At 42.7% G+C, this 250,439-nt stretch overlaps 2 protein-coding genes across 4 annotated transcripts; both read left to right on the forward strand.

Moving 5' to 3' along the window:
- Positions 1–18,855: 18,855 nt before the first annotated feature.
- LOC145345469 (adhesion G-protein coupled receptor F2-like) lies at positions 18,856–101,381 on the forward strand. 3 transcript variants are annotated; one of them, XM_080193288.1, is made up of 15 exons: positions 18,856–19,015; positions 45,341–45,483; positions 50,186–50,252; positions 51,671–51,838; positions 55,346–55,609; positions 59,761–59,867; positions 63,385–63,443; positions 72,570–72,685; positions 79,322–79,494; positions 82,119–82,286; positions 90,168–91,553; positions 95,361–95,402; positions 95,492–95,545; positions 97,983–98,058; positions 99,386–101,381. In XM_080193288.1, the coding sequence occupies exons 2-15, from the start codon at positions 45,376–45,378 to the stop codon at positions 99,475–99,477; spliced, it is 2,880 nt and encodes a 959-aa protein (XP_080049414.1). In that variant the 5' UTR covers positions 18,856–19,015; positions 45,341–45,375; the 3' UTR covers positions 99,478–101,381. The 3 variants fall into 3 exon arrangements, with proteins under 3 accessions (XP_080049414.1, XP_080049417.1, XP_080049415.1); XM_080193289.1 differs by lacking the exon at positions 18,856–19,015 and adding an exon at positions 21,852–21,925; XM_080193291.1 differs by lacking the exons at positions 45,341–45,483; positions 50,186–50,252.
- Positions 101,382–111,702: 10,321 nt separating this feature from the next.
- LOC145345591 (uncharacterized) lies at positions 111,703–232,088 on the forward strand. The gene is made up of 21 exons (XM_080193426.1): positions 111,703–111,814; positions 141,363–141,505; positions 145,235–145,301; positions 149,587–149,748; positions 153,608–153,862; positions 160,364–160,525; positions 170,167–170,421; positions 171,750–171,911; positions 177,646–177,948; positions 179,622–179,783; positions 185,271–185,987; positions 191,276–191,382; positions 195,554–195,612; positions 200,690–200,805; positions 207,382–207,554; positions 218,728–218,895; positions 220,113–221,501; positions 225,208–225,249; positions 225,339–225,395; positions 227,278–227,344; positions 231,006–232,088. The coding sequence occupies exons 2-21, from the start codon at positions 141,401–141,403 to the stop codon at positions 231,077–231,079; spliced, it is 4,602 nt and encodes a 1,533-aa protein (XP_080049552.1). The 5' UTR covers positions 111,703–111,814; positions 141,363–141,400; the 3' UTR covers positions 231,080–232,088.
- Positions 232,089–250,439: the final 18,351 nt, after the last annotated feature.

Raw genomic sequence — 250,439 nt, forward strand, 5'->3', positions numbered from 1 at the left:
ATGAGGAATTGGGAGTGGGGAATTGGGCAACAGGCATTGTGGTTTGGGGTTGAACATGGACACTGGCAGTGGGCAAGTTGCACTTCAGACATGGGTGAGAGTATTAGTGACCGATTATGAAATTAGGCTGAGAATGGCCGAGGCTGTGATGACCCCTGTGACTAAATAACCTGTTGAAATTTGTTGTCTAAGTTTACATGCAAAAATAGATGACGATTTGGCCCAAAAACTAGAGGATTGCTGGTGATGTGGAACAATACTCTAAGTGAGCCGGTGCCTTTAGAAGAGGATTAAAGGAGGATGATCCATAATATCACAACACCAATTATTTTTATTTTTCAAACTATGATTAGAATTTCAAGCAAGGCTTTCCAGTTTTTATTATTTTAAAATTTGCCCCTTAGTTTAGCATCTTAACATTCTCCATATTACAGAAATTCTAAATGGTGAAATCATGTAGGCTGCCAATTATATGCAAACCAATTTAAGTTGTGTCCAATTTTATTAACAGGAGCATTTCAATGGGAAGCAGTGGCGTTAAAAGTACTTTTCCAGGAGAGTTAAAATGATGCTTGCTGTGCCTGGAACCTACATGAATATGTAAAATAATATTTGGGCAAGCATTTTAAAACAGATTTTGATACTTTTATAATCTGTAACACTTGAACTTGAGTTGTATATAGACTGTTAGACTATGCTCCTTAATAGCTGTTTTTGCTGGGGTCTGCAGTTGTTAATTTTCAGGAGTTTCTTCACATATTCCTTCATGTGATGTGAGCATTGCTAGAAAGACCATTTGCTGCCCATCCCCAACTGCTCTTGAAGATAGTGATGAATTCAAATGTGGTCAGTTTGGAAAAGAGTGCCAAAGTCATTTGCTTCATTTTGCACAATGTAATCTAGCAAGATCATGTTCTGTTGGTATGAACTTCATCCTGCATTACCTGCTCAAACTGAATTGGATACTGAAATGCTGGGGCCATTTTGGTGAGTTGATACAAATGCAGTGGTCTATACTTCAATGCTCTAGCCTTCAGTTGATGTCAGAGATATTTGTTGTCAAACTCTTGATGCCAAAGTTTTGTAGATGGCTGAAGTAGTGCAGCTGTTGGGCAAAGATCTCCTCATCAATGGTTCTCTTTTGATAACACCACAAACTAGTATCTTGTGCAGTAACTTTTTATGTAGCACCTTATTGAATGCCATTTAAAAATCCAATCACAAACATCTCTGGCAACCTTTATCTGCTCCTTTGTTACATCTGTAAGGAATACTAATAAATTTAAATACAATTTTCCTCTCACGCAACCACATTCACTTTGTCTGATTGTATTATAATTTTCTAAATGTCCTGTTAGCACCTTCTTAATAAGGACTTCTATATTTTCCCAATGACAGATGTTAGCCTAACTTACCCATAATTTCCAGCTTTTTGTCTCTTTCATTCCTTGAAAGGTAATGTTACATTGGCAGTTTTAGATCTGCAAAAGCCTTGCTGAAGTCGAAGTAGACTTTGTCAAATGCATTGCTCTCATTGACACACCTGGTCACCTCTTGAAAAATTCAATGAAGGTGATCAAACATGACCTCCCCTTAACATGCTGACTATTCTTGATTAATCCTTGCTTTTCCAAATGCAGATTAATTTTGCATCTCAGAACTGCTTCCATTAGTCCCATCTTGCTGTACCTTTCTACTAAGTCCCTAGTATTTCTTGATTTATACTGTCCCACAGTGTAGTTACTACAATCAGGGAGCCTATAAACTATTTCTACCAGTTATTCCTTTGCTATTTCTTAGTTCTACTTGACTGATCTACATTTTAATCCTCTGAATCAGGATCATTTCTCAGTACTGTCTTGATCTCATCCTTCATGACCAATTAACTTTCTGTACTTCCAAAATGTCAAGTACCCTTGAACATTGAATGCAATATCCTAGCCATTGTTACTTTGCCATGTCTCTGTAATGGCTATCATAACAAAGTAATTTACTTCTACTTGTGCTATCAGTTCATTTGTCGTGTTTCGAATGCCATGTGCATTCTGATAACAAGCTTTGAATTTTGTCTTTTTACCATTTACCCTATTCTAAACCTATTGGCTGGTGCATTGTCATGTTGGTACACCCTGCCCCCTTCTGCCAACTCTGGTTATCATTACCTGTATTGTTACCATGTACTATTGCCTTTTCCTTTTACATTAGCTTTCCAAGTCTCCCTTTATGTAAACCTCCACCCATACGATTTAATTTAAGCCATTACAAGAAATCCAAGATGGTGCCAGAGCATGGCAACTTCTTGCAAGTTAAGCCTAGCATACCTTCTATCTTTTACTCTTGTTCTATGCTTATGATTGTAACACTACATTCTGCACTCTTCTCTGTGTATGATATGCTTTGTATAGTGTACCCAAAACAATACTTTTCATTGTATACTAATCTGTATACATGTGACAGTAATAAATTGAATTAAATCCAACCCTCTTTATACAATTCATCAGGGCAGTGGTCCCAGTACAGGTCAGCTGAAGCTGTCCCAAAGATCCAGGCTCGTTCTGCAATACTGGCACCAGTGCCACATGATTTGGAACCATTTAGGCTGGCACAGTGGAACAGTGGTTCACACTCCTGCCTCACTGCGCCAAGGTCCCAGGTTCAATTCTGGCTTTGAGTGACTGTGTGGAGTTTGTACATTCTGCCCGTGTCTGCGTGAGTTTCTTCTGGGTGCTCCAGTTTCCTCCCACCTTCCAAGAATGTGTAGATTAGGTTGATTGGCCATGCTAAATTGACTCATGGTGGCAGGGGGATCAGTGGGGTTAATAAATGGGGTTGTGGGGATAGAGCCTGGGTGGGGTTTCTGTTGGTGCAGGCTCGATGGGCCAAATGGCTTCTTTTTGCAATTTAGGAATTCTATGATTATCCAAAGCCAATCAGGGAGGCACACATTCAACTCTCTGATTTTATCTACACTATTTTTTTGTTGGTGTTCAGGTCATGATCCAGAGATTATTACTCTTGTGGTTCTTGTTTTCAATTTAGTGCTTGGCTGCTGATAATCCCTCAGCAGAAATCTCTCTCTTAGTCTAACCTATGTCATTGGTACCCATGCAGACCACAACCTACTTGCACTCTTCTCTCTCAACATCTTATATCACACCATAGATTGTGGCATATAAATTGACCTGATGTGTAAGATGATCCAATATTTTTCATGCTAAATATTTTGTTTAGGACTACATTCAATATAAGAACATAACATAAGAAATAGGAGCAGGAGTAGGCCATCTAGCCCTTCGAGCACTGACCACCTGCTGCACCTGCAAGCTGGGTTTTTGCGACTCATGCACAAGGACCCCGCGGTCCCTCTGAACCGTTGCCTGCTGCAGTTTTTCTCCACGTAAGTAATAGTCCTTCCTACCATTATTCCTACCAAAGTGGACAACCTCGCACTTGCCAACATTAAATTCCATTTGCCAGTTCCTGGCCTATTCGCCCAGCCTATCTAGATCCTTCTGCAGACTCTCCACACCCTCTGCACAATTTGCCATTCCACCAATCTTGGCGTCATCAGCAAATTTCGACACCATACACTTGGTTCCCTCCTCCAGATCATCTATATAAATGGTAAATAGCAGAGGCCCCAGCACCGACCCCTGGGGCACTCCACTAGTCACCAACCGCCAATCCGAATAGCACCCATTGACCCCCACTCTCTGCCTCCTATTTGACAACCAGTCCTTTATCCACGCTAATACCCTACCCCCAACTCCATGCCCCCTGACCTTCTGCAAAAACCTCTTGTGAGTTACCTTGTCAAACGCCTTCTGAAAATCAAGAAAGACCACATCCACCAGCTCTCCTCTATCCACCGCCCTAGACACATCCTCATAGAACTCCAGTAAATTTGTCAGACACAACTTCCCCTTAACGAAACCGTGCTGCGTCTGCTCTATCAAGCAATTCCCCTCAAGATGCCTCGTTATTTCCTCCTTGATGACAGATTCTAACATTTTACCTACAACAGACGTTAAACTAACCAGCCTATAATTCCCTGCCTTTTGCCTGCCACCCTTCTTAAACAAATATGAATTGAGCTCTTTTCTGTTTAGAGGTTTTATAATCGCATTAGGAGACAACCCAAAGTTTTCATCTCAAATGTATGCTTTACTCACAGTATTAGTTAATGCATGCGATCAAGCATGCAATGCAGGCTGTTACCAAGGTGATGTGTGGGAGTTTAAGACACCACACAAAATAGATTGCGTACGATGAATGGTGAACAGAGATGCATTTTTCAGCCAAAAGAATGAAGTATGAAGCTGGTATCGAGCTAAAAATGATAACATTTGCTAACTCGTCAAATAACTGTGCTGCAGTGAGGACATTTGTCATTGGTGAAAATTTGGTGGGAGAATGGAAGAAGGAGGAATCCACCCTGAGGAAGATGCTCGAGGCCAAATGCACCATGAAAGGGTGGCACAGTTAGCACTACTGCCTCTCAGCGCCAGGGATTCGGATTCAATTCCCGGCTTGGGTCACGTTCTCCCCATGCCCGTGTGGGTCAATAATAACTGATGTAAGGCTCACAGGCCTGTAGTTTCACAGATTGTTCCTCTGTTTAAGAAGGACAGAAGAGGCAATGCTAACTACTGTCCAATCCTCTAATACCTCACCCATGGTGAAAAAGGATACAAAGATTTTGGCCAAGGCCTCAGCAATTTCTTTCCTCGCCCCTCTCAGTATTCTGGGATAGACGTATCTGGCCCTGGGGACCTGTTCAACTTAATGTTTTTCAAAACCTTCAATACTACTTCCCTTTTTATCTGAACATGTCCTAGAACGTCAACATCCTCCTTTCTATACTCACCATCAACCACATCCTCCTCCTTTGTGAATACTGATACAAATTACTCATTAAGGACCTCACCCACTTCATCTGGCTCCCCACACACATCCTCTCCACTGCCCTTGAGTGGACTTTTCCCTAGCTACCTTCCTGCTTAAAAAGCCTTGCAATTTTCCTTAATCCTGCCTACCAAGGACATTACGTGGTCCCTTTAGCTCTCCTGAGTCCCTGTTTAAGCTTTTTCCTGCTAAGTTTGTATCAGTATTCACAAAGGGGGAAGATCAAGAGCCTTATCATTTTCAATTTCCTGAAATTTATATATGCCTTCTTCTTCTTATTCATTAAGCTCACAATCTCTCTTGTCAGCCAGGGTGCCCAAATCTTGCCATATTTAGCCTTCATTTTTGCGTGGACATATTTGTCCTGAATTGTTAACCATGATGTGGAGAAGCTGGAGTTGGCCGGGTGGGCCCAGTAATATGTCTCACCACCAGGTTACGGTCTAACAGGTTTATTTGGAATCATGAGCTTTCAGAGCGCTGCTCCTCCATCGGGTGAGTTGAGTATTGGGTTCACAAACACAGCATATATAGGCAGAGACACAATTCCAAGATAATGGTTGGAATGCGAGTCTTCACAGGTAATCAAGCCTTTAGAGGTACAGACAGCATGAATGAAGAGAGAGATAATCACAGATTAAAGAGGTGTGAGTTGTCTCAAACCACAACAGTTAGTAAGAATTTGCAAGCCCAGGTCAAATGGTGGGGGTTATACGTAGTGTGACATGAACCCAAGATCCCAGTTGAGGCCATCCTAGTGTGCGGAATTTGGCTACCAGTTTCTGCTGAGTGACTCTGCGCTGTCTTGAAAGCCACCTTGGAGAATGCTTCCCAAAGATCAGAGGCCGAATGCCCTTGACTACTGAAGTGTTCGCCAACAGGAAGAGAACACTCCTGCCTGGTGATTGTCACGTGGCATCCCAGCTTTGTGAACCCACCTCACCACTCACCTGTTGAAGGAGAAGCTCTTCGAAAGCTCGTGATTCCAAATAAACCTGTTGGACTTTAATTCTTATTGAATTGTTACCAACTGACTTTTAAAAGACTTCCACATATTGGATGTGGATTTACCTTCAAACAGCTGCCCCTGGTCTACATTCCCAAGCTTCTGCCTAATACTGTCATAGTTAGTCACTTTGGGAATTGTGATCACTGTTCCCAAAATGGTCCCTCACTGAGACATCACTCATCTGTTTAGGCTCATTTCCCAGAACTAGGTCTCTTCCTGAGTTGGACTATCTACATTTTGCCTCAAGAAGCACTCTTGGACACACTGAACAAACTCTGCCTCGTCCAAATTCCTGCACTAATGGAATCCCAGTCTATGTTGGGGAACTTAAAATTGCCCATCACAACAACTCGTTTTTTTTATATCTTCCCATAACCTGCTGACATATCAGTTCCTCCTCCACGTTGGTTGTTGGGGATTTGTAGTACAACCCCAAAAGTATGATTGCACCACTTCTGTTCCTGAGTTCTACACATATGGCCTCACTGCATGATCCCACCAAGTGTCCTGCCTCTGTATAGCTGTGACATTCTCCCTAATCTGTAAATTAACACCCTCACCTCTTTTGTCACCCTTTGTATCTCACCTGAAACATCTAAATCCTAAAATGTTAAGATGCCAGTCTTGCCCTTCTTTCATCCAAGTCTCTGTAATTGCCACAACATCATAGTTCCTCGTAATAATCCAAGCTTTAAGTTCATCCACCTTACCTGTCATACTCCTTGCATGAAACACACTCCGCATTTTATTCTCTTAGCCTTACTGGACCCATTCATCGAGTTCTCCACAGTTTCTGTGCTCTGTACTGTGGCTGTTTTTCACTTTTGTCTTTGGTTTCTCTGCCTTCCATTTTTCCCCTGGCTGCCTTTTGTTTTTGTCCCCATTTTACATCCCTCTAACTTTCTGCACTGATTCCCTTCCACCCACCACATTAATTTAAAACCTCCCTAACAGCACTAGCAATCACTCCCTCTAGGACATTGGTTCCAATCCTGCCCAGGAGCAGACCGTCTGATTTGTACTGGTCCCACCTCCCCCAGAACCGGTTTCACTGTCCCAGGAATTTGAACCCCTCCCACTTCCACTATCTCTCAAGCCACGTATTCATCTTAGCTATCCTGTAATTTCTATTCTGACTAGCACTGGCCGCAATCCTGAGATTACTACCTTTGAGATCCTACTTTTTAGTTTAACTCCTAACTCCCTAAATTCAGCGTGTTGGACCTCAATTTTGCCCATTTTTTAATCTATATCATTGGTGCCAATATGCACCATTACAGCTGGCTGTTCACCCCCCCCCTCCAGTATGCCCTGCAGCCGCTCCAAGACATCTTTTCTGATTTTCTTTACCCTTAGCTCTGACAGAGGGTCATCCAGGCTCAAAGCGTTTGCTCTATTCTCTCTCCACAGATGCTGTCAGATCTGCTGAGCTTTTCCAGCATTTTCTGTTTTTGATGCAAAGTCCTGAAAAGAAGGCCAAATTCTAAGTGCTGGATAAACATCCTTTGTTAAAGTCCCTACGGAGAAACACAGTCAGATGACCCAAAGCTATTACCTTTTTGAGTCATAATGTTGTTTAATATCCAACTGTAAGGACACATAGGCCACAATTTGACCAACAATTTGTGCCCGTTTTTGGGCGCAAAATCACTGTAAATTTGGGCGTCGGGCCTTTAACGCGATCTGCACGTGAATCCAAGCAAATTGCGACTTTACCGACACCTGATTTGGGCATGGATCCAGTCAGGCGCCCCAACGATTTAAATGCATTAGCATACATTTAAATTGATTTAATGAACCGCACACCCAACTCTCCCACCAAATCCCACTTAACCTTCTTCTGGTCCGTTCCGGATCCGTGCCGTGAGCGACCTGCAAAATAAAATCCGAAGCCGATTTGGGGGGGGTGGGGGGGGCGCGGTGTGGGTGCAGGGGAGAGAGGTGAGTCAGAGCATCCTCTGGAGGGGGGGGGCGGGGGCGGGGGGGGGGGGGGAGGAGGAGGAGGCAGGTCAGATGTATCTCTGGGGTGGAGGGGGGTGTGCGAGAGGGCTGATCATTGTCTGGTGGTGGAGGGGAGGCCCAATCGCTCACTGGTGGGGGGGTGCGGATGGGTCTCTGGTTGTGGGGTGGGGCAGGGTGTCCGCTGCACTCTGCGGGCAATGAATGGGGAGTGGACGTGCAGCCACTTCGGGAGGAGGGATTTGTTCGTCTGGTGGGGAGGAGGGATCGCCCGCAGAGTGGCAGCGGGCACACCCTGCCCTTCCCCCCCATTTATTTGATAGTAAACTCACAAGCTTTCGGGTTTGTCCCTTCGTCAGATGAATGGAGAGTTCTGGCCTCAGAGAGTTTAAGTCCAATCGGTTGGACTTAAACCTAGTGTTATCAGACTTTTTACTGTATTTACCCCAGTCCAATGCCGGCATATCCACTTCATGACTCCCCCCCCACCCCCAACAGAGATCCATCTGCCTCCCCCCCCTCCCCAAATCAGTGAACGATCCCCCCCACCACCAGACAACGATTAGTCCTTTCCCACCCCCAAAGGATGCTCTGACCACCGCCCCCCCCCCCCCCCCCCCACCCTTCCCCTCCGCCCCTCCACCCCCCCCCCCACCCCCCCACCCTTCCCCTCCGCCCCTCCACCCCCCACCCCCGGAGGCTGATTTGTGTCAGAGAGCCGTTTTCTCTGCTCTTCTTTTTTCCCCACCCGGGCACGCTGCTTCAGATCTTTTTCTAACTGCTCGTACGCAGTTCAGAGCTCCAATCATTCTGGCAGCGTTAATCCCTGCCCACAGTGCGGATTGGACTGGAGCCGGCAAAAAGTGTATGGGCACGCTGCAAAGGGGATTCCGGGCTCGGATCTGTATTAGGCCCAGATACAGCCCTTAGACTCCAAATGGTAAACTTGGGCCCATTGAAGCAAGTTCTGTGCAGGTTGGACCACTGCCCATTTACCTTCTCACTACTGGAAGACATATAATCGCCTACAGAACTGATGCAATCTCTGTGTGCCTAATTCATCTTGCGACATCAAAGCTACCCGAAAATAGTGAATCTTATAACAGTGGTCTCAGCCAGCGGAACATCAAATGCCGACATGAAAGCCTTCCACAGTGAACTCTGACTTTGAGATTCTGACTTCCGCACAATCCAATGAAAAAAAATGGAATTATGTACAGAAAAATTGGATTTTAGAAAGACCTGAGTTTTATATTTTAAAAGTTTTATCGAATTTTATACTTTAAATGGACACATCAATAAGATAGCTGAGAATGTACAGTTAGTGAATGATAGGAGTGGCTGCAGGGCTCTAAGGACTTGGAACAGTAAAGGTGAAAACCATTTCCAAAGCAGAAGGGCAAGCGAGGCATAGTAAAGAAAAGTTTCAGAGGCCCAGGCGAAGCCTATACTTTGAACCCCCCGAAAATGTAACTGACCAATAGAGAAAATCAAACAAGACTAATCCCCGTAGTCACCCACCTTAATGCAGAATTGTGAGGTAACCTAACAGGGGTATCCACTGAATTTAAAGTGACCTGTAAAAAACACACCAGCTGCATCACTGCAATTCAACCTGGCATGGATGTGGGAGAGATCCTTTTCCTCAGGCAAGCTCCTTATCATAGCAGTCCCAAAAGATAGACCCAGGTTCGGGAGAATGTTACTGCCTGTTGACAACACGTGTCATATCCCCAACAACAATAACCGCGACACCCCAGTTGTCCTCACTCCCCACTGGACACTGAACTGGAATCCCTTTGCAGGGCCGGAATTGCCCCAGAATCACCTGGGAACTATTTTTACATGGAAATGTTTACAGGCATAGATTCTTGTAAATGTTGATATTGGTTTTATTGTAAATCACCTGGCAATCAGCTGACCTAGGTTCAAAAGACTGAGCCCACAAGTTACCCAGGTAGTCAGAGAGGAGTTACACAGCACAAATGGCCACTGCATATTTGAATTAGAGAAGGTCATTAGTTTAACTTCTGTTCCTGATCATTTCTGAAAAGGTATTGTTGCTGACTGCTGAGTACAGAATTTGACTTTCTATGATGCCTCCCGTGACTAAAACATTCAGTTTTTAATCTTATATAAAAACAGATAGCTGGGTGAGATACCACTGGTTGCCTGAGGTTTGTGAATTGTAGTTATAAGGCATTCTGGACAGGAAGATAGAGACAAGGAAATGGTGATTATAGAACAGAAAAGAGTTCCCATTTCCAATCTTGTTTCTCTCACCTCAAGCATAAAACTTCTGAAAGTTCACATATGGTTCCAGCACTAATTTTAGTGTCTTTTCGGAGAAAACTTCTTCCAATAAACCACTATTTCCATAAAGCACTGACTGCGACTGGATTACAATTCATCAGGGACAACTCTGCACTTTGTCCAAATTATTATGTTTTGATTATATTCTAGACAGTGTGTGAACTGCTGAGTGCAATACTGTAGAGGCAGATTCTCATCTGATATCCACTTGGCACAAACTTTCCAACAAAGATCCCAAGTTAACATGAAAAGCAAACTTGCTTTCTGTCCTTTCTCCTCCCTCTTACCCAAGAACTCTGAGACCAGTTGTAAGATGCCAATAGCTATCCTGTCAAAATCAACTAACTCGGCGCAGGCTGAGAATCAAGGCTGAGATCATTAGATCCATATCAGTTTTACAAGACAGCATTGATGTCTTTTGTACTGGTCTTCAAATTGTTTACTTTTATTTTAAAAGTATATATTTTTACATATTCAATTAATTCTGTTAAAACCCCGTATGATTGGATCATGCATCATTTAAACAGCAATGTTTTTCACTTACTGAACCGGAGTAAACTGAATTAATATATCTGTCAGGTCTACCCTTGTATTAATCAACACACAGTAAGAAGTCTCACAACACGAGGTTAAAGTCCAACAGGTTTATTTGGAATCACACGGTTTCGGAGCATTGCTTCTTCATCAAGTGAGTGGAGTCCAAAGCTTGTGATTCCAAATAAACCTGTTGAACTTTAACCTGGTGTTGTGACACTTCTCTATTGTGACCACCCCAGTCCAACACCGGCATCTCCGCATCACATTCACCACATAATCTATTCTCATGATCATTTCCCATAGTCAATAATATTCCTATTTTCAATCAAAATGTGGTTCAATTTCAAGAGAATTTATGGACCATGCTTTCTACCAAGTGTTGGCGATTGACAGTTCCATATACTGAACAGCCTCATATCCTATTTGTGATTCTCCCATAAACCCTTGGCCAGACCAGTGAGGCCATCCTGAGGAATCAGCAGCAGCTTAGCAACATCTGCGTTATAGTTCCTCCTGGACTGCTGAGGAATTACTGTGACTGTGACTTTGGCATCATTGTGGTAACTGAAATGGTGAGAAGCCCCAGATTCTTGTGTTACTTCCCAAGGATAAGCAGAACATTAGTTTATCTGAGTTCTTATGATTCTGCAACACATGTAGTAGTGCTGTTAAATTCTCTGCCAGCCAATTTATCAGGGCATGTGGCGACTAGTATAGGATTCTTCAGAGTTTATCCTCTTGTTCATCACAATGGCCAATCCAGTAGATCTGTTAAGTTGAATCACCTTGATGAGATCATCAGCATTAGTTAAATAAAGTCATTCAGAAGAAAAACAAGTGGAAAAATTGAATTAAACAGAAGATGAAAATAATTCCTTGTCGCCAATTGTTTTCTGTAACGAGGTATCGACCCTCAGCTCACTCTGCCCCAACTCAAGAAAATTTTATAAATTAAAACTATCACCAGCTGTTGTCAAGTGCACACATGAAATTTCTAAAATAGTAATGGTTGGAGAAAAATGTGATCAACTGTGACAAAAATAAACTTTAACAACATCTGGGTGTAGAGGGGAACTCCTTTAGCTCTTTCAGAGAGATTTGGAGACAGTCAATGTCTTTTTTGAAAACATGTTGCAGCACGTTTGCGTAAATGATTCCGGAAAGTATCGCTGTTCTAAGATGCTTCTACAGCGATGCTATCTTTAATAGCATTGACACTGTACATAGGGCACCACCAACAGGACATAAAGAAGCACTACCAGAGCTTTTGCTTGCGTGATGCAGGATGGAAAACATTGTTATGAGATGCAAAAAGCAGAAGACATGCACATGCAGATTGGAATCACTAACAAGTGCGTGACCTCAGGCTTTTGTACTTTTTCCCCGAAGGAAGACAGTGGAAGAAAGAGTGTCTGTGGTGGGTGGGGTCCTTAATTATGCTGGCTGCCTGACTGTAAAACTACATTCTGCATTCTTTTGTTTTCCTCTCTATGCTTTGTCTGTTTAGCGCTCAAGAAAAAATACTTTTCACTGTATGTTAATACATGTGACAATAATACATCAAATCAAATCAAAGTATTTAGTTAGAATTAGTTTCCCTGGTCCCATGTGGGTTAATGAACATTACCACTCTACCGCTGACCCCAGGTCCTTTGCTATTTAGGAACACGGAAACAAAGGAGTAGGCCATTCAGTCTCTTGAGCTTGTTCAATCATTCAACTTAATCACAGCTGATTCTCCACCTGAACAGCACTATCTCTGTGTCCCTTGGCACTGGGATATAAAAATCTATCAACCTTTGATTTGAACACACTCAACACTAAGCCTCCAATGCCCTCTGAGGTAGAGAATCCAAAGATTCACCACCCATTAACTGAAGGAATTTCCCCTCACCTCAGTCCTTAATAGCCTTCCTCTAAGTATGAGGCTGTGTCCCTTGGTTTTAGAACCCCCGGCCCCCATAAGTGAAGTATCTTTCTGCAGCTGCCGTATTGTGCCCTGTAAGAATTTTGTATCCTTCAATGAGATCACCCCTCATTCTTCTAAACTCTACAGAATACAGGCCCAGTCTCCTGAATATCTCCTCTTAGGACAATCCTACCATCCCAGGGATTATCTTGGTGAATCTTCATTGCATTCTCTCCGTGACAAGTATATCCTTCCTTGGGTAAGGAACACAAAATTGTACACAATACTCCAGGAGAGGTTATGTTCCTTTCGCTCCACCTCAGGTCATGCCCTGCTCCTGATGGTCCAAATGTACCAAGTCTTCTTTGGCTCATGCTGTCTCCTATTTCCATCTAGTGGTGTCCACATTACTGCAACTTGGATGGGGTGTATGTCCAGGAGGAGAAATACATGCCCTGCCAGTCTCACTTGTCTCTCCATCACAATACATGTGAACATATGAATTAATTAATGTATTTGTAGAATCACTTATTCACTATATGCTAAAGGATTTTTTATCTTTGTGATGTGGATGTCATTGGAAAGACCAGTATTTATTGGCCAATCCTAAATGAGAACTTGGCGGTAGTAGGACTCCTTCATGAACCACTGTAGCCCGTGCGGCTAAGGTATTCCCATTATTGGCAGGATTTTTCAGATTGCAGATGTTTTGATGCATGCTACAGACTTGGTCAGGAACACAAGGGTATTTATTAACAAGGATAAAATGTACAGAGGCTCGCAGCCCTTCAGCCGCTCCAGTCCCTACATGTTTTCAGTTTGTTTCCTGACCAAGAGAGCTCCACCCCTGGACTGATTATCCACTCAGTTCCATTTGGTCCTTTAGGTCAGGTGACTCTCTTCTGCTGTTTTCTCCTTAAAGGGACATTCACCATCCTCACCACATCCCTCCCTTTTTAACTCTTTTCTACAACCTTCAATAACTAAGTTACTAATTGTAACTAAACAAGTTGGATAATTATAAATCAATTCTTTGAGGGGTTTTTCTGTTTCTTGTAGAGCAGCATAATTCTGTAGTCTGAAATGCTTCTCCCAAATCGACATTAACAGGAACTGTAAATAATGGGTCTATCTATCGCAGGCAGTGCATTGCTTCCACAAAGACATCGGTTATGTAAGCCTACTTGTGACACTAATAAATAAACTTGAAAGCAATTCATAGAACAGATTTACACCTTTTAAATTTTTCCAGCTTGCAGTCGATTTCTTTGCAAGGTACATTTTACAGATCAGGCATAATACTTCCAGAAAGAGAGAGAAGGCACATGGCTCCAACAGCCTGTCTTGGTACAGCACTGTCCTTTTAACTTCTTCCTCTCTCCTGCCTGACAGGGTTCTCTTGAAATGCCAGAGAGGCTTGATTAATTCATGTCCATAGAACAGAATCCATAGAATCCCTACAGTACAGAAGGAAGTCATTCAGCCCAGTGAGCCTGCACCAGTAACAATCCCACCCTATCCCCGTAACACCACCCTGCTAATCACCCGGCTGAAGGATTGGTGTAACACGGAGGGTTTTACATTTGTGAGTCATTGGGAAGTGTTTGTGAGAGAAGGGCACCTGTATAGGAGGGATGGGGAACACTTAAATGGGAAGGGCACGAATCTCTTCACTGGGTGGTTAGCTGGAGTGTTTCGGCGGGGTTTAAACTAATGTGGGGGGGTGGTGGGGATGAAAGCGATAGCTTAGTAGGCACTGGGATTGGGAGTGAGTTGGGAGACAGGGTAAGATTAGACGAGAAGACAATCATCCAGGAGAGGGAGGATCCGAGTGGGCCTGGAGGACTGGAGTGCGTCTGTTTTAATGCAAGGAGCGTAACGGGTAAAACGGATGAACTTTAGGTCTTAATGTTTGCAAGGAATTTAGATGTGGTTGCAGTGACAGAGACGTGGCTAAAAGAAGGGCAGGACTGGCAGCTAAATATCCCCGGATATAAGTGTTACAGGCGTGACAGAGGAGGGTCAAAAAGAGAAGGGGGAGTGGCGTTTTTAGTTAGGGATCCCATTACAGCTGTGCAGAGGGAGGATAATTTAGAAGAGTCGGGAAATGAGTCGCTGTGGGTGGAGTTCAGGAATAGGAAGGGAGCAATCACTTTGCTAGGGGTATACTATAGGCCACCAAATAGCCTTCGGGAGGTGGAAGAAAGGATATGTAAAGAAATTCTGGATAGTTGTAGAAAAAATAGGGTTGTTGTAGTGGGAGATTTTAATCTCCCTGGGGTGGATTGGAAGGTGCCTAGAGCTGGGGGTCCAGACGGGGAGGAATTTGTAAAATGTGTACTGGAAGGGTCTTTGGAGCAGTATGTAGCTAGCCCGACTAGAGAGATGGGCTATGCTGGATTTAGTTCTGGGAAATGAGCCTGGTCAGGTGATCGAGGTTGCAGTAGGGGAACATGAGGCAAACAGTGACCACAAATCCTACTTCAGGATACTAATGGAAAAAGATGAGTACTGTCCAAGGGGAGGGTGCTAAACTGGGGGAGGGCTAGATACAGCCAGATTAGGCAAGAACTTATAGATACTGTTTGGGAGAGGTTGTTTGAGGGTAAGTCCACATTCGGCATGTGGGAGTCTTTTAAGGGACAGCTGAAATGGGTGCAAGAAAGACATGTGCCGGTTAAGAGGAGGGATAGGAAAGGTAGGATCAGGGAGCTGTGGATACCTAGGGAGATTAAGGACTTGGTCAGGAGGAAAAGAGAGGCTTAGGTTAGGTCTAAGCAACTGGGAAGAGAGAGAGCATTGGAGGGATACAGAGAGAGTAGGAGAGGGCTTAAATGGGGAGTTAGAAGGGCGAAAAGGGGGCATGAAATGGTTTTGGCAGACAGGATTAAGGAAAATCCAAAAGTATTTTACTCCTATGTCAGGAATAGAAGGGTAGTTAGAGGAAAAATTGGTCCTCTTAGGGACAGAGGAGGGGAACCATGCCTAGAATCCGAGGGAATGGGGGAGATCCTGAATGAATACTTTGCATCAGTATTCACAAAGGAGAGGGACCTGTTGTCAGGAACTGTCTTGGAGGGAGTTGTAGACCTGTTAGAGGAAATATCTATTACGAAGAAGGAAGTGTTAGGGTTTTTAGGTAGCATTAAAACTGATAAATCTCCGGGGCCTGATGGCATTTATCCTAGTCTGCTTAGGGAGGCGAGGGATGAAATTGCTGGGCCTCTGATGCAAATCTTTGTCTCTTCTTTGGACACAGGTGAGGTCCCAGAGGACTGGAGGATAGTGAATGTGGTACCATTGTTTAAAAAGGGTAGTAGGGTTAACCCGGGTAATTATAGGCCGGTGAGTTTGATTTCAGTGGTAGGGAAGTTGTTGGAAAGGATTCTTAGGGATAGGATATATAAGCATTTAGAGTGTGGCAATTTGATTAGTGATAGGCAGCATGGATTTGTACAGGGGAGGTCGTGCCTTACGAATCCGGTAGAACTTTTTGAGGAGGTGACAAAAACAGTCGATGAAGGATGAGCCGTTGATGTCGTCTACATGGATTTCAGTAAGGCGTTTGACAAAGTCCCTCACGGTAGGTTGGTGGAAAAGGTTAAGGCTCATGGGATGCAAGGACAGGTGTCTACATGGATTGAGAACTGGCTTGGAAATAGGAGACAGAGAGTATTAGTGGAAGGGTCCTTTTCTAGCTGGAGATCTGTTACCAGTGGTGTGCCGTAGGGCTCAGTACTGGGACCTCTGTTATTTGTAATATACATAAATGACTTGGAAAAAGGAGTAAGTGGTGTGATCAGCAAGTTTGCGGATGATATGAAGATGGCTGGACTTGCTGATAATGAGGAGCAGTGTCAGGCAATACAGCAAGATATAGATAGGCTGGTATATTGGGCAGAGAAATAGCAGATGGAATTTAATCCAGATAAATGCGAGGTGATGCATTTTGGAAGAAAGGATGTAGGGGGGAGTTACATGATAAATGGTAGGCCTATTAAGAGTATAGAAATACAGAGGGACCTGGGGGTGCAAGTACACAAGCCCTTGAAGGTGGCAGTACAGGTGGAGAAGGTGACAAAGAAGGCCTATGGTACGCTTGCCTTTATAGGGAGGGGTATAGAATATAAAAGCTGGCGTCTAATGTTGCACTTGTATAGAATGTTGGTTTGCCCCCATTTGGAGTACTGCATCCAGTTCTGGTCGCCTTACTACCGGAAGGACGTGGAGACCTGGAGAGAGTGCAAAGGATGTTGCCTGGTATGGAAGGCCTTAGCTACGAGGAAAGATTGGGCAAAATGGGGCTGTATAGATAAAGTGAATGGTGGTAAGCTTTTTCCTAGGTTGGGTACAATAATTACAAGGGGCCACGGGCTTCAGGTGAGGGGGGCAAGGTATAACTCGGATGTTAGAGGGAGGTTTTTCATACAGAGGATGGTGGGGGTATGGAATGCACTGCCAAGTAGGGTGGTGGAGGCAGGCATGCTGGGGTTGTTTAAGGCTTACTTAGACAGGCACATGAGTGGACTACAGATGGAGGGATACAGGAGACTTTTCTAAATAAAGATCAAGAGCTTTGGGACGTCTCTGGGAATCAATTGATTCCTATGGACCTTCCAACGTATTTCATGGCTCACTTGCTTTATTTCTGTGCTTCTGGGATTCCGTAAATGTCTGTCTAAGTTTTGCATGTTTATTGATGTCTTTTCTTTTAATCCACAGGTGATTCGGTCCACCTTGTTGTCCAACAAGGGGCATACACGCGGTGGGTCGTGCGAGGGCTGCTCTTGGATGTTGCTTCGAGAGTTGCCTAGTGCTTCACGTCGTTAGTGTACGCTTAAACTGGACCATCTGACGGGCAACATGACAGCTCAGTGACTATCACTGTTTGCTGTGCAGATACATGGATTTGACTGGTGTCTGCGGGAGTTTGCACATTCTCCCCGTGATTGCGTGGGTTTTCTCCCAGTTCTCCGGTTTCCTCCCACATCTCAAAAACGTGCTCTTAGGCTGATTGGTGCAACAAATTGTTCCTAAATTAGTCTTCCCTCAATCTTCCCCAATAGGTGTAGACAAAGGTCATGGGTAGAGGAGGGCACTCATAATGTTAAAATGGCGGCGCAGGCTCATTGGGCCGAAGGGCCTGTTTCCCGTGCTGTGTCGTTCTTTGTTCTTTGTTCTTTTTAATCCTCCCAAAGCTAGGGTCAATTTAGTATGGTCTGTGGGAGGAAACTGGAGCACCTGGAGGAAATCCCACAAAACGTGCAAACTCTACACAGTGACCTGAACTGGGGATCAAACCCAGTTCCCTGGTGTTGTGAGGCAGCACTGCTAACCACTGTGTCACCGTACTGCCCATCTGCTGCAATTGTTGTTCCAGAACAAGCAGTTGAATTTTGATGTCTCATCTCAGAAGCATTTATAGTGTGGCAGTGTGGTGTGAATAGTCAGGGAATGGGGTATTTTACACTCCGCTAGGAATTGATTGTCTTCATTCTAAATTTGTGGAATGCAACATTATATTTTGGAGCAACTCGGCACGTCTGCCCCATTTCTTCATTTAAAAAAATGCTTGTGTAGTTTTCCAGTTTAAAATCCAACTAGTGAAAAAATCAGAAATTACAATGACATTGTCACCAGGGGTTTGGAAGGAGCCAGTGGTATAAACATTTAGAATGAAGGTGACCTTTACTGTCAGTACATGATCATGTTTTGGGCTCAAATTTTCATTCCAATAGGTATGTGATTGTCTTCCTGTGGAAATGCAGCCACTCAACGCACCGTTCCTTTGCAAGAGTCAGGTATGATGTTCTGTTTCTAAATGTTTATATGCTGTAAGACTTCTGTAACTTTCTTCCTAAACCTCATACAGGATTTTGCTGCCTTTTTTAAGTTGCACTATCTCTTTAGGAGCCTTAAGGATAAAATCAGCAACCTCATCATATTCATCAATTGAAAACAAGTAAATCTTACGTTTAACGCTCAGCACAATGAAATATTCTTCTGCTGTCTTTGTGTTCTTTAATAGCATTGTTATTTAAGATGAATTTCTGTGAAAGAACTGGAATTTGACACCCAATGAGGATGGCTTCCCTTCAATTCACACTCACAAGGCTTCATTAATTCAAAATTAATGGTTAGGTTTTGCATACAGCAATTGGATACATCTGTATATTCTGTGTCTACCTTTGCAGGATCTATTTCGGTGATCCAGCAGCTTGTCTGCACCTGGGTGATGCCTGAAAACTCTCTCAGTGACACGAACAGAAGAGAAATTGTTTTATCATATTTAACCAGAATTCAAATCTCTCCAGTGATCATCACAGTGGGCAAGAACTGATATCAGTGATTTCCCAGAATCAGTCTTTTTTCTCAGAGAAAAGGTAAGAAACCTGGAAAACTGCGTGCGCAGTTCTGGTCTACTTATATGAGGAAGGATGTTTGTGCTTTAGAGAGAGTGCAGCGAAGGTTTACAGGGTTGATTCCTGGGGTGGCGGGACTGGTGTACGAGGCAACATTGAATCAGTTAGAATTATGTTTGCTGGAGGTTAGAAGAATGGTCGGGGGGGTGGGGGGGGAGGCGGGGTGCGGTTGCGATTCTCATAGAAACCCACAAAATTCTAACAGGATTATTCAGGATAGATGCAAAAATGACATTCCTGATGGTGGGGGTTTCCAGAACCAGGATTCATAGCCTATAGGTATGGAATAAACCTTTTAGGACTGAGATGAGGAGAAATATCTTCATCTAGATAGTGGTGAGCCTACAGAAAACTGTTGAGATCAAAGCATTGTATGTTTTCAAGAAGTTAGATATTGCTCTTGGGGCAAAGGGAATCAAAAGGTATGGGAGGAATGCAGGAGCAGACTATTGAGTGTGCTGATCAGCCATGATCATACTGAATGGCGGAGCAGGCTTGAAGAGCCGAATCATCTACTCCTGCTACCATTTTCTATGTTTCTATGAAAAAGTTTCCCTCTTCAAAATGAGAGTGTTGAAAACAAGTTCTTTCCAAAAGAAAGCATAAACTATTGCTCAAATATTTTCACTTTAACATTGTGATATGTGGAAGATTTCCTTTGTGTGTAATGCTAAATGAGATTGTAACTTCTTGGTCTATAGTTTACCATTCCTGTAACACAAAGGTTAAAGCTCTCACCTTCAAAATATTCAGGCTCTTTGTGTCAGCAAATAATAGGTGATTTTGGATGACACATTTAGAGTTCTTCAACTATTCTGATTTACAGTTCTACATTGACTTTCCAATTGCTATAATGACTTAAAAGTAACATCTTAACTTTGGACTCTTATTGATGTGAATCTTAAATTCACTAAAACAATGAATTGGAGTTTGCACCATTTGGAGTACAATTTCCCAAACCACCCCTCCCCCCACCACCACCCCCATCCCGAACATATTCTGGCATTACTAGTAGGTTTAAAACTATTGAAGTGGCCTGTTAATTCATTGGGTACTTTCATAAAGCTTATTATTGAGTCTCTTCAGTATTCTGTGCCCTTGCTCTGTGCCAATACTTAAAATATCACTTTTGGAAGAATGGATTTTTTGCAACTGTAGAAACATAAATGTTTGAATCTCCACTCAAGGTGGAAATAGTCAGAGTCATAGCCCAATACAGCAGATAGTATAACTTCAATCATAGCCCAAAACAGCCAAAAGTATAACTTCAATATTAGTAGTTGCACTTCATGTTGCACAGAGGAGATTTTAACATAAGAACATAAGAAATAGGAGCAGGAGTAGGCCATCTAGCCCCTCGAGCCTGCCCTGCCATTCAATAAGATCATGGCTGATCTGAAGTGGGTCAGTTCCACTTTCCCGCTTTCTCCCCATAACCCTTAATTCCCTTGCCTACCAAAAACCTATCTACCTGTGTCTTAAATACATTTAGCGAGGTAGCCTCCACCACATCAATGGGCAGAGAATTCCAGAGATTCACCACCCTTTGAGTGAAGAAGTTCCTCCTCAACTCTATTCTAAACTGCACCCCCCTTATCTTGAAGCTGTGCCCTCTAGTCCTGCTGTCCTTTCTGAGCAGGAAGAATCTCTCTACCTCTACCCTATCCATCCCCTTCATTATTTTATATGTCTCTATAAGATCCCCCCTCATCCTTCTAAACTCCAACGAGTACAAACCCAGTCTATTCAGCCTCTCTTCATAGTTCAACCCCCTCATCTCCGGTATCAGCCTAGTGAACCTCCTCTGCACTGCCAAAATATCCTTGCGTAGTGTGGCGACCAAAACTGCACATGGTACTCCAGCTGCGGCCTCACCAGTGCCCTGTACAGTTGCAGCAAGACCTCTCTGCTTTTATATTCTATCCCCCTCACTATAAAGGCCAGCATCCCATTTGCCTTCTTGATCACCTGCTGCACCTGCAGGCTGGGTTTTTGCGAGTCATGCACAAGGACCCCCAGGTCCCTCTGCGCTGTAGCATGCTGCAGCTTTTCACCCATTAAATAGTAATCCCTCCTACTATTATTCCTGCCACTTTCCTAAAGCTGTGTCCAGAGAGAGGCAGCAGTAGATGTTCAGGGCAGGCCCACACTGGTACTTATGAATCTGTCACAAATTCTCAGCACAAATATCTTTACCTGGTTTTCATCCCTGTGGACGTTTGAAACCTTGAGATGTCTTATTACATTAAAAGCTGCCATCATCCCAGATTATCATAGGCTGCTCTCCCCTTTAAGAATAATCACACCTCAGGTGAGAGGCAAGGTTGAGAAGGTGGACCTTCATAGGCAAACTCAGTCAGTATGGGAATCGAACCCAAGATGTTGACTTTGCTCCTCATCACAAATTAGCCAGCCAGCCAGCTGAGATAACTTACCATTGTTACATTAAAGGTTCTACAGAAATGTGTGTTCTTGGTAGAAGTTGCTTTATTGAAGAAAATCTAATACAAAACAAATACTGTTTTAAACTTAATTCGATTTGGTTTATTATTGTCACATGTATTAGTATACAGTGAAAAGTATTGTTTCATGCATTCTATACAAAGCATATCGCACATAGAGAAGGAAAGGAGAAAGTGCAGAATGTAGTGTTACAGTCATAACTAGGGTGTAGAGAAAGATGCAAGGTAGTGCATTCAAAAGTCTTTTGGCAGCAGGGAAGAAGCTGTTCTTGAGTTGATTGGCATGTGACCCTCAGACTTTTGTATCTTTTCCCAACGGTAAAAAAGAAGGTGGAAGAGAGAATGTTGGAGGAAGCATCAAAAGATCGAATCCTCAGATAGACCCACTAAATGTTGAATTGCACAGCAGGTCAGTTGGCATCTAAAGAGGAGAAAGAACTGAATATTTTACATGCAACCCATCATCAAAATCATCACATTGTATGTTTATCCAAATCATTAACTGTCTTTACCCATCGATTTGGGGATGCTTGTTACGCTTTTCCAACATTCATGCTTTTTTCTTTTAAATCGGATAAGAAAAGGGACTGTTATTATCAATGGTATGATTTCTGTAATTTATACCAGAAAATGGCTGAGATGGGAATGTTACAAGATTAGGCAATGATGGTCAATAACAAACAGATGTTGGTACTGTGGACGGTGGGGGAGGGATGCTGGAGATCAGGCCGTCTAGGTGGGAGAGGGATCGGGGCTAGGTGCAGGAACGGTCAGACAGAGCCACGATCTGGCCGTGGGGGGGGTTGGAGGGCAGCACTGCGGGTGTCCTAGGTTGTCAGTGATTGAGCTGCCCACAAACGGGGAGGCTGATGGTTTGGGCCCACTGTGTATGCATTGAGGCCTGCTGGTTTCAGGCTCCCAGGCAGGAATAGCCTCCGCTCTGAAATCTAATAATATTCACGCTGGTGGCCTCTGCATTGCACAGAATTTGGAAGGTTCTAGTCTGAACGCCCACTGAAAAAAAAACACTGAATTATTCCAGCTTTCTTGCAAATTTGATACTGTACCTTTTTTTGGGAGAATTGACCCACAGCCCACTAACCCAACAGGTTAACTGTGTCCAGACAGCACCTCACTCTGAAACCAAGTGGCGATGTCACTCAATCAATCTTCTGTGGTTTCATCTCCAATCTCCCCAGTTGACTATTATACCTTAAGCCAACTGATTTCACTGGACTCCAATTTCCATGTGAATATTTCCAAAAAGACATCTTAGAATCTTCTAGTTGTTTTCATTAATGATCCATCTTCAGGTTTTACGGCACTCTTTTCACTATTTCTTTGTCTGAAATAGCCATGTTCTTTCAACTTTTGACATAATCTTTCAAATCCAGCCACCAATAGCTTCACAATTGATTCACCTATTACTTCACAGGCTGTGGAAAGATATCACAGACCTTTGGATTGCTTCAGATATCACTGGCTTTTCACCAGCTATCACCAGGTCTGCATTTTACAGCTATGACTTAAGTTTCAACAAACAGTATCCTTTTCCAATGGCAGTTTCTCTTTGCTCCATTTTACTTCAATCTTCCTGAAAACCTCTTCTTCATTCTCTGGTTTCTTGAACTAATGTTCTTTAGTGTCTGGATTTACTTTCTTATCCATTAATCTATAGTATAAGTTCCCTGCGTTTAGCAGGCTATTGGAACTATCTTTTACATAGAAGCATGGAAGATAGGAGCAGGAGGAGGCCATTTGGCCCTTCAAGCCTGCTCTGCCATTCCTCATGATAATGGCTGATCATCCAACTCAATAACCTAATCCTGTTTTCGCCCCATTACCTTTGACCCCATTTGCCCCAAATGCTATATCTAGCCACCTCTTGAATACATTCAATGTTTTGGCATCAACTACTTCTTGTGCTAAGCACTTCAGTGCTAAGCTCCAACTGCCATGAATTTAGCTAAAACCAAATTCAAAAAAGCCTTTCAACCCTGAAGGTGCCCTTGTTTACTAAGCAACAGTTTTTCTCCAATGTTCTTGTTTACTTTTCACATCATTGTTCATCCTGTCCTCTTGAAGTCATCCTTACAGTTTTCCGAACATACTTTTTCTGTGCCATCAGCAAATTTTGAAAAATGATTCGTATGCTGTGGTTAAAATGAAAACTCTTACAGAAAATGAACAAAAGTGGATACAGCACTAATTTCTGTGGTATCCTAAATCCAAAACCTTTCCAATCTGAGCAGCACTGATTTCCCATAACTCTTTCTTCCTGTCCCTCTGTCAGGAGATGCACAAATAAACATTAAAAAATGAGATGGCAATACAGGACAATTATGCTTAACAATAGAAGTAGCCTGCTATAGGCAGAGCTAGGTAATCCTGCACCAATGTATAAAGTCAAAGCTCTGCAGTCCTGCTCATCAAGTCATGAATGGTGGTGGACAATCAATCAACTAGCTGAAGGAGGGGGCTCCATGGACATGCCTATCCCAACGGAGGGTGGAAGCCAGCCTTTTATTTATATAATTTGTCACTCCTAGAACAAACATTGTTGAAGACATTCTTGGAGGATTTAGCTGCAGAGAGGGGGAAGGAGATTTGCTCGAGTTTTTCCAGTCAGCTTTAACAGTGAATGAAGAAGCAGTCATGAAACAGTGAGGCTCAACTCTGCAGACCTCAGATTTGGATTAATTGGTAGAGTAACACAGGAGACTTGGAGATTAAGCCATCAAAACTCAGGGAGCTCTTGAATTGGTTTACAAGAGAGGGAGTGTCATTGAGAATCCTACAGTGCAGGGGGAGGCAATTTGGCCCAGAGAGTCTGCACCAACCATAATCCCATTCAAGCCCTATCTCCATAACACCATGCATTTACCCGAGCTGGCCCCCCTGACACTAAGGGACAATTAGCACAGCCAATCCACCTAACCCGCACATCTTTGGACTGTGGGAGGAAACCGGAGCGCCTAGAGGAAACCCGTGCAAACATGGGGAGAATGTGCAAACTCCACATAGGCAGTGACCCGAGCTGGGATTCGAACCTGAGTCTCTGGCGCTTGGAGGCAGCAGTGCCACTATGCCGCCCAGATTGGACAAAAGTAGAAATAAAGCTTTGGTGTTACAAGGGTGTGTGAGGGAGGTTGAGGGAAGTATTTTCCAATAGTATGAAAGAATTAGGGTGGATGCAGACCAGAAGCTGTGGATTTTGGGGGTGATAAAGACAGTCATTGATTGAAACCCAAAAAAGAGTGAGTGTTCACATGGTGATCAGATTCATTGGAATTGTTGATTGTGGGAAGCAATATTGATGTACAGGGTGAGGCTGAGTGAAGGAAATGTTTATCCAATATTCAGTCCTGGATGAGCAGAAACTTCCTCCAAATAAATATTGTGAGAATGAAGGCATTGTTTTAAGCCCCTCCTCTGAACTCCATTGCTGGCTGCTGATTCAATCCTCAATCTGACAACTATCTGAGGCTAATTCTGACTGTTCAGAATTTTGGTGTCATGCTAAATGTCCCAGGTGAACCTTTGATCACATATTTGTGCCATCACAAAGACTGCCTATTTCCATTTCCACCTATGAAACATTGTCTGAGTTCGCCCTGCCTCAGTTCATCTTCTGCTGAATCAATCAGACCTATCTTTGTTACTTCTGGACTTGACAATTCCAACACCCTCCTGCCAGGGCTCCCACATTCTACCTTCTGTAAACAGCGGATCACCCAAGACACTGCTGCCTGGGTCCTAACTTACACCAAGTTAACCAAAACCTGTCCCAAAACTTAGAACATGCTGGCTCTATCTGGTTAGAACATACACTGTTTTATGCAAATAAAAGTGTAGCAATTGTGTAATTTATGAATGGACTTTTATTTTGTCCTAGTTTGCATGCCTTTTGTGGCATCTTTTTCCACGAACTTCCCTTTTATTAAATCCTCGTAAAAGATGGATGCATGCCAATTGTCGAGAATTGTTGCTTGTTGACTGTTGTTCTAGTGGCACAACATTTCTGTAGATTGTGGACAGAGATGCCAATTGCTGCTATGTCTGGTATTTCCTAAATGTGACTGACATGAGAGCAGGATTGCATATTATTTTGGAAGTGGCACTGAAAAGAGATAATGTTTCTACAGATGCCCTCTGTGTACTAACCTGAGACTAGATAAATAGCCATTATGAGATTCTGAAAGTCTTATCTCAACATTGTTAAAGACATTCTTGGAGGATTTAGCTGCAGAGAGAGGGAAGGAGATTTGTTCGAGTTTTTCCAGTCAGCTTGAAGAAGCAGCCATGAAACAGTGAGGCTCAAGTCTGCAGACCTCAGATTTGGATTAATTGGTAGAGTAACACAGGAGACTTGGAGATTAAGCCATCAAAACTCAGGGAGCTCTTGAATTGGTTTACAAGAGAGGGAGTGTCATTGAGAATCCTACAGTGCAGGGGGAGGCAATTTGGCCCAGAGAGTCTGCACCAACCATAATCCCATTCAAGCCCTATCTCCATAACACCATGCATTTACCCGAGCTGGCCCCCCTGACACTAAGGGACAATTAGCACAGCCAATCCACCTAACCCGCACATCTTTGGACTGTGGGAGGAAACCGGGGCGCCTAGAGGAAACCCATGCAAACATGGGGAGAATGTGCAAACTCCACATAGGCAGTGACCCGAGCTGGGATTCGAACCTGAGTCTCTGGTGCTTGGAGGCAGCAGGGCCACTATGCCGCCCAGATTGGACAAAAGTAGAAATAAAGCTTTGGTGTTACAAGGGTGTGTGAGGGAGGTTGAGGGAAGTATTTTCCAATAGTATGAAAGAATTAGGGTGGATGCAGACCAGAAGCTGTGGATTTTGGGGGTGATAAAGACAGTCATTGATTGAAACCCAAAAAAGAGTGAGTGTTCACATGGTGATCAGATTCATTGGAATTGTTGATTGTGGGAAGCAATATTGATGTACAGGGTGAGGCTGAGTGAAGGAAATGTTTATCCAATATTCAGTCCTGGATGAGCAGAAACTTCCTCCAAATAAATATTGTGAGAATGAAGGCATTGTTTTAAGCCCCTCCTCTGAACTCCATTGCTGGCTGCTGATTCAATCTCAATCTGACAACTATCTGAGGCTAATTCTGACTGTTCAGAATTTTGGTGTCATACTAAACGTCACAGATGAACCTTTGATCACAGATGAACCTTTGGTGACTGAAGCCATGTTGCAAGTTCCTAATGTTTTAACAGTAATTTGCTGCACAAAAGGTTGCAGTACACACAAGCTTTCTTCCATGGCTGCACCAGATTGTGGTAGTAGACTCCTTTCTGCTCTCAATTTCTTGTGTGTTTAACATGAGGATACATGATTCTCATAATGTTTTCTGCTAGAATTCTGCATTGTGATGTTTGAATTCCCAGGGCAGAATTAGGCCCAAAAAGTCTCTTCCACCATTCAGTGGTGGTTGGTAAGTCTCTCAACCACATTCTCCTGCCTTTTTCCTGTAACCTTTCGTCCTCTTACAAATCAAAAACTGATTTATCTCTGTCTTCAATACACTCAATGACCTGGCCTCCACATCCTTCTATGGCAATGAGATACTGGCGTTGGACTGGGGTAAATGCTTTTTATATGCTCTGTTTGTGATTAGAACTCCCACTGACCTGACAAAGGGGCAAACCCTGAAAGCTAGTGGCATTTACTATCAGATAAACCTGTTGGACGTTAACCTGGTGTTGTGAGACTTCTTGCAATGAATTCCATAGCAGGACAGTATGTTGGGTCACTGTCAAACAGCCTGCATCGAATACCACTTGCTCTTCCTGACTTGTGTATTGAAATTTATTGATCTGATGCCATATGGGAGAAATTCAGAATTGTTCTGTCCATGTTATTGCTGCAAAACAGACAGAATGCCATAAATGCAGCATGCAATAGTCCACTTAAAACATACAGTAGTCTTTTAAATATATTAACCAATGATATAATGCCACTTCAAAGATTCCTTAGGCAAATAGAGAAATTTATCAGTGGTGGGAAGAACAGATGCTGAACATGCTCTGGGCATTTATTTCTATGTTTGCTGCCACTTAAGCTGTGGCCACCTAAGCAGTGGCTACAAACAAATAGGGGTAACTTATTTATAAGAAAACTTAAACATAAAAGTTAACAGGAGCATCATTTTCCTTTAGAATGTTTTGAATTTGGCCAAGTGCCTAAAGTTCCAATTTTCAGGTTTTAAAGGAAAATTTGTTTCATTCAGACGGCAGGATATCAATTTCAATGGTCTTTAAAATCCCTATCAAAGGTGAAAGGAGACATTTTAATTTAAGTACTGGTGTCAAAATGATAATTCTCTTGCAGCATTTAGGAAGCAAAGCTGAAACAGCACAGGAGCACATTTGATTTGATTTGATTTATTATTGTCACATGTACTAACATACAGTGAAAAGTATTGTTTCTTGCACGCTGTACAGACCAAGCATACCGTGTATCGGGAAGGAGAGAGCGTTGTGTTACTGTCATAGTGAGTTAGATCCATTCAAAAGTCTGATAGTAGCAGGGAAGAAACTGTTCTTGACTTGGTTGGTATGTGATGTCAGACTTTTGTATCTTTTTCTGACAGAAGAAGATGGAAGAGAGAATATCTGGAGTGCGCAGTGACCTTAATTATGCTGGCTGCTTTTCCGAAGCAGCAGGAAGTGTAGACAGAGTCAATGGATGGGAGGCTGGTTTGCATGATGGACTGGGCTCCATTCACAACTTTTTGTAGTTTTTTGCAGTCTTGGGCAGAGCAGGAGCCATACCAAGTCGTGATATAACCAGAAAGAATCATTTCTATGGTGCACCAGTAAAAATTGGTGAGAGTTGTAACTGACATGCCAGATTTCCTTAGTCTTCTGAGGAAGTAGAGGCATTGGTGGGCTTTCATAACTATAGTGTCAGCTTGGGAGGACCAGGACAGGTTGTTGGTGATCTGGACACCTAAAAAGTTGAAGCTGTCAACCCTTTCTACTTCATCCACATTGATGTAAACAGGGGCATGTTCTTCACTATGCTTCCTGAATTTGATGACAATCTCCTTTGTTTTGTTGACATTGAGGGAGAGATTATTGTCGTCACAGCTTCTGGGATGGCACAGAAGCACAGTGGTTAGCACTGTTGCCTCACAGCGCCAGGGACCCAGGTTTGATTCCTGGGTTGGGTCACTGTCTGTGTTGAGTCTGCATGTTCTCCTCGTGTCTGTGTGGGTTTCCTTCGGTTGCTCTGATTTACTCCCACACCCCAAAGGTGAGCAATTTATGTGAATTGGCCATTCTACATCATTCCTCAGTGTACATGAACAGATGCTGGAGTGTGGCAACTAGGGGATTTTCACAGTAACTTCAATGCAGTATGAATGTAAGCCTACTTATGACTAATAAGTAAACTTTATCTCATTCTTGTACTCTGTCTTGACATTGTTTGAGATCCAATCCACAATGGTGGTATCATCAGCAAACTTGAAAATCGGTTAAAATCATAGGCTCCAAGAGGTTAACTAACTTGCACTCCCCCCAGCATCACATTCAAGTAAAGTACTTACTTTATTTGTTGCAGGCATTTTTTCTGGGCCAAATTGTCTGAGTGCAGCTTGTGATGGTGCTGACTGCCTCAGGGCAAACCAACTTTCAGAGAGGACTGCTCCTTATTTGTATATGCAAAGTTAGAACTGAAAAGTCTCATTAGCGATAGACAACATGGTCTTGTACGAGGGAGGTTATGCTTCACAAATTTGGTTGAGTTTTTTGAGGACGTGACAAAAATGATTGACGAGGGAAGGGCTGTGTACGTCATCTACGTGGATTTTAGGAAAGCATTTGACAAGGTCCCTCATTGCAGGCTGGTGAAAAACGTTAAATCTCATGGGATCAAAGGTGAACTAGCTAGATGGATACAGAACTGGCTTGGGCATATAAGACAGAGGGTAGCAGTGGAGGGGTCTTTTTCTGATTGGAGATTGGTGACTAGTGGTGTTCCATTGGGCTCTGAGTTGGGACCTCTGCTGTTTGTGATGTATATAAATTACTTGGAAGAAGATGTAGCTGGTCTGATTAGTAAGTTTGTGGATGACACAAAGGTTGCTGGAATTGCAGATAGTGATGAACATTGTCAGAGAATACAGCAGGATATAGATAGACTGGAAAATTGGGTGGAGAAATGGCAGATGGAATTTAATCCAGATAAATGTGAAGTGATGCATTTTGGTGGATCTAATGCAGAGGGGAGCTATACAATAAATGGCAGAACCATCAGGAGTATAGACACACAGAGGGGTCTGGGTGTGCAAGTCCACAGATCCTTAAAGGTGGCAACACAGATGGAAAAGGTGGTGAAGAAGGCATATGGCATGTTTGCCTTTATTGGACGGGGCATAGAGTACAAAAGTTGCCGTATGGTGTTGCAGTATAGAACATTGGTTAGGCCACATTTGGAATACTGTGTCCAGTTCTGGTCACCACACTACCAGAAGGATGTGGAGGCTTTGGAGAGAGTGCAGAAAAGATTTACCAGTATGTTGCCTGGTATGGTGGGTCTTAGCTATGAAATGAGATTGAATAAACTAGGATTGTTCTCCCTGGGAAGTCAGAGGTTGAGGGGCGACCTAATAGAAGTTTATGAAATTATGAAGGGCATAGATAGGGTGAGCAGTTGGAAGCTTTTTCCAGATCAGAAATGACAAACACAAGGGGTCACAAGTTCAAGGTAAGGGGGCGGGGGCGGGGGCAAGGTTCAATACAGATGTGCAGAGGACGTATTTTACGCAGAGGGTGGTGGGGACCTGGAATGCACTACCAGACAAGGTGGTTGAGGCAGACACGCTAGGATCATTTAAGACTTATCTAGATAGCCACATGAACAGACTGAGAATAGAGGGATACAAACGGATGGTCTAGTTAGGAACACAGTTAGGTGCAGGCTTGGAGGGCTGAAGGGCCCATTCCTGTGCTGTATTGTTCTTTGTTCTTTGTATCACTGTCTGCATCAAACATGGATAAATAACACCTTTTGTTTCTCATTATTAAATACAAAAGGTGTGTGCGCTTTTCCTTTTTGGGGATTTAGAAGGCCATGTAGCACCTGAAAAATAGCACTTGGACCTCTGCTACTTCAAAGCATCTGCAGGGATGTTTGGATATATCACACCTGGACTTAGCAACATTTCAGCTGATACATCTCCCTTGCTTATGATTATATCTCACAATCTGTTTAAAATCAATGTTTTGCTTCCATCCAATTTCCATTTTTAATAAACTAATACAAAACAGTTAAGTATTTCAGTCAATTCTCTCTTTATCTTCCTATATTAATCTCTCTCAGGTGTTCCATTTCACACTGTTCAATTCTATCTTTGCTGAGATTACTTCATATTATTATGCTTCTTTAAGGTTCTCTCCTGATATTTCTTCTTTGTTCTTGTCAGTTAGCCTCTTTCCTTATTTTCTCAAATTCCCCATTACTTTTATCATGGCTGTAAGAAAGAAATAAGTGCATTTATATTACACCTCTCAAGACCTTAGATGTCCTAACTTGTATTACACATACCCGCAGCTTGCAAACGTTTTTGGTTCAAATGGTTTCGATCACAGATCTACTATCTTAAATTATAATGCTTTTAACAGTTAGCATATGGATATGTTTTAATAAAGCTTTAAGTTTAAAGTTTATTTATTAATGTCACAAGTGGGCTTACATTAACACTGCAATGAAGTTACTGTGAAAATCCCCTAATTGCCACACTCTGCTGCCTGGTTAGGTACACTGAGAGAGAATGTAATATGACCAATGCATCTAATCAGCACATCTTTTGGACAGTGGGAGGAAACCAGAGCACCCAAAGTAAAGCCATGCAGACACAGGAAGAACGTGCAGGCTCTGCACAGTGACCTAAGCCGGGTTATATTAGACTTGGTATTGTGTAATGTGACAGGATTAATTAATGACCTTAGAATAAAGGTACCCCTAGGAAGCAGCAACCTCAATATGAAGGAATTTTACATGACTGAAAGAGAGAAGAGTGGACCTAAGAATAATATTTTAAACTGAAATAAGGGATGAGCTAGCTGAAGTGAACTGGGCAACTAGGCAAAAGGATAGATTAATAGAGAAACAGTGGCATTTAGAATCATAGAATCTCTACAGGGCAAAAGAGGCTATTCAGCCCATCGAGTCTGCAATGACAATCCCTCCCAGGCCCTATCCTCATAACCCCATGCTTTTATCCGAGCTAAAACCCTCTGACGTTAAGGGGCAATTTAGCATGGCCAATCCACCTAACCCTCACATCTTTGGACTGTGGGAGGAAACTGGAACATCCAGAGGAAACCCACACAGACACAGGGAGAATGTACAAACTCCACACAGACAGTGACCAAAGACGGGAATCGAACCTGGGTCCCTGGCGGTGAGGCAGCCACTGTGCCACCATGCCAAAATCACGTGTATCAAAATACACAGAATAAGTATATTCCTGAAGAAAATGTCTAAGGGAAGGATCCACTATCTGTAGTTAACTAAAAAACAAAGGAAAACATTAACATTTTAGTTAAGAACAGCAGGTTCAGACATGCCTGAGCTGGGATTCTCCCAAGAAAATTCTAAGTGCTGAATTCACATAAAAACTGGAGTAAATCCCGCTGGTTTTTTCAGTGGGATTTTCAAAATGAATCTCCCACACTGTGCACTGCAGAGTGCACTAGTGTGCATCTCAGTTAAAAATCTGTGTGTGGGGCCTATTCCCACTGGATAGACCAACAACATAGCATTGACTGGGCCACTGTGCTTGCAGTAGATCGGCATATGCTGAATAGCTCTGCTGGCCTTCCAATTACCGGCCAGCCCCGCGATTGCATAACGCTGCCCCTCTGATCCCCCAACCCCCAGTGGCTTGGCTCCCGGACATTTCTGGGCCAGACCCGATCACCCCCCATTGCCGCAGCACGTTTTGATCTCCCCATACCCCCTTCCCCGCACTGCAGTCCTGAATTCCTAATCCCACTCCCACCTACTTGCAGCCTTTACACTCCTGCTTGTCACAGTCCTGATCCCAACCCGCAGCAGCCTCACTGCCCACTACAGGCCAACAGGCCAGCCCCGATCAGCCCTTCCCTCCCTCTATTACTGACCCTGACTGAGTGACAGCGGGACCTCCCACACCCACCAATCTCTCCCAGAGGCCCCATCCACATTAAGCCCTGCCCTTGTGGTGCGGCCCCTTGGCAGTGCCCAATGCCCGGTGGGCAGTGCCAAGGTGCCTCCTGGGCATCGCCACTCTGCCTTTTGGGCAGTGCCCGGGGCCAGGCTGGCACTGCCAAGGGGGCAATGCCCAGGGGCACCCCTAACCCCCGATTTCCTGGGGGCCCTTCATGACCCCCTTTCAGTTTGGCAGGGTTGGACCACGAGCTCCCTGTTAGTGGGGAGCTGTTGTAAACCCTGCTGGACTGAATTACTCTTAGCCGGGTGTAGGGGGTGGTGTTGGTGGAGCTGCTAGCTGGCCTGGAGACTTCAGTCCCAGGCCCACTAATCAGATTCAAGTGGCGATTAACATATTTTAATCAGCTCCGCGCCGATTTCCAGTGTGCCGCCGACAACGCCAGAAATGCAGCAGCCAAAGACATACAGAGGCCATGGCGCCCTGTAGGGAGTCCACTAAATGGCTTCCACTTATTTCCAGCAGCACAGCAGGCTGGCAGAGTTGCTCCCATGAAGTTTTATGTTTTGTGATCATATCATATTGTGATCACAAAAAAGGTGTACATCGAATGCTGCTCTCATGACTTTGAAGTGCCAGAACATGAAATCCTGAACAAATCACTGAAATTATATTGCATTGTGATGTCCTGACATCTGGAATTGAAGAAATTCATTAACTCAGCCAGTTAAGAAAATAATGGAATTTACTTGCAGTCTGTTTAGTCTGAAATGGAGTCAAAGCTCAAAATACACCAAGCCAAAAGTGATGAAGGACTGACATGCAAATATCATACTCAAATTTGGAATGTTGCGAAGGAGGCAATTTGCAGGGACTGTTCCAGAGTCTATAGAATCCTGGAAGATGACCACCAATTCATCCATTATTTCCAGAGCCACTTTCTTAAGTACTCTGGGATGTAGATTATCAGGCCCTGGGGATTTATCCACCTTCAATCCCATCAATTTTCCCAGCATCATTTCTCTACTAATATTAATCTCCCTCAGTTCTTCACTCTCACTAAATCTTGCATTCTCCAACAGTTCTGGTATCAGATTTGTGTCCTCCTTTGTGAAGACAGAACCAAAGTGTGTATTCAGTTGCTCAGGCATTTCTTTGTCCCCTATTATACATTCCCCCATTTCTGTCATTTGTTTTAAATACTATTGTTAATTTTAGAGAATTCACATCATTGTTTGGAAAGTTGTTGTGTAGGATAATGCCGCAAGTTCAGCTGATGAAGTAGATAAAAACACAAACAGAGCAAAGGTGATTGGTCATGATGATAGCTGATTGTATGTGGACATGAGTACTAGATACTATATGTACTTGGACAAAATAGCATAAAGTTCACTCTAAACAACATGTATACTTGACCTGAGGGTGGAAGTTCAGCTCATAGAAGTTTGGAAGTTAGCCTACATCACAGATTAAATGATGTAAAGTCTGTTGCATGTTCAGCTTGAACTATAACAGTGGCCATTTGTAGATGGTGCAACACCTCCAATCATGTTAGCTAAAAATATAGCCATTGCTCAGTTCCCACCACTGGCTGGTGAATGGTTGACCTTCTCATCTTCTGGCTGTTACTTGAGCACAGAGATCTGAGGAGGAAGAGAGGGATCTCTGATCCAACTGTCCCCTCCCTCCTGGTCATGTTACATCCTGTCCCCTCGAACATTTTGTCATTTTTGTGTATATTTCTATATTTCATGAGATGTGGGCATCACTGTCAAGGTCATAATTTGTTACTCATCCCTAATTGTCCTTGAATTGAATGGCTTGTACTTCAGAGGGCAGTTAAGAGCCAACCATATTACTATGGATCTGGAATCACATTTAGACTAGATCAGGTAAGGATGGCAGATTTCTTTCTCTAAAGGATATTAGTGAACCAGATGAGTTTTACATGAGCATTTGGAACAGAAGTAGGCAAATTCAGCCCTTTCAGCCTGCTCCACCTTTCAATCAGATCATGGTTGATCGCTCCCTGGTCTCAAATCCATCTCCCCATCTGCTCCCAATATCCCTTCATCCCTTTTTTATAATTAGAAATATATCTATCTCCTTGAAACCATTCAACGATTCAGACTCTACCATGCTATGGGACAGTGAGTTTCACAAGTTCACCACCCTCTTCCGTTTCTCCGCATCTCAGTTTTAAACCTCATACCTCTCAACCTATACCTATGGCCTCTTGTTCTAGATTGCCCCATAAGGGGAAACATTTGGTCTACATTTACTTTACCAATACTTTATCAATCCCTTTTGGTATTTTATATATCTCAATCAGATACCCTCTCATCCTTCTAAACTCCAGCAAGTACAAGCCCAAACTATTTAATCTCTCCTCATGCATCACCCTTTCATCTCCAGAATCAATCTGCTGAATCTCCTCTGAACTGCCTCCAATGCCACCATGTCCTTCTTCAAATGAGGAGACCAAAACTAGACACAATATTCCAGACGTGGTCTCAACAACGCCTTATACGATTGCAACAAAGCTTCTCTACTTTTATACTCCAGTCCTTTTGCAATAAATGCTAACATTCCATTTGCCTTTTTTATTACATGCTGTACCTGCATACCAACTTTCTGTGATTCATGAATATAGACACCCAGATCCCTCTACCCAGACGCATTTTGAATCTGCATTTAAGTTTAGGTAAAAATTTGCCTTTTTTTTTGCAAAAATGGATAACCTCACACTTAGCCAGATTAAATTCCATCTGCCAAATTTTGGCCCATCCTTGGAGCCTATCTATATCCATCTGTAAAATCTTTCTCTTCAGTGTCTGCTTTCCCTACCTATTTAAGTATCATCCACAAATTTTGCTATGTTGCACTCTGTCCCTGCTTGCAGATCATTTATATAGATCGTAAACAATTGAGGTTGGAGGACTGACCATGCGGCACCCCACTAGCTGTATTTTGCCAGCCAGGGAAGGACACATTTATTCCAACCCTCTGCTCATTGTCAGTCAGCTAAACTTCAAACCAATCCAGCACTCTACCCACAATTCTGTGCGATCTCACCTTCTGGATTAGTCTTTCATGTGGTACCTTGTCAAATGCCTTCTGGAAGTCTAGGTATTCCATATCCACAGGTTCCCCACTATCCATCTTGCTGGTTATGTCCACAAAGAGCTCAAGCAAGTTTGTCAAATATGAAATTGCTGAAATTGGTAGATTGAGCTTTGTCTTTCCAAATGCTCATTCATCTCCTCCTTAACAATTGATTCCAGCAACTTCCCCAGCACGGAGGTCAAACTAATTGGCTTATAGTTTCTGACATTTTGTGCCTCTTCTTTTTCGAATAGGGGTGTCACATTAACATGTTTCCAATCCAGAAATCATTGTAATTTCATGATCACCATCACTGAAATTAGGTTGCAATTTGAGATTTTATGAAATGAATGTAAATTTCACCAGCTGTCATGGTGGGATTTGAAACTCTAAAGGAGGTGCAGGAACACAGGGACCTCAGTGTAAATCTACATAAATCATTGGGATTATTCTTGTTTATCCCCTCTATTCTCTCTCCAACGCTTTCACATCTTTCTTCTAGTGCCCAGAACTGGAAGCAATACTCCAGATGAAGCCTAACTAGTGTTTTATATTAGTTCAACGTGACTTCCTTACTTTTGTACTCAGTGCTCTTGTTAATTTAACCAGGATACTATATGCTTTATTAACCACGCTCTCAACAAGCCCTGTCACCTTCAATGACTTATGTACATTTACACTGAGGTCCCTGTGTTCCTGCACCTCCTTTAGAGTTTCTCTTTATATTTTCTCTTATTCACTTCCTTCTTGTTCAAATGTAGTCCCTTGCTTCAAAACTCCAAATAAATTGGACCCAATTTCACATAAAATATGACACCATCTGACACCACCCCTTCAATGATATGTTGATCTTTCCAACTTTCCTATCTTTCCTCATTATGTGGTTGGAGAAGTAATTCCAAGATTCTCACCTTTTAAATCAGTTTCCTAAACTTCCTTTGAAGTCCTCCCCTTCCTCTATGGTCAGCACCCATGAAGACTGGTAGCTCTGTCTACTGTTCCACAATCTTTTCTCATCATTTTGAAACATCCCTTACCCTCACACAATGCCCGAAATTTAGATGCACAATTCTCCAGCCCGCTGTGCTGGTCAAGTAGCGTAGCAAGGTGGGAAATTTCAGCAGGCGAGAAAAATCCGATTTGCATCTGGGAGGTCTTAATCTTCCTTTTTTGCGATGTAATCAGCCTTGTGCCTGGGAAGGACACATGGCTGACTCTAGCATCCGGGCTCAGTTGCCTTTCTGACCTTGCCATTGCAGAATCGCACCAGTGAGGATCACAGCTGGTCCCCAGCAATGGGGGTCAGATGTGATGGCCTCACTAGTGGGACCAGAGTCCATTGAGGCTCTATTACGTTTCAGGGATGGGGTTGGAGGCAGTGCCCTTTGGGAAATGCCAGCCTGGCATCCTGGCACTGCCCATTGGCAAGGAGGTGGAGCCTAAGGGTCTGAGGGATGGGACCTCACAGAGGGGGGAGGAGAAGGAAGAGGAATTCTGTCTTGGTGGGGGGGTGCTAGTGGTGGGGTCAAGTATCGAGGCTGCCACGAGAGACTGGGCAACGATCAGGAGGCCGGAGATCGGGAGGGGGGGTTTCTGTTGGGTGAGGGTGGTGCTTAGGGAGTGTCTGTGTGGGGCAAGGTCTATGGAGGGGATATGTGGCAAATGTCTGTGGGGTGGGTGATGATGAGGGGCGTATGTGTGTATGGAGGGGGTGATTTCTGTGGGTGAGGGGGTGGGGGGAGGCGACGTTGACAGATCTCCCATTAACTGTAAATAAATTTGGCACAGTATATGGGAGATCAGGGCGCATGCCCGGCAGTCTAGCAATTGTGTCCTTAGTCTGTTCTGGAAAATAAAGTTTCCACTTCTCCAACTAATGAATATATCTGATGGACAGATTCCTTGCAAATTTGGACGAGACCTGCCTAGATGAGAAAATCATACACCAAATCGTTTCAAAGGAGAGTGTAATATTATACGATTATTCTAAAACAGAAATTCCAGGATGTACATCCAGCAGGACTGCTGTTACATTACCTGACTGAATGGTATTATATTTTGGAGCACTGAATCAATGAATACTATGTTGTGATATTAAAATAAATGTAAGTCAGAATGTAACAGGAATTCACGGTTCAAGGCCAAATAATCAGTCACTCTATTAAAATATTACATAAAATTTGATTGGTTCATACCCTGGTTGGTTGTGATTTGAAAACAAACTTGTGTACAAAACTGAATAATTCAATGTAACCTCATCTCCAGTCCTCAGTTTTTTTAACACATTCCGACCTAACCTTATGTGTACTCACAGGATTCTGTTTTGGAGTTTATCTCCTACAACTTTTATATTCCTTTAGCCATTGCCTATCTGTCCTCAGTCAAACCTTCTTCCATCTATTTACGATTCAATCTGCCACTAATTGCTGAAATTTCATTTCTGTTAAAGGACACTTCAGAAGGTGTTTTTGGTGACTGCCATTTAAATACAATGCAGAGTGGAACAGTCTGTTGTTAGCATTGATTTGGTGAAGGCTTCATGAGGCTGTGCAGATATTCTTCAGCTGCTGTTCTTCATCTCTGATTTTAAGAAATCAGCCATCAATGTGACAGCTGTCAGTCATCATGATGGTTTCCATGGATTCTTGATTTAAGGCTCAGGATCTTTCACAACTTCCTGAAATTCCTGAATGCAATTTTGGGGCCGAATGTTTTCATTTGGGAGCCTAGCTATCGTTGCTTCTCTCTGCAATATATTGTGTATAATCTCGACCTTCCAGGTCAGGTTATATAATCACTTACCTTGTCTGAACCATGCACTCGCCACACATCCATCTATTTCTGCTGCGCCTTTAATTTTTGCAGTGGAGCCACCTGGCTCATGGAACAGCTTGTACGTATTGGATGATAAGAAAGAGTATTCGTTCTGCTGAAGTTGAAGATTTGTTGCACTGCATGCTGGCACAGCTTTTAGATGCATGTCGAAACTAGGAGAGTAGATGCAACATCAGTTGTGACTTGTGGCAGATGATTGAAGGTTCAGAGAAGGAATATTCAGCATTGTACCTGCTGCTCACTCTCAGCGGACAAATTTTCATCTGGAGTTCAACAAGAAGAATAGATGGGAATTGGTTTGAGCATGGAATCCCTGTTTTTTCTGTGAGCTGATTTACAGCCAAGTTAACAAAAAAAAACAAGCTGAGATAAGCATCACACTGCATTCCAAAACTACTTGGAATTGCTGGGTATTAGCCAGAGTCTTGCTACTGAGGGAGTTCAGTGAAGGTTCACCAGACTGATTCCCAGAATGGCAACACTGACGTATGAAGAGAGACTGGATCAGTTGTGCTTGTACTCACTGGAATTAGAAAAATGAGAGGGGAAATCTCAGAGAAATATATAAAATCCTGATAGGACTGGACAGTCTAGATGTGGGAAGAATGTTCCCGATGTTGAGGAAGTGCAGATCTAGGGGTCACATCTCAGAATAAGGGTAAGCTATTCAGGGCTGAGATGAGGAAGAACTTGTGAACCTGTGGAATTTCCTACCACAGAAAGCTGTTGAGGCAAGTTCGTCAGATATAGGAGTGGGATACTGAAAGTACATGATCAACCATGCTCATATTGAATGATGGTGCAGGCTCGAAGGGCTGAATGGCTTACTCCTGCACCTATTTCTGTTTCTATGTTTCTTGACAAAAATGATTGGTTATGCAAGAAACCACATATTTTTGATGAAGTTCTCTATTGGATGAGATAGCAGTTCTTTGATTTCAACATCAAGTATGAACGACAGGGAATGAAGAAACTTTTGCTTTGTCCTTTAAATTCACTTGGCCAGACAGCAAACTACAACAATTTTGTATTACCTTGACAACATGATCATAATCCAGTGTCAAATATGGATGTGAAAAAGTTATAACCTGCAAAATTTACAGATGGAATGTCGAGGCCACTCTATTTACAGTTATCTTCCTCCGTTTATTTACTATCTTAAAGCTAATGTACTTCTGGTTGGTTTTCCATGTGTTTTGGAGCTTTCGAGACAGTTTTGATGATCAGTAACAGAAAACTGGACATTTGATCTTGAACTTACTTAGCAGCCTGCCTTTGACCCTAGAATAATTATCTGTGCACATTGTCAAGAGGGTGGTAATAACCATGTTATGACCAGCTGAGGAGGTGTAAGGGACCCACCTCACTTTCCCACACCTTCTTGATCATTACATAGTTTTTGCAATTGAAAATAATTAATGTGCCAATTTAATGTATGCACTTACTACTGTAAGTTTACTACTGATTGCAAAGAAATCAATCAGCTGGTTGCTTTGAGTTTAAGGAAGTAGTGGGTTAGATTTCATTGTGTTTAAAAACGTACCCAGATAAAGCTATCAAACATACTAAAAAGGCAAACACACATGTCACCACATGTACACACACATGCAAACACATACAGAAACATGAGTTACAAAATAAAGAAGAATTGGACAAATTAAGATTCAATCAGGAAAGACAAAGGAGGTGATTTTCTGAGTGGGCAAATGCATGGCAGATGCAGTATAATATGAATAAATGGGAGGTCCACCATTTTTGTAGCAAAAAGAAGGAAAGTAGAGTCTGCTGACCTTCAAGCCCTGAGATGACCTTGGCAGGTGTCCCCTCGGGGACTGGGACACTCAAGGTCCCTGCCTGCTATTGGGCTGCACAGGTGTTGCAGTGATTTCCGCCTTGATGTGCAGAGTTGAAAGTGTTCACTCACATGAAGGGGGGTGTCAGCTGATCTGATCACCCCCAGCATCTCCTGGGTGGAAGGCTTCCTGATGTGCTCCTGCCAATTCTTTTTCCTTCAGGTTCCCAGGGGGCCCTTGAGTTCCTTCATGGGACAGAGGGGCAGCTGGAATGAGATTCAAAAGCCCCACTGGCGCTAACATTCATGGATGCCCACCAATGCTTGCTCCGTGCAATTGAAGCCCTACACCATGGAGCTCACGCCCTCCCAGTCATGGCCTGAACCATGGAGCAGATATGCCCCACCATGGAGTGCCCGTCCTCCACCAAGATCTCCTGCAGATGCCACCCTTGCAGTGTTGGCCTCGTTACATTGGAGTGACAAAACCATCTCCACAGACAGCAGGCGCTGGGGCTCTATTAGTTTGCCTTGCTGTCCAAGGAGGGATGCTGTCGTCCTTTCTGACATTTGTAACTCTGCCTTTGTAGCCCCAGCAGCTCTGGAATGGCCGGACCCAGGGGCATGTCAAAAGCCTGAGGCCCAGCAGAGTCTTGGGTTCTGGCATCCCTCACAGTGCTGGATCCCTGGAATGTCCCTGCCTCTGCCTGCTGTGGATCTTCAACTGTCAGGTGCTCACCAGTGAGTGATCCAGGATCCTGCCTACTGGTTATTCCCACTGAGCTGTGAACATCTTTGCTGATGGAGGATGAGGGTGACAGCTGTGATGCCTCCTCAATGCCTATCTCTGAGATGTCTCTCTTGGAGCCTCTCGATCTGTGATCTTCAAAGAGTCCAGGCTGGTTGACTAAGTGACATGCCAGGGAAGCGAGATGGCATTATTCCATCACAGGGACAGACTGATGGGAGAAAGTTAACGCATGAGGCTAGCACCATGGCTGCATGTGTTGAAGGTTCTCATGTTTGTCTCTTGCCCCCATCTTGCCCTCTGCATTGACGCAGACCAGCTCCTCACTGGCCAGCTCAAGGACTCTCTCCTCAATGGGTGTTAGGGTTTTCAGCTGGGATATGACTCTGGCTGGCTGTGCTCGAGTTTGTCCTGCACTGAGACAGATAGGGAAAGTGTAGATGGGAGTCCTGCCAGGTCAGATGGTGGTAAAGTCCGGCTTGCCATGGAAGGTGAATAGGAATGGGGATATAAGGAGCAGAATAGCTACTGCAAGGGACCATGGGGAGGGCGTGCAGAGGAGGGTGGCATGACAAGTGTTGGGACTCTTGAGGTGGCTGGGAGAGAATTCAGCGTGGAATTGTGAAGGAGTGCAACTGCAGTGATGAGGATGCAGACTTGAAATGGTTGTACAAAGGTTACTCATCTTACTTCAAGACTGTCATCCCATCCTCTTATGAAGTGACTTGGCACTCGCTATCATGGTCACTACCTCCTAGGTAGGGTTGGTGACCTTGCTTGTTGGACGTCTGCCTCGCCATGGGTAGAAAATGTCACGTCTCAGCTCCAAACCATCTGGGAGTTTGGTGAGGGCTCCCTCTGTGAAATGTGGCACTGTCTTCCTGGCAGCCAATCCCCCTATTGGACTTGGGACAAGTGCTGTGGAGGCATTTAAATGGCGCGCTCCACTGATTACAGAGATTATGTTTTCCTAAGACGAGCGAATCAGAAGCAAGCCACCATGAACACGGAGTGATTCACGGGGAAACATTTTTTTGTTAAAGAGGCTGAACATCTGGCAAATTTTCTCACCAGTGCTGTCGGTGGGATTCTTTTCAGTTTTCTTACACGGACTGACATTCTGAAAAAATATTGGACAATTCCTTTTCAAAAGTTCAGTTCAGATTTCCACTTAGCTAGTTTATGAAAAAGAATATCTTCAACACAAACCACATCTTCATGACAATGTTGAAACAGATCCACACTTTCGATGATGGTACTTCATATAAAAACACCAATCATCAATGTTGCTATCTGAAATAAAATCAGAAAATGCTGCGAATACCCATCTGGCAGCATCAGCCAGAGAGTGAAACAGAGCTCACCTCAGGCCGTAGATCTCCCATCAAAACTTGGATAAGTTAGAAATTTAACAGTTTATTAAAAATGGGGGAGGAAAGAAAGGCAGTGGGGGATGGAATGCTGCCTAACCTGCAGAGTGCTGCTGAGGAAATGCTGCCTAACCTGCTGAGGGGATGCTGCCTAACCTGCAGAGTGCTGCTGAGGAAATGCTGCCTAACCTGCTGAGGGGATGCTGCCTAACCTGCAGAGTGCTGCTGAGGAAATGCTGCCTAACCTGCTGAGGGGATGCTGCCTAACCTACTGAGTGCTGCTAAGGGGATGCTGCCTAACTTGCTGTGGGAATGCTGCCTAACCTACTGAGGGGATACTGCCTAACCTACTGAGTGCTGCTAAGGGGATGTTGCCTAACCTACTGAGTGCTGCTGAGGGGATGCTGCCTAACCTACTGAGTGCTGCTAAGGGGATGCTGCCTAACTTGCTGTGGGAATGCTGCCTAACCTACTGAGGGGATACTGCCTAACCTACTGAGTGCTGCTAAGGGGATGTTGCCTAACCTACTGAGTGCTGCTGAGGGGATGCTGCCTAACCTACTGAGTGCTGCTAAGGGGATGCTGCCTAACTTGCTGTGGGAATGCTGCCTAACCTACTGAGGGGATGCTGCCTAACCTACTGAGTGCTGCTAAGGGGATGTTGCCTAACCTACTGAGTGCTGCTGAGGGGATGCTGCCTAACCTACTGAGTGCTGCTGAGGGGATGCTGCCTAACCTACTGAGTGCTGCTGAGGGGATGCTGCCTAACCTACTGAGTGCTGCTGAGGGGATGCTGCCTAACCTACTGAGTGCTGCTGATATTTTGCACTCTCTGTTTCAAATTCTGCAGTATTTGTAGATGCGGCTGTTGGAGGCAGCTGAAGCTGAGCAGCAACATACTTGTGGAGACTCACTAGATGGCAGCGCGGAGGCAGAATTTGGAGTAAGATTTTTACATCAAACAATGATGTACTCCGGAACTGAACAATGGAAAAGGATATTTATGCCTTGGTACTTTATTTTGGAAGTGACAGAAATCCTTGGGTACCAGTAACTTAGGCACACTTAGTCGACTCTTAATACAAACAGCGCTGGACACCATGCATCCAATGCAAGGTCTTTAATTACTTGTGCACAAAGAGAACTACCCTCCCTCCATCGAACTAGCTGGTGTGGTTCTGACTTTACAGAGAAACAAGTCAGCGGTTATAGTCAATTACAACAAATCAGGAACAAGTGATTTTCACATTTTTCATTGACATACACATTTGCCAATTAAACCCTGGCTTTTTGCCCTTTCTCATTCAATGGAAAATTAACTTCTGCTAATCCTTCATTGCATACCATATCCCCATAACTCGCTTTTGGTATTTGTTATGGAAAAAATCGGATCTTGTTTACCCTCTGGTGAAGGTCAAAAAGCAGAATATTTTGGAGCCAGGCAAGAGAAGATTAGCCTAAAACAGACTCCCTTGAAAGTTTGCAATTAATAATATTCACGCAAGCTGTTACAGAGAAGGCATGAATTTTTTAAAAAAAATCTGAGAATTTTAACTTCTACAGTAGAGAATACAAGTTCTTTATTAAGACACAGCTCCCAGCATTGAGAAGAAATAGGAGGATCAACCATCTTGTGCTGATTTAAGAATTTATTTTATTAATTTTAAAAAAATGCGGATGAGGAGGGAAATAGAAAAGTAATGGAGGAAGGAGATCAGAAACTGAGCAAAGAAATTGCAAAGTTGGAGAGATCTAAGCCAAAGCTACAATTTGGAGAGGGAGAGAAATATGGGACACATAACTCTGAATTTCATCTGACTTGACCCCACCACATGACTTTAGCACCTCATTCCTCCCATTCCGATCACATGCGAAACCCCTGTTAATTGTACTTTGAATCTCACTACAGACGGACTGCACATGGTTGGAGGCTTTGAACCGTGTCTTCATTGAAAATATATTGACAAAGTAGATTATATATCGTTATAATAAAAACAGCAAGTGTTTGAAATATTTAGCAAGACTGGCAGAATCTGTGGGGGAATAATGGGCGAGATTCTCTCAGCTCCCAGCTGCATGTTTCCCGTTCGCTGGTGGCAGAATTCTCTGGTCTCATCGCTGCCAGTGGGATTTCCCATTGAAGGCACTCCACCCTGTGGGTGGGGGTGTGCTGCCAGCGGGACCAGAGAATCCCACTGGCGTGACGGCCGGAGAATTCTGCCCAATGCTTCAGGTTAAGGATCTTTCTTCAGAACCGTTGAAACTTCTGGTGAGAATTCCTTGACCTGAAAGGTTAACTCTCTTTCTCTTCCATTGATGCTGTCGAACCTGAGTGGTTCCAACATTTTCTGTTTATATTTCTGATTTCCAACATAAAAACCATAGAAACCCTACAGTACAGAAGGAGGCTATTCGGCCCATCGAGTCTGCACCAACAACAACCCCATCCAGGTCCTAACCCTGTAACCGCACATATTTATCCTGCTAATTTCTCTAACCCACACATCCTGGGATACTAAGGGACAATTTAGCATGGCCAACGCACTTAACCAGCATGTCTTTCGAACTTGGGGGGAAATCAGAGCACCTGGAGGAAACCCACGCAGACCCGGGGAGAACGTGCAAATTCCACACAGACAGTGACCCAAACCAGGAATTGAACCCGGGTCCCTGGAGCTGTGAGGCAGCAGTGTTAACTGCTGTGCCACCATGCCACGCATTGTATTTGGCTTCTGTGACTAAACACTGCTGTTTTCTAATCATGTATTTATATTTCTTTTTCCAGTTTTATCACTGTTTCTCTGATTTTAGACATTTGTAATGATGGCTCGATATAAGATTATATTACACTGCCTTTTGCTGTTGTTGGTCTCTCAATGTGCAGAAGTTGAAGTTGGTAGGCCGAATAGTTCAAATTCTCCTCTTCTGGTGAGTAACAACCTTCTATCAACTGTGTGTAACTGAAAGTGAAACAACTGAAATTCCAGATTCACAACATATTTTTTAATTTCGGAGATGTCTGAATTTCTTCCAACAAAAGACAATAAGTACAAAATGTGATACATACTTCTTAAAGGAAATAAACCTTTGGTTATTTGGGGATACTTGCCTGATGCAACAATGACAGCAGAGATTGCTTAACATGCTAAAAGATGTGCCAGATCTTTTCAATCATAAGAACATAAGAACATAAGAAATAGGAGCAGGAGTAGGCCATCTAGCCCTTCGAGCCTGCCCCGCCATTCAATAAGATCATGGCTGATCTGTTGTGGCTCAGTTCCACATTCCCGCCCTCTCCCCATAACCCTTAATCCCCTCTCTTATCAAGAACCCATCAACCCGCTTCTTAAAAATATTTAGCGAGGCAGCCTCCACCACTTCAACGGGCAGAGAATTCCAGAGATTCACCACCCTTTGAGTGAAGAAGTTCCTCCTCAACTCCGTTCTAAACCGCCTCCCCTTTATCTTGAGGCTGTGCCCCCTAGTCCTACTGTCTTTTTTGAGCGGGAAGAGTCTCTCCACCTCTATCCTATCCATCCCATTCATCATCTTATACGTCTCAATGAGATCTCCCCTCATCCTTCTAAACTCTAACGAGTACAAGCCTAGTTTATTCAGCCTCTCCTCATAGCTCAATCCCCTCAACTCCGGTATCAGCCTAGTAAACCTCCTCTGCACTCCCTCCAGGGCCAAAATATCCTTGCGCAGGTGCGGCGCCCAAAACTGCACACAGTACTCCAGCTGCGGCCTCACCAATGCCCTATACAGCTGCAGCAAGACCTCCCTACTTTTATATTCAATCCCCCTCGCTATGAAGGCCAGCATCCCATTCGCCTTCCTGACCACCTGCTGCACCTGCAAGCTGGGTTTTTGCGACTCATGCACAAGGACCCCGAGGTCCCTCTGCACCGTCGCCTGCTGCAGTTTTTCGCCACGTAAGTAATAGTCCTTCCTACCATTCTTCCTACCAAAGTGGACCACCTCACACTTGCCAACATTAAATTCCATTTGCCATTTCCTGGCCCATTCGCCCAGCCTATCTAGATCCTTCTGCAGACTCTCCACACCCTCCGCACAATTTGCCTTTCCCCCAATCTTGGTGTCATCAGCAAATTTCGACACCCTGCACTCGGTTCCCTCCTCCAGATCATCTATATAAATGGTAAATAGCTGAGGCCCCAGCACCGACCCCTGGGGCACCCCACTAGTCACCAACCGCCAATCCGAATAGCACCCGTTGACCCCCACTCTCTGCCTCCTATTTGACAACCAATCCTCTATCCACGCTAACACCCTACCCCCAACTCCATGTCCCCTGACCTTCTGCAATAACCATCTTTCCCTAAACCCTCTATGGGCTTAGAAATCGACAGCCTTTCTGGCTCATTCCCACAACAGCTTCAGTGAGGACCACAAATCAGGTTGTGACTTGTCTATATGCGCTGGCCTTACACAAAGGTTGCCAGGGTGGCCTGGTAGAAGTGGAACGTCCATCTGCCTGGAAGAAGGTCAAAGAGAGAAGATGGGTCAGGGCTATGTATGTTGACTCGATATGGTAAGAATCCCTGTATGTCTGGCCTCAAAAGGACTCAATTGGCAGGGGTATATTTGTGAGGAAAAAAGGCAAAATTGAACCCCATACAAGAGTTGAGGGCAATTACAGCTTAAAAGGTAATGGGCAGGATTTTATAGTCTCACTTGACCTGTGACCAGAAAATCCCATCCGAGGTCAATGGACATTCCTACTTCCGCCCTTCACCCACTCCATTTTCATGGTAGGCAGTGTGGTAGAATTCTGGTGAATACTTATAAATATGGTCTCCTTATAAAGGGATTGTACATTGATGGTGCCAAACTTTGCATGTTCAATAAATGAGGAAGTTGAGTGCCACATCCCCTTCACACTGTCACCATCTGCCCCCCCCCCAACCCCTTCCATGTCCTCAAGCAGACCCAAAGCATTTTACAGCCAATGAAGCAACCTGCTTGATTTGCATCTCTTCCATAAACATTCACTCTCTCCAGCATGAAAGCACAATCGCAGCAGTATGTACTATCTGCAAGATGCACTGCAGAAACTGATCAAGGCTCTTCAGACAGCATCTTCACAACCCATGACTGCTACCATCTAGAAGGAAAAGTGCAGCACATGTATGGGAACACCATCACCTACAAGTTCCCCTCCAAGCTACATACCAACTTGACTTGGAAATATATTGCTGTTCTTCCATTGTTGCTGGGTTAAAATCCTGGAACTTCCTAACAGCGCCTGGACTGCAGTGGTTCAAGAGGCAGCTTAAGACCACTTTCCTAAGGCCAATTAGGGATGTTCAGTAAATGCTGGCTGTGCCAGCAAAGCCCACATTCCCATCAACAAATCATAAATACCTAATGCTCCCTCAGATTTTTTACACATTTTATAGATGATGGGTTGGGTAATTCTGCAAATGTCCATTATCTAATCAGCTGTTCACCTCATTCTGGAGAGATGATACCAAGAGTGTTGGATGTGAAACAATGAAAGGAAAGGAAAATCAAAAGAAGTGAAAATCATTGAGGGCTTCACAAGAATGGTTGGCACCAGCCAAGTGTGCTGGTCTGATTGTTAATATGTTATTTCAAAGTGACGTTACGAAGTAACATTTGCGTTCAGTTTATTAAGAACTAAGAACAAAAACAGCTCAGGAAACATGTCCTTCAGCCCAACGAGCCCGCACTGCCATTTTAACATTACCAGTCCCCCCTCCACCCATGACCCTTATCTATGCTTATGGCATTCCACATTGAGGGAAAACTAATTTAGGGACAATTTATTACCTCCAATCAGCCTAATAGCACATCTTTGGGGTGTGGGAGGAAACCGGAGCACCCGGAGAAAACCCACGCAAGCACGGGGAGAATGTGCAAACTCCCACAGACACTGGCCCAAATCCATGTGTCTGCACAGCAAACAGTGAAAGTCACTGAGCTGTCGTGTTGCCCAGCGTCTGGTCCAGTTTAAGCGTACTCTAACAACATGAAGCACTAGGCTACTCTCGAACATCCAAGAGCAGCCCAAGTACGACCCATAGCGTGTGTGCCCCTCATTGGACAACAAGGCGGACCAATTTAAAACCTGTGAATTAAAAGAGAAAAACATTAGTATCATTCCACATCCTTATACATTACCAGGGACGTCCCAATGCTAATGAACCTTATTTAAAACAATTTCCTATATCCTCCCATCTCCAACCCACTCATGTGCCTGTCTAAGTAACTCTTAAACAACTCCAGCGGGCCTGCCTCCACCACCTTGCTTGGCAGAGCATTCCATACCCCCACTACCCTCTGTGTGAAAAACCTCCCTCTAATATCTGTGTTATACCTCTCCCCCCTCACCCTAAGCCCGTGGCCCCTTGCACTGTAGGTCTCTAACATAAGAAATAGCTTACCTCTGTTTAGCCTATCTATACCCTTCATAATCTTAAATACCTCTATTAGATCCCCCCTCAGTTGCCGTCTCTCAAAGGAAAACAGCCCCAATTTGCTCAATCTTACCTCGTAACCCAGTCCTTCCATACCAGGCAACATCCTGGTAAACCTCTTCTGCACCCTCTCCAGAGTCTCCACGTCCTTCAGGTAGTAAGGCGACCAGAACTGGACGCAGTACTCCAAATGCGGCCTAACCAACGTTCTATACAACTGCAACATTAGACTCCAGCTCTTATACTCTATACCCCTTCCTATAAAGGCTAACATACCGTAAGCTTTCTTCACAACCTTCTCCAATTGTACTGCCACCTTCAAAGACTTATGCACTTGCACCCCCAGGTCCCGCTGTGTTTCTATACTCTTACCCTTACCCTTTATCATATAACTCCCCCCTACATTATTTCGGCCAAAATGCATCACCTCACATTTATCAGGATTAAACTCCATTTGCCATATATCTGCCCAATATACCAGCCTATCTATATCCCGTTGTATTGCCAGACACTGCTCCTCACTGCCTGCCAATCCAGCCATCTTGGTGTCATCAGCAAATTTGCTGATCACACCACTTACTCCCTCTTCCAAGTCATTTATATATACTACAAAAAGAAGAGGTCCCAGTACTGAGCCCTGCAGCACACCACTAGTGACAGATCTCCAGCTAGAAAAGGACCCTTCCACTACTACTCTCTGTCTCCTCTTAGCAAGCCAGTTCTCAACCCATCTAGATACCTGGCCTTGTATCCCATGAGCCTTTATCTTTTCAACCAACCTACCATGAGGGACTTTGTCAAACGCCCTACTGAAATCCATATACAGCTCATCAACGGCTCATCCTTCGTCGACCATTTTTGTCACCTCCTCAAAAAATTCTACCAGATTCGTAAGGCAAGACTTCCCCTTTACAAAGCCATGCTGTGTATCCTTAATCAGATTGCAATGCTCTAAGTGCTCATACATCCTACCCCTATTGATCACATTTATTGTATTATATATAGGACAGACATTCTGAAATTAGATCTGTGAACTAAACTGAGACAACATTCTAACATGAGCATGACTTCACTGTTGCTTCTAAAGAAGTGGTGAATGTTGTGAATTTGCAAGATTTTTCACACTGATTTGTGCTATCCAATAACCTCAATGTATTATAATTTAGGCAGAAGATATTTCCCCAACAGAAGACAGTGATATTCAAATCCATCTCCACAGGCTAAAAAGAAATGGTAAGAGATTAGCACATGTTACTAATTTAGGACTTCCTGTCGGGTCTGTAAATGTGAATGAGACATTCAGAAACAATTTCCTAACTTTGGTCAGATTTTTCCAAGGGAGATTGGGTAGCCCAGTCTAAAGTCCATTGACTTTCAGCAGGACCAGATGATCTGGACAGTGGGTGGGACAGTAGTATCTGTTATGCTGGTAGCAGAGTACAAAACGTTCTGAAGTCACATTTCCTTATGCAAAACTAGTGTGAAACTGACTAGATATTCCAATGTCAGTCTCCCAGTGTTGGCTCAAGTTAATGATGACGATGCAGGTAATAATTGGAGCGAATAAAGTTTCCCAGATAGGAAGGAGTTGGCTTAAGAAGATGCAGATAAACTGGCCTGAGTTATTTACTCTGGGGATCAGTAAGGGTACATCTGAGATTGAGAAAGTGTTAAGAGAATGGTCTTTGAACAAGGAGGACCATGTGATAAAAGTAGGCATTTCAAGGCTGAAGACAAGATAAAAGGCAATGTAGAGCCAACATTTTGTGAGGCTGAGCCAGGGTCCTTTCACAGCAAAATGTGAAGATTTGGTTGGATGGTGTTAAAATCCCCCACAGAGTCATTAATGTGGAATTTTATCAACTGCCTTTTGAAAGTCTAGTGACATCCTACTGTTGAACTTTCCCAGAGTGCATTTGGAATGTTTCTTCAAGAATTTGAGGTGATTGATTAGGCAGGAGCTTGGGATGGGATAGTGGCAGAATGGTTAGCACTGTTGCCTCACAGTTCCAGGGACCCAGATTTGATTCCGGCCTTTGGTGACTGTCTGTGTGGAGTTTGCACGTTATCCCCATGTTTGTGTGGTTTCTTCTGGGTGCTCTGGTTTCCTCCTACAGTCCAAAGATGTGCAGGTTATCTGGATTAGCCATGCTATATTACCCATTAGTGTCCCAAAAAGTGTAGGTTAGCTGGATTAGTCATGGTAAATGTGCGAGTTTACAGGGGTAGGGCAGGCGAGAGGTCCTGTGTAAGATACTCTGTCAGAGAGTCGGTGCACACTTGATGGCTCAAATGGCACCATGCACTATAGAGATTCTATGATTCTTTATCTGAATCTGTGTCAGTTCTTGCTTACTCTGTTATTAGTGTTTAGATATTCACCATGTTTACTGCAAATAATCAATTCCATTAATTAACAGAAAATGGAAGTAAGGTGAGTCAGTCTATTGTTGCCAGAATCTATTTTATCCTCTCTTTAAACACAAGCACTAGATCAAACTGTTTCCAGTCTTCATGGATGTTACCAATTTCACTATCACTGATGTTTTCTTTTAGGTGATTGTAAATATTAACCAGGTTTAACTGTTTTGCGAAGAAATATTGCTGTTAATTATTTTGACATTGAATTATTTATTTGTTTGATGTGACAGTCAATCAACAAGATGAATATGAGCTGGACATTGCACTAAGCATAATAGACAATGACATGTCTAAAATTAGTGAATTAGCACTGAAATTACTTCTGAGATTATCGCACCCCATTCACTTGTCTTTTGAAAGCGGCACATTTAATATAACTGGCATCAAACTTACAACAGGTGAGTGTGACTGGAATAAACTTTATGCAATACAAGGCCCTTGTAAAGAAAGTACATTTCATACTACCTTAAAATTGGTTGTGGCTAACTGTGAGATAGTAAAAATTTACAAACACTTTTAATGCAATTATTTTTCATTGACAGTTTGATTTTACCTGAAATGTCACTTCAGCTGAAACTGAGAGGTATAGTTCATAAAAATTAAAGTAGAGGAGGAGGCACTTGGTAGATCCTCATCAGCAGACTTTATCTGCTTTGGCTTACCAAGTTTGTCTGCTACATTACTTGGTAAAGTCAGCAACAACTGTCTTATTAAAATTATTGTCACCAGATCTACTGATGAGGATATTGCTGTTGTTGTCTGGTGTACAGATCCTGTATATAGCTGAGGTTAAAAGCCAATTCATTACTTGTTCCTACCTTTCCCTGGACTATGATTCCACCACCAACCATTAAGCTATTGTTTCCAGGGCTATCACTGAGCTCATCTTTTCTGGACATCTTCCAGCCATGGTCTTCATAGTACCCCAATCTTTCAACCTTGTTTCCAAAATCCATAATCAGGTCTGTGCTGAGCCAACTGCTGTCCACTAAATATGATTTTCTTCCTATTTCCAACTTACATCTCTGTACTTATCCAGTCTCTTCCTTTGAGACTTTTGAGCTCTCCATCATTTTAAGAAGCTTCTAGCCATTTTGTTTTCACCATGAATCCAATCACTTCCACTCCCCACCAGCCACTGAGATCTCCAATTTTTTCTTGAAAGGTGCTTCAACCAGATCACATCTACAATCACCTTCCTCTGCCTGGTTAAACTTGTACTCACATTGAACAATTTCTCCTTCAACTCTACTCACTCTCTCCAAATTAAACATGCTGAATAGGTCCGAGCTATGCCTACCTCTTTGTGGGATAAATGAATTGATCTTTGTTTCTTGCTCCTTGTTCCAGTCCTACCTCTTTTCCAATTCATTGATGGCTGTATTCATCTCACTTCCTGCTCTTACTCTGAACTAGGAAATTTAATCAAATTTGCTTTCAATTTCCACCATTTGCTTGCCTTCACATGGCCTAGCTCTCCTTCCCTTCATTGCTTAGACAATCAACTAATATTCACTAACTGTCACCTTGGTTACATTACCTAACGGAACATCTCATGAATAGACGCTATCGAATTCTCCAAGTTTCTTCTTCTCTGTTGCATCTATTTGGATGCTGCAACTTTCCATAATAGTGCTATCAATATGTCTTTGTTTTTTCTTAACCATGGATTCCATGCCACCATGGCTGATGGGGTATTCAATAGTATTTGTTCTTTTTTACACGCTTCTGCCTCTGCACTGTCCCAAAACCACAATACAGACTTCACCTGATACTCCACCAGCCTCTATATTCAATGAATCATTCTCCAAAAGGAACCAAAATAGACCCTCCTAACTCTCTTTCCTGCTGCAGCAGAGAGTTCTGGCATCCTTTTCCCATTTCTCATCCAGACCAAGATAAATTCCTAAGAAAATGCCGATGGCCTTGAACTCCCTTGGTCCTGGTGATTCCTATAAGCTACAGTAACACAAAACTCTGAGAACAAAATTGAATGACCCCAGAAGGTGGACAAGAGATTGAGATCTACAACTAACCCTTAATCATTCCTTCCAATGCAACAAACTTTGTGATATCTGCTGATTCCCATGATTGTAATGTGCAGCCTGCAATATACATGCTTTTTGAGTGCTGTACACTTTAGCAAGGGCCCAGATTAACATCAGGCTAGCACCAAGCTGGAATGAACCACTTACAGGGGTGGAGGATGATAGCTGGAAGAGATCCTGAGCAGGAAGAACAATTGTACAATGTGGGAGATAGCAAGCTCCAAAGTTCACTGAAACAACATTGGAGATGATGGTGCAAAAGGTTGCCAGGTGGAGAGAGGTTTTCTATCTATCAGGATACAGGAGGCCCTCCAGACAGACACTGCAAAGGCAGTGGGACATAATAGTTCTTGCACTCAATACCAGCATTGCAGTCTTTCTCCAGCTTTATAGCCCTGATTAGATCTCACTTGAAGAACTGTTTCTGGTCTGGGCACAGGAATGAAGAGAGTTCAGCATGGATTTACTGGATTGATCCTTGGATTCCAAAGATTAATTTACAAGGAAGCATTGCACAAACTAACTTAGTTGTCCATGGAATTTGAGAGATCAAGGGGTGATTCTTTCAAAGTTTTCAAGAGATTAAGAAAAATAGATTGAGTAGATAGAAACAATTTTTAGTGATGTGGAGTTTCAGACTTGGGGGGAAAAATTCAAAAAGTTAGAACCAAACTTTCCAATAATGAAATTAGGAGACATTTCATGTGCAGAATGATAGTAGGCTGTAATTCTCTTTTGCAAATGACAGCTGATCAATTATTAATTTTAAATCTGACATTGATCAATTTATGCTCCCCAAAGGTATTTAAGGATCAATGGCGAGTATATAGAGTTTGGTTAAAGTCATTCATAATGTAATTGAGTGGCTGAACAGGCTTGAAGAGTTAAATTGTCTCTTCCTGATCCTACGTTCCTATCATTGTAACAATGGTAGAAACTAATCCAGTTTCACTGCCATTACGAGCACAAAATCTAGTTAGTTATAATAAATATTATAGCAATCATGTATATAATTTGCTATTGTATAAAACAGCACAGTAAATAAAAGTTAAGAATTAATCAACATCTTCTTGCTAGTTCACTTCATGATCATGAGGGTGTAAACAAAACAAATTTCAAACTTAAAGTGGGAATTAGCTTTGATAAATTACAGCTGTTATCAGACAATTCCCTCCCAAGGCACACACAATTGTTATTTGGAAATATGTCACCATTCCATCATTGTCTCTGGGTCAAAGTCCTGAAATTTCCTCCTCAACAGCACAGTGGATGTACCTACACAATACGGATTGCAGTGGTTTGAGAAGACAGTTCACCCCCACCTGCTCAAAAGCAATTAGGGATGGGAGATAATGCTTGCCTAGCCAGCAATGCCCACACTCCATGAATAAATTTTAAAGGTTATTAACTCTGCTCTTTTTAGTTAAGTGAAAATTACAATTACAATTTTAATGAAGCTTTTTTTTGTTTTCCATTTTCCAGGTACTTTAAGGTTAGATTGAATTTACAATTCTCTAAAATACTTCACAAATTGCCACAAAAAGTTTACTGATCATTGATTTGTTAACTTTGTTAAATATATATTGAATCCATTAGAAGTGGTCGGGCAAATAAACAGGGGGGAGAAACTTGTTTATGTACGGGCACTTCTCTGAGGGCAAATGGCACCACATGATGTAACCAGCTTTGCCCAAACTGGTTTCTTCATTGAAATCAATGAGAAACCTGTGAGAGCTGTTGTCTGCTGCTGAAGGATTAATGTACAATGTGCAGCACACATGAAGCAGCACTATTTACTAATTTCTCCCCCCCGAGAATACTGGCAATGTTTTAATTACTTTTCATTGTTGCTCCTAGTTTGTCAATATGTGAACAATGAAACTCAGTGCAAGTGTGACAATGGATTTACTTGGAACTCAGCATTTTGTAGTAAATACCAGTCCTGCAGCGTGAATAATATAGGAGCCGGAAGCTGTGACTGTATCAGGAGTGAGCCAACAGAAGGGACATACTGCGAGCTTCCATCTGTAACAACAACCCCCAAACAGAGTACTAAGCCCACAACTACATCACCCACAACAGTGTCAACAACAACAACATCGAGCAAGCAAAATAACTTAAGTATATTGAACAATGTTTCTTCTTACTCTGCACTTGTAGATATGATCTACAATCGCAATTAATATTGTTATATATTCATTATTCAAAAGGACGTTTTGTATAATGTCTAAGTTTTTTTGGTTAATGTCTTATCTCACTTTCATTATTTTATAGAAATAACAGTAATACTACAATAATATAACAAGGCTAAATTCATAATGCATTTTCAGAAGAACTATTGAAAACTAACATTTAAGTCTAGATTCCTGTGAAGTTGTGGAGATTCAATGGCTTATCCAGAATGGCTCATGGACCCCAAATCCAGAAATGCCATCCCTGATTTCTGAAAGGTCATATTTTCCCAGTAGGGGAAAGGGGGCAGAATGTGACCGACGTTTGGAAAAACCTAAATGCATCAGGTCCATTGAAACTCATTGTTGAATTCAAGCTATCTTCACTGGAGCAAGGGCCTTAATCAGTAGTGTATGAAATACAATTCTTTTAGAATAGACATAAGTGCTTGCAAAGGGTGAATAAGACGCAAGAAACTGTTAAGCTATCAAATAATTTAAATAGTTGCCCAAGAAATGTTCAAATAAGTGCTGCCTTCCCATCCCTGTGAGCTGAAACATATCTCTGCCTGCAGTTCCAATAAATATTTATCTATTTAACCCTAAATATTGCTGAAAAAAAGGAAATGCTGTTAAAGTTTTTTATTTTGCACTCATCAGGACAGATGCAAGAATGCCAAATTTCAAAGTGAACAACAATTTGTACCACAAGAGAAAAGGAGGCTGATTGTTCAGTAAGTGGATTCAGATTGATGAGGCACTCCGATGGAGAATGCAACATGGAATCATTATCCCCAAGTTGTTCCACTCTGCAATCCCATGGTAACGCTTTGACCAATCAAAGTCAATTTGCCTTTTTTGAATTTAAACAAAAGCTTGAGGGATATCTCTTTGCTGGTGCATTCTCCAAAGCAACTTCTTAGCAAGTTGTGTCCACTTGTTAACAAAACAGCCCTCTTATTATTGTGCAACATAAGTTGTTGTTGCCTTTGAAATTTGGTATTTTTGCATCTGTCCTGATGAGTGCAGGACAGAAGGCTTTGACAGTAAGTCTCTTTTTTTCAGCAATAACTTCAAATACTATCACGGTAGCATTATTATTGTCTGACTACCTCTGCAACCTGTCATTACCGCAGTGGGAGGCTGTAAGTTCACAGTTTGATTGATAGCTCCAAGAGTTTATTAAAGGATTAGCTGTCCTTTCCCTCTCATAAAACCATGTTTACTAATTGGACTGTGATTTTTTTTTTAAATGCTGTGTTCAGAATTCCGTAAAAATAGATTCCAGCACTTGTCCAATGAGTAATGTCAGATAACTGGCCTGCAATTCCGCGATTTCTCTCTCCCTCCTTTCTTGAATATCAGAGTTAATTTTCCTAACTTCAATCTGCTGCATTGTTTAAAGGAGAAGAGCATTGAGGCTGAGGCAGATGCTGGCAGGCATGTAGGAAGTGAATCTAAACCTGTGAAACATTGAATAATGACACATAATGGGAGAAAATAGGATCCCCACGGGTGTGAGAAGCTGCCCTAGAGATCTATGTGGAAGAAATGGATATCTTGCCTCCAAAGCAGGGGCAGAAAGCATGCAGAAACGCAGTTGTTGTTTGTCTGCTACATTAAATGACCATTTACTGTGCTCATGCTATTGTCATCACCAATATGGTGTCTGGTATAACTCACCCCAAAAGGATACATACATCGTGTTGACGCCATTTTACAGATCTATGAGCACTGGTTGCACCCAAAAGCTGGGTGAAAATTATGCCAATTTTGCACCTCACAAGTAATATAAACAAGTCTGATTCTTTTAATTTCATGTGTTGATCATTCTATTTTTGCTAAGCTGTGAAAGCTGCAGTTTTCAAAAATTTGCCATCCATACCTCTTTGTGTAATTTTGGATTGTAAAATAACCATAATTCATTAATAACACAAAAAACAGAATTTTACAACCCCATCACTGTGGGGGCAGAGCTGTTAAATGTGGCAAGCTGTTCAAAAGTCCATTGACTTCAGCAGGAACAAAAAATACTGGAGGTGGAAGGGGCTATGAAATCACACCCAAAGTATCTTAAAACAAACAAATACATAAGAATAAGTACATTAGAACTAGGAGCCGGAGTCTGGCCTCTAAAATCTGCTCTGCCATTCAATAAGATCATGGCTGATTTTTTTCGTGGATTCAGCTTCACTTACTCGCCTGCTCGCCGTAACCCTTAATTCCTTTACTGTCCAAAAATCTATCTATCTTTGCCTTAAAAACATTTAATGAGGTAGCCTCAACTACTTTACTGGGCAGGGAATTCCATAGGTGCACAACCCTTTGGATGAAAAAGTTCCTCCTCAACTCAATCGTAAATCTGCCCCCCCCCCCTTATTTTGAGGCCATGCCCCTAGTTCTAGTTTCACCCACCAGTGAAAACAACTTCTCTGCTTCTATCTTATCTATTCTTTTCGTAATCTTATATGTTTCTATAAGATCTCTCCTCATTCTTCTAAATTCCAATGAGTATAGCCCCAGTCTACTCAGTCTCTCCTCATAAGCCAACCCTCTCAACTCCAGAATCAACCCAGTGAATCTCCTCTGCACCCCCTCCAGTCCCTTTCTCAAATAAAGAGACCAAAACTGTACACAGTACTCCAGGTGTGGTTTCACCAGCACCAGCTGCAACATAACTTCAATGTTTTTTAAATTCCATCCCTCTAGCAATGAAGGATAAAATCCATTTGCCTTCTTAGTTACCTGTTGCACATGCAAACCAACTTTTGCAATTCATGCATAAAGACACCCAGATCCCTCTGCACAGCAGCATGCTGCAATTTTTTTACCATTTAAATAATAGTCCATTTGGCAGTTATTCCTGCCAAAATGGATGACCTCACATTTACTAACGTTGTACTCCATCTGCCAGACCCTCGCCCACCCACTCATATCTATATCTATATCCCTTTGCAGACTTCCAGTGTCCTCTGTGCTCTTTGCTCTAGCATTCATCTTAGTGTCATCTGTGAACTTTGACAAACAAATACATGTGATCTGAAGATGAGTCACGTGGATTTGAAACATTAATCCTGGCTGCGATTCACCCAATAATGCTGAATTGTGGGGAAAACTGCAGAGGTCCCAGTTGTGAATCTTATTAAAAACCCGGGGGCGGGCCACGAGGGGGGCTGCAGCCTGATTGTGGTCCCTACACCCTACAACAATTCCCAAGCCAGTCCTGACCGCTCCCCCCCCCGTCCCCCACCGCCCCCCTCCCGCCACCTCATCCTGGAGCATCCCAATGCACAGCCCACACCAACCTTCCCCAGCAGTGGCAATTCCAACCCCTGCCCAGCTGACCCTCCCCCAGCTGACTCCACCTGGGGTCCGACCCCCCTCCACCCCCAACCCCTTGCAGGGGCCGACCCTCCCCGGCAGACTATCCCCTGCTTCCCCCAGCCCTCTTTCCATCCCAGTTCAATCCTGTGTGCAGAATGGCAGGGGGACCCTCACCCCCGCTGATCACCCCTAAGCCCCATCCACAATAGGCCCTGTTCCCTTGACACTGCCTGATGGGCCACCATCTCCCCGCTGCCCAACCCCCTGGGGGGCCCTGATTGCACCCCCCCCACTTCATTCCAGCAGGGTCTCCTGCTAGTTCTCCTAATGTGGGAAGCTAGTCTAAACCCCGCCAGGATGAAGTACTCCTGGCGGGGTGGGAGATTCGATTGGGACTTGAAAGCCTGACAATCAGATTTAAAATACAATTAAAATACACTTAAAAAAGATTCAAATTATCTGCCTTCCACTGGTTTCCAGCATGGTCTGACCGGCAACTGTTCGCCGGCCCTGGAAGATGCTCACGCATTCCCAGCACATGTGCAAATCCTGGTACAAGGCTGACGATGTGCACCTCCCACCGCGACCTGCCAGAAAAGTTGCGGGTCACGATAGGAAAATCACGGCCCCTGTTTCTCTCTCCACTGATGCTACCAGACCTGCTGTATTTTTCCTGCATTTACTGATTTTATTTAAGTTTTCCAGCATCTGCAATTGTTTGCTTTTATTTACATAGTCTACATATTTGAAATGACAAAACAGTATTTTTTTTTGCAGAAATAAAGAAACATGCAGTCAAAATTTCAGAACTGACCTTTACAGATGAACTTAACGATCATTCCTCAAGCTTGTATAAAAATCTCTCAGAAGAATTTAAGAAGCTGGTATGTAACTGAATGACCAAGATTATTAAATCAAAAACTGTTTTTCTCCTAATGATCTGCTACTGTTGGTGAATCTTGCTTTTCAGCCGAGTTAACAGAAATTCCGGTCTAAGGCCTCACTGATGCATTAAAATAAAACATGAGTAGAAATCTGAAAAGTTCCAAAAGGCAATTAAGTAGGAAAATACAATCCTGTCCACGTGCAACATGTAATCGTTTTGATTTAAGTAAAACTTAATTAAATATCTTGCTGTGGATACAAGTTTCAGTACTGAGTGTCTTGAGGGAATTGCACTGATCACTACCTTACCATGCCATTAACTCGTTTCATATTATTTTCCCATTATAAAAGTTTCCTTATGGCTTCCTATTTTAAATGTGACCGTGAAATATGTTGCACTACTGATGTTTGTGGCACAAAAAATGCAAAATACAGATTTAGGGAGATTTTTAAATAAAACATAAAGAAGTAAGGATGAATCTGATGTGCTTTTATTGAATATTTGTATTTAATATTTTGCAATGTTAGATTTAAGATAAATATGCCAGACGCAATCTTCCCAAACTTGGCCTCAAAATGTGGCACACTCGTGTGGCTGTGCTGACTTATTGACACAACTGACTTGTCTAGGAAGGCTCAGGGAGCTGATTTTTATTTTAAACTTGGTGTTACTTTATTTCTACCCTGTTGCTCTGAAGTATACAAACTTTAAATGCAGCAGAGCTGGCACCCAGCTCACGTGTTGTTTATATATAGGTTTAAATAATATAGAAGCTACTCAAGAGTTACAAAACAAAGATTTGGTCATATTTCTAGATGGCTTAAATTCAGTTAACAAGAAAGCATAAGCAAACCTTGCTAAAAGAAATCAGTCACTTAACTACTTTCACTGAGCTTTAATCAGCTTCATAATTTCAGGGAGCTGATCAGGCAACTGGTTTCCTTGTGTGGCCAGCGAGGCACAGCTGATCTCTGCGAAGACTGCAATTAGAGTGATAACCTCATACTTAGAGGACATCCTCAGGCCCCCAGCTTGCAAGAGTTGCTGATCAGATGACCTATCCATCTGTGACAGCCTTCTGCCCTGACACTAGCTCCTGGCTGTCAAAACTCCACAACTAGTGGACTTGAACTTTCATGTAGCTAATGCCCCTTTGTCCTCCAACTGCTGCCTGAGTGCGAGATTTAGATCAATAAGATGCCTCACAACACCAGGTTAATATCCAACAGGTTTATTTGGTAGCACAAGCCACAAGCTTTCAGAGCACTGCCCCTTCATCAGGTGAGTGGGAATTGTGTTCACAAACAGGACATGTACAGACACAAACTCAATTTACAAGATAATGGTTGGAATGTGAGTTTTTGCAGGTAATCAAGTCTTAAAGGTACAGACAATGTGAGTGGAGAGAGGGTTAAGCACAGGTTAAAGAGATATGTATTGTCTCCAGCCAGGGCAGTTAGTGAGATTTTGCAAGCCCAGGCAAATCGTGGAGGTTACAGATAGTGTGACATGAACCCAAGATCCCGGTTGAGGCCGTCCTTATGTGTGCGGAACTTGGCTATCTGTTTCTGCTCAGTGATTCTGCATTGTCGTGTGTCATGAAAGCTGCCTTGGAGAACGCTTACCTGAAGATCAGAGCCTGAGTGCCCATAACTGCTGAAGTAAAGACTGTAAAGATTCACATTTCAACAATTATCTTGTAAATTGAGTTTGTGTCTATATATGCCCTGTTTGTGAACATAACTCCCACTCAGTGAGAGTAGTGCTCCAAAAGCTTGAACTATCAAATAAACCTGTTGGACTTTAACCTGGTGTGTGAGACTTCTTACTGTGTTTACCCAGCCCAATGCTGGCATCTCCACATCATGGATTTACATCTGACAATAGTCATCCTCCCTCCAGTGAGAGGGTCCACAGGCCTGTTGAGGCAAGAAAGCACCCCTTCCCTGAGTCCCTCACTCTGCCCTTACAGCCTGGTCTCTCACGGGACCCTACCCAAGAACCTTACAGTCACCCTTAGTTTGACCCTCTGTCATCATTTTGTTCAGCGGCAATATTGACACAAACCCAACAAGGAGGACACACAAAGTGTTGCCAGCATACTAGCCACCAAATCCCTTTAAACCAAAAGGATATGAAGGAAATGTAAGGCCTGCGATCTGCTCCTCCCCCAAGACGGTGACACTGAACCCCAGCCCCGACCACAAGTTAAACCTTTCTGTCTCCCCTGTGTCCTCTCTGTTGTCACCTCTACAATTGGCTCCAAGAAGGTGATGGTGACTTGAGTGGTCACATCCAGTAACCCCTTTGGAGGTGAGGTTGCCAAGCTTCACGTTTGTACACAGTTGGATTAGGACTCAAAGTCGCCACTTATGTTTCTGAAACCAGCTCAAACTATATCAATGGTGGATTCTCAACAGTCCATCAATAATGCTGCAGTTACGGGTCAGAGGAGTTTTTAAAGTCTGAGTTGCATTGAATAGAGCTGCTGTAGATTGTGACTCTGTAACAGGCAACTTTGAAATGCTAAATCCTACTGAGATGCTACCTTGAAGCATAACAGAATGGTGATGTGCGAATGTGTGCCATACACAGTGAATTTAATGGATTCATTGGTGAGGCTAGTGAAAATCATTGTTAAACGTGTGTAAATGATACAATAAATTTGCACAGGGACATCTGGGTGATTAAGCTCAAATATCTAAAAGTTGCTGGCCAAGATCTGCTGCTGTGCCAATAACTACAAAAAAAACTCACTGTCTTCTTCATCATTGACATGCTTTGAATAGGGTGAAGTTGCGATCAGGATGAAATCAAATCTCACCACAGATGGGTTCATTTTATTTTCACTTATGTTGCAGATGCCAGGTTTCTCTCACTGAGCTGTCAGCAAATCACATTGTCAGCAACCTGGCATGCAAAAAAAACGTATAAACTTAAATATGGAGGGCAAACCTAATTATCTGCAAAACCTAAGTAGGTGCTATGCCACAACTAACTTTGTGTCACTATACTGTAGAGTTGTAATAACTGAACTCTAGGTGTCCAAATAGCTGGTGAAGTAGCAACTTCATCAGGGCTCACCTGATGAAGGAGCAGCGCTCCAAAAGCTTGTGCTACTAAATAAACCTGTTGGACTTTAACCTGGTGTTGTGAGGCTTCTTACTGTGCCTACCCCAGTCCAACGCCGGCATCTCCACATAATATTTACTGGAGGAAAGGTTATTTACAAGAATTATTTACCGCAAAATTATCATAGCTACCCGCCTATCCAGGTCCCAATTGTAGATTTTAAAGCTGACTCTCGAGCTCCAATTCACACATGCTGCCGTGCTATTGGTTAAGGAGTCAAGTGCTCCTTGAGATTTGCCAAAACCTTGGACAAGATGTCATGTGTCTCCGAGGTCACTGTGACTAGAGTATTTCATTTTTATCAGTAATTTCCTGTAGAATTAAAATTATTTGTCATCCTATTGATGCCACACATTTATTTTTACCTCTATCTATTTCTCTAGTTGGAAAGTGCCTATAAAAAAGTGCAATCTGATGCTGTAGTAAACATTTTAGGATTCACGTAAGTAAGACATTTTAAGAGAGGCTTTTTTACAGTCACATTTTATTCTTAAGATCTAATATTGAATATGAGGTACCTGATATAGAAGTTTATTTATTGATGTCACAAGTATGCTTGCATTAATACTGCAATGAAGTTCTGTGAAAATCCCCTAGCCACCACACTTTGGCACCTGTTTAGGTACATTGAGGGAGAATTTAGCATGGTCAATGCACCTAACCAGCACATTTTTGGTCTGTGGGAGGAAACCGGAGGACCCAGTGGAAACCCACGCTGACATGAAGAGAAAGTGCTGACTCTGCACAGTCACCTAAGCTGGAAATCAAACCTAGGTCCCTGGCACTATAAGGCAGCAGTGTTAACTGCTGTGCCACCATGCCACCACCTTAATAAATAAAATTAAACTTGTAAAAGATCAACAGGGACTACTTTTAGAAGGGGAACACATTCCCTTCATACCATACTACAACATGTTTTGACAGTGTTTTTAGATTTCTCACTCCATGAGCGTACCAAGCATAAAAATAGCTCAAATCCCACATAATTTGAAGGTAGGATAGTACAGGGCAGTGACCAGTGCACCTTATCTCTTATGGTGAAGTATGTTGCCCTATAGATTAACATGTCCACATCCTTCAGTTGATTATGAATTATCAGTATTGAATAGAGGGCTTTATTTTTAATTTATTTCATTGGATAGGAGCATCGCTGGCTAGACTGGCATTCATTGCCCAAATGTAAATGCCCTTGAAAATGTGGTGGTGAACTGCCTACTTGACCTTCTGAATCCATCTGCTGTAGGTGAACCCACAGTACTATTATAGAGTCATACAATACAGAAAAGGCCCTTTGGCCCATCAAGTCTGCACTGACAAAACTGTATTAATCTACACAAATCGCACGATCCAGCATTTGGCCCATAGCCTTTAACGTTATGACACTTCAGATGCTCTTCCATGTACTTTTTAAAAGTTGTGAGGTTTTCTGCCTCCACTACCCTCCTTGGCAGTGCATTTCAGACTCCTACCATTCCTTTGGGTGAATACTCATTCCTCAAATCCTCCTTAAACTTTCTGCCTCTCGTCTTTAAAATGATGCCCTCCCATTATTCACCCTTCAACTAAAGGGAACAGCTGCTGCCTATCTACCCTGTCCGTACCCCTCATAATCTTATACACCTCAACCAGGTTGTGAAGGGAGTTGCTGGATTTTGATTTAACTAAAGTCAAGGATAGAGTTCCTTGATAGGGTTCCTTGATAGAGTTCCAAGTCAGGATGATGTGTGACTTGGTGGTATTTCCATATATCTGAAACCTTGCTTTTCCAGGAGGCGGAGGTCTGGGTTTGAAAGATGCTGCTGAAGAATGTTTAGCAAGTTACTGCAGCACAATATGGGACACATTACTGTCACTGTATCTCAGTGTTGAAGGGAACAAATGTTTTAGGGGTGGATGGGGTGTAGCACAAGTGTGTTGCTTTGTCCTGCATGATGGTAATCATCTTGGAGTGTTTTGGAGCTGCACTCATCTAGACAAGCGGATAGTATTCTGTCGCACTTCTGATTTGTACCATGCAGTTTTTGGACAGGTTTTGGCGAGATTAGGAAGTGGAAGTGCTTTGCTCACTACTGAATTCCCACCATTTGCTCTTGTCTCCATCTTTCTGGTGGCACCTAGCAAATGCCTTCTGGAAATCCAAGTATAGTACGTCTACATGCTCCCCTTTATCCACACTGCATGTTACTTAGAGTCATACAGCAATACAGCACAGAAGCAGGCCCTTTAGCTCAACCAGTCCATGTAGTCATGGTGCCCTCCCAGCTCATCCCAATTGCCTGTGTTTGGTCCATATCTCTCTAATCCTTTCCCATCCATATACTTATACAAATGTTTTTTTAAATGTTGCTATTGAACCTGCCTCAATCACTTTCTCTGGCATCTCATTCCATATTTGTACCACCTTCTGTGAATTTGCCCCTCAAATCCCTTTTAAATCTTTCCTGTTTCATCTTAAACCTGTGCCCTCTGGTTTTCAATTCCCCTACCCTGGGAAAAAAAGACTATGTGCGCTTACATTCTCTTATGTTCCAAGGAATAAAGCTCTAACATGGTCAACCGCTCCCATAACGCGGGCCCACTAGTCCTGGTAACATCCTGGTAAATCTTCTCTGCACTCTTTCCAGTTTATCCATGTCTTTCCTATGACAGGGTGACCAAAACTGTATACAATCCTCTAAGTGCAGCCTCACCAATGACTTATACAATTGTAACATAATGTCTCAACTCCTATACTCAATACCCTGACTTACGAAGGCCAATGTGCTAAATGCCTTCTTCACCACTCTGTCTTACCTGTGACACTACTTTCAGTGAACTATGTACTTGTACTCCTAGGTCACTCTGTTCCTTAACACTTCCCAGGACCCTACCATTCACTGTATAAGTCCTACCCTGATTTGAATTTCCTCAAAAAACTCCAATAAACTGGCTAAACATGATTTCCCTTTCACAAAACCATTCTGACTCTTTCCATATACCTGGAATTTTTCTAAGTGCTCAGCTGTTATCTCATATGATCTATTCTAACACCTTCCCCACTTATCCTAGTGCCTAAATGACAAAAAGCTAATATGAAGGTAGAGTAAGTAATTAGAAAGCTAATAAAATGTTATCACCTTATTGCAAGGGGAATTGAACACAAAAGGAGTTGTGCTTCAGATGTATAGAGTTCTAATGCGACTACAGTGTTGGTCACCTAATTTAAGGAAGGATGCAATTGTGTTGGAAGCAGTTCAGAGAAAGCTTACCAGACTAATACCAGGAATAGATGGGTTGTCTTATGAGGAAAGGTTGGATAGGCTGGTATACAAGATACTGAATAGTCTTGACAAGATGGATGAAGAAAAGATATTTTCTTTTGTGGGTGAGCCCAGAACTGAGCCACTGTTTTAAAATTAGTTTGCCTTTTTAGGACTGAGATGAGAATAAATCTTTTTTCTCTCAGGCATGTGTGAGTTTGGAGCTCTCTTTCTGAGGAGGCAATCAAGGAGGGGTCATTTCAAAACCAGATGTAGATAGATGCTTGTTAGGCAAGAGACTAAAACATTATCAGGGGTAGATGAGAATGTGGAATCTGAACCACAAGCCAATCAGCCATGATCTCTTTGAAACGCAGAGCAGGGCTGAAGGGCCAAATAACCTACCTTTGCTTATATTTATCTTGATATATTTTGACGTACTACCCATGCCAGCAACATTTGTAATTTGCAATCCAGTTGTCCAGCGAGTATTTTATGCCACATTTAATCAGTTACAGCATAATGAGCAGGAATTTACAGCCTTGTTTGTCCTGAAACCATAAAATCCTGTCCAAGGTCAATGATCCTTTCCATGGTGCACCCTTTGCCTGCTCTGATTTCCATGGCGGGCGGGACAGTAAAATTCTGGCCGATATCTCTCACACAACCAATCACTGAACAGACTTGTAACCATCATACCCTGACAATAACATTCGAATTTTCCCACATATCCTCAAATTAATCATTTACCAAGTCTCCTGCATTATCCATCAGGAATTCTCTTGGTGTTCCTAATCCAGTGCCCAGACATTTCTCCAATACCTTGTGTAGAAAGATCTGTTGTCCATCATATTTAATAGCATAAATAGGCTACATTTCGTCATTATGCCTATAAATTGTAGCACCACCTACAAACAATGGCACCCATATGTACCACCTACAAGATGCACTGCAGGAACTCACCAAGGTTCCTTAGGCAGCAACTTCCAAACCCACAGCCATCACCATCTAGAAAGACAAGAACAGCAGATACCTGGGAACACCAACACCTGGAGTTTCCCATCAAGTGGCTCAAGTGAGTCAAGTGACTCACCATTCTGATTTGGAAATATATCACCATTCCTTCACTGTCACTGGGTCTAAATCCTGGAACTACTCCCTGAAAAACACTGTGGGTGTACTTATACCCCAGGGAATGCAGTGGTTCAAGAAAGTAGCTCATCACTACCTTCTGATGGGCAATTAGGAATGGGCAATAAATGCTGGCCAACCAGTGACACCATATCCATTAAAATGAATTAAAAGAAAGTAAATGTTTGGAAGTTCCTGGATGCCTTTCAGATGTCTCTGTTAAACACACCCTAGGACCATTTTTGATGATAGCTCTACCTCCAGCAACTTCTGAGTGAACAAAAGACAAATTTTCTCTAATACTTCTGCCAAATTAGTTTAAACTCATGCTCTCTGGTCATTGCTTCTTGTTGGTCAATTGATTCAGTCTGCTCATAATTTTAGACAACTCAATTAGATCTTCCTATAGTCTCCTCTGTTCCAAAGAATCAAATTCCAACCTACCAATTATTTGCTTCTAATCAAAATTCTCCATTTCTGACAACATCTTTGTGACTTACCAACTCTGATCACTAGGAGTTTCACAGTGCAGAAAGAGACTCTTTGGCCCATCGTATCTGTGCCAGCCATCAAGCACCTATCCATTCTAATCCCATTTTCTGGCCCTTGGCCTGCAGCCTTGTATGCTTGGCATTTTAAGTGCTCATCTAAATGTTTCTCAAATGTTGAGGATTTCTACCTCTACTACTTTTCAGGCAGTGAGTTCCAAGTTCCCACTACCTTCTTGGTGAAAGGGTATTTCTTCAAATCCCCTCTAAATGTCCCGCTTCTTATCTTAAATGAATGGGCCCTGTTTTTTTGACCCTTCCTCAAAGGGGGAAAGCTCCTTCTCTACTTTACCTATTTCCCTCATAATTCTGTATATCTCGGTGAGGTCCTCCCTCAGCCTCCTCTGCTCGAAGGAAAACAAGTCCAGCCTAACTAGTCTCTCTTCATAGCTGAAACACTCCAAACCAGGCAACATCCTGGTGAATTTCCTCTGCAGCCTCTCTCATGCAATTACATCCTTCCTATAGTGTGGCAAACAGAACTGCATGGAGTACTCTAGCTGTGACCTTATACAGCTCCATCATAATCTCCTTGCTCTTTTATTCTATGCTTTGGCTAAAAGGCAAGTATCTTATATGTCTTCTTAACCATTTTATCTATCTGTCCTGCTGCTTTCAGGGATCCCTGGTTATGCACCCAGGGTCCCTCTGATCCTCTGATCCTCTGATCTTCCTAGCATCCTACCATTCATTGCATATTCCCTGGTCTTGTTAGTCCTGTATTCCTCTTTCTACCTCATATGACCATCCATTTTTTGTAAATTGTCTAGAATATAGTTGATATCCTCATAATGATTGGAGATTGTTTGTCAGAACCTGTTGGATTGGAATGTAAAATGTTTTTGTGGGCTGAAAAACTTGGCAAGGAATCCTTTTCCCTCAATTAATGTTTCACTTAATCCTCTAGCTAGCCTGTCAAACTGGTCTAAAGTGTTTTGATAAAATGCATGAGGGCTTTACTTTAGTATGACTGCACAGCTTCAGACCTGTTTATGATGCAGTCACGCTACTTGACTGGTTTACGTCTCTGGAATGTGTTTACATGTCTGTGTTAATAGATTGGTAATGCAGAAGATTAAGTTAATTTGGTCATGTCGTAGTATAACAGTTTGTGAATTTAAAATCGAGCTCAGAATCTGGGCCTAGAAAGTTTTCTATGTCCAGCTGATTGAGATCCCAACATGGCGGATTGGAAGCACGTGCACCATTCCGACCAGAAGTGTACCCATTGCCTTATCATAAGAGCAAACAAGAGACATATTTTAAACAGGTCAGAAACAGCTTTAGACCATTCGCTGAGACAAATAGGGGGCTAGGCTTGCATGATGTTCAACATCGCTTACTCTGCAGTAATCAGCATGATTACAGGCTGCATTTGGGAAAACTAGCCCAAGGGGTTGCGTGTAACAAAAATGTTAAATAGTTTCCCTAAATGTGGAACTGGGAGGAGCAAATTCCATCCTTTACTCCCAAACACCATCCCTCCCAATTGTCACCACTCCCAATATTCTCCCTTTCCCTTTGTACCTGGCCCCTTGGCTGCAAATCTTCCAACCTTCATTTCACTCTTCTAGGACGCTAGAGCCGCTGCCGTGATATTCATCTGTGTTTTTATGTTATCTTACTCCCTCCATTCCTAACTGACCCCTAGATATGCTTAGCTGAGGACTGCTGAGATCATAGCAATGGCCCAACTTTACTCTAATTCTTGACAGCTGTATTAAGTGAAAATTGATGCCCAGTATCAAAGGCATCTCAGAAAACACCAAAAATGTTTGTTCCCAATATTTAGGCCCCACATAACTTTGACTGAGGTCAAGGTCTCCACACAATTCAGTCAGTAATGAGGCAGTTGCTAAAATGTTTCAGCTTCTACAAAGTTAGAAGAGACCAACCTGCACCACAGAGATAACATTGCCGATTGCAGTCAGTGTCCAGCATCCTTAACATTTGCACCTTGACCTCCTACCCTGAGGGTCATTTAGAATTAACTCAAGACTCCCCAACTTGACTGCAGTATTGAATTTCCTAGGGGCCATTGATGGCAGCCATGTGACTGGATCCTTGCGGGTGGAATCACCTTCCCTCTATCATAAGGTCAAACTGGGGATGTTTGCTGATGATTACACCATGTTCAGCCCCATTCACAACTCATCAAATACTGAAGCAGTCCATGTTCATACGTAGCAAGAGTTGAACAATATTCAGTCTTGGATTGATAATCAGAAACAATTGCAGGCAATGACCATCTTCAACACAAAAGAATCTAACCATCTCCCCATGACATTCAATGGCATTACTGTCAGGGGAAACCTGTTACAATAGACAGGGGGTTACCATTGACCCAAAACTAAATTGGACCAGCCATATAAATACAGTGATGACAAAAGCAGGTCCGAGGCTGGCAATTCTGAGCTAAATACATCACCCCTGACTCTCCACATGCTGTCCACCATCTACAAGTCAGAGTGTGATGGAATATTCTCCACTTGGCTGGATAAATGCAATTCCAACAACCCTCAAGGGCATCCTTCAGGACAAAGCAGTCCACTTGACTAGCATCCCATCCACCACTTCAACATTCACTTCATCCATCACGAACACACAGTGGTAGCAGTGTGTACCATCTACACGATGCACTGCAAGAACTTGCCAAGGCCCCTTCGTCAGCACCTTCCAAGCTGTCAATCTCTACCACTGTGAAGGACAAGGGAAGCTAATGCATGGAAACGTCTTGACATGCAAGTCCCTCTCTGGGTCAGACACAATCCTGACTTGGAACTATATTGCCTTTCCTTCACTGTCATTGGGACTCCCTGTCTAACAGAACTGTGGGCCACTTACAACACACGGACTTCAGTAGTTCAAGAAGGCAGCTCACCACTAACTTCTCAAGGAGAATTAAGAATGGCCAATAATTGCTGGGCTCGCCTGCAATTCCTATATCCTATGAGGGTTGCATATCTGAAATGGAGATGCCAGATTTCCCTGCATTCATTTTAAACCAGACACTCTTTGTTTTGGACTGCAATCCACCATTTATATAGATGATCTGGAGTAGGGAACCGAGTGTATGGTGTCGAAATTTGCTGATGACACCAAAATTGGTGGAGTGGCAAATTGCGCGGAGGGTGTGGAGAGTCTGCAGAAGGATCTAGATAGGCTGGGCGAATGGGCCAGGAACTGGCAAATGGAATTTAATGTTGGCAAGTGTGAGGTGGTCCACTTTGGTAGGAATAATGGTAGGAAGGACTATTACTTACGTGGTGAAAAACTGAAGCAGGCGACAGTGCGGAGGGACCCCGGGATCCTTGTGCATGAGTTGCAAAAACCCAGCCTGCAGGTGCAGCAGGTGGTCAGGAAGGCGAATGGGATGCTGGCCTTCATAGCGAGGGGGATTGAATATAAAAGTAGGGAGGTCTTGCTGCAGCTGTATAGGGCATTGGTGAGGCCGCAGCTGGAGTACTGTGTGCAGTTTTGGTCGCCGCACTTACGCAAGGATATTTTGGCCTTGGAGGGAGTGCAGAGGAGGTTTACTAGGCTGATACTGGAGTTGAGGGGGTTGAGCTATGAGGAGAGGCTGAATAAACTAGGCTTGTACTCATTAGAGTTTAGAAGAATGAGGGGAGATCTCATTGAGACATATAAGATGATGAATGGGATGGATAGGATAGAGGTGGAGAGACTCTTCCTGCTCAGAAAGGACAGTGGGACTAGGGGGCACAGCCTCAAGATAAAGGGGGTGCGGTTTAGAACGGAGTTGAGGAGGAATTTCTTCACTCAAAGGGTGGTGAATCTCTGGAATTCTCTGGTGGAGGCTGCCTCGCTAAATATTTTTAAGACGCGGGTTGATAGGTTTTTGATAAGCGAGGGAATTAAGGGTTATGGGGAGAGGGCAGGAATGTGGAACTGAGCCACGACAGATCAGCCATGATCTTATTGAATGGCGGGGCAAGCTCGAAGGGCTAGATGGCCTACTCCTGCTCCTATTTCTTATGTTCTTATGTTCTTATGTCTGCTCCCTTAATCCATTGCCCAACCAACCTTAAATGCCCAGAAGCAATAATAGAAAAATCTTTTCATTTCCTTATCAACAATACTCCGCCACACAAACAGTGATCAAGGCTCTTGACTCTGGTGAATCAGAACAAGAATTCTACCTAATTATCTGCTTCTGACCTTGCCTGCAGGGTGATTTGCATATTTAAAGGTGCAGGGAATGGTGACAGTGGGTGCTTATGTATTTATCACAGTGCAGGTGACCCCCCTACCTTAGGGTGACAGCAGCATATTCAGCATTGATCACACCCAGGGTGACCGACTGCTTCAGGGTGGCAGTGGGTTGTTGGACATCAGTCAAGGTGCAGGTGGCCCATTGTATCCATGGTTCCAAAGTATAAAACTGTCAACATTGTTTACAAGATCAGCCTGCAATTACCTTGCCAAAAGACGCATTTTTAAAAAATTCTGCCATTCCACCTGTTCTGAATGGCAGGAATTCCAAGCCCCAGCACCCAATACTCAGTCCAACAACTCCAAATTAAAAGCTGAATTCCCCATTCATTCATGTTGTCATTCGGTTCTTAATTTGAATGAATTGATTTAAGAAAATGGCTGCAATAATCCTTTTTCTTGTCTTTACTGATTTAGCAAAGGGAGTGTAATTATACTCCATCAAGTAGTATCTAAGAAATCTTTATCTCTGGACGAAATCACCACCCAAATCCAAAATCTTTCTCCAAATTACACAACTGAATTGTTACCCGGTAAGTAACCTTTTCAATAATAATTTTACTAGGCAGCATTTGAAGTTATCAATGTGTAGAAATGGAATGCTTATCTAACTAAATGGCATATTTGCATTTGCATTGTTTGATGTTAAAGCATTTTAGACAATTTATTTACTTAGGATGAAGCATAGTCTGAGTCACAGATGCAAAATTGTAGTAATCTCACTGAGCTACCAGAACTCCTGTTCTCTGGAGAGTTTGGGAACTCAATGGTTGGAAAATTTAGCATAACAAAATTAAAACAGACTTTCATAATTTCTCAGGTTTTGGACAATTTAGCACAAGTCATTGGCACAGATGACTGAGGTACACTGAGGGAGAATTTAGCACGGCCAATGCATATAACCAGCACATCTTTTGGACTGTGAGAGGAAATCGGAGCACCCAGAGGAAAGCCACGCAGACCCGGGGAGAATGTGCAGACTCCGCACGATGAGCCAAACTGGGAATCAAACCCTGGTCCCTGACGCTGTGAGGCAGCAGTGCTGGCCACTGTGCCACCCTGTAGCCAACGAGGCAGGAGGCACTGTTGAACCTTCTTGTTGGTAACAAAATGAGCCAAGTAGCTCAAGTGTCAATAGGACAGGAGCAGTGATCTAGGGACAAAGTCCTACCAAAAAATGGCAAAATGTCAGGGTCTGACAGAAAACCGGTGTATTTCTCTCCAGAGAAACAGGCAGGTTTTTCTCACCAGATCCTATATATAAAAAAAAACAGGGGGAAGAGAGGCCTAAACATGCTGGCAAAGCTGGCTCCACAGAGATTGGGGTGTACTTCAAAAAGGACGCCCCGATTAGAGGGGAAAAAAAAGCTTCCCCACTACCACAGAGCTGTCAGGGGCTCCCCTGCGATCAAACGCAGCATCCCTTCTCCACCCCCCCCCACCCCCGCCAACCACCCCCTACCCACCCTTCCCCCACTGCCGACAATCAAACCCAGCATCTCCCCACCCTCGGTGATCAACGTCAGCAACCCTTCCCCCAACTGTGCTATCTAAGTTGGCATTCCCACCCTCCTCAACCAACCTGGCAGTGCTATCTGTCAGGGGGCAGCATTGGGGGCATTGCCAGCGCACTGCTTGACCATATCCCTTCCCTCCCCTCCCCCATTCCCCTAATCTTGGGAGAGCTATACTCACCTTTACATCCCTATGGGAAATACAAATGAGAGAAGCAAAGAGGGAGTATTTAAAAGGATTGGTAGCCAGCATAAAAGAGTACTCCAAGGTCTTCTGTTGGCATATACATAGTAAAATTATGATCAAAGGAGTAGAGCTGATTGGGGACCAAAAGGGGGATTTATGCATTGAGGCAGAGGGCTCTTCCAGGAAGTGTTATATTGAACTTGAAACATTAGCTTTGTTTTTCTCTCTGCAGATGCTGCCAGTCCTGCTGAGTTTTTTCCAGCTGTTTCTGTTTTTTAAGGTTCTGGACAGAGTGTATGAGGAGAAACCCTTCCCACCTGTGAAATAATTGAGAACACAAGCATACAGACTTAAAGTAATTGGCATATCAAACAAAAACAATATGAAAATAAAGCTTTTTTACTTAGCAGGGGGATAAGATCTGGAATGCACTGCCCTGAGAGTTTGGTGGAGGCAGGAATTGAAGCATTCAAAAAGGAATTAAATGGTTATCTGAAAAGGAAGATTGTGGTGGTTATGGGGAGAGTACAGGAGAATGGCACCAAGAGAGCTGTCCATTCAGAAAGCTGGAGCAGACATGATGGGCTGAATGGTCTCCTTCTGCACTGTAACAATTCTCTGATTCTGTGATTCAGCATTAGTTGCACATGTTCAGGCACAATGTCCTTCAAAATTCTGATGAAAGCAAAATACTATGGATGCCGGAATCTGAAACAAAAACAGAAAATACCGGGAAATCTCAGCACATCTGACAGCATCTGTGGAGAGAGAATAGAGCCAACATTTCAAGTCTGGGTGACCCTTTGTCATCCAGAAGAGTCATCCAGACTTGAAACGCTGGCTCTGTTGTCTCAGTAAAAAGTCTGACAACACCAGGTTTTAGTCCAACCGATGGTGTTGTCAGACTTTTTACTGTGTTTACGCCAGTCCAACGCCGGCATACCCACGTCTGTTGTCTCCGCAGATGCTATCAGACCCACTGAGATTTTCCAGTATCTTCTGTTTTTCCTTCAAAATCTCTGCCTTGCTTGGTAGAGTTCCAATTGCTTTCTGCACACAGGATTTAGCCACTGATACAACTCGCCAGCTGCTCTCAACTGATACCAATTCCAATTCAGAAGCATTTTCAACTATATGGTCTTCTTCATGCCCAGACCAGTCTTATTGTTTCACCAGGAGATACAGATCTAATTTTACCTCCTTCTGTTCAAATAGCTCATTGTTCTGATTGGTAAACTTCTCTTTTACCGTTTCAAAGACTTCATTGAATTTATTTCCATGGTCAACTAAGAAGGCTGTTTATTTAGTTCACAAATCTGATTGATCTGTTCTTGTTTTTCTTTATTATACTGAGATCAAGTTGTTTCCAATTTAAATTTGGCAGCTGCTGCTGCTTTCTGAAGCTCTAATGTTCTAATCTGTGTTCAAGAACTAATATTTTGTTTCCCTGTAGTTTGGTAGTGTTAACACTGGATCCTCCTTTCTCAATTTCTTTCAAAGCATCTTTCTTTCATTTTTGTTACTAGTTTTGAGTCCCATTGCTATCTGCTTTGTCATATCATTTTCATCCTTTATCTGCAGATTTCAAGATGTTTTGAGGCATCTCTATGAGCCATTCTTGTTTCCTCCTTAACCTGACACTCCAATGTCATTTTTGAACCAGTAAACATTGTCTCTAATTCTTCTGACACATCTTTTGTAAGAGCAGTAGATTCATGAAGAGTAACCTGTTCCTTCAAGCCAGCCACATTTTCCAGTGAAACATTAGCTTTAGCAGCTTCAGCGGCCTTTCCCATAACCACTGGAGATGCCAATTCCTTATCCTTAGCCAAGTCATTTCCTGGTAAAATATATTTTAAATTTTTAAAAATTTCTTTCTCGGAATTAGAAAGCCAATGTGCGGAGTGGACAGGGCAAGCCCTTAATCCATTTTCTTGCTTACTCCAAAAACCAGTTCAAATTCAAACTGAATCTAATTCATAGTCCCCACAAGTGAGGCATACAAGATCCAAGCTGACAAGGGTAGGCATTACAACTGATCTCACACTTCATCCTACACTTGTTCTTAGCCAAAAGGATTTTGTTTTTAAATTTCTGCATTCTGTCTTGATTTATACAATATTCTGTTTTTCTATTCTTCCTACCAAAATGGATAACATCACATTTTCCTACAATATACCCAGCTGCCACATTTTTTGCCCTTTCATTTAATATCTCCCTATTTGTTTAGCAACTCTTTCAGCTTGATATACAAAGCAGGGTCAGAAATCGGACATCTGAGAAAATTCTGGTCTTCAATCCATGCACCAGGTGTATTGCTCACACAATGCTATTTTAAATATACAATCCCTAATCCCAGAGGGAGGCGATGGCCTAGTGGTATTATCGCTAGACTATTAATCCAGAAACTCAGCTAATGTTCTCAGGACCCAAGTTCAACACCACACCCCCCCCCACCCCACCCCCCACAGCAGGTAGTGGAATTAGAATTCCATAAAGCGATATCTGGAATTCACAATCTACTGATGGCCATGAAACCATTGTTGATTGTTGGAAAAAAAACATCTGATTCACTAATGTCCTTCAGGGAAGGAAATATGCTGTCCTTACCTGGTCTGGCCTGCATGTAACTCCAGAGCCACACCAATATGGTTGACTCTCAACTACCCTCTGGACAAGGGCAACCAGGGATGGGCAATAAATGCTGGCCAGCCAGCGATGTCCATGTCCCACAAATGACTAAAAAAAAATTGGTCAGGCAATAAGATCGGTGCTAATTAATGGTACTGAGTGCACCCTGAAAATGGGAGCTGTGTGTCTGGTACTAGCACCTTGCTGCTGCTTTGTCAATGAGAGCAGTGCCTGAAAAGCCCACAGGATAAAAGTATGAGACAGAGGGCAACCTTGTCAAGCTGAGATACTCTCACCTTCTAGCACGGCTTATCTGAGGGCATGATTATTTCAATGTTAAATGAAAAATATTTACTTTGCCCTGAAGCAAACCCAACAATTGTGCACTCAGCTGTTTAGTTTCACCAAAATCACCATTAGAAATTAGCAGTGCCATCTTCCCTGGCCCGTTAACAAGTTCCTAAAGGCTATTCATAAGAGGTGGGGAGGTTCACAGTGTCACTCCCCCACCTGCAGTTTGATAATTGTTTACTGTCCTGGAATCCTGAGACAATCTCCAGTACGGGCCTGCATTCAATCACAACCACAATTGGTTTTGAATCCTCACAATTTGTTTTCCCATCTATTTTTGTATCAATAATAAATTTACTATAATATATTCAGTCTCTTCATCAAACTTATTCATCTGGACTGTGAATAATTAAAGCCCCAGCATCAATCCCTGTGGCACCCTACTGCTAAGAGTTTGTCAACCCAAAAATTACTGGTTTGTCCCAATACTGTTTCACATTAGGTAGCTGATCCTCTTTGTTTGGTAAATTAGCTTTGAATATTCAGTTCCCAGCCTTGCTCACTTTGCAAGTATGGAAAGAATTTTTTCATCCTGTCCACCATGGGAATCGTAGCAGGTGGGATGCAAACCATGCGAAGGTCCGTTGATCTCAAGTGGGATTTTCCAGCCTTGGAGCAAGCGCAGCTGGAAAATTATACCCAATGTCTCTGTAAGGGCTGTCACATTTATATTTATATTTATGTCATCAATTAACCTCTCTTGTACTGAAGCCACCCCCTCATCACTCCTCAACCAGTGCAGCTGCCTTAAGTGTGTGAGAAACTCACCAAATATAGTCACATGAGCCCCGGATATAAAAATACTACCTGACTGCTTCAATAAAATGGAAAACTTGCCTTCTCCACATGATTGTTGCTGGGTGAAATTGATCAACTCAATCCATTGCCTCTTTTTCCCCTTTTCATTCATGTTATTCTTTACCAAGCCCAACACATTCCAGTTCCAAAAGAACCCATTGATGTTTCATTAGATCATAAGATACAGGAGCAGAATTGCACATTTGGTCCATCGAGGCCACTCTACCTTTCAATCATGGCTCTTAGCAGTGGGGTGCCACAGGGATTGATGCTGGGGTTTTAATTATTCATAGCCCAGGTGAATAAGTTTGATGAAGAGACTGAATATATTATAGTAAATTTATTATTGATACAAAAATAGGTGGGAAAACAAATTGTGAGGATTCAAAACCGTGTATGGTTGTGATCCAATGCTCTTCAACCCCATTTTCCTGCCTTCTCCTCATAACCCTTCAACCCATTACCAATTAAAAATAGGTCTAATTCCTCCTTAAATTGACTCACTGTCCCAGCATCCAACACACATTGGGATAGTGAATTCTACAGATTCACAACCCTTTGGGAGAAGTAGTTTCTCCTCAACTCTGTTTGAAATTTGCTACCTTTTGTCCTCAGACTATGGCGTCTCGTCCTAGAATGCCCCAGGAGTGCAAGCTTTCACTCCACGTCTACTTTATCCATACCTTTTATCATCTTCTATACCTCAATTTGATCTCCTCTCATTCTTCTAAATTCCAGAGAGTATAGGCCTAAACTGTTCAATTTCTCTTCATTTGACAAACCCCTCATCTCAGGAATCAGATTCCAAGTTAATTTTAATTATTTGTATGACACTCATGGATAGAAATATTTAGCAGTCGTTAGAGCCACACAGTGGCACAGTGGTTTGTATTGCTGCCTCACAGAGCTAGGGACCCAGGTTCAATACTGCTTGGGTCACTGTTTGGAGTTTGCACATTCTCTTGTGTCTGTGTGGGTTTCCTCCAGGTGCTATGGTTTCCTCCCATATTCCAAAGATATGCAGGCTACGTGGATTGGCCATGTTAAATTGCCCGTTAGTATCAGGGGGGTTAGCTGGGGTAAATGCATGGAGTTATGGGGATAGGGCTTAGGTGGGATTGTGTTTGGTGCAGACTTAATGGGCTGAATGGCCTCCTTTTGCAGTGTAGGATTCTATGATTACTGTAATCTAAGGGCAGCATGGTGGCACAGTGGCTGGCACCGCTGCCTCACAATGCCAGGGACCCAGGTTCAATTCCAGCCTCGGGTGACTGTGTAAAGTTTGCAAGTTCTCCTCGCATCTGCATGGGTTTCCTCTGCATGTTCCAGTTTGCTCCCACAGTCCAAAGATGTACAGGTTAGGTTGATTGGCCATGCTAAATTGACCCTAATGTCAGCGGGCATTGGCAGGGTAAATGTATGGGCTTACGGGAATAGGGCCGGGGAGGGATGTAGGTGATATAGACTCAATGGGCCAAATGGCCTCTTTCTATACTGTACAGTTTTTATGATCCTTCTATGAATTGTTCTCCATCACTTTTCCGAGTGCTGTGGCATATATTCTCATATTAATAATCAAGTATTAACAAATCAGATGAATATGGAACAAGTGATAAGCTTAAAGGAACAGTAAAATTGAAATTATGTAGCTTCTGGAAAGCTGTATCAATGTTGTTCTCTTTAAATAGGTGATGAAATACCATGTTATAATGAAACATATGGCACAACGAATTATAATTTAATCGCAGAAATCTCCTGTGGAAAGGAGGCAGGGGTCATGAAGAGAAGATGTGGAAAGAATGGAAAGTATGAAGAAGAATTAGATTTCTGTATATCAAGTAAAATCAACAAAATTCTTCAGGTACGGATTGTTGTGATAGAAAGTACAGTCAGGGCTGTTCCAGTAAAATGTGATCACAACAATTCTTCACCATTGAAATCCTCATGTCCAGGCTTGGCTGGGGAAGGGTAACATTCATGCCACCTAACTGCGAGGCAATAACAATTGTCAAAACATAAAGGCCAGTCATATTCCTACAATTTTCGTGCAGTACGATTGTCATACCATTAAAATTCTCTAGATAACCACTGATCTGAAGTTTAACTGAATCAGCTGTAACAATATTGTGGCTATCTGATCGGGGCAGTGGATGGATACTTTGTGATGGCAGGCTTATCTCCTGAGTCCTCAACATCTCACAAAGCATTTGCAAAGCACAAATCAGGAATTTCATGAAGCTGCTCAAGGCTCACAGGTACAAAACTATTTGCTTGCATATTTCAGCATCCAACTCCCTCCACTAGCACTTACTATCTCAAAGATGTGTAAGATGAACCACAGCACTTCCTTTCCCTGAAAACCCTATTATCAAGGGGAACAAGAACATCATGTTCTGGGAACCATCCTAACTTTGATCAGGGTTCCCATCGCTCCCACTTTCCTAGGTAGTCCTGTTTACTGCTATTGACAACTCAGGAGAAATGGTAATTGTATGTGCGATTCACATATGCTTGTGCACACATGAACATATGTAAGGTAATCGAATTTGCCAAAACAATTTGGTTACAATCCAATTGTAACCAAAACACATTGTCTGAAGCCTGGTGATTTGCTCATGATCACATTTGTATTGTCAGTTCTGAGAATGATTGCATCACGGCAATTGAAAATAGTGTAGGATCGGAGTCCTGAGAGAGCAAATGTGGGGGGAGGGGGGGTGTGGGTGGTGGTGGTGGTTGTGGTTGTGGTGGTGGGGGGGGAGAGATAAACCCATACTAGAGGAGAGAGAGAGGAGGCAGGGAACAAAACCATCTAGCAGGTGAGGGGAAAGGGGAAAAGGGCAAGATCACAAACTCAGGAAGGAGACAGATGAAATCACAAGCCAAGGAATACGGAAGAGAAAATAAGGTTTGATAAGATTCCCCATGGTAGGCTCATGAAAAAGATAAGGAGGTGTGGGATAGAAGGAAATTTGGCCAATTGGATAAGTAACTGGCTGTCTCATAGAAGACAGAGGATGGTGGTGGAAGGAAAATTTTCAGACTGGAGCCCAATTACCAGCTATTTACCACAGGGGTCAATGCTGGGTCCTCTGCTATTTGCAATTTTTATCAATGACTTGGAAGAGGGGGCTGAAGGGTGGATTAATAAGTTTGCTGATGACACTAAGATTGGTGGAGTAGTGGATGAGGTGGAGGGCTCTTCAGGCTGCAAAGAGACATTGATAGGATGCAGAGCTGGGCCGAAAAGTAGCAGATGGAGTTTAATCCTGATAAGTGCGAGGGCATTCATTTTGGGAGGACAAACTTGAATGCGGATTACAGGGTCAACAGCAGGGTTCTGAGGAATGTGGAGGAACAGAGGTTCGTATCCGCAGATCTCTGAAGGTTGCCACTCAAGTGGATAGAGCTGTGAAGAAGGCTTATTGTGTGTTAGCATTTATTAACAGGAGTTTGAGTTTAAGAGCCGTGGAGTTATGCTGCAACAATACCGGACATTGGTGAGACCACATTTGGAATATTGTGTGCAGTTCTGGTCACCTCACTATAAGAAGAATGTGGATGTGGAGAGAGTGCAGAGGAGATTTAACAGGATGCTGCCTGGTTTGGAGGGTAGGAATTATGAAGAAAGATTGAGCGGGCTGTGGCTTTTCTCTTTATAGTGGAGGAGGATGAGAGGCGACTTAATAGAGGTTTATAAGATGATGAGGGGGATAGATAGAATGGACGTGCAGAGACTTTCCTTGGGTAGATGTAGCTGTTACTAGGGGGCATAACTATAAGGTTCATGGTGGGAGATAAAGGAGGGATGTCCAAGGTATATTCTTCACTCAGAGAGTGGTTGGGGTATGGAATACATCGCTTGCTGTGATAGTGGAGTTGGACTCTTTAGGAACTTTCAAACGGTTATTGGATAGGCACATGGAGCCCACCAGAATTATAGGGTGTGGGATAGCGTGATCCTGGGTTTGAACATAGCTCGGCACAACATTGAGGGCTGAAGGACCTGTACTGTGCTGTACTGTTCTATGTTCTATGAATGAGGAAAGGTCAAGACATACACATAAACTCAGGAGTAGGGAGACAGAGAAACAAGCCTTGGAAAAGAGAGAGGGAAGTATGAACAGCAGGGCAAGTTAACATGAACAAACTGGCCATGAGGTGGGTGGGAAAGACAAATACAAATTAGGGAAAAGAAGGGAAAGACAAGCATACATGGGGGAAGGTTACAGAGACAAAGACAAACTGAAATACTTTTATTGCATTGGTGAGCCAGAGAGGAATTTCACAATTTTTCTCCTTACATTGCCAGAAGATTTTTAGAACATTATTCCAGGAGATTATGTAACTGCTGGTGGGAATGGAGGGTGCACTGGGATCATGATAGTCAGTTACACCACAACTCCATGGACTGTGCACAACTTACCTCTTTTCCAGCCCATCAATTTCAAATGTTGCTGTAATTATCTCTAATTTCATTTTCAGGCGATAAACACCACCAGCTTAGATACTGAATTTTCGAATCTCCTTCAACAATTATCCAATGAAACAAATACAGTTAAAATAACCACCCCAGGCAACGTCCAAGCTGTGGTTACCATTCTGACACTTATTTCAAATGTAAACGCCACTGTTAATGAAACAGATATGGAGGTAAGAAGTAACATCTGCTGGATACAATCTCAAGCCTACTATCGTGCATTTCTGTAGTCTGCCTTGTTAATGTGAAATCAGGTTTAGCAGGGAAAAAATCGAATGTGTTGCTTAAAGAATCACACTAGTTTTTAGAAATTGCTGAAAAGGAGACTTGACTTTCATAGGGTCCAGTTAATAGGAAACACATCAATCTCAACGGCATTAGATCAAATAGAAGTTGGAAACATCTGAGAGGTCAATTGCCCCCAGGTTACAGCCCAACAGGTTTATTCAAAATCACAAGCTTTTGGAGCGCTGCTCTTTTGTCAGATAAAGAGGAGTTCACAGGCACAGAATATACAGGCGGAGTTTTCTGCCTGTGTGCCTCTCTCCACTTCACCTGATGAAAGAGCAGCACCCTGAAAGCTTGTGATTTCAAATAAACTTGTTGGACTAGTGTTGAATGACCTCTCATCTTGTCCACCCCAGTCCAACACTGGCATCTCCACATTAAAGAAATGGAGGCATAATACATGGAATAGTAATGCAGAAACTTAGCTCTGGGGACCTGGATTCAAATTCCCCCATGGCAGATCAATAAAATACCAGGAATTAAAAGACAAATATTGATTATCCTAAAAACCTATCTGGTTCACTACTGTCCTTTAGGGAAGGAAATCTACCATCTTTACCTGGTCTGGCCTACATGTAGGCCATTCAGCCCTTCAAGTCTGCTCTGCCATTCATTATGATCATGGCTGATCCTCTGTCTCAATGCCATACTTCCACGCTCTCCCCAAACCTCTTGACACCTTTAGAGTGCAGAAATTTGCATGTGGGTTTCTTCAGGATGTTCCAGTTTACTGCCACAGTGTAAAAATGTGGCGTTAGGTTGAATGGTAAATTGGTCCTTAGTGTTAGGGGGATTAGTAGGGTAAATATACGGGGTTACGAGGTTAGGGCCAGGATGGAATTGTTGTTGGTGCAGGCTCGATGGGCTGAATGGCCTCCTTCTGCATTGTAAATATTCTATGATTGTATGAAATTCAACCATCCCCTTCTTAAATATGTTCAGTGATTTCATCTCCACAGCCTTCTGTGGAAGAGAGTGTCATTGTTTCATCTCCCTCTGGCTGAGGAGGTTTATCTCTGTACTAAATGGCTTCCCCGTATTCTGACTCCTTGATCTAGTCCCATCCACCCACCCCGCACCACCACCATTCACAGCCAGAGGAAACAACATCCCTGCATCCAGCATGTCAGGCCCTGTCAGAACTTCATACATTTCATAGTAAGGGAACCTCCTGCTAACTGCTACATAGCAGCTGATGAATCAGTACTCCTCCATGTTGAACACCACTTAGACTTAGGGTGGCAAGCATGCAGAATCTAATCTAGGTGAGAAACTTCCATCATCAAAAGTAGCTCATAGCACCACTACAGATCAAGCTAGCTGAGTCCTAAAGAACATAGCTGCCAAACTGGCTCTGCTGCAGATGGTGAGGGAATCAACAAGAGGGAAAAAAAGGAAAAAACAGGGAAGCAAAGCAATGTCTTAGAATCATGTTTGTGGCTGCAGTAATGCCTATCTCCTCTTTTAACTATTGAATCACCTATTATCCATTGACTCCGTCTACGCTTCCTGCTGCCTTGGCAAAGCAGCCAGCATAATTAAGGATCCCACTCACCCCGGACATTCTCTCCTCCACTTTTTTCTGTCAGGAAAAAGATACAAATATCTGAGATCACATACCAGCTGACTAAAGAACAGCTTCTACCTTGCTGCCGTCAGACTTTTAAATGGACTTACCTCGCATTTTTTTTACACCCTGTCTGTGACTGCAGTGTTATATTCCATAGCCTCTCCTTTCCTTCTCCCTTATGCATTCTATGAACGATATACTTTTTCTGTATAGCACGCAAGAAACAATACTTTTCATTGTGTCCCAATACATGTGATAATAATAAATCAAATCAGATGAAATCATTATGTCTCATCCAGTCTCCTTTGTATCTCCCATGTCGTTGAGCTATTGATGGTGCCATGGACCTGCTCTGTTCCTACCGCTCAATTTGACCATCACTCTCATCAGTTTTCCAGACTGAATACTGGTTTGAGGGTGGGAGGCACTCAAGTGAAATTATGTGAGAAAATGTTGGCTGTGCATTCTGACAGCATTGTGCTATCACACAATTCTATGATTGGCAGGCACATGTGGTGTTGGAAGCACATCCATCGACAATTAGAAGCGTAATTAATCCAATTAAAAGGGCAATAGTCTCTGATTTTATGTGACCTGTTGGCACACAGGCCACATTGATAGGCTGTCAACCCATTTTTACTGCATCCTCAATTCAGGGTGGGATAAAATTCATCCAGAGCTGGGACAATGTGAGTATGATGTGGAGATGCCGGCGTTGGACTGCGGTAAACATAGTAAGACGTCTCACAACACCAGGTTAAAGTCCAACAGGCTTATTTGATAGCACGAGCTTTCGGAGCATTGCTCTTTCATCAGGTGAGTGGGGATGCTATGACATCTTCTCCAGAATCTTCAACATGTCATTGATGAAGATGAACATCTTGCCAAGGCCATTCCCACAGCCCCACTTCTTGCCTTCAAACAACCGCACAACCTCAAACAGACCATTGTCCACAGCAAACTAGCCAGCCTTCAGGAAAACAGTGACCACAACACCACACAATCCTGCCACGGCAACCTCTGCAAGACATGCCGGATCACCGACATAGATGCCATCTCATGTGAGAACACCATCCACCACATACATGGTACTTACACTTGCAACTCGGCCAATGTTGTCCACCTGATACGCTGCAGGAAAGGATGTCCCGAGGCATGGTACATTTGGGAGACCATGCAGATGCTATGACAATGGCTAATGAACACTGCTTGACAATCACCAGGCAAGAGTGTTCTCTTCCTGTTGGGGAACACTTCAGTGGTCACAGGCATTTGGCCTCTGATCTTCGGGTAAGCGTTCGCCAAGGTGGCCTTCACAACATGACAATGCAGAGTTGCTGAGCAGAGACTGATAGCCAAGTTTCGCACACATGAGGATGGCCTCAACCGGGATCTTGGGTTCATGTCACACTATCTGTAACCCCCATGACTTGCCTGGGCTTGCAAAATCTCACCAACTGTCCCGGTTGGAGACAATACACATCCCTTTAACCTATGCTTAACCCTCTCTCCACTCATAATGTCTGTACACTTAAGATTTGATTACCTGTAAAGACTCACATTCCAACCATTATTTTGTAGATTGAATTTGTGTCTTTATATGCCCTGTTTGTGAACTGAAATCCCACTCATCTGATGAAGGAGCAGCCATCCGAAAGTTAGTGGTTTGTGCTACCAAATAAGCCTGTTGGACTTTAACCTGGTGTTGTGAGACCTCTTCCAATGTGAGTCAGCAGATGTTGAGTTGAGAGTTGGTTGTAGATGTTTTTCTGACAGTTAGTTGCATTTCATGTGTTTTCTGGCAGACTCTTTGGCTTACAAACTTTCCTGGTGACTTTCTATTGAGTGCACACTTCAGTGCTCTATCCTGTGCCATTTGTATCCCAGCAAATGGGGATAGTTGACTCCCTGGAGGGACACCCTCTTAGGAGTAGGAGAGAATTAGAAGGGAGAGGAGGTCTGTTTTCCACAAGCAGAATCCCAGAGAGAGCACAGCAAGAGAGTTTTAAAGTTTAAAGTTTTAAATTTTATTTATTAGTGTCACAAGTAAGCTTACGTTAATACTATAATGAAGTTACTGTGAAATGGTGCAGGGCCAGCAGGAAGTGCAAGGCAGAATGGTCCACAGAAGAAACATTAGCATGAAGCCAGTGCTTTAGGCAGTGCTTTAGCTACCTTGACATGTCCAAGGTCCAGTGCCAATGGAAGTTCTGCCTCTCTAGGGACACAGCAACCTTCAATAGCCAGATGATTAGCCCAGAGATCATCTCAATCTATGAAGGTAGCAGAGGCCCTGCAATCTTTCGTCTCCTGTACTTTCTAAGGCTCAGTGAATGATCTAAGTGATTTTTCCCATTCTGCTGCCCACAGCTGCATCAACTCATTACTGAGCCTCTGCTCAGATAGGTGATAAATGTCATTCATTTCCAGACTGATGAAGCCAGCCAGCTGAGCAAACTAATAGCTTCACAGCAAATGCTACATTCCACTGCATCCAGGTTGCCATGGATTGCGTGCATGTGGCCATAAAGGTGTCAATGGTTTAAGAGGTCACCTTCATGATCTGGAAGGTCTTCCACTCCATGAAAATTCAGATAGTTTGCAACCACAAGACACAGATTTTGCAGGTCTACATCAAGTAGCTGGCAGCACCCGTGTTGCCTATATCCTGCAACATTCCCAGGTGTCAAGGTTATTCATGGTTCCAGCTTGGTTGGTTCCTGGGAATTAAAGGTTATCCACAGAACAGATTGCTCAGTACACCACTCAAGCACAGAAAGAGACAGCGGAGTAAAGTTCCAGTAGAAGCCATGCATTTACAAGGGCAATAATTGAGAGGACCATTGGGTTGCTCAAGATAAGATTCCACTGCCTGGATCAATCAGGGGAACACTGCCATATCCTCCACAGTGTGTATCATTAATAGTGGTGCATGCTGCAAATTCCAGCCCTGTCAAAGGGGAACCCTTTGGAGGATAAAGACAGCAAGGCAACTCCACAAGCTCCAGAGGTTCAAGTGATGGGGTCGATGAGGGTGAGGACATGGATGCAAAAGTGAGAAATGTTTTAGGAGGCAGTGAATCTAGGGAGGCCTTGATTCTCCATTCTTTCAGCTAAGCACTCATGACATGGCCTGAAATGAGGGCAAAAGTTTTGCCTCCTTGCTGAATAATCTTGATGAGGCCCATCCTGTCATCCCTCTCTCAATTTATGATCTTTGAAATAAAGTTTGCAGCCCCTCCCTTCCAACACAAGGCATTCTTCCCACACGTGGCACCAATCTGATCACAAAATGCTTATCAAATGAAATATTATGATGCCTTCTCTTCTGCTTATAGTTGTTTAAACTTACATATGCAAGGGCTGCCTCTCGGTACCAGCGTCTCGTTGGCAGTGGCAACTTGCAGAATCTGCTGTTTTGTTGGCCCTGATGACCTTGGTGCTTGTCCTTTGCCAGTATAGCTGTGGAGCAATGCCAGAGAGGGTCATCCAGCACCATGGCAATGCACTTCACAGTTGGCAGATGCCATGGTTAATGGCTGAAGGATGTAAGAGCTGTTGCCTTCATCCGGAGTGCCCTGAGAGGAGACCACAGATACCACAAAAAGTTTGTCTGCCAGTGTGAAGTAGTTTGTACCTCCTTGTTCACCATTGATGGGAATTGAGCAGAGAGACTAAGTGCCTCACTGATCTTTCACATGCTGAGGTCACTGCCAGTGTAAGAGCTGCAAGGTCCAAGCGCAGCTCCAGACACCCCTAATTCTGCTCCTGGAGCTGCCTCTCCAGGACAGTCACCATTCTCTGTGTGCTCGGAGCTCAGGCTCAGCGCAGTACTCATGACTGCATGGATTCTTCCGACACTGAGATTATGGCACCTTCAGGAATCTCCATTGGATCTTTCCATGCATCCTGCTAGACATTCAGCATCTGCTGCTTTATGGCTGACTCTAGAGGCTCATTACCTACTCCAGACTCAGAATGGACTTGATATCCAGCAATCCTCCAACTGAGACTGCCCTGGGCACTCTCTGCTCCAGCCCAGCTCCTCATGCAAGTATGTAGTGTTTTCACTGCTGTGCAACTCCAATGAAGTTGACACACTAATGCCCATGAATGTGTATGTATCCGTACTGGTGCTTGGTTCTGGAGAGCATGTTATGCAGAGTGTCAATGGAAGATCCTTGTAGTCTCTGTCGCATCTTGAGGAGGGAGACAATACATCAATAGATAGCATCATCGCAATGTGACTGTGCGTACAAGATGGTTTGTTGACACTGTGGACAACTGTCTCACTGTGGCATTGTGACTGGACAAGCAATTGGGACTCTTGGTTTGAATATCTCAGTGGAGATGACATGATGCTACATTTCTTATACACCCTCCCAGTCTCTCACTTGTTTGCTGCACTCATACCCTCTGAGATCACTGCCTCTCTGTGACCTGAGGACCTTGCTCCTCAGTCCCATTCCAATTCCAGAGCATCCAACTGAAGCTTGCTGACCCATCTTGCTACTGCCTTCCTTGTAATGTGTTTCACCATCTCTTTTCTCATCTTCTGATTAATGACTCTGAAGTGACGTTTCCCTGGGGTCAGTATTAGGACCCTTGCTTTTCCTGATATATAAGAATGATCTCGATCTTGTTGTGCAGGGGACAATTTCAAAGTCTGCGAATGATACAAAACTTGCAAGCATTGTAAACTATGAGGTGAAACAGTATAGACTGGTGCATTTGGGCAGATAGGTAGGAGATGAAATTCAATGCAGAGAAGTGTGAGCTGGTTCATTTTGGTCGGAAGAACAGGACAAGACAACATAAAATAAAGGGTCCAAGTCTAAAGTGTGCACAGAAGCAGAAACATTTTCATTTCATTTTCAAATCCCCATTCATCTTCCTAAGAGTAGGTGGAGAACTATTCAAAACCTGACTCACCTAGCATATAATGTATTGCATAAAATGACATCCTGAAGTTTTAGTTATTCTCTGCTGTTTCTTACAGCAGCTGGCTCTCCCACAGCTTTGAAATCCACACAATTTCAGATGCACACTCCTGACACCATGTTCCAGTAGTGGATGGAATGGCATCTGCTCTCAAGCCTTAATACATAAATGATGATGTCAGAGGTCAGATGATTATATCAAACCACAGCGCACAAAATCACTTCTCCAAACATCATGGAAACACATGACTGACCTAGAGAGAGTGCAATAAAAACTCATTAGACTGGCTCCTGGGAAGAGAAGATCATCCTATGAAGCTTGAGAGGGCGGGTGCTAAGAAATGTTTCCCCTTACCGGAGAATCTAGAACAGTGTCAGCATAACGGGTAGACATTTAGCATTGAGATGATGGAAATTTCCTCACTCAGAATTTAATGAATCTTTGGATTCTGCAATGCAGAGGAATGTGGATATTTCAACATTGAGTATGTTGAAGGCAGTGTTTGATAGATTTCCGTGTATTAAGGAAATTATAGTGTGAGGATAATGTGAGAAGTTGGAGTTGAGGTCGAAGATCAGCCATGTCGAAATAAACAGAGGAGGACGCTCAGGTGGCCAAATGGTCTACTCCAGCTTGTATTTCTTATGTCAAAGTATATCAAGCAACTAAAAAGTTAGAATGTGTTCTTATTGTTCAACTTCAATGGTTGACAGACTAGGGAGCAAATGGGGACATGCATTTAAACTATGCAGAAGTAAGAATAGGCTAGATGTTATCTGGTTCTTTCCCAAGAAAGTTCCAAGCATTTGGAATATATTGCTGCCATGTGAGATGTGTGCTGACTTTCAACAAACCTTCAACAGGGAGTTGGAAAGAATTGGTCAGGGCAGAGTTGCTTGTATAAAAGGTCAGTGGATGAACAGTTAATGTACATATGTTCAATGTGACCAGCTAGACTGCTTTTGATAACCTGAGGGGTTTGAAGGGAAATCTTCTAGATCTGATTTTATTTTACTGGGTCTGGTTTTCTCTGACTTTTTACAAGGTCTATTTGCCTATGCAGGGAATGTGGGGTTAGTAATGTTTCTGCAGGGTGCATGAGTAAGGGACAGGCTAATGGACTGCATATCATTTTTGGAAGTTCATATGTATCAAGCCTGTATCTTTTGGCCATTTTATGATGCTAAAAATATTTATTTTTTGTGAATTTGAAATTGTATATCTAATTAACAAAGTTTTCTTTTGTGTTTTTCAGAATGTCTTCCATTCTGTAAGCAGAGTTATCTCTTCTGCATCAGTAGATGCATGGAAAATTCTCACAAACACACTAAATGAAAATAACTCCAACCCTGGTTCTCAATTATTACAGACGATGGAAAATTTTAATGATCGCGTCAATCTGAAGAATGACTGTTTTAAGATTAAAAAAGAGAATGTTCAGCTCAGAGCTACTAGAATTGTTCATGGAAACAGTAACTGTTCCACTAATGAGCTTTTTGCTAACATCTCAACCAGAGAATATTCCAATTTAAGTGCGAGTGTATTAATTTCCCCTGAAGAATTTGAAGATATACCAAATGCCACAGTTATCACCATTGCATATCCAACATTGATTGATATTTTACCCAATATTACAACCTTCAATGGAGACGTTTTGATTAATGGTCTTGTTATGACAATAACATTAAATGTTAAGAAACCTGTTAACATCAGCATGACCTTCTCACCAAGAAATCGCATGCTTGATCTCAACACGGCCGTGTGTGCATTTTGGGACTTTAGTGGCAATGGCGCATGGAATAACACTGGCTGTACGCCTGAAATTAATGGGGAAAATATCACATGTAACTGTGAGCACTTGACATCCTTTTCTATTTTAATGTCCCGTGATTCTATAGACGACCCAGCTTTGCAATATATAACCAGAGTTGGAGTTGCCATATCAATAGGATGTTTAGTAATCACTATTATTTTAGAGGCCATAGTCTGGAAACATCTGACCAAAAATAAGACTTCATATATTCGCCATGTTGGAATTCTGAATATAGCGGTAAATCTGCTGGTAGCTGATATATGGTTCATTGTGGCTTCAGCTGTAACACCAGGAGCAAAGGCTTGCATAGCTGCTACTTTCTTCATTCACTTTTTCTATCTTGCCTTATTTTTTTGGATGTTAACGCTGGGTCTACTACTTGTCTACCTTTTGCTTTTCCCATTCCATAATCTCAGTAAATCATCTATGATGGGAATATCATTTAGTATAGGTTACCTTTCTCCATTAATAATCTCTATCATCACCATTGGAGTTAACTACCCAAGAAACAGTTACACAAGAGAAGGTGCCTGCTGGCTTGGCTGGGAGAAAGAATACCCTCTACTTGCATTTGTTATACCTGCACTGGTTATAATTGCAATAAACCTCATTATTCTGATTGTTGTCATATTTCAACTGTTACGGCCAACAATCGGGGTCAGATCCAGAGAAAATAATCAGGAGAGAGAAACGCTTAAACAAGTTGTGAGAAGCATTGCTGTGTTAACCCCAATCCTCGGACTCACCTGGGCATTTGGAATACCAACTTTTCAAAAGGGTTCTCCTAAGGCTTTCCATTATGTATTTACAATTCTCAATGCTTTTCAGGTATGTATCATCAATGTTTTCTTATTCTTGAATTTTAACTGTTCAGTGTGACCAGGTAAGAAAGGATGAACATGCTTCCCTATATTTAACCTCCTTGGTTGCTCACAGCAAAGGTTTAAGTTTCTTTTCGAACAGGATATCCCTTTCTGAAATAAGAATGCATTGAACTATTTAATCTATGAGCAATAAGGAGCCAATCAAATAAAATTTTCTTGAATCAAAAAAAGAGCAAACTTAATAAACATAAAATGCAACATCACACACACATGCACATGCGAATATATGGTTAAATGTCCTTTGATTGCCCTTAAGGTGTAGACTCTTAAATGCTGCAGCTGATTTGGATTTACTAATTTTGTAGATGTAGCAGACTTTGCAATTATTATGAGACATTGGTTCCCTGGTTGATTTATAGTCACATTGTCTTCCAAGGCACATTCCAGAGATAACTTCCAGGCTGTCTCTTCTGCTGAAGTCTTTCTTAAAAATTTCTTTGCTGTGACTGCAAACTGGTCTGTTATACTTCACTCATTGTCTATTTCCAAGGGGTTTTGGGTGCGTTTATCTATGGTAGACACTTTTTTCAGTATCCAGTATTTGCATTTTAAAAATGTCTCTTCCTTTGACAGGGATGCGTTTTGATGATCCCTCAATTATATGAAATGTCACTTTTCTTGTATTCCCCTGAGGGTGACTCATTTGTCTTTCCCCTTCACCTTGGAATGTGGCCTTGTATTTTTTAAGTAGCTTGTTCCATCTCATTTCTTGTCAATTGAAAATTTTCAAAATCATATTTTCAAAATAAAGAAATGTAGCCTTGTGACATTAGTCAACTCATACTTACGTAATCAAATTCATACTAAGTAATTAGCACCAACTAAACATATTCCACAGAGGCTTTGTGGCACATGGAGTTGTTTCTCTGCCTCTGAACCAGAAGCACTGGGTTTGAGTCCCATCCCAGGGCCAAGGATGGTGTGTTCATAGTATGGTGAAATAGGTTGAGTGCCAACCTGCAAATGCTTCCAAACACGCCAATGGCTGGCAATACAAGCAAGAGAGACTCCTGGTCAGCCACACTTGATGTGCACCCCTCAAGCTATAAGTGACAGACTAGTGACGTATTCAAGGAATAACTAGCTATGGAAACTGTCAAAAGTTTGCCTTAGTGCACCACTAACGAGAATTGGAAACATATTCCATCAGCTCATAGATCACCCCTTAACATGTTCGGATTTATGGTCATTTGGAACTAGGCAGTGTCCAACATATGATCAACTCAGCACTGGAAGTGCAGCAGAAATATATATATTCCATGACAAGTAGATTTGATGGAGTGTCATTATTTCATATCAGATTTAATTATGTAGCAGTTTTCACATTGCCAGAACATCATGAAGTGCTTCAAATCCAATTTTAGAAGAGTCATTATTGTAATATAGGTAAAAGAAATTATTCTACTCTTATGTGGATCACTAGTAAGTCTTTATTTGGAATAATGGGGTAAGATTTCTCTGTGTATTCTGTGTGAAAAAATCTTGAACGTTTGGAGTATATAACTTTGATGTGGATGTGCCGGCGTTGGACTGGGGTAAACACAGTAAAAAGTCTGACAACACCAGGTTTTAGTCCAACCGATTTATTTGATAGTAAACGCACAAGCTTTCGAGGTTTCCCTCTTCATCAGGTGAATGGAGAGTTCTGGCCTCAGACAGGGCATATAAAGCACAGTTTAGAGATTACTGATTAGAATGTGAATCTTTACACTTAACCTGCTGTTCAAGTCCTAAAGTGGCCGACAATGTGAGTGGAAGGAGCACTGATCACAGGTTAAAGAGATGTGTATTGTCTCCAGACAGCACAGTGAGTGAGGTTTTGCAAATCCAGGCAAGTCACGGGGGTTACAGATAGTGTGACATGAACCCAAGATCCCTGTTGAGACTGTCCTCATGTGTGCGGAACTTGGCTATCAGTCAAAACCTCACTTACTGTGCTGTCTGGAGACAATACACATCTCTTTAACCTGTGATCAGTGCTCCCTCCACTCACATTGTCGGCCACTTTAGGATTTGAACAGCAGGTTAGGTGTAAAGATTCGCATTCTAATCAGTAATCTCTAAACTGTCTGTGCTTTGTATGCTCTGTCTGAGGCCAGAACTCTCCATTCACCTGACGAAGAGGGAAACCTCGAAAACTTGTGCATTTACTATCAAATAAATCGGTTGGACTAAAACCTGGTGTAGTCAGATTTTTTACTGTATATAACTTTGTCATAGTTAGATCACAAATGAAGCATTGGCTCACTAGTAAAATTATCAAACCAGAAAGAGGACATTTGTGAATGTCCTGACTTCTATTTTAACTGGGTTGATTGGGAATCAATGTAACTGGCACTCGAGATAGGTCAGTAATCATACTATGATAAATATCAGATTTTATTAATTTTTAGGTTTTTTGGGCTCAGAAATCTAGCTGCTATAAGGATATAAAAAGGATGCAGTAGGCAAATGCTTTCCAGCACTACTTGTGGGCAAGATGAAGCATGAGAGTTTCTCCTGAATCCCTTTGTCCTGCAATCTCCAGACCCTCTTTTCTCACTATCACCAGAGCCCCTCTCCTCATTATCACCAGACTCCCTGTGCCTCACTATCTCCAGACCCACCCCCTCTATTACTGGACCCTATTCTTGGGATCATTTTTGTGACATTATAGCTTCTGACCCCCTAGACCCCAACCTCCCAGTGATCTGTGCACTGCTTGCTTCCTGAGATCTTCAGACCACAATCCAGGTGATATTTCCCACTGGGAACACTGCAATCCCTTCACGCAGTTTACACACACCTGCATGATCACTGGACCCCTCACTTCATTTTGTCATCTGTACCCACTTTGTGGAAGCTCTTCACTGGTGATTTCTAGACACCAACCCACCCCCCCTCCACAATCTCTGGACAATCCCCTCAGAAGTCTCTACTTGCTGTCTTCAGAAACCCTCCATGTGATTTCTCCAACTCACTACAAAAAATTTCAACACCTTCCCATAATTTTTTCATAATCCACCCCTGCCCCCACCCGCCATGGTTTTTTTTTGTCCCATGACCTTCAGACATTCTCTGTCCTCCCCAGCTGCTGATCTATAACAGATTTTCCTGCAGAGCTACCAGCCAGCCAGCCTTGCACCTGGTCATCTGTATGCAAGAAATTGAATATCAAATTCTTCATCTTTCCCATATTTCCCAGCCACTGACTGTCTCTTCTGCCCATCTATCTCAATGTAAATGAGGGTCATGGAGTACGAAAATAAATAAATTGTGTGACGGAAAGTTTAGGAAGAGCTGAGGGAGCTGAAGGCAATGTTGCCAGTGGTGGAATGATTGTAATTAGAAATATAGAAGATGACACAATTGAAGGTTGTCAGTAATCTGAAAGAATTGTAGGCAGAGATAGGATGGGGAAAGGCCAGGAAGAGATCTGAAACCAAGGATAATAATTTTAATCATCCTAACCACCTTCTGCAGAAGAAAACTAAATGGTTCAAGAGAGAGCAGGATTTGATTTGGCAGGGTGGGGACCTAAAAACAACTAATTAATATGCTAAGCATTGTAGCCAGGGAGGAAAGTAGATTCTATAGATTTGCCAGCAATTTGGTCTGATAAGTTTGGAATTAGATATCACTGGTTAAAAGAAACCTCTGCTTTAAACTGTTAACAAATGGTTAATTTTGAATAGTTAATGGAATGTTTAAAAACGTGTTTGCAATTTGTTAAAGATCTATTGGTTAACTATTTAAAAAAATCTTTTTTTAGGGATTCTTTATTCTAGTCTTTGGAACATTCATGGATAAGAAGGTGAGCTAAACTTACCATTTCCACCAGTTTCCCAGCATTACTTATTTTTGCTTCAACTAATAACATACCTTCTTCTGCTATTATCTTAGGTACGAGGAGTCTTGATGAAGTCTTTATCGACAGAAGTTCCTTCTCAAACAAACGTAAGACTTGAAAATAAGAATACTGGGATAATTATCATCTGAAAAAGAAAATAAATATAAATGCTTTAGATAGACACCTTTCCTCGGAATTGATATACAATGGAATTGGTCAGCTATTGTGAGAATGAACAGAACAATGGGAATGGAAGGATAATAACAACTTGAACTATATATTTATATTTTTGACACAATGGACAGGATTCTCTGGTCCTATTACAGTGAACAGAGATTTGGCTGAGCGCAAAAGTTTCCATCCTCACTGACAGCAACGGCGGGACATGAACAGCTAGAGAATTCTGGCTAATGTCTCATGGTGCAATATGGAGAATTAACAAAAGGAATTGGTGTTTAAAGGCTTGGTCTTAAGAATGAGGTTTGATTAGGTTTTTGAAGGAAGGTAGAGGAATAGTAAGATGGAGGAATCTGAGAATGGAATTCATGACAGCCTGCTTCAGATAAGAAGAAGCTGTTCTATTTATAGAAGAGCAAAAGGAAGGGATAGACAAAGGGATATTAGGGTTGAAAAACCAAAGAGAAAGATACATCAAGATTGGAAAAGGTTTCAGGATTGAGGAGAAACTAGGCCATGGAGGGACGTAAAGAAAAGCTGAGATGTACAAGGATTATCCGGGACACATTGAACCTCACCAAGATGGAACTGTTATTGATCATAGTGCCATCATCCACAAATATAGACCTGAATTTTTGTTCCTGGGTTGGGATATTTCTTTCATCTGCACAACCAACCCAAGAAAAGGTGCCCAGGTTGTTATGATCTTCATTCCAGGGGTGGGGGTGAGTACTGCTGGAATGAGCACGGAGGCGGCTGGCTGCAGAACCAGGATGGCTGGAAGTCCTGGTTCGGCGAACCAGCATTTTATCAATAATGTGAAAAAGACAAACAAAAAACAGCCCTTCAGCTCTCATCCTCATACAATCCCCCACACTCCCATGCCCCATCCATGCTAAGTCATTGCCAATTCATGCCCCTCTAACCCACGTGATCCCTCATACCCTATGCCAATCTCTGTCTTTTGCCTACTCCCTATAGCCCCTCATACCCTCAATGGCAACCTATGCTCAGTAGTCACCTCCCTCTCCGCCACCGCCATGGCCCTTTATAGCCCCAAGCCAACTTATTGTCAACTCATGCCATCCCATCCTCCACCTTTGCCTGTAGGTTAGGTAAATATAGGAGTTGGGACATCTTGTTAAAGTTGTACAAGACATTGGTAAGGCCACACTTGGAATACTGTGTGCAATTCTGGTCACCCTATTATAGAAAGGATATTATTAAATTAGAAAGAGTGCAGAAAAGATTTATTAGGATGCTACTGGGACTTCATGGATTGAGTTATAAGAAGAGGCTAAATAGGCTGGGGCTTTTTTCTCTGGAGCGTAGGAGGCTGAAGGGTGACCTTATAGAGGTCTATAAAATAATGACGGGCATAGACGAGGTGGATAGTCAATATCTTTTCCCAAAGGAAGGGGGGTCTAAAACTAGAAGGCATAAGTGTCCAGAGGGGCAATTTTTTCACACAGAGGTGGGGAATGTCTGGAGCAAGCTGCCAGAGATAGTAGTAGAGGCGGGTACAATTTTATCTTTTAAAAAGCATTTAGATAGCTACATGGGTACAAAAGGTATAGAGGGATATGGGCCAAATGGGGGTTTAAAAATAAGGGTGGCATGGACAAATTGGGCCAAAGGGCCTGTTTCCATGCTGTAAACCTCTATGACTCTAAATAACAATTGCTATGTTTATTTACATATAACTACAATAGAGGCTTGAGGCCCATGACAGAATCAAATGGTCACAAAAGTCTGCACTTGCGAGGGTGATTCCCCCTCCCCCATTCCCTGATTGGTTAGCTAGGTCATGTGACTCTCTTGGCAGATTGCCCCTGAAAGGGGACAGTTCCCCTTAAAAATAGTGTATATTTGAACAAAAAATCAAATCAAGATTCTTGTGTTCCCGGCAAGCAGCAGTGTTTGTAGAGAGAGGATCTCATGAAATTCACAGTACTCCAAGTGGGGTCTGACAAGGGTCTTATAAAGTTGCAGCATTACCTCCCGACTCCTAAACTCAATCCCTCAATTAATGAAGGCTATAACACCATACGCCTTCTTGACCACATCCGCCACCTGCGAGGCCGATTTAAGAGTCCTATGGACCCGGACCCCAAGGTCCTTCTGCTCCTCAACACTGCGAAGACTCCTACCCTTGATATTGCACTCCTTCATCCCATTGGACCTGCCAAAATGGACCACTACACATTTATCCGCGTTGAAGTCCATCTGCCACTTCTCCGCCCAGTCTTGCATCCTATCTATGTCTCGCTGCAACTTCTGACATCCCTCCAGACTATCCACAAATTCTGTGACATTCTCCAAGTGAGCTCTCTTCCTTGTTGAATCATTCTTTTTTTTATTTTTCAGAGTGTACGTAGTGTACGTAGCACTTCGACTGCAAAGACTTCCTTTAAACAGAATCATCTGTTTAATTTTAGAAACAGTAAGTCTAATCATGAACCTAAACAACAATAGATCCAGTCCCATAATTAAAGTTACTCATTATTTTAAATGAGTAGCTGTAATTTGGTGGCTATTATTGGAGTGAAAGAATTCATGTTCTGCACAAAAAATGATCAAATTGGGTCTGGATTTTACCTGTGAGCATATTCCTGGCAGAAACTGCATTTGCAAGTTAGTTTCCTGCCCAGTCGAACCAGAATAAAGTCAGAAATATTTTAAACACTCATTTATTTTCTGGGTTAAGTCAGCAGCAATCACCATGAAATCACACAGCCCAAGGGCTGCCTGTCGGTGTCGAGTAGGTGGCATAATTGGCTCTCAGGGAAGGATTGGTGATTATCGTCATGAATCCGCAACATGCCTGCTCATTCTGACCCTTTGCAATGGAAATCTTTTGGACTTATTTATCAGATCCCCCCTCTCTTCAAAGCTGTTTCTGCCCAGCTGGAGAGAAATTTCAGCTTCTCTGCTTCAATTGCCACTCTCATTCCCACTCACCTGATGAAGGGGTAGTGCTCCGAAAGCTTGCGCTACCAAATAAACCTGTTGGACTTTAACCTGGTGTTGTAAGACTTCTCAATTGTCAGTCACAGTCTGGTTCAAACTGTTATCAGATCCTGTTGACATGACAGGACATTGATTTGCATCAATACATCAGGCTCCTTCCTGCTTTAAGCAATGGATAGGACTGAGGCTGCAACAGATTCCTAGAACCTATGTCCTGGGAGTCTAGGACCAGGTACATTTTGGAGGTCTCAGGGTGGAAAGGATTCGTAGAAGGGGACGGGTGTCAGTGGAGAAGCTAGGGACCCACATGGGTCAAACCTTCTGGGAGGGCCACCGATTTTAAGAAGGGCAACTCCATGCAGGAGTGGTGGGGTGGAAAGGGAGGGGCTTTCATGGCCTTGCCTACCCTAAAGTAAAATTGCAGAGAAATTGGGGCAGGGGGGACTCCAGTAGGATAGCCCTCCAAAAATTTACAGTCATCACTGCCTATAAAAATCCACTGGTGGGTTGATGTAAAATACTTGAGTTCAAAACTGCCTTCAATAATTTTGCACAGGTAATATTTGTTTAACATGTGAGTATTACTGTTATAATAAAATTTTGCAATATTTATATCAGGTGTACAATGATATTGTCAGTGATGTGTATTGTTTTGGTAATCACAATTTTGAAGGCCTTAAAATGATACTCTATATTACACAATTACCGAGCAATTTTGTTGATAACATAAATGTACATCAGTATGGAGTTACTATGTGATTCCAACACTTGCTGATCTTTTCCCTGTTCCAATGTTTCAGAAAGTTACAATTTAACTCAACAATTACACTCCAATGACACTGACACATCTCTAACATCCTACTCAAAGCTGACTGCTGAAGCTCAAAGATAAAACTGACCATCTTCAGTTGCAGAAGAAATAATAGAAATGGTCAACTTATACCATAAGAAATCATTTTCAATGTTATTCAAGAAGAAATCGTTGCTTTTGTTAAGAAGTATAAAACTTTGCAGCATTGGCATTTTCATCAATACACTTCATTTGATGGGGTTAGCAACTGGGGCAATAATTTATATCAGTAAGATGACACATACTAGAATATTTTGGTGTAAGCTGACAATTGCCCGCAATTCACTGTAGGATTGTGTGAATAATGATGGAATTGTTCATCATCATACATTTGTCATTTGTATAGGTTTATTGTAGACAAGTCTTGCTGTGGTCAATTTTCATAGAATCATAGAATCATTTGAGTACTGAAGGAGGCCATTTGGCCCATTGAGCCTGCATCGACAACAATTCCAAGTGGCAACTTAGCATGGCCAATCAACCTAACCTGCATATCTTTAGAGTGCGGGAGGAAACTGGAGCACCTGGAGGAAACCCACACAGATGTGGGAAAATGTGCAAACTCCACATAGAAAGGTGGAATTAAACCTGGCACTGTGAGGCAGCAGTGCTAACCATTGTGCCACATAAGGTGTTTTTGGTTGGGATTTTACAATCTCGTAAGGGCGAGGCTCATAAAATCCTGCCCGAGGCCAACTGAGAATCCTGTTCTGCAAACTGATTTTGGGGCGGGCGACACAGTAAAATTTCAGCCTTTGTGTTTAGCTTAGTCTTTGAGAGTGAATGTACCACTTTCCTTCCTTCTTCTCCCAATGCTTCAGGTGAGCTTCCCTGAGTTCTTGCTTTGGGTCTACTTAAGCTCTCACAAATTCTTGGGCTTGAATTGTTCACACAATGAAAGATTGGATTAGCATACTGAAATTTTGCTTGATTTTTTTTGTTGAAAATGTGAAAAATTTTTGAAGGAACTTTCCTCAGGAAATCAATATTCTGGGTTACATCCCATCAATAACTTACACTGACATGGAGGAATGTTATTGTGAGTAGAATTCCAATAGGAGCAACCTTTGTATTTCTGGGTAAGGAAGAGAAAAAATTGGCAGTTTCCTATTTTTGATCACAACTTACTGACTTCTGCTGCAAAGGGCACTTGTCAGGATGCCAGGTAATGCTTCGGTATCCCAATAACCCCCAAATCACTTCCACTCCACACCTTATCCCCATGATTGCACAGTTTTTGTCATGTACTGTCTGTGCTCACACAAAAATAATGGCCATTTGGCATGTCCTTGGGCCCACATGTGAATACCATCCATGGGCAAAGGGAGAAAAACTTTAAACTTTAGAAAAAGGAAGTAGAAAAATTGTCTTGCTCAGCCTCAAGAACTAATATCACATGGTCTGTGGGTCAATATAAGATGCTCAATGAACTCTGAATCATAGAGGAAAGTTTAGCAAAATAATTTATAAAAGGAAACACATTAGAAAGTAATCTTTGTTCGGTTAATGTAACTGAACCTAACAATATGATTATGTTAAATACCGTAACCACAGTTGGTGCAGTGAGAAAAATTATTAATGATAGAAATTGGCTGTATGTTATTATAAAACTCATCATTTGGAGTAATGTTAAAATCTTGTTATATGTGTATTTTAATTTTCTATTAAATAATACTTAAAGCTTAAGGGAAAGATCCTTGAGAAGGGATTTTGGTTTTAAGACTGGAAATATATTATTATGAATGGAATGTTGGTATATAATTTGCATTTAGAAATTATGATAGAAAGAAATTGTAAATGTGTTTTGTTCTTTGAATAGTTTATTTCTAACATAATATTCAATTTATTCTCTGTATATTTTTGTGAATTAATGATTCAAGATACAACCTGTTGCAACATATGTGAACAGAGTCTATTGATTAAAGGAAGAACATCAATGAATAAACAAAAACTGCATTTAGTGCAATAAATAATGACTGGCACTTCAATTTAATGTTCAAAGTCATTTTTTTATTCACTTATGGGACATGGGCATCGCTTGCTGGCCAGATTGCCCATTCCTAATTTGTCCTTGAGACGGTGGTGGTGAGCTGCCTTCTTGAAACACTGCAGTCCACATACGGTGGGCCAACCCATACATGCAATGTGTGGCACGGTGACACAGTGGTTAGTACAGCCTTCTCACAGTGCATGGACTCGGGTTTGAATCATGGCTTGGGTCACTGTCTCTGTAGTGTCTGCACACTCTCCCCACGTGTGTGTGGATTTCCTTCAGGTGTTCTGGTTTCCTCCCACAGTCTGTGCTAAATTCTCCCTCAGTGTACCCAAACAGGTGCGGGAGAATAGCAACTAAGGGATTTTCTTAGTAACTTCATTGCAGTGTTAATGTAAGCCTACCTGTGACACTAATAAATAAATAAACTTAAACATAAATGTAGAGTTATATGATTATGGAGTGTGTAAATTTATGTTTATATATTACTTCTATAATTACTGTATTCTGGTGGTGATATTTCAATGATGATAATAAAGTGATAAATTCCTATTTATCCATGATTAAACTCAAAAGAATCTGTGGTAAACTCTTCCATGTTTTAACATCTCTTTTCTAACTTATGCTTGTGTTTTCCAGTGATAATTCTGAATTTATATCCATATTACAAATCCATCCACCAGAGGAAACAATGTTTCACACTTTACCCTCTAGAAACCTTTTAAAATGTTGTAAACTTTGACCGAATTCTGCCTTAATCTTCTTTATTCTTGTGAGAGGAAAGAAAAGTTTTTTTTTTATAAAAGAGAACAAAACTAACTTAATCCTTGTGTTATTCCAATGAATATTCCTGATACACTTTTCTTGGCTTGGAAAACCTCTCTAAAATTGATGCTCAGGAATGTAATAAAGTTTAACTTTATTTTATTTGCGTCACAAGTCAGCTTACATTAACATTGCAATGAAGTAACTGAGGAAATCTGCCCCCCCACCCCCACCCACTCCAGGCCAGGAGTGTTTCATTCCAGCAGAGTTTACAATAGCTCCCCACTACTGGGGAGCTGACAGCCTGACCCTGCTGGAGTGAAGAGGGGCCACGGAGGCACCCCCAGGAGGTCGGGGGTAGGGATAGTGGGGTGCCATCTGGGCATTGCCAGGTTGGGATTGCCAGCCTGACCCTCGGCTCTGCCCAAGAGGTAAAGTGGCAATCCCCAGGGTAGGGTGAAGATCTGTCTTGTTGCTGTTAATGTGACCTTGCAATGCACATTCTTACGTTACAGCAGAGACTACAATTCAAAGCTTTTAATTAGCATTAATTGCTTTTGAATGCTCTGTAGTTATGAAAGGTGCTTAAAAAAGGTGTACTGTAAAACCCAGCAATTATAGGGCAGTGAATTTAAATGCAGTGTTTGGAAAGCCTTTACAAATTATAATTTGTGACAAAATTGGCAGTGCCTTAGGCAAAAGGGATTATTTAGTTTGTTAAAAATCATTTGCGGGACATGAGCATTGCTGACTTTGCCAGCATTAATTGTCTGTCCCTAACTTCCCACCATTTCAGAAGGCATGTGAGAGATATTTTCTGTTTTAATGAAGATACTGTGATAATGGAGATTCTGTGAAAACCTGGAGGCTGACTTTCCCGTTCCACCCGCGATGGGAATCATAATGGGTGAGGAGCAGACCATGGAAAAGTCCGTTCACCTCAGGTGGGGTTTTCTGGTTTTGGGGCAAGTGTGACCAGAAAAACCTGTTCTGGAGTCACACATAGGTCAGACCAGGTGAGTATGGCAAATTTCTCTCCCTAAAGGGCATCAGTGAACCAGATGGGATTTTACAACAATTAATCCACACCCCCTATGAAGCTTGGCTTTCCAAATCCTGATTATTAATTGAATTTAAATTGAACCAGCTGCCATAGTTGGATTTGAATCCTCGTCCCCAGATCTTATCCTGGGTTTCTGATCTAGTGACTCTACCACTGCTCCCCACAATTTGTTATGTTAAGGGCAATTCATGTTAAATTAACTGGAGTGCACTTTTTGATGAGGTAACAGAAAGGATTGATGAGGGTAATGCAGTACACATAGGGTGGAATTTTCCCATATGTTTTCAAAGTGTTAGGCTTAGACTGAAAACCGCCATGTAGCTCTCCTGCTGCACAGCCCAATTTTTCACTCCAGAACTCGAGCTTCTCTGAGTGAAAAAAGCAGTGGGCTGGGCTTATACCGTCACTCTGATGGACCGAGGCCTGATGCAGCCAGGCCCCCAGTACCCTCCCCGGCAATGTAAGCATTAGGATCCTATTGCAAGAATTAGGGGCTAACCACCCTACAACAGCAGAAGCAATGGGGCTGTCCCCCTCCTCCCACCCCTACAACACCAACATCAGGGCAGTCACCCTCCCTTCATAGGTATCAGACGACCCTTTACAGGCACTGGGGCGATTCTCTTTGGGTTTTATGCCCACGAAAGCAATCCAGTGGATCACTATTGCAGGCTCAAAATCACCCTATAGTGTACATGACATACAAAGGGTGTTTGTGCTACAATACAGGTTTGTCATCAAAGTTAAAGCCTATGAAGTTAAAAGAAGAAATGGCAGTATGGATACAAAGTTGGCTGAATGACAGGAAAAGGAGAGTAGTGATGAACATTTCTTTCTCGGTTGGTAGGAGTTTTATAGTGGGGTACTAGGACCATTGATTTTCTTGACCTGTATTTCTTGTATTACATTTCAAAAGTACTCAGCTGGTTGTGAAATAATTTAAGAACATAAGAACATAAGAAATAGGAGCAGGAGTAGGCCATTTAGCCCTTTGAGCCTGCCCCACCATTCAATAAGATCATGGCTGATCTGAAGTGGATCAGTTCCACTTTCCTGCTTTCTCCCCATAACTCTTAATTCCCCTGTCTATCAGAAACCTATCTACCCATGCCTTAAATATATTTAGCAAGGTAGCCTCCACCACTTCAATTGGCAGAGAATTCCAGAGATTCACCTCCCTTTGAGTGAAGGTTCCTCCTCAACTCTGATCTAAACTGCACCCCCCCCCCTTATCTTGAGGCTGTGTCCTCTAGTCCTGCTATCCTTTCTAAGAGGGAATTTAGGTGCCCTGAGGTCATGGTTATATAAATATAAGTCTTTCTTTATATTGTAGTTGGTTGCATTTATTGTTTCCTGGTGGCTATTTAAGACGATGAATAATGTGCCGAGAAGGAAAGTCCCACATTTGTTTTCTAGTTTTTACTAATGCTGTTAGTCTCAGCTGGGACAGAATGAAAGCATTACAAATGGCCAGTGTTTTAAAATCAGTGAGGATAATTGGCTTGACTTCCTTCTACTGGATTATTGTTGCATGACTGATTTCACAACCATTAAGTGTCACTGCAAAATATGTGCCATTTCACACTTTAATTGACAGGCTATAAATTCTTTGAACTTGGACTACGAATTCCAACACTTGTCTTTATAAGGGATTACGCACTTGAATAAACTGTTATCATAAAGGATTATGTAGTGGAAGGACTATAGGTGGAGTCAATGGGTTTTTATAAATGAAAATGATACTTCCAATGTAGTGAAGTCTGTAAGAGACACGTAAAACTCTATTTTATTTCATATCTGCAATCTCCAGAGGTCTCTTTACCTTGGATACTGGGTGAGTTGGCATGATAGGTAGAACGGCATTGTCTATCAGGGATTATGGATAGGCATAAGTCAACACTAAATTGACATGGGACGTAAAGAGCCATGGCAATTGGCAGAGGGGCATAATAAATCAACACGGAGGGTATGAGGTTTATTGGGCAGAAAGAGGAACATAGTTTAGCATGGAGCTCACAGGGGGGCTCTGGGAAGTGGGCATAGAGACATAGGTTGACATGGAGGTATGAATAATTAGAGGGTGGGAAGGGAAGGGATGTTTGGCGTGGGTGTGAGAAGTGAGGATCAGCGGTCTGTTTTATGTAGATTTTTTAAACTTCAATACAGCACTGGTGCTTGGAGGTAGATCTTCTGCCCAGGACACATCCAAAGCTGAGTCACTTGACCTGATTCCAAGGGAATCCTGCCACCCTGGAATGAAAATCTCAACTTCTGGGCCACTCCGCGCTTTGTTCAAATTGCTGTGCTTGTGCTGAACAACAAGGGTGCAACAACATACAGCCAGGTTCTCATCTGATACCCACTTAGCACAAACTTTCCAACAAGAATCACAGGTTACCAAGAAACCCAAACTTCCTTTCTTTCCTTTCCCCTCTGTCTTATCCAAGAATTCTGAGATCAGCTGTAAGATCCCAGCTGTTATCCTGTTGAAATCAGTTAACTCAGCATAGACTGAGAATCAGCTCTGTGATCATAGAGCAGTGAGTTCCAGGCTCCTATCACCCGCTGGTGAAAACATGTTTCCTCACATTTCCTCTAACTCTCTGCTTCTTATCTTGACTCCAAGCCCCCTGCTTCTTGATCTCTCTACTAAGGGCAAAAGTTTATTTCTTACCTACCCTATCTATATCCCTCATAATTTTGTGTAACTCGATGAGGTCCCCTCTCAGCTTTCTCTTCTCTAAAAAAATCCCCACCTATCCAACCTCTCTTCAACTGGAAAGTCCCAGCCCAGGCAACATCCTGGTGAGCTTTCCCTGCACCCTTTCTAGTGCAATCACATCCTTCCTACAGTTTGGTGAACAAAACTGCACACAGTACTCTAACTGTGGCTTAATGAGTTTTTTTTTTACAGCTCCATCATAACCTCCCTGCTTTTATATTCTACACCTTGGCTAGTAAAGGCAAGTATCCGTTATGCCATTCTTACTGTGAACTTACTGATCATACTCCCCACATTTACATCCAGATCATTAATGCACACTACAAGCAGCAAATGATCCAGCGTCAACCCCTGAGCTTCACCACTGGACACAAATAGTCACAAAAACAACCTTTGACCATCACCCCCTTACTCCTGTCACTAAGCCAATTTTGAATCCAATTTCCCAAATTGCCTTGGATCCCAAGGGCCTTCCTTGAACAGTCTCCTGTCTGGAATCATATCAAAAGCCTTACTTAAAATCAACTAATTAATCTTACCTTAATGAACTCTAGATCAACTGCACTTATCTTGCATTAAGTTGATCTCTCTCTACACCCTAGCAACGACTGTAACACTACATTCTGCACTCTCTCATTTCCTTCTCTATGGACGATGTGTTTTGTCTCTATAGCGTGCAAGAAACAATACTTTTCACTGTAAACTATTACATGTGATAATAATAAATCAAATTAAAGAAATAGAAGCAGGACTAGGCCACCAGGCACTTCAGGCCTGCCTTATCATTCAATACGATCATGGCTGATCTAGGTCGCTCTCAACTGCTTTTCTGTGCCATTTCCCCATAGCCCTCTATTCCTTGATCTATCAAATATTTATCCACTTCCACTTTAAATACTTCCAATGATTCTGGAATTGGAATCTCTGGATTCCGATGAATTCCAGAGATTCACCACCCTCAATGAGAAGAAATTTCTACACTCCTCAGTTTTAAATGACTGGCTCTTTATCTTGTAGCTATTGTTACCTTGTTCGAGACTCTCCCACGAGTGAAAATATGTCATCATCTACCCTGCCAAATCCCCTCAGGATCTTACATGTTTGAATAAGGTTACCTCTCATTCGTCTAAACTCTGAGGAATACAGACCCAGACTATTTCATCTCCCTTGACAGGACAAACATCTCATTCCAGGAATTAGTCTGGTGAATCTTCTTTGGACTGCCTCCAATGTTACTATATCCTTTCGAAAGTAAAGGGAACTAAACAGTACACAGTATTCTAGTTGAGGCCTCATCAACATCCTGTTCAATTGTAACAAAACCTCCCTATTTTAAACTCTAGTTTTGCAATAATGTTGAAATGCCATTTGTCTCCTTAGCTACTTGTTCACCTGCCTGCTAGTTTATTGTGATTCAAGCAATGGAACATCTCTGTCTCTCCCCATTTAGATAATAATCTACCTTTTGATTCCTCCTCACGCTTCCCCACATTAAACTCTATTTGCCAGGTTTTCACCCACTCACCCAATCTATTTCTATCCCATTGCAGAATCACAATGGAAGGGCATCATCACATGCCCTTCCACCAGTCTTTGTATCACTGAAAAATTTGGAAACCTTACATTTTGTTCCTTCCAAAGGTTATAACCTTTGCGGTCCTACTTTTCAATCTGCTACCTAGCTCCATAAATAGTGTTGCAGGACCTCATCCCTCTTTCTGCCTTTGTCATTGCTATCACTGTGAACTATGACCTCTGACTGTTCACCTCCCCCTTCAGAATATCGTGTAGCTGATCAGGGACATTCTTAACCCTGGCACTGGGAGGGCAATACACCATGCTGGAGTCATGTCTGCAGTTGCAGGAATGCCTATCTGCACCCTTCACTATTGAGTCTCTGACAACTATTGATCTTCACTCTTACTCTTCTCCCCTTTGCAGTTGAGTCACTCACAGTGGTGTGAACTTTGCTCTGGCTGCACTAGCTTTCGAGGGGATTCCCTCTTCTTCAGGTTGAGATGGTTTAAAAAAAGTTTAAAAAATCTACATAAAACAGACCGCTAATCCTCACTTCTCACACCCACGCCAAACATCCCTCCCCTTCCCACCTTCTAATTATTCAAACCTCCATGTCAACCTTCTTCACCTGAAGAAGAGGGAATCCCCTCGAAAGCTAGTGAGTTTACTATCAAATAAATTGGTTGGGCTAAAACCTGGTGTTGTCAGACTTTTTACTGTGTTTACCCCAGTCCAACGCTGGCATATCCACATCCTGGCTGCACTCCCCAGAGGAACTGTCACTTCCACTTTTTCTAACACAGGAAAATGGTCCTTGAGTAAAATACACACTGGAGCTTTCCTGATTACCTGCCTGACCTCCTTCTTCTGACTGGTGGTCACCCATTCCCCGTCTGACTGTATTTCCTTTAGCGTCTAAAACTGAGCTATCCATGAGCTCACAGTCTTGTGGATGAACTGCTGTGCCTCCAGCCAATGATCAGGCTATGAAACCTGGCTCTCAAGCTGATTAGATCAATGGCACTTCCTGCACATGTTGTCGTCCAGACTACAAGGAGTATCTTGGAATCCTGCTAAACATGGGACTGAACTCCCCAATCACGCTTTTAGATCAAAGACTCTTATCTTAAATTTATGCCAATTAGAAAATTATTTCAATTATTTACTTTTTTAAAAGCTAGAACTCTTGCCTTTCCATAATGTAGCTTTAAATTGGAGAGAAACAACTTACCCTCCAATTACTATTCAGCTCTCTCCCTTGTCACCTCCAGTCCTGCAGCAAAGAAAGATCACTCTCTCAAAATTAAAAAGCCAGAAAGCAAAAGAAAAGTAAAAAGCACCTATTTTCCCTCTGCACCTGTGCACTGGGGAATCCCTTTCAGAACTTCTCATGCAAGCACATACATGACAATTTCTCCTGGGCAATTGCACTGCACCGTGAATCATCCAAAAAAAGTGATTTAACTTGCTAACTTCAGATGATTCCATTAGTGTAATAGTTACTTAGAAATTGTTAGGAGAAATAAAACCTCTAACTTCTGTGTAGCTATTTTAAACATCCAGATTGAAATTTGGTACAGGTAAGTGGTTACGATGTGGGAATTCAATGCTGATTAGCATTCCAAGGAAGTTGTGTTCACTGAACATGAGTAAATTGAATTAGTTCAGAAAGCGACCATGGCTATCGGATGCAAATCATCTTGCGTCACCATACTTTTCCAAGCCCCTGCTTTATGGGTCATAGACTGCAGACATTTACATTCCATCACAAACAATGTACATTTCCTTCCAGATGTAGAGACTCAGTTAATAAAGTCACATTTTCTTGTCAACGTATCTTACTCCAAGCCCAACACTAAAGTTGTTTAAAATCAACAGTTAAGACCACTTCCTATCTTAATATCAGAGAATAATGATTTTCTCTCTCGTACAGATCAAATAAAGTAATGCTCGGTTTAGTTAAACATAGTTGTCATCTTAAATTCAGGCTGATTTTAGCTATTCCATCGAAATGATTTAAAAGTCATGAAAGGTCATGAACCCCATTACCATACATTTAAATGCCATGAGTGAGTTTCCTTGACCCCCACATTAGGAATTCCAGCAGCAGCAGCAGCAATCCCCCCCGCAACCGATGTGATGCTACGTCAATGAATGGACCAAAGGGAACAGTAATAAACACTTCATTAGTGAATTACCTGGTGACTTACATTGTGTAAGTAATGGCTTTTGCCATTACTTACACAATGCCAACATTTTAGATTCTATTGGCACTGCTCAAGTCTTATCCTTGCTAAATGGTATTTCAGCTCTTATTAAATCTCTGCTACCCATTAAAATCAATGACAATCCCAATTTTCCTGAATTGCTGCTTGGTTGCTCATTGTTGCCACTTAGACAGAAAAATGATGGAACTGGTGACCTGGTTGCTTCCAAAATTAATATGGAAAGCAGAAAACTATTTGGTTAACTTCAGTAAGCTGTACAGTCATCAATAAAGATTTCTATCTGTACATTAGTTCTAGTACCTTTCCAAATGTTAGAATTATCATTTTGAGTTCATAATATTCCTTGAAGATGTCCTCAAAATTGATTGCAAAATAAATTCGAAATCTGATATCCACATAAATTTCCCAGCATTTGATTGAATTGAACACCAATCTGAACCATGCATTTGTAAGGAAATAATATGAATGAAAATAGCCAGGGTTATTGAGCCAGCTGTAGAGTGGTTTCCTTTTGTCCCTCAGGAGGCTACCTGAAGTCTGGGTGGAAATGAATAAATCTTGAGAAGTAGCATGTTAATAATGTTCTGGGGATTAGGGGAATGTAGGGCTGAGGGTGCAATCAGGTAAGCCATGATCTCATGGAATGGTGGAGCAGACTCGAGGGGTCAAATGGCCTACTCTTGCTAATTTTTTATACTCATATGTAATCAAGACTGTTTGAAAACCAGACTCTGGCCTGGCTGACTCTGCCACTGATCACCAAGTGAGCATTGAGTGTATGGACACCTCTCCTGTTGAAAAACAATGCTGGTTTCTGATGGGAAATACACAGGGCTGTGTGGATGCAGTCTATAATGCCTTGTACTTCTCCAAATCCAACCATTTTTGCAAATTCCATTTCTCTCTTCCCCCTTCTGGTCAGCTTCCATGGGAGACATCAACAATCTGTTGGGTGACTGTGACCACCATAGGGTCTGCTGATGTTTCCAGATGTGTTTGGAAGGAACCAGTGGTATAAACATTAGTGTGTTCTTCACTGTCAGTGCATAACCTAGTGTTGGGTTCCAATTCACATTTTAACAGGTGTCACATGTAAGTGACTGTCCTCCTGTGAGAATGCAGCCACTCCATACACCCTTCCATCGTAAGGTTCAGATATAGTGTTTTATTTCTGAACATTTATATGCTGCAAGACCCTAATTAGCTTTCTCCTTCCACCCTAAAGAGGTGAGGACTGCATCAACTAAAGACTGTACCCTAAAGAGGTTTTTGCTGTCTTCCATCTGCTGCACTTTCTCCAGATTTGGGAGCCTCAACGGTAAATCCAGCAACATACTAATGAAAAACAAATAGTTATGCAGAAATTAAGAGATGTTTTTTCTTCTAACAATTTCTAAGTAATTATTAGCGTAACACGAGTGAAATCATCTGAAGTTAACAATTTAAATCACTTTTTCTTTTGATTCACGGTGCTGTGCAATTGTCTGGGAGAAGCTCTGGACATCTGCCATGTAAATACTTGCGCGGGAAGTTCTGAAAAGGATTCCTTAGTGCATTAGTGCGGAGGAGAAATCGGTGTTTTTTACTTTTGCTTTCTAATTTTTTAATTTTGAGAGAGTGCTCTTGCCCTGCTGCAGGAGTGGAGGCTGCAAAGGAGTACACTAAATGGAAAAAAAAAACTCTTTATATTGAACTGCCTCACTATAAAACATTTTTTTGCTGTCTTTGCGATATAAAACAGCATCTTTGTCAAACATAAGTCTGTATGAAAGAATGGGAATTTGACGACCTTTAGTGCCTTCTCTTCGATTCGTACTCCGAAGCCTCGAGCCTGAAGTGGTGGCTAAGTTTTGCACGTAGCTTCTGGATACACCTGTACACCCTGCCCTCCCATCTCGGTATCCAATTCAAGGAACTGGTCTGTTTCTCCAGCAGTGTAGGCGGTGCCTGAAATTACTGTGGGCGATGCAAACCGAGGAGGAAGTGTTTTACCATATTAACCTGAGCTCAAAACTTCCTAATGATCTTCACAGCGAGCAAGAGCTGATGTCTGTCATTTTCCAGAGTCAGTCATTTTCTCGGAGAAAAAGGTAGGAAACGGTTTCCCTTTTCAAAACGAGAACTTTGCTTTCAAAAGAAATATTAATTATTGCTGAGATATTTCCTCTTTAACATTGTGATACGCGTCTCTTAGTGTGTAATGCTTACTGAGGTCGTAGCTTTGTGTTCTACTGTTAACCATTCCTGTAGCACAAAGGTAAACTGTCTCCTTCAAAATACTCAGGCTCATTGTGTCAGGAAAATAATAGAGGGGTTTGAAGGAAGTATATCTCCTTTAGCGTTCTGTCACTATTGTGATTACCATTTTATTGAGACATCCCCGTCGCTATAAAGCAAGTTCAAGTGTCTATGAATCTAAAAGTAGCAGCTTAACTTTGGACTGGTACTGATGGTGCTGATGTGAATCTCGAATGTGCTAAGACAAACTGTTGGGCTGTAATACTGTTTGGTGAATAACCCCAGTCAGGCATTAAGAGTGGTCTTAAAACTGCTAAAATAAGTTGTTAATTTATTGTGTGCTATTAAAAAGCTTATTGCCCTGACTCTTTAGTGTTACAAAGAAGTGGACGTCATCCCTTGCTCTAAGCCAATAGTTAAAAAGTATCACCTTTGAAAGAATAGAACTTCTACATCTGTAGAAACGTGAACATTTGGAGGTGGACATAGTCTGAATTATAGTCTTACACAGCCTAAAGTATAACTACAGTCTTAGTAGCTGCACTTTACACAGAGGAGACATTCCTAAAGCTGTGCCCAGAGAGACGCAGCAGCAGGACCATCCTGATATTCTTAAAAGTCCACCACAGATTCTCATCTCATATGTTTTACTGGTTGCATTCCTGTGAAAGACTTTATATAACAGCATGTTGTTGGCAGAAATTGTGTTTTAAGGACAAAATTGATACATAAAACAAATGCTGCTTTACACTTTTAGATTAGGATACAGGAGGAAAACATTAAAGGTAGAATTTGCAGACTCACTAAATGCTGAACAGCACAACAGGTCAGTAGGCATCTGAAGAGGAGAAATGACTGAATATTTTAGGTGCAATCCATCATCAAAATCATCACAAAATATGTTTATCTAAATCATTAACTGTCTTCACCCTATCGAATGTGGAAAAGCTTGCTACATTTTTCTAACATTCATGTTTTGTCTTTTAAATCTGACAAAGCAAGGGACTGTTATTATCAATGGTACAATTTCTATAATTTATACCATCAGCACCAGCATCGTTGGCATCCCCATTCTCTCCCCAACCCCTACCCACTCCACCCCACCCTGCGATCGTCGCCATTCTCACTCCGTGGTCACTCACCACCCCTATCACAAATAAATTAAACGCCTATGGGGATCCCATTAAGACCCACTCACCCCCTGACACCACTCTGGGCACTTTCAGGTTGGCACTGCCATGTTGGCAGCAGAGCCAACTGGTCATGCCCCCTCCCCTGGGGCTTATACTTACTTCTGTGCCCCTGGATGGATCCCCTCAGCAGAGATACATTTTTAAAATCCTGCCAAGAACTTCACCAAGGTGATATTATGTCGGCGAGGTATAAGTGTACTGTGAAGGGGGATAATGTGATGAGGGGGCTTGATAATTGGATGTAAACTTATGTAAATCTGGTTCACACCCATTATGGTTGCAGGCTGGGGAAAATCAGGAATAGCGATCCTGCTTGCGAGATTTGCCATTTCCATTTTTTCCAGATTTTGTACCCCCACTGGTGACCCTGCATGGAGCATCTGGGCTCAAGATCAGATGTAGAAGTTCAGAAACAAATGCAAGATATGACTATTTCTCACCCGGGAATACACAGTATTGAAAAGCTGGCTGGAAACTAGTAAGTGACAGACATGGAACAAAAAAAGCAGGAAGGATCACTCTCTCCCTTCATACCCGATGGGTGTGTTGAGTTATGGGAAGCAATGTTGATGTAAAGGGTAAGGCTGAGCGAAGAAAATGTTTATTCAGCATTCAGTCCTCCAATTAACTTTTGTAAGAATGAAAGCATTGTTTTCAGCTCCTGTTCCAAACCCCCTTGCCTGGCTGCCAACTCCATCCCTTACCCTCTTACAACTGCAGGATGTGGTCTCACAACACCAGGTTAAAGTCCAACAGATTTATTTGGTAGCACGAGCTTTCAGACTGCTGCTCCTTCATCAGGAGCAGCTGATGAAGGAGCACTGCTCCGGAAGCTCATGTTATCAACTAAACCTGTTGGATTTTAACCTGGTGTTGTGAGACTACTTCCTGTGCCTACCCCAGTCCAACGTTGGTGACTGCACATCATCTTACAACTATGAGGAGATCCCCAGTTTCGTTACACTCCTGGACAGGGAGCAAGAAGCTTGTTCTGCTTTTTTCCCAGCCTCCTCTGTTAGTCACAACAAAAGTTTGTCTTAAGTTCTTTCCCTGTGGATACATTTTTCCAGTCCAAATGTATTTTTATAAGCTGCCAGTTTAATCAGGATTTCTTCGGCCAAAGTGTAAGTTTATCAGTTACTAAAACACAAGGAACAATAACAGAGGTCACACACACTCACATTCAAAGTCAGAAATGAGAAGTTAAAATACCAAAAATAAAATTTGAAAAGAATATAGTAATCAATCCCTTGCTTCTCTGTGGGCTGTTAAGTTAGAAGATTCCAGTGGACTTTCAAGCCACTCGTGTTGGTTTTCCAATCTATTGAAGAGCCTCATTAACTTGTCTCCAAAGGGAGAGATGCTTGGTTCTCTCTGCAGGGTTAACTGTAGAGAGGGTGTTCTTTTTCCTTCTGCTCGACAGATAGCCCCCAGCAAAGGAGAGAGCGATCCTACCTGCTTTTTTTGTTCTGCGTCTGTCACTCACTATTCTCCAGCCAGCTTTTCAGCGCTGTGTATCCCCAGATGGGAAATAGTCATATCTTGCATTTGTTTCGGAACTTTCTACATCTTCAGAGAGAGACGTCAGCAGAGGTTGGGTGATTCTGGATGTCTGACACAGATTCTCCAGTCTCATATGCCCTGACACAGCTGCCAAGGAGAATGAAGACTTTGGTATGCAGCCAAATCTCCTTTCACTGCAGTGGGACCAGGGAACTCCAGCCATCATGCAGGGAGGCAGAGCCACAATAGGCCGGCAAAGCCTGGCTGCAGTCAGATCGGGGCGCCTAAAGAGTGGGTCGGAGAATTCCAGCTGAGATGTGTGAAACTGTCTCCATTGTCCTCATAAACCTAGATTAGGTCAGCTTTTTGCATTTTCCAAATTTCTCTTCCATGTGTCTCTCTGTTTGAAGTGGACCTTGATATCTTATTTGGGTGTGAAATTCCATGCCCTCTCAGAAAGGTCTGACAATATAATTCACAGAGGGTTTACCAGAAACATGTCCTTTCACAGGATCAGCCATCTTTTAGTTAGTGTCTTTTACTTGTGTTTCTGTAAAAAACACACAAAAGTTCAAGATGCCTGCAGGTGGCTGGGGAAGCTGTAATATACTTTCATGAGAACCCTGAAACTATCTGAGACTGATTCATCCTGCTCACAACCTTGGTGTCGCAAGTGACCCCAAGATAAACATCTGACCACATATTCATGCCATTGCAATGTGTACCTCGGTAACATTGTCTGACTTTGCCCCTTCCTCAGCTCACCTACTGCTAAAACAATCATTTGTAATTTGTTGCCTCAATACTTGATTATTCCAGTGCATGATGTGAAAATAAGAACATAAGAACATAAGAAATAGGAGCAGGAGTCGGCCATCTAGCCCTTCGAGCCTGCCCTGCCATTCAATAAGATCATGGCTGATCTGAAGTGGATCAGTTCCACTTTCCCACTTTCTCCCCATAACCCTTAATTCCCCTGTCTATCAGAAACCTACCCGTGACTTAAATATATTCAGCGAGGTAGCCTCCACCACTTCCAGAGATTCACCATCCTTTGAGTGAAGAAGTTCCTCCTCAACTCCGATCTAAACTGCATCCCCCCCCCCCCCCCCCCCCCCCCCCCCCGGCTTATCTTGAGGCTGTGCCCTCGAGTCCTGCTATCCTTTTTAAGTGGGAAGAATCTCTCCACGTCCATCCTATCTATCCCCTTCATTATCTTATTCATTATCTTCATTATCTTATAAGATCCCCCCTCAGCCTTCTAAACTCCAATGAGTACAGACCCAGTCTATTTAGTCTCTCCTCATAGGCTAACCCCCTCATCTCTGGTATCAGCCTAGTGAACCTTCTCTGCACTCCCTCCAAGGCCAATATATCCTTCCACAAGTGCGGCGACCAAAACTGCACACAGTACTCCAGCTGTGGCCTCAATAGTACCCTGCACAGCTGCAGCAAGACCTCCCTACTTTTATATTCTATCCCCCTTGCTATAAAGGCCAGCATTCCATTCGCCTTTTTGATCACCTGCTGCACGTGATGCCAGTGTTGGACTGGGGTGAGCACAGTAAGAAGTCTGACAACACCAGGTTAAAGTCCAAAAGGTTATTTGGTAGCACAAGTTTTCGGAGTGCTGCTCCTTCATCAGGTGAGTGCTCCTTCATCACATGGTGAAGGGGCAACGCTCCGAAAGCTTGTGCTATCAGATAACTTATTGGATTTTAACCTGGTGTTGTAAGACTTCTTACTGTTCCATTGCACATCTGGCTGATCTCCCATGTTCTGTCCTCAGTATTGAGGTCATTCAAAATATTGCAGCCTATGTCCTAACTCGTATCAAAACCCAATCATCAATCACCTCTGGGTTTGCTGGCCCACATTAGCTCATGGTCAAGCAGCACTTTGATTTGAAAATATTTTTCCTTATTTTCAAATAACTCCATGCTGTGACTCTCCCCTATTTCTGACAGACCCACAACTTGTGGAGATTTCTCTGCTCCTCTAATTCTGCCTGCTCAAGCATCTCAGGTTTTAGTCACTCCAGCATTGGTGGCTGTACCTTCAGTAGCCTTGCCCCTAAATCCTGGAATATCCTCCTTACTTATTTTGGCCTCTCCACCTCAATTTCCTCCTTTAAGACACTCCTTAAATCTGCCTCTTCAAACATACTTTTGGTCATTGGACCTAATGGCTGGAATTTTACAGCCCCGCCCAGCACAGGATTCTGAGTGGACGAGAGGCAGGCAATGGGAAGGTCTGTTGATCTCAGGTGCGATATCACAATTTCAGGATGATTTCAGGATAATCCCACCCATTATCTCCTTACGTGGCACTTTGTGTATGTTTAATACTTTAGATTGCTCCTTTGAAATGCTTTGGAACATTTCATTGCATTAAAGCTGCTGTAAAACTTAAATAAACCACAGAAGGTCTGAATTTAATGAGGAAATCGTTGCAGGGTAGCAGTGGAACATTTAAGTTTGAAAACAAGAAATGAAAGTATGCATACACAAAGACAAAAATTTATAATTAGGTAAATGTTCAGAAAACAAACAAAGCCTAAGCTCACTTTAAATGTTATTTCCTCTCTCTAGGTTGAACAAGTTTTAATTATTAATGTACCTGAGCACTGCATTATAAAAGAATTAAGAAACAGCTAAGAAAAACTGGCATAAGAAGGGGCAGGAAAGATAAACATTACAATATGGATTGAAAGTGAGCTGCAATTTAGGGCAATAATTGATGGCTTCCGTGTGGTTTGAATTTTCTTGTTTCAAGATCCTAAGCACCATACACACATTAGAAAGTCATCATTGGGTCAAAATTCTGTAACTCAACCCCTAACAACACAATTGGTATATTTATGCCACATAGACTGCAGCCGTTCAAGAAGGTGGCTCACCATCACCTTCTCAAGGACAACTAGGAATGGGCAATAAATGCTGGTCTAACCAATGATGCTCATGTCCCTTTAATGAATCAAAAAGACATCAGCCGGGGTTTCAAGTGGGTGCTGTGGCTGATGAGTGGTAGTGTAACTTGCCAGGCAAGGGCTGCTTTTTTATGTCCTGACCCATTATATTGTTATGATCACCATAGGCATCTCGCAACAAGGGTAATAATAGATTATACCATGGGCACCATAGTTAGGGGTTTCTAAAATGTGTAGTATGTTGCACGCTTCATAATTTTTGCATAAAAAGGCTCAGTCAATCTCAGAAGAAAAATGAAATGCGACAGCTGTGATTTGAAGAAACTGTGGCCAGAATTTTCCAGCCAGCCTCCCTTACCCCCGAGGTGGGATATCCCATGGCTCGAAGGTAGCTCGCCACTGGCTGCTGGAGGGATTTTGCAGTCCTGCTGAAGTTAATGACAATTTGCAATGCTGTACCTACCCCAACGCTGGGGATTCCATGGCAGGGATCAATTTTGGTGGGGTTGAAAGTTCCCACTGGGGAAAGGGATGGAAAATTCCATCCTATGAAAAATGTTTGTGTATCCCTCCTTTTTAATGTTTTATTCATTCATGGAATTTGGTCATTGCTGGCTAATTGCCCTTGAAATGATGATGATAAGCTACTATTCAACCTGCTTCACTCCATGTAGAATAGGTACACTCAGTGCTGCTAGAAAGGGAGATGAAGTGTATTGACCCAGTGACAGTGAAGGAGTGTTGATATATTTTCAAGTCAGGATGGTGAGTGAATTGGAGGACGGAAGGCAGAGGGTGAGGGGGGGAACCTCCAGCTGATGGTATTCCCAGGTGTCTGCTGCTCTGTTCTTCAGGATGGTAGTGGTCATGAATTGAAAGGTGCTGTTGAAGGAGCTTTGATGAATTGTTGCAGTGTGACTTGTGGACGGTGTACATGGCTGGCACTGGTCAGTACTGAAGGGAGTGAATGTGAAAATCTGCTTTGTCGTGGTTGGTTTTGACCTTCTTCAGTGTTGGACCTGCATTCATCCAGGTGAGTGGGGAGTATTCCATCACACCCTGGGCTTGTACCTTGTAAACGGTCATCAGGTTTTGGGGAGTCAGGAGATGAACTAATTGCCACATGATTCCGAGTCGCTGACCTGTTCTTGTTGCCACAGTATTGATATGACTAGTCCAGTTGGGTTTATGGTCAGTGGTAGCCTGCAGGATATATTGGTCAAAAATAATGGCATTAAATATCAAGAGGCAATGTTTAGATTCTCTCTTGCAGGAGATGGTCATTTCCTGGCACTTGTGTGGCACGAATGTTAATTGCCACTTGGCAGTCCAAGCCTGGATATTGTCCAGGTCTTGCTTCATTTGGATATGTTCTGCTTCAATATGTGAGAAGTTGTGAATGGTGCTGAACATCACGCAGTCATCAGCGAACAACCCCACTTTTGACTTTATGATGGAAGGGAGGTCATTGATGAAGCAGCTGAAGATGTTTGGGCCTAGGACACTATTCTGATGAATACCTGCAGTGATGTTCTGAAACTGAGATGATTGACCTTCAAACACCATAATCACCTTCCTTTTCGCTAGGTATGACTCCAAATTAGTTGAGAGCTTCTTGATAGCATTCTTGGTCAGTAACTTTCAGCTCACCTCTGGTTTTCAGATCTTATGTTCGTCTTTGAATGAAAGTTGTATTCAGGAACTGCATACCCTGGTGGAACTCAAACTGAGCATCAGTGAGTACATTATTGCTAAACAAGTGCCACTTGATAACACTGTTGATGGCCACTCTGTCATGTTGCTGATGATCGAGAGTAGACTGATTAATTAGTCATTGGCCGGATTGGATTTGTCCTGCTTTTTGTGTGTAGGTCATGGCTGGGCAATTTTCCACATTAACAGGTAGATGTCATGCTATAGCTGTACTTGAACAGCTTGGCTAGGGGTGTGGCAAGTTCTGGAACATAAATCTTCAGGACTATTGCCGGAATATTGTCAGGATCTATAGCTTGTTCATAGCCAGTGCCTTCAACCGTTTCTTGATATCACGTAAAGTGAATCAAATTGGCTGAAGACTGATATCTGTGATGCTATGGCCCACTGGAGGAGGCTGAGATGGATCACCGATCCACTTGGCACTTCTGGCTGGAGGATGCTACAAATACTTCAGCCTTATCTTTTGCAGTGATGTGCTGGGCTCCTCCATCATTGAGAACGGAGATATTTGTGGAGCCTGCTCCTTCAGTTTGTTGTTTAATTGTCCACCATTATTCATGGCTAGGTGTGGCTAGACTGCAGAGCTTAGATCTGAACAATTGTTTGTAGAATTGCTTAGCTCTGCCTATGAGTTGCTGTTTGGCACTCAAGTAGTCCTGTGCTGTAACTTTACCAGATTGACACCTCATTTTAGCGTTTGTTCATGCTGCTTCTGGCTTGCCTGCCTGTGCTCTTCATTGAATCAAGGTTGATAACCTGGCCTGGGGGTAATGGTAGAGTGGGGGATATGCTGGACCATAAGGTTACAGGTTGTGGTTGAGTACAATTCTGTTGCTGCTGATGACTCACGGCATCTCACAGATTCTCAATCTTGAATTGCTAGAGCTGTTCAAAATCAATCCCAGTTAGCATGGTTATAGTGACACCCATGTATTTTAAAAAGCTATAGAATTGCCTCAAATGCAACACAGCATTCTCAAATAATCTTGGCATTTGAAACCCACATCTGGTCTTGCTGTTCCTTCTCCAAGAGGTCATGTAAAATCCTAGCCCCTACCACTTTGTGTCACATTTTCTATATTTTACTTAATCTATTTCTACCATTTCCCTATCATTCCCCTTTTTCTAGTTGAATGTCTTTCCACTCTCTATCAATTTTCCAGTTTTTTCAGTTTCTTTTGTGTTGAAGTGTAACCCTTTGCTCTGACACTGATCTGATGCCAATTCTGTCTACACTCTTCCCAACCCCACCCCTTTAACCATATGTTGATCTTTCTAACTTTCCTATCCTTCTTTATTCTGACATGTGGTTGGGGGAGCAATTCAGAGACTCTCACCCTTGAAATCAGTTTCCTAAACTCCCTTTGAAGCTTTTCTTTCCTCTATGGCTAGCTCCTATGTGGACTGGCTGCTCTATCTGCTGTTCCATAATCTTTCCTCGTCATTTTGAAACTTCCCTTATCCTCACACTTGGAAGCCAACAGTGGCCAAAATCTCTTGGGCTGTTTTAGAAAATAACTTCTCTAACTGATGAATATAACTGATGGACAGTTTCCTTGCTTGTGAATTTGGATTGACCTGACTAGGTGAGAAAATCATACACTTCAAATCGTTTCAAAGGAGAGTGTAATATTATGCGATTATTCTAAAACAGGAATTCCAGGATGTACATCCAGCAGGACTGCTGTTACATTGCCTGACTGGATGATATTATCTCGTGGAGCATTGAATCAATGAATACATTTGGAGTAGACTATGTTGGGATATTAAAATAAATGTAAGTCAGAATGTAACAGGAATTCACGGTTCAAGGCCAAATAATCAGTTACTCTATTAAAATATTACACTCAAAATTGATTGATTCATTTCCTGGTAGGTTGTAATCTCCAGTCCTCACATTAGTTTTGTAACACATTCCGACCTAACCTGATATGTACTCACAGGATTCTGTTTCGGGGTTTATCCCCTACAACTTTTATATTCCTTTAACCATTGCCTATCTGTCCTCAGTCCAAACCTTCAGTCTCTTCCATCTATTTATGATTCAATCTGCCACTAATTGCTAGCGTTTCACTTCTGTTAAAGGACACTTCAGAAGGTGTTTCTGGTGACTGCCATTTGATTTGATTTAGTATTGTCACATATATTAACATACAGTGAAAAGGATTGATTCTTGTGCGCTGTACAGACAAAGCATACCATTCATAGAGAAAGAAATGAGAGAGTGCAGAATGTAGTGTTGCCGTCATAGCTAATGTGTGGAGAACGATCAACTTAATGCGAGGTAAATCCATTCAAAAGTCTGACAGCAGCAGGGAAGAAGCTGTGTCTTATGCGACCTCACACTTTTGTATCTTTTTCCTGATGAAGAAGGTGGAAGAGAGAATGTCTGGGTACGTGGGTTCCTTAATTATGCTGGCTGCTTTGCCGAAGCAGCGGGAAGTGTGGACGGAATCAATGGATAGGAGGCTGGTTTGCGTGATGGACTGAGTTACATTTGCAACCATTTGTAGCTTCTTGCAGTCTTGGGGAGAGCAGGAGCCATACCAGCTGTGATATAGCCAGAAAGAATGCTTTCTTAGTGCATCTGTCAAAGTTGGTGCAATTCGTAGCTGACATGCCAAATTTCCTTAGTCTTTTAAGAAGGTAGAGGTGTTGCTGGGCTTTCTTAATTATAGTGTTGGCATGGGGGAACCAGGACAGGTTGTTGGTGATCTGGGTGCGTAAAAACTTGAAGCTCTCGACTCTTTCTATTTTTTCCCTCATGGAGGAGGGTATGTCCTCCATTGCGCTTCCTGAAGTCTATGACAGTCTTCTTCATTTTGTTGACATTGAGAAAGCGATTATTGTTGCTACACCAGATTCTCCATCTTACTCCTTTAAATACAATAAATAGGTTTCGGGCTGTTCTAGAGTAGAACAGTCTGTTGTTAGCATTGATTTGGTGAAGGCTTCATGAGGCTGTGCAGATATTCTTCAGCTGCTGTTCTTCATCTCTGATTTTAAGAAATCAGCCATCAATGTGACAGCTGTCAGTCATCATGATGGTTTCCGTGGATTCTTGATTTAAAGCTCAGGATCTTTCCCAACTTCCTGAAATTCCTGAATGCAATTTTGGGGCCCAACATTTTCATTTGGGAGCCTAGTTATCATTGCCTCTCTCTGCAATATTTTGTGTATAATCGCTACCTTCCAGGCCGGGTTATATAATCACTTACCTTGTCTGAACCTGTGCACTCGCCACACATCCATCTATTTCTGCTGCGCCTTTAATCTTTGCAGTGGAGCCACCTGGCTCATGGAGCAGCTTGTACACATTGGATGATAAGAGTATCCATCCACTGAAGTTGAAGATTTGTTGAACTGCACGCTGGAAAATTTTTCTAGGCAGTTGTGACTTGTGAGCAGATGATGGAAGTAAGGTTGCCAGCTATGATTAAATGTATTTCTGGAGATTTCATTGCATGACCTCCCCCATGCTTTTGCCAATAGTTGATCACCACATCCATCCTTATGACGCACAGCCCTCCAACCCCAAATGAATTGCTTGAAGTAGGCCTCCTATCCACACAACTACACCCCCTCCCCCTCCCCCACCATTCCAATTCTCAACATTTCTATACCAGGTAAAGAGAACTGTTCAAAATAAATGAGAAAAATATTCCTTAATGTCCCAAGATATTTCTCTAGAGTTGCACAAAGCTATGTCTTAGAAATTGATTCAATTGCTGGAGACCCCAGGCCAATCCTGGAGGGTTGCTAATCCTAGATGGAAGGTTTAGAAGAGGGATAGTCAGCTGTGAGTACTGTTCATTCTAGGCCACACATTTCCACCTGAGGATCAGCAAGAGAAATACACTTTGAGGCTTGGTTTGAGTGGTGTCCTATTTTGTCTGTCAGATGATTTACAGCTGAGTTGACAAAAACTAAACAAGCCAAAACATCCATCAAACTGCATTCCTGCTGTGTGCCAGCCATGCAAGAAACCACACATTTTGATTTGTCAGATGCTGTCTATTGGATGAGATAGCATTTCTTTGATTTCAACATCAAGTATGAGCGGCAGGAATGAAGGACATCTGCTTTTGCCTCCTAACCCACTTGGCCAGACAACAAACTACAATGAAGAAACTTCTTGAAGAAGATAAGGAGGTAGAAGGAAATTTGGCCAATTGGATAAGTAACTGGCTGTATCATAGAAGACAGAGGGCGGTGGTGGAGGGAACATTTTCAGACTGGAGGCCAGTTACCAGCAGTGTACCACAGGGGTCAGTGCTGGGTCCTCTGCTTTTTGTGATTTTCATCAATGACTTGGAAGAAGGGGCTTGAAGGGTGGGTTAGTAAATTTGCTGACGACACCAAGATTGGTGGAGTAGTGGATGAGGTGGAGGGCTTTTGTAGGCTGCAAAGAGATATTGATAGCATGCAGAGCTGGGCCGAAAAGATGGAACTTAACCCTGATAAGTGTGAGGTGATTCATTTTGGTAGGACAAACTTAAATGCGGGTCAACGGCAGGGTTCTAAGGAATGTGGAGGAACAGAGAGATTTTGGGGTTCATATCCACAGATTTCTGAAGGTTGCCACTCAAGTGGACAGAGCTGTGAAGAAGGCTTGTAGCGTGTTAGCATTTATTAACAGGGGGTTTGAGTTTAAGAGCCATGGGGTTATGCTGCAACTACACCAGACGTTGGTGAGATCACAATTTGGAATATTGTGTGCAGTTCTGGTCACCTCACTATAAGAAGGATGTGGCAGCATTGGAGAGAGTGCAGAGGAGATTTACCAGGATGCTGCTCTGGTTTGGAGGGTAGGTCTTATGAGGAAAGTTTGAGGGAATTAAGGCTTTTCTCATTGGAGAGGAGAAGGATGAGAGGTAACTTAATAGAGGTTTATAAAATGATGAGAGGGATTGATAGAGTGGACGTGCAGAGACTATTTCCTCAGGTGGATGTAGCTGTTACTAGGGGGCATAACTGTAAGGTTCATGGTGGAAGATATAGGAGGAATGTCTGAGGTAGGTTCTTTACTCAGAGAGTGGTTAGGGTGTGGAATAGACAGCCTGCTGTGTAGTGGTGTCAGACACTTTAGGATCTTTCAAGCCATTATTGGATAGGCACATGGAGCACACCAGAATGATAGGGAGGGGATAGCTTGATCTTGGGATTGGACATAGCTCGGCACAATATTGAGGGCCGAAAGGCCTATACCGTGCTGTAATGCTCTATGTTTCTATGTTCTATGACCTTGACAACTTACATTACCTTGACAACTTGCTTTTAAGCCAGTATCAAATATGGATTTAAAAGGTTTTAACTTCTGAAACTTACTGATGTAAAGTGAGAATAGTCTATTAGCAGCTATATTTCTGCATTTATTTGCTTGCGGTCTTTAAGTCAGCTTACTCCCTTGTGGCTTTCCATGCTTATTTGAGCTTTCCTTGACCAGTAGCACAAGTGTAGGCATTTTGTTCCCAAATGTGGTTAATGGTCAGTCCTTTGAACCTAGGGTGATCATCGGTGCACTTTGCCAAGAAGGATGTTCATGGTACATTCTGAATGGTATGTTGATTACCTATGCATTTGCATTATTCTCATTACAAGATTGCAGTAATGGTGACTGTGCAGTTCATGAACTTCTTCTGAATTGTGGAAAGAAGAATCTGTGTGGTTACTTGCTGAAACTTGAAGAATCCTGTCTGCGCTATCTTTAAATGACTGGCAATGGCCTCAACCAGAATTATCTGAGCTTAAGTAATGATTTTCAAATGACATCATGTGTTACATATTTAAATGAGTTTTTATTTTAATCCTTCTTGCCTAAAGTATTATTCAATTTATATTGTTTTACATGGAAGGGTAACATGAGTAGTTTCAAAATAATATCCCCTGTTTCCGACCAGTAAATCATGGGGTGGCAACTTTCCAGTATAACTGGCTCATATGTGTCAGCTCTGATCGTATCTGAGGATCTGATGGTATTTGAACAGTTGATAAAATATATGCAGTAACAAGTTTTATGTTCTTTTACTGGTAATGGGATGAAGAAGTTTTGCTTTGACTCAACTCCCACATACCAGGAACTTTTAGGAGAAAATTGCACTTCTAATGCATTGTCTTTGATTTGTCTCTTACTGGGTGGAAACTGAGTGACACAAGTCTTCAGCATGTGTCAGGAATGCAACTGCTCAATGATTTTCTCAGTAAGTCCTTTTTACAATAAAGACTTCAGTCAGGAGTCAACTATATTTGCACAATTGCTCAAAAATAAATTTATTGTAAATTATGTAATTTTACACTGACTACATCCCTTTGACCAAAATTTAAAATACTACACATTTTATATCTTGCCTCTTACCCATGGTTCCCATACATTTACCTCATGTGTAATGTAAGCATCTGAGACAATGGTTATTTTTGTAGCATTGATCCTTATTGATATTTCTGAAGACAAAAGGAGAAATGTGGTTGTTGCTTTTCTGGGCTTTGTGAGTTTCTGATGGTGGTAGCACAGCTTTTTTTAAATGTTAGGCATTTTATAAAATGAGCACGATTAATGTTTAATCATTAATGGATGAGGGGTGTCTTAATTGTATCCGTGTGATACCACACCATAACACCAATAGTGGATTGAAACATAAAGACATAGAAGATAGGAGCAGGAAGAGGCCATTTGGCCCTTCAAGCCTGCTCCCCATTCATATCGATCATAGCTGATCATCCAACTCAATAGCCTAATCCTACTTTTTCCCTACAACCTTTGATCCCATTTTCCCCAAGTGCTACATCCAGCTACCTCTTGAGTACGTTCAATGTTTTGGCATCAACTACTTCCTGTGGTAATGACTTTTACAGGCTCACCACTCTTTGGGTGAAGAAATGTCTCCTCACCTCCGTCCCAAATGGTCTCCCCTGAATCCTCAGACTGTGACCCCTGATTCTGGACTTCCCCACTGTGGGGAACATCTTCCCTGCATCTATCCTGTCTAGACCTGTTAAAATTTTATAAGTCTCTATGAGATCCCCCCTCTTCATCTGAACTCCAGCCAAAATAATCCTAAGCTAGTCGATCTCTCCTCATACATCAGTCCCGCCATCTCCAGAATCAGCCTGGTAAACCTTTGCTGCACTCCCTCGAGAGCAAGAACATTCTTTCTCAGAAAAGGAGATCAAAACTGCACACAATACTCTAGGTGTGGTCTCACCAAGGCTCTGTATAGTTGCAACAACACATTCCTGCTCCTGTACTCAAAACCTCTCACAATGATGGCCAACATGTCATTTGCCTTCTTTACCGCCTGCTGCGCCTGCATGCTTATTTTCAGTGACTAGTGCACAAGGACACCCAGGTCCCACTGCACATTCCCCTCCTAATTTACAGCCATTCAGGTAGTAATCTGTCACCTTGTTTTTGCTTCCAAAGTGAATAACCTCACATTTATCCTGCGTCTGCCATTAATTAGCCCACTCGCCCAACCTGTCCAGATCATTCTGAAGGATCTCTGCATCCTCACCATGTTCACTCTCCCACCCAACTTGGTATCATCTGCAAAATTTGAGGTGTTACATTTTGTTCCCTCATCCAAATCATTAACATATATTGTGAATTGCTGGGGTCCCAGCACTGATCACTGTGGCACCCCACTAGTTACTGCCTGCTAATTTGAAAAGCACCCATTAATTCCTACTCTTTGTTTTGTTGCTGCCAACCAATTTTCTATCCATAGGATAAGGTTTTCAAAACAGTTATTGGGGAAAATCAACAGGCACTTGGTTTACCTCACACTGAGATACCCCACACTGATTTGTAAAAGGCAGTTCATGTTTGACTAATTAATGTGATTACTTTGATGTAGTAGTAGATGAGGTTGATGAAGAGAATGCAGTGGATATATGGATTTTAACAAAACTTTTGATGAAATATCACTGAGGTTTAAGGAATAGGAGTCATAGTGTCCAATTGGATAAGAAATTGGCTTAAGGATAGAAGAACAATATATTGTTTTTCAGCCTGACAATAATGGACATTAATGTTCCCCAAGGGTCAATGCTAGGATTACTAAATTTTTGCTCCACATAAATCACTTGACTGTTGGAATAAAGAATAGATTGGAACCTGTAGCCTATTTCAGGCTTCTGGACTATCCAGAATGTTTGCCTTTTCTTTATGCTTGCATGAATAGATGTTTCTTCCCAACTGTTTAGATTTGTGGGTCTGGAACTGCCTTATTCTGTATCAGCTGGTGAAATACAGCAGCTAGTTTTAGTAAATTGAGTAATAATCTTCAAGTAGCTCCACAGAATCACATATGTTAGGGTGCAGAAAGAAGCCATTCAGCTTCTACAGTTACCGATAGCTGTCAGATTGTACATTCCTGTGACACCAGTTATGCCTATTTACTATAGTTGAGTATGCCTTTGGATGTCAATCTTGCAGTTTCCTTTTAATTTGTTGCTGATACCTGAGTGGGATGCTGTAACCAGATGGGTACCAATAGGGAGCTAATAGGGAGGGTGGTTGTTTTTCTGGGCTGAGGGTCAAATCTCAGGTGAAGCTTGGGGGATCAGAGATATGATGGGCAGTAAGAATGATATGAGTCATCTGCAATAGGACATAGATGGGCCAGCAGAATGGACAGACATGAATAGATAAAATTTAATATGGAGGACTTTGAGGTGATGCATTTTGGCAGGAGGAACAAACACGGGCAAAAAGACTTAGTAGCACAGTTCTAAAGGGTGTGCAGGATCAGAGGGACTTGCAGGTGATGTGCATCAACTTTTGAACCTGATAGGGCATGTGGGGCTTCATTAGTAGAGCCATTGAGTCCAAAAGCAAGTTTTGTTGACCTTTTAACCCCCAACTAGAGTGTTGTGTCCAGTTCTGATCACCACACTTTAGGAAAGATGAAAGGGTCCTTGAAGGGATGTGAAAGAGATTAATCAAAATTGATGAAGAATCTCAACTACAAGGTTAGCATGGAAAAGCTGGGATTGTTCTCCTTTGCACAAGATATAATTCAGTAAAGATTTGTATATGTGTACAAAATTCTGACAGGCTTAGATAGAGAGCTGAAGAAAATCTGCTGGTTTGTACCAGATTAGCTGCTGGTATAAACACCGGGGGATATATAGAGTTAAACATTTTGACAAGGGATACAGGTGCAATGTTTTTACCTTTGTATATAAAGAGGGAAACAAATCAAAAAACCTTTCTGTTCACAGATGGGTGGTGCTGTTTAAATGAATCATCCTCCTGTCTGTCATGATTATGTCAGACCATTTACGCTGAAACATTAGCAGTTAGCATGATGATTCTCATAGGCCAACAAATTAAAAGGAAACTGCAAGATTGAACATAAGAACATAAGAACATAAGAAATAGGAGCAGGAGTAGGCCATCTAGCCCTTCGAGCCTGCCCCGCCATTCAATAAGATCATGGCTGATCTGTTGTGGCTCAGTTCCACTTTCCCGCCCTCTCCCCATAACCCTTAATCCCCTCTCTTATCAAGAACCCATCAACCCGCTTCTTAAAAATATTTAGCGAGGCAGCCTCCACCACTTCAACGGGCAGAGAATTCCAGAGATTCACCACCCTTTGAGTGAAGAAGTTCCTCCTCAACTCCGTTCTAAACCGCCTCCCCTTTATCTTGAGGCTGTGCCCCCTAGTCCTACTGTCTTTTTTGAGCAGGAAGAGTCTCTCCACCTCTATCCTATCCATCCCATTCATCATCTTATACGTCTCAATGAGATCTCCCCTCATTCTTCTAAACTCTAACGAGTACAAGCCTAGTTTATTCAGCCTCTCCTCATAGCTCAATCCCCTCAACTCTGGTATCAGCCTAGTAAACCTCCTCTGCACACATCCAAAGGCGTACTCAACTATAGTAAATAGGCATAACTGGTGTCACAGGAATGTACAATCTGACAGCTATCGGTAACTGTAGAAGCTGAATGGCTTCTTTCTGCACCCTAACATATGTGATTCTGTGGAGCTACTTGAAGATTATTACTCAATTTACTAAAACTAGCTGCTGTATTTCACCAGCTGATACAGAATAAGGCAGTTCCAGACCCACAAATCTAAACAGTTGGGAAGAAACATCTATTCATGCAAGCATAAAGAAAAGGCAAACATTCTGGATAGTCCAGAAGCCTGAAATAGGCTACAGGTTCCAATATTCCAAATAATAATATAATGAAGGGATAACAAAGGTATTCTGTACTGCCTTTGGATTTAGCTTCAGGCACTGGGTGGCTTTTTCTATTGATGAAGAGTTTCAGTCGGTCCTTTTCAGCTTTGAACAATGCTGACATACTGATCATTCTTTTCATTCACAGAGACAAAGAAATTATCACGTGTGGAGTCACATGTACATTTGGCATACAGCACTTTCTTGAGACCTCTGTTGAATAAATGCTTTCCCCATTAAACAGATTTGGACAACTAGAGAAAGTTAATAAGTTTGATAATTAACTTCACTTGCAAAATATTCATCACAAACACCCGAAGCAATGGACAACATAGCACACATTTGTCCTGCATTCAAAACGTACTATGTGTGGATTTAATGGGCCCCATGAAAATGATCTCTCCATGCCTACTTATGCCCCTGAACCTCAAAGGCAGCAAATGTCTTTCTTTCTATCCAAAGGGAAAATGGCATCTCTCTGATACCACTTGCTTTTATATTTCTTTTCCGGTTGAATGGATTCCTAGCTGAAACATTTACCACATTAAAATAGTGACTACATGTCAAAAAATACTTAATTAGCTGTAAAGCATATTGGGACATCCTGCGGTTGCTACATAAGTGCAAGTCTTTTTTTATTCATGTCAACCCAGTACTCAAACAGATTGTCAAGCAAAGGTGAGAGGCTCTGTGCAATCTCGCAGCACACTATAAACCTCCTTCAGCCAAGCCAGTTGTAGGTTATAAACCCACCATTAATATTTGCATTTGTAGGAGCACATTGCTTCAACATAATATGTAATCTCTACGTCTCACATTACCACCTTCAGTGGAAAAGTCTGCATTTCAAACATTTGTGTGTTCTTAATAGTATTGAGGGATAAGTTTTTTTAAGAATACCATTTAAATCATTCCTGTCTATGCTTAGCCTTTATTGAACACATTAGCAACATAAAACAATAATCTTACAGGTACATTGCCACACTGAGATTTTCTGAGGGATAGCCTGGTGTTGGCAGATACAAGCTTATTAGCTTGTAATAATTTGCCAGAAATTCCTAGATGGGGAAGGGATTGATGGAGCAGGTAGTAAATTAACCTGTGTCCATTTTTGGCTAAAAGTATTTCTGTAATGACACTACAGACATTCTCCTTGAAGCCGGGTTGAAGATTCCCACCGGCAAAATTTCAAATTAAGACATGGGTGGCATGATGGCACAGTGGTTAGCACTGCTGCCTCACAGTGCCAGGAACCCGGGTTCAATTCTCGGCTTGGGTCACTCTTTGTGCGGGGTCTGCACGATGTTCTCTCCATGTCTGTGTGGGTTTCCTTCGGATGCTCTGGTTTCCTCCCAAAGATGTGCGGATTAGGTGAATTGGCCACGCTAAATTGCCCCTTGGTGTCAGAGGGACTAGCTAGGGTAAATGCATGGGGTTATGGGGATAGGACCTGGGTGGGATCATGGTTGGTGCAGACTCGATGGGCCGAATGGCCTCCTTCTGCACTACAGGATTCTATGATTCCATGAAAAACATCAGTGAGTACTTCAGAACAGAACGTCTCAATTGTGGACTGGATAGTTTGAGCCAAAATTGGTTAATACAGAAAAACGTGAATGTGGGAAATGGTGATAACTGATGAACAGACTTAGAGACAAAATAGAATCAGTTATGGTAATTTAAGCATCATTATGTAACTGGGATGGATTGTCCTTCAAAAGGAATGAGAAATAGCAGCAGAGCTGAACTTCCACCTGCCTCAGACTCCACTCCTCAATGAGCCATTTATCTATATAGAGGTCCCATGTAGGTTGGGATCTGGAAGTATTCTTGCCACAAAATGCTGGAAGTGGTGTATTGGGATCACAGCTACACCAATGTGAGAGGCTGCAATGGAACAAAGGCAGAGACGGGCCCTAAAGACTGACAGAGACAGATAAATTAAAGGTAAAAAATCAGTATTCATGACATGGGATCATTGTTGCCATCCTAAGAAACAAAAGTAACATGGAGAGGCCAGAGGGAAATCAGCTGCAATCCCAAACCCTGTTCTCAAGCCACTAATGTCATGCAAGTGGAAATCAGGAGTACTGGCAGGGACACAGGGAATTCAATACAGGGTCTTCCTTTGCTTTTGTTTAGTTCAAAGAAGGCATATTGCCTGCAAATACCTTTTTCTTGCAGAGGGCAGGTCCCTGCCTATGAATATGTATGCTTTAGCAACTGTTAGTGAGCCATATTCTGAATGTGACTGATAATCTTAAACTGGTTGTGTCAAAATCTGGACTTCCAAGTTTGACTTTAGCACAAACACACATTAACATAAGATACTTATCCAACAGATTGTCTTTATTTTACTTGCTAGCAGGGGGTTTGGTTTTCAGCACAATGGGTCACGGCACCACTTCCGTGCCGTGACAAAGAAAATCTTCCTGGTCTATACAATTCTGCAGCTCATAGTCAGTTGGACACATAAGAACATAAGAACATAAGAAATAGGAGTAGGAGTAGGCCATCTGGCCCTTCGAGCCTGCCCCGCCATTCAATAAGATCATGGCTGATCTGTCGTGGCTCAGTTCCACATTCCCACCCTCTCACCATAACCCTTAATCCCCTCGCTTATCAAAAACCCATCAACCCGCGTCTTAAATATATTTAAAACGGGCAGAGAATTCCAGAGATTCACCACCCTTTGAGTGAAGAAGTTCCTCCTCAACTCCATTCCAAACCGCCCCCCCTTTATCTTGAGGCTGTGCCCCCTAGTCCTACTGTCCTTTCTGAGCAGGAAGAGCCTCTCCACCTCTATCCTATCCATCCCATTCATCATCTTATACGTCTCAATGAGATCTCCCCTCATTCTTCTAAACTCTAACGAGTACAAGCCTAGTTTATTCAGCCTCTCCTCATAGCTCAACCCCCTCAACTCCGGTATCAGCCTAGTAAACCTCCTCTGCACTCCCTCCAAGGCCAAAATATCCTTGCGTAAGTGCGGCGCCCAAAACTGCACACAGTACTCCAGCTGCGGCCTCACCAATGCCCTATACAGCTGCAGCAAGACCTCCCTACTTTTATATTCAATCCCCCTCGCTATGAAGGCCAGCATCCCATTCGCCTTCCTGACCACCTGCTGCACCTGCAGGCTGGGTTTTTGCGACTCATGCACAAGGACCCCGAGGTCCCTCTGCACCGTCGCCTGCTGCAGTTTTTCGCCACGTAAGTAATAGTCCCTCCTACCATTATTCGTACCAAAGTGGACCACCTCGCACTTGCCAACATTAAATTCCATTTGCCAGTTCCTGGCCCATTCGCCCAGCCTATCTAGATCCTTCTGCAGACTCTCCACACCCCCCGCGCAATTTGCCGTTCCACCAATCTTGGTGTCATCAGCAAATTTCGACACCATACACTCGGTTCCCTCCTCCAGATCATCTATATAAATAGTAAATAGCTGAGGCCCCAGCACCGACCCCTGGGGCACTCCACTAGTCACCAACCGCCAATCCGAATAACACCCATTAACCCCTACTCTCTGCCTCCTATTTGACAACCAATCCTCTATCAACGCTAACACCCTACCCCCAACTCCATGCCCCCTTACCTTCTGCAATAACCTCTTGTGAGGTACCTTGTCAAATGCCTTCTGAAAATCAAGAAAGGCCACATCCACTGGCTCTCCTCTATCCACCGCCCTAGACACATCCTCATAGAACTCCAATAAATTTGTCAGACACGACTTCCCCTTAACGAAACCATGCTGCGTCTGCTCTATCAAGCAATTCCCCTCAAGATGCCTCGCTATTTCCTCCTTGATGACGGATTCTAACATTTTACCTACAACAGACGTTAAACTAACCGGCCTATAATTCCCTGCCTTTTGCCTGCCACCCTTCTTAAACAACGGCGTAACATTAGCCATTTTCCAATCTTCTGGCACTTCCCCGGAATCCAACGACGTTTGGAAAATAACGACCAAGGCATCCACTATCACCTCTGCCATTTCTTTCAGAACCCTCAGGTGCATTCCATCCGGTCCTGGGGACTTGTCCACAATCAGTCCCTCCAGTCTGTCGAGCACCGCCTCTCTAGTAACAAATGTCACAATCCAATTAAAAATGTTACAAATGACATACTTCCTGTATTGATCCAATAGAAAAATTATTGAACCACCCTGATCTATGAGATCATAATACCTCGTGGGATACCCCATTACATCATCTCTAAGCCTGTCCTCTAGTCTCTAGAGACTAGAGACATCGTGTCTCTATTTTTGATACAGTAAGAAGTCTCACAACACCAGGTTAAAGTCCAACCAGTTTTTTAAAGTGTTGTGAGACTTCTTAATGTGTTTACCCCAGTCCAACACCGCCATCTCCACATCATGACTACCATCTATTTTTGATAGCAGCTTCACAAAGAATCTTCACTAAAACAGTCTCACATGGGCATCCTTTAATTGATAAAGGGGGCCTAACAAAAGCCATTAGAATTTTATGATCTTGTCAGTGAAGTTAACTGAATCTCTAAGGGATGTGGTCAACTCAACTTGCCATCAGGATATTCTCAGATTACACCCCTGATAAGTTTTGTTCATTGCCAACGTAATGAAACACGTGTATACATTGCTTATCAATTCAATGACTGAGCTTTTTATCACTACCTACAGTTTCAAGGGGTATCATTATGTTACCATTAATTCTTGTCAGTTCCCACTAAGTCCCCTACCATAACTCTTTCGTTAGCTGTGATATTAATATCTTTCTGACCCTGTTTTGATTAGAAACTGTGAAAGCAGCTTCGTTAAAACTCACTCTCGTATCAGTTGTTTCTGATAAGGTGTCTGGTGAGGCAATTAAGTCTCCTTTGTGGCCTTGTGATTCCGGCAGTGGTACTTTAAAGGAATGGATATCTAACGTATGTTTGGTATCAAAGGGGCACTCTGTAACTTTGCATCAATGTTTCTTTGTTTAATTTCTAAAAATGTATAGAAGACATATTTATGTGTATCTTTAAAACTACAAAGTATTTAAAAAAACTCATTACAATTACTAGTAAACTTGCTCCCCATTGATTTAAAGTGAATCCTACTTATAAGTTGATTAAACAAAAACCCCAGCAAAGTCTGCCAATTTTATTGTGGGCCTTTCTTTTTTATCTTTCTGCAGTTGTTCCTTTAATTCTGAGCATACTTGGGGTAGAATTTTAAAGATGGAGAATGAATTCCTACCCTTGGTTTGTATGGCATGTGCTGACCAGTCACAGAATCACATCTACAATTAGACATTATGTTCAAAGTTCTGTTTTCAAGCATGGACTGGTAAAGTACAGTAATCTGCCAGTCATTTAGACGTTTGGCCTACATATCTGGCATTGTACCAGCACTGAAATTCATGCTAACTAATGTGGTCAGCAGAACATCTATTTGACTTCATAGAATCCCTACAGTGCAGAAGGAAGCTTTTTGGCCTATCAAGCCTGCACTGACAACAATCCCACCCTAGCCCTATCCCCATAACCCCGCATATTTACCCTTCTAATCCCCCTGGCACTAATTTAGCATGGCCATTCAACCTAACCAGCAGATCTTTGGACTGTGGGAGGAAACAGGACCATCCGGAGGAAACCCATGCAGACACGGGGAGAACATGCAAACTCTACACAGACAGTGACCCAAGCCGGATTCCTGGCACTATGAGACAGCAGTTCTAACCACTGCCACAGTGCCACCCCAGATGAAAAATGCCATCTCCCCTCCTGCCTAACTGCATTACTAATGTCTCTAGGACTGTACCCATCAGATTGAATCCCTCTGCCACAATCTTTTTGTGCAGATGTCCTTTAACAGCCAGCCTGCCTTGTAAGAACGAATGGCTTGCCTTTACTGTGTGGTCCACAACAACATTGTTGACACCTCCAGCTGTGTGCAAAGCTCGTCAGCTGTGCCAGAGAGGGGGAGGGACCAACTACTGCTGAAATCATTAAGATGAGGTGGGCAGATTAATTTGTGACTTGCCCACCTTGATCTGAAATCATTGTCACATGTATTAGCATACAGTGAGAAGTATTGTTTTTGTGCACTATACAGACAAAGCATACCATTCATAGAGAAGGAAAAGAGTGCAGAATGTAGTGTTACAGTCATAGCTGGGGGGGGGGGTGGTAGAGAATGATCAACTTAATACAAGGTAGATCCATTCAAAAGTCTGATGGCAGCTGGGAAGGAGCTGTTCTGTTCTTGTGTGTCCTCAGACTTTTGTGTCTTTTTCCCACTGGAAGAAGGTAGAAGAGAGTATCTCCTGGCGCATGGGGTCCTTAATTATGCTGACTACTTTGCCAAGGCAGTGAGAAGTGTAGACAGAGTCAACGGATGGAAGGCTGGTTTGAGTGATGGACTGGGCTTCATTCATGACCCTTTGTAGATTTTTGCAGTCTTGGGCAGAGCAGAAGCCATACTCTCTTCCACCTTCTTTAGCATGGCCAATCAACTTAACCCACTTGCCTTTGGCGTGTGGGAAGAAACCAGAGCACCCAGAGGAAACCCACGCAGACACAGGGAGAACATGCAAATTCTACACAGACAGTGATCGGAGGCTGGAATTGAACCCAGGTCCCTGTGGCGCTGTGAGACAGCTATGCTTACCACTATGCCAACATGCCATCCATGTTGTCCATTTCTCAAATATTACAGTAACATTTATGTTAATCCCCTGAATGAATAGAACTCAGCTAAGCTGGTTAAGTGAATTGGATGAGTCTGGCTTACACTTTGGGTTGTATAATTGATTCCTTATGTGTAGGGTTGGTCCCTGAATTGTAATCGGGTCTCTTTTTTGTATTCCAAATTTGGTTTTGGTCATTGTTAATTGCTCTGAAAGAAATCTTGTAAATTCTAAGGAAAGTTGTAGCTGTCAAATTTTACTAAATCTTGGGTCTCAATTATCCCAAGAAAACGAACGTTGCTGAATAGTCACAGTTGGTTAGAATCTTTCCTTCATTGGGGGCCTGTATTATAATGTTAGAACACGTTTCTGAATTGTAACATTTTTTCTGTGAATGTAGTTTAGTTATCAGTTCCTACATCGGCTGTTTCCCTGAATTAGAGGAAAACACGTTTGGGTGCACTTTTTGGTGTCTGTGCATCTTTTTATGAATGAATCCTATTGTTAAGAAGGATTAAGACCTAACCTGCCAGGATTTGGAGCTGAATCTTTGTGAACTGTGTTTGACCTCTCATTTGTAAAAAGAAGTACCTTGTTAAATATTTTTATTACCTTTCATTGTGACAATATTTCTTGGCATGGAGTCTTTCCTAACCAGGAAACAATAAATAATAATGTGGTAATAGGTGAAACAAACACATGTTTTCCATATAATATTGAAGGGTCAGTGTAATTACTATGTGTCTTATTTGGCTGTCAGATCAATTTAGTGTTGTTGATGGGGTTACATTGTATTTTTTAAATACCACTGTTTATAATCATAGAATCCCTACAGTGCAGAAGGAGGCCAATCAGCCCATCAAGTCTACACTCACCACAACCCCACCCAGGCCTTGTTCCTGTAATCCCACGTATTTACTCTGCTACTTCCCTTGACACTAGGTGCAATTTAGCATGGCCAATCAACTTAACCCGCACATTTTTAGACTGTGAGAGGAAACCAGACACAGGCAGAAAGTGCAAACTCCACACAGACAATGACCCGAAGCCAGAATTGGACCTAGATCCCTGATGTTGTGATGCAGCAGTGCTAACTGCTGTGCTTCCTAGAATACAAAATATTTTATTATGCTTTCCAAAAGGTATGAATCAGATTGTCACTAGCCAGTTGTGAGGATAGATGACTTTTTAACATTTTGGGATGAGAGTTCCACTGGCAAGGCTGTGAATATATTACCTGTTCCTAGTTGTTCTAGTGTTCTCTTTTGTATCACTGTAGTCAACATGGTGAAGATATCCCCACAAAGTTGTTAGGTAGGAAGACGTTTGACACAGCAATGATGAAGGTTCTGTGGTATATGTTCCAGTCAGAATAGTGTGTAATTTGGAGGTGATTGCATTTCGGAGCACCTACTGACCCGTAGGTGGAGGTTGCAGATTTGGAAGGTGTTGTGACATAAACTTTGAGTTGCTGTTGTTCATCCTATTCGCACTGAAGCCATAATGATGATGGAAGAAATGAATGATGGGGTGCTGATCAAATAGTTTATTTTATCGTGCATGCTGCTGAGTTCCTTGAGTGATGTTACAGCTGCATTAATTTAGGCACATAGAGTATTCAGTCAAATTTTTGTGTCTTGTAGATTCTGGAGAGGCTTTGGAGATTTGAGACATGAACTATGGGCCGTAAAGTATTAGCCACTTCCAATCTGCTTTATAGCCATCACATTTGTGTGCCTCATTCAGTTGAGTTGCAGGAAATTGATAACTCCTAGGTTATTAATTGTGGGGTCCCAGCAATGGTCATATCTTTTAAGGAGAAGGAAGGTGGTTATAAACTCATGTGGCTGATTTTCTTTGCCTGGAACTTGTGTGGTGTGAATGTTACTTGCAACTTACCAAGCCAAGACTGTATGTTGTCCAGATTTTGCATCAGATCAGCATGGACCGCTTTGATCTCAGGATTTGCTAATGGAGTTGAACAACCCCACTTCTGACCTGGTGGTAATTGAAAATCCATTGGTGTAGCAGCTGAATATGGTGAGATAGTTTCAGGAATTGCTCTATGTCCTAGGCTGGAGAGGATTTGCTTCAAACCACCATAGCTAAATTCCTTTATGCATGGTATGATATCGGAGCGTTTTCCCACTAATTCACTTTGACTTTAGTTTTGCTAGGGTTTCTCGGTATCTTGCTTGGTTAAATGCTACCTAGGTGTTGAAGTCAGTTACTCACAAAGCGTAACAGGACTTCAGCTCCAGTGTCCACGTTTGCATGAAGACTAGATGAGGCACGGAACTGTGTGCTCATGGCAGAACCCAATTTGAGCAGATTGCTGCTAAGTAAGTGCAACTTGATGGTACTGTTGATGAAACTTTCGTCACTTTGCTGATGATTGGAAGTCAGCTGTTGCAGCAATTGGCAGGTTTGAATCTGACCTGCTTCATATGCACAGGACGTTGCTGGGCAATTCAATTGTCAATCAACGTCAATGTTCTGGTTGTACTGGAACATTTTGGCGAGGGGTCAAGTTAGAGTTTAGAACTGGCTGTATAGAACCCTGGCTGAAACAAAAAAATTTGTAAAGTCTCAGACAAGATTCCAATGCCTAGAAATTTTTATGCATTTAAACTAAGTTGCACTGACTGGCTATTTGTTCTTTGCTAATTTTAAAATATAAGCAATATTATCAGCAGTCAGCAAAGGTCTGTGACTCTTTTCAATAATGTGTAAATGTAAAGATAGTTTGGAACCTGAACAGAGCTTTTCAGTTCAGCATCATTTTCACCAGTGACAGATATTAACCTATCTAAGATACAATAGGACCATTAAATATGTTTAATTAGGGAAACGTGTTAAAGTGAAATAAAGGGCACGATCTTACTGGTAGTTCATGCCCCGCTGATTCTAAACGAGGATGGAGAATTTGGCGCTCAGCCAAATCTCTGTTCATTGCAGCGGGACCACAAAATCCCACCGGCACAAACGGCTGGAAAGTTCCGCCCATATGTTTCTAAATTTAAGAAAGAAGTACTGTAAGGTAAAATACAAAACGTGAACTCAATATATCCTTTCAAAGCCACCTTTCACATTTACTGTGATATTTCAAACTTGTTCTGGGTTTGTTTACCCATTTGGAAATCATTCAAGGTTCACTTGATATTCAAAATTTCTTGTTCTCATTTTCAAAAGAGTTGACATTTGAAGGCTGTTTATCTATTTTGTGTTGCTGTGTAAATTATTCAGTGATTGTACATGTCATGCAAAGAATGCCAGATGATTTAGAATAATAACGATGTGCACCCTGAGAACACGTAACTGTCAGTTGTCTTAAACTGTTATAATTGGCATTCTTTCATTGTGTTTATATTCTTACGTATTCTCAAGCAGAGCCACCCTTTCAGTGACGACAACACACATAAACACACTGGTCAACAATGGTGCTATCTGAATTAAAGCAGAAAATGATGCAAACATTCATCTGGAGGCATTTGTGGAGAGGTCAATGATCTTTCATCTGAACTAGAATTCAGAGATTTAACATTTTAGGCCAGAGAGAGTGCAGGGGGAGGAAAGGAAAGCAGGGTGGGAGGAGGGAAGCAGTCCAAGCTGCTGGTTATTGCCAACATTTTCTGTTTTATATTTATTTCACATCCTGCAGCATTCTGAGGCAGTATGTGACTTTTGTTAGGCAGCTGAGGCTGGGCACCAACATTCTTGTGAGGTTCTACTCAGCATGTGGAGACTCACTAGATGGAGTTAGAATTGTGTTGCATTTCTTCTTTTGAATGAAGTGATGCTGGGGCAGAAGAGGAAGCCTTCTCTTGGCATCTGATTTTGGAAGAGAATATCACTTCATTTTCAGTTCTGCTCCCAGCATTGAAAAGCTCTAGAAGGATCAACCACCTTGTGCTGAGTTCAGGAAGTCATTTTTCACATATTCTTTTGTTTTTAAAAATGTAGAAAGGGAGAGAAACTGAAAGCAAGCGAAGGAATTGCAGAGTTGGGGAGATCCAGGTCAATGCTGCAATCTGGAGGGGAGGAGCAATATGGGGCACATAACTCAGAATTTCATCTGACTTGCCCCCACCACAACACTTCAGCACCTCACTCCCCCCATTCTGATCACACGTGAAACTTCTGTTAATTGTACTTTGCACGTTGCTGCGTTCAGACTGCACACAGTCGGACGCTTTGAATCATGTCTTCATTGAAAATATACTAAACAAGAGGATACATACTGTAATAATAAAAACAGCAAGTGATGGAAATACTCAGCAAGTCAGGCAGAATGGAGAGAACAGTCCAGTGGCGGGGTGGGAACGTGGTGTGTTTCCTGCCATGGAGGCCAGTGGGAAAAGGCATCATTTTCTCCCACCCCAATTACATGCATTATGCAACTGGATGTTTTGTGGTGCGGGGTAGGCCTGATGGTACAGAGTCAGCTATTGTACCTGAGCACTGTACTGACTGTGCCTAAAATTACTGACCCACTATTGAACAGGGAAGTTGGACCTCCTGAAAATAAGGGTGGATCTCCAGGAGCACTCCAAAGACAGGATCTCCTGAGAATGAAGATAGATCCCCAGAAAGGTCTTGAAGCTGGAAGATGGGCATCGAATCTGAAAAGTCCAGGTCTAGATGTTCCCCAACCCACTGCTGTGGTGTTGTGGTCCAGGGTTGTAGACTGCCTCCATTCTGAATTCCAAAGGCAGCTCCAGGCATTGTTCAGGTGAATCATGAACGTTTTTCCTGAATCCTGGCATCGCAGAGAATCTGGCACCGGGGGGAGGTGGGGATGGGGAGTGTGGTGGTTTGAGTCTTCATCTACATTGCATTGATGGGAGACAAATTATTTTCCCGCTGGCCTCCAGCAGGTTTTCTGAGTTGCAGTGGAGGATCTGGCAAGAAATTTACATTGGCGTGAAATCAATTTCTGTGCCTTCTGCCATATTCTCCTCAATGCCCGTCATTGAACCCATCAGTGTGGGCTTGGAAGAAATCAACTGAGAGCTAGTGTTACAGATCAATGAACCTTCTTCAGAATCAGGCAATCTGGTCTGATAAGAGCTCTCTAATCCTGAAATGGTAACTCAGTTTCTCTCTCCACAGAGGCTGTCAGAGTTCCTGAGTATTGCCAACATTTTCTGTTTATATTTCAGATTTGGCTTACTGCTGATTTCTAATCACATATTCATATTTCTTTTTCCAGTTTTATCACTATTTCTCTGATTTTAGACATTTGTAACGATGGCTCGACATAAAATTGTATTACACTGCCTGTTGCTGTTGCTGGTCTCTCAATGTGTAGGAGTTGAAGTTGGTTGGCCAAATAGTTCAAATTCTCCTCTTCTGGTGAGTAACAACCTTTTATAAATTGAGCGAAACAGAAAGTGAAACAACTTTTGTGGCACAGTGGTTAGCACTGCTGCTTCACAGCATCAAGGACCCAGGTTTGATTCCCAGCTTGGGTGACTGTATAAAGTTTGCACATTCTCCCTGTGTCCACATGGGTTTCCTCCGGGTGCTCTGGTTTCCTCCCGCGGTCAAAGATGTGCAGGTTAGGTGGATTGACCAGGCTAAATTACCTCTTAGTGTCAGGGGGTCTAGCTAGGGTAAATGCATAGGGTTATGGGGATAGGGCCGGGGTGGGATTGTGCTCGACGCAGAATAGGTGGGCCGAATGGCCTCCTTTGCACTATAGGACTCTAGCTAACTAAAATTCTAGCTTCACAACATATATTTTACTCTCTTCTCACTCAGATATGACAGAACCTTTTCCACCCAAAAGCAATCAACACAAATTGTGAGACTTCATCAAGAAAATGTACCTTCAGTTGTTTGATACTTGTCACTTTTCCCAGGCAAAATCTCAAAGTTAGGGAAGCAGCAATGATAGCAGAGATTGCTTAACATGTGGAATGGTGTGCCAGATGTTTTCAACCATCTTTCTCTAAGCTCTATACGGAGCTAGGAAATCACAGCCTTTCTGGCTCATTCCAACAATAACTTCAATGAGGGGCCACATTTCAGGCTGTGATGTGCTTCTAGGCTGTGGCCTTACACAAGATTCTCCTGTATGACCTGGTAGGAGTAGGACTATCCCAGACAAAATTATAGAGAGAAGAGCGGTCAAGGCTAGGAGTGGTGACACTGTAAGGCAGGAGTTTCCTGTATGTCTGGTCTCAGAGGGATTCACTGTTTCATTGGTAGTGACTTTCTTGTGAGTAAAAAGGGCAAAATTGGACCCCATATGGGAATCTAGGGCAGGATGGCAGCTTAAAGCACCTCTCAGCCTCAAAACAGTTGGTATGTATAAACAAGGTCTCCTAATAAAAGGGATTGTTGGAGACAATGGGTGAAATCTTATCAAAAAGCAACATAGTGATGTTTCTGGTCAGAAAACCGTCGTGTTTGTCTTCAGCTAAACAGGTTGGTTTTCTCTCCAGATCAAGGTGGTGTATTTCATGCCATCATCCAATGGGGTAGGGCTTAAATGTGCCAGCAAAACCCCGCTGCCCAGAGATCAGGGTGCCACCTCCAAAACCTCGCTCGTACCTAACGGCCATTGTTGGCATCGCTGCTCCTGTTTTCAGTGTTCACCACATTTAAATGAATCTCCCACCCATGAGACTCACACTGGGGGCTGCCCCTTGGCACAGTTTGGCATTGCCAGGTGGGCAAGTTAGGCTGAGTAGTCTGTAATTCCCTATTTTCTCTCTGCCTTCTTCTCTGAAGTGAGGTGTTACATTTTCCAACTTCTAAGCTGATGGGACCCTTCCCAAATCTAAGGAAAATCCTTGACTATCTCCACAGCAATTTCTTTTAGAAACTTTGAACAAAGAATAAACAAAGAACAACCCAGCATGGGAAACAGGCCCTTCGGCCCAACGAGCCCGCGCCGCCGCATCACCCTACACCTATTCTACCCTGCATGTCTACGAATGGGACCCTACTCAGTCAGATTCAGGGAAGAAATAGTGTCAATTTGGTAAAAACCGATTAGCCTAAGAGCACATCTTTGGGGTGTGGGAGGAAACCGGAGTGCCCGGAGGAAACCCACGCAACCACAGGGAGAATGCGCAAACTCCCACAGACACAGGCCCAAATCCATGTGTCTGCACAGCCAGCAGTGCTAGTCACTGAGCTGTTGCGGCGCCCGTCTACCGGTCCAGGATTAAGCACACACATCGACATGAAGTACTAGGCCACTCCTGGAACTTCCAAGAGCAGCCCACGCACGACCCGCCGTGTGCATGCCCCTCGCTTGACACGAGGTGGACCTCCACCTGTGGAATAAAGACAAAAAATATTAATCTTACAGCCTGCCCTTCCGGTGTCTCCCGAGGTTTAACCCTATTTAATAGCCCCTAACATATCCCTCCATTCTCGTTTCACTCATGTGCCTATCTAACTGCATCTTAAACGAGTCCAACGTTCCTGCCTCCACCACCCTACTCGGTAGCGCATTCCAGACCCCCACAACTCTCTGCGTAAAGAACCTTCTTCTCACCTCCAAATTATACCTCCACCCCCTCACCCTTAATTGATGACCTCTTGTGTTCGTACCCAGTCTAGGGAGCAGTCTCTCACTATTAACTCTATCTATTCCCTTCAGTATCTTATATACCTCTATCATGTCCCCTCTCAATCTCCTTCTTTCCAAGGAGAATAGCCCCAGTCTCCTCAGTCTCTCCTCGTAACCCAGTCCCCCCATGCCAGGCAACATCCTGGTAAACCTCCTCTGCACCCTTTCCAGAGACTCCACGTCCTTCCGGTAGTAAGGTGACCAGAACTGGACGCAGTACTCCAAATGCGGTCTAACCAACGTTTGCTGTGAGGCCATTAGGTCCTGGGGATTTGTTGGATTTTATTCCTTTCCAATTCTCCAATTTTTTAATCCATTCACCATCTTCAACTGGATGGTTAATGCTGAGGCAGCCAGTTAGAAGCTCGCTTCATGTAAAGTTAAGCCATCAGGTCCCTGCAGAACCAGCTTGTTCTCATCCTTGCGGGATAATTAGTCTACTATGTCACTAAGTGACTGTATACAATAAAGCAGGATTATAGGTAGAAGAATTCTCTTTAGGAGGTATATATAGATGGATCAACTGATCATGTTCCTTGATGTATTTGCAAGCACAAGTTTCCATAGAATCCTAGAATTCCTACAGTGCAGAAGGAGGCCATTCAGCCCATTCAACCTGCACCGACAACAACCCCACCCAAGCCCTATCCTCATAACCCCATGTACTGCTAAGCCCTCGACACAAAGGGGCAATTTAACATGGCCAATCCACCCAACCCGCATATCTTTGGACTGTGGGAGGAAACTGGAGCACCTGGAGGAAATCCAAGCAGACATGGGGAGAATGTGCAAACTTGACAATAGACAGTCACCTAAGGCTGGAATCGAACCCGGGTCCCTGGCGCTGTGAGGCAGTGGTGCTAACCATTATGCTACCATGCCGTACTTTTCTATAAGCATTCTGCTTTGTGTGCCCAGTTTTCATTAATTTAGATGCATCCCAATCTCTTCAACTACCAGAAAAGACATGTGATCATTTTCGATAGGGTCTGGAAGAATTAATGGGAGAGTGGCATGAAGAAATTATTGCAGTGTTCAGGAACTGCTGATAACTGCTAAGACTTTTATATATTTACGTAGATAATGTGCTGGATATCACTGGCGTAAAGTTCTGCAAATGTCCATTATCCTATCAAATGTTCGTTCTTTTCCAGGCAGATGATACAGAAAGTGCTGGTTGTGAAAAGAGGGAAATGGAAAATTAGAAAAAGAAATGAACATTTCTGATGTTTTCCCCAGAATGGTGGTACCAGCCAAGGGTGCAAGTCTAAACATTATTTCAAAGTAAAATTATCCTGTTCAGTTTATTAATCACAATTGTCCCATATTGAATAGGACTAATGTTCTGAAACTGGATCTGTGAAGTAAACTGAGACAACATTCTAACATGAACATATCTTCACTGTTGCTGCTAAAGAAATGGTGAATGTTGTGAATTTGTGATATGTTTTACATTGAACTATGCAATCCAAAAACCTCAATGTGTTATAATATAGGAAGAAGATACTTCCCCAACAGAAGACAGTGATAATCAAGTCCATCTCCGCAGACTGAAAAGAGCAGGTAAGAGATTGTGATACTTTTTTAGGACCTCCTGTCGGGTCCCTAAATGTAAAGATGACATTCAGAAATGATCTTCTAAATTAATCTCCACTGATTTGAACTTTGTTTAAAATTGTTGCAGTTTGACTTTTGAAATAATACTATTCTTGTTTTATTAGTCAACAGAAAAGTAGCATGTGGTTGGGGGTAACTAAAGCTAGGATTTCAATACATTAGGGAGAAATCTATAATCGTTATCATCAACTTATTATTGAAATCCTTTAAACTAGACCCATTGTTCACAATCCTTTTTGTTTATAAAGGACAAACCCACTCTGTCACATTATTACTCAGGGTTAAATCATGAAAGTCACTTTGTGGACTCCTTGCAACACTGTGAAATTCGACCTTTGATCTACAATACAGAAGAAGGGCATTCATTCTGAGGAAGTATCGCGCCAGTAATATGTAATTTATTGAACACTAATCTGCTTTACTGGACCTTTGGATGACCCCAAGATTGCAGGAAACATGATACATGCGATTTCCCAAGGATCCCACGCTACAGGAGAACTCTTATTCCTGCCAACTGATCAGTTGCAGATTATCCCCACCCCTCAACAAGCTGGGATGAGGTCAATAACGAGACAAAGCTGTCGGTGGAAATCTCGCTGAACTTCCCTTCTGCTGTTGTACAAGAGTCCATGGAATTTCAGGAACTGTTAATTTTCAAATCATTGTACAATTGTTACGCCTGTAACATATTGCATTCTACAAAGCTGAGCTTTAACAATGTGGCTGTTTTTAATTTTGGACACTTCAATGCACAATTCGAATATTTCCACGCAAACTGCCGTGTGTTTTGTGGCAGCGAAAGCAGCCCACCATTGGCTATCTTCTAGTCCCGCCACTGACGATGATGTTTCCTATTGAATGCACCCCTCGCCTTGGTGGGGTGTGCCGTAGGTGGGACCGGAAGATCCCGCTGGTGTGAAGGGCCGGAAAGTTTGAGTCATAACTCCTATTTGAGTTAGTATTTACAATGGAGGCACAGGGAAACGTTGACAACAAGGGCTGCCAAAACAGAACTAATTTATTACTAGCTTAATAAAAATAAAAAAAGTTGGATGACACCAAGGATCAGTGCTGAGCCCCATCCTCTTCTTCCTGATTGTCCCACATGTTCCAACTGAGCTGGTGAGATGGGAAGTTCTGCGGTCAATATGTTTGCAGCTGGCATTGAGCTATGTGCTGGAGATGATGGTAATATGACTGAGTATCTGGAGACCTGGAGAAAAGCACTGGAATTGAATTGATTTGATTTATTATTCTCACATGCACTGGTATACAATGAAAACTATTACTTCTTGTTTGCTATACTGACAAAGTTATACTGACGAAGCATACTGTTCATTGAGTACATAAGGGAGAAGGAAAGGAGACGGTACAGAATGTAGCATTATATTGACAGCTAGGGTGTAGAGAAAGGTCAGATTAATATTCGGTAGGTCCATTCAAAGCAGGGAAGAAACTGTTGGTGTGTTGTCTCAGACCTTTCTACCTTTCTTCCAACGGAAGAAGGTGGAAGAGAGTATGCCCAAGGTGCGTGGGGTCCTTGATTATGCTGGCTGCTTTTCTGAGGCAGTGGGAAGTGTAGGCAGAATCAGTGGGGTGATTCTCCCAAAAAAAATTATAAGTGCTGAATTGGCAGGAAAAATGGTATAAATCACAATTGTTTATACAGTGGGAGTTCAGACTCAAATCTCCCACACTCTGTGCAATTCAGAGATTTCAATCGTGGATATCATTAAAAAACTCGGCAGGGGTGTGGGGCAGGGCCGACTCATGCCAGAGTCTGACAGTTCTGGAACTCTCCACGTGCGGAGTAGCCCCGCACTGTCAGCCTGGGAAGCCCACAGTGCTGCCCACCAGCAACTCCCTCTTCCCATGGACCGATCGCGCCAACTATGAGCATTCCCGGGCCACACTGGCAGACCCCCCGCAATGGGAAGCAGATCATATCCCCTCCTCCCCACCCCCACCTCCTTCCCAAGGAGGCAGAACCCCACACCCCCCGCCCCAATCGCTGACCTCCCTCCAGTCCTGACTGGATCCAAATGGCAGAGTGACAGCAGGACCCCTCACCCCCACTGATCACCCCTAGGCCCCAGCCCCAATAGGCTTCGCCTCTTGGCACTGCTTAATGCCCAGTGGGCAGTGCCAAGTTGCCCCCTGGGCATGGGCACTTTGTGCCTCGGGCAGTGTCATGGGACATAGCCTGGCACTGCCAGGGTGCCCATATCCAAGGGGTACCAACCCACTGCCACCTGATCTCCTGGGGGCCCCGAAATGCCCCTCCCCTTCACTCAGCCTCCCGCTAGTTCCCCGAAAGTGGGGAGCTGCTCTAAACTCCACCAGTGTGAATTCATGGACCCGATAATCACATTCAAATTACATTTAAAAATTGATTTCAAGTTTATACTGGTCTTCCTGCCAGTTTCCTACATGGTCCTGACTGCACCTGATTGCCAGAGGTGGGACATGCGCATGCATCAGGAACACATGCGTGAATCAGCGCACACATGCACCTCCTGACCAGATTCACCAAAAAAATTTGCGGTCGGAATGGATGGGAGACTGGTTTGCGCTCCTGCTGGAGGGCACAAAGTTAAAGGGCTGTTGACCAAAGACTCTGTTTGTTATTTTGAGCAGAGATAGAGAATCAGAGGGAAGGTATGGACGTCTAGAGATTCTGACTTCTGTTATATAAAGACTCAGAATGAAATTGTAATGAGAGTTGTATTCTGTCAAAGGTAAGAATTGTCAAGTGAGACTCCAGTGAATTATGTTCCTGAGTCAAAGGAACTCTTTCATCATGTATGACTATAGTGCCATCTCAGAAATCAGTCTTAGAGACCTTTTCATAGAAGGTCTAAAGAGCATTAAAATACAGTCAAATCTTTTGAGTAAAAGCATCGTATTGACATGGAAGAAGATCATTGAGGAAATGACGATGGAACTGGTAGAAAGATTTGTTACAAGTCGTGGGCAAGTTCTGTGACTGGAAAGAAAATGGTAACAGCTCTTGCTTGTATGACTTGCTCTAAGTCGCAGCTGTACTCTCTTCAAGATATGCATAAATCTTTCAACTGGTCCATCAGCTCTTGGCCAATGGGGTGTGATTTTTCAGTGATTGAATCCTCGACATTTCGAACACTTACTGAATTCATTGCTGTTAATTAGAAATCTATAATCATTTCTTACTTACTGAGGGATTTCAAACAAGGCGAAATCTTTCAGTTCACTACCACAGTTGAAGTCGACACAAATATTTTCATGATTGAGATTCTGCCAGAACCATCAGTGATAACAAGCAGATATTCATTATTGACAGCAGAGTGTACTTCTCAATGTACTGCAGCAACTCACCAAAGCTTCTTCAACAGAATCTTTCAAACCCACTCAACGGACATGAGTGGCAGATGTATGGGAACACAACCAACTGCAAGTTCCCCACACAGACGCAAAGACTTGTATTGGCCTTCCTTCACAGTCACTACATCAAAATCCTGGAACTCCCTTCCTGATGCATCACAGGGATTGCAGCAGTTCAGGAAGGCAGCTCACTGCTACCTCCTCAAGGACATTTAAAAAGCAGAATCAAAAATGCTGGCCTTGATAGCAACACCCACCTCCCTTGAAAGAATAAGGTAGCTGCTTTTCTGGAGTGAGTTACTCAGTTGCATCCAAACCCATTACAGTAAAGATGGATATAGGTATGTTCACAGCAGATTTGGGTCATTTTTCTTACATATGTCTCCCTAAATCTTCCCATCCTTTGTGCGGTGCATTGAGGGTGTTGGATTTAAAATCTCCCACATGGTCTTTAATGGGAAACTTCAGCAAGTTCCATTTGACATTGCACCGTTGAACTTCCACAGTGCACTTAGAATTTCTATTCTTGAAAGAATTTGAGGTGATTGAATAGGCAGGAGCTTCTATATCTGAATCTGTGCTGATCTATGTTTACTATGTTCATTGTTCTCGGGATATTATTCTTTAGGTATCCTCCATGTTTACTGCAAATAATCAATTCCATTAATTAACAGGAAACAGAAGTAAGACTAGTCAGTCTATTATTGTTAGTATTAGTTTTATCCTCTATTTAAACATGAGCACCAGATCAGACCATTTCCAATCTTCATGGATGTTACCAATTTCATTATCACTGATGTTTCAATGACAGTAAATATTGCTGTTATTTATTTTGATATTGAACTAATTCTTCATTTATTTAATGTTACAGTCGCACCACCGCGTGAATATGAGCTGGACGTTGTACTGATCCTAACTGGAAATAGCATGTCTGAAAGTGTATTGAAATTACATCTGGAAAGTTTATTGTATCCCATTCAAATTCCTTCTGAAAATGGCACATTTAATGTTACTAACATCACCCTGACAACAGGTGAGTGTGGACGGAATATATCAAATATATATCAAGGTGGAAAGTACATTTCATTCCATCTTAAAATAATGATGGAGATGATTGTGACATTATCTTGAGAATTCCTTCAGTAATGTTTTGGGACTGAGCTGATTGGCCTTCAACAACTACTGCTTTTCTTTGTGCTGCATATAGCTCCAACTTCTGGAGAAGTCCACCTCCTCGACTTTAACTTATTTTGCCCATGCCAGGGCAAATAAGGTCATAAGGTTTTCATATTGATGGAGCAACAAATATTGATCAAGACATGGAGAATAAATCCACCACTCTTTGTCTAAATAATGTCTTGGGATCTTTTGCATCCAAGAGGACCTCAGTTTAATATGTTATCCAAATGATGGCATCCCTGACAGTGTAGGGCTCCCTCAGTACCACACTGAAGTGTGAACTTGGATTATTGTGGTCAATGGCTGGGAGTGGTTCTTGAGCAAATAATACTCTATCTCAGAGGCAAGAGAACAACCAATGGAATCATTGCTGACACTGAACAGTGAAGGACAGGATACTTTCTAAATAATGTAAAGCTCAAAACAGTGTGGGTGCAAAGAAATGTGGGTACCCTAGTACATAGATAATGATGGGCACAAACAGAAAATAGTCAATAGGCTATTGGAACTTGCTTTTTCTATCTGGAGGACAAGGAACTGTACAAAATCCTAATTAGACTGCAATCGAAGGGCTGTGAACAGTTCTGGGCACTGCACCTGAAGAATGATACATATTTACTTTGGAGATAGCTCAGCATGGATTTACAGCACTGACACCTGGATTCCAAGGGTCAATTTACGAGGAAACATTGCACAAATTAGTATAGGAGTCCATGGAGTTCAAAAGGTTAGGGTTGATTTGATTACATTTTTACAATATTAAGAAAATTAGATTGGGTAGATCAAAATTGTCAGTGAGGTTGAGTTTCAGGCTAGGGTGGATATTCAAAAAGTTAGAACAGTCTTTTCAAGAATGTAATTCAGAAACATTTCTACACACATATCAGCAGGTTGGAATTCATTTTCACAAATGACAATTTAGAAACTGTGAAATTTAAATCTGAGATTGTTTGATTTGGTGTCCAAAGGTATTTCAGGATTTGGAGTGAGTATATGGAGTTTAGTTATAAATCAACCATAATGTAATTAAGGGACTGAACAGACCGGAGGAGTTAATTATCTATTCTTGTTCCTGTGTTACTATGGTAGTAGATAACTAAACTCACTGGAGGAGGAGATTCCACAAATATCCTCATCTTCAATGATGGAAAAGCCCAGCATACTTTTGCAAAAGATTAGGCATTTGCGCCAGTCTTCATCCATAAGCTAAATATATCCAAAGTATCCAAAAAAAAATCCAACATTATAAACCATCAGTATAGCACAGTGGTTAGCAATGCTGCCTCACAGTGCCAGGGACCCAGGTTCAATTTTTTTAAAAACTGTCTGTGCAGAATCTGCACGTTCTCCCCATGTCTGCATGGATTTCCTCTGGGTGTTCCAGTTTCCTCCCATGTCCAAACGATGTGCTGGTTAGGTTCATTGGCCATGCTAAGTTCTCCCTCAGTGTACCTGAACAGTTGGCGGAGTGTGGCAACTAGATTTTCACAATAACTTCATTGCAGTGTTAATGAAGTCTACTTCTGACTAATAAATAAACTTTAACTTTGAGTAGATGATCCATCTTGGCCTTCTCGGAGGTTCCCCAGTGTCACAGATGTCAGTCTTCAGCCATTTTGATTTGCTCCACGCGATACAAGTAACAGCTGATGGCACTGCATACTGCAGAGGTTGTGGGCCCTGACAATATTACAGCAGCAGTATTAAAGACTTGTGCTCCAGAACTTGCCGCATCCCTAGCCAAACTGTTCTAGTACAGTTGTAACACTGGCATCTACCCAACAATGTAGAAAATTGCCCAAGTATGTCCTGTATACAGGAAACAGGATAAATCCAACCCGGCCAATTACTGCCCCAAGAGTCTACTCTCAATCAGCAATAATGTGATGGAAAGGGTCACCAACACTACTATCAAGCGGCATTTGCTCAACAATAACTAACTCATGGATGCTTAGTTTGGGTTCTGCCTGGCCTCACAGTTCCTGACCTGATTACTGCTGGGTTCAGACATGGATAACAGACCTGAATGCCAGAGCTGAGGTGAAAGTGCATGCTCTTGACATCAGGGCAGCATTTGACCGAGGAGGGCATCAAGGACCTCTAGGAAAACTGCAGTCAATAGGAATCAGGGGAAAACCCTCTGCTGGTTGTAGTTATACCTGGCAGAAAGGAAGGTGGTTGTGATTGTTGGAGGTCAATTATCTCAGTTTCAAAACATTACTACAGGAGTCCCTCAGTGTGGTCTGCAAGGGCCAACTATATACAACTGCTTCATCGATGATCTTTCCTCTGTCATAAGGTCAGAGGTGGGAATGTTCACTATTGACTACACAATGTGCAACACTATTCACGACTCCTCAGATACTGGAGCAGTCCATGTGCAAATGCAGCAAGATCTGGACAATATACAGACTTGGGGTGGCAAATAATATTCGTGCCACACAAGTACCATACAATGTCCATCTCCAACAACAACGAATCTAACCATGGCCCTTGACATTCAATGGCAATACCATTGCTGAATCCCCCATGATCAACATTCTGGGGTTACTATTGACCAGGAACTGAACTGGACTAGCCATATAAATACTGTGGCTACCAGAACAGGTCAAAGGCTGGGAATGCTGCAGTAAGCAACTCAACACTCAACCCCCCAAAGTCTGTCCACCTTCTGCAAGACACAATTCAGAACTGTAATCAAATACACTTCACTTGCCTGAATGAATGCCGCTCCAACAAAACTCAAAAAGCTTTACACCATACAAGTCAAAGCAGGTCACTTAATTGCTACCCCTTACACAAACATTCAATCTCTCCATCACCAGTGAGCAGTGGCAGCCATGTGTACCATCTACAGGATGCACTGCGGGAACTCACCAATGTTCCTTTGGCAGCAGATTCCAAACCCAGTACCATCTCAAAGGGTAAGAGCAACAGATATCTCAGAACACCATTTCCTGGAAGTTATCCTTCATGTCATATATTTCCTGACTTGGAAATATATCACTGTGCCTTCTCTATCACTGGGTCAAAATACTGGAACCTCTCACTAATAGCACTGAGGACTACATTGGAGGTACATCGGGGACTACAGCAGTGCAAGAAGGCACTCACCACCACCTACTCAAGAGCAAGTGGGCAATCAGTGTTAGTGTAGCCAGTGATGCTTGCATCCCATTAATGAATTTTAAGAAGTCATTGTGATAACGACAAAAGCTAAACAATTTCCCTGTCAAATGACTGATTGTTACCCGTTGTGTAAGTGGAAATTACACAGTTTCAGCAAAACTATTAATTTTGATAGGAAATATTTTTCCATTTTTCTAGCACTAGAATGGGTAGATTGAATTTACAACTCATTATACTTACTTCATATTATTGATCATTAATTTGTTAGCTTTATTAAATATATATCCAATCCATTAGAAGTGATGAGCTAAATAAATCTTTATTCTGTACATTAAAACCATGGAGGAGAAATTTGTTTATGTACAGACGCTTCTCTGAGGGCAAACAGCACCAGAGGATGTGACCAGTTTTGCCCAGACAGATTTCCTTATTGAAATCCATGAGAAACCCATGAGAGCTGTTATCTGCTGCTGAGGAATTGATGTACAATGTGCAACACACTTGAAACAGCATTATACACTAACTAATTTCTCCCCCAGAGAATACTACCAATGATTTAATTACCTTTTCATTGTTTCTCCTAGTTTGTCAATATGTGAACAATGAAACTCAGTGCAAGTGTGACAGTGGATTTACTTGGAACTCAGCATTTTGTAGTAAATATCAGTCCTGCAGTGTGAATAATACAGGAGTCGGAAGCTGTGACTGTATCAGGAGTGAGCCAACAGAAGGGACATACTGCGAACTCCCGTCTGTAACAACAACCCCCACACACAGTACGGTGTTCACAACTACACCTACAACTGTGACAGCAACAACATTGACCACACCATATTCTGGTATATTGCATAATGTTTATTTCTCTACATGAAAATACACTGGTAGATATGAAATGGCTGCTACCTAGTGAAGATTATTTTAACATTTCTGAACTGTGTAACATTAAATTTGTTTATTTGCAGAAAACTTTTTGAAAACTAACGCTTACATCTAGATTTTCACAGAATTACAGAGACTCAATAGCTTATCCAAATTGATGCTGGAAACATGGATCCAGAAGTCCTGTCCCCATTATCTACATATCTTATTTTCCCTTGTGGGTCAGTGAGGACAATGGGGAAATATGCACTTTCAGGTTGATTTAACTCATTGCTGAGTTCAAACTGCTGTAGCAAGGTCTTAACCCACTTTGACAAATATTTAGAGTAAATGAAAACATTCGCAAAGGATGAATAATACCTGAGGAACTGTCAAAGTGTCAAGTTATTTAAATAACTGTTCTTTAACTTATGAAAATAAAGAACCTTCCAATGTCTGTGCTTGCAGTTACAATAGATGCTTAATTTTGATTATGTATTTTGATAAAAGATGATGGGAATTTCTGGAAGAGAATATCAAAGATTAACGTGTGTGATTGAAGTTAAAAGTTGAGTATTGGCCAAAGGTGCCTTCAATAATTAATGCTTTGTAATATTGTGAGGTTCAGACCAGTAGCTGTCATTTTTAAAATAATCCTACAAAACGGTATATTGATTGCCAAGCTACTTTCAGACAAGAATTATAAAATAGAAACACAAGAACAGAAGGAACAAGGTAAAAGCTATATGTTACGGATGCTGGAAATCTGAAACAAAAACAAAGGGTACAATTCTCCCATCTTGCAGGCCACGGGAATCGTAACTAGTGAGACTGAAAATTTGACAGATCGTTCAAAGGTCCTTTGAGCTCTAATGGGAATTTCCTGTCCTGGGACGCGTGAATCCTGCCCAGAAACAAAAACAGACAAGTGTGATTTTACGACCTCTGTGTGCCTAACTATCAGTGTGGTGAGATGGAAAAATAGTGCGCAAAGCTGAAAATCCAATTTACACCTGGCACAAAATGGCTTCCGATCTCCTCAGCTTCTTCCAAATGGTACCAACTACTTGCTGCCCAGAAAAGGCTCAAAGCTTATTAACATGAGATTAACTGGATTTCAATATCATTAGGGAGTTTGTCTCGTATCCTTCCTCCCTCCCGGATGCTTCTCAACTCTCCGGTGAGATGTCACACCAGCACAACACATTTCTCATTTGTGCTAATGCAGAGCTGGCAATCTGGGGTTGCTGGCATCTCCCATGTGGTCAGGGGCATGGCCCCTACCGATTTCAGGCAGAGTGGCAGAGGACCCCCTCCTCTTTCCTACCCCCCCGTCCCCCTACTGATCTCAGGCAGGGAGATCCACCGCCCCCCCCCTTCATCCAACAGATATCAGGCAGAGCGATCCTCCTCACCCCCACCCCGAATCCTCCTGCACAAGGCCCCCATCTCTTCTGGACTCTGATGGCTGTGACACCTCCCTCTCTCTCCCCGTCCCCAATCATTGAGGCACTCATTCACCAGCACCACCCGCACCTCTTCCCATCAGCACACCTGCAAGTGCTCACTTGCCTTCCCCTCAATGCTAACAAGCAAACTGCATGGAATTTGCTGGAACGTTCTGCCAAACTTCCTGCAGCTGATTTGCCTTAACAAGGGACAGCTTCAGTAAAAACTCAAGAATGGACAGGCAGGCAGGCATTCCTGCACAAAATGTGCGCACAAACAGCCCCTCATCCATGCAGCAAAGGCAAGTGCTGAACCCCATCTTGCATCTTCCCCCAAATTTCCCCCAGATCCTGCCATCACCCGCACCCTGCATGCATTCAGCTTCTGACCCTCAATTACCTCCTTTCTATCCCCCCCCAATGAGCCCCACTGTGCTTGCCCTCTAAGCACCACCCGATACTCTGCAGCAGTCATGCCATCATTTCTTTCATGGCTCCTTCTGCTTCCACAGGAGAAGACCGACCATAACATCAATGAAAGAGTGAAGACAGGGGGTGGTGAGCCTCTGGATCCTCACCCACTTTGAGGAGCGGGTGCTGGAGCTGTCCAGAGAAGGGCAAATGTGGGCTGTCAGTGACAGCACGGTCAGGCTGCCGTCAAGACGTGAGCACCTATCGTTCCTCCACTCACTTTGAGGCAACTCCTTGGGGGCACGAATTTTGGGTGCGAAGGGTTTAAAGGAGATGTACGAGGCATGTTCATTTGCACAGTGAGAGTAGTAGGTGCCTGGAACTCGCTGCCGGGTGGGGTTGCGGACACAGATACAATAGTAATATTTAAGAGGCGTCTTTACATCTATATGAATGAGATGGGAATAGAGCGATATGGTCCCCGGAAGGGTGGGGGGGTTACCAATCAGATGGGCAGTCTGGTCGCTACAGGCTTGGCGGGCCGAAGGGCCTGTTCCTGTGGTGGAATTTTCTTGGTGCTTTATTTGATGTTCAGTGGAGAAATGTGAATCACGTGTTTGGCATCCCGGATTCCTCTCCCTTCCCTGCACTTAACCTTGTGTCCTGTGTTGCAGGGACACATCCAGATGCCCTGGGGCCTTCTGTACTCCAGGCCCCATACTGTAACTCCCGCCCATCCTGGCCAGGACAGCTGCGACAGGTCCACGGAGGATATGGGTGAAGGGACCTCCGAGGGTGGCGCCATCTTGGCATCAGTTTCCACCTCACAACTCACCATCCCAGATACCGACATGTCGGTGGGTCTGGTTAGTGGTGAGGCTTCTGGGTCACACTCTGGTGAGCACGACACACCTGATAATGTACATCGGGTGAAGGAGGGAACGTCTGAGGCCTCTGGCATGCGGGGGGCTGTCAGAGACAAGGACTCAGCTGTCCCCAGGCTACATGCTGGGCCTCTGAGATCACTTCTCCCTCAGCTGCTGGAGATGCAGTAACAGAGCGAGGGAATGCAGGAGGGGCTGACGGCTACATTGGACCAACAGCAAGGCTGTTGGAAGGAGTCCCAAAATTTTCGGGCAGATCAGCTATTGCCTGTCTTGCGTGGCCAGCACTGCAAGGGTGGCATCTTCATTGGAAAGCCTGGGGTAGGAGACCTTCACCATGAGTGACAGGCTCCAAGCGATGGCCGAGTCACAGCAGGCCACAGCTGAAGGATTGAACAGGCTTTTCGAGATCCTGCGTCCCATGGCTAGAGGCTGGAGAGCTTGCAGGGGACCCAGCGGGACAGCGCTGAGACACAGTGGGCTACGGCAGTGGCCCTTGAAAATATGGCCTAGTCGCAGAGGGTCATAGCTGAGGGTTTGCAGAGTGTGACCCAGTCTCAGAGGGCACTTGCTGCAGCCATCGAGAGGTGGTCATCGAGTCAAGCGGCCATCGCAGAGGGCTCGACCTCCCTGGGTAGAATGCAGGTGGTCCTCCAGGACTGGCAGTGCCAGGTAATGCCGGAGCTTCTGGAGCTCACTGCAGAAGCACCACCATCCCATGGGAGACCCAAGGTCCCGCTGGAACCCCAAGGGAGGAGAAAGGGCTCGAGCCCATGTCGGGTCTTCCAATCAGGAGACCTTGCCTGTAACAACACCTCCTGATTCCCCCTTTCCTGACACAGGGGCATCTCAGGGGCAGCTGGATGAAGAGGGTGTCATGGAAACATCCCAGACACCTGGACGCAGGCCAAGGCTCTCAAGGTCCAGGGCCTCTAGAGGACGCCTGCCACATGCATCACAGGCAATTGGAGTGTGGCAGGCAGCTGGCCCCCTCCACCTCCGATGTACATTCTGGGAAGTGGCTGAGATGTAGTGATAGGCCACGTAATTTAGAACATTTTAGTTGCACTGAGATGGCACAGGTGAAGGGCTGCACTAATTAGACAAAATACTTAAACACCTTAATGTTTTCTGTTCACACACTTTTATGTTAGAACATCTGCTTTAAACACCTTTATCGCAATTAAATGTTTTTTTTAATCACCCACCTGTGATTAATTTGTCTCAGATTTGTCTTGATTAGAAATCCTCTTCCATTGATGATGGTTGGAGGGATGCTTCACGTTGATGTCAGTCAGGGAGCCCCCTCAATGAGAAAAGGAAGGCATTGGTTCCCCAGAACTCATGAGTGATTCCTTCTGTTCCAACCCCCCCCTCCGCCCCACCACCCACCCGGACCAGATCTCTTACCCACTACACAGATGTGTACCTGGGACGAGGGGGCGGTGGGTGGATGGAACCCAGACACAAGCCCCTAGTGACTGAACCGCCTGATCAGGGCCTCCCTTGCCACCCTTATATGCTTCATTTGAGCTGCCAGTGCTCCAATGCCTGGGTGGTGTTCCTGGACGCGCTCTTCATTTTCTTCCTCCTCGTCCTCCTCCTGCTGGGCATCCTCTCAGCGACACCCAGCTGGTCAGCTTCCATGTCATCCTCCTCCAATATGTCACCTCTCTGTAGAGGTGACACATCATGACCTCTCTGTAGAGCCAGGTTGTGCAGGGCACAGCTCACGACCACTATGCAGGAAGAGATCACAGGGCTATATTGGAGGGCCCCGCCTGAGCGGTCCAGTCACTGGAATTGCATTTTAAGGAGCCCAGTGCCCCTCTCCACTATTGTGCATGTGGCTACATGGGCCTCATTATAGCAGGACTCCGCCTCACACACAGGCCTCTGCACAGGCCTCATCAGCCATGAGCCACCCCCACAGCCTGGGCTCCTCCTGGAAGGCCTCTGGGATGTCAGAGCTCCTGACAATGAAGTTGTCGTACACACTGCCTGGGTGTCTTGCACAGACGTGCATAATGTTCATGTTATGGCCGCACACTAGTTGAACATTCAGGGAGTGCAACCTCTTCCTGTTGATGAATCTTCGTGGATTCTGTAGGGGGGCCTTAAGGGCAATGTGGTGCAGTCAATGGCCCCCTGCACATTAAGCACGCTCATAATGATCGTGAATCCTACAGCTCGAGGTTCTTGCTGGGCTTGGTCCAAGTTAAGTTGGATGTACTGCCCAACCCGCACATACAGAACAATTTGACAGCCACTGAGAGTGGGTGCCCCCACTCCCACCTCCCTCCGCCTCTAGGTGCCAGGCCCTGCAACAGGTTGCACAGGTGTTGCACTATCTCCTTTCGGAGGCAGAGACGTCAGCAGCACACAGTGTCCGACATCTGTTCAAATGACACTCAGGCAGGAGCTGCTTGGGCCTCTGCTCCCCCCCTCCCGCACCCGGCACCGCCCCCACCAAGGCTTGCAGCAGCTCGCCCCTAGCCCATCAACAGTCACTGTCCATACTGCCCATTCCCCCAGCCACATGCTCCCCACAATCACAGCCTGTCCCAAAATTCCCCCAGTCACATGCTTCCCAGAATCACAGCTCCTTGGAAAGTTCAGAGGCTGCAGCAGTGGAATTTCCAAAGGCTTTGTGCACATCCTTCAGCTGGAAGAGTGCTGAGTGCACGAGGACCCAGCAGCATTACAAGACAAGCATTCAGTGCTGAGACCCGCGTCCATGCTGCAAATCGGACATCGGAGACAATGTTGAGTAACAGCACCCCCATCCCCCCAACACACTCGTAGAGCCGCCACCAACCCGAGAAAGAAAATGGTCACAATGAAAGGACACCCATGAACACCAGAGAGCCACCGGAACACTTCGTACTTACCTCCTCAATAACCCTCACTAATGGAGTGCCCGAATTGCGCTTTTATGGAGCATGTCTGTTTCACGCCAATTTGTGATAGGTGAATGGTGGTAAAGAGGGAAGTGCTGGTAAAGTTGGGCGTGCAGCCCATTAATTCCATTATTTAAATGGCCATTGCACCCGTTTCGGGTGTGGTCCCGATCACACCCATTTTCGGGCCTTGGTAAATGGGGAACCGGTGCAGTGGGGGCACAGATTGCACTACTCACCTCACGCCTAACTTTATCAAGTTTTTGTGCCCGAAAATGGGCTAAATCCAATAGTAAAATTGGGCCCTTTATCTCTGGAAGGATTTTTTTGCTTTCCAGTCGAGGTGACTGCGATGACTTCTCCCAGAATACTCCTCTATCACCTCTGTCGGCTCTCTAACTCTCTCCACCTTTCACAAAGTGCTTTGACAGGGTGGGAGTTAAAATCTACCACATGGTCTTTGATGTGAAACTTCAACAAATTCCAGGTGAAAATCCAGTGACATCACATTGTAGAACTTCCATAGTGCATCTCTGTCAATTGTTGTTTATTAAGTTATTATTGTTCAGATATTCTCCAGGTTTACCGCAGATAGCCAGTTCCATTAATTAACAGGAAATAGAGGTAGGAGTAGTTGTCAGCGTTTGATTTGCCCTTTGGTGAAACATGAGCAGCTGATCAGCTTGTTTCTATTCTTCATGAATGTTACCAATTTTATTACCACTGATGTATTATTTTTGGTGATAGCAAATACGAACCAGGTTCAACTGTTTATCTGTGAAATATTGCTGTTAATTGTTTTGGCAGTGAACTAATTCTTTACTTGTTTAATGTTACAGTTAGTCCACTGCGTAAATATGAGCTGGACATTGTACTGATCCTCAATGGAAATAGCACGTCTGATAGTGTATTGAAATCACATCTGGAAAGTTTATTGTATCCCATTCAAATTCCTTTTGAAAATGGCACATTTAATGTTACTGACATCACCCTGACAACAGGTGAGTGTGGGTGGAATATATCAAATATATATCAATGTGGAAAATACATTTCATTCCAACTTAAAATTGGCCTGTGATTAACCGTGAGCTGGTAAAAATTAACCAATACCTTCAATGTGGTTCTTTTTCACAAAACAATTTGACTTAATATGTTGGTTAGAAGTCACTTTTAAGTATGGTTCATAAATAATTACTGTACAGAAAGATGCACATAATGGACCTTCAGATGGAGACATCGACTCTGGTTTACCAAGTTAGCGAACTGCCTTTGTAAAATCATCACCAAATGTGATGGTATGATCATTGTCATCAGACCTTCTGATAATGGTGACATTGTTTCTGTTTGGTGTACCAATTTCTCTACCTAGCAGAGTCTGAAAGTCAACTCATCACTTGCTGCAAACTCCCCTGGACTATGATCCCACCATGAAACATCAAATGATTGTTTCCAATGCTGTGACTAAGCTCATCTCCTCTGGAGATCTTCCTCCTTGTATCCAACCTCCAAATTCCCCAAGTCCAAAAAGTCCACTTCAACCTTGTTCTCAAAATCCACAACCAGGTCTGTGCTGGCAAAGTCTTCATTTTGCATTTTCCTGTCCACTGAACTGATTATCTTCCTATCTCAAATCTATTTTTTCTTCCTTTTCCAGTCTCTTCCTATCTATATGTAAGATTTTCCAAAGCTCTCCATCATTTTAACAAGCTCCATTTTTCAAGTCCTATCCATTTCCTTTATTATTTACATTTAATGACTACTATTTTTACAGAGCATTGCAAACCATCACAGTCCCCAGTGTGAAGTCCCTTTCGACAGCTCTCATGGGCATAATGATCGAGGATGGCAGTTTATTTCCTTGTTGCTGGAACCTGTTCCAGAGTAGTCTCCTGAGATTTTGGAAGATTCTGGCATTCAGCATGAGGGCCCCTTTCTGACTGACCGCAGGTGATTGTCAGCAGTGGTCTATTAGAAACATGAAATGCCTACCATAAAGGGAATTATAAAATTTCTTGTCATCAAAGATGATGCCCAAGCCTTTCTTTTACACCTGAGCATAATTTTCCTCAGATGCTGCAATGTGTCTTGTCTCCCTGATAGGCATAATGTGAGACTGGACAGCCCCAGCTCCATAGTGTGAGGCATCGCATGCCATCTGCAGTGCTAACTTTGGGTTGAAGTGAACTAGCACTCCCAATCTCTTCAAAAGCTGCGTTACCTTTCCTCCTCACACTCTTTTGTTCAAGTCCATGGCTATCCTTTCACCAGCAACCAGTGCATCGGTTACAACACAGCTGTCAGATCTGGAATGAACTTGCCGTAGTAATTGACAAGTCCCAAAAACAATCTCAATTTGGTACGCATTGTCTGGCCTTGGGGCCTTCATGATGGCTTCCATCTTCTTGGATGTCTTGTGTAACCCATTGCTGTCAAATAGCCTACACGGTGAGTGCTGCCTGACTGAGACGGTGCTTCTGGAGTTGGGTGAAACATAAGAACATAAGAACATAAGAAATAGGAGCAGGAGTAGGCCATCTAGCCCTTCGAGCCTGCCCCGCCATTCAATAAGATCATGGCTGATCTGTCGTGGCTCAGTTCCACTTTCCCGCCCTCTCCCCATAACCCTTAATCCCCTCTCTTATCAAAAACCCATCAACCCGCGTCTTAAAAATATTTAGCGAGGTAGCCTCCACCACTTCAACGGGCAGAGAATTCCAGAGATTCACCACCCTTTGAGTGAAGAATTTCCTCCTCAACTCCGTTCTAAACCGCCCCCCTTTATCTTGAGGCTGTGTCCCCTAGTCCTACTATCCTTTCTGAGCGGGAAGAGCCTCTCCACCTCTATCCTATCCATCCCATTCATCATCTTATACGTCTCAATGAGATCTCCCCTCATTCTTCTAAACTCTAACGAGTACAAGCCTAGTTTATTCAGCCTCTCCTCATAGCTCAACCCCCTCAACTCTGGTATCAGCCTAGTGAACCTCCTCTGCACTCCCTCCAAGGCCAAAATATCTTTGCGCAGGTGCAGCGCCCAAAACTGCACACACTACTCCAGCTGCGGCCTCACCAATGCCCTATACAGCTGCAGCAAGACCTCCCTACTTTTATATTCAATCCCCCTCGCTATGAAGGCCAGCATCCCATTCACCTTCCTGACCACCTGCTGCACCTGCAAGCTGGGTTTTTGCGACTCATGCACAAGGACCCCGAGGTCCCTCTGCACCGTCGCCTGCTGCAGTTTTTCGCCACGTAAGTAATAGTCCTTCCTACCATTATTCCTACCAAAGTGGACCACCTCACACTTGCCAGCATTAAATTCCATTTGCCATTTCCTGGCCCATTCGCCCAGCCTATCTAGATCCTTCTGCAGACTCTCCACACCCTCCGCACAATTTGCCGTTCTCCCAATCTTGGTGTCATCAGCAAATTTCGACACCCTACACTCGGTTCCCTCCTCCAGATCATCTATATAAATGGTAAATAGCTGAGGCCCCAGCACCGACCCCTGGGGCACCCCACTAGTCACCAACCGCCAATCCGAATAGTACCCGTTGACCCCCACTCTCTGCCTCCTATTTGACAACCAATCCTCTATCCACGCTAACACCCTACCCCCAACTCCATGTCCCTCGACCTTCTGCAATAACCTCTTGTGAGGTACCTTGTCAGGAAGTTAGGTGAAACGGGCAGCAGAGGCTACAAAGGAGAGTGCTGATTGGTCAGTAAGTGTCTTTTTTTCTTTTTGCTCTTGGCATTGTAGTTGTTGTTGTACACTACAATAGTGTTTCTGTGTCATTTCTGTGATTTATAGTTTGAAAAGATATATTTGATAGTAACAAGGAGCCGGAAAGAAGGGCCCTAGAAATTGGATGTAATCTGAAACAAAATGTCTTTCAAAAGTTTAATTTAAAGGGGGTAAGACATGACAGGAGAGCTCCCAGCCGTGGTTTGCTCCCCTTGCTCCATATGGCTGGCTGGGGACAGTTCCAATCCCCTGGATCAGCATGTTTGCAGGAAGTGTCTCAAGGTACAGCTCCTGGAAACTTGTCTTTCAGAGCTGGAGTGGTGGCTGGAGACTCTGTAGAGCATCCGTGAGTCAGTGAGTATCATGGATAGCACGTATAGAGAGGTGGTCATATCACAGGCTCAGACTCCGAGGCAAGGAGAGAATGGGTGACCGTCAGACAGAGCAAGGGAGATATGCAGGTAGTGCAGAAATCTCCTGTGACCATTCCCCTCTGCAAAACAGATATGTGGATTTGGATACAGTTGAAGGGAATGACCTCTCTAGGGAACGCAGCAGCAGCCAAACTCGCTGCACCACAGTTGGTTCTGCTGTAGAAGGGTGGGGTTAAAAGTGTACCAGTGCAACACGCATAGGGGATTCATTTGTAAGGGGAATAGACAGGCATTTCTATGGCTGCAACAAGACTTCAGGATGGTATGTTGCTTCCCTAATGCAAGAGTCAAAGATGTCTTGGAGTGGCTGCCGGGCATTCTGAAGGAGGAAAGCGAATAGCCAGTGGTTGTAGTACACGTTGGTACAACCAACATAGGTTAAAAAAAAGGGATGAGGTCCTAAAAACACAATACAGGGAGCTAGGAAGAAAGTTAAGAAATTGGACCTCAAAGGTAGAGATCTCAGGATTACTACCAGTGCCACATGCTAATCAGAATAGTAATAACAAGGTATATTGCATAAATATGTGGTGTCAGGGGGAGGGTTTCAGATTCCTGGGGCAATAGAACTGGTTCTGAGGGACATGGGACTTGTACAAATTGGACAGGTTGCACTTTGGCAGGACTGGGACTAATGTCCTAGGAAGTGTTTGCTAGAGCTGTTAGGGAGGTTTAAACTAATATGCCAGGGGGATGGGAATCTATGTAAATAGTCCGAGAAGGAGGGAGCAAGAACAAAATGTGGGAAGGACGTTCGATCTACAAGAAAAACCAAGAAAAATGTTAAAAGGAAAGAGAATTCAGTAGATGTTATTAATGAAAGTGTTAGAATTCAAGAAGAAGGTACAAAAACTAGCAGAAGGGCACTTTATCTGAATGCTCGTAACATTCAAAACAAGGTAAATGAGTTGACAGCACAATCATTGCGAACGAGTATGATTTGGTGGCCATTACAGAGACATGGTTGCAGGATGGTCACAACTGGGAGTTAAATATCCAGGGGTATCAAACTATTCAGAGGGACCGACAGGAAGGTAAGGGAGCTGATGTAGCTCTGATATTTAAGGATGACATCAGGGCAGTAATGAGAGATGATATAGATTCTATGGAAAAAAGGTTGAATCCATTTGGGTGGAAATTAGAAATAGTAAGGAGAAGAAGTCACTGATAGACGTAGTCTATAGGTCATGGCACAGCAAGAAATAAACAGAGAAATAACTGATGCATGTAAAAATGGTACAGCAATTATCATGGGGCATTTTTATTTAGATGTCAATTGGTCAAACCAGGCCAGTTAAGGCAGCCTTGAGGAGGAGTTCATAGAATGTATGTGCCATAGCTTCCTTGAACAGTATGCAATGGAACCTACGAGGGTACAAGTTATCTTAGACCTGGTCCTGTGTAATGAGACTGGAATAATTAATGATCTTACACTTAGGAACCCTCTCGGAAGAAGCAATCACAGTATGGGTAAATTTAAAATACAGATGGAGCTTGAGAAGATAAAATCTAATACCAGTGTCTTGTGCTTAAACAAAGACGACTACAATCGGATGAGGGAGGAATTGGCTAAGGTAGACTGGAAACAAACACTTTATGTGTAGGATAATTGAGGAACAGTGGAGGACTTTCAAAGTGATTTTTTACAGTGCTCAGCAAAAGTATATATCAGTGATAAGGAAGGACTATAGAAAGAGAAATAATCAGCCACGGATATCTAAGAAAATAAAGGAGGGTATCAAATTGAAAGAAAATGCATACAAAGTGGCCAAGATTATTGGGAAACTAGAGGATTGGGAAATCTTTAAAGATCAACAGAAAGCCACGAGAAAAGCTATAAAGAAAAGTAAGATAGATTATGACAGTAAACTAGCTCAGAATATAAAAACAGATAGCAAAAGTTTCTACAAATGTTTAAAATGAATAGAGTGGCTAAACATTGCTCCTTTAGAGGATGAGGAGGGGGATGTAATAACTGGAAATGAGAAAATGACTGAGGCATTGAACAGGTATTTTGTGTCGGTCTTCACAGTGGAAGACACAGATAACATACCAAGAATTGATGACAGGAAGGCTATGGCAGGTGAGGACCTAGAAACTATCATTATCATCAAAGAGGTAGTGTTGGGCAAGTTAATGGGGCTAAAGACAGACAAGTCTCTGGGCCCTGATGGAATGCATCACAAATTACTAAAAGAGATGGTGAGGAAAATAACAAATGCACTAGTGGTAATTTACCAAAATTCTCTGAACTCTGGGATGGTTTCCGCAAATTGGAAAACAACAAATGTGACGCCACTGTTTAAAAAAGAGGTAGACAAAAGTTGTGTAACTGTAGGCTGGTTAGCTCAACTTCTGTAGTAGGGAAATGTTTGAATCTATCATCAAGGAAGAAATAGCAAGGCATCTGTGTATAAATTGTCCATTGGTAAGACACAGCATGGGTTCATGAAGGGAAGGCCTTGTTTGACTAATTTGTTGGAATTCTTTGAGAACATTATTTGCGCAGTGGACAATGGGGAACCTGTGGATGCGATGTATCTGAATTTCCAGAAGACATTTGACAAGTGCTGTACCAAAGACTGCTGCTTAAGATGAAGGTGCATGGTGTTACTGGTAATAGGGTAGCATGGACAGAGAGTTGGTTAACTAATAGAAAGCAAAGAGTGGGGGTAAATGGATGTTTTTCTGCTTGGTGATCAGTGGCTAGTGGTGTGCCTTAGGGATCAATGTTGGGAGTGCAATTGTTTACAATTTACATAGATAATTTGAAGTTGGGGACTAAGTGTAGTGTGTCAAAATTTGCAGATGACACTGAGGTGAATGGCAGAGCAAAGTGTGCAGAGGATGCTGAAAGGCTGCAAAGAGATATAGGTAGTCTGAGTGAGTGGATGAGAGTCTGGCAGATGGAATACAATGTTGGTAAATGTGAGGTCATTCATTTTGGTAGGAATAGCAGCAGAATGGACTATTATTTAAATGGTAAAAATTTGCAGCATGCTGCTGTGCAGAGGGACCTGGGTGTCCTTGTGCAAGAATCACAAGGAGTTGGTTTGCAGGTGCAGCAGGTAATTAAGAAGGCAAATGGAATTTTGTCCTTTATTGCTAGAGAGTTAGAGTTTAAAAACAGCGAGGTTATGTTGCAGCTGTATGAGGTGCTGGTGAGGTCACACCTGGAGTATGGTGTACAATTTTGGTCTCCTTACTTGAGAAAGGATATCGCGGCACTGGAAGAGGTGCAGAGGAGATTCACTAGGTTGATTCCGGAGTTGAGAGGGTTGGCTCACCAGGAGAGACTGAGTTTACTAGTGCTATACTCATTGGAATTCAGAAGAATGAGGGGAGATCTTATAGAAACATATAAGATTATGAAGGGAATAGATATGATCGAAGCAGAGAGGTTGTTTCCACTGGCAGATGAAACTAGAACTAGGGGGCATAGCCTCAAAATAAAGGGGAATCAGATTGAGGACTGAGTTGAGGAGGAACTTCTTCACACAAAGGATTGTGAATCTGTGGAATTCCCTGCCCAGAGAAGCAGTTGAGGCTACGTCATTGAATGTTTTTAAGGCAAGGATAGATAAATTTTCGAACAGCAAAGGAATTAACGGCTACGGTGAGTGGACGGATATGTGGAGCTCAGTCCACGGAAAGATCAGCCATGATCTTATTGAATGGCGGAGCAGGCTCAAAGGGCCAGATGGCCTACTGCTGCTTCTAGTTCTTATGTTTTCAACAATTAAATAACGCAGAGAAATAGTGGATTCCATGAAGAAGTCACATTTCTCTCTCTCAACTTGTTAGCCTGCAATCTCTAAGATATTCTCCAAGTTCTTCAAATGCTCCTCCTCTGTCAAACCCGTGTCTTCTAAGGTATCATCCAGGCTGTTGTCAATCCGGTCAAGATTTAATCCACGGCCCTCAGGAACAAACTTGGAGCTGATGTGATGTGGAGCAGGCTCCTGTGTGTGATTATTGTTAGCAGTGGTTGTGAATCCTTCATTCCCCCCATCTGTAGATTTCCCCCCAGCCAGGCCACTCCCTGCTCTTACTCTGAATTTGGAAACTTTGCTTTCAGTTTTGACCCTTTGTTTGTCTCAGCCTTCCTTTTCCTTGCCTTTCCTGTCTTCCTTCTCAGGCTATTGGCCAGTATTCACTGACAACCACAGCTACCTTTGATTATACTCCCTCACACACCACTTCCAGTAGCGAATCTATCCCATTCTTCAAGCTTCTTTCTCTCTCTGTTGAGTCTGCCCGAATTATGCAACCTTCCAGAATAACAGTTCCAATATGTCTTCCTTTGTCCTCAGCTGAGGATTCCAGCACACTTTAGTTGGCAGAAACCTCAACCATGGCTGTGCAATTTCACAGACTTCTGCTTTCACTTCTTCCCCACCCAGCCAGAACTGCCTTAGGGTTCTCACCTTCCTCCTCACCAGACTCCATACTCAATGGATCATTCTCTGCCATTACTGCCACTTCCAGCATGATGCTGTCTACACCAAATCCAGCTTCTGCTGCCCTCAGCATACAGAGGGACCATTCTCTTCATGGCATCCAGGCTGCCCCTCAGTCATCCCAAACAGTCTCTCCCTTTCTTAAGGTCCTTTTATATACAAGTGCAGGAGATGTGAAACCCACCCCTTTACCTGCTCCCTCTTTACCTTCAAGGCCCCAAGCGCTCTTCCCAGTTGAATGGCAATTTGTACTTCCAAGGGGGACCTGACATGATGGGTCTCACCAGTGGGACCGGAGGTCCTTGAGACCACCCTCCCCCCTGACCCAGGTAGTCAGGGGCACAATGGGCAGTACCACTTTGGCAGTGTCAGCCTGGAAATGCCAGCCTGGGACCCTGGCAATACCAGCTTAGCACCTTCTCACTGCCAGCCTGACCACTGCACACCAGGCACCCCAGCACTGCCCAACAGGCATAGGGCAGTGCCAAGGGGCAGGACTAGAATAGGGGCAAGGCATAAGTGAAAGGGGCAGGGCTGGGGCCATGATGTGCATGAAGCCTAAATGAAGGCGAAGACAGCTTTGAAATCCAGGATTGGCCAGGACAACAATCGGCTGGGGACGGGAGGTCATGTGGAGGTGATTGGCCAGCAGTCGGGGATGGTGATGGAGGGACTGACAGATTTGTGCATGCGCAATAGCACCCTCACATGTGACACAGCTGGTTTCCGGCAAATATAGATTCCATCAACTCATGCTATTGGAGGGAATCACACTTTGCCTCTTTTTTTGCACTAAGTACCTTAACACCATGTTTGAAAACTCACTGAAAAAAAGGGTTTGAATCTCTCCCGTTTTCACGCCTTTTGAATACTTAGAATTTGTTTGGTGAGAGTGTCCCCTCAATCGCTGCACCATGATTGACAGTGGAACTGTGTGCATCATCTACAAGATGCACTGCAGAAGTCACCAGGGTTCCTTAGGCAGCATATTCCAAACCAAATACTCTCTAGAAAGAGAACAGCAACAGATACCTGGGAACATAATCACCTGGGTGGTTCCACTCCATGTCCTATACTTCCCAACTTGGAAATTTCTCTGTCTCTGGGTCAAAATGCTGAAACTCTCTCCCTGAAAGCATTGTGGTTGTGTCTACACCTGGGGGACTGCAGCGGTGCAAGAAGGCAGCTCACCACCACCTACACAAGGACAACTAGAGATGAGCAATAAATGTTGGTCTAGCCATCGACGCCCGTATCCCATAAATGAATTTCAAACAGTCATTGTGACGATGAAAAATGTGAAACAACTTCATTGTCATTATAATCACAAAGTCTGGACAATTATATATTAAATATCTTACAGCAGTCATGTATATGAGTTCCTATTATATAAAAAACTGTACAATATAGAAATGTTAACAATTATCCAGCATCATTTTGCTAGTTCTCTTCATGATAATGAGGACAAAAGTGAACTTAATTTAAATGGGTTTAACTTTGATAAATTATACATCAGACGATTACTGATCCTGCCCTCTTTGGTTTAGTGAAAATCACACAAACAGCTTCAGCAAAGCTATTATATTTTTGTTAGTAAATACTTTTGCAATTGCCAATACATGAATGGCTAGATTGAATTTACAAATCTCTATTTATTTCACATTATTGATCATTGATTTCTTAGCTTTGTTAAATATATATTGAATCCATTAGAAGTGATGGGCTAAATAAAACTTGACTTTGCACATGGAAACCATGGAGGAGAAATTTATTTATGTACAGGTGCTTCTCCGAGGGCAAACGGCACCATATGATGTAACCAGCTTTGCCCAGACAGATTTCCTCATTGAAATCAATAAGAAACCCATGAGAGCTGTTGTCAGCTACTGAGAAATTAATGTACAATGTGCAGCACACTTGAAACAGCATTATACACTAACTAGTTTCTCCTCCACAGAATACTGGCAATGATTTAATTACCTTTTCATTGTTTCTCCTAGTTTGTCAATATGTGAACAATGAAACTCAGTGCAAGTGTGACAGTGGATTTACTTGGAACTCAGCATTTTGTAGTAAATATCAGTCCTGCAGTGTGAATAATACAGGAGTCGGAAGCTGTGACTGTATCAGGAGTGAGCCAACAGAAGGGACATACTGCGAGCTCCCGTCTGTAACAACAACCCCCACACACAGTACGGTGTTCACAACTACACCTACAACTGTGACAGCGACAACATTGACCACACCACATACTGGTATTTTGCACAATGTTTATTTCTCTACAACTAATTCTCTGACTGCTAACTAGTGAAGATTATTTTAACATTACTGAACTGTATAACAAATTAAATTTGTTTATTTGCAGAAAACTTTTTGAAAACTAACATTTACTTGTAGATTTTCACAGAATCACAGAGACTCAATAGCTTATCCAAATTAATGCTGGGAACATGGATCCAGAAGTCATGTCCCCATTATCTAGAGATCCTATTTTCCATCGTAGATCCATGACTGCTGCCTCACAGCGCCAGGGACCAAGGTTTCTGGCTTAGGCCACTGTCTGTGCGGAGTCTCCAGATTCTCTGGGTGCCTGCATAGGTTTCCTCCGGGTGCTCCGGTTTTCTCCCACAGTCCAAATATGTGCTGGTCAGATGAAGTGGCCGTTCTAAATTCTCCATCAGTGTACCCGAACAGGCGCCAGAGTATGGCAGCTAGGGGATTTTCAGAGTAACTTAATTGCAGGGTTAATGTAAGCCTACTAGTGACAATAATAAATAAACTTAAACTATATGTTTAGGAAGCTGCCAGAACCATCAGTGACAACAAACCCGTGTTCATCCTTGACAGCAGAATATACATCTCACTACACTGTAGCAACTTACCAAGGCTTCTTCAACAGAACCTTCCAAACCCACTTGATGGACATGGATGGCAAATGTATAGGAACACCACCAACTGCAAGTTCCCTACAAAGACGCATAGACTTGTATTGGTCTTCCTTCACAGTCACTACGTCAAAATCCTGGAACCCCCTTCCTGATGGCATCACAGGGATTGCAGCAGTTCAGGAAGGCAGCTCACTGCTACCTTCTTAAGGACATTTAAAAAGCAGAAACAAAAGTGCTGGCCTTGATAGCAATACCCACCTCCCTTGAAAGAATAAAACAAAGGTAGCTGCTTTTCTAGAGTGAGTTACTCAGTTGCATCCAAATCCAGTGCAGTAAAGACAGATTAGATGTGTTGACAACTGGTTTGGGATCATTTTTCTTACAATTGGCTGCCTAAATCTCCCCACCCTTCATAAGGAGCACTGAGGGTTTGGGGTTTAAAATCTCCCTCCTAAAATCTTCAGTACATTCCATTTGAAAGTCCAATTACATCATGCCGTAGAACTTCCATAGTGCACTTGGAATGTCTATTTCTGAAAGAATTTGAGGTGACTGATTAGGCTGAAGCTTCTTTATCTGAATCTCTGTCAATTGTTGTTTATTAGTAAATACTAACCAGGTTTAACTGTTCGCTGTGAAATATTGCTGTTAATTATTTTGACATTGAACTAATCTTTATTCATTTAATGTTATAGTCAATGCATTGCGTGAATATGAGCTGGATGTTGTATTAATCCTAACTGGAAATAGCACGTCTGATAGTGCATTGAAATCACATCTGGAAAGTTTATTGTATCCCATTCAAATTCCTTTCGGAAGTGGCACATTTAATGTTACTGACATTACTCTTACAACAGGTGAGTGTGGACGGAATATATCAAATATATATGGTTGTGGAAAATACATTTATTCTATATTAAAATTGGCCTGTGATTAACTGAGCTGGTAAAAATTAATCAATACATTTAACATGGTTCTTTTTCATATGACAATTTAATTTAATATATTGTTTAGAAGTCACTTTTAACTATGGCTCATAAATAAATACAGTACAGAAGGAAGCACTTGTTGCACACATCTGCTTTGGTTTACCAAGTTAGTGAGCTGCCTTAGTAAAATCATGGCCAAATGTGACAGTTTGACTATTATCATTAAACCTGCTGACAATGCTGTTTCTGTTTGGTGCATCAACCTCTACTTAGGACAGTCTGAAAGTCAACTCATCATTTGCTGCAAACTCCCCCAGACTATGATCCCATCATGAAACATCAAACTATTGTTTCTGGTTCTGTCACTGACTTCACCTCCTTTGGGGATCTTCCCTCCATGTATCCAACCTCCGAGTTCCCCAACTCCAAAAAGCCCGCTTCAACCTCAAAATCCACAACCAGGTCTGTGCTGGCAAAGTCTTCATTTAGACATTTTCCTGTCCACTGACCTGATCATCTTCCTATCTCAAATCCATTGTTTCTCCCTTCTCCTATCTTTTTCTATCTATATATAAGGCTCTCCAAAACTCTCCATCATTTTACCAGGTTCCATTTACCAGGTCCTAACCATTTCCTTTCTGTTTTGTGAGCTCCAGTAGACTAAAGGGCATACGCCACAAACCTCAACAAACAATGTATATGAGCATACATCATACCCTTCCCCCTAAAATACAAAACTTTTCAAATGAAAACACATCCCCCCCACAACCTTCCTCCACACCCTCCCTTGCAACCCCCGCTCCCCCTCCCCCCAACACACAGACACACACAGAGGAACATACTTAAATATAATGACAATTATTTATACAGAGCATTGCAAACTACTACAGTCCCCAAATCCCTTCAGGCAGTTCATATGGACATAATGATGGGAGATGGCATTTTCGTGTTTATTTCCTTGCTGCCGAAACCTCTTCCAGGGTAGTCTCCCGGGATTCTGGAAGATTCTGTCATTCGGCATGAGGATCCCTTTCTGATTGTCCACAGGTGGTTGGTGCCACAGACGTTGAATCCTTCACTAAGGTGATCAATTCTGACTCTGAAATACGAGGTTCAGGCAAACCCACTGAGGTCAATGTGAATAGTTCCATTGTTTGTGGGGCTTCCCACCTCTCTTGTGGTGCTGAGACCAACTGCTCAGCATGTTTTCTCCAAAGCAGTTCATCCCTGGCCTGCATTGTGCAGGATAAAGGTCCCGTCTGTGCAACAGTGGTAGCCGGTACCCACATTTCTGCAGAGGTGTAATTTGTGACCAGAAGAAACTCCCCTCTCTGAAAAGTCCTTTGCACTTCCTGCTGTTCTGGCCACCTGTCCCTCTTGGTTCTCCTTGGCTGTCCTCGCACCACAGCGGGTTCAAATTGGCTCTTAATTTTTGATTGAATGTGAATCAAGTGAGGGAGCACTGAATTTTTGTGTGTGGTGTGTTGTGGTATATAGTCTGAAATTTAGTACCCGCACCCTCACGAACCTTCCCCTTACGATGACTTCAGGGCCATTGAAACAAAGAAGCAGGAGATGGACATTTGGCCCTTCAAGCCTGCTTTGTCATTCATTTTGATTATGGCTGATCGTCAAATTCAGTATCCTGATCCCCCTTCGCTCTATATCTAATGATCTCTTTAGCTCTAAAAGATATAGAAAACGTTTCAGGGTCTGAACAAATTGTTCCATCAGAATATTCATCACCGGATGATGAGATGCCGACCTTATGTCTGATTCCATGGTACTCCATGTACTGCACAAAATCCTGTGCCGCCAGCTGGGGTCTGTTGTCATTGACCCTTTGTTCTGGATAACAAAACCTGGCAAATTTTTCGTTGAGTTTGTCTGATGTTGACTCCGTCATCGTGGATTCATGGCTGCGAACTCCGGCCACTTGGAGTGATCATCAACTACCACTAAGACCATCTACCCTTCCACTGGACTGACAGTAGTGACTCACTACTTGAGCTCATGAATAGATTGTTTCAGGTGGCATTCCACACTTGGTTAGCAGTTACCAGAACTTTATTTTCCTGCGTTAAGTACGTTATCTTCAGATTCCAGCCGGGAGCATCCTTATCTCTGGGCAAAGGTACCCTTGACAGAGTGTCCACATTGCCGTGTTTCTTTAATTGATGGTACCAGATCCCGTATGAGTAGACTGACATCACCAATACTCAACCTTGCAATTCAACCATTGCCATAGACCGGTGGATGTCAATGGCCTATGGTGTGATCGATGCATGAAATGCCTACCTGAATCTTCTTGGATGTCTTGTATAACTCATTGACATCTTGATGGTTTGAGTTATAAGGAGAGGCTGGATAGACTGGGACTTTTTTGTCTGGAGTGTAGAAGGCTGACCTTATAGAGGTTTATAAGATAATGAGAGGCATAGATCAGCTGGATAGTCAATATCTTTTCTCAAAGGTAGGGGAGTCTAAAACTAGAGGGCATAGGTGAGAGGGGAGAGATACAAAAGGGTCCAGAGGGACAATCTTTTCACACCAAGGGTGGTGAGTGTCTGGAATAAGCTACTTGAGGTAGCAGTAGAGGCGGGTACAATTCTGTCTTTTAAAAAGCATTTAGACAGTTATATGGATAAGATGGTTATAGAGGGATATGGGCCAAATGCCAGCAATTGAGCCTAGCTTGGGGCTTTAAAAAAAGGGGTGGCATGGACAAGTTGGGCCAAAGGGCCTATTTCCTTGCTGGAAACCTCTATGACTCTACCAATAAAATGACCCAGGGAATAAGTGAAGTCCATGAAGAAGTCACACTTCTCTCTCTTGACCTGTAGGCCGTTCTCCTGCAATCTACAAGATATTCTTTAAGTTCTTCAAATGCTCCTCCTCTGTCAAACCTGTGACTAAGATATCATCCAGGCAACACTGGGCTCTTGACAATCCACTCAAGATTTAGTCCACGGTCCTCTGGAACAGAGCAGGAGCTGACGTGATGTGGAACAAGCTCCTGTGTGTGATTATTGTTAGCGGTGATTGTGAATCCTTCATTCCCCCCATCTGTAGATTTCCCCCCAGCCAGGCCACTTACTGCTCTCAGTCTGATCTGGGAAACTTGACTTTTACAAAGAACAAAGAACAACCCAGCACGGGAAACAGGCCCTTCGGCCCAACGAGCCCGCACCGCCGCATCACCCTACACCTAACCTGCCCTGCGTGTCTGCGAGTGGGACCCCTAACTTAGCCAGATTCAGGGTCAATTTGATATACCAATCAGCCTAAGAGCACATCTTTGGGGTTTTGTTTGTCTCAGCCCTTCCCTTTCCTTGCCTTTTCTGTCTCCCTTCTAAGGCTATTAGCCAATATTCACTGATAGCCACAGCTGTCTCGAATATATTCCCTCACACATCACTTCCAAGAGCTCACCTATCCCATTCTCCACGCTCCTCTCTTTCTGTTGCACCTGTCTGAATGATACAATCTTCCATAACAACACTTCCAATATGTCTTCCTTTTGCCTAAGGTGAGGATTCCAGCACACTTTAGTTGACGAGAATCTCAACCATGGCTGTGCAAGTTCACACACTCCTGCTCTCACCTCTTCCCCACCCAGCCAGAACCGCCTTAGGGTTCTCATTTTCCTCCTCACCGGACTCCATACTCAATGGATCATTCTCTGCCATTACTGCCACTTCTAGCATGATGCTGTCAACACCAAATCCAGCTTCTGCTGCCCTCAGCATACAGAGGGACCATTCTCTTCATGGCATCCAGGCTGCCCCTCATCACCCCAAACAGTCTCTCCCTTTCTTAAGGTCCTTTTAAATACAAGTGCGGGAGATGTCAAACCCACCCTTTTACCGTTTCCCTCCTTACTTTCCAACCCTCCAAACTTTCTTCTCAGTTGAAATAGCAATTTATTTGTCATTTCAATTGTTTGTACCACCAAGGGGGCCGTGAAATGATGGTCTCACCATTTAGGCACCCAGAGTGGTCAGGGGCCCTGGCGGTACCAGCTTAGCACCTTGGCACTGCACACCAGGCATTCCAGCGCTGCCCAAGGGGCAGCACTAGGATAGGGCAAGACATAAATTGACGGGGAGTGGCTAGGGCAATGATGTGCACAAAGCCTAAATGGAGGTGGGTTGAGGGGGGGGGGGTGGTGGTGGGGGAGGGGGGGGGGGGGGCGCGGTGCGGGGGTGGTGGTGGGGAGGGGTGGCCGGAGGCTGCACGCTCTGAAATGAGGGATTGGCCAGACAGCAGTCAGCCAGGGTTGGAGGCTACATGGAGGTGATAGACCAGCAGTCGGGGGTGGCAATGCACTGATCGATAGATCTTTCTGTTGCACAGAATAGAGAGGTCTGTGCATTCACCATAGCACCCTCTACTGGGGCACAGCTGGTTTCCGGCAAGTATAGACTCCATCAGCTCACGCTACTGGAGGGAATCATACTTTGCCTTTTTTTGTGCACTACATGCCATAAGATTGTGTCTGAAAGCTTGCTGAAAAAATGAGGTGCGAATTTCAAGCTCTTTCACCACTTAAACTTTTTTTAGTAAAAAGATCGTCTTGATTTCTCCACCACTGATCAACAGTGGAGACTTGTGCATCATCGACAAGATGCACTGCAGGTTCCTTAGGCAGCACATTCCATTCCAAACCAAATACTCTCCAGAAGCAGAAGAGCAAAAGATACCTGGGAATATCACCAGTTGGTGGTTCCACTTCATGTTCTATACTTCCTGACTTGGAAATTTATTGCTGTTTCTTCTGTATCACTGGATATCACTGGATTCTGGAACTCCCTCCCTGACAGCACTGTGGGTGTGCCTACATCTGGGGGACCTCAACTGTGCAAGACGGCAGCTCACCACTACTCACTCAGGGGCAACTAGGGATGGGCAATAAATGGTGGTCTAGTCAGCAATGCCCAGATCCCAAAGATGAATTTCAAACAGTCATTGTCACAAGAGCAAATACTAAACAACCTTTATTTGTCATTACAACCACAACTTCTGGACAATTATGTATTAAGTATCTTATGGCACTCATGTATATGAGTTCCTATCATATAAGACAGTACAAAATAGAAATGTTAACAATATCCAATTCACTTTGCTAGTTCACTTCATGATAATGAGGACAAAAGTGAAATTAGTTTCAATGGGTTTAACTTTGATAAATTATATCTCAGACAGTTGCTGCCCCCTTTGGTTAAATGGAAATCACACAAACAGCTTCAGCAAAGCTGTTATGTTTTTGTTAGTACATGTTCTTCCATTTTCCCAGTACCGGAATGGGTAGATCTACTTAGTTCACATTATTGATCATTGATTTCTTAGCTTTGAAAAATATATATTGAATCCATTTGAAGTGGTGGGGTGAATAAACCTTTACATTGTATATGGAAACCATGGGGAAGAAATATGTTTTTGTACTCGCACTTCTCCGAGGGCAAAAGGCACCACATGATGTGACCAGCTTTGTCCAGACAGATTTCCTCATTGAAATCAATGAGAAACCCATGAGAGCTGTTGTCTGCTGCTGAGGAATTAATCTACACTGCAGCACACTTGAAACAGCACTATACATTAACTAATTTCTCCCCCAGAGAATACTGGCAATGTTTTAATTTTTTTTAATTGTTTCTCCTAGTTTGTCGATATGTGAACAATGAAACTCAGTGCAAATGTGACAGTGGATTTACTTGGAACTCAACATTTTGTAGCAAATACCAGTCCTGCAGTGTGAATAATACAGGAGCCGGAAGCTGTGACTGTATCAGGAGTGAGCCAACAGAAGGGATATACTGCGAACTTCCATCTGTAACAACAACCCCCACTGTGTTCACAACTACACCTACAACTGTGACAGCGACAACATTGACCACACACAGCACTGTGTTCACTAGTGCACCTTCAACTGTGACAATGACAACATTGACCACACCATATACTGGTATTTTGCGCAGTGTTTATTTCTCTACATGCATGTATGCTGGTAGATATGAACTAACTGCTATCTAGCAGAGATTATTTTAACATTACTGAACTGTGTAGCAAATGTAAATTTGTTTACTTGCAGAAAACGTTTTGAAAACTAACATTTACAATTAGATTTTTGTTGAGGTACGGAGACTCAACAGGTTATCCAAATTGATGTTGGCAACATGGATCCAGAAGTCCTGTCCCCATTATCTAGAGATCCTATTTTCAATTGTAGGTCAATGACTGCTACCTCACAGCGCCAAGAATCCAGGTTTGATTTCTGGCTTGTGTCACTATTTGTGCAGAGTCTGCACATTCTGCCCGTATCTGCATGGGTTTCCTTTGGTGCTCCGGTATCCTCCCACAGTCCAAAGGCATGCTGGTCTGATGAATTGGCCATTCTAAATTCTCTATCAGTCTACCTGAACAGGCGCCGGAGTGTGGCAGCTAGGGAATTTTCAGAGTAACTTAATTGCAGTGTTAATGTAAGCCTACTGGTGACAATAATAAAAAAGTTAAACTAAATGTTTTGGAATTTGCCAGAACCATCAGTGACAACAAACAGGTGCTCACCACTGACAGCAGAATATACATCTCACTACACTGCAGCAACTCACCAGGGCTTCTTCAACAGAACCTTCCAAACCCACTTAGTGAACATGGGTAGCAGATGTGTGGGAACACCACCAACTGCAAGCTCCCCACAAAGACACACAGACTTGTGTTAGCCTTCTTTTATAGCGACTACATCAAAATCCTGGAACTCCCTTCCTGATGGCACCATAGAGATTGCAGCAGTTCAGGAAGGCAGCTCACCACTACCTTCTCAAGGACATTTAAAAAGTAGAAACAAAATGCTTGCCTTGATAGCAACACCCACCTCCCATGAAAGAATAAAACAAAGGTAGCTGCAAGGATGGCACGGTGTCACAGTGGTTAGCTCTGCTGCTTCACAACTCCAGGGTCCTGGGTTTGATTCTTGGCTCGGGTCACTTGTCTGTGTGGAGTTTGCACATTCTCCTCATGTCTCTGTGGGTTTCCTCTGGGTGCTCTGGTTTCCTCCCACAGTCCAAAGATGTGTGGGTTAGGTTGATTGGCTATGCTAAGAAATTGCCCCTTAGTGTCCAGGTTAGAGGGATGAGTGGGTATAATATATGGGGGTAAGGCCTGGGTGGGATTGCGTTTAGTGCAGACTCAATGGGCTGAAGGGCCTCTTTCTGCACTGTAGTGTTCTACGGTTCTTTTTGAGAGTGAGTTATGCAGTTGCATCCAAATCCATTACAGTAAAGATAGATGTAGTATGTTCACAGCAGGTTTGGGTCATTTCTCTTACATTTGTCTCCCTAAATCTCCCCACTCCTCATGAGGCGCATTGCGAGGGTGGGGTTTAAAATCTCCCACATGGCCTTAATATGAAATTTCAGGAAATTCCATTTGACATTGCGCTGTTGAACTTCCAAAATGCACTTAGAATGTCTATTCTTGAAAGAATTTGAGGTGATTGGTTAGGCAGGAGCTTCTATATCTGAATCTTTGTCAATTGTTGTTTATTAGTAAATACTCACCAGGTTTAACTGTTCGCTGTGAATATTGCTGTTAATTATTTTGGCATTGAACTAATTCTTTATTTGTTTAATGTTACAGTCAATCCATTGCGTGAATATGAGGTCGACATTATACTAATCGCAACTGGAAATAGCATGTTTGAAAGTGTATTGAAATCACAACTGGAAAGTTTATTGTATCCCATTCAAATTCCTCTTGGAAGTGGCACATTTAATGTTACTGACATCACCCTTACAACAGGTGAGTGTGGACAGAATACATCAAATGTATATCAGGAAAGTACTTAAAATTGGACTGTGATTAACTGTGAGCTGGTAAAAATTAACCAATATTTTTAACATGGTTCTTTTTCACAAAATAATTTGATTTTACTGTGTTGCTTAGAAGTCACTTTTGACTGGCTCATAAATAATTACAGTACAGAAAAAGGCAATTGGTAGACCTTCAACTGCACACACCTGCTATGGTTTATCAAATTAGCATGCTGCCTTCGTCACATTATCACCAAACGTGACAGTATGATCATTGTCATCAAACCTGCTGATTATGGTGGTGCTGTTTCTGTTTGGTGTACCAGCCTCTCCTTGCAGAGTCTGGAATTCAACTCATCACGTGTTACAAACTCCCCCAGCCGATCATCCCACCATTGATATCAAACTACTGTTTCCACGCCTGTGACTGAGCTCATCTCCTCTGGAGATCTTCCCTCTGTGTATCCAACCTCCGAGTTCCCCAACTCCAAAAAGCCCGCTTTAACCTTGTTCTTGAAATCCTCAAACAGGTCTGTGCTGGCAAACTTTTCATTTAGGCATTTTCCTGTCCACTGAACTGATCATCTTCCTGTCTCAAATCTATTTTTTCTTCCTTCTCCAGTCTGTTCCTATCTGTACATAAGATTCTCCAAAGTCTCCATCATTTTAACAGGTTCCATTTTCTAGGTCCTAACCATTTCCTTTTTCTTATGTATACCCCAGTGGACTAAAGGGCATAAACATAAACCCCAACAGACAATACATATAAGCATCCATCACATCCCGCCCCCTTCAATCCAAAACTTGCCAACTGAAAACCCAGGCACATATATATATATATATATATATTACATATAGAGATATACAAACAAGAAAGAATATGTTTACACATAATGACTACTATTTTTACAGAGCATTGCAAACTACCACAGTCCCCAGTGTAAAGTCCCTTCTGACAGTTCACATGGACATAATGATCAAGGATGGCAGTTTCATAAGTATATTTCCTTATTGCTGGAAGCTGTTCCAGAGTAGTCTCCCGGGATTCTGGAAGATTCTGTCGCTCAGCACAAGGGTCCCCTTCTGATTGACCGCAGGTGATTGGCGCCACAGATGTTGAATCCTTCACTGGGATGATCAACTCTGACTCTGAAATATGAGGTTCAGGCAAACCCATTGAGGCCAACGTGAACAGTTCCATCATTTTTATGGGGCTTCCCACCTCTGTGGGGGTGCTGAGACCGACTGCTCAGCATGCTTTCTCCAAAGCAGCCCTGGTCTGTACCGTGGAGGATAAAGGTTCTGTTTGTGCAACAATGGTAGCCGGTACCCACTTTTTTCCAGAGATACAACTCCTGGCCAGAACAAACTCCCCTGTCTGAAAAGTCCTGGACTTTGCACTTGCTACTCTTCTGGCCACCTGTCCCTCTTGGTTCTCCTTGATTCTCCTTCAGCTGTAGCAGATTCAACATGGCTCTTAAATTCCTGTTGAATGTCAATGAAGCGAGTGAACACTGAATGTTTGTGTGTGGTGCGTTGCAGTACATACTCAGAAATTTAATTACCTGCACACTAGCAACCTCTCCCCTTGCGATGACTTCAGAGACATAGAAAACAGAAGCAGGAGAAGCTTTTCAATCCTGTTCTGCCATTCACCTTGATCATGGCTGATGATCAAATTCAGTATCCTGATCCCCTTCGTCCCAGAAAACTGAGACTGTTTCATGGTCTGAACAAATCATTCCACCAGAATAATCATCATCAGGTAATGGGGTGCCAACCTCACATGATTGATTCCCTGCTGCTTCATGTTCTGTGCGAAATCCTGTGCCACAAACTTGTATCCCAGTGTCACTGAGCACTTGTTCCAGATTCCAAAACCAGGCAAATATTTCATTGAGTTTGTCTGGTGTTGACTTCACCATCGTGGACTTCATAGCCTCAAATCCGGCCATTTGGAGTGATCATCCACTACCACTGAGACAGTAAGAGAACAAAGGACGAAGAAGAACAAAGAAAATTACAGAACAGGAACAAGCCCTTTGTCCCTCCAAGCCTGCACTGACCATGCAGCCTGACTGCACATTTTTACCTCCAGGCAAACATAGCCTTGACAGAGTATCCATATTGTAATCTTTCTCTTACTGAAGATCCCAGATCTCATATGAGTAGGCTGACAGAACCAATGCCTTCCTTTGAAATTGAGCCACTGCCATAGACAGTATCCCAGTGTACGGTCCTAAGATGGGTGTCAATAGCCTATGGTCTATTAAAAGCGTGAAATGCCTACCATAAAGGAAATAATAACATTTTCTGACATTAAAAATGCTACCTGAGCATACTTTTCCTCAGCTTTTGTCAATGATCTGGAAGTGAATGCTGTGGGTCTTGCCTCCCTATTTGGCCTAATGTGAGACAGGACAACCCCAATCCCATAGGATGAAGCATCACATGCCAGCGATAGTGGTAACTTTGGGTTGAAGTGAACTAGCACTCCCACTTTCTTCAAAGCCTGCTTTACCTCCCTGTCGGTCTCCGCACATTCTTTTGTTCACTTCCATAGCTGTCCTTTCACCAACAATAAGTGCATCAGTTTCAACACTAGCGTCAGATCTGGAATGAACTTTACATTATAATTGCATCAAATATAACCTCAGTAAGGACACACTGGCTGATCTTGGGGCCTTCATGATGGCATACATCTTCTTGGATGCCTTGTTTAATCCCTTGCCATCAATTACATGACCCAGGTATTCAGTTGAGTGCAAAGAAGTCAATTTCTCTCTCGTCAGCCTGTGCTCCTGCAATCTCTTTAGATATTCCCCAAATTCTTCAAATATTCTTCCTCTGTCATACCCATGACTAACGTGTTGTCCAGGTAACGCTGGATGCCTAACAATCTGCTCAAGATTTGGTCCATGGCCCGCTGGAACGAGCCGGAGCTGGTGAGATGCCAAAGGGAAGCTGCTTATAGTGGAAGAGTCCCCTGTGGTTATCGTTAACAGTGATTGTGACTCCTTCACTATCTGCATCTGCAGATAGGCCTGAGATAAATCCATCTTGGAGAATTTCTTTCCCTCTGTAAGGCCACTTCCCCCCCTGCTCTGAACTGGGAAACTTTGCTTTCAGTTTTGACCCTTTGTTTTCCTCAGCCCATCCCTTTCCTTGCCTTTTCTGTTTCCCTTCTCAGGCTATTAGCCAATGTTCACTAACACCTACAGCTTCCTTGACTATACTCCCTCACACATCACTTCCAGGAGCTCATAGCCTGTTCTCCAAATTCCTCTCTCTGTTGCATCTGTCTGAATGATGCAACCTTCCATAGTAACATTTCCAATATATCTTTTTCCTCAGCTGAGGATTCCAGCAGTAGACTGGAACCTCAACCGTGGCTGTGCAATTTCCATACACTTCTGCTCTCACCTCTTCCTCTCCCAGCCAGCACCACCTTAGGGTTCTCACCTTTCTCCTCATCAGACACCATGCTCAATGGATCATTCTCTGCCGTTTTTGTCACTTCCCGCATGATGCTGCCAACACCAAATCCAGCTTCCCCTCCCCTTTCTGAGGGACTATTCCTTCCATGGCATCCAGGCTGCCCCTCAGTCACCCCAAACAGTTTCACCCTTTCTTAAGGTCCTTCTAAATACAAATGCAGGAAATGTGAAACCCACCCTTTTATTGTTTCCCTCCTTACCTTGCAACCATCCTTACCTTGCAACCCTCTCTTTTCATTTGAAATAGCAATTTACTTGTCCTTTGAGTTGCTTGCACCTGACGTGATGGCCTCACTCATGGGACTGGAGGCCTTTGAGGCTCCCTGGATGGTCAGGGGCAGGATGGGCAGTCTCACTTGGGCAGTGCCAGCCTAGATCCTGGCAATGCCAGACCAGGACCCTGTCAGTGCCAAGCTGGCACTGCACACCAGGCACCCTGGCTTGGCCCACTGGGCAGTGCTAAGGGGCAGGGCCAGTATAGGGTCAGGCTGTAAGTGGAGGAGTCAGGGGTGGGGCCAAAATGTACGCAGGATCTAAATGGAGACGGAGGGGTAGCTGCACTCTCTGAAATCAGGGATTGGCCGGGGGAGCAATCGGCTGGGTGTTGAAGGGGTGTGCAGTGGAAATCGGACAAGGACGGGGGGACTGACAGATCTCCCTGCTCTGTTGCACAGAATACACAGATCTGCGCATGAGTGATAGCACCCTCTCGTATGAGCAGCTGGCTTTCTGGCACGTATAGACTCCATCCATTCCCGCTACTGGAGGGAATCACACTTTGCCTCTTTTTTTGCACTAAGTGCAATAAAATCATGCCTAAAAGCTTGGTGAAAAAATGGGTGTGAATCTCTCCTGCTTTCATGCTCGTTCAGCAACTAGAATTTGTTTGGTGGCAGTGTCACCTCAACCTCTCCACCACTGATCAACAGTGGAGCCGTGTGTATCATCTACAAGATGCACTGTTCCTTGAGCAGCACATACCAAACCGAATACCCGCTAGAAGGAGAAGAGGAACAGATATCTGGGAACGCCACCATCTGGCGGTTCCCCTCCATGTCCTATACTTTCCGATTTGGAAACTTACTGCCGTTCCTTCTCTGTCACTGGGTCAAAATTCTAGAGCTCCCTCCCTGACAGCACTGTGGGCGTGCCTACACTGCAGGGATTGCAGCGGTGCAAGAATGCAGATCACCACCACCTACTCAAGGGCAACTCGAGATGGACAATAAATGTTGGCCTAGCCATTGACTCCCATATCCCATAAATGAATTTTAAAATGTTATTGTGACAATAAAAACAAGTTAAACAACATCACTGTCATTACAATAACGAAGTCTGGACAATTATATATCAAATACCTTATATGAGTTTCTATTATATAAAACAGGACAATATAGAAGTCTTAACAATTATCCAACATCATTTTGCTAGCTCATTTCGTGATAATTATGGTAAAAGTGAAATTAATTTAAATGGGTTTAACTTTGATAAATTATATATCAGACAATTGTGATTAAGTGCTGTTGTCACTTAAGTTGTCACTTTGGTTAAGTGGAAATCACACAAACAGTTTCAACATTTTTCCATTATTTCAGTATCTGAATGGGTAGATTGAATTTACAAACTCCTACTTACTTCACATTATTGATCATTGATTTATTAGCTTTGTTAAATATATATCGAATCCATTGGACGTGGTAGGGTGAATAAATCTTTATTCTGTACATGGAAACCATGGGGGAGAAATTTGTTTATATATGGACGCTCCTCTGAAGGCAAACGGCACCACATGATGTGGCCAGCTTTGCCCAGACAGATTTCCTTATTGAAATCCATGAGAAACCCATGAGAGCTGTTGTCTGCTGCTGAGGAATTAATCTACAATGTGCAACACACCTGAAGTTTCACTGTACACTAACTAATTTCTCTCCCACAGAATGCTGGCAATGTTTTAATTATTTTTTCATTGTTTCTCCTAGTTTGTCAATATGTGAACAATGAAACTCAGTGCAAGTGTGACAGTGGATTTACTTGGAACTCAACATTTTGTAGTAAATACCAGTCTTGCAGTGTGAATAATACAGGAGCCGGAAGCTGTGACTGCATCAGGAGTGAGCCAACAGAAGGGATGTACTGCGAGCTTCCATCTGTAACAACAACCCCCACACACAGTACTGAGTTCACATCTACACCAGGCCATACAACACGCACCACTATGTCCACAGCATCCACAATGATATCGACAACACCACTCACCACAGTGACAACACCCACCACCACGGTGACCACCACCACGGTGACCACCACACCCACCACCACGGTGACCACCACACCCATCACCACGGTGACCACCACACCCATCACCACGGTGACCACCACACCCACCACCACGGTGACCACCACACCCACCACCACGGTGACCACCACACCCACCACCACGGTGACCACCACACCCACCACCACGGTGACCACCACACTCACCACCACGGTGACCACCACACCCATCACCACGGTGACCACCACACCCATCACCACGGTGACCACCACACCCACCACCACGGTGACCACCATGCCCACCACCACAGTGACCACCGCATCCACCACCACGGTGAAAACAACACCCACCTCCACGGTGACCACCGCATCCACCTCCACGGTGAAAACAACACCAAGATTAACCACGCCAGATAATTTAGGTATATTGCAATATTTATTCTTTCTCTACACGCAAGTAAATTTGTAGATATGAACTGTCCGCTATCTAGCTGAGAATATTTTAACATTATTGAACAGTGTAACAAATTGTAAAGTTGTTTATTTGCAGAAATTTGTTGAAAATTAACATTTACATCTAGATTTTCAGAGTTACAGAGACTCAACAACTTATCCAAAATGATGCTGGGTACATGGATCCAGAAGTCCTATTCACATTATCTACAGATCATATTTCCCCTTGTGGGTCAATGAAGGCAGAACATGACTGAAAATTAGGAAATATGTACTTTCAGATTGATTTAACACATTACTGAGTTCAAACTGTTATAGCAAGTTCTTAACCCAGAGTGACAAATATTTAGAGTAAATATAAACTTTTGTAAAGGATGAATAATGTCTGGAGAACAGTCAAATTGTCAAGTTATTTAAGTAACTGCCCTTTAAAATATGAAAATAATCAGCCTGCCAATGTCTGTGCTTGCAGTTACAATAGATGCTTAATTTTGATTATGTATTTTGCTAAAAGATGATGGGAATTTCTGGAAGAGAATATCAAAGGTTAATGTGCATGACTGAAGTTAAAAATGGGGTATTGGCCAAAGGTGCCTTCAATAATTAATGCTTTGTAATAGTGTGAGGTTCAGACCAGTAGGTTATCATTTTTAAAACTGGACAAAAACATAAGAAAGAGGATAAAAACTAACTACTGCGGATGCTGGAAATCTGAAACAAAAAACAGAAACAAAAACGGAGGATACAATTCTCCCAAAGAAAATTCTAAGCGTGAAATTTTCTGGCCACGCACTCCCTAAGACCAGAAATTCCTGCCTGAGGTCAATGAACCTTTAAATGATCTGCCTGTTTCCTGTCCCGCCTGTTATGATTCCCTTAATTGGTGGGACCAGAAAATCTTGCATCATGTGTTGCCCCCAGCAGGAAATCTGGTGCGAATTCTGTTGGGAGAGTCATTGCAAATCAGTTTGCAACTCAAGCTCACTTAGAAATTTTTTGCCGCCTGGGGAGATTCCCACTGAATTCTCCTGGACTTTCGAGTGAGGACCTAAAGTCACAGGCAAGGACACTGCTTAGAGACCAGAGCATTCTTGTTAAAGGGAGCCCCAATCTTGAATGCCCGCCCCACCTAGACACAGTGCTGCCTAGCCACGCCCCCTTCCTCAGCAGACAAGAGAAAGACGCTCAACCTTTGACCCTGGAGGAGCAACCTCCCACTCTCTTCCATCACAAAATGTACAGCTCACCACCCGCATCCCTCCATTCTACTCTTGCATGAAGGTGACCTGTACACCTCCAATTCTCTCTGGCATTATATCATCCTCTTCTCCCCACCCACAAACCAGGCTATTAGGCTCTGGGAGTGCTTAAAGAACTCTCTGTAAACCCCCCTCTTGGTACTGACAACCTGCCACCCTGACAGTGCCTGCTTATTTGCATTATAGATCCTCCCCCATTTATCCCCAGTGGCATAAATACTATTTCTCTCCATAGATGCTGCCAGACCTACTGAGTTTACCTAGTGTTTTCTGATTTTGTGAGACAGGAGCAGGAGTAGACCATATGGCCCATTAAACTTACTCTGCCATTCAATACAAACATAACTGATGTTGGACTTCCACCACACTATCCTGCCTGTACTCCATATCCTTTGATTCCCTGAGAGACCAAAAGTTTGGATTTTTCCTCCTGAATCAGCAGTGCAGAGTCATAAGAACATAAGAACATAAGAAATAGGAGCAGGAGTAGGCCAACTAGCCCTTCGAGCCTGCCCCGCCATTCAATAAGATCATGGCTGATCTGTTGTGGCTCAGTTCCACATTCCCGCCCTCTCCTCATAACCCTTAATCCCCTCTCTTATCAAAAACCCATCAACCCGCGTCTTAAAAATATTGAGTGAGGTAGCCTCCACCACTTCAACGGGCAGAGAATTCCAGAGATTCACCACCCTTTGAGTGAAGAAGTTCCTCCTCAACTCCGTTCTAAACCACCCCCCCTTTATCTTGAGGCTGTGCCCCCTAGTCCTACTATCCTTTCTGAGCGGGAAGAGTCTCTCCACCTCTATCCTATCCATCCCATTCATCATCTTATACGTCTCAATGAGATCTCCCCTCATTCTTCTAAACTCTAACGAGTACAAGCCTAATTTATTCAGCCTCTCCTCATAGCTCAACCCCCTCAACTCCGGCATCAGCCTAGTAAACCTCCTCTGCACTCCCTCCAAGGCCAAAATATCCTTGCGTAAGTACGGCGCCCAAAACTGGACATAGTACTCCAGCTGCGGCCTCACCAATGCCCTATACAGCTGCAGCAAGACCTCCCTACTTTTATATTCAATCCCCCTCGCTATGAAGGCCAGCATCCCATTTGCCTTCCTGACCACCTGCTGCACCTGCAAGCTGGGTTTTTGCGACTCATGCACAAGGACCCCAAGGTCCCTCTGCACCGTCGCCTGCTGCAATTTTTCACCACGTAAGTAATAGTCCTTCCTACCATTATTCGACATTCCCTAGTTCTGCAAACCTGACCCAGGAGAACTTGATCCGGAAGTGCCGGGGCTCCCTTGGAGCTGGGCTGGTGATCCTCAAATGAGTGCAGTAGATGCCAACTACAGTGATGGGATAGGTGGAAGTCCAGCTTTGATGCACTGGCACTGTATCAAAGTTTTTAAAAAATGACAGAAAATAGAACCCCAGCCCTCACCCTTCACACCCCCTCACACAACTCCCGATGCCCCATTCATGCCAACTAATGGCACTTCATGCCTGCCATCCACTTCTTATCCTACATATGCTACATTGTCAATCTATGCCCCTCTGCCCACCAAAGGAGCTTTCATATTCTGGATGCTAACCCACATCTACCCACAACCATGACCCCTTACATGCTCCATTTCAACATATGGTCCCATCACACCCCATGGCCCTTCATAGCCACTATGGCAACTTAGTGCAATTCATGCCAACCCATGCCCCAACCCAACTCCCATTGTCCTTATATCTACTATTCCATCTCAGTTTGCACAATAAACAGATCTGAAGATACATGTTGAGATTAAATAAAACACCATGGCCTATTCCGATGTCATTTTTACTTTCAATCATAAATACATTCCTTTACATCAGCAAACTTTTCATTCATTTTCACAACATTTATAAAAAATGCGTTGGAAATATAGATTCCAAAACCACTTGGAACTGTCAATCAAACTCTGAAATGGCAGACACCCAACTGTGCTAATGAACGGTTATGAAATCAGTCATATGATACTGATCCCATAAAGCTAACCTTAAGACTTATGTCAGGTGTCAGAGTGACATAACTACTAACAATTTTTTGAACACTTAAGACAGTTTTTTTCAAATAATTAAAGGGCAGGAGTTTTAAATGTCTCAACAGCTCCTTTAGATTATTCAACTTATCACTTTTGAATTGTTTTTACTAGTTCCTCTTGACAGTTCATTTGGATGCTGTTAACAATTGACAATGAGCTTCACAGTTCCAATTACATACATTCATGCCTACTTTTTGGAATTCCAAAGGGAACCTGACCTATTCCATTGGGCACATGACCTCCTTCAAAGGCTGGGATGGGGAACCTTTTCCATATCAAGGTCCTCTTGCACATAGACAAACTCAGCTCTGGGTCTCCCACACACACAAACTAACTCAATTCATTTTTTTAATAGAGAAAATACAGAAATGTTCAACCCAGGAACGCTTTAACGTAATGGCGGAGTTTGATTTCCTTGATGAGTATCAGACGTGTACCTCAATCACAGCACTAAGGAAATTCACCTCCACATTTTGCAGGCTTTCCTTTCCAATTCTCTATCTGATACTCACTTTCCCTTTTCCCACTCAGTTTCTCTCTGTCTCCATCTCCTCTTTCCCACTCTCTCTCTCCTTTCAACTCGGTCCATCCCTCTCCTTCTCCACTTTCTCTCTCTTCTTCTCCTTTCCCAATGTGCCTCACCTCCAAACCAGCCCAGAGCAGTAACTCAATGGCCCAAGGCTCTGGCCTCACAGTGCTAAAGACCTGGGATCGATTCCTGGCTTCTGTCACTGTCTGTGTGGAGTTTGCATGTTCTCCTCATGTTTGCGTGGATTTCCTCTGGATGCTCTGATTTTCTCCCACAGTCCAAAGATATGCTTGTTAGGTAGATTGACCATTTTAAGTTGCCCCTTACTGTTAGGGGGGACTAGCTAAAGTGAATGCATGGGGTTATGGGGAAAGGACCTGGGTGGGATTGTGGTCGGTGCAGACTCAATGGGCCGAATGGCCTCTTTTTGCACTATGATTCTGATTCTACTTCTAGTCTGAGGCTGCATCTTTCCACTTATATTGATACTGTCAGTATAATTAGATACATTACTCTCTATCTCTCTATTTAAATCATTTATATAGATTGGAAATACCAAAGGCTCTATTTCTGATCCTTGCAGTCTAGCATTCGTCACAGCCTGCCAAACTTGAGAATGTTGCATTTATGCCTTTTTCTGACTTCCTTTATGTTAACCAATTCTCTATGCTAATATTTTACACCCAACTCCATAACTCCTTATGTTATCTGAACATTTTGCTGGCATCTTATTGAATGCATTTGTGAAATCAGACCACTATCCTCCTAGCCCCTTTACCGGCGAGAACAGCTTCACACCTAGAAACAATGCAAAGCCTCTTAACATAGGATTGGAATTAATGTAGGCAATCCTAAGTGTGTCGGAGCAGTGCCAAGAGGGTGGGGCCTGAGTGGGGCTATGTTGGGGGAGGGCATGCACAATAATAGGGGGCTATGCAAGGTTTGGGGGGGGGGTGGTCAAACAACTAGGTAGTTGTGCAAGGGGGTGCTCTGTAAGGGGGGGGGGCTCATGTCAGGGGTGGAAGCTGTGCAAGTGGTGGGGCCCTGCGGGGTGGCGAGATATGTCAGGTGTCCACCAGGATACTTATCAGGAGTGTCCTGATGCCCCGATACTGGCAGCTTGTGTTGGTGTGGGAGGTAGTAATGCTGCCGATGATGGGGAGATGGGAGTTGGTAGGAGGTCTCCTGGTCAGATCAGGGCACCCTGTGCGATGGCGCCCGTGTGCTCTGAAGCTGCCTTCACTGCTGGGAAATTGTAGTGACAAACTTGCCCAAGAGACCAGCGTGGTGGATTCCCATTTTAATGCTGTTCTGACAGTTCGAAACATTTCGGGAAGTTTGGCCCTGGTATCTTAAAGCAAACAATTACACATTATATTTTTATTTTGTTGTAGCAAGACAGAACTATGCAGTCAGAATTTCAGAACTGACTTTTACAGATGAACTAAAGAATCCTTTGTCAAGCTTGTATAAAAGTCTCTCCGAAGAATTTAAGACGCTGGTATGTAACTGAATGACCAAGGTTATTAAATCAAAAAGTGTTTTTTATCTAACTGTCTGCTACTGTTGGTGAATCTTGCTTTTCAGCAGAAATTTAAGGCCCTGCTGAAGCATTAAAGTAAAACATGAATAGAAACCTAAAAAATTTCAAAAGCAATTAAATGGGAAAATACAATCCTGCAACATGTAATCATTTTGATTTAATTAAAGTTAGGTTAGTATCTCGCTGTGGACACAAGTTTCAGTACTGGATGAAAGTACTTTTGGAAGTGTCTTGAGTGAATTGTACGGATCATTACCTTACCATGCCACTAACTCCTTTCACATTGTAAAAGTTTCCTTATGGCTTCCTATTTTAAATGTGACCATGAAACAAGTGAAACCAGATATGTTTGTGGCACACAGCGTGCAAAATACAGATTTACAGAGTTTTTTTGTCACTATATTAACATTTTTGGACATTGAAGTAAAGCTGACTTGATAGAGCAGCACGATGGCACAGTAGTTAGCACTGCTGTCTCTCAATGCCAAGGACCCAGGTTTGATTCTCAGTTTGGGTCACTGTGTGGAGTTTGCATGTTTTCCCCATGTCTGCATGGGTTTCCTCTGGGTGCTCTGGTTTTCTCCCACAGACCAAAGATGTGCTGGTTAGGTGCATTCAACTAAACAGGCGCTGGAGTGTGACAAACTAGGGAAATTTCACAGTAACTTCATTGCAGTGTTAAAGTAAGCCTTACTTGTGGCTAATAAATAAACTTTACTTTTTACTATGGAGTCACCTCCTTCCTCAGGTACCATGCCCTATGAAGATACAGGCAACTAGGGGCTTCCACTGAATTGGTCCATGATTATACTTGGCAAAGTATTACAGTGGGGTTTTTTTGTTGCTTTCTTCAGGATAGCTGATCCACTGTTCCGGCTGCCACCTGGTGTAATGGAAATGTTTACTGGCTGATAGTCAACTTGTTTTGTCACATTGTAAATATATGACCATTAAGTTGGTCCTAAACCTGGAGCTTTTTAGGCCAAAGGGGAGACACCACTGTTGCGCCACAAGATCTCCCTACTATGGGATGTTTGTATTAAATGTTTTGCAACTTTAGCTTTAAGCATAGATACTTCCTGGATCTTGTAGAATTGGATCTGTCATCAATTTGATAGATAATTGCAAAGAACCTGCTGCATCCAGAATTTTTTTTTTATGACTGGTAATAAATCTTTCCTTTATGAATTCTTGCTGTGGTTGTATTCCTGATTTTTTTCAACACATATCTTTGTTGTAATTATAAGGGAGCACAGTAGCAAAGTCATTGTGTTACTGGGTAAGAAATGAAAGGCTGGGCCAGTGATCAGGCAATACCAAATTCAAATTGTACTGTGGAAGCTGGGAGGATTTAAATTCAGTTAATTCAATAAAAATCTGGAAATAAAAAGCTGGTGTCAGTAACGGTGACTGTGAAACTACTTGATTATTACAAAAACCCATCTGTTTCACTGATGTCCTTCAGTGAAGGAAATTACTGTCCTTGTGTCATCTGGCTGACATCTTCATCCAGATCCACAGCAATGTAATTGACTCTTAACTGCCCATTGAGTGACTTAGCAAACCAGTCGGTCATTTTCAAGAAGCCCTTCTTGGAGACAATTAAGGACAAGTAATCAGTGCTGGCCTTGCCAATGATGCACACATTCTGTGAATGAATAAATACTAATTGACTGCAACTCATTACAATGTTATATTCAACTATTTTTTGGCTGTGGGTAATAATTCAGGAACTCGTGTGTTTCTAAAAGAAAATTAAACTTTTTGGCCATTACCTTACTGTGCTGCTGATCAGCCAAATACTTACAAACTCAAAAATATAAATTGGTGGATTCTCAAGAGTCCATTAATGATGCTGTAGTTATAGGTCAGGGGAACTTGTAAAGTTTATGATGTTCCATCTAATGGTAGAAATGAACTGTTGTAGGTTGTGACTCCGTAACAGGCAGGTTTGAAATGTTAAATCCTATTGAGATGCTACCTCAAGGCTTCTTAGAATGGTGATATCACTGAATGGTGTGTGGTGATAAGGGATGTATGCCATAAACAATGAATTTCATGGACGATAATTTTCCGTCAAAAGAGTAATGAGGCTAGTGACACTCTTTTATTTATGCTTAAATGATACAGCAGCTTCGCACAGTGACAGATTAAACTCAAATATCCAAATTTTGTTGTCCAAGATCTGTTGCTGCACCATTAACTAGAAAAATAATGGGACAGGTTCTCCAATCTCGCTCACAGCTGGGATTCTCCAGACCTGCTGCAGTGAACAGAGATTTGGATAAGCACCAACCCCAATGGGGTATAGAGTATAAGAGCTGCCGTCTAATGCTTCAGTTGTACAGAACATTGGTTAGGCCGCATTTGGAGTGCTGCATCCAGTTCTGGTCACCTTACTACTGGAAGGACGTGGAGACCCTGGAGAGGGTGCAGAGGAGGTTTACCAGGATGTTGCCTGGCATGGAAGAACTGAGTTATGAGGAAAGGTTGGAGAAACTGGGGCCCTTCTCCTTAGAAAGACAGAGATTAAGGGGGGATCTGATAGAGGTGTATAAAATAATGAAGGGAATAGATAGAGTCAACAGTGGCAGGCTTTTCCCTAGATTGAGGACAATTACGAGAGGTCACGATCTAAGGGTGAGGGGGGAGAAGTATAATTTGGATACGAGAGGAAGGTTTTTCACGCAGAGGGTCGTAGGGGTATGGAACGCTCTACCAAGTAAGGTGGTGGAGGCAGGCACATTGGACTTGTTTAAGGTTTACTTAGATAGACACATGAGTGAAACAGGGATGGAGGGTTATAGTAGATGGTATTAAATAGGGTCAGAGACTCGGGACGAGACCGGAAATGTAGTATTACATGTTAATGTTTTGTCTTTTTTAATCCACAGGTGTCGGTTCACCTTGTTGTCAAAGGACGGGCATGCACACAGTGGGTCGTGCGTGGGCTGCTCTTGGAGGTTCCGAGAGTGGCCTAGTACTTCGTGTCGTTGTGTATGCTTAATCCTGGACCAGCAGACGGGCACCACAACAGCTCAGTGACTAGCACTGCTAGCTGTGCAGATACATGGATTTTGGCCAGTGTCTGTGGGAGTTTGCACATTCTCCCTGTGGTTGCGTGGGTTTCCTCCGGGTGCTCCGGTTTCCTCCCACACCCCAAAGATGTGCTCTTAGGCTGATTGGTGTACCAAATTGACACTATTCTCCCCTGAATCTGGCTACATTAGGGGTTCCACTCGCATACACACAGGGCAGGGTAGGTGTAGGAAAATGCTTTGTTGAAGGGGCGGCATGGGCTCGTTGGGCCGAAGGGCCTGTTTCCCGTGCTGGGTTGTTCTTTGTTCTTTGTTGTTCACCAAATTCTCAGTTCTCAGTGGCAGCAGCAGAGATTTCTGACTAATATCTCACTGTCTGCCTCATCATTGACGCACTTTGAATTGAAGTGTAAATTGAGACGCAATCTAAGTACTATCCATTGCAGTCAAACAAGCCTTCCAATAATGTGATAATATTAATTACTGTCAAGCAACCTCTCTGGCACTAAAAGCGAACTATTACAATTGCTTCAGGTTTTGATTGTTGGTGAGTTTTTACAAATGTGAAATTTCATGTTCATTCATGTAGCCAATGCCACGTTTCCCTCATTGAACTGTTAGCAAACCACACTATAAGCAATTTGTTATGCAGAAAACTTAATCCAAATATGCAAAGGCAAATCTAACCAACTGTAACCATCATTAGATTAGGGCAGCTCGGTTGCGCAGCACTGCTGCCTCACAGCGCCAGGGACCTGGGCTCAATTCTTGCCTTGTGTCACTGTCTGTAAGGAGTCTGCATGGGTTTTCTCCGGGTGCTCCGGTTTCCTCCCACAGTCCGAACAACATGCTAAATTCTCCCTCAGTGTACGCCAGAGTGTGGTGACTAGGGGATTTTCACTGTAACTTCATTGTAGTGTTAATGTAAGTCTACTTGCGACACTAATAAATAAAAAACTACCCTGTCATAATAAACTTTGTGGCATATTGTAGAGTAATGAAAACATTTCACATTTGTAAATTCCTGTAAAATTAAAATTGTTTGCCAATTATTTATGGAATATAATCTTTCTAATCTTCTATTTCTTTAGTTGGAAAGTGCCTACAGAAGGGTGCAACCTGAAGCTGAAGTAAATATTCTAGGATTCACGTAAGTTAAACATTTTGAGGAGCGACAGTTGCATTTTATTCTTAAGGTCTAACGTTGAAAACAGGGAATTTGATATATAAGTGAAGCTGGAAAGTGAACACATGAAGGAATGGAAACATTTATGCCTTTTATTTTGGTTACAAGGTGGTAACTTTTCTTTATTATTGCCATTGCCAGATATCTGCTCTGCAATTTAAAAAACAATTTTAAGACGGTTCACTTGGTAAAAATCAACACGGGCACTTTGAGCTAATTCTAGACGATGCGGACACATACCCACCCACCCATAACCTGGGCACTTTTGGCAGCGTTTTTGGATTCCTCACTCCATGAGATGCAAATCATAAAAGCCCTTACACACACGCAAATTTTGAGAGTAAGGAAGGAGGAGCAATGACTCAGGTCCAAGATGAGTGCAGCTTGTCACTTATGGTGAAATGTGCTTCCTTGCAGATTAACATGTCCACATTCTGTATTAAGTTATGAGTTAGCAGTTTTGAATGGAGGATTTTTAAAAATTCATTCATTGGATGTGAGTGTCACTGGCAAGGCCAATATTTATTGCCCATCCTTCCATCCCTAAATTGTCTTGAGAACGTGGTGGTGAGCCACCTTAAACTGCTGTAGCCATCTGGTGTAGGTACACCTACCATGCTGTTAAAAAGGGAGTTACAGGATTTTGACTCTGTTATGGTAAAGAATCAGCGATTATGGTGCGTAAGTTAGATGGGAGCGTGCAGTTGATAGTGTTCCATTTACTACCCTTATCCTTTGAGCTGGCTGAGGGCTTGGCTTTGAAAGATACTGCCAAAGACTGCTTGGCAAGTTGTAGCCATGCACCTTGTATGTGGTACACAGTGCTGCCACTGTATCTCAAGTGATGAAGACAGCAAATGTTTAAGGAGGTGATTGGTGCTGGTCAAGCTGGCTGCTTTGTCCTGAATGGTATCCAGCTTTTAGAGTGTTGTTGGAGTTGCACTCATCCAAGCAAGTGGAGAGTTATTCCATCACACTCCTGACTGATGATGGACAGGCTTTGGAGTATCAGGAAGTGAATTACTCACTGCAAAATTATCAGTTCCTCACCTGCTCTTGCAGCCACATTATTATTTTTTGTCACTCCAGTTAAGTTTCTAGTCAGGGATATATTCAGGATATTAATGTTAGGGGAATTTATCAGTGGTAATGCCATTGTCAAAGGATGATAGTTAGTTTCTTTCTTGTTGGAAGTGGATATTGCCAGGCACTTGTGTAATGTAAATGTCACTTTCCCCTTATCAGCGCAAACCTGAATGTTATCTCGGTCTTGCTGCATTTGGATACAGATGGCTATGTGAAGGGTAATGGACAGCCACCAAATTTGCACATGTCAATTGGATGGTACATTAACTTATTTGAATAGGGAATAACCGTTTAAAAATGTCACCTTAATTGTCCTGGAAAGAAAAGAAAGAAATTGCATTTTTAAAGAACCTTTCATGTCCCCAGTGCTACTCAGCTGGACATAGATTAAGCTTATTTAACAGTTTTCCTTATAACATTTGCACATTAGTTGTCAAGCCAACAAACAACCGATACTCTTTGCTTCTTCATGTGCTATTGTTGCTGATAGAAACATAGAAAGATGTACATCAAAGAAATAGGCTAATTAGGCTCATGTATCTGTGCTAGCCTTTCAGCTCTTCTGCAGTCATGCAGATTACCACACCTCAAATTCTTTTTTAAAATACAATGAGAGCTATTCAGCAGTGAGTTCCAGATTCTATCACTCTTTGAGTGAAAAAAAATTCAATTTTCCTCTAATTGTTCTAAATTATCTTAAATCCATGCCCTCTGTTTTTCAATTCTTGATAAACAGTCAAGAATGACTTATCATTCAGTCTATTTAGGACCCTCGTAATTTTAGACAACTCAATTCAATCTCCCTTTAGCTTCCTTGTTAAAAAGAAAACAAATCCCAGCCAGTCAACTGTTTACTTATAGCTACCTTTCTCCATTCCTGGCAACAACCTTCATTCTTCATACTGATCACTCAAACTGCTCTGACTTGTCTTTCTTATGCCTCCAAATCCCATATGGCAAGCCATTTTTGTAAACCATGTAGAATACACTGCATATCCTTATGATGATTGTATTTTCAATTAGCCAGGACTTGCCCCATTGGTATGTAAAGTACTGTTGAGAGCTGAGAAACTTGGCAAGGAATCCTTTTCACAGGATTCCTCTTCAATTAGAGTTACGTATAATGCTTCAGGCAGCCTGTCAAACTGGTCTAGATTGCTCTTGTATAACATGTGAGAGCCTTATTTTAATATGATGCTACAGTTTCAGGCCTATTTATGATCTGCAACAACTCTGGAATATAATTTAATGGTTGTGTTAACAGATCAATAATGCAGAAGGTTAGCTTCATTTTGGAAATAATCAATATTCATGTCATAATATGATGGTTTGAAAATTTGAATTCAGGTTTAAACAATCAAAAGACCCAGACCTCGAAGCTGTTCCTTGCTGAGTGTACTAAAACCCTAAAATGGCAGATTGGATGTACGTGAACACTTTGATTTGAAGTGTGCCCATTGCCATGTTGCAATAAGATCAAACAAGCGGTATCTTTTAACAAGGTCAGGAGCAGGCCTATATAAATAGGGGTTTAAGCCTGTGAGACTTTAAATCTCCAACATCACTTACTCTGAACTAATCAGCATGATTACAGGCCGCATTTGCTCCAGGGATTGCCTGTAACAAAAATGTTAAATATTTTCCCCGAATATAGAGCTCGAAGGAGCAGACTCCATTCTTTACTCCCAATTACCATCCCTCCCAATTAAAGTTTATTATTTCATTCATATCACAAGTAGGCTTACATTAACTGAGGTCAAGGTCTCCACACAATTCAGTCAGCAATGAGACAGTTACTAAAATGTTCCAGCTTCTACATGGTTAGAAGAGACCATCCTGCACCATTGCCGATTGCAGTCAGTGTCCAGCACCTTCAACATTTGCACCTTGACCTTCCACCCTGAGGGTCATTTAGAATTAACTCAAGACTCCCCAACTTGACTGCAGTATTGAATTTTCCAGGGGCCATTGATGGCAGCCATGTGACTGGATCCTTGCGGGTGGAATCACCTTCCCTCTATCATAAGGTCAAATTGGGGATGTTTGCTGATGATTGCACCATGATCAGCCCCATTCACAACTCATCAAATACTGAAGCAGTCCATGTTCATATGTAGCAAGAGTTGAACAATATTCAGTCTTGGATTGATAATCAGAAACAATTGCAGGCAATGACCATCTTCAACACAAAAGAATCTAACCATCTCCCCATGGCATTCAATGGCCTTACTGTCAAGGGAAACCTGCTACAATAGACTGGGGGTTATCATTGACCCGAAACTAAATTGGATCAGCCATATAAATCATGATGTGGAGATGCCGGCGTTGGATTGGGGTAAACACAGTAAAAAGTCTGACAACACCAGGTTTAAGTCCAACTGATTTATTTGATAGTAAACTCACAAGCTTTCGGGGCTTGCCCCTTCGTCAGGTGAATGGAGAGTTCTGGCCTCAGATGAAGCCAGACGAAGGGGAAAACCCCGAAAGCTTGTGAGCTTACTATCAAATAAATCGGTTGGACTTAAACCTGGTGTTGTCAGTTTTCTTACTGTGCCGGCCATATAAATACAGTGATTACAAAAACAGGTCCAAGGCTGGCAATTCCGAGCTGAATACATCACCCCTGACTCTCCACACCCTGTCCACCATCTACAAGTCAGGAGTGTGATGGAATATTCTCCACTTGGTTGGATAAATGCAGTTGCAACAACCCTCCAGGGAATCTTTATGGGAGCATGCAAGTCCCTCTCTGGGTCAGACACAATCCTCTTGAAACTATATTGCCTTTCCTTCACTGTCATTGGGACTCCCTGTCTAACAGATCTGTGGGCCACTTACAACACACGGACTACAGTGGTTCAAGAAGGCAGCTCACCACTAACTTCTCAAGGAGAATTAAGGGTGGCCAATAAAAGGTAGTGGCTTTTGCTACCAAGTAAACCTGTTGGACTTTAACCTGGTGTTGTGAGATTTCTTTGCCTGCAATTCCCATATCCTATGAGGATTGCATATCTGAAATGGAGATGCCAGATTTTCTTGCATTAATTTTAAATCAGACACACTTTGTTTTGGGCTGCAATCCTGCCTGACCAGTGTCCTTTAATCCACTGCCCAGCTAACCTTAAATGCTCAGAAGCAATGATAGAAAAATTGCCACTTTTCATTTCCTTATCAGCTAGTTTTCTACTTCTCGGTAGACATAGAGGTCAATATTTGTAATTTTGGTGACTCCAAACAAAAATCCTCCTGACCTTGCCTGCAGGGTGATTTGCATATTTAAAGGTGCAGGGAATGGTGACAGTGGGTGCTTATGTATTTATCACAGTGCAGGTGACCCCCTACCTTAGGGTGACAGCAGCATATTCAGCATTGATTACACCCAGGGTGACCGACTGCTTCAGGGTGGCAGTGGATTGTTGGACATCAGTCAAGGTGCAGATGGCCCATTGTCTCCATGGTTCCAAAGTATAAAACTGTCAACGTTGTTTACAAGATCAGCCAGAAATGACCTAGGCAAAGGCTGCACTTATATTTATCGAAATTCCACCATTCTACCTGCTCTCCTAGATTCCACAAATGTGGGACTGAGCACTCAACATTGCTGAGATAAAAATGATAGAATTGTCACCAAAGGTCATATTCTTCTCATTTGTACATATGGGCTGGCACATTGCACAACACTGTCACTTTCTGTCAGGGAATTCTGGATGTGGCAAAGGAGCTGCTGATGTTACAGTAAGGAACTGCTGAGGTGTTAGTGAAAGGTTCAGTCTGGCAAATCTGCAGTTTTACACTTTGAATCTTACTGAAGAGAATGCAGCTTTTATTAACTACTCCAAACTAAGATAAAAGTTACATTTCCCATTCATTCACGCCTTCATTCGGTCCTTAGTTTGAATGAGTTGATTTAAGAAAGTGGCTACAATAATCCCTTTTCTTGTCTTTACTGATTTAGCAACGGGAGTGTAATTGTACTCCATCAAGTGATCTCTAAGAATCCTTTAAGTTCCAATCAAGTCACCGCCCAAATCCAAAATCTTTCTCCAAAATATACAATTGAATTGTTATCCAGTAAGTATTCTTTTGAATAATAAAATAATTTTGCTAGAGAGCATTTGAAGTTATAAATGTGTAGAAATGGAATAATTATCATCTAACTAAATAGGATGTCTATAATAAGAAAAAACAAAAAATGCTGGAAAAACTCAGCAGGTCTGGCAGCATCTGTGGAGAGAGAAACAGAGTTCAGCTTTGTGGAATTCTCCCAAAAAAATTCTAAGTGTCAAATTTGTGGGAAAACTGGAATAATTCACGCTGTTTCTTTCAGTGGGACTTCAGACAAGAATCTCCCAGACTGTGCAATGCTGAAGCCACCAGCGTGAATATCATTGAATTTCAAGAGGTGGGGCCTATTTCCGCCCAGGAGGCTGACATCAGCGGGATTCTGCGCACGCGCAGTGGTTCCACATTGTCAGCTCGATTGCTGGCCAGCCCGGGACCCCCAAAGTGCTGCTCCCCCACCCCGAAGCCCCATCACAGCCTGATTGCGGCTCCCATGACAAGTCCCAGTCCAGCCCCGACACCCCCCCCCCCCCGCCCCCGCAGCAGTGCTGATCCATTTGATCCACAGGCAAACCCCACCCCCTACGCTCACATCCACCACATGCTGACCCCTCTCCACCCCATTCCCTGGCTGATCCCCCACCCGCCCCATTTGCTGGTCTCTCTCCCCTAGCAGAGTGGCGGCAGGACGCCCCCAACTCCACTGATCGCCGCCATCAGCTTTAGGCCCCTCAATGCCCACTGGGCATTGGCACTTTGTCCCTTGGGCAATGCCAGGGCACAGATTGGCACTACCAAGGTGCTCATGCCAGGGGTGCCCAACTGTCCCCCTTTCACTCCAGTCCTGATAGTTCCCTGAAAATGGGGAGCTACTGGGGAGTGAAACACTCTGGCGGGGTGGGAGAGGCTAGCAGGCCCGGAGAATTCAGTCCCGGGCCAGTGAATCACATTTAAGTACATTAGAACATAAGAACATAAGAAATAGGAGCAGGAGTAGGCCATCTAGCCCTTCGAGCCTGCCCCACCATTCAATAAGATCATGGCTGATCTGAAGTGGCTCAGTTCCACTTTCCCACTTTCTCTCCATAACCCTTAATTCCCTTGTCTGTCAAAAACCTATCTACCCATGACTTAAATATATTTAGCAAGGTAGCCTCCACCACTTCAACGGGCAGAGAATTCCAGAGATTCACCACCCTTTGAGTGAAGAAGTTCCTCCTCAACTCTGTTCTAAACTGCCCCCCCTCTTATCTTGAGGCTGTGCCCTCTAGTCCTGCTAACCTTTCTGAGCAGGAAGAATCTCTCTACCTTTACCCTATCCATCCCCTTCATTATCTTATACGTCTCTATAAGATCCCCCCTTATCCTTCGAAACTCCAACGAGTACAGACCCTGTCTATTTAGTCTCTCTTCATAGTCCAACCCCCTCAACTCCAGTATCAGCCTAGTGAACCTCCTCTGCACTCCCTCCAAGGCCAAAATATCCTTGCGCAAGTGCAGCGACCAAAACTGCACACAGTACTCCAGCTGCGGCCTCACCAGTGCCCTGTACAGTTGCAGCAAGACCTCCCTGCTTTTATATTCTATCCCCCTCACTATAAGGGCCAGCATCCCATTTGCCTTCTTGATCACCTGCTGCACCTGCAGACTGGGTTTTTGCGACTCATGCACAAGGATCCCCAGGTCCCTCTGCACCGTAGCATGCTGCAGCTTTTCGCCCTTTAAATAGTAATCCCTCCTACTATTACTCCTGCCAAAATGGATAACCTCACACTTGCAAACATTGTACTCCATCTGCCAGGTAATATTAAAAGTAATATTAAAATTAGATTAAAATAACTTACCTGTCTTCCTGCTGGTTTCCAGCATGGATCTGACGGCACCAGAAATCTGGGACTGAGAAATGCAGGTGTGGCAGGAATGTAAATACGAATCCCATGCATACCCAGACGCGAGATTCTCCCATCACGCTGCGCTGGAAAACTAGTATGGCAGTGTGGGAGAATCACCCCCTTTGTGTCTATCTGAACTCAGAGCTGAATGGGAGTAAAAATATGATGGGTGTATATTGTTGAAGGGAGTGAGTGGAGCAGGTGGAGCAAAATAAAAGGCCAGGGATAGGTTGGAGCTCTGGAGAGACTTGACAAAGATGTCATGGACACAAAACAAAGATGTTAGTAGTGGCATAAGGTTGGTTAACAGAACAAGTGTCAGCACTTTCTGGAAGCAATACATGTGAATACAGACTGACATCACGGGGGAGCACATTGAGGAAAAATATGGCAACATTGAGGACAGAGTTCGTGGTCTGAAGTTGCTGAACTCAGTGTTAAATCCAGAAAGCTGTTTAAGTGCCCAATCTGAAGATGAGATACTGTTCTTCTAACTTGCATTGAGTACGTTGTGACAAGCTGAGGGCAGAACTGTGGACTGGAGAACAAAACAATGAGTTGAAATAGTAAGCAACGGGAAGGTCAGTATCATGTTTGTGGACCGAGTGACGATGTTCCGCAAAGCAGTCATGCGATCTGCATACTGTCTCCCCAGTGTTCAGGAGACTGCATTGGGAGCAGCAAGTGCAGTTGGCCAAATTCAAAGAAGAGCAAGTAAACTGCTTCTTCAGCTCAAAGAAGTGACTGGTGCCTTGGACAAAGAGGAGAGAGTAAATAAGGGAGAAGATGTTACAACCCCTGTAATTGCGTGGGAAAGTGCCATGGTTATGGGGCTGAGATGTTGGGAGTAACAGAAGATTGGATCAGAGTATCGTACAGAATGCTGGCAGGGGAGATGAGGCAATGATGTGTTTGTGGTGGTGTTATGCTGGATTTGATGGAAATGTTGGAGGATGATCCTTTGAATCCAAAGACTGATGAACTGAAAAATGAGGAATTTTATTATCATTATTATTGTTTAACCATTGAACCATTGTTATTGTTTAAGGGGTGGGGGTTGGTTTGGGGCAGATCTGCGGGACATGTGTTTTGCACAGTTTTTCATTCATTCAAGGGATGTATGACTGATGTATCTTACCTGCCCTATACCCGTAATCCCACATATTTATCCTGTTAACCCTCCTAACCTACATGCATCTTGGGACACAAAGGAGCAATTTAACATGGCCAATCGACCTAACCCGCACATCTTTGGAGTGTGGGAGGAAGCCAGAGCATTCAAAGGAAACGGGCATAGACACGGGGAGAACGTGCAAACTCCACACAGACAGTGACCCGAGACTGGAATTGAACCTGGATCCCTGGCACTGCGAGGGACGAAGTACCTGCTCCCAAATGTCTGACCCCTTGGCTTTTGGGGCGTATAATGCATTTATGTTGATGGCCCATACCACCACCATCACTCCAGCTTCAAGTGTGCGAGCAGCTCACCAATTTCACTTATAGAGGTTTACAGCATGGAAACAGGCCCTTCGGCCCTACGTCCATGCCACCCTTTCTTTTTTAAAAGCCCTAAGCTAATCCCAATTGCTCACATGTGGCTCATAGCCCTCTATGCCCATCATACCCATGTAACTATCTAAATGTTTTTTAAAAGACAAAATTGTACCTGCCTCTACTACTGCCTCTGGCAGCTTGTTCCAGAAACACACCACCTTCTGTGTGAAAAAATTACCCCCCTGGATATTTTTGTATCTCTCCCCTCTCATCTTAAATCTATGCCCTCTAGTTTTAGATTCCCTTATCTTTGGGAAAAGATATTGACTATCTAGCTAATTTGTGCCCCTCATTATTTTATAAACCTCTGTAAGATCACCCCTTAGTCCTCTACACTCCAGAGAAAAAAGTCCCAGTCGATCCAGCCTCTCCTTACAACTCAATCCATCAAGTCCTGGTAGCATCCTAGTAAATCTTTTCTGCAATCTTTCTAGTTTAATAATATCCATAATAAGGTGACCAGAATTGTACACAGTATCCCAAGTGTGGCCTTACCAATGTCTTGTACAACTTTAACGTCCCAACTCCTGTATTCAATGTTCTGACCAATGAAACCACGCATGCCGAATGCCTTCTTTACCATTCTGTCCTGTGACTCCACTTTCAAGAAACTATGAACATGTACCCCTAGATCTCTTTGTTCTCTAATTCTCCCTAGCACCCTACTATTAACTTAGTAAGTCCTGCCCTGGTTCAATCTACCAAAATGCATCGCCTCGCATTTGTCTAAATTAATCTCCACCTGCCATTCATCAGCTCACTGGCCCAATTGATCAAGGTCACATTGCAATTGGAGATAACTTTCTTTACTGTCCACTATGCCACCAATCTTAGTGTCATCTACAAATTTACTAACCATGCTTCTTATATTCTCATCCAAATCATTAATATAAATGACAAATAACAGTGGACCCAGCACTGATCCCTAAGGAACACCGCTGGTCACAGGCCCGCAATTTAAAAAACAACCCAATTTAAAAAACAACTACCCTCTGGCTTCTGTCAAGAAGCCAATTTTGTATTCATTTAGCTACCTCTCCCTGGATCCCGAGAGATTTAACTTTATGCAACAACCTAACATGCGCTACCTTGTCAAAGGCCTCGCTAAAGTCCATGTAGACAACATCAGCTGCACTGCCCTCATCTACTTCCTTGGTTACCCCTTCAAAAAAACTCAATCAAATTTGGAGACATGATTTTCCACTCACAAAGCCATGCTGACTGTCCCTAATCAGTCCTTACATCTCTAAGTGCCTGTAGATCCTGTCTTTCAAAATACCTTCCAACAGTTTACCCACTACAGGTGTGAGGCTCACTGACCTGTAGTTCCCAGGCTTTTCCCTGCAGCTCTTTTTAAACAAAGGCATAACATCTGCCACTCTCCAATCTTCAGGCACCTCACCTGTGACTATCAATGATTCAAATATCTCAGCTAGGGGATCCGCAATTTCCTCCCTAGCCTCCCACAATGTCCTAGGATACACTTCATCAGTCAATGTTGGGATTCATTTACCTTGATGCGCTTTGAGACTTATAGCACCTCCTTCTTTCTAATATGTACACTGCTTAAGACATGACTATTTATTTCCCCAAGTTCCCTAACATCCATGGTTTTCTCAACAGTAAATACTGATGAAAAATATTAATTTAGGATCTCAACCATCTCTTGTGGATCCGCGCATAGATGACTTTGTTGATTTTTAAGAGGCCCTACTCTCTCCTTTGTTACTCTTTCACCCTTAATGTATTTGTAGATGCTCTTTGGATTCTCCTTTGCCTTATCTGCCAAAACAATCTCATGTCCCCTTTTTGCCTTCCTGATTTCTCTCTTCACTCTACTCCTACACTCCCTATACTCTTCTAGGGATTCTCTTGATCCCAATTGCCTATGCATGTCATATGCCTCTTTCTTCTCCTTGAATAGGGCCTCAATATCCCGAGTCATCCAGGGTTCCCTACCTCTGCCAGCCTTGCCCTTCACTCTAAGGGGAACGTGTTTATCCTGGACCCTGGTAAACACACTTCTGAAAAGATGCCACTTACCAGACTTTCCTTTGCCTTCCCACAGGCTCCCCCAATTAACTTTTGAAAGTTCCTGCCTGATACCATCAAAATTGGTCTTGCCCCAGTTTAGAATTTTAACTTTTGGGCCAGACCTATCATTCTCCATAACTCTTAAAACCAATAGAATTATGGTCACTTGTCCCAAAGTGATCGCTCACTCATACTTCTGTCACTTGCCCTTCCTTATTTCCCAAGAGGAGGTCAAGTTTTGCCCCCGCTCTAGTTGGGCCACCTACATACTGAATGAGAAATTCCTCCTGAGTACACTCAACAAATTTCTCTCCATCCAACTCTTTAATACAATGGCTGCCCCAGTCAATGTTGGGGAAGTTAAAATTTCTGACTAATACCACCCTCTTATTCTTGGAGCGATCTCTAATCTCCTTACATATTTGCTCCTCAATTTCCCGCTGCCTATTTGAGGGCTGATAGTGCAACCCTATCAAAGTGATTTCCCCCTTCTTATTTCTCAATTCTACCCATATAGACTCAGTGGCTGAATCTTTGGATAAACCCCCTCTCAGTATGCTCATGATGCTTTCCCTAATCAGAAATGCAATACCCCCTCCCCTCTGTTCTATCTTTCCTATAGCATCTGTACCCTGGAACATTGAGCTGCCAGTCCTGTCCCTCCCTTAGTCGTGTTTCAGTAATTGCTATAATATCCCAGTCCCATGTAGTCATCCATGCCCTAAGTTCATCTGCGTTACCCATCAGGGCATTGAAATAAATGCAGATTAATCTGGATTTCCCTTGCACATTCACAAAAATAGTTCACCTGATTCCAGCCTGATGGAATTGATCAATTTATATTTGCTCCTATTGTCTCCTTTTTTTCTTTTCATTTATTTTACTTCTTAGCAAGCCAACCAATGATTTTTGTCTAACAATTGTGGATAGAAATATCTGGTGGTCAATGATTGTTCCAAGCACAGTGGCATATATTCACATATCAATAATTAATTACGCACATATCAGATGAGTACTGGACAAGTGATAAACTTAAATGAACAGTAAGAATGAAATTATGTAGCTTTTGGAAAGCTATATCAATGTTATTTTCTTTAAACAGATGATAAAATACCATGTCATGATGAAATATATGGCACAACAAACTATAATACCACTGCAGAAATCCCCTGTGAAAATCAGCCAGGGGTTAAGAACAGAAGATGTGGAGAGAATGGAAAATATGAAAAGGAATTAGATTTCTGTATATCAGAGGAAATCAACAATATTCTTCAGGTATGAACTGTTAAAGTAGAAACTATAGTCAGGGCTGTTCTCGAAGATGTGTTCACAACAAATTCTTCATTGTTTTGTTTTAACACAGTTGTTGGTTAGTTGAAATCCATTTTGCTAAGGATTTGAATTTACACTTTTTTGGTGGACTGGAAGGTGCAGAGTTCACAAAGGCACTGAAGTTAAAATGCTGAATAAGCACCTCAAAGTGACGTCTTCTCAAGATTCTCCAAATCCTGTGCTTTAAAAGGCACTCCCAGAGTAGCATCCTCTCCCCAGTGAAGCTGCCCAACTTTGAGGCATCAATCACAAAAATAGCTCCACTGGTCTGAAAATATCATTTCTTTGTCTGGCACCAAACTCCCAAAGCAACTGCTCTACTCAGAACTCGATTGTGGCAGGAAGCACCCAGGAATATGACAGGAACACTTTTTAAGGATGTCCTCAAAACATCACTAAAGAGGTCAAACATCTCCCTTGATTCATGGGAGTCCCTGACTTGTGACTGACCAATATGGAGAAGTTTTATTCAGAAGACACTGAAAACATCAAGAGACTTTGTTGGAAACATTTGAGGCAAAAGCAAGGCTTTGGTGAAAGTGCACAAACCTCCCAATATCTCATCCACCCAAATCTCAAAGCAACACTTCCCCACATGTAACAGAGCCTGCATTGAGTGCATTGACCATCTTAGAATCCATTGAACTGGAGTGGAAGGAAGTTATCCTCAATCTCAAAGGTCTAAGATCAGAAAACTTTGTGTCCAGGCTTGGCTGGAGACTGAATGGGGTTAGAAACGTGATGGGTGTACGCTGTGGAAGGGAGTTAGTGCCAGCTAACTGTTAAATAATGGCTATCGTCGGAACATAGAGGTCAGTCATATTCCTATCACCTTCAACAGCAGTATGATTGTCATATCATTAAAATCCTTTGGATAACCATTGATTGGATGTTGAACTAAATTATCTGTAATATTGTGGCTATCTGATCAGGGCAGTGGATGGACTCTTTGCGACAATAGAACTATCTCCTGAGCACTCAAAGCATCTTTAAAGCACAATCAGGAATTTGAAGAAGTAGCTCAAGACCATCTGACACAGGTTTATCCACGGCTTGACCTATGGGCCACATTTGACCCGTGAGGCATTTTCATGCAGCCTGTTGCATCTTTGTAGTGTAGGCAATTGTGCAACTCCAGAAGTTCCCTGTCAGAGTTTTTAAAAATGCTCAGAGCCTGCTCGTCCAATCACAGATCATAAGACCATAAGTCATAGGATCAGAATTAGGCCACTCAGCCCATTGAATCTGCTCCACCATTCAATCATGGCTGATATTTTTCTCATTCCCATTCTCCTGCCTTTTCCCCATAACCCCTGATTACCTTATTAATCAAGAGTCTATCTATCTTTATCTTAAAGACATTCAATGACCCGGCCTCGAAAGCCTTCTGTGGCAAAGAGTTTCACAGATTCACCACTCTCTGGCTGAAGAAATTCCTCCTCATCTCTATTTTAAAGGATCATCCCTTTAGTCTGAGGCTGTGCCCTATGGTTCTAGTTTTTCCTACTAGTGGAAACCTCCTCTCCACATCCACTCTATCCAGGCCTCACAATATCCTGTAAGTTTCAATAAGATCTCCCCTCATCCTTCTAAACTCCAATGAGTACAGGCCCAGAGTGCTCAACCGTTCCTCATATGACAAGCTCTTCATTCCAGGGATCATTCTTGTGAATCTCCTCTGGACCCTTTCCAAGACCAGCACATCTTTCCGTAAGTGCAGGGCCCAAAACTGCTCACAATACTCCAAATGGGGTTTGATGAGAGGCTTTTACAGCTTCAGAAGTACATCCCTGTTCTTGTATTCTAGTCCTCTCGATGTGAATGCGAACATTGCATTTGCCTACCTAATGGCTGACTGAACCTGCACATTAACCTTAAGAGAATCTTGAACAAGGACTCCCAAGTCCCTTTGTGTTTCAGATTTCTGAAGCATTTCCCCATTTTAAAAAATCGTCTATGCCTCCATTCCTCCTTCCAAAGTGCATAACCTCACACTTTCTCACATTGTGCTCCATCTGCCACTTCTTTGCCCACTCTCCTAGCTTGATCAAGTTCTTCTGCAGTCCCTCTGCTTCCTCAATACCAACTGTCCCTCTACATATCTTTGTATCATATCTTTGTAACTTAGCAACAGTGCTTTCAGTTTCTTCCTCCAAATCATTAATGTATCTTGTGAAAATTTGTGGTCCCAGCACTGACCTCTGAGGCACACCACTAGTCACCAGCTGCCATACTGTAAAAAACCGTTTGTCCCCACTCTCTGTCTTCTGCCAGTCAGCCAATCTTCTACTCATGCCAGTATGTTACCTTTAACACCATGGACACAACTTTTTTAACAGTTTCCTATATGGCACCTTGTCAAAGACCTAGAAATCTAAAGAAATCATGTCCACTGGTTCTCCTTTATCTAACTTCCTTGTTACCGCCTCAAAGAATGCTAACAGATTTGTTAGACATGACCTCCCCTTGACGAAGCCATGCTGACTGAATCCTATTTTACCCTGCACTTCCAGTAGTCCACGATCTCATCTTTAATAATGGACTCTGAAATCTTGCCAATGACAGAAGTCAGGCTATAATTTCCCATCTGCTGTCTCCCTCCCTTCTTAAGCTACTTTCCAGTTGTCTGGGACTCTCCCTGTCTTCAGTGATTCCTGAAAAGTCACCACCAATGCCTCCACAATTTCCTCAGCTGTCTCTTTTAGAACTCTGTGGTGTAGTCCATTTGGTGTGGGTGATTTATCCACCTTCAGACTTTTCAGTTACCCCAGAATCTTCTCCTCACTGAGACAGCAGAGATCTTGCGCTTGGCACTTCTTGGTGGATATTGCTGTTCTGACTTTTCCCAGAAAGCACCAGCAAAGTCCCTCAGCTGCCAGCCAAAAGATTGGCTGCCTCTGGGCCGACAGTGCGGAGAGCCTGCGTTGTGGGCAGCCCCTGCTGGCAGCAAAAGCCTACAGCACCTGGTATTCCCAGGTGGTCTCCCATCCAAGCCTGAATCTGCTCAGCTTCTGAGATCAGACAAGATCAGGTGTTTTCAGATTAGTGTGGCCATAGGCATTCACTGTCCTCATTTCTGGCCAATTCACTCTGAGAGCCTCAGCCGCCAGCCACTACCCTCACCTGTGCTCTCTGGTTCTCCTGGACCTCTGACTTTATCGTAAGACTCAGGCAAAGTAATTATTCAGTTCTTCTGCCATTACTTTGTTTCCTATTATTATTTCTCCAGCTTCATTTTCCAGTGGTCCAATATCTATTTTTGCCTCTCTCATATATATTGAAAGAACTCTTCCTATCTTCTTTTATATTACTAGCTAGCTTACACTTATATTTCATCTTCACCTCCTTTGTTGCTTTTTTAGTTGTCCTCTGCTTGCTTCTAAAGGCTTCCCAATCCTCTGGCTTCCCATTAATCCCCGCCACTTTGTATGCTTTTTCTTTTGCTTTTATGCTGTCCTTGACTTCCCTCGTCAGCCATGGATGCCTACCCTCCCCTTAGCAAGTTTCTTCCTCCTTAGGATGAATTTCTGTTGCCTCCTGTATAACCCCCAAAAACTCCTGCCATTGCTGTTCCACTGTCCTCACCGCTAGGCTTCCTTTCCAATCAACTCTGGCCAACTTCTCCCTCATGTCTTTGTAGTTACCTTTAGTTAATTGTAATACCATTACATCTGATTCCACCTTCTCCCTCTCAAATTGTAGGATAAATTCTATCATATTGTGGTTACAGCTCCCTAAGTGTTCCTTCACCTTCAATTCTCTAATCAAGTCTGCCTCATTACCCATCACCAAATCCAAAACTGCCTGTTCCCAAGTAGGCTTTGTCACAAGCTGCTCCAGAAAGTCATCTCAGACATTCCACAAATTCCTTTTCTTGGGATTCACTACCTACTTGATTTTTCCAGTTCATCTGTATATTGAAGTCCCCCATGATTATTCTGATATTGCCTTTTTTATATGTCTTTTCTGTCTCCTGATTTATTTTCTGCCCCAGAGCCTGACTACTGCAAGGGGGCCTGTACGTAACTCACGTCAGGGTCTTTTTACCTTTGCAATTCCTCAACTCTACTCAGAGATTCTATGCCTGCTGATCCTATATCACTTCTTGCTATCAATTTAACTTTATTCATTACTAACAATGCAACCCTGCACCCTTTGCCCATCTGCCTGTCCTTTCGATAGGAAACATATTCTTGGATATTTAGATCCCAGCCCTGATCCCCTTGCAGCCACTTCTCTGTGATGCCCACAACGTCGTACCGAACAAGTTCAATGTGCACAGCAAGCTCATTTACCTTGTTCTGTATGCTGCATGCATTGAGGTACAACACCCTCAGTCCTGCATTGAGTATCTCCCTACCCATACTCGTCACCTTTTTTGCTCGTCTGAGATTAGATTCCTGCCATTTTCTATACTTTCTGTTCTGTTACATGGTCTTAACTTTATTAAACTCTCCTGAGCCCTCGGTTCCTTAAACCAGTTGAAAGTCCTCACCTTTAACCTGCACTTCTACCCTCTCCTTTAACTTAGATTTTCTAATTCTCCGTAAAACTAAACCCTTCCACCTACTAATTTAAAGCCCTATCTACAGTCCTCGTTATGCAATTCGCCAGGATTCGGTCCGAACATGATTCAGATGAACACCGTCCCATCGGAACAGGTCCCCTCTTCCCCAGTGCTGGTGCCAATGTCCCATGAATTCCAGTCCATTCCTCCCACACCAATCTTTGAGCCATGCATTTACCTCCTTAATCTTATTGACCCTGTGCCAATTGGCTCGTGGCGCAGGTGGTAATCCAAAGATTATTATCTTTTTGGCTGCTGATAGGCTCACCAGCCAGCAGGCAATGTAGGATGAAGCCAGCCTTTGATTAGACAAGCAGCCAGTTTGGCACTGCCCAAGGGGCATGCCTCCCTTGCCCTTGGCCTCCCTGGGGGCCTCAATGGCCTCTGGTTTCACCAGCAAGGCCAAATTGACTGCTCCCCTTTCATAGGGAGCATGACTATTGCTCGTCAGTGTGATCCTTTCCCGGTGAGGTCATAAAGGCAGGAACGATTGAGTGCTGAGCTTGCTAAGCAGATGTTAAACAGCATTTAAATAAATTTAAATATATTCACCGGCCTCTTGCCCATTTCCAGTGAGAGGCCAACCGCGCTGGAAATCCGGCGCTCATAAAATGGCGCTGGTCATAAAAACTGGCACTAATAGCTTGGCCTTGGAGGGAGTGCAGAGGAGGTTTACTAGGCTGATGCCGGAGTTGAGGGGGTTGAGCTATGAGGAGAGGCTGAATAAACTAGGCTTGTACTCGTTAGAGTTTAGAAGAATGAGGGGAGATCTCATTGAGACGTATAAGATGATGAATGGGATGGATAGGATAGAGGTGGAGAGACTCTTCCCGCTCAGAAAGGACAGTAGGACTAGGGGGCACAGCCTCAAGATAAAGGGGGGACGGTTTAGAACGGAGTTGAGGAGGAACTTCTTCACTCAAAGGGTGGTGAATCTCTGGAATTCTCTGCCCGTTGAAGTGGTGGAGGCTGCCTCGCTAAATATTTTTAAGACGCGGGTTGATGGGTTTTTGATAAGCGAGGGGATTAAGGGTTATGGGGAGAGGGCGGGAATGTGGAACTGAGCCTCGACAGATCAGCCATGATCTTATTGAATGGCGGGGCAGGCTCGAAGGGCTAGATGGCCTACTCCTGCTCCTATTTCTTATGTTCTTACGTTCTCATGTTCTTAAGCCCCACATTATCATTGTGTTGTGCCCAAAAATGGGCACAACGCAATGGTAAAATCACCCCCTAAGTGTCCAGCTAGCATGGAAACGGGAGAGTTCCTGATCCGTTTTCTGGGTGAGTTTTCATGCCCAATCTTACATATATAGACATTGAAAAAATTCGTGCCCACTGTTTCTAGCTGGTGCAGGCAATAGGCTAGGCTGAATTTAACAGCCAGCCTACAGAGGGAGCTAATGCACATGTGCAGATCTCTGATTCTGCACACACGCAATGACAACAGCAGAGGTTTGATGGACAGAGAGAGAGAGAGCAGTCAGGCTCTTATTGTTGCAGGCAGCCTCACAAATTCTTCTTTCCCCCACCCCCCCCGCTCCAAACCGTGACTGCGGGGGCCCACAGCTAATCGTGTCACCCACAATGCACAGGCAGTCAGACCCGCTGCCCAGACCGATTGTGCCCCCTCCTCCCTGCAATCCAATTGCATCTGCAGAGTGTGCAGCGCTCCCTCCAATCAGGCTGTCCCAAGGAGTCCGGTGGGCATTGCTAAGGTGCCAGGGTGGCAGCCCAGAAAATTCAGCCCTGGGCTCTCTAAAGATATGGAAATCAACATTTAAATAAATTCCAATAATTTATTCAGCCTCTCGCCCATTTCCGGTGAGCGGCTGACCTTGCCGGAAATCCGGCTCTTGTAAAATTACGACAGCCAAGAAATTGGGCGTGATCCTAATTTCTCGGCTCTCGTGGGATTTTATCAGCTTGCTCCGCCCATCAATGGACAGGACGAGCCGGTAAAATCCCAGCTAGTGTATGTATGAGTGAGAGCGAGTTACTGAATGAGTGCTTGGAGGGCAGTGCGAGAGACTGTGGGAGTGTGTGAGAGTGTGTGGGAGTGAATGATTGTGTGGGGCAGTAAAAGTGAGTGGATGACTGTGTGGGAGTGATTGATCGATTGTACAGAGGGATGTGTGAGAAACTGAGTGAGTGTAGGAGAATGAATGAGTACAAGAGACAGTGTGAGAGTGTGGGGGTGGGTGCGAGAAACAGAGCGAGAGTGTGGGGATGGGTATGAGAGACAGAACAAGGGTGTGGGGATGGGTGTGAGAGACACAGTGAGAGTGTGGGGATGGGTATGAGAGACAGAACAAGGGTGTGGGGATGGGTGTGAGAGACACAGCGAGAGTGTGGGGATGGGTATGAGAGACAGAACAAGGGTGTGGGGATGGGTGTGAGAGACACAGCGAGAGTGTGGGGATGGGCGTGAGAAACAGAGCGAGTGTGTGGGGATGGGTGTGAAAGACAGAACAAGAGTGTGGGGTGGGGGTGAGAGACAGAACGAGAGTGCGGGGGTGGGCGTGAGAAACAGAGCGAGTGTGTGGGGATGGGCGCGAGAGACAGAGCGAGAGTGTGGGGTGGGGGCGAATCTGCCTTGCATCTAATCTCAGGTTTCTCACACATACACGTACGCTCCCTCTGGTCATTTTTATTGCTTACTCTTTCTTAACCTAAAATTTTCTGCTATGAGACTGTTGTACTTTGCTCAAACAATTGTTTCTTAAACCCCACTTTCTTTTGAAATTCAGTTTATTGTGCCAACCTTTATCTTTCTGAAATTTGCTTACTGTCCCCTTGAGTGAGAAGAATATGCAAATGTGGGTCCGGAGTGAAAGGACTGGATTAGCCTGATCTTGCACATGAACAGTTTTCTTGCATTCTTACCACTGATTTCATTATTACCCTCTGCACCACTGAGGCACTGTGGCTGCAGGTCTTACCATCTATAAGATGTAGCACAACACTTTCTTGCCCTGAAAATCCTTTGATAAGATATCGGGCAGGCCTTATTGAGAACATTATGTCCACATAATATGAGGCTGATATAATGGCATGAATACAGTTGCAGAGTAGATTGATACTCAGCATCATAGGATCTATCACAAATCCTGCAGAGACCAACAACTTTTAGAAAAATATCCAAATTTTATGTAGCTGACTGGAAGGGTCACATGACAAGATTTCAAGCTTTACTGTAAGAAATGAACTAGAAACAACATTGATTGAAGGCTAGTTCAACTAACAACTTATAGTATTAATTATGAAAATGTCTTTAACATTCAAACAAACAGAAAATCTCCCTTCACAGTTATGTATGTTCCTTACTTGGACACTTCATACTCCAGAAGCCTGTCCAGAGCTAGTCTCAGCTTGCTTTTTTTCTATTCCAGCCAGATAACCTCTAATCCCCAAACTAACTTTCACAGTGAGGGATAAATTTAAGATTCTTCCTTATAACCAAGCAAGGTGAATCTTCCAATCTCATTTCAGTTCTAAAGAACTTGGTCTCTTCAATACATGTTTCACATGGTGACCGATGGGGTTAACATTTCAGTGCTTAAGGTACAAGGTTAGTTGTCTCTATCTTTCTACCCTCTCTCTCTCTCTACTGGTAGGAGACAGATAAAACTATAAATAGTTTATATTTATTTATGTTGGACATAATCTATATCTTTAACTTTTAGCTTCATTTTTAGAAGTTGCCTATTGGTCTGTGGCTTTGTTTAGATGCTTAATTTGTCATGAGGTTTTATGACCCTAAAACAGAGACTATTTTAAGACAGTTGGAAGAATGTGACCTAGAATTAAGGAGCTATTTACAGAAACTGCTGGATCAGGGATATAAAGAGAGCCTAAAGAGAGCAGATTTCAAATTAAAGAACAGAAAACTCCCATAAACTAGAGAATGTGACAGAGAAAAGTTCCATGAAGACTGTGAAATCAAGGGACAAAGAACAGAAGCCAGTTTTTTTTTAACAAAGTCCTGTTCTGTAAAGTTGAGAGTGAGGAACAGAGAGGCTCCATGTTAAAGACAGAACTGCAAAGTTCAGATCTTGTGAGAAGACAAGGATCCAAGGTGACCCAAAGTTGGAGACATTATTATGGCCTGTGAAGCAGTGATCTTCAGTTGCACAGCTAGGTATCTGGGAGATTGTGTGGAATGGAAGCTTGAATGCACATGGCTATCCAATGGAAGAACACAGAAAGAAGATGTTGAAACCCTGGAGATGGATCCTTGATGAAGACATCTGAGAGAAAGCATTAGTTTGGAGAAGATTTCAAGGTGTGTTTTAGAAAGTGGAGTTTGGAAACCCTCACATAGAGGGTAGAGTTCCAATGAGACCGGTTGGCTAATGTCTGGGGGAATTTATGAGAAATCCATAGAAGTTGTTTTGGGTGGCATCTGTCATTCGGTTTCAATGTGTTAGGTGTTGAAATGCATTTCACCTATTGGTTTATATGGACTATGTACTTACTGAGAACACCAAAGTATAAGGTAGATTCTGTAACTTGTATTATCCTTACGAATCTGTATATTTCTGTAAAGATATCGTGGGTGAAGTAGTAAAGTAACATAATTAATGTTTTGTTTATTATATGTTTTATTGTTTTGTAATAAGTTCAACAGCTGACTTCTGTCACTATGTTCAATAGCCACCTTCCACATATCTCAAGAAAAAGTAAAAGTTAGGAACTATTAAGCCGATTACATCTTGGGAACAGGTTGTCAAGTAGTAAACTCAGCTGGGATCATAACATTCCCTTTTCCAGGTTCGTGCAGACAAACCTGTCTATGCGGTTTACTGATGCTTCAAGAAAATTTACAGCTGCATCTTACAATGGCTTCCTCATGGAAGTGTGAATCACGTGGGCAGGGCGGCATGGTGGCAGTGTCATTAGTTCTGTTGCCTCACAGCACCAGGGATTTGGTTCGAGTCCTGGCTTAGGTCACTGTCTGTGTGGAGTTTCTCCGTGGGTTTTCTCTGGGTGCTCCGATTTCCTCCCACAGTCCAAAGATGTGCGGGTTAGATGAATTGGCCATTCTAAATTCTCCCTCAGTGTACCCGAACAGGCGCCGGAGTGTGGCGACTAGGGGATTTTCGCAGTAACTTCATTTCAGTTTTAATGTGAGCCTACTAGTGACTAATAAATAAACTTAACTTATGGGCCTTCTATCTAGGTAGAAATGCTAATTAACTTTTCTTTAGACCCTCAGCTCCATTCTAATTAAATAGACAGTGTAAATTATAACCATTTAAAAAACATGCCATTCCTAACACCTCCCTGTTATTTGGAGACTAAGGTTGAAATTGTCTGGTTTTACACACTCTGCTACCACTGCCAGTTAGGATGGTGAATTTGGCACTTAGCCAAATCTCCATTCACACCAGCAGGACCAGATAATTCTAGGTGCAGGTGAGGTCAGAAAACACTGGCCTACCAGTCTATTCACCATCAATGCAGCTGCCCCAGTCATTGTTTACAGATGTGAATATCTTGCACCTTCTTCCCAGGAAAACAATTTCAACCTCCCTTAACCTTTTGCAACCAAATCATCCAAGCTTGTTCTCAAGCAGGAATCAGAACAAGTCCCAGGAAGCCCCATAATTCTTCCATTTTATCCATTAAAGAGACAGTCCCAACACACAATCTTGCAAACTTCATACTTGTAACAAATAATTGAATGATGCAATGTGTAAGCAGAGGCCATCTGGCCCTTTGTGGCTTCAGTGACTCTTTGAACGAGCTATGCCATTCATTCATAATCCTGAGCTGAAAGCTTAATTAGTTTCATTGCTTGAATAGCTGTGTCTTTTTACTGCAGTTAAGCGCACATTTCGAGGAGATTTGATTGAGATGTTTAAAATAAGGACATGGCAACTCTATGGGTGTAATCTTACTGGCTCGCCATGCTGGTCACTCAGTGTGGCGAGTCGGAAAGGTTGCATGGGAGGCTAAAATACTGTTTCAGACTGGGCGCAAACCGGTGTTGTATCCCCTCAGCCCTGTTTTCTCGGTGAGATCGGCTTTGCACCCTGACAGGGCGTAAAGCCAATTAATGGGCATTAAAAAAATTCACTTACTTTTCATGCAGTATCTTCCGGCCTCCAGACTGCGTACCCCACGCCAGTGAGAATCACTGCTGGCACGAATCACCACTTTCAGCCTGCTAATTGCTGCAATCCAGCTTTACACCAGTAGAAAGAGGCCAGAATGATTACAAAAGGTATGGAGCCAGGCGCGAAACCTGTTTGTAGGCCCGCATGCTATTTTCCAGGATTGGCACCATCTGTGCCAGGTGTGGGGTGGCCATAAAATCATCTCCCAGATTTATCTGCTTGAAGTGCCATAGGGTTTTTAGAAAACTATTTTCCCTTTTCCTTTCCCAGGAGATTATGTGACTGTTGATGGAGTGCGAATGGAGGATACACTGGATCATGACAAGCAATTACACCAGGACTCCATGGACTATACGCAACTTAGCACTTTGTCTGTTCCAGTTCATCAATTTCATATGTCTGTAATCATCTCTAATTTCATTTCCAGGCGGTAAACCTCACCACTTTGACAAAAACTTTTTCGAATCTGCTTGAGCAATTATCCAATGTCACAGATGAAGTCAATGTAAATACCCCTGGCAATGTCCAAGCTGTGGTTAACATTCTGACACAAATTTCAAATGTGAATGCCACTGTTAATGAAACAGATATGGAGGTAAGAGCCAGAATTTGCCAGAAACAGTTCTGAGCCTAATATTTTATTGCATGTTATCTCTTCTATGTGAAAGTGAAATTTAGCAAGGTGAATGTTGAATCCCATAGAGTCATTTCAGCACAAAAAGAGGCCCTTTGGCCCATTGTGTCTGCACTGGCCATCAAACACCTATCTATTGCAAACAAGATAAAATGGAAAGAGAATCAGTAACATAGCCTCTGTGGGGAATATGAAAATAGCAAGAAGTCTCACAACACCAGGTTAAAGTCCAACCAGTTTATTTGATAGTAAACCCACAAGCTTTCAGAAACGCTGTTCCTTCATCAGGTGTGTGGAAGGTTCTGCTCAGAGAAGGGCATATAAAGATACATACAGTTTACAGAATACTGATTAGAATGCAAGACTTTACAGCTAACCTAATATTCAAGTCTTAAAGATATTTCTTAAGGTGTTATGGTTATGTGCGCGTTAGATGCATTGGCTATGCTAAATTGCTCCTTAGTGTCCCAGGATGTGTAGGTTAGAGGGATTAATGGGGTAAATGGGGGATTATGGGGATAGGGCCTGGATGGGATTGTTGCTGACACAGACTTGATGAGCCCAATGGCCTCCATCTATGCTGTAGGGTTTCTATGGTTTTATGGTTTGACAGATTGGTGAGGACATGGAAACATGCATTTAAATAACACAGAAATAGGAATAGTCTAGAGATGAGGTGATTCTTTCTGCAGAGCGTACTGAGCATCCGGGATTAATTGCTGCCTTATGAGGTATTACTTTCTACAAGCCTTCAAGAGGGAGCGACATTGGACAAGTGGGGAAGGCACTTTGATTTTGAGTGGGCTTTCTGCAGGCCTAGTCATTGAAGCTGAACAGGATATGACCTTTAATTGTTCATCTAAAGGCCTTAATAGGTGAATAGGCAGGCTTTCCACCTAAGACCCTGCCTACCCTACATGAAATTGCATCTGAGTTTAAGTGGGCAAGTTCCTGGGAGGGAAATCCTGTTCATTCAATTTTACATTCCCCTACCCTACCTCCCCACGACCTCAGAATCCATCTTGTGGGGAGCATGGGGCAAGCTTAATCGATCACTGCATATCAGTTTTGTATGTTCACATGTACCTTTGGCAATTCTTTTGCTGCTGAAAATATTAATTTTCTTTGAATTTGGAGTTGACAATTTGATTAATAAAGCTTTCTTTTGTGTTTTTCAGAATTTCTTGCAAACTGTAAACAGCGTTATCTCTTCTGCATCAGTACAGACATGGAAAGATCTCACAAACACACAAAATGAAGATAATCCCAACCCTAGCTCTCGATTGTTACAGTCAGTGGAAAATTTTAATACTCGCCTCAAGCTGCAGAATGATACCTTGCACATCAAAGAAGAGAATCTTGAGCTCCGTGCTTCTAGAACTGTTCGTCAGAACAATAACACCTCTTTTAATGTAACCTTTGCTAATTTTCCCATTGAGGAATATTCCAATTTAAGTGCTAATGTGTTCATTCCTGCTGATGAATTTAAAGATATGCCACCAAATGTCACAGTTATCACCATTGCATACCCAACATGGATTGATATTTTACCCAATACTACAACCTTCGGTGAAAACTTTTTGATTAATGGTCTTGTTGTGACAATAACATTAAACATTAAGAAACCTGTTAACATCAGCATGACCTTCTCACCAAGAAATCGCACACTTGATCGCAATACTGCCACGTGTGCATTTTGGGACTTTAGTGGCAATGGCGCATGGAATGACACTGGCTGTATGCCTGAAATTAATGGGGAAAATATCGCATGTAACTGTGAGCACTTGACATCCTTTTCTATTTTAATGTCCCCTGATTCTATAGACGACCCACCTTTGCAATATATAACCAGAGTTGGAGTTGCCATATCAATAGCATGTTTAGTAATCACTGTTATTATAGAGGCCACAGTGTGGAAATATGTGACCAAAAATAAGACTTCATATACTCGCCATGTTGGAATTCTGAATATAGCAGTAAATCTGCTGGTAGCTGATATATGGTTCATTGTGGCTTCAGCTGTAACACCAGAAACAGAGGCTTGCACAGCTGCTACTTTCTTCATTCACTTTTTCTATCTTGCCTTATTTTTTTGGATGTTAACCCTGGGTTTATTACTTGTCTATCGTTTGCTTTTCCCATTCCATAATCTCAGTAAATCAGCTATGATGGGAATATCATTTAGTATAGGTTACCTATCTCCATTAATAATCTCTATCATCACCATTGGAGTTACCTACCCAAGAAAAAGCTACACAAGAGAAGGTGCCTGCTGGCTTGGCTGGGAGAAAGAATACCCTCTACTTGCATTTGTTATACCTGCACTGGTTATAATCGCAATAAACCTCATTATTCTGATTGTTGTCATATTTAAACTGTTACGGCCAACAATCGGGGACAGATCCAGAGAAAATAATCAGGAGAGAGAAATGCTTAAACAAGTTGTGAGAAGCATTGCTGTGTTAACCCCAATCCTCGGACTCACCTGGGCATTTGGAATACCAACTTTTCAAAAGGATTCTCCTAAGGCTTTCCATTATGTATTTACAATTCTCAATGCTTTTCAGGTATGTATCATCTATATTTTTATAATTCTTGATTTCTAACTCTTTAGTTAACTCATATTTATGCAGTTAAATTCATATAAAGTACTTATCACCAGTTAAGCATGTTCCAGGAGTTAAACATGTCATAGATCATTCCTTAACATGTGCACATTTATAGTCATCAGGAACTAGACAAATTCCAGTGTAAGATCATCACAGTAGTGGAAGGAAAGCAGAAAAATCTAATTCTGGACTGATTCTCCATAAGTAGACAAGCTGAAGTTTCACTATTTTGTCTGGGATTTGATTATATAGCAACTTTCATATTGTTGGAAAATTGCACCAGTGGCCAAGGAATGACAGATGGAGTTTAATTGAGACAATTATGAGGTATTGTATTTTGGGAAGACAAACCAGGGCAGGATTTGCATAGTTAAAGCTAGGGCCCTGGGGAGTGTTGTTGAACAGAGAGACTGAGGAGTGCGGGTACATAGTTCCTTGAAAGTGGCGTCACAGGTAGACAGGGTAGTGAAGAAAGCATTTGGCACATCTACCTTCATCAGTCAAAGCACTGAATACAGGAAATGGGATGTTGTGTTACAACTGTACACAACATTGGTGAGGCCAAATTTGAAGTACTGCATACAATTCTGGTCACCTTGCCATAGGAAGGATGTTATAAAACTGGAAAGGGAGCAAAAAAGATTCACAAGGATGTTACGGGGACTGGAAGATTTGAATTATAAGAAGGCTGGTGGGCTGGGACTTTTTTCCCTGGAACATAGGAGGCATGGTGATTAGCACTGCTATCTGATAGCACCAGGGACCTGGGTTCGAGTCCCAGCTTAGGTCACTGTCTGTGTGGAGTCTGCATGTTCTCCTTGTGTCTGCGTGCATTTCCTCTGGGTGTTCCTGTTTCCTCCCACAGTCTGAAAGACATATTGGTTAGGTGCATTGGTCATTCTAAATTCTCCTTCAGCATATCCAAACAGGCACCGGAGTGTGGTGACTATGGAATTTTCGCAGTAACTTCACTGCAGTGTTAATGTAAGTCTACTTCCGACTCTAATAAATAAAAAATAAATAAAGGATAAAGGGCGATATTATAGAGGTTTATAATATCATGCAGGGCATTGATAAGGATGAATAGCCAAGGTATTTTCCCCAGGGTAGGGGAGTTCAAAATTAGAGGGCAGAGGTTTAAGGTGAGAGGGGAAAGATTTAAAAGGGACCTGAGGGGCAACTTTTTTAAATAGTGGGTGGTGTGTGTAAGGAATGAGCTACCAACTGGTGAAGGTGGATGCAATTACAACATTTAAAATAGAGGTGCATGGATGGGAAAAGTTTAGAGGGATATGGGCCAAATGCAGGAAGATGGGACTAGTTCAGTTTAGGAAACCTGGTTGGCATGGACGAGTTGGGCTGAAGGGCCTGTTTCCATGCTTTACATCTTTATGATTCCAGAACCTTACAAAGTGCTTCAGAGCCAACTTTGGAAAAATAATTGTTGTGATGTAGACAAAAGAAGTTATTCCAGTCTTACATGGATCAGAAGATTTCTTCTGTGTGTTTTGGGTGACAAAATCTTGAATTTTTCACGTATACATTTTTGCAAAGTTTAGTCACTGAGTTGAACTTTCAGATGGCATAAAGATTTAAATGGGTTGATTGCAGAAGGTCAGGCATGAACTAGCTCCTGAGAGAGAGTTCAGCAATGATAATATGATAAGAGTCTCTACCTCAGATGTTAGTAGTTTTTGAGTACTTCTGGGCTCATGAATCCTGACTAAAGGGAAATAAGGAGGAAACAGTAGTTGCTTGTTTTTCCAGCATGGCTAATGGATAGGAATATGTTGTATGAGCCCCTCTGTCCTGGAATTTCCAGACCCCCTCCACCTTACTATCTCCAGAAGATCTCCTCCTCTTTCTCTGCACTCCATCAATGGGAGCTCTTTTCTTCATGGTGCCTGGACCTTACTGCTGTGATTATCAGACCCCATCATCATGTGATCTCTGGACCATCTTCCTTCTGCAAACTCTAGTGCCCAATTCATGTGATCTTTCCTTCCATGATCTCTGGAACCCCTTCCATACAATCTCCAGCCCCCTGCCCATTCACCCCATGTAATCTCTGCAATTTTAATCTCCTCATGATATCTGTACCTCCTTCTTGGGATTCCTAGATCCCACAATTTCCAAAATACCCCCACCCTATCTTAAACTCCCATGATGTCATCTTCAGAACATCTCCATCTGACATCCAAACACCCTCCCTTCAATCTCTCCCGTGTGATCTCCAGACTGCAAAACAATTTTCACAGCTTCACGGACAATTCCTGTGATCTCTATATAATCCATCTGTGATTGGTCTCCCCTGGGTCTCCAGATCTCTGTCCTCCCCAGCCACAATCTTGTTCTGCAACTTTTCTCACAGAGCCACTGCAGAGCTGGTCAAAAGTCTCAGGTTTCACCAACAACCTGTTCTGATCCCTCCACACTGACATATAGTTAAGAAAGCCCATCTACTTTCTGAGGAGCTTAAGGAAATTTGGTATGTCTGCTATGACTCTCACCAATTTTTACAGATCCAACCAGAAAGAATGCTTTCTATGTTGTATCACAAGTTTGTATGACTTCTGCAAGTAACGACAAAGAGTCAAGAACGAAGTCCAGACTATCACATGAATCAGCCTCCCATCCCTTGACTCTGTCTACACTTCCCACTGACTTGGAAAAGCAGCCAACATAGTTAAGGACCCCATGCGCCAACAGACACACTCCCTTCCACCTTCTTACATCAGGAAAAAGTTACAAACATCTGAGGTCATGTACCAATCGACTCAAGAACAGCTTCTTCCCTGCAGCTGTCAGACTTTTGAATGGACTACCTTATATTAAGTTGATCTTTCTCTACTTCCTAGCTCTGACTATAACACTACATTCTTCTCCCTCTTCTTTCCTTCTCTATGAATGGTGTGCTTTGTCTGTATAGCACGCAAGAAATAATACTTTTCACTCACTACAAATACATGTGACAATAATAAATCAAATCAAACCAGTCAACCAACTATTCAACCTGGCCTGCTGCATACAGGAAACCTAGTATTAAATTCTTCACCTTTCCCATATTTCCCAGCTTCTGGTTATCTTCTCTCCCCACCCATCTCACAGTAAGTGAGGGCCATGGACTCCCAAAACAAGGAAGTTGTGCAAGGAAATGTTTAAGGAGATTATTTCAAACGTTAAGCCAATGCCACTGAAGAGCCAAGCTGCCAGTGAACATTATTATTGGCAATACACAAGAAGACAGAACTGAAGGTACAGAGATCTTTAAAGATTGGAGGGCAGTGATAGGATGTACATGGCCATGAAGAGACTGAAAACAAGGAAAGGAATTTTAATGGTCTGACCGCCCTCTGTAGTGGTAACTTACAAGTTTTAATAGGGAACTAGGTTTGATTATGTAGGGTGTGGAGCTAAAACCATAAGCAACATTTTTGTGGGAGAGGACGGAAACCTGTTCTCTGGATCTGCCAATAATTTGCTCTGATAAGTTTTGCATCGGAAATCACTGGTTAAAAGAAACTTCTGCTTGTGAAATCTATTTTAACCTGATTGCACTACTTTTGTAAATAGAACATTTATCAATAGGTTAACATTTGAAAAAAGGTTTACACTTTGTTAAAGATCTATTGGTTAGCTGCTGAAGAATGTCTTCCTTTTTTAGGGATTCTTTATTCTGGTCTTTGGAACATTCATGGATAAGAAGGTAAGCTACACTCACCATTTCTACCAGTTTCCCAGCATTATCTATTTTCTCTTCACCTAATAAAATATTTCTGTCTACCATTAACCTAGGTACGAGAAAGCTTGTTGAAGAAATTTTCATTGTCGGGATTTTCTTCTCGAACAAAGGTAAGGCTTAAAAAATAAGAACGGCAGAAAATTACCATCTAAAAAGAAAATAAAATGTAAATCCTCTAGATGGACACCTTATCTCAGAACTGATATAAAATGGAATTGATCGGCTATTGTAGAGGGAACAGAATGATGAGAATGGAAGGACAATAGCAGCTTGCTCGATATCTTTATATATTTGACACAATGTCCTGTGGTGCAGTTCAGAGAATTGATATGAGGAAAGGGATGTTAAAGACTTGGATTCAATTAGATTTTTGAAGGGAGATAGAGAATAGAAAGATGGTGGGGTCTGAGAATGGAACTCATGGCAACAGAGCTCAGCCAACAAGAATCTTTTCCCCAACTGAAAGGGCAAAAGGAGGGTGATAAAGAGAGACTGGAAGACTGGAGGATGAAGGAATGTGTGTAAGATGGGGAAAAGTGCTAGAGTTGAGAATCAGCTCAACCATGAAGGGATGTGAAGAAAAGCTAGGATGTATAATGATTATCAGCCTTATGTTTAATCACATCAAGATGGAGATGTTACTGATTGTAGCATCATCATCAGAAAACCGTGACATTTTCCAGATATATGTCGACAACAATACCCCAACACCAACTCTCTTGATCTGCCCAATCATCAGGCTTCATGACATTGATGTGAAAGTTCTTACTCAAATTAACTACTGGGAAGATCAGCGTTGTTGGTCTACACTTCTAACTCCATTCCCTAACCACTGACTCCATCCTTCTCCCTGGCAGCTATCTGAGACTGATATAAACTATTCATAGCCCTTGAGATGAGTTTTCACTCCATTGCTAAGACAGTCTGTACTGTCTTTTGCTGAAACTCTCATTCATGTTTTTGGTACACTTAGATATTCCAATGCATCCCAGTTTGGGTCAGAGGATAGTTCCATGGTACTTATTCAAATAATTACCTAGGAACATTAGACTAATTAAAACCTAATATAGAACCACAGAATCATATAATCCCTACATCGCAGAAAGTGGCCATCAGGTCCATTGAGTGTGCACCGGCTCCCCGAAAGCCTTCCCCTCCAGCCTAACCCCATAACCCCATGCATTTACCATGGCTGGTCCATCTAACCCAAACATCAGCCAGAATTCTCTGCTCTTGCATGCCCCGTCACCACTGTTAGCGAGAATGGAGAATTTGGCACCCAGCCAAATTTCTGTTCACTGCAGTAGGACTGGAGAATTCCAGCCGCGGGCAAAGTTGGAGAATTTGGCCCATCTTTGGATGATGGGCGGAAACTACCCAGTATGATGCCTAAGTAACTTCAAAACTGGCCCCTCAATCACTACCGATTGCCCCTCACAACCTCCAGCTCCGGACACTGTTTTTGGACCCAACATGACCCTTCCATGCTGTTCTGACTAGTCGCCAGATCCTCGTGACCACCTGGCCAATCACTCAACGAATCTCTCACCCCTAACTAACTGCCTCTCAACCTGACTACCCTCTTGACCCAGCCTCAGTACAGCCTTGACTACCCAGCTCTATCCCCGCCTCGGGGTGAGGAACTTACATGGGTAATTGAATTACCCTTGCCATGCTTATTCTCCAGCTGGCTAGATTCAAAATGGCACAGAGGCAAGTTGTCTGTTGATGGCTCCCATTGGGAGCAGTATATATTTGAAAAAAAATGCCACTGTCTTGATGTTTCTGGCAAGCAGCAGTGTAGAAAGAAGATCTCATGAAATTCTGGGCTGTGTGCTGGTAATTTCTGTGACATTCTCCAAGTGAGCTCTGTTCCTTATAGAATCATTGTTCAGAGGACAGAGAAATGGGGAGAGCTGGTTTAAAATAAATTAACAGCAAATAAACAAAAGCTGTTTGCTCCTACATTAACACTTTTTTGGTTAGTTTCAGACTGCACAGATCACTTCTACCTCGAAGATGTCCTCAAAACCAAAATTTCTGTTTCCTTCTAGAAGGAGTAAGTATAATCATGAAGCTGAATTATAATAGATCTACTCCCATGATAAAAATGTAAAAGTTACTTCAAAAAAAAGTTATTTTAAATTATTGCCGTAATTTGGTAGCTATTAGTTAAGTAAAAGGATGCACAAGGAATGAGTGTATTTCTGAGGGAAATGAACTCTCAGTTAAAACCCAGGCACAATTTAAATACATATCAACCTGTTGATAGATCCAGTGCATTTAAAGCACATTGTCGCTATTCTAAAAGCTACCAATCAGAATGATGTGCACTGATGTGTGGAATAATTTTTTTATCAATTCATAACAATTAGGAATACAGTAAATATATGATGAAATTCTGTTGATGCTAACATAACAATTGGTGGGGGATGAAAGGAGTCAAGTTTTTGCTTTGCAAAGGATTTGTTCCCTGTGTATCGCAGTCAAATTCTGCGCAGGAAAAGTTACTTGTCTTGAATCTTGAAGATGTCTTAAGTCCAAGTAAAATGCATGAAAATAGCTTTTTTTTTTAACTAGTTTTCTCTCAATTTACAATTTTTTAGTACCAAATGCTGCTGCCTCTCCTGGTATTTAAGATAAAAAGGCAAATCTGAACACACTTGCAGGGGAAAAGTGCTGGGCTTTAAAACTGACTTTAATAAATTTGAGCAAATAATATTTATTTTGCATAGAGTGTTATCCTATAACAAAAGGTTACTTTGCAGCATTTATATCCAGTGTACAACAATATTTTCAGTGATCTGCTATTTTGGACATGTTTCTCAGCAGCAGGAGCCTTTTGTCGTGGATGGGATCTTATAGTCCTGTCACAGTCGGTAGGATTTTTCATTGAATCCACCCTATGCTGCCAGGAAACACACGGCAAGGTGCGCCATTGGAGGGACTGGAAAATCCCGCCGGTGTAAATAGCCGAAGACCTCACGCTTTGTATCAGTGATTATATTTTCGAAGAATCTACAATAACACTGCCCAGTGCACAGTCACTGAGTGGTTATGTCCATAATTCTTCTCTTTGATATTTTAGTGATCTATTCTGTTTAAAATATATTTGGGTCAATTTGCAGGGTGAAGCTCCTAGTGAGGAGGCTCACTAAGCACAAGCACGGGTTATAATTTTGACCCTACAGTAATATAACCCCATTTCCAAATCACTGCTGCTTTGCAAAACCCTACACTGTTAAAGTTAAATTATTAGTGTCATAAGTAGGCTTATGTTAACACTGCAATGAAGTTAGTGTGAAAATCCCCTAGTCACCACACTCCGGCACCTGTTTGGGTACACCGAGGGAGAATTTAGCATGACCTATGCACCTAACCAGTACGTCTTTTGGACTGTGGGAGGAAACCAGAGCACCTGGAGAAAATCCATGCAGATGTGGGGAGAATGTGCAAACTCCACATAGACAGTGACCCAAGCCAGGAATTGAATCTGGGTCCCTGGCGCTGTGAGGCAGCAGTGCTAATCACTGTGCCACTGTGCTGCCCCAAAAGCAAAGCTTCATAAACCTCACCTTAATATATTAAAAGAGGGATAAAATATATTGTTGAATTGATAAGTGTTTGTTGGCACCATATGTGTGGTATCAGAGCTCAAGGTTCTACCTTGCAATTGTTCCAGGCTGCCATTTGTTGTTCTACTCCTTGTTCAATATCAAGATGGGGATAAGTATCAGGAAGATTTTCAGCAACATCTTCCTGTTCCATTCCACCAAAGTCTGCACTCCAGTCTCCTTTGTTGGCAGCCAGTCTAAGACAGATTGACCCTGGTGGATGTGGTCTTTCTGGATTTTCAGAAGGCGTTTGACAAGGTACCTCACAAGAGGTTATTGCAAAAGGTCAGGGGACATGGAGTTGGGGGTAGGGTGTTAGCGTGGATAGAGGATTGGTTGTCAAATAGGAGACAGAGAGTGGGGGTCAATGGGTGCTATTCGGATTGGCGGATGGTGACTAGTGGGGTGCCCCAGGGGTTGGTGCTGGGGCCTCAGCTATTTACCATTTATATAGATGATCTGGAGGAGGGAACCGAGTGTAGGGTGTCGAAATTTGCTGATGACACCAAGATTGGGGGAAAGGCAAATTGTGCGGAGGGTGTGGAGAGTCTGCAGAAGGATCTAGATAGGCTGGGCGAATGGGCCAGGAAATGGCAAATGGAATTTAATGTTGGCAAGTGTGAGGTGGTCCACTTTGGTAGGAAGAATGGTAGGAAGGACTATTACTTACGTGGCGAAAAACTGCAGCAGGCGACGGTGCAGAGGGACCTCGGGGTCCTTGTGCATGAGTCGCAAAAACCCAGCTTGCAGGTGCAGCAGGTGGTCAGGAAGGCGAATGGGATGCTGGCCTTCATAGCGAGGGGGATTGAATATAAAAGTAGGGAGGTCTTGCTGCAGCTGTGTAGGGCATTGGTGAGGCCGCAGCTGGAGTACTGTGTGCAGTTTTGGGCGCCGCACCTGCGCAAGGATATTTTGGCCTTGGAGGGAGTGCAGAGGAGGTTTACTAGGCTGATACCAGAGTTGAGGGGGTTGAGCTATGAGGAGAGGCTGAATAAACTAGGCTGGTACTCGTTAGAGTTTAGAAGAATGAGGGGAGATCTCATTGAGACGTATAAGATGATGAATGGGATGGATAGGATAGAGGTGGAGAGACTCTTCCCGCTCAAAAAAGACAGTAGGACTAGGGGGCACAGCCTCAAGATAAAGGGGAGGCGGTTTAGAACGGAGTTGAGGAGGAACTTCTTCACTCAAAGGGTGGTGAATCTCTGGAATTCTCTGCCCGTTGAAGTGGTGGAGGCTGCCTCGCTAAATATTTTTAAGAAGCTGGTTGATGGGTTCTTGATAAGAGAGGGGATTAAGGGTTATGGGGAGAGGGCGGGAAAGTGGAACTGAGCCACGACAGATCAGCCATGATCTTATTGAACGGCGGGGCAGGCTCGAAGGGCTAGATGGCCTACTCCTGCTCCTATTTCTTATGTTCTTATGTTCTTATGACTTGCAATTCTAACCCTATTCTATCACTAAGACTATCTGTTTGCCTTTTGGCAGTATTTGCTGCCTGTACCTTTGTTTTTCCCCCATCATTACTGAAATCTTAATTCAAGACTTACTCACTTCCAAGCCCGATTCCTCCAGTGATCCCATGCCAACCATCTAACTTCCATTCAATATAAACTGAAGCACCCTGCACCAAGAACCCAGATCCTTTACCATCCTTGTCCTTAACTCCTCCATGCAGTAAATTCAAAACTTTAGCCCTGTACCAGCTTTCTACCTCTGCTACTTTCTCCAGTCTTATATTCCAAGATGTGCTCTCTGCTCTTCTATCATAGTTGCTTTTTCAGTCCATTAGGTTTCTTGACTAAGCTTTCAGACTTCTCAACTCCACATTTTTGTCACAATCCCTTCTCACTCTTTGAAAATCTCCTTATCGGCTTCAAACATCTCACCCAGCATTTCATCTATCACTGCTTAGTGTCTGATTGTCCAACAGTGGAAATTGCTTCTACTACGTTTAAAGGTGCCACAGAAGTACTGTTTGTTGTTGTGTTGATATCTAACTGTGCTGCAATTAAAAAGAGCTGTGCAGTAAGTAAATGTATGTTAATCTGGTGTTGCTGTGTGATTGCAACTCTTGCTGATCTTTTTCCTTCTCCAATCTTTTAGAAAGCTACAACTTAACTCAACATTTATACTCCAGCAATAACGAACCATCTCAAAGCTTTTCCTCTCTGAGTTAACTGCTGGAGCTCAAAGGAAAAGAACAGATTTCCTTCAATTACAGAACAAATAATAAAAATGGTCAATTTACACCGTGAAAAACCGTTTTAGAAGTCATTCCAGAAGTAATGAGTGCTTTTGTTAAGAATGTATAAAAATCTGTGGCATTGAGCTTCTTGTTAACACAATATTTGATGGGGTGAGTAACATTGTGCACTATTTCATATCAATAAAAAGACACACGTAACATTTTGGTGCAAGCTGACAATTATCTGTCATGTCATAGAGTTTATTTATAAGGTTATGCTATTAGTAGTGGAATTATTCACCATCAAAGATGCCTTATTTATATAACTAAATCAGATCACCTGGTTTTGCAGACAATGGGGGTGATTTTCCCACCTTGCCAGGTCTAGCGTAGATGGCACTGATCCAGGAAAATAGCGTACGGGCCTAAAAATTGATTTTGTGTCTGGTGAGAAACAGTTTTCAATCGACCCAATCCCTTTCTACTAGCAGGAACCGAATTGCACCCAGAAAGGGCGTTAAGCCACACGATGGCCTGGCTTCCTATTTCATTAGTGAGTTTCGCATGTGATCGTTCCTCCTTCCAGATTGTTCGCACCTCTCTGGAGGGAGGTCATTCCTGCATGAATCACTATTGGTGTCCATTAGTGGAGGCCTGGCGTGATGATCAAGCCGACGGTGGGGAGTGCTCAGAGGCCATTGAAGCCCCTGGGTGGCCGGTGCATGGCTGTGCATCCTTAGGCAGTGCCTGCCTGACACACCGGCGGTAGTCACTGGACACACTGGCAGTGCCAGTTTGGCACTGTCGGAGCTCCAGGGACAGTGCCAATGTGTTGAAGCTTGAGTCAAGGGGGGGAATGTCAGAGATTGTAAATGGGGACCCATTGGGAGGACACTAATGCCCCAGTGTCAGCGATCTGTGTCAGGTAGGTGATGGGGAAACATGTCACCAATGAGGGAGTGGGGTCCCAATGTCCATGGGGAGAGGGAAGGGGTCTCCCAGTGCACCTTGCAAAATGGCACTCAATCACTCTGAAGTTGGGCTTGCCAGCATGTTTAACCACCTCTCCCCCCTGCCGCCCCCCCAATAGTATCCGTGCACATCTCGCCTTGCTCCAAACGTTTGACTGCATGGGACGCATGTAGTGCCAGCACACTTGAAAGACTGGTGTGGATCACTCCAACATTCTCACCATTATGACACAATTCCACAGAATGTTATGGATAGTTTTAGAAGGTTGTTTTTGTATCTTGTTTAATATTTGAGAGTGAACATGCTGCTTTCACTCCCCAGCCCCCCACACTCACGGCCACACTCTGAAGTGTATTCCCCCAATTCCTGCTTTGGGTCCACTCAGAGTCTCACAAACTTGTGAGCTTGAAATGTTCACAGCACAACATTGCCAGATTGGATTAGAGTACTGACATTTTTCTTGATCTTCTGTTAAAAGTACAGTGAATTTTGCTAAAACTGTCCTCAAGAAACAAATGTGTCTTTCTTCAGTAACTCTGGTCAGCATCAAGTAGGGTTCATCTCAGTAGGAATGCTATTAGGAGTAACCTCAGTACCTCTGCAGGGAAAGGGAAAAAAATTACCAGTATTCCCACTTTTCATCACCATTTACTGAGCCCTCTTGCAAAAGATGTTGTCAGGATGTAGAATAATGCTTTGGTATCCCAGTACCCAATCGCTCACCACTCACTGCTCCCGCCCCCCCACCACTGTCACCAACCCCAACATGTACTGCATCTCCTCCCAATGTTTGTATGGTTTGCTGTCACAATGTCCATGTTCACACAAATACAATGGCCATATGGGGCAGTCCTTGTGCATTTGGACCAAAGTATCAACACTTTCCATGGGCAAAGAATGAAAGTAGAAAATGAGAAAAATTGTCTTGCTCAATGAAATGAATTTTTCATGGTCTGTGGGTCAGTACAAAATGTTTATTGAACTCCAAACCTTTGAGGAAACTTGAGTAAAGCATTTAATGAAAGAAAGCACATTAGAAAGAAATTTAACTTTTGTTCACAACTGATGAACTAAAGGTAACAAGATGACAAGATTAAATGCTGCAACTACAATTATTACACTGAGAAGTTATTAACATGATGATTTTTTTCCTGAAAATCATCTTTAGGATTAATATTAAAATCTTTGTATTTTGTATATTTTAAATTTCTGTCAAATGATATTTTAAATTGTAGGAAAATAATGGATCTTTGAGAAGTGATTTTGGTTTTAAGACTGGGAATATGAGTGGAATGTAAGATTTTTATGCATAATTGGCATTAAGGGAAATTGTAAATGTGTTTTGTTGTTTTCATTTTTATCATGATATAAAATTTGTGCCATTATATTTTTATGAACTTTGCTATTGCAAGATGCAACGTGTTGTGACCTATATGAGCAGAATTTATTGATTAAAGGAATGACATAAATGAATGAACAAAAACTACATTTGGTGCAATAAATAACTTCATTATAATGTTCATGATTTTTTCTTTGTGTGGTATTTGTTACACAGTTATGGAATATGTAGATTTATACATATTTCTGTGTTATTTTATACTTACTTCTATCATTGTTGTATTCTAGTGGTGATGTTTCAACTGACAACAGTAAAATAATAATTTATCCACCATTAAACACCACTACTGAACATCGGAGTAGGGGTGGAATGGCAAGTCTCCAGTCTATTGCAGTGAACGTGATGGCGGTTTAGAAAACAGGTTAGAGGGAAATTCAAAAGCATTGATTAAGCACAAAAAGGAAGAAATGTGCTTGAATATAAGAGTAAAATTTAATTTAACTTTGTACAGGACTTCAGTTTTGTCACCATTTATTACATTTCTCTGCCTTGATTATAAAAAGGTTATCCAAATTGACGAAAGGATTTCATGAAGATTCACTGGAATGACACCAAGGTCACAATCTTCAAGTGCTAAAACTGCACATTCAATATTGTATCCTGGATTGGAAGAAATGCAAATTTATTTCACTTTTACTCTCCACACAATTCAAACACTTGGCCTGACCCATGTCAGAAGAGTGGCATATTTCACAGGACATCTGCATAAATACATAAAGTCAGCTGCCTTCTCAAAGGCAATTATGAATGAGCAATAAATGCTGACCTTGCCAGTGATGCTCACATCCCATGAACCAATAGAAATTTGTAATTTATGGGTATGCACACAAAAAAAATCATTCTGCAGTAATATTTAATTTAAAAACTCACTCAAATCTTAGAAATGGACATCTATTGATCTGACTCACCACATTAGATGTTAAATTACTAGGGCAGGATTCGCTGGTCCTGTTGCAATGAATGGAGATTGGCTGAGCGCCAAATTCTCCATTCTCTCAGGCAGCGGTGGCCAGGTGTGAACGTTGGAGAATTCAGCTCTAATGTTTAAAAAAAACTATAAATGAGTTTTTTACTACCTCACTTTGCTACTTTGTAAGTAGGAGGGGGAATTGGGCAGGGTCTTTCTTATTTCAGATCTTCATGAATTGCCATTTATGTATTACAAATATTATCTGTCAGTTAGGTGGCTCCAGGCCTGGACCTTTCCTATTTCTATTGCTGTTTCATTATAGAGGAGCTGTGAATGAAACTGTATGCTTTAGTACCAATAGCAAATGGATAATACTGAGGGAAAATCATTGATGAAGCAGTTGAAGACAGCTGGGTTGATGATAGTTCCCTACAGTGAAATTCTGAGCGCTCCAATGATTAATCTGATAAGCACCAATATTTCTTTTATGTCCAGTATGGCTCCAATCATTGGAAACTTTGTGTACAAATGGTACATGTAACAATATAAATACCAGCACCATGTAACTAGATTAAAATTAAGAATTACAATTAATATTTGCTTGATGGATTAGGTTGCTAAATGTACTGCTGGAATTTATATTCATTAGAGTCAGAGGGCATAGGGCTCTTACCAGCTTGCCATGCCCGTCGATCAGAGTGGCGAGCCAGGACATGAGAAGCCTGGTGCGAATCAGATTGCTATCTTCCAGGCCCCATTTTACAGTACAAGCTACTCATTACAACCTGTTTTCACAGAGACATCAGTTATTTTTACAACAGGTTGACCAGGTACTTCTGTGCTTACAGGTTCAAAAATATTTCTTGATGGCAATACTGACTTTTAGAATGTCTCTCTCATCCTCAAATGGTCCACGTGTTTGGACCATTGAAGGAAATCAGTAGAGAAATGGTTTGAGGGAAATTGGGACTGAAGGCCAATAAATCTCCAGAGTTTGATCATCTATATCCCAAGCGTGCTTAATCTTTGTGTTTCCCAACATTTTTGGTCCTCTGTGAAGACAGAAACAAATTACATATTGAGTTGGTCAGCCTTTTTTTTGTTTCCCTTTATAAATTCTCCTGTTTTTGACTGTAAGAAATCTACATTTGTTCTGGTTAATCTTTTTTTCTTCACATACCTATAGAAGCTTTTACAGTCAGTTTTTATGTTCAATGCAAATTTACTCATACTCTATTTTCCTCTTAATGGAACTTTTTATCCTCTACTGAATTCTAAACCGTTCCCAATCCTCAGGGCTGCTGTTTATCTACATTCCTAGTGTACTTAAGGGAGTGGCCTTAGAAATAATGGATGCATTGGTCATCATCTTCCAAGATTCTATAGGCTGTGGAACAGTTCCTATAGGTCAAAGAGTAGCTAATGTAACCCCACTATTTAAAAAGGGAGATAGAGAGAAAAACAAAGGGCAGTCAGCCTGATGTGGGTAGCAGGGAAAATGCTTATAAAAGATTTAATAGCAAAGTATTTGGAAAACAGTGGCAGGATCAGACAGTCAGCCTGGATTTACGAACGGGAGATCATGCTTGACAAATCTACTGGAATTCTTCAAGGATGGAACAAGTGGAGTTGACAAAGGGGATGTGGTTTATTTGGGCTTTCAGAAGGCTTTCAACAAAGTCACACTTAAGCCATTTCATAAGTAACTTCTCGCATGTGATGAGTACTATATTAGTGCAAGTTGTTGTTGCATCTGGTGATATTTGTTTAACATTCAAAGAATGTTCACTTTTTAAAAGGAAATTATCAAGAAACTGAGGCACACGTTGAAACCAATTGGCTGACAGATGTAAATCTGAAATATCTGACGAATGTATGTTGTATTCTTGCTTCGTCATTAAAGTTTTAGGAAGCATTTTGTATTTCTACAACAGATGTTGTAATTGATATCACCAGAACTAATTCACACTTCAGAAAAATATCCAAACTTTGTACAATAATTTCAATGAACATCTGCAGAATGTTTCCTGGAATTTTATTTCTATGAAGAACACTGCTTTATGGAATTGTGAGAACAAATGTTCCTGTGCATTGGCAAGATTTATTTATGCTTCTGATAAATGGTCATCGAATACTCTGAAGCACCATTCAAACCAATATTGAAAAACCATTTCTGTAAGAATCCCTATGCACTTGATATGTTTTGGACCTATCCAGTCTTTCCTAAAAGAAATGCAATAACATATTAATATATAAGTATTGTTTGAAGTAGATAGATACTTTCCTACATTACCCAAGTTCAGAATTAGTGAAATTTGCTTAGGGATCATTACAAGACTCATGAAAAGATGAATTCTGTGATGCTACGCGTAATGACATTAAACTACCGGAACAGGAAGATCATAATTAAATTCTGTATTAGCTTGGAGAGAAAAAAATTATTTCAAAACCAGTCATTTTCACTCAAATGACTATCGTTGCTGTTACTGATTTTGTTTATTTACAGAATTTTGAATTATTCTTTAACCAAAGACTTAACAGAATCAAAACATGTAACCCTGGAAAAAGCTACGTTTTTCATATGTTCATTGGTTAAAAACATGGTAAGAAATAAAAATAAAAATGCTACAAGAATCTGGATTTGCGACTTGTTCATAGTTTAAAAACATGGAAGTCCGAGGCCATGTCTGAAGGGTTATCTGACACAATGGTTAGTCGGGGCTTATAATAATCTGTGCCATTAGACAAGAGGCCTCAATTTCCCTTGTAGGTTAACTGTACGAAAATTATACCAATGTTACCCGTGGCTCAGATACGGAGAGCAAGATGTTAGGTACCCCCATCAAATATATTTTGGTGGCAGGGTTGGGAGAGGAGGGTACAGACGGCTGGAGGGGTAGCATACAATTGGGCAGGCACCCAGCCTACAACCTTCCCATTGATCCTGCAGCTCACCCCTAACACAGAAGGAAGGAGATATCAAAATTGGCAGCCCATTCATCATATGTAATAAATAATTAAGGGTCAATTGAGCTTGTTAACAAGCCAGTTGACTGCGCTAATATCCTGGCAATGTTGATAATATGATTGGTGTGGGTATGCAGGTCAAAATGGGCAGCCCAATTTTTGAAAACACCAGGAATGAAGGAGGAGTATTACATTCAGTGGTGCCCTTTGCACATCAGGTGTAGCCCCCCGAAGATAGGATTTTATTGCTACCTGCCTACTCTCCAGAATACAATCCCACCCCATCCCTTTAGCCCTCTTCCTAAGCTGACCAACCCTCCACATCAATACTTTGGACTTTCCTCACTCTGAGATCCATAGGTCTTCTTCTTGAGGCTGATCTGCAATCCTGGCAGTGCCCCCAGCTCAATTCTTAGCTGGGACTGCAGCAGCCGTTGGCCAAATGGACTGCCACCCAACCAACCCCTCCATCTAAACTCTAGCCCAAAGTATGGGTGTCAGTGATGGGCACGTAGAACGTCTCTTGCAATGCAGCATGTTTCTCTTCTTTCTGGCACCCCTTAATGGAGGATGCAGAAACCCAGTAATAGTGATGCAGAATCAAACTATAGGCTGAGAGGTGAAAATCATGCACAATGATTAATGAAAATAGATCAGTACAATTGTCAATGTAGCAAAGCTAATGTTTTTCTGGTCTTTAAATGTACTTACTGCCATCAACCAGCACTCAGTGAGACTGGCATTATCGATTTCTGTTCCAATAGACAAGGTTCAAAAGGAAAAGACACTGGAGGCCCCAGGGCATCACCCATGAGTCAGTTAATGTCCTGAGTGGGAAGTTACACCTCCTTACTCACTATACTTAAATTGTGTGGTGTATGCTGCACGGTGATAATAGAGTTAACCAGCCTCCAACAAATTATAGACTTCAATAAATCATTTATTAAAAAAAGCAAACAAAACATTTAGTTTACTATGTGTGAGAATCAGTTCTCATGATTTTGGATCCACACCTAAAATATTCACCTGATTTTTTTCATTCCATTGCTGACCAACCTCCAGCATGTTTGACGTCTTTATTATTTGCAGCATTTGTCTGTCGTAATTTTTAATTGCCTTATCTCAGTGTTACCTGGAACACAGTGCTGCGCGGTTAGGAAATGAACTGGAGGCAAAGAAACAACTTCATTTGATCATTTTACAAAGTTGTAGGATACTGCATTGGCTTGAATCTTTGCAGTGACCATCACACCGGCCAAGAGCTGAAGTCTATGAGAGAAGGTAAGAAAGAGGTTCCTGTTTCAAAATGAGCAGCATTTGTAAACAATTTGCTTTCGAAAGAAAACATAAATTTCTGCTCAAATATATATTTTTGGTTAACATTGTGATATGTGTAAGATTTCCTCAAATGTTTAATAACTTTGTTATTAAATGTTATTATATTGTTGTCTACAAACATATTTACCATCAGTCTAGCCCAAGCTCCCTCCTTCATAATATTCAGGTTCTTTGTGTCAGGGAACAATAGAGGATTTTGGATGAAGTATATCTCCTGTAGAGTTCTTCCACTACTATGGTTACAGTTCTACTAAAACTTTCCTGTCGCTATAAAGCAACTTCAGGTGTCTATGAATCTAAAAGTAACAGCTTAACTTTAAACTGATACTGATGGTGCTGATGTACATCTTGAATGTACTAAGATGAAGTCTTAACATTGTTTGGAGTACAACCCCAGTCTGGCATTAATAGTTGTCTTAAAACTGCTAAAATAGGTTGTTAATTTATTGGGTGCTCTTAAAAAGCTTATTGCCGTTTCCCTTTAATGTTACAAACAAGTGGAGATCATCCCTTGCTCTGAGCCAACACTTAAAAAGTATCACCATTGAAAAAATGGAGTTTTTGCATCTGTAGAAACATGAATGTTTGGAGCTCCAGTCAGAGAGGACATAATTTGAGATGTAGTCCAATAAAACCTACAGTTTTAACAGCTGCACTTTACATTACACAGTGGAAATATTCCTAAAACTATGTCCAGAGACAGGCAGCAGCAGAGTTTCTAGGCATCCGTGTGAAAATCCTGGGAATGCTTCTATTATATGAAAGACTTAATATAACAGAACGATGTCAGCATAAATTATATTTTGAAGAAAAATTTACACTTTTAGATTGAGATGTTGAAGGAACACGTCATAAGTAGAATTCTCAGAACCACTAAATGCTGAACTGCACATTAGAGCAGTTGGCATTTAAAGAGGAGAAATAACTGAATATTTTAGGTGCAATCCATCATCAAAATCATCACAAAGTATGTTTATCTAAATCATTAACTGTCTTCACGCTATCAAATGTGGAGAAGTCTGTTAATTGTTTTCCAACATTCACATTTTTTCTTTTAAATCTGTTAAGACAAGGAACTGTTAGTATCAATGGACAATTTCTGTAATTTATACCAGAAAAAGGCTGGTAGGGAATGATATAAGGTTAGACAATGATTTGATTTGATTTATTATTGTCACATGTATTGGTATACAGGTGAAATATTGTTTCTTGCGCACTACACAAAGCATAGTGTTCAGAGAGTACATAGAGAAGAAGGAAAGGAGAGGATACAGAATATAGTGTTTCCTATCATAGCTAGGGTGTAGAAAAAGATCAACTTAATATAAGGTAGGCCATTCAGAAATCTGATGGCAACAGTGAAGAAGCTGTTCTTGTGTCGGTTGGTACATGACCTAAGACTTTTGTATCTTTTTCCCAAGGGAAGAAGGTGGAAGAGAGAATGTCCAGGGTGTGTGGAGTTCCTGATAATGCTGGCTGCTTTTCCGAGCCAGCGGCAAGTGTAGACTGAGTCAATGGATGGGAGGCTGGTTTGCGTGATGGACTGGGTTACATTCACCATCCTTTGTATTTTCTTGCTATCTTGGTCAGAGCAGGAGTCATACCAAGCTCTGATACATCTAGAAAGCTTGCTTTTTATCATGCATCTATAAAAATTGGTGAGAAATTAGAGGTGTTGGTAGGCTTTGTTAACTATAGCTTCAGCATGGAGGGACCAGGACAGATTGTTGGTGATCTGGACATCTAGGAACTTGAAGCTCTCGACCATTTCTACTTCATCCCCATTGATTTAGACAGTGGCATGTTCTCCATGACGTTTTCTGAAGTTTTTGACTATCTTATCTGTTTTACTGACATTGAAGGAGAGTTTATTGTTGTTGCACCAGTTCATCAGATTCTCTATCTCTTTTCTGTATTCCATTGCATCATTGTTTGAGATTCGGCCTGTGATGATGGTGTCATCAGCAAACGTGAAAGTCAACGTGGAGGGGAATTTGGTCACACCGCCATAAGTGTATAAGGAGTATTGTAAGGGACTGAGGACACAGCCTTGTGGGACACCAGTGTTGAGAATAACTGATTGCAGTCTGTGGGTTAGGAAGTCTAGGTCCTATAACAAACATGTGTTGGGACTGTGTCAAAGATTTGAGGGCAGATGGATTGGTTGAAAGGTAAAATCAGTTACCAAGAAAAATCAACGTTCTTTCAGCACGACCAAGTTTAAATCTATTCTTCCTATTTGATTGCTCTTCCTGTTCTTCCGCACACAGTAAAAACAGTTTGGGTCAAGAGTTTAATTCAGGTCGTAACTTAGGTTAACAAAACTCTTCTGAATTTTCTTTTGTTTAATGTTCCTGTTAGCCATGGTTGTCTCCGAGGTTTGGATTCTAGGTATGGTCTTCATACCTGTTTTCATAAACCCAGATTCCAGGGAAAAAGGCGATGTGCTACATGATTACATGAAAAAAAATGATCGTCCCACAGTCTGAACTCTACTATGCACATTTTACAATATTCCTAAATACCATTGGGATCTCTTCTGGGACTGGTGGGACCTGTACAAGAAGTGCTGGAAGAGCATAAATATTCTGACTGAGAGGTCGCTAGTGTTAAATTTAAAGTAATTTGGCAGGGGGGTGGGAACCAAAGCAAAGGTGAATCAACTGAAGGGGAACCAGGGAGTAGGGCCAGTAAATCTCAAAGCAGGCAAGGTGTGGTTGCTAACCAAAGAGGGTCCCGTGGACTGAATTGCATTCGTCTCAATGTGAGAAGTGTAACAGGTAAGGCAGATGAACATGAAGCTTGGATTAGTACTTGGAACTATGATGTTGCTGTTATTACAGAGACTTAGTTAAGGGAAGGACAGGAATGGTAGCTTAACATTCCAGGATACAAATGTTTCAGGTAAGATAGAGGGGGATGTAAAAGGGATGGGGAAGTTGCACTACTGGTTAAGGAGAAAATCACAGCTGTATTGTGGGAGGACACTTTGGAGGCTCACACAGCGGGGCATTATGGTAGTGCTCAGGAATAGGAAGGGTGTAGTCACAATGTTGGGGATTTACTATAGGCCACCCAACAGCCAGCAAGAGATAGGAGAACAGATATGTAGGCAGATTTTGGGAAGGTGTAAAACTAACAGGGTTGTTGTGGTGGGAGATTTTAACTTCCCCTGTATTGACTGAGGATCACTTACTGCTAGGGGTATGGATGGGACAAAGTTTATAAGGAGCATCCAGGAGGGCTTATTGAAATAGTATGTAGATAGTCTAACTAGGCAAGGGGCCATAGTGGACCTGGTATTGGTGAATGAGCCTGATCAGATGTTCGACATTTCAGTAGGGGAGCAGTTCGGGAGCAGTGACGATAATTCAGTAAACTGTAAGGTACTAATGGATAAAGATAAGTGCAGTTCTCAAGTTAAGGTGCTAAATTGGGGGAAGGCTAATTACAACCATATTAGACAGGAACTGAAGAATGTAGATTGGGGGCAGATGTTTGAGGGCAAATCAACATCTGACATGTGGAAGGCTTTCAAGTGTAAGTTGATAGGGATTCAGGACCAGCACATTCTTGTAAGGATGAAGGATAAATATGGCAAGTTTTGGGAACATTGAATAACAAGAGATATTGTGAGCCTAGTCAAGGCTAGGAGGTTAGAAACACACAAAGCAAGTGTGGAATACAAGGAAAGTAGAAAGAAACTTAAGGAATGAGGAGGGCAAAAAGAGGCCACAAAAAGTCATTGGCCAGCAGGATTAAGGAAAATCCCAAGGCTTTTTATACATATATAAAGAGCAAGAGTGTAGCCAGGGAGATTGTAGGCCCACTCAAGGACAGGGGAAAGAATCTATGCATGGAACCAGAGGAAATGGGCAAGGTATTAAATTAATATTTTGTGTCAATATTCTCCAAAGAGAAGGACTTGGTTGATGATGAATCTGAGAAAAGGTGTGTAGATAGTTTGAATCATGTTGAGATCAAGAAGGAGGAGGTATTGGAGTTCTTGAGAAACATTAAGATTGACAAGTCCTCAGGGCCTGATGGAATATACCCCAAAATATTGAGAGAGGCAAGGAAGGAAATTGCTGGGGCCTTGAGAGAAATCTTTATATCCTCACTGGCTACAGGGGAGGTTCCAAAGGACTGGAGAATAGCCAATGTTGTTCCTTTATTTAAGAAGGGTAGCAAGAATAATTCAGGTAATTACAGGCCAGTGAGCCTTATGTCAATGTAAGGAAATTATTGGAGAGGATTCTTCAAGACAGGAATTACTCCCACTTGGAAATAAGTGGGCATATTAATGAGAGGCAGTATGGTTTTCTGAAGGGGAGGTCATGTCTCACTAACTTGACCGAGTTTTTTGAGGAAGTGATGAAGATGATTGATGAGAGGAGGGCAGTGGATGTTATCCACATGGACTTCAGTAAGACCTTTGACAAGGTACCTCATGGCAGACTGGTACAGAAAGTGAAGTTGCATGGGATCAGAGGTGAGCAGGCAAGGTGGATACAGAACTGGCTTGGTCATAGAAAGAAGTCTCACAACACCAGGTTTAAGTCCAACCAGTTTATTTGATAGAAATCCCATAAGCTTTCCAAAAGCTTGTGGGAGTACTATCAAATAAACTGGTTGGACTTAAACCTGGTGTTGTGAGACTTCTTACTGTGTTTACCCCAGTACAACACCGGCATCTCTACATCATGGTCATAGAAGTCAGAGAGTAGCAGTCGAAGGATGTGTTTCTAAATGGAGGGCTGTGACAAGTGGCGTTCCTGAGGTATCAGTGCTGGGACCTTTGTTTTTCATAATATGTATATAAATGATTTGGAGGAAAATGTAACTGGTTTGATTAGTAAGTTTGCAGACAACACAAAGATTGGTGGATTTGCAGATAGTGATGAGGACCATCTGAGGATAAAGCAGGATATAGATAGGTCGGAGGCTTGGGCGGAGAGATGACAGATGGAATTTAATCTGGACAAATGTGAGGTAATGCATTTTGGAAGGTCTATCACAAATAGGAAACATACAGTAAATGGCAGAACCCTTAAGAGTATTGATAGGCAAAGGGATCTGAGTGTTCAGATACACAGGTCACTGAAAGTGGCAATGCAGGTGGAGAAGGTAGTCAAGAAGGCATATGGCATGTTTGCCTTCATCGGCCTGGGCATTGAGTTTAAAAATTGGCAAGTCATGTTGCAGTTTTATAGAATCTTAGGTGGAATATAGTGTTCAATTCTGGTCGCTACACTACCGGAAGGATGTGGAGGCTTTGGAGAGGGTTCAGAAAAGATTTACCAGGATGTTGCCTGGTATGGAGGGCATTAGCTATGAGGAAAGGTTGGAGGAACTTGATTTGTTCTCACTGAAATGACAGAGGTTAAGGGGCGACCTGATAGAAATCTATAAGATTATGAAGGGCATGGGCAGATTGGATAGTCAGAAGCTTTTTCCCAGGGTGTCATAGAGTCATAGAAGTTTACAGCATGGAAACAGGTCGTTTGGTCCAACCAGTCCATGCTATCCTTTTTGTTTAAACCCCTAAGTTAGTCCCAATTGCCCGCATTTGGCCCAATTTTCTCTATACACATCTTACCTGTGTAACTGTCTAAACGTTTTTTCAAAGACAAAATTGTATCTGCCTCTATTACTACCTCTGGCACTTGTTCCTGCCACTTGCCACCCTCTGTGTGAAAAAATTGCCCCCCTGGACCCTTTTGTATCTCTCCCTTCTCATCTTAAATCTATGCCCTCTTGTTTTAGACTCCCCTTTCTTTGGGAAAAGATACTGACTATCTAGTCGATCCATGCCCCCCATTATTTTGTAGACCTCAATAAGATCGTCCCTCAGTCTCCTTTGCTCCAGAGAAAAAAGTCACAGTGTATCCAATCTCTTCTTATAACTCAAACCATCAAGTGAAAAATTCAATTACTAGGAAACAAAGCATTAAGATACGAGGGGCAATGTTTAAAGGAGATATACGGGACAAGTTCTTTTACACAGAGTGTGATGGGTGCCTGGAACTCATGACAGGGGAGGTTGTGGAAGCAGATACCATGGTGACTTTTAAGAGGCGTATTGACAAATACATGAATAGGATGGGAATAGAGGGATCATGGTCCCTGGAAGGATGAGGGGTTTTAGTTTAGTCGGGCAGGATGATCAGTGCAGGCTTGGAGGGCCAAAGAGCTTGTTCCTGTGCTGTAATTTTCTTTGTTCTTTGTTCTTTCTGTTCTACATGATAGCTGGGTGAGCAAACACCAAGCCCACACCCCAAGTTGCTAACTTTTCCAAACTGCCAACCAAGAAGAAAACTGAAAGCTTGTGGTTTCTGAACAAGCATCTCTGGGAAATTAGCTAAAGTTGGAAATAAGCTTCCCAGGTACAAACTGATTACCCCTCACCATTTCAATAGAAAATATTTTCAGACAGTGACCAGAATCCTCCTGCCCCGTATCCATTGCCAGGTGAGGAGAATTTGGTGCTCCTCATTTTTCACTGCAGTGGGACCAGAGAATCCTGCTGGCACGATTGGCTGGAGAATGCCACCCAACGACTATTAGAGTGGTCAGCTCCATTAAGATGGAGATCAAGTGAAGTTTTTCAGTGACTTAATCATGACTGGAAGGTTGATGAGATATCAGTCACTCCACCAGTTTCCCACTATCCATCAACTTCAACACATTGTGTGAACAATTGAATTTATCAGTACTGCCAGCGCATGGCTAGCTGGGGAGGTGGTCAAAAGCCTATTAATCCACAAGTGAACTAGAAAAACAGCCTGTGACCAGCAGCACAGGACAACCACACCCAGCAAAGAAGGAAAGAGACCTGGCTTTGAAAGACAATCTTCTCAAGCAGTGAAAAGGGGTTAGTTTTTATACCTGCAGGATTATACTTAGTCACTGCAAGAACTCGGCCACAATTTCACCTGGAAAAGACAGAAACTGTCAGCTTCTTTTTGCTTCCAAAAAGCCAGGAGAGCTCCAGTGTGGCATACACTGTTTCAACCTCCTTCATAAAGACAGGTTAAACAAGTGACTCCTTTCTTGCAACCTGTCAGTAATCTAAGTGTATGTTACATCTCAGAAATCATCAGAAATCATCTTTGCTTATGTGCACGTGTGTGTGTCTGTGGGGGGGGGGGGGGAGGAATGATTGTTTGTTGTTTTCACATTTTGTGCGCTGTGTGAATTAACATTTATCCTTTCTTTTGTCTTAAACTTACCAGAAATCCTGTTTGTGCCTGTTCTTTAAAATCACAGCACTCAAAAGAATTAAACGTTTCTTCTGAAAAATTCATCTTGTCTTCAAACAAGAAGAAGGGGGAAAGTTATTACACTGTCACTCTTCATTTACAGCACTTGGATAATTTAACTTTTAATAATTTGTTAAACAAATGATTTCATTTACATTGCAATCATTGAATTTATCTGAACTTTCAGCTTTGGATAACTTCCATGCTAAAAATTATGATTCGTTTTTACTGATTGATTTCCCTCACAAGTTTCTCTCTTATTATTTTGTGGACACTGACTCATTCAACCAGCATAGTTAATTCCCAGTATTTGTGAAATAGCATTCTTCATTTGTGGGTGTTGATAGGGTTGGGCTACGTTTATGTTATTGAGAGGTGTATGACATTATAACCAAACCTGGAATTGTCCTTGTCCAATTTGTATGTAAGCGTGCAGTATAACAATTAGGAGTTCTTGATTATTTCCTCTCTTTTTACCAGGAATACCAATACTAAGTACTCTCAACATGTTGGCAAAAGCCAAGGATTAAATCTGATGTTGTTGGTCTGGCATGGTAGTCCATTAAGTGGCACACTGAGCCCTTAAAGAATTAATTTCTATGAATCTTTCTTTAAATAATGTTTGGTGAGAATCACAGAATCAGAAGGAGGCTACTCAGCCCATCAAGTCTACACTGCCCACAATCCCACCCAGGCCTTATCCCTACGGATTTAACCAGTTGGTCCCCCTAATACTAAGAGGAAATTTTAGCATGGCCAATCAAACTAACCCGCACATCTTTGGAGTGTGGGAGGAAATTGGAGCACCCGGACGAAACCCACACAGACATGGGGAGAATGTGCAAACCCCACACAGACACCCAAGACTGGAATTCAACCCGGGTGCTGTGAGGCAGCAGAGCTAACCATTGTGCCACTGTGCCAAGTTTTATAACTTCAATTAGGCACATATCTATTTTGGAGATAAAAATTAGGTTAGCTTGTAGGTCTTAAACTTCATTGGAATAGTGGTTTGTAATTAGAGGGCAAAGGATTTGCTTGGTCCCATGAAGGCAATGCGGAAGAGATAGAGGGAGTGGAAAGGAGAAGGAGGGAAAGGTAGAACTGAAGAGAAGGACATGGGGATGGCCTGTGGGACTTGTGGGAGGAGAACAAGAGTGGAGGTGGAAAGAGAAAGGGTAAAGTTGTGGACTGAGAGGGGAAAGGTATGGGGAGGGAATACGAACAAAAGACAGACTAAGGAGAGAGAGAGATATGGTGAGAGAGAGATATGGTGATTGCGATAGCAATAGCAGAAAATTCCCTGGATGAAAATTAGTTTTGGCAGTGGATGAGATTTGCTAAGCAAAAACTTCCTTTTTATCCAGGGAAACAAAGAAGAAGTTCAGAGTGTGACAGGAAAGGCAGAGTGTACAAACATAAGAGTGCACCAGCAAATAGGGTTATAGATTATAAAAATTGTAAAAAGATAGAACAGAGCCTTTGATTCTGAGTGCATGAAACATTCATAACAAAAAATTAAATGACAGCACAAATATAAATAAATATGTATGATCTTCTAGCCATTACAGACACATGGTTATAGGTTGACAAAGGCTGCATCCTGAATATTCAAGAGTATATGGCATTTAGGAAAAATAGAAAACTAGGATAATGTGGATGGGGAGTGCTGTTAATTAATGGTGATGTACGAACAATAGAGAGAGATGGCTTTGCATCTAGAAGTCAAAATTTAGAATCAGTTTGAGTAGAGATGAGAAATATCAAAAGTAGAAAATTACTTGTGGGATTGGTTATAGGCCCCTAAAAATAACCATGCTGCAAGATTTTAGTTTGTTTATTTATTAGTGTCACAAGTAAGCTTACATTAACACTGCAAAAAAATTACTGTGAAAATCCCCTGATGGATGGAGTGTACAGGAAGAAATAATGGAGGCTTGTGAAAAACGTATGGCAATAATCATGGGTGATTTTTATCTGCATATGAATTTGATGAATCAGATAAGCAACGTAGCCTGGATAATGAGTTCATAGAATCTTTTCTTAGAACAGCAGCCAGAGAGAAGACTATATTATTTCTAGCACTAGCCAGAAAGCATGCTATATTAGATGTGGCAACGTGCAATGAGACATGATTCATTAATGACTTCATAGTGAATGTTCCCATAACGAATAATGATCACATTAAGACTGAATTTCTCATTCATTTTGTGAAGAGAGAAGTTGATTCAAGAGTTGTGTTTTAACCTCAATTAAGAACAATTATGAGGGTATGAAGGCAGAGCTGGCTAAAATGAACTGGGAAGTTAAGTAGCTCAATAGAAATTCAGTGCCAAACATTTAAGAAGATATTGTAGAATGCTCAGTAAATATATATTCTGGTGAGAAAGAAAAGGAAGGATGCAGCTTCCATGGCTAGTTAAAGAAGTTAATGATATTATCAAATTGAAAAAGAAGTATATAACTCAAAGACGAATGGCAGATCAGAAGAATATACAGAATATAAAGATTAACAAATAATGACTAAGAGATAAATAAGGATTGAGAAATTAGGGTAGGAGAGAAAGCTAGAAAGAAATATAAAAACATATAGTAAGATTTTTGAAAAGATATTTGAAAAGGAAAAGGCTAAGTAAAGTGAGAATTTGTCAGAGAGTGATAAATTGGAATCAATGCAAAAAGGTGGATGAATTGAACAGATATTTTGCATCTTCTTTCACTGTAGAACATATAAGTAACGTCCCAGAAATAATTGTGAATCAGGCTGTCAATAGAATGGAGGAATTTTAAACAATTACAATCACCAGGAAAAGTATACTAAGAAAATTATTAGAACTAAAAGCTGATAAGTGCCTCAAGCCTAATGGACCTCATCCTAGAGTCTTAAAACAAATAGCTGCTGAAATAGTTGATGCATTGGCTTTAATGTTCCAAAATTGCCCAGATTCTGGAAAAGTCCCATCAGATTGGAAAATGGCAAAATTGACTCCTCCAATAAAGAAAGGAGGGAGACAGAAAGCGGGAAAATATAAGCCTGTAGATTAACTTCTATCATAGCAAAATTGCTGGAATCGATTAAGGAGTTCACAGCGGGATGCTTAGAAAATATCAGTGCGATCAGGCAGTCACCATAATTTTGAGAAAAGGAAATAATTTTTCATTGAAATTAACTGAGAAACAAAGACCAAAGAAAAGTACAGCACAGGTCCTCCAAGCCTATGCTGATCATGATGCCCTAACTAAACTACAAAAAATGCCTTCTGCCGTCATTGGTCCATATCCCTCAGTTCCCTCCCTATTCATGTACCCATCCAGATGCCTGTTAAATGTTACTAATGTGCCTGCTTCCACCACCTTCTCCAGCAGTGCATTCCAGGCACTCCCCCACTCTTTGTGTGAAAAGCTTCTCCCACACATTGTACATTTCTTCTTTCAGCTTGACACTATCCTTAACCTCCTTGGTTAATCATCATTAGTTTAAGACACTCTAGAAGGAACTAGTTTCATAATTTTATTCTTGGAAAATAAATAGAAATGAAGGAAAATGCATAGAAAGGCTTCATCAATCGCAGAAGAAAAATGAAATAAGGCAGCTGTGAATTGAAGAAACTATAGGTTGCAATTTTTGCAGCCTCCCCCATGCCCAAGGCGGCTTTTCCCATGACTTGAAGATGGCTCACCATTGGCTGTTGTAAGGATCTTGCAGTTGTGTTGAAATCAATGAGAATTTGCAATGCCGTGTCCATTCCACCACTGGGAACCCCATGGCAGGGATCAACTTTGGCGGGATGGGAAGATCTTGTTGGCAGGAAGAGCTGGAAAATTTTACCCGATGAAAAATGTTTGTGCATCTCTCCTTTTGAATATTTTATTCATTTGTGGAATGTGGGCATCACTGGTTAGACCAGCATTTATTACCCATTTCTAATTGGTCTTGATGTGGAGGTGCGGCGTTGGACTGGGGTAGGCACGGTAAGAATCTCACAACACCAAGTTAAAGTCCAAGTTAAGACCAGGTTAAAGTCCAGGTTAGAGTCCACTTACCTGATGAATGAGCAGCGCTCTGAAAGCTCGTGTAACCAAATAAACCTGTTGAACTTTAACCTGATGTTGTGAGACTTCTTATTGTAATTGTCCTTGGGAAGGTGATGGTGAGCTGTCTTCTTGAACTGTCCATGTGATATAGTTAGATCCACAATTATGTTCAGGAAAACATTCCAGGGTATTGAAAGAATGGCAATATATTTTCAAGCCAGGGTGATGAGTAGCTTGCCAGGTAAGTTCCAGTTGCTGATTTTCCCATGGTTCTGCTCTTTTTCTTCTAGTTTGTCATGTTCATGGGTTTGGAAGTTGCTGTCTAAGGAACTTTAATGAGTTGCTGCAGTGCCCCTTATAGATGGTACACACTGACACTGTGTGTTGGTGGTGGAGGAAGTGAATATTTGTGGATGCCAATCAAACCAATTGCTTTGTCCTGGATAGTGTTGACCTTCTTGATTGTTGT

This window comes from Carcharhinus amblyrhynchos, chromosome 7 (assembly GCF_965287045.1).
Source record: "Carcharhinus amblyrhynchos chromosome 7, sCarAmb.v2.hapA, whole genome shotgun sequence".
Lineage (NCBI taxonomy): Eukaryota > Metazoa > Chordata > Chondrichthyes > Carcharhiniformes > Carcharhinidae > Carcharhinus > Carcharhinus amblyrhynchos.

Excerpts from the sequence above, each read along its gene's own strand:
- LOC145345469 (XM_080193288.1), top strand. The coding sequence starts at position 45,376 with ATGATGGCTCGATATAAGATTATATTACACTGCCTTTTGCTGTTGTTG. Across the intron at positions 72,686-79,321 it reads CACAACTGAATTGTTACCCG|GTGATGAAATACCATGTTAT; the intron begins GTAAGTAACCTT and ends CTCTTTAAATAG. Across the intron at positions 95,403-95,491 it reads GAACATTCATGGATAAGAAG|GTACGAGGAGTCTTGATGAA; the intron begins GTGAGCTAAACT and ends CTATTATCTTAG.
- LOC145345591 (XM_080193426.1), top strand. The coding sequence starts at position 141,401 with ATGGCTCGACATAAAATTGTATTACACTGCCTGTTGCTGTTGCTGGTC. Across the intron at positions 177,949-179,621 it reads ATTGACCACACCATATACTG|TCAATCCATTGCGTGAATAT; the intron begins GTATTTTGCGCA and ends TTAATGTTACAG. Across the intron at positions 179,784-185,270 it reads TGACATCACCCTTACAACAG|TTTGTCAATATGTGAACAAT; the intron begins GTGAGTGTGGAC and ends TGTTTCTCCTAG.